Genomic DNA, 214,172 nt, shown 5'->3' on the forward strand with positions numbered 1-214,172 from the left:
TGGGGTGGCGCCTGGGTGGCTCAGTCAGTTAAGCAGCCCACTTTGGCTCAGGTCATGATCTCACAGCTCGTGGGTTAGAGCCCGGCGTCGGGCTCTGTGCTGACACCTCAGAGCCTGGAGCCTGCTTCGGATGCTGTGTCTCCCTCTCTCTCTGCCCCTCTTCCCCTCATGCTCTGTCTCTGTCTCTGTCTCTCTCTCAAAAATAAAAATAAGTAAACATTAAATGGACCAAAAAGGGAGTGCAAACTGGTGCAAACTTTTTTGGAAAAAGACTTAGACATAACTTGCCTACATGTAAAATGCTCATGGGGTGCCTGGGTGGCTCAGTCAGTTAAGCGTCTGACTTCAACTCGGGTCATGATCTTGTGGTTTGTGAGTTTGAGCCCCATATTGGGCTCTCTGTCCTTAGCACACAGCCTGCTTCAGATCTTCTGTCTCCCTCTCTCTCTGCCCCTACCCCACTGGTTCTCTCTCTCTCTCTCTCTCTCTCTCAAAAATAAATAAACTTTAAAAAAATAATAATAATTGGGGTGATTGGGTGGCTCAGTCAGTTGAGCGTCCAACTTCGGTTCAGGTCATGATCTCACAGCTCGTGAGTTCAAGCCCCGCGTCGGGCTCTGTGCTGACAGCTTGAAGCCTGGAGCCCGCTTCGGATGCTGTGTCTCCCTCTCTCTGTGTGTCCTTTCCCTGCTTGCACTCTGTCTCTCTCTCTCAAAAATAGATAAACATTAAAAAAAACTTTAAAAAAATAAAGTAAAATAAAATAAGTAGTAAAAAATAAAATGCTGGTGTCCACCAACCCTGCCCTTGTGCTTTCAGGAATTTATCCTATAGAAAATATGTTGTATTTAGATTTATTTGTTTGGTACTCAGGAAAAAAGTACAGTACCTTGTTTGAATGAGGGAGAAAAAGCAAGCCAGAAAACATTGAGCATTTTTAGAACCAACCACCAGGAGGCACCTCTGGGTCAGGGGCTCAGTCAGGTTAGCCCACAGCGTCTGGATTTAAATGACAAAAACAAATGACAAGGGGTGCCAGGGTGGCTCAGTTGGTTAAGCATCAGACTTCTGCTCAGGTTATGGTCCCACGGTTTGTGAGTTCAAGCCCCATGTCAGACTCCCTGCTGGAGCCTGCTTCAGATCCTGTCCCCCCCACCCTCCACCTCTGTCTCTACCCCCCTCCTTCTCTCTCTCTCGAAAATAAATAAACATATATATATATATATATATATATATATATATATATATATATATTATTTAAAAACAACAAATGACAATACCCAGACCTTCTTCAAAAACAGGCCAGTCTTTTTGCTTCATCTCGCCCAAGAAGCTTTAGTTGTTGACAATATCTACATGTTTGGCTTCCTTTCTGTCCTTCCTCACAAACAGTGCCCCTTAACCAAAAACAAACACACAGAAAACAATTCTAACTCTTCTATCCTCACATTGTTCTGCTGGGATTATTTCTGTCCAGTTCTCCATCTCTCAAAACTCCACAGTCAGGGGATGCCTGGCTGGCTTAGCTCGTAGAGCACGCGACTCTCGATCTCAGGGTTGTGAGCTCAAGCCCCATGTTGGGTATGCAGCCTACTCAAACAAAACAAAACAAAAAGCCAGTTTCCCACAGGATACTCCTTCTGGGTTTCTAGGTACCCCTGGGTTTTCCTCCCACCCTCTCCTTCTCCCCCCGCTGCTTCTCCCCCCCCACTGCTCCTCCCCTTCCAGTCTGGGCCAGACACTGTGACAGGAGGACATTCACTACATTCACTTTGCCAGCACTCTGGGCATCAAGCACTGCCCTCAAGGGCACTGGGACACTTGGGCTCTGGGAGTGCCTCTCTTTGGGCCCCAGACTCCAGTCTTGAGGACCCCATGCCCTTCTTAGCTCAGGCATGCCATACTCTTGCCTACCCCTGTACAGCAGCTTTTCATTATGCTAATCTTTTAAGGAGGAAAAAAGAAATACAAAGAATTTTTCTTGCTCCTGACCTCTAGGTTATTTATAATGACAGTTCATGAGGAGCTGGGCTTCGAGCTGAAAACACTCCATTTTGGAAGGGGTGAGGCCTGGAAGGGAGGCAGAGAGGAAAGCAATGGTGACAGCCTCTATTCTGGTCTCTTGCCTCCCTCTTCTCCCACCCCTCCTGGGAGAGTGACAGGAAGGCCTTTTGACAAAAACAAAACAAAACAAAACAAAACAAAACACCTTCCAGTCTTTCTACTCTCCAGGAGCAGTACTGGTGTGGTGAGCAAGGCCCCACAGGGTCTGGCAAACCTGCTCATTCGTTCATTCGTTCGTTCGTTCGTTCATTCATTCGTTCATTCACTCACTCATTTGTTCATTCACTCACTCATCAAATATGTATTCAGCACCAAGCCCTGGGCTGGGAGAGAGAGTAAAAGGTGCAACATAAACATATTGTCGCACCTGATGTCAAGTGTCACAAAGAGCCATAGGAGGGGCGCCTGGGTGGCCAGTCGGTTAAGCGTCCGACTTCGGCTCAGGTCATGATCTCACGGTCCGTGAGTTCGAGCCCCGTGTCGGGCTCTGGGCTGACAGCTCAGAGCCTGGAGCCTGTTTCAGATTCCGTGTCTCCCTCTCTCTGACCCTCCCCTGTTCATGCTCTTTCTCTGTCTCAAAAATAAATAAACATTAAAAAAATTAAAAAAACAAAACAAAGAGCCATAGGGAATGCCGAGGTGTGCAGGCCTCCTGGGGGAGATGACACTGAGCTGAGACCTGCCTAACGAGGAGGGGTTAGCATGGGAGGCCACAGGACACCAGAGCAGCAGAGAGGGTGACAGAGAGGCAGGGGCTGGACCACGCAGGACTGCCTGACAGGTGGGGGAGCCAAGGCACAGCGCCAGGTGACTTACACATGGACCCGAAGCTTGTTAGGCACCCCTTCCTGACTGCCCCCACCCAAGGCACCCAACCCTTTGTCCAAATGGTTCTGAATCACCTGCCGTGGGTCACGTGTCCACCCTGGGGCTTCCAGGACAGAGGGTGCATCACATCCATCTTGGAGGCCCAGTGGTGTGTAGGAGGTGCTCAATAAGCATTTATTGAATTGGCTCTTGGTGTCTCCAGGATGCTCCGAGAGCACGTGGGCTGAGCCGACACTGCCCTCGGTGTCACTCAACAGGCAGAGACGATGGGGTGGCAGCCGCACGGCGCTCCCACTGCTTCCTGGCCTCCTTGCTACCTGCTGATTAGCGCCATCACAGAAGTGTGGGGTCTTGGTGGTGCTAGGGCATCAGGGGCCCCTAGAGAGCCTGAGCCCAGCTCCTCACATTGGTTTCACTTCCAGTTTGTAGCCCTCTCAGTCCAGTACGAGCTCAAGCCTCAGTGGTAGAAGTTGCAGAGCTGGTTTCAGGGTGTCTTTGGCAATTTCAAGGATATTACTTACATGCTCTCCTATCTACCTTGACAGTAGTACGTGCTTTGGGAAGAAAGCCCCGCCCATAAACATGTATCCAGCAAACACATATCAAGCACCTCCTCGGTTTGGGGCCTTCTAGGATGCTGGGGGTGGTACGATGGGCAGTGGCTGTGGGCACCCCCACGGGCCCGTTTATCAGCTCTCGCAGAGGGACAGAACCACCAGTTCAGGATGTGGCAGGTGCGAATGGAAGAGGAAGTGCATGATCTGCAGCCTGGCTCCTTCTCAAGGCAGTCTGGGCAATCGTCTGCTTCTCCCGGTGCCAGGGGTTCTGCAGGGAACACATCAGCCCCACGCTCCCAGCAGGAACTCGGCAAAGTAAGGGGGGGGGGGGCGCGGGAAGCACACAGTAGTACCCTGAGGCTCAGAAGCAGGAAGGGCCCTGCCTCCCCTCCTCTCCCTGCGAAGACTGTTAAAGCATCCATCCAACAATAATGGGTGTCGGCTGTAGGGCGCACAGCCCTAGAATCACAGGAGCTCACCATCTAGCTGGGAGACAGATGGGTAAAGAAGCAAGTACAGTGCAGGTGCTCAGATGGAAGTCCCATCACAGTGCTGTCGGGGGGCAAAGGAGACGGCTGCTTCCATCCGGGGACAGTGTCCAGCATAATGCAAGGGGGTGGGCTGTGTGAGGTGTTATGCCAACAGTAACAGCCACCCTCAGCAGCGATGGCTGTCACGGACTGACTCACCCTGGATGCCAAGAATACACACTTGGCTTCATGTACTCCAGCAGCCCCAGAGTAGGAATTGCTTCCATTTTATTTATCTTTTTCATTTTATTTTTTTAAAGTAAGCTCTCCGCCCAGTGTAGGGCTCGAACTCAGACCCTGCCTGAGTTCAAGAGTCTCATTCGGGGCGCCTGGGTGGCTCAGTCGGTTAAGCATCCGATTCTTGATCTCCACTTAGGTCGTGATCTCAGAGTTTGTGAGATCGAGCCCCGCGTCGTGCTCTGCGCTGCCCCTGTGGAGCCTGCTTGGGCTTCTGTGTCTCTCCCTCCCTCTCTGCCCCACCCCTGTTCACATTCTCTCTCGCGCGCACTCTCTCTGTGTCTCAAAATAAATAAAGTTTAAAAAAAAAAAAAAAGGCTCATGCTCTACTGACTGAGCCAGCTAGGTGCACAGGAATTGCTCCCATTTTAGAGATGGCAAAATTGAGGCACGCAGAGGGGAGCAACTTGCTCACGGGCCCCCAGGCAGTAAGTGTAGGTCTGGAAGGAGGAAGCTGGCATGCCGGTTTCCAGAGACGTTCCCCCAAGGGAGCACTGACAGGGGCTTCCAGGAACCTGATATGTTTAAACTTGCCAACTTGTTCCGTCTTGTTTCCAGCATCACTAACCAGCCTTGCTACTTCTAGCCCCTCTCAGCTAGCAGGGTGGGGCCTTGGTCCTCGGCTGTGCCACAAAGACAAGGATGAGGGGGCAGGCCTGACTCAGCCTGCAGATAAGTCTGGGAGGAGAAGACCTTGACCCAGATGCTCCTCAGCAACTAGATTTAACAGGCCCTCCAGAGGCTGCCCCCTCCCCTCCGCCCCCACCGCCTGCAGCCGGCTGCAAATTGCTTCCAAATGTTGATAATTACAGCAGACCCAATCTAATCAACACCTGAGAGGGAATAGGGGGCTCCTCCTTCCAGAGTGTCCCAGAGCACTTGGCATCCTCATCTCCCTTGAGCCTCTAGTATGGAGGCAGGATGTGGGTCATGGACCCCATTCTCTGAGGGCTGGGCTCAGTGACTTGCCCAAGGTCACGCAGACCTTTCAGGCAAAGAGGAGTCAGAGCTCAGCTTCCACTTACCAGCAGTGACTTTCCTTCCCAGAACTGAACCAGCTTTGAAGGAAGAGTGGAAGATCCCCAGGAAGGGGCTCTGGTAGCCACAGCCAGGCAGGACTCTCAGCCAAGTCAGTCAGCGTCCAGCCCCCCTGCAAAGCTCTGGGCCTTGGCGGGTGATTTCAGAAGGAAAACCTTGGCACGGGCAGGGATCTCAATAGCATCTAGTTTAAACCCTTTCTGGTACAGATGGAGTAATGGAGGAGCAGAAAGAGGGCGCAGTTTGCCCAACATCACACAGCAAGTTTGATTCTAATCCCTGACTCCCCCATCTCGTCCTTCTCTATGGCACACACTAAGAGGGACTCTTCCTCCAAATTCATCTTCTTCACAGGGTTTCCCTCCCAGAGGAAGGGGATGAAGTGTAAGGAATGGCTTTAGGGCTAGGCAGACTGGTTGGAAGCCTCACTCCCCGCAACTTAACTGCTGTGTGTCTTTGGGCAACTGGATTCCCCTCTCTGAGCCTGTTTCTTCATATTTAAAATGGGGAAAATAATAACTGCTTCTTAATGTTGTAGTAAGCAGTTGATGACATAAGGTGTCTACAAGATGGAATGTTCCACCTGGGCCCCCGGCGGTCCTTCCTGGTGCCTAGTAGGCGGTCAGACATTCCACAGATTCCCTTCCCCCTCTCCCTCACTTTCCCAAGCTCAGAGACACACATCTGTCCAGGCTCTTGGACGGGCTTGAAAATCCTCCCACGCTGGCCACAAGCACAGGGCTTCTTTCTGGAATGGTTTCTCTGACCCTGGGGAGATGACAGAGTGAGTCAGGGAATTCTCTGGGGGAGAGCTCCCAAGGGCTGGTGCACGGATGGAGGAGGCAGAACTGTCCTCACCAGTCTCCCTGGCTTCCTGAGAGCTCAGCCCCCTCCCTCCAGTCCCGCCCAGAACCTGCTGGCTGTAGAGGCCCGCTGGGCAGAGGGGCTCTTAGGGAGCAGCCTTCCTCTCCCCCCAACAACCCCCCCCCCATACACACACACACACACACACACACACACACACACACGCTGCCCACAGACACGAGGCTGCTGAGAGCTGCACGGGAGTGAGGCGGGCACTGGAGCTGAAAGCTGCTGACGGCAGGCCTCTGAGGAGGAGCACGGTGGGGAGGAGCGGGGGAAGGAAAAGAAAGGAGGAGGAGGAGAGAGGCCTGGTGGGTCCTGCTGGACAAGCTAAGAAAAGCTCTGGGGTAGAAAAACCGCCAGAGATGCACAGTTGCCCTCCCCTCCAAGCGGGCGGGAGGCCCTTCCTTCCCCGGGGCCAGCTGCCCCAGGCAGATTAGTACGAGGCTCCGGAAAAGCAGGCCCCACACACCCGCCTGCGGGAGGCTGCCAGCTGAGTCAGCCTCTCTACCTGTCAGGAAATCATTCATAAAAAATGACACCTTCCCAGCGCCCGGCTCCTGGCCTCACCCCAACCACTGTCCCCGAGCCAGCTACACAACACAAGGACATTACCTCCAGCCTCCTCCCTCCCGCCTCTCCCCCGCCCACTTTACACTCTCCTCCTGGGATAAAGACCAATGTGAAATCAGGCCAGCTCAGCCTTGGTAAATCGCATCTACTGGTTTTTTGCCCTGGGGACAATGTCAGCGGTGGACACTTCTTTATCTTCAGTGTATGTACGGGTAGCTAGAGGCTCCCAGGACACCTCAATAGACATAGATCACTGGGCCAGTCCTCCCACAAAGGGAAACTGAGGTCCACAGTGGTGAAGTGACTCGCCCCAGGTCACACACGTCCTCAGACTTGAAGCCCATGTCCCCTCAAATGGAGATGTCGTAATTTGTCCTTCTCACTTCCCATCATTCAAACCCCGATGTACTCCTACCTGGGAGATAAAATGCAAGTTGCTCTCCTGAAGAACTCAATTCCTTAGCACAGCCCTGTGTGCCTGGGCCCTGCTAACCTCTGTCCTCATTACACTCCCCCTTGCTGTCCTTCTCCAGCCACCCTGGCGTCCTTGTTTCTCAAACCCACCAAGCATGCCGCAGGGCATTTGTACATACCACGCCTTCTGTCTACCATACATTAGTCGCCAGGCTCCTTATCATTCTCCAGGACTAGGTTTCTTGTCACCTCCTCAGAGAGACCTTCCCCGACCACCACAAGAAGCCTCCCCCCACCACACATTATCCCCATCCTTGCATTAAAATAGTTCCCAACCCAGGGGCGCCTGGGTGGCGCAGTCGGTTGAGCGTCCGACTTCAGCCAGGTCACGATCTCGCGGTCCGTGAGTTCGAGCCCCGCGTCAGGCTCTGGGCTGATGGCTCAGAGCCTGGAGCCTGTTTCCGATTCTGTGTCTCCCTCTCTCTCTGCCCCTCCCCCGTTCATGCTCTGTCTCTCTCTGTCCCAAAAATAAATAAACGTTGAAAAAAAAAATTAAAAAAATAAAAAAATAAAATAAAATAGTTCCCAACCCATATTACAATTATGTACTTCTTCACCTATCTATTGTCTGCGCCCATGTGTAGAGTAAGCCTGTAAGGTTGGTTTTGCTTACAATGGTGTCTCCGTGCCTGATGCAAAGCAGACCTTCGGCAAATATTTATTATATAAGTAACTGAAGGACTTATCGTATATGATCAGAACCCCTCAGGCTGGCACTCAAGTCCCTCTGTCCTCTGACTATATCACCAAGTCGACCAGTCAAATGATCAGAACATGTCCATTCTTTTCACTGTTCTTACTTTTTTTTTACCTCGATTTTTTTAAGTTTATTTATTTAAGTCAACTCTATACCCAACACGGGGCTCGAACTCACAACCCCGAGATCAAGAGTCCGTGCACTGTCAACCAAGCCGGCCAGGTGCCCCTCATTGTTCTTATTTGACATTCATGAGAGAGGGGTCAGAAGGACACTGGAGGGGGGGGTGGAGCCAAGAGTCTGGAGCCCAGGCACAGGGCTCCACCCACTCAGGTGAGCCCCCCACCCTGTGGATGATGATGTGAGACAGCATTCTGTAGGACACTCCACAAACTGCCGTCGTCCCGTTCTCTGTGGCCCCAAGCATGGCAGAGTCATCAAACACCCATGGCTTCATGACAGGTGTTTCGAGCCTGTCTGGGTCCCCCTCTGATCAATCTCTAATCAGCATTTACGAGCACCCACTAGGACCCAGACCTATGTCAGAAGGCAAAGCAAATACAGTAAAAACCTTGGATTGTGAAGAACTTGGTTCTGCGAGTGTTCCACAAGACGAGCCAACATTTCTAATAAATTTTAACTTGATGAACGAGCGATGTCTTGCAATATGAGTACGACGTGGCACCAGATGTCACATGATGACGACTGAGCCAATGGTTCTCTCTCTCTCTCTGCAGGTTTGTGGGTAATGCTCCCCTGCTCGGACTGTGAGTGACGTCTCCCATGCTCGGATGCTCAGTCTCAGGCCGTGGTGTTTGGTGGAAATCAGTGATGTTTCAGAACATTGGTGCCCACAGGTGCCCACAACTGGCACTGGCATATTTTTTGTCACTTTGAAGCACCTGCGGACAGTCCTTTGCTTTTCCAAACAAGAGTAAACTTAGGGATGTTTTGATTCATTCTAGGTCAAGCTGCCTGCAGATATAGACCCCTTCCTCTGCTGCCTTATTGCCAGTTATGTTAATTACAATATATGACAGAGTTTATTAATACTGTACTGTAGTCAATATCCATTAGTGATAGTGAAAGTGGTCCTACAAAACAACCCTCCTCTCTCTTGTCTCTCTCACACCAGCCACGAAGGTTTTCAAAGGTCAGTGCAAGTTAATTTATTTACTTTTCTTTTCTTTTTTTTTAAATGTTTTAATTTATTTTTGAACGAGAGAGAGACAGAGCATGAGCCGGGGAGGAGCAGAGAGAGAGGGACACATAGAATCCGAAGCAGGCTCCGGGCTCTGAGCTGTCAGCACAGAGCCCGACACGGGGCTCGAACTCACGAGCCGTGAGATCATGACCTGAGCCGAAGTCGGACACTCAACCGACCGAGCCACCCAAGCGCCCCTATTTACTTTTCTTTATATTTTGTATTTTCTTTGTTATTTTGCATTATATTACATTATTGTAATCATTTTTATATGAATATTTTGGGGCTGTGGAACGAATCCTCTGAGTTTCCATTATTTCCTATGGGGAAATTCACTTCGACATACAAGTGTTTTGGATTAGAAGCATGTTTCCAGAATGAATTATGTTTGCAAACCAAGGTTCTACTGTACATCCAAATGATAGGATCAAGTGTTCTGAACATTGTGTATACATGAGAATCACCCAGGGAGCCTATTAAAAATGCAGATGCCCCAACCGTGCCCCCATCCCATGCTAATCTCACAAGTCTGGAATGGGGCGAAGCAAAGGCCCTGGTGGATTCTGATGCACACCAAGGGACCTGAGGAGCTTCTGAAAACATTGATGCCAGGCCCCTCTGCTGCCAGAGATCCTGACTCAAGGGCCAGGGACCTGACATTGGTGTTTTCAAACATTCTTCAGGTGATTCTGTGGTGCAGCCAGAGTTAAGAACCACTGCCTAGATCCTCGTTTTCTTTTCTTTTTTTTTTTCTTTTTTTTTTATAATTTTTTTTTTCAACGTTTATTTATTTTTGGGACAGAGAGAGACAGAGTATGAATGGGGGAGGGGCAGAGAGAGAGGGAGACACAGAATCGGAAACAGGCTCCAGGCTCTGAGCCATCAGCCCAGAGCCCGACGCGGGGCTCGAACTCACGGACCGCGAGATCGTGACCTGGCTGAAGTCGGACGCTTAACCGACTGCGCCACCCAGGCACCCCTAGATCCTCGTTTTCTAGATTACTCCAGCTGACCCAAGTCAGAGGACCTGGATCATCTTGTGGGAAGTGGATGTTCAGGGTCAAGGCCACCCAACTTCTGTCACCAGCACTCTTGGCAACACTGAACACTTACTATGGGCTGTGCTGGACACGTCCCCTGCCCTTGAGTCCTTCACTCCCACTCGGGCTGGGAGACAGCTAGGAGGAGGGCCAGACCAGAAGGCAGGACACGATGCTCCTGTCACTCTTTTGAGTAACACCTGGCTGTGACTCCGTTCAGGACCAAGTCCTAAGGCTGGCCTGCTAGGATCTGGTCCTTTACTATCTTATGTTAACCCTGGGTCTCCGTCACATCTGTCACCTCCCTGCAAAGGCAACACCGTTCCCTCAGCAGTACCATCACCCCACCTTTCCTGCTTGCCCAGATCCTGCTGGTACCTCTCCCCAGTCTGAGTCAGACATGCCCCTCTGGGGCTCCTGGGTATGCCCTGCACTCTTCCTCCAGTGGGCATCTGTGACGCTGCCCTGGAGGCACTGTCCCTAAGAACAAAGCTGGGCATCCCAAGTATTGAGCCCAGGCAGGTAGTGGTCTGGGGGAGCAGAGGGTAAGCAGGGACCAGATGTAGTTTCAGGTTACTGTGGCCAGGTTCAAAAGACTCCCAAAAGGACACAGAGCCTCAGGCAGGGCAGAGAGGAGACTATTCTGTACCAACTCAAGGACTAGAAGATTGCCACAAGAATGGAAATCTATAAATTGACAGTCTAGGAATTACCGTTTACTTTATCACTTGGTTAAACTCCAGACTCTACCATATACCAGCTGTGGGTCTTTGGGCAAGCTATTTAATCTCTCTGAACCTCAGTTTCCTCATCTGTGCAATAGAGATCATTATAGTTCTAAGTCAGGGTTACTCAAAAGCAGTGGAACAAGCCAATGTATATAAAGCACTTTAGGTAGTGCCTGGCATAAAGAATCATTCAGTAAATGTTGGCAATTATTATTGTTATTATTACTCATGGAACACTCATACTGAAAAGGCCTTTAGAGATCATCTAAATTAACTCCTGCATTTTATAGCTGGAACTGAGGCAGGAAAGAGGAAGGTCTCACTGGCGCTCTGTCCAGCCCTCATAAACCCAGTCGACAGGGTCCCCTTCTAGGCCACTGGGGAGAGCAGGTGAGGGGCTGCTGGGAATCAGCTGATGTGCTGGCAGGATCCCAGCCTGGAGTTCCCAGTGACTTAGAGCCTGACAGAGTCCCAACATCTTGGCTCTGTTTCCGGCAAAATCGTTCAGCATATTTTAGGATCAGCAAAAACCCACAATGCCTTTGGCTGAGCACTTTTCCTCTTCTTGTTGAAGCCCAGGGGTATTTTCTAGGAAATTGAGTCCATCTGTTTCTGATTCATTTGTACTTAACTCATCACCAAGCTGTTTTGTAAGAGCCCTTTGATGTGAAAGCCGCCTTATTCTATAAGCCTCTGTAAGCCTTTATTTAGTCAACAGTAGGTAAATGGTCTCTCGAAGAGGCCAGAGGCAGCTTCTTGATCTTCCTCAACACACTGGGCCATGAGAAGGGAACGTGTGGCCCTGGCACTCCCCCTCTTTCAGCCTGTCAGGGCAAAGCGACAGCTCCTGACTCTGGACCAGCCTGCAGTGAGGCCTCCACAACCACTCACCCCCTCTCCTCCCCGGCCGGTGCTCCTCCTTGTCCACCGTGCACAGCCTGTCCAGACAGATTTACCATTTCCGGTGTGTTGCCTGAGTTTCTTGAACTTGATTTCAAGTTCCTTGATGATGAGAAGCTAGATATCCTAATTCACTCTGCGCCCCCCCCCCCCAACACCCCCTGCCACGCCAGCACCATGCCTCGTACAGTTACAGGGACTATTACTTCCAAACCAAAAACCTATGGAAAAGATCTCACAAGCTTAAGGGTTCCCAAAGGGAAAAGGGGGCAGAATTTTGAAACTGGGGCTGCCATATACCCAGCAAACAGCTCAAAAAACCATTGATTGAAGGGAACATATAAGAGTATAACAGGGGGTGCCTGGGTGGCTCAGTCAGTTAAGCATCTGACTTTGGCTCAGGTCATGATCTCATGGTTTGTGGGTTCAGGCCCCACGTCGGGCACTGTGCTTACAGAGGCTGCTTCAGACTCTGGGTCTCCCTCTCTCTCCCTGCCCGTCCCCTGTGTGTATGCCCTCTCGCTCTCTCTCTCTCAAAAACAAATAAACTTAAAAAAAAAAAAAAAAAAGTATAACAGGAAGAATCTGTCTTCCCTTCTCTCTGATATCCAGACAAAGCACTCCACAAGTCTCAAACCTGCCCTGTTTCGTACAGCAGGATGAAAAAAAAAAAAAAAATTGAAGAACAACCTAATCCACTAGATGAAACTCTTTACTAAATTCAAGGGTGAGTTCATCATGAAGTGCTCCTGGGGGAAGCCAACGCGTTTTAAGGGACGTCTCTAAATTTCAAGGCTCCTCAACCCATGCTTCAGAGGCATCTCGGTCAGAGGTAGAATCTTAGCAGGGTCCCCCTTGGCCTGGTCATATTCTGTGTTTATTAAAGACGTGTTCAGGGGTCTCTCAAAGGCAGGGGATGGTGTATGTAATATAGGGGTTCTCAGATTGGAGCGTATACCACAATCACCCTCAGAAGCTTGGTTAAAACACAGATGACTGGGTCCCACCCCAGAGTTCCTGACTCAGTAGGTCTAGAGCGGGGGCAGAAGAATTTGTATTTCTAGCAAGTTTCCAGGAAATGCTGATGCTATTGGTCTAGGGACCACACTTTGAAAACCACAGGTCTAACCATTCCTTCAGTCCTGGGGTGAAACTTTTAGGGAAGGGGTGCAGTTACCCAGTACCAATGATTTTATTTCCCTTTTTCTCTTTACCAACAACCCAAAGATGGGTGACAGCAGTGACAATGCACCAACCCCTCTGCAGCAGGCCCTGGGCTTTGCACCGGGCAGTGGCCACCTCAGTCGGTCCTTACAACCACACTGTATATAAGGCAGCCACTCAATTCTACAGATGAACCCAAAGGTGCACAGCGGTGAGGCGAACCTCTTCAAAGTCACATGCAGCTTAGCATCTGAGCTGGTGCACATCAAGTGGCCAACGTATTCTCATGGAACAAGCGTATCCAGGAACACAGCTGGTAAGAGGCAAATTTGAACCCAAGTCTCATTCCAAAGCTCAAACTCATTCTACCACATCAGCGGGAAGCATTAAAAGTCATGCAAGTTCTGGGAGGCGAGGACTAAGGACTAAAGCTTCTTTGTTGGTTTTTTTTGTTTGTTTGTTTGTTTGTTTACTTATTTATTTTGAGACTGTGTGTGCATGCGCGCATGGGCTCAAGGGAGGAGCAGAGACAGAGAGAGAGAGGGAGAGAGAGAGAATCCCAAGGAGGTCTACAAGAAACCTGACTTGGGGCTTGAGCCCATGAACCTCGAGATCATGACCGGAGCCGAAATCAAGTCAGAGGCTTAATGGACTGAGCCACCCAGGCGCCCCTCTCTTCCTCTACTCCTTTTTCTCTTTTTCTCTTTCCCTCCCTTCCTTCTTTCCTTCTTGATTTTATAAGAGTAGAGATACCTGAAAGTTTTTCTGAATTAAATATACCGTCAAGATGCTCAGGGCTGGATCTAGGGGCACAAGAATGAAAAGACACAGTACAGAGCTGGCTCCAGAGGGGCTGTGGGAGAGAAGTGGGGCCACCAGCTAGAAGAATGGACTCCCAGGTTATGGGCCCACATCAGCCACATCATGGCCTTTTTAGGGACAGGGCAGAAATGTTAGGGACAGAAATAATTCAGGTCGTTGGTGTGGAGGAAGTTCAACTGTTTTGGTTGAAAAAGTTTTTACAAAAATAATAGCTGTTCTTAGCAATCTGAGGGGCAGGGAAGGAGGTTGTTTTCACTTTTCATCATTTTCAGTTCTGTTTGAACTTTTGATTGTGCACCTTTCATGTATTATCTCTACAAATGAATCATATGCTTATATTGAAAAATTTAGAAACTACAGATAAGCAAAAGAAAAAATTAAAATTAATTAAAATTATTTTTAAATTAAAAATTACATTTCTATGTAAACATTTTTTACAAGAGTGGGTTCGCTTTGACCTGTTTTGATAACCTGATTTTTTTTTTTTTTTTTTTTTTTTTTTTGCCTATACACCATGACCATGATCCCTTTCACACACTGTCTTCTTCAGTATCAGCTTCAGTGGCTGCATGCTATCCCATTCTATACCTATATGTAATGTATACAACAAATCTCCGATTACCTAATACTAGATTGCTCTCAATTAGTTGCTATTACAAATGTTTATTTTTAGACTACTACCTTTAAGTCATCATTGGATCACTCATGATTCAAAAAGAGCCCAATATGGATCAAAAAATGGTTTAGGGTGCCTGGGGTAGCTCAGTCAGTTGAATGTCCAACTCTTGATTTTGGCTCGGGTCATGATCTCAGGGTCTTGGGATCAAGTCCTGTGTCTGGGCTCCACGCTGAATGTGGACCTGCTTGAGATTCTCTCTCTCTCTCTCTCTCTCTCTCTCTCTCTCTGCCCGTCTCCCCTGCTTGCACACTCTCTCTCGAATTTTTTTTTTTTAAATGATGTTTTAAGACTCTTCCTGTCTTAGCACAGAATAAGAAATAAAATATTCTTGGAGATGTTTCAGTGGGGATTAGATTGTATAATACTTCCTAGTTTATGTAATTCTGTTAATACCTTTCCAATTTTATAGAATTTTATGGAATGTGGATTATCTCTCAATAAAAAACAAACAAAAACCCTTTCTATTTGGGAGTTGGATGACCAAGGCCCCAAATATTGCCCAGTGACCCCATGTAAGCATAACCCTTGGTGTGTCCTTTTTCTCCGACCTGATGTAACAACTCCCAACTCTGGGGGTGTCCTGGGCTTCAGAAGATGAGGGATGTGAAAGAATGAATGCTGAAAAAACTATATTACTGTTCTTTATTCATAATCACCAATGCAGGGAACAACCCATTCCATTGGTTAGCAGTAAATAGATAAAAACCAAACAAAACACCTGAGGTGTATCCATACCATGGAATGTAAGCCAGGCATAAAAAGGAATAAACTACTGATGTGTCAATAACATAGATGAATCTGAAAAACATGCTAAGTGGAAGAAACTGGGCACAAAAGGGTGCATATTGAATGACTGACTTACATTCTGGAAAAGGTGAAACTATAGGGACAGCAATCAGGTCAGTGGTTGCCAGAACTGGGGGTAAGAGGAGAGGATTGCCTATAAAGAATAGGAGGGAACTTTCTGGGGTGATGGAAATATTCTGTATCTTGATTGTGGTAATAGTTACATGACTACATACACCTACTCATTGAGCTGGGTGCACCTCAGTGGCTCAGCCAGTTGAGCATCCTACTTCGGCTCAGGTCATGATCTCATGGTTTGTGAGTTCGAGTCCCACATCAGGTTCACTGTTGTCAGTGTAGAGCCTGCTTCAAATCATCTGTCCTCTTCTCTCTCTGCCCCTCCCTTGCTTGTGCTCTCTCTCTCAAAAGTAAATTTAAAAAACATGAAAAAAAAACTCATTAAGCTGTATACTTAAAAAAAGTGAATTGTATTGCACATGAGTTATGCCTTAACAATTCTGACTTCCCTCAAAAAAACCAAAAAACTATAGTGCCATCCAAATACAAGGTATCATCCATCAGACATTATCTGTAATGCTTTTCACAGTTCTGAAATATCTTTGTGAAATATAACAAATGTAAAAAAATACAATCCAGAAAAGACCAAATATGTTTCAGGAAGATATGTGTTGTTCGGCTATCTGCCTTTTCGAAAGGTCATTTTGACACCCCAGCAAATGCTCGTGTGTGAGGCAGCTGGTCCCACAGTGGAGCAGCTGACCACTTGAACTGTTTGGGGATTTTCCTTGTCATCACGTTTTGGGTTTTTTTGTTTGTTTGGTTTTTTTTTTTCTTTTTTCTTCTTTAAATCACCAGAGTAAAATTAATTCTGTGTCAGAACTGAACAGTGAACGTCTCCTCCACCCCAACCAGGGCAGTCCTTTTTCCTCCAGGGAAAGAAGGCAGGTATTGCTGATTGATCTTTTGGCCTGACTATTGCCATCTTAAGAAACGCTATGCTCCAAAAGTAAATAAGATATAAAATAAGAAGAATCTGTAGCCAAAGACTAGGTGAACAGACAGTAGATTTTTAAGCAGAATAGGAACAAGAGTGAATCAATGCAAAGGTGAAGTGCTAACAGTAAGAAAGACCCTGCTCAGAGGCCCCAGCACTGCAGCAGAATCTCTACCTAACAGTCTATAGGCCCTCTGTCTGATCAATGCCCCTGATTCGATAGATGATATTTGGAATGAAATTCCAATCGATAAAGTGACTGGAGGAGTTCCTGGGGTTCATAATGAAATCTGCACTAGAACAATTGGAAGTGAGGATATAATCTCCTCTTGCATAGAACTAGAGGCACTGAAAAGACAAACGGCCAGTTACCGGCGTAGACAGCTTATTGTCCACAGGGACCAGGAGAGCCCTGGCCCACAGGAGGCGCTCCAAGAACGTTGGTGGGATCATGTAGCAAGGTGTTCAACAGCTCCTGGAAGAAGGCCCTTGGAAGAGGGGCACCCAGCCTGGCAGGCTGCCTTGTACTAAGACTTATCTATGATCTATGTTAAAACTAACCAATGATAAGCCAGGCCTGTTCAACAGTCCTGCCACAGAGGATCTGCACACAGCCTCATTTCATTTTGACTGACAACAGGACCTGTGACCAGGTGGGGGTTGGGATGCCAAGTGTTAGGGTTCCTGAGCCGAAAAACAAGTCTTATCAAGGAGCTCACAGACTAGTGGGGAAGAGAATCCTGGAAACAAATAATTACAATAAGTTGATAATGAAGAGCTCACCGTTAGTTGAGCAGGCATTATGAGCCACCCGATAACCCTGTGAGGCGAGAACTATACCTGTTTCACAAATGTGGAAACTAAAGTTCTGAGAGGTTAGGAGCTGGCCTGAGGGAGACACAGAATCTGAAACAGGCTCCAGGCTCTGAGCTGTCAGCACAGAGCCTGACGCGGGGCTCGAACTCACGGACTACGAGATCATGACCCGAGCCGAAGTCGGACGCCCAACCAACTGAGCAACCCAGGCACCCCGGGGAAATATTTTTTTAATGTTAACTTATTTATGGGGGTGGGGGGTTACAGAGAGAGGGAGAGAGAGAATCGCAGAGCCCAAGCTGAAATCAAGAGCCAGATGCCCAACCGAGCCACCCAGGTGCCCCCTGTAGTGGAAGTGTTGGCGGAGACCAGAGTTCTCCTTATTATGGCCCGGAGACGTCAGAGGAGGTCCTCTGAAGTGCCCTGGATGCTACATCTCGAAGCATTGGCAAGCACTGTGGGCCCAAGGGGAAAAGAGGCAGATGGCTTCATGGCTTGTCAGCTGTCAGTAGGCTGGTAGACCGGACACTCCTATACGGGACACATGCCAGGAGGCAAGGGGGATGGAGGGGTGGAAGATATAGGCAGGACCAGACTGTGGGGGGTTGGTGTGCTAAGGAGTTTGGACTTTCCCCTGGATACCATGCAGAGTCACAAGCATTTGGATCTGTCTACTGACATGAGACTTGCCCACAAGAATGCTCACACAGGAAACAGGCCAGATAGCAGAAGCTGTGAGGTTGAAGCCTGGGGTGGGGCCATCAGGAAGCCACTGTTGCGATCCAGGTGGGGCCGGAAGGCTTGAATTGGGCAGGGCCAAGGAGTTCCTTGGTCAGAATCTGTCCAGTGGCCAGCTGGGTGCAACCGTTACGGAGTATCCTGACTGAGACCAGCACTTGCCAGGCTGAATCCCCTTCACGTCTCTCAGGATTGCATTTCTGAACCAAGCAGGACACCCATGGCTCACAGGGCTCACCTTTAGCCAGTGACCAGTTTCAGTCTCTAGGACTCCACTTCCCCATTTGTAAATATGAGTGGATTTAACTAGATTGTATGTACATTTAGGGTGTCTTCCTGTTCTGACATTCTGTGAATTCTTTTTACGTTAGATTTTCATGGTTTCAGGCATATGAGGCCCCCAGAAATCTCACAGACACATTTGGACATTGTCCAAAGGCACCAATTTGCCCTTCTTTGGTATTTGTAAGATTAATTTGGTAATCTTGCATACATTGGAACAATCTCTATATGTCAGTTTGGCACCGTAATGGTTAATTTTATGTATTAACTTGGCTGGCCTGCTAGGGCCAAATATTTGGTCAAATATTATTCTGAATGTTTCTGTGAAACTTTTTTTTTTTTTAATGAGATTAACATTTAAAGTGGTGGACTTTTATATGAGAGTAAAGCAGATTCTCCTCCATAGTGTGGATGGGCCTCATCCAATCAGTTGAAGGCCTTAATAGAACAAAGACTGATTCCCCAGGGGTGCCTGGGTTGCTCAGTAGGTACAGCGTGACTTTGGGTCAGGTCATGATCTTGTGGTTTGTGGGTTTGAGCCCTGCATCGGGCTCTGTGCTTACAGCTCAGAGCCTGGACCCTGCTTCAAATTCTGTCTCCCTCTCTCTCTGCCCCTCCTCTGCTCATGCTCTCTCTCAAAAATAAATAAACATTAAAAAAAGAAAAAAAAAAAAGACGGATATCCCTACCTCCCCCAGCAAGAAGAAATTCTTCCAGCCTATCCCGCAGATTTTATTTTTTACTTTATATATTTTTAAAGTTTATTTATTTTTCTAGTAATCTCTACACCTAATGTGGGGCTCGAACTCACGACCCCAAGGTCAAGGGTCTCGTGCTCTTCCAACTGAGCCACCCAGATACCCCTATCCTGCAGACTTTACCAAATCTCCACAATCATGTGAGCCAATCCTTGAAAGTCAATCAATCTGTCTGTCTACGGTTCTGTGAATATGCTACAGCCACAGGAAAGAATGCACTTTATATACTGACATGGAAAGTTCTCCAAGATATGTTAAGGATAGTACATATAGTGTATAATCATCTGTATATAAAACAAAAAGAGCAAACATTTAAATTCTCATTGGTTATATGTTGGGGAAAAACCCTCTGGAAGGATACTTAAGAAACTAACAGCATGGGGCGCCCGGGTGGCTCAGCTGGTTAAGTTGATGTCCGACATCGGCTTAGGTCACCATCTCACGGCTCTGCGCTGACAGCTCAGAGCCTGCTTCAGATTCTGTGTCTCCCTCTCTCTCTGCCCCTCCCCAACTCGTTTGTGTTCTCTCTATCTTTCTCTCTCAAAAATAAAGTAAAACATAAAAAAAATTAAAAACAAAAAAGAAACTAACAGCAGGGATTATCTGTTGGAGGAGAGTAGTAGGGAAACTGAGTAAATGGGATAAGGCAGAAGAACTTTTTGTTTTATTTCTTTTCATACTCTTTGATAAATGCACATATTCTTTGACCCAGCAATTCCACACCCATTTGTTTACCTTATAAATACACTTCCACACATGCAAAATGACATACCTACAAAAATATTCAGATGCAGCATCATTAATAGGAGAAAAAGAATGGAACCAACCTAAACACCTACCAGCAGGAAACCGGTTAAATAAATCATCCATGTGAAGAAACATGGTGCATTTGTTACAGAGGACTGCTCTCTCTGTTCTGATGTGGAACGATTTCCAGGGTAAGTAGAAAACAAAGCAAGACGCAGGATGCCGTGTGTACTTCCCACTTGTGTGGGAAGAAAATCAGACCCTATGCCTGTGTATTTGCAAACGCAAGAAAAGAGTCCAGAAGGGCACAGAATAAACTGTAACAGTGGTTACCTCTGGGGAAAGGCACCAGGGAACTAGGGAATGGGCGTGAGGCACAAATTACTTCACAATGTACCTTCTGAACTACGGGCACGTATTATCTACTCACAACGCAGAGGACTAACCACTACACGATCACGGCCATGTATCATCTATGCTCAATTTAAAAAATTCCCGAGGAGGAGGGATGAGGCAGGAGGGGAGAAATCACATACGAGGTGGGGGCCCAGAGTCAGGGGAACACAAAGCATTCGTACGCTACGATCTTTGTAATGTTTTTAACCTGAATCTCCCCTGAACTGCTCTTACAGATTCCAACTTTGGACGACAGTTTCACAGAAGACGCAGGGCCTTCCCCAAAACCGGGAAAATAAGCGTTGCAGATTAGAGCAACAGTGTTCTGCGAGGCAGATGACTCTTTCATCCATGCACAGAGACAACTGGATTCACACCTTTTCTTCAGAACCTTTTTTATTCAACATCTAACCAACAGAGAAGGTCAGCCTGAACCAAAACAAGCTAAAATAGCCTCAGTACAACACAATAGGGCACAACCCGAAACGAGGACAGAGGTTGGCCTCGGTTCTTTTCTGAGCAGACGAAGCAAGTATTTATACACAGGTGCCCCGTTCAAAACTGATTAGCCATGCACCACCACCACCGCCACCACCACCGAGGCAGGGCGCGCACAGATTGCTGGGGCTCCCCACGTGTGTCAGCCATCGAGTCTGCCTCTTCCTCAGCCATAAATAAGCCCTTGCTTTTTGGAGGGGAGGGTGATCAGCGGGCATCTTGAGTGATGGCACCATCTGTTTACTCTGAAACTTTGATGGGGAAGTGACAACTTATTTCCTCCCCTGAATCTGAGAAGCAATAGCCTGTCTGAATACCTAAAAAGTGTCCTGGGAGATATAGGTGCTGGAGGTTCCCTTCACAAAGGATTCACAGAGTAATCGTGTAGGGCTCTTTAAGTACTTAATCCTGTTGTTTTCCAGAAACCTTTGCACCTGGGCTCCCGAGAAGCAAGCAGGGCTGTTATCAGCACCCCACAGGCCTGTGGGTGAGGCGCCTCTCAGAGCAGCCACCCATGGAAGGGGAGGGGGCAGGGAAGGGGGCCAGACATCAGCTGAAACACTCCATGCTGGCTCTGACCCGCTCCATCTCGTGCAGGAAGCTGTAGAACTGGGGCAAGGTTAATTCTGGGGAGAGAAAATTCAGCTTCAGGTACATGTTTCCAACTCCACAGAATCATCCGAGAAAACGAATTTCCACCGAAAGAGTTTTTTCTGTTTCTTTTTTGACTTAGTACATCTAAGCAGCTCTTGATGGGTAATTGACCGTAATAAAGAACTGAGAGCCTTGAGCAGAGAAGGGTTCTCTGGGCTCCATACAGAATTTAAAAGCGGCCTAACTCCACAGCACAAAGAGATGAAAGGACATTAGTCAGGACGCTCAACGCGACTTCTGCAGCAAGGGCTGCTTGCTCTTCAGTCTTGCCGTCCCTTCTCCCTGCGCTTTCCCTTTTTCAAAGAGGCCCTTCAACTGTGGGGTCTCCAACCTGCCGACGGCTTATTATTTACGAGAGGAGAGGCAGCGGAATGGCTCCTCCACAGCTCGGTTATGACTTTGTGCTAGAAGAAATGATTTGTGGTGCTTCACGAGCCCACAGACTGAGGAGAACGCGGGAAGAGTGAAAAGGCTCAAATGGGAATTCGGACTCACCTATGTACAAGTTTTCAGTTTGATTTCCTTTCTTAACCACCAACTTTAACTGATTAAAAAAAGAAGAAATAAAAAGCTGAAATTAAAATGATGACAACTAGGCAAAGAAATTCTTGAAATCCTTCCACTTAAATATCAAAGCATCCAGCTTCGGACTTGAGAGTAGGACGGGAGCGGTCTGGGCGTCTATCACTGAAACTTCTAACAATTTGCATGATTACAGAACAATCGAGCTTTTAAGAACAATGTCAGGATCCTATTAATCCGAGAGTAGGCGTGTCAGTGGCCACATTTTTGGCTGACAATACTGCTCGGAGATACACAGGACCTCCACATCCAAACTGGGTATTAAAAAAAATCCAATGTCGATTTTATAATTATTAACCAAGTCAAAAATCTACCCATTTTCACAGATCAGGAAACTTACTTGTAAAAAAATACTTCCCACTTTTTCCAGTTCACTGCTCCCGGATGTCACTGTGACACAAAAGAGAAAAGTAATAAGTGATGGGTTGACAACGGACTCTGAACACCCCAATCTTGCAGGCCGTCCAGCAGAAGCCGTGTGGGGACGAGTATGAGGACAGCAAAATGTGCTCTTCAGGAAGTCAACTTACTGAGAGCCATGGATAGAAACAGATGCCCAGTGGCAACACAGAGCAGCCGCTGCTGGCCCCAATCGTCTTTGAGGACTGAGGACCTGTCCTCCCCCTGGAAGCTATCTGAAAGCCTCTGCACCCCCGCCCTACATCCCCCAAATGACCCAGGACTGGCTCTAACTAGTTACCTCCAAATTTCCACTCCATATCTATAAGCTGGTTAATCATCAGAGTCTGTCCTATGGCCCATCGAGCAAGGGTGGGGGCATTCTGCTTCCACTGAAACAAAAGCAAAAAGCCAAAGTCATAACAATGGGGAAAATCCCCCTTCTTCATTCTGGCCCCAACACGGCAATGTATTTATTTATACAGACAAGGCGAAGAATGCAGAACTAAGGGCCTGGCCTATAGGCACAGATCTGGGGGATGTGGGAAGCAAAGAGGGGCAGAAGACGATATAAATGTTTTTCTTCTTTTAATGTTTTATTTACTTTTGAGAGGCAGAGGGGGACAGAGGATCCAAAGCAGGCTCCATGCTGACAGGAGAGAGCCGACACAGGGCTCGAACTCACCAACCACGAGATCATGACCTGAGCTGAAGTCGGAAACTCAACCAACTGAGCCACCCAGGTGCCCCTAAATGTTTTCTTTCATTCCAAGATTTGTTCCAAATTGGAACAAAAACTGTATGACAATTAAAGTCAGACAAATCAGAGGCAAAAAATTAGAGATGCACCAAATAGTGCCGTTTAAATGCTGTATGTATGTTATTTGCATGAAATCAAATGAAAACCAGTAAGCTGGGGAAATAACACATAATGATGAGTGGTTTCTCCTTAGTCGGCATTTCTCATTTGTTTCTATTCATGAAATAAAAGCAAACAATCTTAATTAACCTTGATTAAGAGGAATTATGATACCTTTTCAGAAAAGTAAGTGGCTTTCTCCTCACTAAGACCTATAAGAGAAGAGAAGGAGATTTTAACATCATAAAGAGCCACTGGGCCTGTCACCCTGAGCAACCTCCCTCGGTGATGACCTACCCAGAGTTATGAAATCAGCCCGGACCTGATCAGCTGTGAGACTCTTCTTCAAGGCACCTGGGAAACAGGGGAGAAAGCAGTTAAAAAGGACAAATCAGTAATCAATTGGCAGTAGGCATCAACGGGCAAAAGGGATACACAAAGATGTGGCGGGTTCCAGGAAGATCTCAACCCAGCTGCAGAAGATGCAGAAAGGAAATGACTGGAGAACGTGACAGCAGGTTCTATTTATTGTACAACACGGGTGTTCACCCCTCCAGAAAGTACGAAGGAAGCTAGAGACAACAGAAAGGACTTTATGGACTTGGGGCTGGGGGGTCCCTGATCAGAGGCAAGAATAAGGCCTCATATTCCTGGGGCAACATTGGGGAGCTCGACGTCAGGCTGGGCGTAAGGGCAACAGCCTAGAACTGTGCTGAGCAATACGTAACCATAAAGATGTGTGGCTATTTAAAGTTTCTTTCTTTCTTTCTCCCAGCACTCTCTTAGGTTTTAATTAATTAAAACTAAACAAAATTTAAAATTCTGTTCCTCAGTTGCACTAGCTGTTCTGAGTCCTTGACAGCCACGTGGGTTCAGTGGCCATGGTACTGGACAGCACAGATCAGAGACCATCTCCATCTACCTAGATAGTTGCACTGGCCAGTGCTGCCATAGAGAACCTGCTTTCAGGACGTAAACCAAGATGGACTAAACAGTTGGGCCTCTATGATTCACAAGTTACTTCCAGAGGGGCTGGGCAAAGCTCCTCACAAGCCCTGCGATCACTCCCCTGTGGGGGCTGCTTTGTTCTGCTTGCGAGCTCCAATTCCTGAAAACAAAGTGTCGCCAGCAACCTGGGCTTCTCAGTGTTTAACCTCAGACTACAGCCTAGAGTCACAATTTGGAAACCACTTTAAAATTTTCCACTTCTTAGTCTTCCAGAAGATGACTAATTAAAGAATAAGAAGATATCCACCACCATCCAGGGAGGGCCCTGAAGTAATACCCTAAACCCAACTCCCCACCCCCATCTCACTCCAGAAAAACAATCCTAAAGCCTGTCCGCTGCAAAATAAACCATGTAAACAAAGGGAGGAAATCTTTTATCGTCAAAATCAGACTGAGCAAGGAAGCCATAGGGAAATAAAAAAGGCAAGACACCAGGAAACCCTGGCCATAAAGGCCCTAGAAAAAGGCCACTTCCTAGCCAATTCAATTAATTCATAACTACCACATGTACAGCCCCTTAGTGTATACCTAGCTCAAATCCAATATTTTGCTTGATGATCCCAAGGTAGTCTGAAGTGGGGGATTGCTATCGAAGCCTTTAATTTACCAGGAAAACTAAAGATCAGAAAGATTAAGCTTTGGGGGAGAAAATCTGGCAAAGGCACATAGTCAACAACTGCACTGCCAAGAAGTCACCCAACAGATACACTCCCGAAAGTGCACTGAAATACACGTGTGGCAGCGGCCGGCCACCTCTAGAACCCCTAAGCTCTTCTCTCCCTTGCTCACTCAGCTTTTTCTACAACATGCCAGGCAGGTTCCTACCTCCTGGCATTTGCCTTTGGAGTTCCCTCTGCTGGGGACACTCCTCCTCAAATCTGCACACAGTCATTCCAGCCTCTCCCTGAACATCCCCCCTCCATTTCAGGCGGAGCCGCTCTTCACTGGCACCCTCCTACTGCTACGCTTTTCTGCATTGCATTTATAACCACCCAGTTTCATGTTACATATTTATTGTCAATTTTTCCACTAGAATGTCTGTTTGATGAGACTAAAGACTTGGTCCGTTGTGCCCACTGTTGTGGCCCACGTCATACTTTAAAAATATATTTGCAGGGCACCTGGGTGGCTGCTCAGTGGGTTAAGCATCTGACTCATGGTTTCCGCTCGGGTCATGATTTTCCAGTTCATGAGATGGGGCCCCGCATCAGGCTCTGCGCTGACAGCTCAGAGCCTGCTTGGGATTCTCTCCCTCTCTTTCTGCTCCTTCCCTGCATGTACTCTCTCTCTCTCTCTCTCTCTCTCTACTCTCTCTCTCTCTCTCTCAAAATAAACATTCAAAAAAATTTAAATAAAAAATCTTAAAAAATATATACATGTGTGCGTACACACACACACACACACACACACACACACACACACACACACCTATATATATTTGCATCATGCTAGGCCTCAAGCCCTTAATGAATCTTCCTTTCTTTTTATTAAGATATAATTGACCTATAACGTTGTGTAAGTTAAAGGTGTACAATCTGTTGATTTTGATACATTCATATATGGCAATATGACTGTCACTGTAGCATTAACTAATACCTCTATCACATCACATAATTATCATTTCCCTTCTGTGGTTAGAAACTCTAAGATCTAGCCTCTGAGCAATTTTGAAGTTTATAATACAGAATTGTTGACTATAGCTCTTAACTTCTTTTTCAGCTTTCTCCTTTGGTGATACCTTTGTCCTAAGCACAAGACAGGCCTGAAGCCTTGACTCTATGTCAGACAGAAAGAAAACTGTAAATCCAGAGCTGGAGTCCCCAGAACATGCCACTTGGGGAAATCTGAGAATGTCCATCTTTAAACACATCTAACCAGGGGCGCCTGGGTGGCTCAGTCGGTTAAGCGTCCGACTTCGCCTCAAGGTCATGATCTCACAGTTCATGAGTTCAAGCCCCACGTCGGGCTCTGTGTCCAGAGCTTGGAGGCTGCTTCGGATTCTGTGTCTCCCTCTCTCTCTTCCCTCCCCCCATTCACACTCTTTCTCGCTTTCAAAAATAAACATTAAAAAAACCACACATATAACCATCTGAGATGGTTTATAAAATCCTTGAGCACCAATTGTCACTGGAACAGTTGCCTTGGTAAACCCTTATTGCCATCAAACAGTATGGGGGACAACACAGAAGTGTATGTCCAGGGGGACAGTTTCAGTTTTGCCAGGAAACAGTTGGGAAATTAGTGAATTGTTCTACTAGCCAAAAATCTACATAGGCTTATTCTGTGTAATAAAGGAAACTCAAGGAAAAGAACTAAGCCTTGGTTAAAACTCCAGGAGAAGGAAGCAGATGGGAGATGATGGTAAGCCACATTTAGTGAGCCATCACTGACCCTGGAGGCTGACCAGCTGAATCCACTTCCCTGAAGTTCACGGAAGGACAGAAGTCATAGTCACTGTGCATGCATTTACTGAGCACCTACTAGTGCCAGCACGATGCTAGATGCTGGCAAACATCAATGTCTGCGGTTGTGAGGCTTACAGTCTATCAGGAAGAGAAAGACCACAACAATAATGTAACAAGTAAGAAAGCCATATAGAATATGACTAAAACGTGCCATAGAAAGAAGTAATAGAGGGAAGTGAGGTTGGGAGTCCTGGGGAACTTAGTTCTACAGCTGTTTAATACCATTTGTGACTATTGTTCATTGTTGATTACTCTATTTTTGCCCAGCCAGAAAGAACTCCTTTGGGAGAAATGAAGGGGAGTTATCAACTTTTCCTAAAAAAAAAAAACAGTTACTGAGTGTCCACAAGGGCCACATATCTTGCTACGTATTAAAATAAAACCAGGCTTTGGGGTGCCTGGGTGGCCCAGTCAGTTGCGCATCTGACTTTGGCTCAGGTCACCATCTCACAGTTCGTGAGTTCGAGCCCTGCATTGGGCTCTGTGCTGACAGCTCAGAGCCTGGAGGCTGCTTCAGATTCTGTATCTCCCTCTCTCTCTGTCCCTCCCCCATTCACACTTTGTGTCTCTCTCAAAAATTAGTAAACATTAAAAATTTTTTTCTTTTTTTTTTTAATTTTTTTTTCAACGTTTATTTATTTTTGGGACAGAGAGAGACAGAGCATGAACGGGGGAGGGGCAGAGAGAGAGGGAGACACAGAATCGGAAGCAGGCTCCAGGCTCTGAGCCATCAGCCCAGAGCCTGACACGGGGCTCGAACTCCCGGACCGCGAGATCGTGACCTGGCTGAAGTCGGACGCTTAACCGACTGCGCCACCCAGGCGCCCCAAAATTTTTTTCTTAATAGGGGCACTTGGGTGGCTCAGTCGGTTAAATGTCTGACTTCAGCCCAGGTCATGATCTCGTGGTCTATGAGTTCGAGCCCCGCATCAGGCTCTGTGTGGACAGCTCAGAGCCTGGAGCCTGCTTCAAGTTCTGTGTCTCCCTCTCTCTCTGCTCCTTCCCCATTCATGCTCTGTCTCTCTCTGTCTCTCAAAAATTTTAAAATAAAAGTAAAAAACAAAAAAAGTAAAAAAAAAATTTTTTTTTTAATAAAAAAATAAAACCAGACTTCAGTAGTAGCCCTACAGCCAAGTAATCTGTAATCTGGGAGCTCCCTGTGTCTGGGAGACAACTCGTAATGATAACAACAATCATAATATTAGCAACAGTGCGGCCACTGCTTATTGAAGGATTTTACAGTTATTATCTTTATTCATATAATGATATATGAGCTACTATTAGGAGCTCTGTTTTCTGAAGAAAACAGATTTTCAGAGAGGTTCAGTAACTCGGCTCAAGATCTCAAAGCTGTTAAGTAGCTGTGGTGACAAGTAAGCATACGAGGGGACATCCAGCAACCAAATGCAATGCGGGCCTTCCCTGGATCCTGATGGAAGCAACCAACTATAGACAAATAAAATGTGAGACAATGGGGACACTAGAACACTGACTGCATATTTTAATTTTAGATAATGGCACTGTGGTTTGATAAGGGGGAAAAATTTATTTTTTAGAGATGGTAATCAGGTATTCAGAAATGAAATGATATGACCTGAGACTTGCTTTAAAATAATCCAGTTTGGAGAGCAGTGAGAAGTGGACGGGTTGTACATGAAACAGTCTGGCTATGGGCTGATAACTATTGAAGTCAGGTGTTTTTTTAAAAATTTTTTTAATGTTCAGTTATTTTTGAGAGAGAGAGAGACAGAGCGTGAGCGGGCAAGGGGCAGAGAGAGGGAGACACAGAATCCAAAGCAGGCTCCAGGCTCTGAGCTGTCAGCATGGAGCCCGACGCTCCATGAGCTCCAACTCACAAACTGCAAAGTCATGACCTGCGCTGAAGTCAGACACCTAACCGAATGAGCCACCCAGGTGTCCCTGAAGTCAGGTGTTTTTTTAAGAAATACACACTAGTTAGTAAAAGAAAAACATTAAAACACACACACACACAAACCACTGGGCTTTACACCAACCAAGGGAGGTAGTAGCCCCAGCTTTTCTACTGTAAGATCCTAAGCAAGTCACTGTCTTCTCTCTAGGGCTCTGTCTCTATCTACAAGACAAAGATTAGACCAGATCAGCCTTTACAAAAAGGTTTTACTTGACCCTCCCCCTACAAGGAGGAGGAGGAGGAGGAGGAGGAGGAGGAGAAGGAAAAGGAGGGTTTCATGGTTAACTGTTTCTCAGATACCGGATAAGCAGGTTTCTTTATTGCAGGACTTTTCAGAGCCCAAGATATGTTAATGTGTGTGTCTCTTCAAGGTTCCAAGGCTGGGGGAGCAGGAGGGGACAGTATTTCCTGCTTCTAGCTGACCACATAAGCCTTTTCTGGATGAAAACACCAAGTTGGAGACAACTGATCTGGAGGGTTGAGGCTCCTCCAGCTCTAACAAGGAGGTCTTACTGCAAGGCAGGCCTGGGATGAGGAAGGAGGTGAGGACCTCGAGGCCCCTGTATTTCAGATGAGATTGAGAAAGGCCTTGAACGTCACTCTGAGGGCTACAGATGTCATCATGTGAAGCAAATAGTTCAGAGGTGCAGCGTGACCCCCGCTGTGCTGCAGACCGTACTCCAGGCCAGGCTGGAACCTGGGACGGAAGAGCCCCGTTGGAGACGCCACTGCCGCAAGAAGGCACGAAGGACTAAGGACTTATTCCGGGCTGAGGAAAAGGACAAGTGTCTTATAAGTTACACTCTCAGCTGCTCAGTCCTCATAGTCTGAGGAGTCATAGGACTGAAATCAACTACAATACATAAAGCGAAGCTTAGCAAGCACCGAATTAAGTGCTTTGCATATATTAACTCATTCGTTCCTAATGCCACCACCATAAACTGCTCTTATCGCTCCATTTTTCAGATGTGAAACTGAGGCTGATTTGCCCAAGGCTGAATAGCTACATAGGTGATGTGATCGACCCTCAAATCCACGTGAGACTGCAAAGTCCATCTCTTGATTGGTATGCTGAGTTCCTTGGGGTTCTCTGCACCTATAGAAAATGATCTGCTGTAAACAATGACAACCAATCTTGCCTGAAAAACGTACGCCCGACATCCCCTGGGAGGCGACAGGATCCCCCAAGTTCAGTTCAACTCGCGCAGCATATACTGAGCATCGCTTCGTGTCATCACTTTACTTGTAACCTTGGCTCAGGAAAGAAGTACGAGATCTTCCTCTGACTTCAAAGAACAAGCTCTCTGTCGAAGCCACAAAACAGACACATGTAAAACAGCATGAACAATAGAAAACTGTAAGTGACTGTGGCCCAAAATGGTAACTGTAGATAAACACCATCTCTCGGGAGCTGAGAGGAAGGGAGGTCACTGCAGACTGAAGTGGTTTAGGAAGGCTTTCTGGTGGGAGTTCCCGGGCTGGGGAGGGGTGAAGGCAGTCTGACAGGGCTGAGGGGCATGGGGAGCAGAGCTAAGGAAGACAGCAAAGGAGGGAGGCAGGGACGCCAGAAGACAGAGGTCTCCTGAAAAATCAGTGTCCACAACAGCTGTTGGGTGGACAGGTCCCCACCTGCAGACAAACCCACTCCCACAGATGTAGGCTAGAGAATGAGAAAGAAGATCTGCATGCTGGGCAGCTATCCTAACGCTCACACTCGGGAGGGCACAATGTCCTGAGGATGTTCACCACGGCACTGTTTCTAAGAGTGAAGGGCTAGAACTAAAATGTCCGGCCACAGGAGACAGATGGTTAAAAGATACATCCAGTCCATGGCACATACAGCCCTGAGAAGAATGAGGTTCACATGGACAGGTCCCCATGACGTAACAGGTATGACAAAATACAAGCTGCACGAGCACTTTTATGGTTTACCACCATTTACGGCAAACAGAACATGAATGCACACGCGTGTGAAAATATAAAAGGATACACAGCAAAATTAAATTGTGATGGTGTCTGCAGACAAGAGCAGCATGAGGGTCAAAGGGGATCTTTCCCTTCTGACTCTCCAACAGCTCCGCACTGTTGTAGGTGTGCAATGAAAAACGTATGCCCGCGTTACAAAAGACTGCACATTCTCCTACAGCCTTTGGTTCACGTGCCTTTAACCCGCCACGAGAGCAAAAAATGCGAGAATCACACACACAGAGGATGAGAAAATGTTACAGTTGGAAACATTGGGAGGTTCTGATTCGAGCCCCCAGAACATCAGGAACCTATGACAGGCAAAGGAAAGGACCTGCACAGAGACATGGGAGGGCGCCCAACTTTCAGCGCAGCAGCACCGGGCTGAGAGCCTGGGGAACATCAGCCCATTACCAATTTGTAAAACGTGCAAACCGGGGATGCTGTTTCACCCACTTTCAGCCGGGTCAGCATCGACTCATTCTTTGAGACTGGGCTCAAATGTCGCCCCTCTCTTTACATAAAATTAACTTTTAATTAAGTTGCCAAATTCTAGCAACTTTTTAGGCAAAACATAGCCAACAATAAACAAGACAACCTGCTGACCCTCCACCCAGATAATATAGTCACAGTTAACATTCTTTTTTGTTTTTGTTACAAAAGTAGGACTGTGGTAGTTTTATAAGCTATTATTTTTATTAAACAGTTTTATAAACTGTTATTTTTATTAAACTATTATACTGCGAAAGATTTTCCATATCATTACATTTCCTTGATAGCGTCTTTTTAAATTATTACAGAATTTCAAAAATTAGAGCAACCTTTTACTGAGGTACCATGTTAAGCATATGTTTTATATTATCTCAGTCTTCAAAACAAGCCCCCTCCACACACCAAGAAAAAGCTCAGACTGGGGGGAAAACGTGAGAGAGGGGCTGCTGCTTGGGGTTGGGAGACAGAGGGTACTTGGACAAAGTCACACTGCTCATTGAGTGACAGACCCACGTCTACCTAACTCAGAACATGAATTTTTGACCCCCATGATGTTCCCCTGTAGAAACAGCACATTATACTAATCTCCAACTATTGGGCTATTGGTTTCTAATTGTTCTAGACCATTAAAACAGTGCTGTAATGGATATCTCTACAGCTAAACCTTTGTGATCGCCTCCCTCCTGGCTAGAAACTTTTCCTGATTGCTCTAGGCAAACTCTACCTCTGAAACCATCTGTCATGGAAGACCTTTTCTATTTTGAATCCACTGTGGACTAATATTTTTGAAAAAAAAAACAAAACAAAAAAACAATGGAAATTAATTTCCAGAAATCTGAAATGAAAAACCACATACAAAATATAAGCCCCGGGGCGCCTGGGTGGCTCAGTCAGTTAAGCGTCCGACTTCAGCTCAGGTCATGATCTCGCGGTCCGCGGGTTCGAGCCCCACGTCAGGCTCTGGGCTGATGGCTCGGAGCCTAGAGCCTGCTTCTGATTCTGTGTCTCCCTCTCTCTCTGCCCCTCCCCCGTTCATGCTGTGTCTCTGTCTCAAAAATAAATAAACGTTAAAAAAAAAATTAAAAACAAAATATAAGCCCCAAATGGTTAAAATGGTAAATTTTACGTTATGCATATTTTACCACATTAAAAAAAAAAATACAAGCCCATGGGGTGCCTGCCTGACTGGCTCAATCAGTAGAACATGTGACTTTTGATCTCCGGGTTGTGAGTTCAAGTCCCACGTTGGATGTTTAATGTTTATTTATTTTTGAGAGAGAGAGAGAGAGAGAGAGAGAGAAAGAGACAGAGCATGAGCGGGGAAGGGAGAGAGTGAGGAAGACACAGAATCGGAAGCAGGCTCCAGGCTCTAGCTGTCAGCACAGAGCCCGACATGGGACTTGAACTCACAAACCCTGAGATCATGACCTGAGCTTAAGTTGGACACTTAACCAACTGAGCCACCCAGGCACCCCCCCAAAAATAAAATCTTTAAAAATATATATAGATAAGCTCCATTTTAAAAATCAGTAAATTCAAAATATTTTGCCAGATTGCTCTAATTTCACAAAAGGAAGCTAACTGCCTACTCTCGATTTCTATACACTGTGCAGGGGACCAGACAGCAGTTTGGGGATGGAAGCTGGGATACAGACTGCACTTTTAGCTGTACCTCTAGTTCACTCTACTGCGGTGATCTGTGTACCTGGCTTCCCTCCTAGACCGAGTCCCGCCCACGTCTGATTCTCCATTGAATGCACTGGCTCAGCGCCCAAAGCACGCTTGCCAACTCCGTGGTCTGAAACACTGTTCAAAGAACGTCTCTGGCCTCAGCTGCTAAGAGAGGCTACTCACCATTTGGAACCAGAAGGAGGCTTTTCACAATGCTTCTGAGAGGGCCAAGGCTGATCTGATTGGTGGTGGCAAACTCAGAGAGCTGAGCCAGAAACCTTTCCACCTGCAGAGAGGGAACAAGCCAGGCCTTCACTTTCTAAGCATCCCAGGGCTGTAGACCCACACTCAGCACTCTCCTTATCACAAGGTACTTTACCTCTTTTGGCTCAGTTAGGAAGTGGAAAAGCACTTCTGTCAAGGCTGAGAACTGCTGTGAAGAGAATAACACAGAACATCAGCAAAATTCTACTCCTGGGTCAGTGTTCCCACATCTCATCCACATATAGACCCTTTGGAGAGAACACACAGGTGCTGACACCTGTCTGATCATCTTATAGTTCAAATATTCACAATACCCACTACCCAGTATCAATATATCAGTATCACCATATTGTCTGAAATACTTGTATATCTTAGTGGAACACCTGGGAGATATGTATTGAGAGACTGTGAGTGTATGCACACACATGCACCTCTCAAGGGTCCAAATACACACACACACACACACACACACACACACACACACAGCCTGGAAGGAAAATCATTGGAAGATTAATAGCAGTTGTTTTGTTTATATTTCCACATACTTATTATTCAAACATAAGCCAATCCAAATATATAATTTCTTATTCTGTCCCACTCAAATGTTAACATACTTCATAAACTTTTTCTCTGTTTTGTTTTTTTTTTTTTTTTTTTTTGAGAGAGAACGCAAGTGGGGGAGAGGCAGAGAGAGGGGGACAGATCTGAAGTGGGCTCTTCATGGACAACAGTGAACCTTACGCGGGGCTTGAACTCACAAACCATGAGATCATGACCTGAGTCGAAGTTGGGTGCTCAACTGACTGAGCCACCCAGGTGTCCCTCTACCTTGTTTTTTAAAGCAGTTATTTCTGTGGAGTGAGATTTTGGGTGATTTTTATTTTCTTCTGTTTTCTCTATCCATATTTTCTGGATTTCTTCCCCCACAATAAATATTATTATGTATATAACAAAATAGTAAAATTTACACTTCCTTATACACTGTCTTAGAACAGACTCTTATTCTTTTTTTTTTTTTTTTTTTTAAGATTTTATTTTAGGGGAGCCTGGATGGCTCAGTTAAGTGACTCTCGACTTTGTCTCAGGCCATGATGTCACTGTTCATGAGTTCAAACCCTGCATTGAGCTCTGTGCTGAGTGTGGACCCTGCTTGGGATTCTCTCTCTCCTCTCTCTCTGCCCCTCTCCCACTTGCACTCCCTCTCTGTCTCTCGAAATAAATAAATAAACTTAAAAAAAAATTAAATAAATACAAATGGGATGTAAGTGAACCCACACACTGCATCTTGCCTTTTTACATTCAATTATATCTTAGAGATTGATCTTATCAGTAGATATAATTCTACCCAGTTTTTCCCCCCAAGAGTTTATTTTTAAGTAATCTCTACACCCAACAGGGGGCTTGAACTCACAACCCAGAGATCAAGAGACACATGCTCCACCGACTGAGCCAGTCAGGTGCCCCTCTACCCAGTTCTTTTAACAAGTGCATGGTATTCAACTGCATAGACAGTATAATTTAGCTCCCTAGGGATGAACATTAGTGTGTGTGTGTGTGTGTGTGTGTGTGTGTGTGTGTGTGTGTATCCATGTGTGTGCACATGTGCTTTGTTGATGTTACTGCAATGCTGCAATGAATATCCTCCCACATATTTTTTTGACATACGTGTCTACAAAATACTTTTTAAAAATTTCTTAGGTCAAATAATATGTGCATTTTAAATTCTGTGTAAAATGGTGCCAAGTTGCCTTGCAAAGAAGTTGCATGGATTTACATTTCCACCAGCCAATGGCACATAAGTATCTACCTTCTCAAAACTTCATAGATATTCCCTGGAAACATTTTAACCAATGCTGACCCAGGGGTTGTCTTTCTGTGGTATTTATGATAATAGCTTTGCCTAACTGCTGATTCTATATAGTAAAAACAAGAAAAGTCAGGGACAAGCTTCAGACAGTGTCCTCAAACTGTGAGTTTTCCTTTATTTAATTTTTTTTTTTTTCAGCTGTGAATCTGTGGACCATCAGATCTTTGGCTGACCCTTTGCCACCCTGAGCCTTTTAAGAAAGAGAGCAGCTGTGAAGCCCTCCAGCAGCTTTTCTATTTCCAGGCCTCAGCCTAGCATTCAGGCTCAACCTCCCTGTGAGGCCTCATTCCCCCATGTCTCCTCTCAAGGGGAGCCTCAACTTAATCTGGTCTGCAGGACATGCTGACCCCCATCCCTATCTCCACTTTTCCAAACCCTCCTTTATCCTTCAATGCTCTGCCAAGACACAATGACCCTCCCAACAAGAAAGTGACCTACCCAGATTCTTAACTTCTAAGGCTCCCTCTTGGAACCTTGCCTGAGGGCACTTAGAATTTTAAATCTTGATAAGAAAAGACTTGTCTTAGCAGAGAAGGTTCCTTGTATACGTTTGTATGGTCACAGAACCTTAGTTAATGAAAGTGCATAGTTAAGTATTTGTTGAATAAATCTCCCTAAACACTTTCCTCATTCTTTGCCTTTTTGTATCTGCATAGCTGTCTCCCTCTGGAATGCTCACCTGCCTATCACCATCCGAGAAATCAAAATCTTAACTGTTCTCACTAGCGAATACATGGAAAGATGCTCCAGATCATTCCAGAGAAATGCAAATAAGCAAAATAAGGAAATGCCACTGCTTTACTTATCAAATCTTCAAAAATAAAGGTATGATGACACCAGTGCTGATGCAAGTAAGTGCCAGGAAACAGATGTGCTCCCACTGCTGATGAGAGGACAAACTGGGGCAACCTTTCCAGACAGCAATTTGATAGTCATATCTAATTTTTATTTTTTAATTTATTTTTAAAAAACATTTATTTTTGAGAGACAGTGCGAGTGGGGAGAAAGGCAGAGAGAGAGGGAGACAGAGGATCTGGAGTGGGCTCCACACTGATGGCAGTGAGCCCCATGTGGGGCTCGAACCATGAGATCATTACCTGAGCTGAAGTGGGACGCTTAAGCAACTGAGCCACCCGGGCGCCCTGATAGTCATATCTAATGTTTAAATGCTCATATCTCTTGACCTAGTAATTGATTGCAGGAAGAACACCCTTCAGATATGTTCCCAAAGGTAAACCCAGCCACATTTACACAAAGCAGTTCCTCGGCAGCACTGTTCAGAAAAACAAAAGACTGAAAGCAACTGAAGTGTCTATTAACAGAGGGCTGGTTAAACAAATTATGGTAGATGCATTTCAAAGAATATCATGCAAAAGAGAAAGAGGCTAGTCTAATCTCTTGTGTAAAAAAGAAAATGTTTTAAAGGCTACCCATATATATACAGGCAGAGGCAGACTTTTTTTTTCTCCAAAGATACACAAGAAACTATTAAAATGTCAATTTCTGCAGAGAAGAGAAACAGGTATTTTAACTTTATACCTTGAATACTGTTTAAATTTTCTAACTGCATGTGTTGTTTTCATTTATAGCTAGATGAGAGGATTACAGACCATTTCTTTTTTTTCTAATGCTCATTTATTTAATTTGAGAGAGTGCACACATGCCCACGTGAGGGGGACAGTGGGGAGGTGGGAGTAGGGGTGATGGGGGAAGGGAGGGAGAGAGAGAATCCCAAGCAGGCTCCCCACGCAAGAGTCCATTTGACACTCCACTTGATCCCAAGACTGCAAGATTAGGACCTGAGCTGATATCAAGAGTCGTACACTCAACCAACTGAGCCACCTAGGCGCCTCATTCTTCTTTATATTTTTCTGATTTTCCTCTCAAATAACCATGCTAAAAATTATTTTTATTTTGTTTTTAAAATATTTTTTAATGTTTATTTTTGAGAGAGAGAGAGAGAGCGCGAGCAGGGGAGGGACAGAGAGAGAGGGAGACACAGAATCCCAAGCAGGTTCCAGGCTCTGAGCTGTCAGCACAGCTTGAGGAGCTCGAACTCAAAGACCATGAGATCATGACCTGAGTGAAAAGTTGGACGCTTCACCGATGGAGCCACCCAGGTGCCCCCAAAATTATGATTTTTAAAATCATATTCTCAAGGCTCCACATTACCTAGGACTGGTCCAAGCCATTACAGGATGTATCTAGGTGAACTCAGCACTGCACTTTGTCTCCACTTTCTGACCTGCCCTAGCAGATCAAAATTTCCCCAGCATAAGAGGCTGTGTCCATCAACCCTTTGCACACCTCACTGTGTTTAGTGGCTATTTGGGTACAGTAGGGCATTCAGATAAATACCCACAGAGTGAGCAACAAATGGTGATGCCCACATTAATACAATGATTCTTTTTCTCCTTGATATCTAGGCCTCAGACTTCAAAATAAATTCGGCTAATAGAGTGGGTACTCGGGGAAATCTGATCACCCAACAAAAGGCAGGGAAAGGACTCTGCTAATTTGCTCATCAGGAAGACGCTTTCTGTGTTAAAAACCAAGGTAAAGGGGCACCTGGCTGGCTCAGCCAGAAGAGCACGCACTTCTTGATCTCTCGGGGTTGTGAGTCTGAGCCCCACACTGGGTGTAGACATTACTAAAATTAATAAATAAACTTAAGAGAAAAGGGTTAAAGGTCCAGAGTATAGTTTAAGGTTAGAATGAGTAAAAAGCAAGCTCTGATTTTAAAGGACGTGGTTTATATTTTTCCATGAATACCAAATTGGAGGAGGTAACCTTAGGCGTCATAGCATCCTGTCGCTTCAAAAAAGTTTTTTAGCAGCAGAATCTTTTTTATTCTCCACATGGAAGTCTTCCAGAAAATCCTGCCGCACATACAAGTAAAAGCTAAGCAACATCTGGAAAGCTCTGTTCTGTATATTTAATCCCCCGGAATCTAAAATCAAGCATCAGGTCCTGAATTCCGGGTTCTACCACCCCCGGTGCCTGACCTTAAACAGGTCAATTTCTGGGGTGTCTGGGCGGCTCAGTCGGTTAAGTGTCAGACTCCAGCTCGGGTCATGATCTCACGTTTCAGGCGTTCAAGCCCTGCGTTGGGTTCTGTGCTGACAGCTTAGAGCCTGGAGCCTGCTTCAGATTCTGTGTCTCCCTTTCTCTATCCCTCCCCTGCTTCTCTCTCAAAAGTAAATAAATAAACATTAAAAAAAAAAAACAGGTCAATTTCTTTCCCTGAACCATTTTTCTTATCTGTAAAATGGGAATTATAACAGCACCTACCTTTTATTTTTTTTAAAGCTTTTTTTAACGTTTATTTATTTTTGAGACAGAGAGAGACAGAGCATGAACAGGGGAGGAGCAAAGAGAGAGGGAGACACAGAATCTGAAACAGGCTCCAGGCTCTGAGCTGTCAGCACAGAGCCCGACGCGGGGCTCGAACTCACGGACCGTGAGATCATGACCTGAGCTGAAGTCGGACGCCCAACCGACCAAGCCACCCAGGCGCCCCAGCACCTACCTTTTAGAGTTGCTACACATAAAGCACTGAAAACAGTGCCTGCCACATGGTACATGCTCCATAAATGACAGCTATTTTTGTTCAACTACTCTGTGATCTAGTTTCCTTAATCTGTAAAATGGGGATGATAATAAAACCTACTGCCTAGGGTGTCTGTAAAGACTCAGTGACTTAATATACATAAAAGCACTTAGAAGTGCTGTATGATAAGCAGTGGCCACTAGCCACATGTAGCTATTAAACACCTGAAAAAGGCTAGTCTAGGGACATCTGGGTGGCTCAGTTGGTTGAGCATCTTAATTTCAGCTCAGGTCATGATCCCAGGGTGGCAGGATTCAGTCTTTTGTTGGGCTCATGCTGAGCATGGAGCCTGCTTGAGATTCATTCTTTCTCTCTCTCCCCCTCTCCCCAGCTTGGGCTCTCTCTCTAAAATAAAGAAAAAAAAAACTCAAAACCCTATTAAAAAGAAAAAGGCTAGTCTAATTTGAGATATGCTGTAAATGTGAAACGCACACCAGAATCAGAAAAATTAGTACTAAAAAGTAAAATATTCCCCATTGATATTTTTTATGTGGATTAGATGTTGAAATGATAGTATTTTAATATACTGGATTAAAGAAAACATTAAATTAGCTTTCTGTTTATTTATTTCTTTACTTATTTATTAAAGATTTTATTGTCAAGTAATCTCTACTCCCAATGTGGGACTTGAACACACAATCCTGAGATCAAGAGTCACAGCCAGGCACCTTCTTTTTAATTTTTACATGTGACTGCTAGAAAATGTAAAATTAGACATGTGGCTCGCAATTTATTTCTGTTGGACAAAGGGGCTTCAGAATATGTCTGGCATTGCAATTACTTTAGGAGAAAACAGTAGGTTGTAGGGGATGCTGAGATGAAGGACAGGAAACCCCATCTCCTGGGAAGTTAAGACTTGGTGGGGGAAAACAGATGCACCTTTACAATGGTGGTGAGAAGTGTCATTTTAACCTATTTATTTTCGCTGCCTTGGTGCTTTGAAAAGGGCATCCCGACCAGCACAAGGACAGGAAGTCGGCTGGCTGGCATTTGCTGCCCCAACAGGCAAAAATCAGCCTCCCCACTTCCACTATCAAGGTGGGGGGCGGGGGAGGGGTCCTCCACTGTGTAGACTATATGGCTTCTTTCTTTAAGGACTGCCAGGTATTCCTCTTAATTGGGAGGTAGGACAGTCCCACCCTGGCCTGGCCATTACCCAAACTCACATGCGACCCCGGATTACCTGCCCCTACTCCAGGCTCCCCCACCCCCACCCCCGGGCTCCCAGAGGATGCAAAGACCCTCAGTCTCCCCAGTTGGCCTCCCTACTGAACGTCTCAAATTCCACGACTCCCCAAACTCCCTAGGCCTCCCGACACCCCAGTCTGTTCCCTCGGTTCCCCACAATGCTTTCAGCCTCATCGAGGCTCTCCTCAATTCCTCTTCCGAGATCCCTCCCCGTTCTCACGCCTCCCGGAAGTCCCACGTCTGAGTCCCCACGCCCCCGGGACCCCTCAGCTGGCCCTAAGGCCTCCTTAGAGCCCTCGGCCCCCCTAACTGTCCTCAGACCCCAACTTCCCTCTTAGCCCGCCCCTGAATGTCCCTAAGGCCACACCGCGCCCCGGACTCTCCCCGCCCCCCGGGCGGCCCTCGGCCCACACCCCTCCCCTCCCTCGGCCCTCGGGACCGTCGCGGGCCCGCGCCCCGGCCGCCCGGCCCACCTGCGCGCCCAGCTGGTTCAGCTGCTGCATGTCGCCGCCCACGGCCTCGGGCACCGGGTCCTGCGTGCAGTGCAGGCGGCCCATGGCGTCGGCCCGGCCTCGCAGCGCCCGCCGCCTCCCAGCTTCCTCCCTCGCCGCCGTCCGCCTCGCCGAGCTTCCGCAGCCGCACTTTCGCCACGGGCCCTCCGGCCGCCGCCGCGCTCCTCCCCCGGCCGGCCTCGGGGCGGGGCACTAGCGGAGCCGCGGACACGCGCGGGCCCCGGGGCGGGGCAGGACGCCCTGGCTGGGCAGCAGGAGCGTGCGGCCGCTGCGACCCCTGGAGAGCCCGGAGGAGCCCAGCCGCGAAACGGGGGATTCCATGCCGGATCTCCCGCTAGGTGACCCCAGAACACCTCAATACCCTTGGCCTCCCTGAGCCTCAGTTTCCCTATCTGTAACGTGATCCCAGCGACGGCTGCTTAACTGAGCTAATCCTCCTAAAACGTTCAGAACATAGCCTGGCACAAAGGAGGCCCTCAATCAATGGTTAGTGGCTATCATTATGATAGTTATTATGCATTCAGCAGATATTAATTGCACGCTGACCATGCCAGGCCCCGCGGATAGAGAAGTGAACAGTGCAGGCCCAGTGTCCCCAGGAGAGCTTACATCAGAGCAGAGCAGTAAAGTCTCAAAGTTGGGCTTGCATCAGCATCTTCTGGAGGTCTTGTTGTAAAGCAGATTGCTGGGCCCCACCCCCAAAGCATCTCATCTGGAAGGGTCTAGTGTGGAGCCTGAGAACTTGGATTTCCAGCAAGTACTTAGGGACCACGCTTTGAGAACCTCTGGAGTGGAGGACACTGCCCCAAAGAAGTACTAATACTGTGATAATACCAGGAAGGGTGGTGGTGGTCAGGTCCATGAAGTGAGATTATGACAGTGGTAATCACTGCAGCCCCTGAAACACTTTAACCCCCAGTCTGTCTCTTCCCAAGGACCTCCCACAGCCCCACCTAACTTTTACCCTGATCTCCATTGGACAGAGAAGAAAACTGAGAGATGCTCCCTGGAACCTAGGACAGGACTCCCAAGTCCAAGAGCCTCTTCACCTATCCCTGCACTAAACTTTGAGGGTAGGGAGGTGGTACCTAGAAACGTGGAATGGGAGACCGTGGAAAGGATTGGCTGGCTTTCCCTACCAGGCTTTCTTCTCTACTTTGTACTAAATACCCTCTGGAAGGGTATGAACAAAATGCCTTCTACCTAGAGGCCAAGCACCTCCCCTTTAGTCATTATTTCACTCATGTACTCATTCATTAGATAATATCCGGTGTCCACTGTGGAGTAGATGCCGTGACAGGTGCTGGGATACCACACTGCAACCAGATGCGGTGCCTGACTTGGGACAAGTCAGAGTTTACTCAGGATAGCAGACACACACATGGGAAACTCACATGTGCCTGAAATTGTTGACTTATGCCAAGAAGCACAAAGTGCTTTGAAAATATATGCAGAGCACTTGTCCAACTCCAAGTTACCTGGAAGAGAGTAAACCTTCAAGTTACGGACAGATAGGAACTGAACTCAAGCCCCCTGACTCACCCTCCAGGAATTTTTATATTAAAATATTTTTTTTAATTTTTTTTAACGTTTATTTATTTTTGAGACAGAGAGAGACACAGCATGAACGGGGGAGGGGCAGAGAGAGAGGGAGACACAGAATCGGAAACAGGCCCCAGGCTCCGAGCCATCACCCCAGAGCCCGATGCGGGGCTCAAACTCGCGGACCGTGAGATCGTGACCTGAGCTGAAGTCCAGCGCTTAACCGACTGAGCCACCCAGGCGCCCCTATATTAAAATATTTTTAACCTTTTAAGAAATATCCCTGAGTAAATATAATGCCCTAGCATTATTCGTATGCCCCAGATATTTATTCATATCTTTAAGTGTTAAATCAACTTTGTTGAGGTATAATTTACATACAATGAAATGTGCTTTTAAGTATGTTTCTTTAAATTATTTATTTAAAAAAAGTTTAATGTTTATTTTTTAAAAATTAATGTTTTTATTTATTTTTGAGACAGAGACAGAGCATGAGCTGGGGAGGGGCAGAGAGGGAGACACAGAATCTGAAGCAGGCTCCAGGCTCTGAACTGTCAGCACAGAGCCTGATGTGGGGCTCAAACCCACAAACCATGAGATCATGACCTGAGCTGAAGTCGGACGCTTAACCGACTGAGCCACCCAGGCACCCCTAATGTTTATTTATATTTCAGAGAGAGAGAGACAGTGCATGAGTGGGGTAGGGGCAGAGAGAGAGGGAGACACAGAATCCGAAGCAGGCTCCAGGCTCTGAGCTGTCAGCATGGAGCCCGACTCACAAACCGTGGTATCATGACCTGGGCCAAAGTCAGATGCTTAACTGACTGAGCCAGCCACCCAGGCACCCCTAAATTATTTTTAACTTAAAAAAATTCTTAAGGAAACCATTGGATTTCTTTCATTTCTGCTCCCACAGTGACTGGTGCTGAAGCACTCAATAAATATTTATGGAATTGAATTAACCCATGTGACCGAAAATAGACAAAAGGGGGGGACACCTGAGTGGCTCCATCAGTTAAGCATCCAACTCGTGATTTCAGCTTACCTCATGATCTCACAGTGTCTGGGTTTAAGCCCTGCCTCGGGCTCTGAGCTGACAGTGCGGAGTCTGCTTGGGACTCTCTCTCTCTCCTTGTCTCTCTACCCCTTTCACATGCGTGCTCTCTCTCTCCCTCAAAAGAAAGAAAGAAAGAAAAGAAAAGAAAATAGAGGGAAAGAAATCCACTCAAAGCTGCTGTCCAACACTGTAGTAACACAATGACTGTCTTACTTTCCAGTTTTCTCCCACATCACAGGTCCTTGGGGTTTCTGTGATTTGTTTTGTTTTTAAATATTCAGCGCTTCCCACTTCCCCAACCTATTTACTCTCTGATAGTCAAAGTGTGATCCTTGAATGACATGGACACCATCTGGGAATTTGTTAGAAATGCAGACTCTTAGCACCCGTCCCCCACCCCCAGACCTGCTGCAGATTCAGGATCTGCATTTTAACAAGATCTGCAGGTGATTCCTGGGCACATTCAAGTTTGGAGTATAAATAATAACAGCCATTTTTAGATGCTTACCATGTGCTAGGCTTTACCTGAAACACCCGAGTGGACAACACGTAACATCGTCTACGTATAGTCGCTCATATTGTTTCTATTTTAAAGTTTATCACGTTGCATTATTGCTGTCATTTGCACATCTGTCTCCCTCACTTACTAATAATGTTGTCTTGGGCAAAATACTAAGCTTTTTGTGCCTCCATGTCTTTTTTCATTTGTAAGAATGGAGACAAAAATAGAACCTACTTGAAAGAATGAAATGAGACAAAGTTCATGAAACAGCACAGCAACTGGCCCATGGTAGGTGCTCAACAAATGCTTGTTATTATTATTCCAATTTTTTAATCTTACAGAAATATGGCAATAAGCATTTTCCCCCACCTCTGATGATTTATTTATGAGAAATTCCTATGAGGGTCAAGGAATGTTATGTTCAGACTTTCTGGGTTCTAAACAGCAAGAAAATGGCCAAATTTTCTAGGTAGGGAGAGACCAGGACTGATCTCAGAAATTAGCATTTCACCCTAAACAGTGATCCGGGGGTAGTTTCCCTGATGATGCTCTTAAGAGCATCTCGCTCTTCTTCCAACCCAGCTTCCCTCAGCCTTGAGGAAAATTCCAAATCCTCTAAAAAAAAAACCTCAAGATCTCAGACAATGCCATTCTTGGCTTCAACTATAAACGCTATTAGATGCTGCCTACTATTCTTCTGAGCGAGAATATAATGCTCATAACTAATCCCCAAGGATGCCTATTTAGGGCTTTACAATTTTTCAATTTTATTAAGTACTTGGCAGTTAATGAAAATAATAGGTAAAATGGTCTTTCCAGTGTTACCCTTCACAGTCCATTCTTGGTTGCAGGAGTGGTGATTATCGTTAATGCCATAACTTTGTCGCAGGAAATGCAGACCTGGGGCCAGGCCTCCTTTCCAGAAAACCCCCGCCCCCAGCAGCTCCCATTTCAGCCTTAATGAGAGACCTTGCTCCCTTCATTCACTTTAAAATGTCCCTGTGGAGGGCAAAGGAGGCGCCCTCCCCCCACCCCTGCAAGTGAAAGGAGCTCATTAAGAAGTCCTTTCTCAGGCACGAGGATTCCCGCTGGGAATTCCACCACAGGGCCAGGTTCTTCCTGGGAGAAGGGTTGACCCTTCCTGCTCTGAAATGCCAAAAAGCATTTTTAAAAAATTAAATTTTTAATTCTGTGACAATTGTAGATTTATGTACAGTTGTAAGAAACAATAGATCCATTATACCTTCACCCAGCTTCCCTCCACGTACAGATCCTATCTTCTAAAGCAAAATACTAACACTGGTAGGAGATGCAGAACATTTCCATCACCATTAGGATCTGGCATGTCACCCAAGGGCCTTATAACAGAAGGGGTAGACTCCAGGTCCTCCTCCTACCAAAAACTGGGGAAGAAAAATACTATGGACATTTTCATGTTTCCGTTTATTATTATACTCATCAGACCTCCAATACTAGCTCCTTTATTATAAAAGCACATAACGGAATGCAAAATTATAGTTGGCCTAGACTCTTCAAAACACCTATGTCATGAAAGTCATCAAAAAAGGAATACTGGGGAATTGTTCCAGATTAAAAGAAAAAAAAAAAAAAAAGACAAGACAACTAAATCCAATGTGTGGTCTTGGATGGAGGTAAGCAATTGCCATAAAATATGTTATTGGCACAACAACGTGAATATACTTAACATTACTGAACTGTATGCTTAGAAATGGTTAAGATGGCAAATTTTATGTTATGCAGGTTTTATTTTTTTTTTAACCACAAATTTAAAAAAGGACATTATGGGGACAATTGATGAAATTTGAAGATGATTTTAAAGTAGATAATCCTATCGTATCAATGTTCAACTTCCTTTGTACTTTGGTTATGTAGGAGAATGTTTTTGTCCTTCAGAATTACATGCTGAAAGTAAGGTACAGAGGGATGAAATGGTTCAAGAAAAAAACCCGGAGAGGCGGTTAAAAGCACAAATATGGCAAAGATGAACAGTTGTTGACTCTGGGTAGGGTGTATGGGTAGTCTTTGTATTCTTGAAACTCTTTCATCAATTTGAACTTATTTACAGAATACATTTTTAAAGGAGTGAAAAGAAGTTAAATGATCTTTGTTCCCATCCTGTCACAAGGGAAATAAATTTCTACTTGAACTAATATATCTGAGTACTCACTCCGGGAGAGGTGTTGGGCGTTTACCTGCATTTTCTTCCTTAATCCTCTCAGTAACCCCACCAGGAGGTCTTAACTCTTATCCTTGTTTTTTGGGGGCAGGGGGTTGGGGCCTAGGGAGGAAAGGTGCTATCCAAGGTCCCACGCTGGTTAGGGGCAGGACTGAGATCTGAACTTCCCCAAAGTGCTTTAGGATCATTCTAGAATGGCTGAGACTTCTTTCTCTGAGTTATTATTTTTGGTTCGCACCATGGACTCCTGCATACACTACTACACTCTTCAGCATCTTGCCTTTTCATATACAGAGGTATCCATGCAAACAGATATCTTATGAATGGCATTCCTGGGTCTTACAATGGAATTGCTGGGTTGGCCCCTTTCATTCGGGTAGGAGTTGCAAAATTGCCCAAGATTTGAAGTCAACCCTGTGGATATATTTGTCCATTCATGCAACATGTCTTTACTGAGAATCATGCTGGGTGCTGGGACAGAGCAGTGAACCAGACAAAACTCCCCTGTTGGGAGGCTGTTACTGGCTGAAGAAATGAGCCACTTCAAGTAGGAGGGTTAAAAAAAACAACAACCCCAAAACCAAAAAAAAAAAAAAAAAAAAACACACATAAATCAGGACCAGGTAGGGTGCAAACTCACCAACATGTGGAGCAGTAGAGAGATTATTGATTGACTAGGCTTCAAATTGGCTCTGAGCTTGCTGAAAGCTGTGGGGAGAGGGGTCATTTCCTTTTTAGCTTTCTATCCTTACACTTGCACATTAATGTAAACATTCCTCTATTGTTGGACTTCTAGGACAGTTCCAATTCTGATTTTTGAATAGGATGTAGAGAAGACGTTGCTCACCTGTTCGAAAACCTCCCTGAATCTCAAGATTTTTCTTTGACGTAAATTTTAGAAGTGGAGCTCCTAGGATAAAGGTGAAGCCCTTTTAAGACCCTTGGCCTAAGCTCCAATGGACTTTTAAACGGTCCCTTCTAGAAATGTGCTTTTCATTTATTTTATATATATATGTGTGTGTGTGTACATATATATATATACATATATATGTGTGTGTATTTTTTTTTCTTTTTCTTTTTAGAAATTTGCTTTTTAAAGGCCCCTTGGGAAGTTCCTAGTTTTGAGGGTGGGGGTGATAATGCCTCCACCTTAGGAGAATCTCACCCCTTATTTCAAATTCATGGTTGGAATCTCTTTGCCTGAGAAAATGAGGCCTCGGATCTCTATTGTCTGTTTTGTTTTTCTCCTCAGGACAATTATAAAATGAATGCCTGGCCTCGCCTGAGGTAGGACTGCAATGCAAATGGCCGCAGGGTGCCGAGAACACTGCCTGGGTGTAACCTTGGAGGAGTTACCAGGGGAACTTTCGCTTCTAGACCATCTTTCTCATCTGAAAGATGGAAATGTCCACTCAGTCATTCTGGCAGCAGGTATTTACGGAATACTTTCTGTGTCCCAGGCCCTGTGCTAGGTGCTGGGGACACAGTGGTGACCAAGACAGATTACTGCCCCGCCCCCCCTTCCCCCTTCCCCCCAGCAGCTCACAATCTGATAGGAGAGACCCACTGCATTTAGAAAGTCGCTCAAAGACATTGCAAAGCGGTAAATTCTAGGAAGGAGGGGAGGTTGTGAGCAGGTTCAATGGGGGTGAAGCGTCCGTGGGGGTAAGCCATCTGTGGGTAGACCTGAAAGACGAATGGAGGTTAAGGCGACTAAGTCCTCCACCTCTGACTGGCCGTGGGCATAAACATAACAACCAAGGGGGAAACCCTAGGGTTTGGGGCTTGCCACCCTGCCTTCTCCCACTCCTCCCCAGGTCAGCATGACTCAGTAAGCACTTTCCAAAGCCCAGCCTGCAGGCAGGGTTATCTGTAGTCTGTGTATATGGACTTCCTGAAGCTTGGAGGGAGAGGGCCTGCCCAGAGGAGATAAGGACGGGTCTGGACAGGTCTGTTTATCCCAAAACAAAAGAGGAGGCAGAGTCCAGATCCAGAGCAAATCCCGGGAACTAGAATCCTTCTTTTCCAGTCCCTCAACAAGGACGGTTGTTATTATTACTATATCAGACACTGTGTTAAGCACTTTCCTCATGGCTTCTTGTATAACCCTCAGGAAACTTCTGAAGCAAGTACTAGAAGGGCCAGGGAACCTGAGTGACCTGGTGTTGGAAGCCAGTGCCCTAAGTCATAAGGTCTCTTCACTCTTAATTAGGCAGCACTCTATAACATGGAAACACATGGTATATTTCACAACAACACAACGAGGAAAACATTGAGAGCCTTTTTAAAGGGAAGAATCCAAGCCTTAGAAAAGATCATTGCTAGAGGTAAGTCCCAAACCCATGTTCCCTGACTCCCCCACATATTTACTGAGCACCTACTATGAACTAGGCCCTCTTCTAGGTGCACAGTGAACAAAATATAGCAGTGGTCAAAACAGATAAATAAGCTGTCCCGCATGGAGCTTACATTCGAGTCAGGTAGACAGGCAGTAATAAGTAAGTAAATACATATCACATTGGACGATGGTAAGTGGAGATGGGGAGTGCTGGAGGAGGAAGGTGAAGGCTTGCTCTTTAATAGGCAGGTGAGTGAAGGCATCTTTAATAAAGTGTCATTTGAGCAAAGACCTGAAGGTAGTGAAGAAATGAGCCATGCAAGTATCTGGGGGGAAGAATTCCAGGTAGAGGGAAAAGTAAATGCAAAGGCCCTGAGGTCAGAGTATGCTTGGCATGCTCAAGGAAAAGCAGAGGTCAGTGTGGTGAGAACTGAAGATGGTAGGAGGTGGGATTGGGTCAAGGTCATGGGGGCCCTTGGAAAGACTTTGGGTTTTGCTCCCAGTGGGATAGGGAGTCACAGGAGGGCTTTGGACAAAGACCGGCCTGGCTGCTCTGGAAGAGCAGACAGGAATGGGCAAGGGTGGAAGCTAGGGGCTCAGTGAGTAGGCTGGGTGCAGGATTCTGGTGGAGTGAGGACCGTAGCTTGTACCACGGTGCTGGCACTGGAAGAGTGGTGAGGGTCAGATTTGGTATCAGAGCTGAAGGAAAAACTGTCAGATATGCCGGTAGATCCTGTGTGGAAACATGAGAGAATGGTGTGAAGAATGACACTAAGGTTTTTGGCCCCATTCCACACCGTCCCATCTTCCTTGTTTGACAGTGTGGGAAGCCAGTGCCCAGACTGGGGAAAACATTTGCACAGGGTCACTCAGTGGGTTGATGGAAGAATGAGACCAGGCTGCTGACCTTCTTCCCTTTACCATCCTACCCTCCTCAGGAGTCCAACCTGAGCTTCCAGAAATAAAGGAAAACCCACAGGTACTTTATGGTGTGTCTGAAAGTAAGAGAAAAATAAGTTAGGGTTTCAAGGGAAGAAACATTTATTGAGCACCTGTTGTCGGGTAACTGTGGTCCCTACACTAGGGTAGCTCAGAGCCTAAATACATGTGTCCCAGGGAATGAGAAGTTAATTGCTTATTGGAACTCAAAGAAGGAATAGAACTTACCTGACCAGGAAGAAATTCCTTTAGGCGTTGGAGAGGAGGTGAGATACTTTTTTTCTCCCATTAAAATAAAAGGAAGAAAAAATTGTAGGTAGGGAGTGTTCCTCCCCCCCTCCCCCATCCTCACACTCATTAAAAAAACATAAAGACCTAGAACAGGCAATCAGTGGTGGAAAAAATTAGAACACCAATGGTCTCTGCAAGAGTTGGGGCAGAGATTGCCTGGAAAGGACAAAAGAACTTTCCAAGGTGATGATGATGTTCTGTATCTTCATAGGGGTTTGGGTTACACAAGCACACACCTGTGTATATGTGCATATAAGTGTTCAGGGAATGTGCACTTGAGATGTGTTCCTGTCTTTTATGCAAATCTTACCTTGAAGACAAAAAAGTGTAAACAAATGTTAAACTCTAGTTAATGAAATGCATTTTGAAATGTTTAGAAGGAAGTGTACTGATGTCTGCAACTTACTTTGAAATGCTTCAAAAAGTAAGATGGATGGCTGGATGGATAAAATGTTAACAGCAAAATCTGGGTGGAGGTATAAGAGTGTTCCCCATAAATACTTTCAACTTTGCTGAATGTTAGAATATTTTCCATAATAAAATGTTGGAAAATTATAAAATTAACTAATATATTGTTCCATAGTCATCTTGGACAATTGAACAGTAACTATAAAACTAGAAGTGTATATACATATGAAGAGGAAATATAGAAGAATGTTCTTGGTAACCAGGATTGTAATGGGAAAAACTTGTAAACAGATGAATTGTCCATGAGCAGGATCCGTTGTGAAATAAACTGCAGTTCATTCATCCTGTGGGATTCTGGGAAGCAGTTACAAAGAATGACAGTCATATGTGTTGACATGGACATTTTGTCCATATGGATTGGCCGAGGAAAGGACAAGATGTTACACACATAAACATTACGTGGCCTCAATCCTACCTCCAGGACTTTGGGTTTTGCATCAAGAGTGACCTGTGTCAGGGTTTTAAGCAGAAGCTTGAGGGCACTGGAGTAGGGGTGATGAAAAAGACCTTATAATGTAAGATCCTTTAGGCATCCACCTGGGTGTAACAGACAAGAACTTCAGGTGGAACCCTGAAACCTGGAAGGTGGACTGAGGTCTCTCGGAGGCCCTGAGAACAGAAACAGAACTGGGGTGGGCCTGGGGCCTAAAACTTGTAAAGGTAAACATGGCCTGGTCACTGGGCACCTGTATTTCCCTGTCACCATCTCTACCACCAGCCCAGCTGATGTGTCTTCAGGAAAATCTCCAGGCTCAAGTCTGTGCCAATGTGCACGAGGACAGACATGAGGGCATGCGTCATTCCTTTCAACACTCACCATACCACACGTTACAGATGGAGACGGTAAAGCTCAGCCAGGCGAGGTGGCTCTGCTGGGTAACAAGTGGCAGAAGCAAGACTTACTCAAAGAACTTCCAAAAGTCAGAAACCGATCAAGTATGGGTGAATACCTTATTTCATGATCGTCACAAAAAATGGAGGGACGTTCTCTCAAAAGTAAGGCATGCTATCTGTTTTAAGGCTCAGGATGGGGAAAGCAGTAAGTGGTTCACACCTGGGACCCAGGTCAAAAGCCAAAAACGGATCATGGACTATTTTGCAGTGGGGCCTCTTCTTAAAAGGGCCATTCTGAGGAGTGTGTTTCAGGGCAGTGGTGGGCAATAGTGTTGTGTTTTCTTTCCTTTTCTTTTTTTTCAAGTTTGTGTATGAATGTACATCCATGGGTACGTATGTAGCCTCTACAGCCAGTATGGGGCTGCAACTCACAATTCCGCGATCAAGGGTCACTTGCTCTCCTGACTAAGCCAGCCAGGTGCCCCAGGGCTGTGTTCTCCTAACTGTGTCTCATACCTTTTAAAAAATCATCTCCTAAAAAAAAAAAATAAATAAATAAAAATAAAAAATCATCTCCTTAGGCAATTCAGGGGAAGCAAATTAGGAGTAATATTGTTACCACTATGAATAATAATGATGATAAATAACTTGAGCATTCATTCATTTGATGTCTGGAGAAATTGGGATAAAATATTACCTACAGGTACAGAAACTTGCAGAATGGAGGGCTTTTTTGCTTTCTATTAGCTACCATTGTGCCAGACACGATGCAAAATGCTCTATTTACATCTGATCACATTACTAATCTGTCTGCTGAAAACCCTCCAATGATTTCATTGCTTAAGGTCTCGTGATCTGGCCCTGCCCTCTTCACCGGATTCTTTCTCTCCAGTTGCTTGCTCGAGCCACATACGGCCTCCTCTCAGTTCTCTGTGTTCCAGGATCTTAGCAAGTGCTACTCCCAGTGCCCAGAACACACACACATTTCCCTCCACCTTGTAGCCTGCATCCCCTCAGAGCGCTGTTGGACCATCACTTTCTCAGGGAAGATTTCTCAGGCCCTAAAACCGAAAACGTTTCCTCTTATTCACCGTGTCTTTGTCTTCTTAGCATTTAACACAGCTGTAACCTCCTAATTGTTTATGAGATAAATTGAATTAGTGTCTGTTTCCCTACTTGGTTGTAAGCTCCAGGAGGGCAGAACCAGGACTGAGTCCATTTTTGTTGTGTGCTTTGCCCCCAGCCCTTCCCACCCATTCCATAGATATCTACACCCTCCTCCACCAAGGCATCCTCCTCAGTGACAGCAGCGAGGAGAGAACTGCTTCTGTAGGGAATGGAGAGAGGAAGAGTGGCCTACTTCCTATCCTAACTTCCATGCCCACCCCAGGGCATTTCTCTGTTTTGAAGGAGGGAAAGGAGGAGGAGAAGGAAGATGCCAGGAGCAGAGCCTCAGGACAGAGTTTCCCCGGCTGAGAAGGCACGGGCGGACTCACTTCCCCGGGCAAAGGAAAGTCAATGGGGCTGTGCAGGGAGCGAGGGGCTCTTCGGGAGATGCAGGGTCCCTTCACCTGCTCACCAGTGCCACCTCATAGGCATCATGCTAAAACTTTTACAGGGTAGCAAAGTGGTTAAGACCACGGCTTAGAATTTAATCTCGGCTCTCGGCACACTTCCTGGCAGTACGACCTGGAATAATTATTCTGCCTCTGTGGCCCTCAGTTTCCCCGTGTGTCACATGGAGATAACACCGCTTTCTACTTCGTAAAGGGGACGCAAGCATCAGTGTGTAATAATATGTGTAAAACACTCAGCCCAGTGCCTGGCACAGGGTTATTCCCTTGATGGCTGTGACTAGCATGCTTAGTTAATAATAACTAATGAATAATACCTGGCCAGACTCTGTGTACCTGTCTAGGCAGGTATATTTAAAGCAGATATTTCAATGGCCCATTTTTAGGTTTGAAAGGCATAAAAGAATTCCTTCTGTGGGTCGACTGGGGCAGAGAGAAATCTGGGTGTTCCAGCAGAAAATGAAAGGTGAGGAACCCACTTTGCAAATGAAGGTGGCCTTTAATGACACTACAATTGAGACTGAGTAGTTTACAATAGAGTTCTTTCACATACCTGGGCTCAGAGAATGCCGGCAGTCACTCCAGGAAGCAGTCATTACTATTATTATTATTCCAATCAGACTGGGAGTTGACTGAGGCTCAAACTCCTTAGCATAGCACACAAGGTGGGGGGGGGGGCGGCGCACAGGGTGGGGGTTGAGCTGGGAGTCTAGTTCCAGCTCTGCCACCGGCCAGTTATGGCTTTCAGGCAAACCTCCTTACCTTGCACAGCCTCAGTTTCCTCAACTATTATATGGGGCTCATCATACTAGCCACTGCTTGTGGATCCAGCGGTGAACTGGGTTTGCCTTGGCAGCCTGGAACCCAAGGGACAGGGCTATGTGATGCTGGGGAGGCAGCGAGAGCTTTTTTCTCTGCACCTGCCAAGAGCTGGGACAGCAGGGGATAGGAGCAGCATGAATTCATGTATTTTTGGGAGCCGCCTGGGTGGCTCAGTTGGTTAAGCGTGATTTCGGCTCAGGTCGTGATCCCATGGGTTCGTGGGTTTGAGCCCCGCATCAGGTTCTCTGCTGTCAGCGTGGAGCCGGCTTGAGATCCTCTGTCTCCCTCTCTCTCTGTCCCTCCCCCGCCTCTCAAAAATAAAAATAAACATGAAAAAAATAACAATGTATTTTTTAAATTTACTAAGCATGTTTATGGTTGTTATGGTTCAAAATGCCCTCTGTATATCAACTTACACGATTCTCACGACAATCCTATGAAGTGCTCTTATTACCTCCATTTTATAGATGATGAAATCGAGGCATAGAGAGATGAAGTCACTTGCTCATAAAAATACCTACCACATGTGAAAAACCTATTATGCAACAACCACAGTGCTTAGCACTTTGTATGTTATTAAAAACCTGTAGCTGCTTTGAGAGTTGAGAAAACAGTGGTAGAATTCAACACAAGTACCATATTTAACCACAACTTAAGTGTAAATCCATCAATGTGTTGATTAGCATGATATTTACGTGTGCTTTAAAAATTTTTTTTTCATTGTTTAGTTATTTTGAGAGACAGAGAGAGAGAGAGAGAGAGAGAGAGAGAGAGAGACAGAGCATGAGTGGGGTAGGGACAGAGAGAGGGAGACACAGAATCCGAAACGGGCTCCAGGCTCCGAGCTGTCAGCACAGAGCCTGACGCAGAACTCGAACCCACAAACACAGAGATCATGACCTGAGCCGAAGTCAGATGCTCATCCGACTTAGCCACCTAGGGGCCCCTTTGTGTGTGCTTTGTAAAAAAATTTATTTAAGTAATCTCTACACCCAGTGTGGGGCTTGACCTCAAGGCCCCTAGATCTAGAGTCACATGCTCTACCCACTGAGCCAGCCAGGTGCCCCTGTGTGGTTTCTTTTTATATTTTAGTTTTTAATTTAATTTAAATTAATTTTTGAGAGACAGAGAGCATGAGTGAGTGAGGGGCAGAGAGAGAGGAAGAGAGAGAGAATCCCATAAGGGGTGGAGAGAGAGAGAGAATCCCAAGCAGGCTCTGCACAGTAAGGAGCCCAAAACTGGGACTGGAGCTCACCCAGTGCGGGGCTTGACCTCACCTGGGCTGCAGTTAGATCCGTAACCAACTGAGCCACCCAGGCACCCCTGGTTCACTTTTTTAACGTTAATTTTTGGGGGGCATCTTTTTATTTGCATAAGCTCTAGTTTACAGAAGAGTTGTAAGACTAGTACAAGGAACTCATGAATGAATGCCTTAGCTAGATTTTCCATTTGTTTACATTTTGCTCCATTTGCTTTATGCGTATATATACGCATATTATTGTTTCTGAACCATCTAAGAGCAAATTGGTGATATTGTGCCCCTTTACCTCTAAATACTTTAGTGTTTATTTCCTAAGAGCAAGGACATTCCCTTATCTATGTGTTTTTTCAGATGACGAAACAAATGACCTTTAATCACAGAATTTTTGTTGTTTCCTTATAAACATTGATTACCATCGTGAGTATAATTGTGATCTGCTTAGATAAATTTTTATTTTTGCTTACTATTTATTTTTAAAGATTTTATTTTTATTCTTATTACTATTTTTAAAGATTAAAATTTTTTTTTTAATGTTTATTTATTTTTGAGACAGAGAGAGACAGAGTGCGAGTGGGGGAAGGGCAGGGAGAGAGGGAGACACAAAATCTGAAACAGGCTCCAGGCTCTGAGCTGTCAGCACAGAGCCTGTCCCGGGGCTCGAACCCACGAACCATGAGATCATGACCTGAGCTGAAGTCAGACTCTTAACCGACTGACCCACCCAGGCGCCCCTATTTTTAAAGATTTTTTTTTTAAGTTTATGTATTTATTTTGAGACAGAGAGAGAGCAAGTGAGCAGGGGAGGGGCAGAGAGAGGGAGGGAGAGAGAGAATCCAAAGCAGGCTCTGTGCTGATCCTGTCAGCGTGGCAGCCCATCATAAGGCTCAAACCGTGAGATCATGACCTGAGCCGAAATCAAGAGTCTGTTGCTTAACCAACTGAGCCACCCAGGAGCCCATTAGAGATTTTATTCTTAAGTAATCTCTATACCCAATGTGGGGCTCGAACCCACAACCAGAGATTAAGATTCAAATGCTCCAGCGACTGAGCCAGCCAGGCACCCTAGCTACATGGTTTTTTAAACATCAAAAAGCAAAATCTTGGGGAGTCTGGGGGAAGAAAGAAAAATCTTTCATAAAAATATTTCTTTGGGGCCTGGAGCCTTGTCTGCCCAACTGGGTAATCCAGCATCAATGTTTTCATTTAAGGTCATTTAATGCTCCCTGTGCCAATGAAGTATTTTCTCTCTCTGGCTGGGGAAACCGAGGCTCAGAGAGACCAGGTGATTTATCAGATTCAGGCAACTTTGGAGGTGGGATTCCAACCACAGTGTGTGATGAAAAATCCCTTTCTAGGACACGTGGGTCCATCCTTCCGAGAATGGGTCCACCACCCTGGAGGAGGGGTGTGGTGTGGGAGATGTAGATGGCATGCCCTACCACTCAGACAGTGAGAGGAGCACTGGACACAGTCAGGGGACCTGGGTAGCAGCCCAGACCACAGTGTGACTCCACATTCATGCAGCCAAGGCCAAGGCAGACTTGCTGAGCTCCCTTTCAAATCCGCATTACGTAAACCTTCCTCCTTTAGGTAAATGCGCCACCCTTCACCCAGGTGCTCAGGCTGAAATTCTAGGGGCCATCCGTGGTGCCATCCTTTCCTCTACCCCCTGGAGCCATCAGCACTACTTGCCCCAATCCCCACAGCCTATCCCAAATTCAGTCCCTTCTCTCCACCTCCTCTGCTCCCACCGTGGTCCAGGCTACCATCCTCAGTTTTCCAGACCAGGTCCCTTCCCTGTCCATCTCCCCACCTGGATGTGTTTTAAACATCTGAGTCAGATCGTGGCTCAAATGGTGACATCCAAATCCCCTGCCATGGCTTACTAGGTCCCACAAGACCTGGCCCCCTATTATTTCTCCCCTCCTCACTCCCTCAGTCCTGGCCACACTGGTGTCCTGCTTGTCCCTACCACATGCTGTCCACAAGCTGGATCCTGACCTAGGTCTTCCCCTGGCTACATCAGTCTTGTCTCCATTTTATCTTCTTCCCAGATTGATCTTATTCTCTTATTTCCTTATATGTGTTCATTTTCTGATGCTCTCCACCCAGCAGGTAAGCTATGGGCTTTCTTGTCTCAATTTCTAGCCAGCCACCTGCCACATAGCAGGTGCTCAGTCAAGGTCAGGCTGCCTGGCTGACCCACTTTGCACAAGTCCATCTCTTCTCTGGGCCTCAGACCCCTCATCTGGAATGGGGTGCCTGATTCTCCTTGCCCTGACTCCTCATGGAGTGGCTGTGAAGTTCAAATGAGGTGGTGACCATGACCAATGAACTTTGCAAATTATAAAGTGCTGTGCCCTAGGGAGACGTCATGCCATTTTTCCTTCACCCATTCTGGCATTCCTTCCTTTCCAGATGATAGGACTCAACACTTGCTCGTTCGGATCCTCTACTTTTTTTCTGAAGTTAGGTGGTCTGCTTTTGCCAGAGATGTCTGCATGTTCCGGAAAACCACCCCTTTGGCACCTAACCTAGGCCTCCCAGGCACTCCTGGTGGTACAGACATCTTTTTCCATGTGGCAGATCTTGGTTTATGGATCAGAAAATGGGCCCACCAGCCCTCCCCAAAGGCCCACCAGCTTATATATTTCTTTCCACTAACGGCATACCTCAGATGGGGGCCAAGCCCCAGGTCCTTTGAGAGATCCCATTCTTCCTACACCAACTGACTGGAAGCCAATTTTGGATGTTTGGGCCAGAGGCCAAGAAGATCTCGCTGCTCCTTCACGGGAGGCTCTCCCATTTCACTTTCATATTTCCTCAACCTCCATCCAGGTTCCTAGGTAGAACAAGATCCAATAGGTTTAGAAATGTTTGTAGCTTCTACAGAGTTTGCCATGTAGTAATTTGCAAAGGCCTGGTAAGAGATGAAGGGAGAAAGCTGTGGTTTTACTCAGAGATCTGGAGCCCTGGAGGCTGGAAACCTGTGTTCATTCATTCATTCAACAAACTTGCACTGGATGCCTCCTGTGGGCACTAGACATCCAGCTTGGAGCAAGATAGATGTGGTTTCTGCCCTCACGGAGGATAGTTTATGGTACCTGTGTCACAAGAAAAAAACAAGAAAAAGAAAGATGTAAACAAGGAAGTTGGCAAAACAATGTGAGAGAGCTCAGAGTGCTATCTAGGGAATGAAATAGGAGGGATGGAGAGGGGAGACTGTTATGTGGGGTGATCGGCGGCAGAGTGGGAAGGCCTCTCTAGAAGATGACCTTTTGGCAGAGAACAGAAGGGTGAAAGACTGGCCATGTAGAGATCTCTGGACAAGGAACGTCCAGGAACATGCTCTATGCGTTTCAGAGCAGAGTGGTGAGAAGGCTGCCTAAAGGGGGGGGTGGGGGTGGGTGAGGAGGATAGGAGATGCAGAGAAAGGCAGGCAGGAGCCAGCTCCTATAGGGCCTTGCAGGCCATCATGTTATCACCCGTTTGTTCTTTCACTCATTCATTCAATACATATTTATTAAGCACCTACTGTGTGCTAAGATACCCGGAGATCCATCCTGCCCTCACAGTCTAAAGTGTGGAGAGACACGCACGATAAGAAGACAAATAAATATATGAATATAAATACCAGGGTGCGATAAATGTTAGTAAGAGAGCTGTTTTCCAAAAGTTCAACGCCCTTTAAGGGCAGAGGCAGTGGAAAAACCTAACAGAGTGGGGCTTCTCCTTCTGCTGGTGAGGCCTGCGGGACCAGAGAACCCAGGCAGCCAAGGACCTGACTGCCTTCCCTGTCTGCTCTCCTCTCCCCTCCCCTCCCCTCAAGATGGCTGACAAAGGCCCAGCAGGGTGGGAGGAAGGAAGGAAGGACTGGTCCGAGGGTCCAGAGGGGGTGACTGACCGGCGGGGGCAAGGCAGCGCCCTGGTAGCATTGGGGCTGAGGTTGGGGTAGAGGGAAGACTCAACTGCTGTGTGACTCCAGTGGGGGCGCTTCCCTCTCTGGGCCCTGCATCCAGACCGGCGCGTGCCAGCTTGGGGTGGGGGGGGGGTGGGGGCGGGGAAGCAGGGTCACCGGTGGAGTCCCGGAGTTGGGGGGATGCCTGCGAGCTCCCCATCAGGGCCGGTTCGAGGGGTGGGTAATTTAACAGGCCAGGGGTAAGGTGGGGGGGGAACAGGAGGCGGTGCCTGTGGAGGAGGGGCGGAGGGGAGGCTCCGGAGTGATTTCAAATTTCCCTCGTCCCCACCCCCGGCTCCCCCCGCTCGCGCCCGGGGCCCGCTCTGAGTGGCTGCGGCGGGGGCGCCCCTTGGCGGGGGCGGGGCGAGCGCCGGGCCAGGGTTACAAGGGGCCTCGGCACCGCCCCCTCCCCACCCACTCCAGCTGCCTGGTCCGGCCTGCGCTGCCTCCGCGCCGCAGCCGCCCCCCAGCCCCGCGGACCCGGCCCGCGTGGACGCCCCTAGCGCCCCCCGACGGACGCCACCGGCCCACTGGCAGGCCGGCGAGCGGGCGGCCGCCGCGCCCGGCCGGCAGCGCGGGGGTTAAGTGGCCCAAGTAAACGTAGCTCGGTGATCGGCGCCGGAGATTCGCGAGCCGAGCGCCCTGCGCGGCCGCCCGCCGGCCTCCCGCCAGCCTGTCCCGACCCGCGGTTCGACCGCGGAGCGGCGCCCGAGCCAGGCTCTCGGCAGGTGAGCGCCCCGTGGTCCGGGGGAGGCTCGCCCGTCCGGGGGCTCCGGGGGCTGGGGTGGGGGGAGGGAAGAGACAACAGAGGGGTCCCGGGACTGGCAGGAGGGACCCGCTCTCCGGGACGTCCGGGGGAGCGGCTCCCATCCGTCTAGAGACCCGGCTTGGTAGGGGAGGAGAGGACCGCTGGACCACCTGGAACAAGAAGGAAAAATAGGGCGGGGGGTGCTGTGTCTTGCAGGGATAATCTTGCTGTAGTCCCAAGACCCCGGGGAGAGAGGTTTGTCTTCAGGGAGGGAAGATGGGGTGGCCTTCCTGGGGTCTAGACTGGAAGGGAGGACGTGTTCCTCCGGAGAAAAATGGAGCAAGAAGGGGTCTTGGTCATCAGGAGGGGGAGTCCTTACCTGGCCTCGGCTTCAGAGGGAGCCTCATTAGGGGCGGGGGAAAGAGGAGAGAGTTCAGCCAGGAAGGTGGGCGTCCGTCCCTTAAGACTTGGACTAGAGGGTTTCGGGCGAAACCCGTTTAACCCCCTCGCAGGGATGGGAGAAAAGTAATGGGTGTGGGTGCGGGCGAGCAGGTGGGCCAGGGTGTGCACCAGGGGGGTGGCCTCCCGAGGTCCTCTCTAGATGAGCCACCGGGGCGAGGCACAGCGGGACTGCCGGGACGTCCTCGGGAGGGGCTGCCCTCTCCCCTTTGCACACCTGGCCGGGGAGGAGCCCGGCTGGGGCGGCGCCACCCTGCCCCGGCCACGCTGCCTGCCCTGGGGGCTCACTTTCCATTTTTCCCCTCTTCCGGGATGAAGCCGGTCCCACTTCCCAAACTCCGCAAACCGAGGTCTCAAAACCTTTAGCACCTCCCCGATACCGGCTTCCCTGTTAGTGTGATGGTTCGACGAGGGAGAGTAGGTGTTGAGTCCCACTTCGTAGGAGAGAAAGTGGAAACCAGGAAAGACTGCGGGGTGGACTTAGCAAGTTAGCAGCAGGGAGCCGCTCTTGGGCTCGGGCTTTCCTGCTGGATTTACTCACCTGTGGCAAAGAAGGGCAGCCTTTCTGGGCCCAGCCCCAGGCCTGTGCCTCCAGTCTGCCCTTTCCCCTTATCCTCTGGCCTGAGAGACTGGGCTCCTGTGTTTCCCCATCTCCCCACTTCCCTCGCGCCCGCCCCCCCCCCTCCAACGCTCCCCCCCCCACGTCCTACCCCGCCCCCAGCTGAGAGAGTGCATGCATTAATGAGAATTACGGACAGTGAATTTGGACCGCTTCCTGATTTCTGGATGCTGTGGGTTTAGACTGACGGAAATTTTCCCGAGGAGGGGTAACCTTTCTGCCGCTCTCAGGTGGAGGGCTCAGGACACCGACCTACCCCTGCCCTCCTCCCCAACACCTGCTCTGGCCTCTTGTGCCCCCACCATGGATTCCAAGACTGCCTCTATTTTTCCAGGGTTGAACTGATGATACCTATTTTATAGGGCTGGTATACAGTAATTACTCAATAAAAGTCTGCTACTGTTGGCATCCTTAGCTAGCACGTGGGGTAAGCTGGCTGCCCTCTTTAGCGGCACACAAGTCTTTGGCATGCATTTAAATCTGTCCCAGCAACTTCATTTCCCTCTGTGCCTTAGTTATTACATCTGTGAAATAGGAACAGTGTTACTAATAACCCTAGGTTGTGTAAGAATGAAACCAGTTTTATGCACGATTTAACATTTAACCCTCTATGTTCCTTAGATGTCTGATGGGTGTCAATAGCTCCTTCCACACTGGGCTTGGGGAAAGGGCTCGATGGGATAGTGCTTGGCATAGCAGGTGATGAATGTTAACATCTGAAATAGTTAACCAATAGCCCCTCTTTTTAGGGCAGCCACTAATGAGAAAGGGGGATGAAGGGAGGGACCTCTGCTGGCCCTACCTATCCTGTATTCCACCAAGGTACCCTATTCCTTTCAGTTAGGAAAGCTTTTCCAAATCCTTCCAAAGCTTTTCCAACTCCTGTTGGGAGTTGGCAGGAAGGAACGCCTTTGTTACTTTTTGAAAGGAGCCAGGGTTTTTGACGGGTTGGGGCCGCTTTTACCATCCGTCCCCCAAAAGTTTGAGGCCTACCTTGGAGGCATAATTGCAGAGCTAAGTGAGATCCTTTACCTTTCCTCCTTGGGGTAAAGAGGGCCAAGACAAAGGGGTTGGGCCTGGCTGCATCATGCGCCTAAAGCATAGGCATTACCTGCCCCTCCTTCAGACCCTAGGAGGGGAGGAGAGTATCTGGGAGCTGCAGGGGGTGAAAGGGAGGAGCAAGGGAGGTAGGGTTGGGGGAAGTACCTTGCCTTCCTTTCCTTCCTTCAGCCACGTGGGGCCTGCGACCCAACGGTGCCTGTCACCCCTCATTGCAGCCCCAGGGACCCGTTTCCGATTTGGGAAAGTTTTTCCAGGAAAACTTACCTTGTGATTCCTTTGTCTCAGACCAGCTCTCATGCAAGCCATCTTGCTCAGACACCTTTTCCAATTTCATCTGAGGTGGTGCATTTTATTATTTTATTTTATTTTATTTTATTTTATTTTATTTTATTTTATTTTATTTTTATGGTTTTAATTTTATTTTTGAGAGAAAGTGAGAGCTGGGGAGGGGCAGAAAGAGGGAGACAGAGGATCCAAAGCAGGCTCTGCACTGTTAATGTAGAACCCAATGCAGGGCCTCGAACCCATCAACTTTGAGATCATGACCTGAGCCCAAGTGGGACGCTTGCTTAACTGACTGAGCCACCCTGGGCTAGTCCATTTTAAATCTCTAACTCCTCCTGGGTCCTATATCATGACAAATGCCCCCACCTTCCTCCAGCACTTGATAGGTATAGGGCCTCAGCTCTGGCCCGTTCTTGTGAGTTATTTTTTAATTGTGAATTCAGGTTGCTGGATCAGAGAAGTGCAGAATTCCTCATTTCATTTTCAGACCATTCTTATCTTTGCAAAGTGAGGGGCTGATTTGTCTAACTTTTTGTGGGGGCTGATCTCATCAGATCCCTTTTGTAGCTGATGGGACCAGGGGTTATGGGCACTGACCCCTCTGCCTCCATGCACTGGAAAATCCATGTATAACTTAACTCCTCCAAAATTTAATGGCCTACTGTTGATGGGAAACCTTACTGAGAACATAAACAGTCTATTAACACATACTTTGTATGTTACATGTATTGTATAATTTAGTCTTCCAATAATACCTAACTTAAGTTTTTTCGGGGCACCTAGGTGGCTCAGTTGCTTAAGTGTTAGACTTCGGCTCAGGTCACCATCTACTGTGGCACAGAGCCTGCTCTGGATCCTCTGTCCCCCCCTCTGCCCCTCCCCCACTGTCCTTTCTGTCTCTTAATGAATAAATGTAAAAAATTTAATTTTTTCCCTAGTATTGCTAGCTTATGCAGTTAAATCTTTTTTTTTTCAAATTGTTGTACATTTCCAAACTTTTTTTCAATATATTTCTTGAAAAAAATCAGCATATATGACACCTTTAGTTCAAGCCCACATTTTTCAGGGTCAACTGTATTGTAAAAAAGCCTGGTATCCATTGGGTCATATTATTAGTCTGAGGCAATAAAGGGGCCTGGGCATTAGAATCAAGTCTGGATTTATATACCTGTTCACTCCATTTATAAGTCACTGGCTTGAGCCTCAATTTCTCCATCTGTAAAATAGTCCAAGAATGGTTGGCTAATTGCAGGGGATGTTTAAGTCTGTTGAGTTGCTATAGCTTAAAAAATTGAGTAAATGTTGCATGTTACGGGGGCCCCTGGATGGCTCAGTTGGAAGAACATGCGGCTCTTAATCTCGGTTTGTGAGTTTAAGGCCCATGTTGGGTGTAGACACTACTTAAAAAATAAACTTGAAAAAATGCATGTTATGTAGTAAACACTCAAATATTGGCAAGTGGTTATTCTTTACTCCAGAAGGGAAACACAGTCCCAGTTTGCACAGTCTCCTCAGTTTTCTTCCAGGGAATAAGCAAAGATTTAGGAGGACCTGTTTTGTGTAGGGAATGGAAGTACTTCAAAAAATGCTTCATACAAGTGAAAATCAAATTTACCGTCTTCAGATGCCAAGAAGAAACTAGTCATCACCTGTACTTTCACAATGCCAAGGTAATCAACGTTTTGCTTTTATTTGGGGGCCTCCATTTCTATGTAGATAGGACCAGGAGGCCTTTCTAAGGGACCTGGATCCAAGGAGTACAGACTGGCAAGGAAAGACGGCTCAATTGGTGAAGGCCTTAGAGGGCACTGTGGTCACCATTGGGGCTGGCCTTTGCAAGCAGATGGAGAATAGTTTTGGGGATCAGGGGGAACAGAGTCTCGAATCTGCCACCATTGGCTTCTGTTTGTTTTTTTTTTTTTTTAAATTTTGTTTTTATTATTAGCTTGCCTGGTCAAAGTTGCCTGTGACTCACCCACAGAGATTTCATTCATTAAAACTGTGGTCTGTGGGCTCTGCCCTAGCTCAAACCCCTGTGTGCCCTCTACCTTCTCTCTGTCTGCTTTAGTTCTGTGACTCAGGGATCAAACTCAACTTTTGCAGAAAATTGTCTTTTTATAGCCTTTGAAATGTGTGAAGAGCGGTAGCCATAGAAAGACTACAGGAGATTTAGAAATGCGCTTTCAAAAATGTCCGAGAATTGATGGGTGGGAGAGTAAACAGTTGTCAGTGGATAAAGGTTCTTAACCAATACATTTCCTTTTGGGGGCAGGTGGATACTGAGCAGGTGTGGGATGGGAAGAGGCCCAAGGTGGCTGGGGGCTCCTAAGGTTGAGGGAATACATTTCTTGGATCATCACCTCCCTAGTTTTTTTTCTCCTCTCATTCTATAACTCTTAAGTCTCCTGGCCTGGTGGAATTTTCTTGGACCATTTGTTCTTATGTTCTGCTTTTTGGGAGATGGTCCTCAGCTTCCAAGCCCTAATATTTTAATTTTTGTCTTTTGTTTTGAAGTGTTCTTGTCCCAGAAATTCCATGTGTAATGGAGTCCTCATCCATCTTTTATCTCCCTGAGAGTATTGTTCTCTGTTTAGTGCTCATTCCAATATTTATTTCTGAGGGTTTTTTTTCTGTTTACTTTTTCTTTTCTTTTTTTTTAAAGGCTTTTTTTTAATGTTTATTATTTTTGAGTGAGAGGCAGAGACAGAGCAAGCAGGGGAGGGACAGAGAGAGGGAGACACAGAATCCAAAGTAGGCTCTAAGATCTGAGCTGTCAGCACAGAGCCCGACCCGGGACTCCAACTCACTACAAGATCATGACCTGAGCAGAAGTTGGACACTTAACCCACTGAGCCACCCAGGCACCCCTTTTCTCTTCTCTTCTCCCCTCTCCTCTTTTCTCCTTTGTGAGAGTGCAGGCGGGGAAGAGGCCGAGAGAGAGAGGGAGACAGAGGATCTGAAGCGGACTCTGCTGACAGCAGCGAGCCCAGTGTGGGGCTTGAACTCCAGAAACGCAAGATCATGACCTGAGCAGAAGCCAGGTGCTCAACCGACTGAGCCACCCAGGTGCCCCTACAGTTTTCATTTTTAATATTTAAGTTTTGAGCTTGATCTTCATGATTGAGAAGGACGAAAGTCATCTGAGACTTGAACCGGAGCATTTATTTCTCTGGGACAATGACTTGCACATCCCTATGGGTCTCCCCAAATAGAAACGATGTTCTCTGCCCTTGGGTCTGTCACCAGAGGAGAGGGATCTCCTAGTGTCCTGCCTGAGAGGCACAGGCCTGGCTGCAGAGAATGTGGCTCTCAGTCTCAGGGATCCTGTGTAAGCCTCTGGCTGGAGGAGGAGCATGGCCTACAGAACAGGCTGACCCAGGGGGATACCAAAATATTTCTTTACCATCCACCCTACAGTCCCATCTTCTGAGGCTAATTGGGTCTATTCCTAAGCAGCATTTGTTTGCTGTTGGAAGTGGACACACTTGGGCCACAGCTGGGGCTGGAACCCAGGCTTCCAGCTCTAGGAGAAGGGACGATGCTTTCTCGGGCAGTTGGTGTTCCCAGCAGCCAGCACAGTGCTGGGCCCCTGGCTCCATGAATGTGCGCTGTTCGGCTTGACTGAAGCATTGCTCTGCCTGAGTTTTGTGGCTGCAGCACTAGAATCTAGAGGAGAGAGGAGCAGAAAGAAGCAGAAGGAAGCTGGCTCACCCGGGATGTGGTGAGAAACGGAGTATTAACTAGGCTAGAAGCCTGAACAGGCAGGTGCTGTGACAAAGATCTTCTGGGTCATTCCGGGTTATGCAAGAGGCAGTGTGCGACACTGGGTGGAAGGATTTGGAAAACTCTGAGCAAATCTGTATAGAGGTGTGGGCAAAACCTGTCCTGTTGTGCTCTTGAAAAAGGGTCTTAATTATATTGGGAGAGCAGTGTAGAGTTTGGGGTGAACCAGCCTTGTTATTGTCTCCTCCACCACCTGGCTTTGTCCTACCACCCTCTCCTGAACCAGCTGTGGGCTCCGTGAGGATGGGCTGTTGGCCGTTGTCTGTCTGCCTGTGCTTCTCAGTGCCGAGCATGGCTCCTGAAGCCCGGGGGGAGCTCCTGTCTGATGCTTGTAGGAGAGTGGCCTTTGCCAGCATGCTGATCTGTCTTGGGAAGTTCTGTGTAAGCGCCGGACAGAGTGATTGCTCAATATTAAGCTTGATTGTCACCATTACCTAAGGCCACACAGCTAGCAGGGAGTAGAATGTGGATGGCAATGCTGTTGCATTTCTTTGAGACCTTTGTCCCCACCTGGCTTGGACTCACAGAACTGGCAGGATGCACAGATGTGTCGGGTTAAGATACTCAGGAGTGCCCGCTACAGCCCGCTCTTTGCCTGCAGGCCTGCTTCACCACTGTTGAGACTGGCAGACCCTTGCCCATACCAGGTAATTGTAGCTAGTTTTTGAGAAAAGTGGTTTATGTGGGACATAGGCTTTTTTTTTTTTTAATGTTTATTTTTGTCAGAGAGCAAGCAGTGCCTGCACAGGAGGGGCAGAGAGGGAGACAGAGGATCCAAAGCTAGCTCTGAGCTGAGAGCAGAGAGCTGGACACGGGGCTTGAGCTCATGAACCCTGAGATGATAACTTGAGCTGAGGTCAGTTGCTCAACTGACTGAGCCACCCAGGCACCCCTAAAATTTCTTTTAATGTTTATTTTTGAGAGAGAGAGAGGCAGAGTGGGAGTGGGGAAGGGGCCGAGAGCGAGGGAGACACAGAATCTGAAGCAGGCTCCAGGCTCCAAGTATCAGCGCAGAGGCCTATGGGGGCTTGAACTAGTGAACCACGAGATCATGACCCGAGCTGAAGTGGGAGGCTTAACTGACTGAGCCACCCAGGCGCCCCTATACTTTTTTTCTTGTGCAGAGAACTTTTAAGGTTTGCTGTCTTAGCAACTTTCAAACATACAATATAATATTTTAGTTGCCGTGCTGTATATTACTTCCCAGGGATTTATTTGTACCTTTTGACCATCTTTAAGTCATCTCTACACCAAACATGGGGCTCAAATTCACAACCCTGAAATCAGGAGGCACATACTCTTCTGACTGAGCCAGCCAGGTGCTCCCAAAATTTTGTCTTACAAAATATACTAAAAGAATACATACATACATACATACATACATACATACAACACACACACACATAAATATTATGACTTTCTGATTATGGTAGCAGTAATCTGTAAGTCCTCCCATGTTGAATCAACTAGAAATGCTGTGTAAATTTATTTGTGTGCAGAGCTAAGCTCCCTAGAAAAATCCCCTGGGGACTAACTAGAAGAGGGAACCAGAAATAAGAAAATGTAAACTAAGGGATGTGCAAGACCTTTAGGGAGAAAACTGGCAAAAATTTTCGGTAAGGTTGGCAGGCTTGCCCTAGCATAGGAGCGCTTATTAGTAAAGCTACGATGATTAAAAGGGGTGGCAAGGGATAAATGCCAAAGGGAAAAGTCAGTCCAGAAACATCCTACATACATGGGGGGACCTTTATAAAAGAAGAGGAGTTGGGACATGCTTGTCATTACGTGTGTTTGGCTTTCCTTATAGGGAAAAATGAGATCCCTACCTCATACCATACACAAGTAAATTTAGATTGTTTAAACTTGAATGGCCATTTTCGTTAGAGTTTTTTTGTTTTTTTTTGAGAGAGAGAGCACAACAAGGGAGAGGAGTAGTGGTTCAGTGGTGGAATGGGGGGAGAGAGAGAGAGAGAGAGAGAGAGAGAGAGAGAGAGAGAATATATCCCAAGCTGGCTCTTTGCCCAGTGTGGAGCCCGATACTGGGCTTGATCCTATGACCCCAGGATCATGACCTGGCTGAAATAGCCAGAAGCTTAACTTAGTGAGCCACCCAGGCGCCCCTTGTATGGCCATTTTCTTTTCTTTTTTTTAATGTTTATTTTTGAGAGACAGAGACAGAGACAGTGCGAGCAGGGAAGGGGCAGAGAGAGAGAGAGAGAGAGAGAGAGAGAGAGAGAGAGAGAGAGAACCAGAAGCAGGCTCCAGGCTGTGAGCTGTCAGCACAGAGCCTGACTTGGTGCTTGAACTCATGAACTGCAAGATGATGACCTGAGCTGAAGTCAGACATGTAACAAACTCAGCCATCCAGACGCCCCTTGAGTGGCCATGTTCAAAGAAAGAAACGTTTCTTGGACAGTATCTGACTGTAAAAGTAACATGAGCATATGGTAGTTCACTCACAAACTACCCTCCCAGGAGACCTGACTTTTTACAGTTAGAGAACAAAATGCTGGAGGAACATGGCTTAATGCATATGCTAGCGTATTAACTGAGACTGTGTTGCACAGACTGTCATTTGACAAAGCTTCATCTTCTCTTCATTCCCTCATTCGTTGCCTCTCACTACCATCCCCCACTATGGCTGCATGGGATTTAGGCAGTCATTTGTTTGGAGCTTTTGCTATGATAAACGGGACAGCAGTGACCATGCTTGCACTCAGGTCTTGGTAAGAGCTTTGGGCTGTGTTGATTTGTAGCAGAAGAGTCCTGTGTAACAGGATATGGAACATTTGGCATTTTTAGGTATTGTCAGTTTGCCATCTCAAAGGCTCACTGTATCCCCATTGCCTCTAAGAGGACAGTTGAGATTTAAGGCATTGGCTGTGTGGCAGCAGGAGCAGACTACTGTGAGGGGCAGACCCAAGGTGGTGGCTTTATAGAAATTTGGTCTTCACTTACGCCTTAGGGGAGAGGGCAGTGGGCTCTTCCACTCTGGCTTTACTAAGGGACACATGACTATAGGAGCGAGCACTGCAGCTCCCAGAATCCTTTGCTCCTTTGCTTCCCACCCATCATTGTCAGAGTTAACCATTGGTTTCCGCTCCACATTTGCACACCCTTCCATGGGTTTCCCAAATAATTGTAGGGGAAGGGGGCTGCGTTTGTTTATAGGGTAAAAAGCTTGACTCGAAACTCCGCTTTAAGTTGCCTTTTCTTTGCAGATCTTTCTGTATATTCCTTGTGTTTTCTCTCTTTAGTTTAATATTTTATTTTTAAGGAATTTCTACACCCAAAGTGGGGCTCAAACTCACAACCCTGCGTTGAAAAGTCACACACTCCACGGACTGAGCCAGCCAGGTGCCCCAGTTTTTTCTTTTTCTGTGAATTATCTATAAGGGTAATGGTATATAATTTAATTCCCATCCACTGAAGAACATCTAGATGTTTGTGAATATTTTGCTAATATGAGCAGTACTGCAAGGAACATGTTCCTATAGCCATTTTTTTTTTTGCATTTGTCTAATTTGACCCCTGCTGGGATCAATTATTTTAATAATTCTGATCAATATACCAAAGTTCAGTTTTTACTGTACGATGAAAGTGGCGCTTGCAGCCATGGCCTAGAGGCATGGAGCAGTTGTCCACATTCCTTCTGAATGCCCCAGGATGAAGGGATGCTTTTGTGAGGCAGAGCTGGAAAGTCTGGCAGGATGGCACACGGAAATGTGTAAGCCCCGGGTTCTTCTCAAGGTTTCATCCTCTACGTTGGGGGTCCCTAGCACCAACCACCCAGGGATTTAGGGGAGGTCATCTCATTTCACAAATGATAAAACTGGGGTTTGAGAAAGCCATTGAGGGCTTTTTCATTCCAGCTTTCCATGGATCTGGTAATTTCTGGAATTTAGCAAAGATTTCCTAAAAGTCAGGTAAAGACCTTGAACTCTGTGACCTCATACTCTGCCACCAGCCAGGTGGGCAGCCTGTTTCCAGCCTCTTAGACTGTTGTACTTATTGTTCCCACTTCCCTCCTTCTCTCTGCTCACCTGGGTGAGGTGTCCCTACCCAGGTTTCACTTTTGTAACTATACTTAGCATATTGGTTTTAAAATGTCTTTGAGATCTGGCTCCTGAGTGAAGTCTAAATCTCTATCACTTAGCTGCTGTGCAAGCCTGGGCAAGGAATCTGCCCATCTGTTACCTCTGAGCTTCAGTTTACTCATCTGCAAAATGGGGCATCATAAGAGTAAGCTCTCTCTTTTTTCGGTGAGATACATAGTAATTACTCCATCTCAACTATTTTGTTATCTCCGACAAGGGAAGCAGCTAAGAAAGACTTGGGCGGCTGAGGGGGAGGATACAGGAGTCTAGATTTCCCTCCCAGGGGCTGTGGAGAAGACAAAATTTCTTTAAAAGGTGAATGGGAATATCTTTCAACCTCCCTTTTACTTCGCGTGATCTCTAACCCCTGGGGGGACTCATGTGGGGCAGGGATGCCCAAGTGGCCCCGCCTTCTACCTACTTCTCCATCATGTCCACCATCCTCCCCCCTTCCTGTATTGTGCATTTAATTAATGCAATTAACATTTACAAGATGCTGTGAAATGACTGCTGCTGGTGCCAGCCTGGAGGAAGTGAATGACATCACTCCTCAGCCTTATAGCTGGGTCGGGTGGGGGGACGAGTCCCTGAGCCTCCTCCCTGAGTCTAATTGGGGGTGCCACCCACCCTTCTGTCTGCCACATTGCATTTGGACACGTCTGACCTGGTTCAGTTGGGACACAGGCACCCTGCACTAATGAGGCAGAGCCTTGCAGGGAGAACCTTGCGGGTGAGCCCACCCTGTGCTGCTGCCCGCCCCCAAATCATGTGCTGGACCCCAGCTTCTGGGAAAGGGTCAGGGTTCACCACGCATCACGGTGGGTCCTGTCCCTCAGCCCTAAAGTTCCTCACAGTCTCTGGGATGGGTGAGGCAGTGTCCCTAACTAGAATTCTTGGCCGCCGTGTCTTGGCACGGCAGTTACAGGCACGTGCCCTGGACTGCCTAGGCATGAGTCTTGGCATTGCCACCTTGATGGGTGACTTAATTAATTCATCTGAGCCTGTCCAAAGCAGGTTGATAACAGGACCTGCCTCGGGATCTGGTGGGGGCTGAGAGAGCGGTTTGTACCACCTTTAGCTTTTACGGTCAGGACCTGGGCCCTGTTACAACACTGGGGTAGCAAGGCACGGTTGTTCGGTTAGCACAGCAAGTACTCTGGAAAAATCCCTCCGGAAGGTGCCATCTCGTTCAGGGTGGTAACCCAGCCAGGCTATTCTCCAGCGCTAGAAAGATCACACTAGGTAAAGCACTCGGCTTGTCTTGGGGGCCACATTATCCAAGAGGTGGTGGGAAGAGATGACGGTGATTTGTCTCTACCATTCGTTACACGCCGGTCTCTGGTACTAATTTCTTCCTGTTCTCAAGAGCATGTGGTTAAGTTTATGTGTTCTTCTCTAACTTTAACTGGACTTGAGCACGTTAACAAGTCACGCTGGTCACGTGTGTATTATGTTGCTTAACAAGTGTGTGTTTTGTTGCTTAATCTGTGCCTCAGTTTGTCCATCTGTAAAATAGGGATACTGTGAACCACATTGAAGGATTAAATGAGTTGATGCAGCTAGAGCACCGAAGAGGGTGTTGCATATAGGGTAGTAAACGCTGAAAGAAAATTACTGTATCTTTAGGTGAGAGGATTTGTGTGCGGAGGGCCAGGTTATTACTTTTTGGAGCAGGAGTATTGGGAGAAGCCTTCCCGACTGTCACGATGTGGTTTTGGAGTCTGAACAACAGGGAGGTATGTGGTAGAGAGAGATGGGGAGGGCTTCCAGGCTGAGGAGGCAGCCGTAGCACATGCCTGGAGGCGCGCTTCATTCATCCTGTGTGTAGAATTGGTCAGGGAGAGGCACTGAGCTGGGCACCTTTCAGCCTGCGCAGGTTCTGGATGCCGGTGTGTGTTGTGACAGTAAGACAGCAAGGGAAGCTCATGTCAATGCACATCCGGGGTGATGCAACTCACATAATCGAATTATACGTTGGGAGAGGGGGAGTATTTTTAAATTTTTTTTTTTTCAACGTTTTATTTATTTTTGGGACAGAGAGAGACAGAGCATGAACGGGTGAGGGGCAGAGAGAGAGGGAGACACAGAATCGGAAACAGGCTCCAGGCTCTGAGCCATCAGCCCAGAGCCCGACGCGGGGCTCGAACTCACGGAACGCGAGATCGTGACCTGGCTGAAGTCGGACGCTTAACCGACTGCGCCACCCAGGCGCCCCGAGAGGGGGAGTATTTTAAAACAGCTTCCCCGCTGGGGTGCCTGGGTGGCTCAGTCAGTTAAGCCTCTGACTTCAGCTCAGGTCATGAACTCACGGTTCGTGAGTTCGAGTCCCGCGTCCCGGCTCTGTGCTGACAGCTCAGAGCCTGGCGCCCGGTTCCGATTCTGTGCCTCCCTCTCGCTTTGCCCCTCTCCTGCTCACGCTGTGTCTCTTTCTCTCAAAAATAAACTTAAAACAGCTTTCCCGGGCTAGCCCAGGTAGCTGAGGACACTTAGAGCTGGTTGGTGTCCTTCCCTGAACCTTCCTCCAGTCCTCATGTGCCTAGTTTATAGGGGCAGGAGATTTTTCCTGAATGTTGGCATGCGGCTTTGGGAAGGGTGCTCTGCTCACATGTCTGCTTGGTAGACTGGGGGACAGGTTGGCGCTGCTGAGGCCCTGGGGGAAGGCCCGAGGTAGTTAATCATTGTCTGCTCCTGGCTGCAGGCTCCACCTGGGCCTGTCTAGGAGGGAGCCTCCTGACTGACACAGTAAAGGGCTGTCTGAGGGAATCTTGGGCCCTGGATGAGAGGGAAGTAATGGCCCTCAATTTCAGCCTCTGACCTGCTTGTTACCAGCTTCTGACTGGAAGGCCTCACTGCCCTCCCCCCCTCCCCAAGCTTCTGTGTACCCTTTAGTGTCTTACACCCCATGACGCAGACGCCCTCCTGGTGTCAGGCTACCTAGGTTATTTAGTTCACTGGCTTGGCCAAGGGTAAGACGCTGGGAATTAATTATTACTTGGAACCACACTCCAGCAGTTTTCCTCGGATTTTGGCAGCTTGGCCTCACAGGAACTGGCCGTAGGTCAGCCAACCTGTTCTTCCGGGTCAGGGCTTGGCAGTGAATGGGGGTGAGGAGCAGCTGATCAGACCAGGTCAGGCATTCCTCTGTTTCCGTGGGGCTGGTGAGGTTCCTTAACATGTATCAAGAGAAAGCAGACCAAGAAGTGTGGCCCTGTACACCCTGGACCACGTGGGGTAGGTAGATGCCACCATGTGCTATGGATCAGTGTACATTTAGAACCAGAACAATGCTTCTCTAACTTGCACATAATCACCCAGGGGTCTTTCGAACATGTTGGTCTTGACTTAGGAGGTCTAGGGCCAGTGCCTGAGATTTTGCAGCTCTGACCAGCTCCCAGGTGATTTCCAGAGGTGCTGCTCCCTGAGCCTTATGGGAAATACAGCAGGGGTCTAGTTGCCCCATGCCCTGGCCTGGGGGACGGACAGGTGCAGAGGATGGCTTCGGGACCCCAGGGCACACCGCCCATCCACCTGGGGGCGCTGCAGGCCAATTCAGACCGCTCCCCACATCGCCCCCTGGTGGATGTGGTGCCACATCACTATTGCAGTCCACCGCCCTGTAGCCTAGAGGATGTTTCTAGAAGGTACCCTGGGAGGCTAGTGTGCGTCATCTGGTACGGTGCGGTGAGTCCCCAAGATGGGGCCCAGGGGTTGGGAGTGCTCAGTGCTGATGAGCAGCCTTTTGTTCAGGAAGCTTTTCCCAAGAGCTCAGGAAGCTTTTTCAGTCCAGAGCAATAGGGTGTGGTGGCAAATACCTCTGGAGTAGTTTGGGGGAAAGTATGGAATGGGTGTCTGGGGGCCTCATCTACTACCTAGGTTCTAGTTTTGCCTTGGTGCCCTACCTCTTAGATGTGATTTTTGGCCTTGGAGACTAATCCTGTCTGTCAGTTTTCCTTTTCTATAAAATGGGCCCACAATCACATTAATAGGCGTAAATGAAAGGTGCACGCTCTTGCAGCCAACATCTGTTGAAGACCAGGATGAAGGTCGCACAGCCCTTCAAACCTTCAGCGAGGACCTGGCCTGAGCTGGTCTGAGCTAAATAGCCTGGTGATGATGCAGTTACCAGGACAGGCAGCAGTGGGGAGACAAAGGCCCAGAGGTGGGGTGAGGCTGGAGCAGATGGGGAGCATGCCCCTTGTTAACTGCCCCAGTCCTTTGCCTGTGCTCCTCCATCCTTTCCCTTCTTGGGAACTTGGGACTCTGAGCCCCAGCTGGTGAGGGAGGAGGGGAGTGAGCGACAGGCCAGCAGACCAATGGGCCCCTGAGGTTGGGGTGGGGCGGGGCTTGTGCTGCCATGGAGAGGAGAGAAGCTGTTCTGTGGGGGAGGAGGGGGCGGGTGGGAAGAGGACCTGGAGATTGAGGGGAAGGGAGAGAGCAAACAAAGGGGTCAGGAGGGAAAATAATGCACTGGCTTCCTGAGGCCCTGCGGAGGCTGGGCAGGGAGAGGGGGCCAGGGGCAGAGGGGACCAAGGCTGGCTGCAGGCAGACCCGGGCAGGCGGGTCCTAAATGGCATTGTTTGAAGTGGCCGGCTAATTGCACAGAACAGCCTAAGCCTCAGACCACAGCCCAGCCCCCTCCTCTGTCCTGGGTGCTGGTGTCTGAGCCTTCGGGCCGCCTGGCCACATGGAACCAAGTCCTGAGCCTCCGAGTTTGGTGAGGGGGGCAGGCTATGGGGTGGGGGGGGGCAGCCTGGGTGGGGTCCTTGGGTAGGAGTATCACCCGGAGAATATGTCAAGGGGCCTCCCTTGGCCTGAGGACGTAGAGCCATTGGTGGGAGGTTTGGGGTGTGCTGCCCCCTTGTGCCCTTGTTTCCCTGCTACCCTACCTATTCTGGCCCTCCTGCAGGAAACAATGAAGGGAGACACCAGACAACTCAACAGAGAGGAGGACGCCAGCGGGAGGGAAGACTCCATCATCACTAACGGGGGCTGCAGCGACCAGTCTTCTGACTCCAAGGATGCGCCCTCACCCCCCATCCTGGAGGCTATCAGCACCCCGGAGATCAGAGGTGGCCGGGCTAGCGGGGAGGAGGGGTGGGACAGGCCCTGCAGCTGGGACATGAGCCTCCGAGCAGGCTCGAGGCAGGTTGTGGGGAGAGGCTCTGGTCTCTGACAAGCCCCGCCACATCTCCCAGGAAAGAGAAATGGATGGAGGCAGAGCCCAGCCCGTTTCTCATCCCTGCCCACAGCCCTTGCCCCCCCTTCTCCTCTCCCCTCAGCTGGGACTCTGAGGAGGTAACCCCGGGGTGATGACCCCTGTCCTTTTCCAGTCATGATGGGGTTGCAGCATAGCCTGGGGTCTTTGGCTCTTCTGCAGAGGGACCCCTCTCCCCTTGCAGGTGATTATGTGGCGAGAAGACACTTGCCACATATGTGGGGGAGGATCTGAGGCTTGCTTCCTTTGCCATCCTGCCCTCCCTGCCCCTCCCCTCCACAGTTCTGGGTCACATCACCTGGGATCCACCCCACTGAGATTTCCTGACCCAGATGGTTTGGAAACGCCTGTATTGTCCCATCCTGTTGTTGAAATCCTCTAGAGCTGTGCTGTCCAACAGAACACTCTGCGAGGGTGAAGTGTTCTGTTTCGGCGTGGTGTGCTAGAATAGCCACTAGCCACATGCGAGCACTTGAAATGTGGCCGATATGGCAGGCACTGGACTGTTCATTACTTGCAGTTGGTGGCCATAATTCTGGAAGGAAATTGATGCCTTTCCTGCTGAGTACCTTCAGTCATTGTTTTGGGTCCTATTATGTGCCTGGCCCTGTGCCCTGTTGCCTTATGAATACATTGAAGGGAAATCAGATCCTGAGGGGCTCAGTTAACCCTCTGAGGATGCCAGTGGGTCTAGAGAGATCTCTGCCCCCAACCCAGAGAGGAGACTACAGGGGACAGCAGGTCAGCGAGGGAAGACCCGGCTGCCCCCTGGCCCGGAGGCTGGCCCTTCCACAAAAGACAAGACCGGTTCTTTTCTCCAGGCCGAAGATCAAGCTCACGACTGTCCAAGAGGGAGGTCTCCAGTCTGCTAAGTTATACTCAGGTATGTGTCCTCATGTCCCTCGTGCAGGATTCGGGAATTCCCTTGAGTGGCATCCAGTAAATACTTGTTGAGTGATGGATTTGAAAACTGCTAAGCACACAGAGGGCTTTGAACAACCTCATGCATGAAGGCATTTTCTGCTACGTGCCAAGTCTTTTTTTTTTTTAAAATCATAAACATTAATTTTACTCCATTTTAAAGTTTTTTACTAAATGCTTCCCAGCATATTTCTGAAATTCTCATTTTCCCAGTTCGGAGGATCCAATTACATTGATAAAGTTTTAATGTAGTAAAATCGCTCCTTTTATTCCTGGAATGAGCCCAACTTGTTTGTGGTGTGTTTTCAATCTGATTTCCTTTCACATCTATTGATGAATAAAGTGGATGTGTGATTTTTTTTTTTTTTAATTTCTTGGAATATATTTGTGTCTGGTTTTGATCTCAGGGTTATGTGGCCTCAAGGATTTTTTTCCCCTCACGTTGGAAAGAACTTGCCTTAGGGGACTTCTAACAATCATTGCAATGTCTTTTAACGGCTGCTGCAAAGTCAAGGTTTCTACTTGATCAATTTTTTTTCCACCTTAGTCTTCCCATAATTTTTTTTTATTCCCGACATTTATGCTTTTCTTGTTCTTATTAGTCATAGTAGAGTTGGGTTTTTTTTTTTCCCCAATTTGGTTACTTTTTTGAAAGAGCTGGTGTCCAGCGTTGGGGACAAAGTTACAGACAAGTGTAAATTCACATTCGCACGGCTTCTGTTCTGCTGGAGGGCAACCAGTGGACGCCCAGAGGATGAGCATAAGAACTGTGTGAATATTTGGGACTGGGTGCTCAGGACACCTGTTTTAGCTCTGGTGGACCATCAGCAGGAGTGGCAATGGAACCTCCGGCCTGAGCATTTCCCCTGAGTCTGGCCTTGAGTGAGGCCTGCGTTGCTTGATTCTCTCTTTTTTTTTTTTCAACGTTTTTTATTTATTTTTGAGACAGAGAGAGACAGAGCATGAACGGGGGAGGGTCAGAGAGAGGGAGACACAGAATCTGAAACAGGCTCCAGGCTCTGAGCTGTCAGCACAGAGCCCGATGCAGGGCTCGAACTCATGGACCACGAGATCATGACCTGAGCCGAAGTCGGCCACTTAACCGACTGAGCCACCCAGGCACCCCAGTACTGTTACAGTTTTAAAGAGTGAAATGGACTCACTCAAGGCCTCAAAATTGGCAAGTGAAGTGAAAAAATCAAGTTCTTACTATTACATCCAAAACTCAGGCTGCTTACCAGTGCACAAGTTTTTGGGTTTTGCTGTGCAGCATGGGACATGTTCATTGGTGCCATTTCTTCCTGGTCCTTGTATCAAGAAGCATCTCCTTTGAGCCTTTGATTTCTCCCACTTAATTGTGCAAATTGACCAGCTCTCCCTGTTAGTCCTAGCCAAATCAGTCTCCCCAAGGTGCAGATCCAGATTGCATTCATACTGTGTCTTAGATTTTCTAATTCCACTGTTTTGTGTGTGTGTGTGTGTGTTTTTTTAGTGTGTATTTATTTTTGAGAAGAGGGGGGAGGGGCAGAGAGAGAGGGAGATGGAGAATCTGAAGCAGGCTCCAAGCTCTGAGCTGTCAGCACAGAGCCCGACGTGGGGCTTGAACTCATGGACCGTGAGATCATGACCTGAGCTGAAGTCAGACACTCAACCGACCGAGCCACCCAGGCGCCCCAGGGGTTTTCTTTTTTGATCATGTCTTGAATTTGTGATCCCCAGGGTAAGCCACTGTAATGTCTTATTGGAACAAAATATTTTGAAAATATTTCCAGGTAACTTGGGCCAGTATTGTTTTCAGTATGATTGACTTTTCATTCTTAAACCGTTTGGGGTTATGTCACCTTTTGATAACATTTAAAGTTCATAATGCTTTCATTCATAAAGGATCTGACAGGTGATGGAGATGGCGAAGGGGAAGACGGGGATGGCTCTGACACCCCAGTGATGCCAAAACTCTTCCGTGAAACCAGGACTCGGTCTGAAAGCCCAGCTGTAAGTCCCCCACTTCCGAGCCCAGGCACTTCCAACCAGACATAGGCCTGCATAAACACACACACACACACACACACACACACACACACACACACACACACACAAAACCAAAAAGTGGTCTTGCATCCTCCAGAGAGAACTTTGGAGAGAGAGGTGAATACATGTTTTGAAAGTGGAGAATGACAGACAGCAGGGCTCACGGATAGTCAGTGAAGGTCTTCTCTCCCGTGGTAGTGTTTCAGGTGTTTCAGCTCTTTTCGGACACTCCTGGCTGCAAGTGCCCGAGACTGCTAGTTTGTAGGTGAATGGCTCAAATGCCTATTCCCTCTGGGACTCATTTCCGTAAGTGGAGTCTGTGACTTAGTGTGTGGTGTGGAAATGGGTAGGCGATCGTTGCTAGTGGCCTCCCACCCCATTAGAGAACAGGCTGACGCTTGAGGACCGTGGCGGGTCTAGTTTACAATCTCCCCCAGAGTATGATGGAGGTCATCCCCATTACAGAGGACAGAAGGATCTGGTAACTAACCCAAGGTTAAACATTGATTCTTGCGTGCAGGATTCGAATACAGGAATTGTGCACCACCCAAGTTCATGCCACTTTGAGAAAGGAGCCTAAGGGCTTCTCATCCAGCTGCTTGATCCACTACCTTCCAGAAGAAGACACAGTCACTCTAATGCTTTGGGGGGACAAAATGTTTGGTTTGGGGTAAACTGGATGTTATTTTCCATTCAATCTGCAGGTGCCAGTTGCCTCTGACGGGCAGTGCGGGATCTGCTGTGGACCATCGGCAGCCCTGCTGGCACCCTACCCCTTCCCCCAGTAACAGGGGAGTTTCTGGGGGAGATCCTTTCAGCCCAGAGTCCTTCCCTGCTTACCCACCTCTTCACTTCTGGGGACCTCAGGCGACCCCTCAAGTCCGAAACTCCATGCCTGTAGTCACCAAAGGCCTCCTGCTTATCCTCTCTTGCTTCCAGGTCCGAACCCGAAATAACAACAATGCCTCCAGCCGTGAGAGGCACAGGCCCTCCCCACGCTCCACCCGAGGCCGGCAGGGCCGCAGTCACGTGGATGAGTCCCCCGTGGAGTTCTCAGCTACCAGGGTTGGTTCCCCGGACACCCCCAGTCTCTTAAGTGGAAGATCCGCCTCTGTCACTGTGCCACTGAAAGCAGCCGGCGTTTAACCTATATCTATTCCTCACACTCAGCACCTTTTCAGGGTCTTGCCTTTCCTTTGGCTCCCGGGTGCTGGGTAAGCTTCTCTCCTGGCCTGATCCTGGATGGAACCCTGGTGGAATGTGAGAATTCCCTGTTGACTGGGTTCTTGCTCCTCCTTGGGAATGAGCTCAACTCCACTGACTCCAGAACTGTTTTGTCTCGCTATTTCTTCACTGACTGTCTTGAGGCAACCCCAGTGGTCACAACAATTCTCCACTCCTGTTGCAAGGCTGGGCACACAATAAGCATTTAAGGAAACCAGTGGCCCTCTCTGAGCTTGGCTCTGGAGTCTCTAGACATCACTCATGCTTACTCTGCCTTTGTCCTATCTGTCATGATTCTGTCCCTGTTCTGATGGAGGTTGCTTTTTCCCACCACTCAAGGGGTGCTCACTCGTTCCTGGAAAACCATCCTTGGTGGTGTCTGTTCTCAACTTACACCTTCACGCTTCAGGCTTGCCCGGGATCCAACTGGGGGGACCACCGGTCTCCGGTCACCTGCCTGGTTTGCTGTGGCCCAAGATCTGTGTCCTTCTGTCCACAGTCCCTGAGGCGGCGGACAGTATCCTTGGCAGGCACACCGTGGCCGTCCCCCGCCAGCCCCTACCTCACCATTGACCTCACAGATGATGATGTGATGCCCCAGAGCAGCAGTACCCCCTACGCCCGCCTGGCCCAGGACAGCCAGCAGGAGAGCTCGGAGTCCCCGCAGGTGGACGCGGAGGGGACAGATGCCGACAACACCGAGTATCAGGTACCACTGGGAAGGCCCTACGTAGTAGGGAAGGGCAGCCACTCACCCAGAGGAGCCTACTCCCACGTCTTTTTTTGGTCACATCTATTCTAATACTTGAATTTCTTTTCCATATGCACCAGTCCTTCCTTCACCCTACTTATCTGCCAGATATAATTCAAACACCTAATTGATTTCCCGAACATCACATTTGTACCCCCAAATAAGTGTACCCTGTTTGTACATGCTTCTGTTCGTCCTGTTTTACGTACAATTGGAGACCAGCCATTTTCACTTGTTAGGAACTGGAGTTGTCTCACTTTCTTGTCTATAACCCATCTAGTGTAGAGTTCGTAATTAACCAGTTGGGCTCATTTATTTCACTCCAGCATTGCTGCATATATACATACGTGTCTGCATATATCATGTAGATAACCTTTTTTTCTTATGTATATCAGACTATAGGTATATTTTCATAACTTGTTTTCATGGGCATCTCACATTTTATGGTAAGCTTTTTATGTGCAAACGTCCATATATATTTTTTTTTTTTGCATTTCATTGCCTTTGTGATAACCTGTGTAATGGCCTGTGGTGGGAATACCCAGTGATTGTCATTATTTACTCTAATGTTATGTTCTGTGAGTTTTCAGTCGGCAACTTTCATTCCTAGATACTAGGTTAAATGTATTTGTGAAATGTTGTAAATCTAATATAATCCCATGTTCCTATCAAATAACCAAACTGGTCCCTTATTTTCAAGGGGTTCAAACTCATAGTTTTAATTTTTTTAAAGTAATCCTTGCACCCAGTGTGGGGTTCAAACTCACAGCCTCAAGATCAAGCGCCTCTCAGCTGGGCACTTGTTTTTTAATATTTATTTTTGAGAGAGACCCCATAAAAGCATGGGGGAAGAGGCAGGGAGAGGGGGACAGAGGATCTAAAGTGGGCTCCACGCTGACAGCAGAGAGCCTGCGGGGCTCCAAATCACCAGGAGATGGAGATCATGACCTGAGCCGAGGTTGTACCTAGGCTCCCAGGGGCCCCCATGCTGGGCACTTTGGAGGGAGCCCCAAGTTGGTCCCTCAGGCAGTGGCCATTGGGGTCAGTGGGGTGGGCAGGACTTTTCCTTGGCCCAGGCAATCTGTCTCATTGGGATTCTTTTTTGTGGTTCTTCCTTCTAGGATGGGAAGGAGTTTGGAATAGGGGACCTTGTGTGGGGAAAGATCAAGGGCTTCTCCTGGTGGCCTGCTATGGTGGTGTCATGGAAGGCCACCTCTAAGCGACAGGCCATGTCCGGCATGCGGTGGGTCCAGTGGTTTGGTGACGGCAAATTCTCCGAGGTGAGTCCAGTGCAAGGCAGGCTCCCGGGCCACAAACCTGCAGCGTTTTCCTCCCTTCCTTGTACACTTGATGTTTTACGATACAAGGCCCGTGATTGCTTTCTCCAGATGGATGAGGCTATTTGACTCAGTATGTCTAGGAAGGATAAAAATTTCTTGTTAAATAGCATAAACACATATTTAGGGTCTCATGGGGCTTAGAGCTCTGTGTGCTCTTCTAGGAGACAAAAAGCTGGAACGTTCTCTGAATCCACTTGTGGCCACTTGTGCTCTCTTTTTTACTTTTTATGGATTCCTGTGGAATTGGGAATGGCCACTTGGGTAAGCACCCTCAAAGATCTTTGGAAAAGCTTAGAAGAGACAGGAAGGGTGGTCTCTGCCTCTGAGCATCATTTAGCCCTGGAGGCATGTGGGGAGGAGCATGTCTGGCTGGGCCTAGGGTCACCTGGTGACAGTTCTGAAAAAGTTCAACTCAGAGTACCGACTTCAGAGTTTGTTGATTATGTTCTTTTTGTTGCTGATGATATATATATCCTCTAATGTTTTATATATATAGATTATATATATCTATCTAATTTTGATATGATTAACATGATTATGTTCTTTTTGTTGCTGATATATATATCTAATGTTTATTTTATTTTTGAGAGATAGATAGAGTGGGAACAGGGGAGGGGCAGAGAGAGAGGGAGACGCAGATTCTGAAGCAGGCTCCAGGTTCTGAGCTGTCAGCACAGAACTTGACACGGGCTCGAACCCACGAACCGCGAGATCACGACCTGAGTGGAACTCGGATGCTTAACCAACAGAGCCACACAGACGCCTCTGTTGTTGCTGACATTAACCACTTTATGTTCTTTCTTGATGAGAGTCTGTGGGACAATAGCTGTGTTGGGCATGAATCAGGCACTTTTGATTTCTTACCTGTCCAAAGCACACTATGAGATCTCAGGTTTTGATGAGAATAGTGTAGGCAATACTTTGCCTGGGATGGTCTCTTTTCAAAATGTTAGTCCAACCTTCAGCACGTCCAGAGGTTAGATGAGGAACAACAACAAGCTGGGCTGGGATGGAGGCAGATGTGGTAATGGAGGGCCATTCAGTACATCTGTGTGATTCAGCATCAAGTTGAGGTTCTGTTTTTTCCCACGATTTGGGCTTCCTCGGGATCATTTGCCATAAACACGTTGAAATTCCCAATAGGCAGGACGAGGAGGATTTGGAGTCCCCCTCGTAGGCAGAATACACGTAGGTACTCTGTTTGACCAGCAGAGGGAGCAGGTCAACAAATGTCCCGGGCTTGTGCTCTCCCTGAAGCCTCTAACTGAAGGATGTGGGCTATGAGTTCTGTGAAATGAAGCAGCAAGGATTGTTTGTAACTGCTTTGGCCCAGTGAGACACAAATTGAGCTCTGCAAGGCTGGTCTGATGTTAGTAAGATTATGTGGGGGGGCTACTAGCATTATAGGATAGGGTTGCAGTGCACGTCTTGGTGTTTGGGGTACGCATTGCATGCAATAGAGCAGTTCAGGACTGGGAACAGCACTGGTGTTTTCAATGTACAATCACACCGACCCCTAGTTTCTTTTAAATGCTTTTTTTTGAAAGCTTATTTTGAGACAGAGAGAGAACTCAAGTGGGGAGGGGCAGAAAGAGAGTTGGCGAGAGAATCATAAGCAGGTTCTGCAGTGTAAGCACAGAGCCTGACGCGGAACTCAACTCAAAAACTGACATCGTGACCTGAGCCCAAATCAAGAATAGGACGCTTAGGCGACTGATCCACTCAGCAGCCTCGTCCCCGCCCCCCGGCCAGTTTTTTATACGTGGTGGCAATTCCCTGTCATGGAAGGTCAGGATTAGAGGTATAAGCGCAAAACGGAAGTTGGCACGACAGAGAGCATGAGCTGTGGGGAACCAGACATCACCTGTCTTTCAGTGCTAATCAGCATCCCGGGACAGGAGTTTCATCCCCTCCCTTTGGCGGCCTCATTAGTTCATGCAGGCCCTGGAGACTTGGGGAATATATGGGTATTTAGCCCCAATGGAAGGCACATATCAACAAATCAACATAACTAGAAAGTGCTTACTTTTGCCACACTATTCTCTAAACATGTACATTAAATTCCCTTAATAAAAGGCTAAATAGTTAATCTCAGCTGTCATTTGTCATGCTCACGAAGGAGGGAAGGACATGTACAAAAGCACCAATATTGGAACGTCCACTGTGCGTGTCAACACTGAGATGGGGCCCACACCAGGGACCTGTGGGTCATTTGGTCTCAGCACATAACACAAATACAGGGTGCACCCTCCATTTGGAGAATCCTACTTTCTCCCATTTGGAGTGTCATGTTCACTGTGCTTCTGGCTATAGGGTGTGTCAGAGGCTGTGTACCAGTTCTGTTTTCTACTTTCTCTAACCTCCTTTTCAGTCTGTGAACATGATCCCCAGGAATAAGCCTGGGAGAGATACAGGCTGCAGACGGGTGTTGATGATGGCTTTCTCTTTCAGGTGTCTGCAGATAAGCTAGTGGCCCTGGGGCTGTTCAGCCAGCACTTTAACCTGGCGACCTTCAATAAGCTGGTGTCTTACAGGAAGGCCATGTACCATGCTCTGGAGGTAACATGGTAGTGGGTGGTGGGGGTCTGGACCCAAGAGCAGAGTTAAAGCAAGTGACGTACAGAAAGCCAGCTCAGGCCACAGCATAGCCAGTGCTAGCATGGAGGGGAGACATGAAGTGCGTGCAAATATGACAGTAGCCTGATGATTGAGAAGAAAAGGAAGGGATTTGAGACTTCCATGCCTTCCCGGCTCTATGCCCCCTTCTCCGTGTACTGCTAGAGGGGGGAAGAGCACTGGGAGGTGGGAGACCATATTCCTATCTGTCGAGCTTTTCCAGAGCCTCAAAAGCTGCTGGAGAGCAGCTGAGGCCTCTTCCCCTTGTCTGTGGGGGATCCATCAGGCTGTCATTCCCTTTACCTTGACGTGGAAAGAAAATGGCCAGTGGCCTCAGTCCAGCATTTGTGAGCCAGGCTTTGTGCTTATATGACCTGTAAAACATCATAGTGCTTCTGTAATAGGACTTAACACTTGATGTCTCCCCAGCTTCATTGGGGAAAAAAAACACAAGAAATCTGGAGCTTTCTTAGAGGCAATGAGACTGTGCTGTGGCTGATGCCTCTCCTATATCTAAAAGTGACAGAGCTAATTCTGATCCTCTGGCCTCTGAGAGGGAGCTGACCACTCAAAGCCCAATGGGGAAGAGATGCTCTTTGGTGCCTGCATGGAGAGACTTCATTCTCTGCATGGCCTCCTGCCTGTCTCCGTACACAGGCACCCACCCCCCCCAACCCCAGTCACATACCATAGCCCAGGACAGCTGCTAGGCTATGAAAGGGGCCAGTGTGAAGAGGAATGCAGGCCCCTGCTGGGTGAATCCCTGGGTGTGGCCTGGCAAGCATCCACCCCTCCTGTTCATCCCGCCTCTTTATCTCCACAGAAAGCCAGGGTGCGGGCTGGCAAAACCTTCCCCAGCAATCCTGGTGACTCCTTGGAGGACCAGCTGAAGCCCATGTTGGAGTGGGCCCACGGGGGTTTTAAGCCCACCGGGATCGAGGGCCTCAAACCCAACAACAAGCAACCAGGTGGGATTGGGTCCCTGGGCAGCACCCACCATCAGCTGCTGGTGGGGACAGTCTTGGGAAATGCAGTCACCCCTTGCTGCCACCTACCCTACCCCGGCTTCCCAGCAAGCTGGCAGCCCTGGAGCGCTTTCACCCTGTGAACCAACCGCCAGGGAAGCTGGAAAAGTGAATAGGCCAGCCTTTTCCAGCTTCCCTGGTTACCCTTCTTGCTAAAGGTCAAGTATGCGTAATTGGGATTGAGTCTGTTGCAGAAACTTGGGTAAATAGAAGGCCAAGACGGAATTGTCACTGATGCCCTTTTATAAATTTCTCTTACAAGTTTTTGCATATTTATTTTGAGACAGAGAGAGCACACTTGCGAGAGTGAGAGGGGCAGAGAGAGAGGGAGAGAGAATCCCGAGCAGGCTCTGCTCTGTCGGCAGCACAGAGCCCCATTTGGGGCTTCATGTCACAAACTGAGATCATGACCTGAGCTGATACCAAAATGGGTGTTTAACTATTTGAGCCACCTAGCTGCCCCATTAGTGCCCTTTTGTTTAAAAAGGAAAACAATAATTAAGCTATGCTTACTGGAGAAAACTTGGGAAGACTTAACCCTTCCCCAAACCCCACAGGCCACCTCCATTCAGAAAGCAGCATCATCCATGCTAAAGGTTTGACCGGCACCGTATTTCCTCTCTAGGTGTGGTTTCACATTGTCACTCCCAGGAATCCCAGATGTCTGAAATCCAGGATTTTATTTGTCTTAACAATCCATACGTTTAACATAGTATTTTCTGTTTTGTTTTGTTTCCCTCTCCCCACAAATAAGTGGTTAATAAGTCGAAGGTGCGTCGTGCAGGCAGTGGGAAGTTAGAATCGAGGAAACACGGTACTCCCTTCCCGTATTTTGACTATGCACTGTTTTCTCTGCACTTTCTTTCAATTTCTTGCATATACAGTGGTCACTGGGAACAAATCCAATCTGTTAAAAAGTCAACCTGAGCTCACACCTACCCCTTCACTCCTATCCCTCACAACTGCCCTCCAGGTTAACGTTGTTGGGTGTGCACACCCTCCCAGACTTTTCTATACACTAGTTGGATTCCTGCTTTCCCTTAATTTCTCAACTCTAATGGTATGTGCACCGTCAAATGTAATTTTGTCACTAAAGGGTTCTTAACGATTTCTGATGACTATAATTTTCCTTTACCATGCTCCTTATAGATATTTACAGGTTGAATAAAAATATAAAAGGAATGTATAGAAACAGAAACAATGGCCATAGAATATAATTTAAATTTGTTCTGGTAGCAACGTTGGAGAGAATACAAGAAACAGGTGAAATTAATATAAATCATGTACTTAATCTAATATTTCCAACATTTTGGCATTTCTAAGTCAATATAAAATATGAGTTTGGACTTTTCTAAATCTGTATTTTTACATGTCTTATGATATTTCAATTTGTGTGCTGAATTTTTCATTAGAAATAAGTGATATATTTTTTAGAGATGTCCGAGTTCCAAATGAGCTGTTTGGTTGGCTTAATTGGGCAGGTTTTTTTTTTTTTTTAAGTTACTTATGTAAGTATCCTCACCCCGTGTGGGACTTGATTCCATGACCCTGAGATCAAGAATGCCCTTCCTACTGAGCCAGCCAGGCTCCTTCAATGGGCAGTTGTTAAATTTACATCAAAATTAAGTGTAACATGCATCTGCTGAGTCAGCACAAGTCACATCTCAAGTGCTCAGTCACTACCTGTGGCTGTTAGCCAGCGTGCTGCACATCAGAGGCCAGGCTTTGTCTGATGTTCCCGGTGCTGGGTCTATGGGGATGTATTCTCTTATACTCCTGGCTGTTTAAACCCCTGTAAATAAATACAGAGTGAGGGATTTTGAATTCCTCTGACTTGTCCATAGAGGGGCGGTCAGCACGCAGTGTGGACCCATGTCACGGCCCAGGTGCGGCTGGCACCCAGGCATGGTCCTGTCCTGGGGTCATGGTTTCCCCGCACCCCCCTTCGCCCCCACACCCCAGCCACGGCTGCCATCTCCTCACCTTTCCCAGAGAACAAGACCCGAAGACGCACAGCCGATGACTCGGCCACCTCGGACTACTGCCCCCCACCCAAGCGCCTCAAGACAAACTGCTATAACAATGGAAAAGACCGAGGAGAGGAGGACCAGAGTCGAGGTGACTGTGGGGCAGTGAGGAGGCCGGCGGCCTGAGCTCACCCACTGTGGGGGGCTTGGGGGGGTGGGGACAGTACGGAGGGCCGTTCAGCAAGCGAGTGTGGCTTAGCTGATGAGTAACAGGCTACCTGACGCCATGTCCCATCTGCTCTTTTCTCAACAGAACAAATGGCTTTGGATGTTAGCAACAACAAGGGTAGCCTGGAAGGTAATGTACTCTCCTTTGTAGTGGTCTTCCTTCTTGCCCTGAGTAGTGCTAGGATGTACCCTGGCCTGTTTATCTGCCCTGTGGGAGTTTAACCCAGTGCTCTGTGCCTTGACCTTGGGCTGGGGTGCGGACATCTTAGTTGCTACATTTAATGCAGTGAATTGTCTGACTTTCACAGAGACTGATCCTACCCCCTTGAGTATGTAGGAAGGGGAGGGTTGGCAGTTTGTCCTCAGGGAACTCCAAACGAAACCGTGACCTATGACATCTTTAGTCTTTCTCAGCGAAGAGCCAGAATGGGATTTGAGGTAAAAGGCAGACAGACTTCACCACCATCACTCTCTCAGGCTAACTCTGGTCCATTTATCCTGGCTGGGAACGAGCCCCTGGAATTGCCCAGAATGTATCTGAAGGAATTCAGAATGTGTGAGGATGGATGGACTCTCTCTTGCTTCCTCAGCCTGATGTCCGTTAGTCAGCAAATAACTTTTTGAGTGGTTCCCTCAGTGCTGGGTAGTAAAACAACCGCTCCTGACCCACAGCGCTCTGGGGGGAGCTCAGGTTTGGAGCAGTCCCTGACAGTCCCGGAAACCTTGACCCGTCATCCTCCTATCCCCCAACACTCTGTCACCCATCTGTGCTTCCTGGCTGGGGATGGTTGGTCTCAGGCACTTTAATGACCGTGCCCACATGGTCAGCGATGTGGGCCATTCCTGACCTGCTGAAAGGAGGGGAAGGCAGAATATCCTAATGGGAAGGGACCAATGTCCTGAAATCATGACCAGATGACAAGCGATGGGCATTTTTTTTTTAAAGATTATTCATTTTGAGAGAGAGAGAGAGAGAGAGAGAGAGGGCAGAGAGAGCGTGCACAACTGGGAGAGGGGATCAGAGGGGAGAGGGAGAATCCCAAGCAGACTCCATGCTGTCAGTGCCCAGCCTGACCCCAACGCAGGGTCGATCTCACAAACCATGAGATCATGACCTAAGCCCAAATCAAAAGATGCTTAACCGATTGAGCCACCCAAGAGCCCCTCACGTTCCTCTTTAAAGAGTCTCGGGAGTTTTCAGGCCAGGCCCTCCCAAGAACATCCCACTGCTAGAGTGGCCCCTGCTCGGTGTCCTGCCTCAGGTCTTCCATTTGGGCCTTGCCTCTGCCCGCCTCATGGGACTTCCTGCCTGGGGCTATGGTTCTGGCCTCTCCCCATCTCTGGAATGGGGACTGTGGGCGCTGTGACTTTGAAGTGTTGCCGAAAGGAACAAAGCGTGAGGAGTTACTTAGCTAACATGGAGTACGTAACAAGAGCGGTTAGACTCCAGGCTTCCACTGTGCTGTTGTGACCCTACTTGCCAAAAGCTGCATCCCTGTCTTTCTTACAGATAGCTGTCTGTCCTGCGGTAGGAAAAACCCTGTGTCCTTTCACCCTCTCTTTGAGGGTGGGCTCTGCCAGACATGCCGGGTAAGTCCTAACCTGGGGCTTTCCTGCCCCTTCCCCACTGCACTTCCCTGTACTGGCCCAGAGGAAAGCACCCACGTGTTGGCAATAGAGAAGCCTCTGGTGCAACCCCTGCTCTGAGCGTTAGGTGCTGCAGAGGGAGGCCATCCTGCAGCGGCACGCAGACCCCTGCTGGGGTCCCTGGACAGGACACCAAGCCACCCGTCATCTGTTCTGTGGCTGCGTCCTAGGGCCTCAGCCAGGGAGCCAGCGGGACCTGGTGGTCCCTGATCTCTGAATTCATGGGCGTTTCTCTCTGGCCGCCAGGACCGGTTCCTCGAGCTGTTCTACATGTACGACGATGATGGCTATCAGTCCTACTGTACTGTGTGCTGTGAGGGCCGAGAGCTGCTTCTGTGCAGCAACACGAGCTGCTGCCGGTGAGCATGGGCCATGGGCCATGGGCTGCGGGGCCTGGTCTGTGGCCCTGAGGGATCCGAGGCCATGGTGCTGGGCCCAAGCCGGTATCCCACAGGGCCATGGTCATCGTGTCCTGGAAGTAGAACTGGGGTGTAGGGATGGGCTTTAGAAACAGATCTGTGAGGGGGCGCCTGGGTGGCTCAGTCAGTTGGGCGTCTATCTTTGGGTCAGGTCATGATCCCACAGCTCGCGAGTTCAAGCCCTGTGTAGTCAGCCTGCTTTGGATTCTGGGTCTCCCTCTCTCTGCCCCTCCCCCACCCCCACTCATGTGCTGTCTCTTCCTCAAATATAAATAAACCTTAAAAAGAAAAGAAACATAGGTCTGTGAGGGTGGGCGTGGCCCCCTGGAGATGGGCCATTTCTGGTGGGGAGATTTTCTGTGCAAAGAACCTGTGGGCTTAGGTTGCGTGGGCATCCAAGGAAGAGGTTAGCGCAGCCCAGATCATGACCCCGTGCCTTCTAACCCTTGGGGAGGCACAACTGGGGCCCCAGGAAGGTTTCAGGCAGTCCATTGCCCTCTAGGGAAGGTGGGGGTATGTAGGAGGGCTGCCCGGTGGCTAAGGCGGCCCCCCCTTGGCTACCTGGCACAGGTGCTTCTGTGTGGAGTGCCTGGAGGTGCTGGTGGGCACAGGCACGGCAGCAGATGCGAAGCTGCAGGAGCCCTGGAGCTGCTACATGTGCCTCCCACAGCGCTGTCACGGCGTCCTGCGGCGCCGGAAGGACTGGAACATGCGCCTGCAGGCCTTCTTCACCAGCGACACGGGGCTCGAATACGTAAGCCACAGGCTTCTTCCCCCAGCACCAACCCACCCCAAGCGCGCTCTGGAAGTCTGTCGGCAAGAGTTAATGGAAAAGATGCGTTGTCCGGACGAGCGTTTGAGAGCCTCAGACCACATCCTCTGCACAGTTCTCGAGCTTCTCTAGGGCTCTCTCTCCCCTCCTCCGTGGCCTCTCATTGATTGAAGGAATGGTTATAGAACTAACCAAGCCTTAGCCTTAGTGGAACTGAAGAGGGAAGGGAAGCCTGTGACTTACTCTTAAGTCTTAGTGGAACTGGGCTCCTTTCTGCAGTCCATGGAGGGAGGCTCCAGGTCATTCCTGGATAGGGTAACGTGTCTCTGTGTGTGTGTGTATCTGTACCAAAGTCGCATCTGTGTTCATGTCTAAGGGTAGAGTGGCCATTCTGTGCCAGAGCTCCCGAGGGGATCCCAGCTAAGAAGCTGCAGACAGAGCACAGGGCTTGTGACTCTCAGAGGAAGGTCAGCCCTCCCCTCCACCAGAGGTTGAGTCTTCCCCCTGCACCTTGACCTCCATGACCTCCTTCTTTAACCTGGCAGGAAGCCCCCAAGTTATACCCTGCGATTCCCGCAGCCCGAAGGCGGCCCATTCGAGTCTTATCCCTGTTTGATGGAATTGCAACAGGTGAGTTTGGAGTTCACCTAGGGATGCTCACCTGCTCCAGGTGTCCCGTCATCAATGCTAAGAAAACCCCCTAGGATGACCTGTTGGTCACTTGTTCTCAGAAAGCCACTGACTCTTTGTTTCTCTCCTCAAACCTCTCCCACCATTTCACCTACCTGGCCCTCCTTTGGGCCTTTCAAAGACAAGTATATCTTAGCTGTGTTGTATTTTTGTATTATGCACAAGTATCTTGGACAGTGGTTTTCCATTCCATAAGCATAGATCTGTTGGAGGTGAATTAGGCAGTTCTGAGTATCTGTAGTCTTGGTTCCCTTCCACATCCCCAGGTTGCCCAAGTATAGAATGAGCACAAGCCAACGTGCGTGTTGGTCCTGGAAAGTTGGCCCAATTTAACTTATTTAATCCTCAAAGCCACCCTGTGATGCATTGTTAGGAACATCTCCATATTACCAGAGCAGGAAGAAGTAGAAATGAGCTGCTGTGCAGTTCGCATCATTTGTACTTCATGTGTGTACATTGGTGTCCAGATTCCCAACTCAGCGACAGCTTTTAATGACTGGGTCCGGTCATTACTGGTAGCTTTTCTCCACTCTGTTGGGCCTTATAAAGACTTGTTTGTGTCGGCACAGATAACCCATAGTAGGACTAAGCCTTGGCCATGCCACCAGACCTTAAGAGTTTTCTGAACATGGTTTTGGTGAGGATTCCTGTCCGTGTGTCTGTGTTTGACTGTGCTGGGTGGTAGGTGCTGGAGTCTTGGCTAGATCCTGCCGGTGGGCTACGCCAGTTATCCATACATTTTCTTCATGAAACTCCACAAACCAGAGAGCCTGGTGTGGCCAGTGTGTGGTTTCTGTGCCATCCGCCCGAGTTCTCGAGGACAGCCATGTCCTTGCTGGGTCTGGTCTGAGCTCTAGAGATGGCTTAGAATCAACTGCAGGGAGGGCCCCATGGAGGACAAGCCTAATGCAGTTTCTGTCCCTGACGCCCTGTAGGGTACTTGGTCCTGAAAGAATTGGGCATCAAAGTGGAGAAGTACGTCGCCTCCGAAGTGTGTGAAGAATCCATCGCTGTTGGAACTGTCAAGCATGAGGGCAACATCAAATATGTGAATGACGTCAGGAACATCACAAAGAGAAACGTGAGGGCTGCCTGCACCCCTGCTGGGCTCTGCCCCACCCCCTCTTCCTCCTTCAGCACTGAGCCCCACAAGTCCTTATGGCTATGTGGTCCCCTTCTCCATGCCCAGGGCTATGGTAGAAGAGAGAACGTGGGTTTATGTCAAGCTCTAGTACTAAGATCCACAGGTTGGAAATTATTCATAAAGATTTAGATCTTAGCGTGTCTGGAGCATTAGGTCTTCCTGGGTCATTAATGGAGTTGGGGGAAATAAATGACCAAACAAGATTCTACTAGTGGGTTTGTTCTTTCGTTCTTTCTTTCTTTCCTTTCTTCCTTCTCTCCCTCCCTCCTTCCTTCCTTCCTTCCTTCCTTCCTTCCTTCCTTCCTTCCTTCCTTCCTTCCTTTCTTCCTTTCTTTCTTTCTTCCTTTCTTTCTTTCTTTCTTTCTTTCTTTCTTTCTTTCTTTCTTTCTTTCTTTCTTTCTTTCTTTCTTTCTTTCTTTCTTTCTTTCTTTCTTTCTTTCTTTCTTTCGGGCTCCACACCCTTTGTGGGGCTTGAACCCACAGGCCTGAGATCAAGAATCACATACTCCACTGATTGAACCAGCCTGGTGCCCCTAGAAGTGGGTTTTCTCAGGGCACCTGGGTGATGCTGTCAGTTAAGCATCTGACTCTTGATCGTGGCTCACATCATGATCTCATGGTTTATGAGTTCGAGTCCCAAATCAGGTCTGTGCTGACAGCAGGGAATCTGCTTAGAATTAGGGTCTTTATTTCTTTCTCTCTGCCCTTTCCTGTCTTTCTCAAAATAAATAAACTAAAAAAAAAAATGGGTTTTCTTGATAGTTGCTTGGAACCTAGGCTGCATCCTTCCATCATCACCTCCATCCCTCCCCTAAGAGTGTTTTTCTTTCACAGATTGAAGAATGGGGCCCCTTTGACTTGGTGATTGGTGGAAGCCCATGCAATGATCTCTCAAATGTGAACCCAGCCAGGAAAGGCCTGTACGGTGAGTATCCCAGCTGACCCTATGTCACCTGAGTGCTGGTCCAGGAGGAGTGGTCTAAGAAAGAACTATTTGTTTCTGGCCAACCTTACCTCTTGGCTCTTTCCTTGTCCATAGTAAATCCTGTCCCACAGAGATACCAGTAAATACTGCACTGCTGATGCCCATGTCCTTAGTCATTCCAAAAGACTGCAGGTAGGAAGACTGTAGGGTATCAGCTGTAGTCAGGTGATCCCTGGGGAACCCACTGGTCTCACTATGGAGGGGTGGGCTGAAGGATTTGAACCTGGCTCTGCTATCTTGTTTTGTGGGCTCAGAGGGCACCGGCCGGCTCTTCTTTGAGTTCTACCACCTGCTGAATTACACACGCCCCAAGGAGGGTGACGACCGGCCCTTCTTCTGGATGTTTGAGAACGTGGTAGCCATGAAGGTCGGTGACAAGAGGGATATCTCTCGTTTCCTAGAGGTAAGGGACCTGGGGTCCTGAGTATCCAGAGTGCATGGGTGGGTGAGTCCTGCTGGCATTGGGGGTGGTTGGGTGTTTCCGCTTTGGGGAATGACTTTGGGTTCTAGATGGAGGACATGGCTAAACCCAAAAATCTAAAACTAATGGAGTCAGGTGGGTTGATTCTTTTTAGTACATGGAAGACAATTTGATCTCGACCTCACCCTGAATCCCCCTGAAGTCTGATGATGAAATCCTCATCTCCCTACTTTTGGAGGCCTCAGGGGATTTGACTAAACTTTTGTTTTTCACTCTGGGGTCATTTTTCTCCTCCCTGTTCTGAGAACTGCTGTTTTAAGGGGCTGCCAGCAGTTCATTGACACAATATCATCAAGAATTATAGTAAATGCTTTTTATGCATTTAATTCCTTTCCTCCAAAACTTTATAGCTTGTAGTCAGCTAGAGAGGTTATTGAACTGGCTCCTTAGTTCCCTCATGGTGTGTGAACCTGGCAGAGGGCCGACGGAAGCCATATTTTGCCAACTATATTCCTGCACCCACCTTCCAACTTGACAGATTTCAATTTTGAGCTACTTTTACTCCCTGTACATATAGCACATTCTGTAATTATCTGGCTTGTCCGAGGGTATATCCTCTCTTAGAACCTGCAGGTCCGGTCGGGTGTCTCTTGCCACCATTAATATCTGGGCACTTCTGTCTTCCAGCCAGATTCTTACCATTTTTTTAAAGTTTATTTATCTTGAGAGAGAGAGAGCACGAGCAGGGGAGGGACGGAGAGGGGGAGAGAAGGAATCCCAAGCAGACTCCATGCTATCAGCATGGAGCCTGATGCGGGGCTCGATCCCACAACTGTGAGATCAAGACCTGAGCTGAAATCAAGAGTCAGACTTTTAATAGACTGAACCACCCAGGTGCACCCAGCTAGATTCTTGATGGGAATTAGTCTTTCCTCTTGCTGAGGGGAACCATGCCTCTTCTGTAGCAGAGGCTGCCCTGTCACCTGCCCCGGTCAAGCCCCACCCTGGCTTACACCTGAATACTGACATGAGCTCCCAGCTGCTGCCCTTCTCTCTGCAGTGTAACCCAGTGATGATCGATGCCATCAAAGTGTCTGCTGCTCACAGGGCCCGCTACTTCTGGGGCAACCTGCCTGGAATGAACAGGTAACAAGGGGCTCATGCTGGGTCAGGTAACGGCCGAGTTAATTGTAACTAATGGTGTGAGCCCTAACTGTGAAGTCTTGTGACCCAGAGAATCATTCAAACCTTCTAGAAAGCACTAAATCTGCTGAGAAATGGCCCCAGCTGGGATTCAGACTGGTGTTGTGGTTGATGCCTGTTGGGAAGTACAGCAACTACATGGAAATCGGAGGCCAGGATTCCTTAGTCTTCTCTGACTTGTTACCACTCTGCCTATGGGGCAGGTTCTTAAAAGTGCCTGGAGCTGGGATAGAGCAGAGTGCTAATGCCCCACCTGTTCTCCAGTTGGTATCCAATTGAGAAATAAAAGTAAATTGTTAGATGAAGTGATCCCTGGATGAGGCCTGTGGTGACCAGCCAGGTGGCAGAACTGTGCTAACCTGTCTCCCTTGGATTTTCTTAATCAAGAGTTTTCACAACTTTTTATCAATCTTTTCATGTTCAAAGCCACAAAGTAAACGGCATTGCTGAGGATTCGTTATCTCCTATATGTGGTTTCCAGGAGAACAACCTGCTGATTAAGATACACGATGTGATGTTTAATGTGACATCCCAGACTTGCAAATGAGTTGAGCTTAAAGAAATTTCTCCTTTAGAAAGAAGGACTGAAAGCATAATAACTTTCAGGCATTTAGCAAAGTGTGAACAGAGGGGAGAAGGTGCTGGAATAGCTTGTAGGATTTCTGTTGGGTAGGCTGTGTTTTTATTTGGCTGATCAGCCAGTGAAATGGAAAATGTCCATGTCTGGATGAAGTGGGCTTTTTCTTTCTTTTTTTTTTTTTAACGTTTATTTATTTTTGAGACAGAGACAGAGCATGAACGGGGGAGGGTCAGAGAGAGAGAGGGAGACACAGAATCTGAAATAGGCTCCAGGTTCCGAGCTGGAGCACAGAGCACGGAGCTCCGAGCTGGAGCACAGAGCCCGACGCGGGGCTTGAACTCACGAACCGCGAGATCATGACCTGAGCCGAAGTCGGACACTTAACCGAAACCGACTGAGCCACCCAGGCACCCCTGAAGTGGGCTCTTTCACTCAACACTTGAGCCCTCTGTGCCAGCCACTGCTGTATGTGCTGCCAGCTTAGTGGTATGCACATTAGATGTCAGTCGCAGCTCTTATGGAGTTGACATGCTCATGGCAGATGGGTAGAGAAGACAGTAAATAATTTTGCAGTCATGGCTGGAGGTGGGGGCATCGTAGGAACCAGTGGGGACGCTTCTCCTTCCGGCAGGGCGTTAAATGAAAGAATAGAGCCACGCGGCTATTAGAGGGAAAGACAAACATTCCGGGAAGAAGGAATAGGGGAAGGGGCGATGTTGAAGAATGCATTGGAAGACCGGCTCAAGAACTGTTCCAGGGGCCAGAGTGGCTGGGGCAGTAAGGCAAAGGACTCAGAAGTATGGGCCAAGTTATGTGGCCCTTCTGGGTCATCGCATAGAAATTCGTGAACCGTTTTAAGCAGGTGAGAGTTGGATCTCATGTTCATGGTACTTGCTCATAGAAGGATAGACAATAGCAGGATGAGGGCAGCAATGGGGAGACCAGTGAGGGTGGGTGTTCAGAGGAGGGCCCCAGGAGGCACCACCCATACATAATCAACACAATGCGAGTATGGCTCTGGGTGGGGGGTGGTGGTGGAGTCCTGTGGAATTCGGCAGGACAGATGGATCAGATTGTGGGTAATGTGAGGGTAGGACTAAGAGAATTTGCCGACCCATTGGGCGTAGGGTATCGGATGAAAGGAGTCTGCAGTCTCCACAGCTTTCTGCCCAATTGTGAGAACTGAATGGCTACAGCTGTGCTGTGCAGGGCTGTAGGAGGGGTGACCCAGCCGTCACCTGGTGATCACAGACCCAAACCCAGCCATTAGTCTACACACCTTGGTTGTGTAGAGTCCAAGCTGCCTTCACTCCCTTGGGTTCATGGAAGACTCAAGATTCGGGTAGGCAGGCATTTTGAAGCTTGGAAGGTGAGGTCAAGGGAATCTCTGACAGAATCTAGGGGAATGTTTTGTGTGATTCAGAGGCCCCTCCTATGGGCACCATATTCATTCTTACATCTGATTGCCTTTTGGCCTTGAAGTTCCTAACACAGGGGTTGCTGTGGTGTTCGTGAACTCTGTGCATTCAGACCTTCTGCTGGTTTTCTGCTCTGGAACTGCTGAACCCCTTGGTTCCTCAATTCCTCAATTTCTAGCCCTTCCCCTTCTCAGACATCTGTCTGCCTTTCTCCATTTGCAGGTTTCAATGGTAAAAGTTAAAAGAGTGATTGGTAGTATTGTGAACCCACCTCCTGTCTCTCTTACTTGTACTTCCTTTTAGCCATGAAAGCTTCTGGAGGCCCCATCCACCCCCTAGTGTAAGCCACCAAATCATGGGTTTGATGTGCTAGTTGTAACGAGTAGACCCACAAAGACCTAACCCAAGTTCCTGATGAAGCCCAGAGAGGGGGCCTAACTTGCTCAAGGTCACTCAGCCAGTGAACAGTTGGGGCTGGACTGGAAGGGTTTCCTGACCTTTTCCAGTGTGCTTTCCCTCATCCTGCTCTCAGGGGAGAGCTCTGCCTAATATTAAAATTTGGAAACGGGGAGCATTTGCTCTGGGACATTGGGCTGCCTCTTCAAGGGGCTAGTCTGTCCATAGCTTTGTTGCAGAGTCATGTGCTCTTGCGAGGCTCATTTTTTTTATCAGGAATTTGTAGCAAGTTCACTGCCAGAGCTCATTTTGCAGTCTTTGGCCCTCACTCCCACCTTGGGGAGCGCCTAGCCGAGGCCCCTTTGTAGTTGGTAGAAAGTAATGGGTTTTGGATGTTCCCAGGCCCGTGATAGCATCAAAGAATGATAAACTCGAGCTGCAGGACTGCTTGGAGTTCAATAGGACAGCAAAGGTAAGACGTTCTAACAAATGGTCTCTGGAAACACACTTGGTGACCTCCAAGCGAGGACTTGACCGTGGTGTCCAGTTTGTTCCTGCCACCCCTCCCCTCCCGCCCCCCACATGACTCCCTGGTGCTGGGCCTCTTTCACCATGTCATTGCTCTCTCCCGTCTTTAAGCACAACGGTAGGAGAGGTTCTTGATAAACAAATAATCACCATGAGAAAAGGCAACTAGACTTTCCAATTGTGAATAGAGACACAGATTATTTCACCTCATCCTCCTGGTAACAAACAAGTAATTCTACCTTTGCCAAAAAAAAAAAAAAAAAAAATGTCTGCTGTTAAGTCATAGTTAATTACAAGACCTCCATAAATGTAATGTTTATATCAAGCTAAGTTTCATTCCTTCAAAACCCAGTGGGCCATTCTCTACAATCTGGGTGGGTTTTTTTACTTTTGCTTAATCCTGCTTGGTCAATAACTCTGGTGTTTTCATGGCCCCCATGTGATCTCATTCATGGTCACTGTTTTGTTTATCTGCTGTTCTCTGTGAGGCTGGTCCTTCATGTTCATTAACTTCTTGGTGTTTGTGGGAAACACAAAATGTTCTTGCCCTTCCAGCTCTCCTTTTCTCATTCCCTCTGTGAGCCCATCCCTGCCCCCCTCTCTCCCACACCTGCCTTCCCTCCTGCATCTTCCCTAGGTGCTTTTGAGCCTTGACTTGACTCCAATCCTTCATTCTGTGCTCACTCCATGATGTCGTTTTGTTCTCCAGTTAAAGAAAGTACAGACAATAACCACCAAGTCGAACTCGATCAGACAGGGGAAAAACCAACTTTTCCCTGTTGTCATGAATGGCAAAGAAGATGTTTTGTGGTGCACTGAGCTAGAAAGGTGAGCAGGGCTGCACGTGAAGAGGGAAATCCCACAGGCAGAGAGAAAGGGGAAGAACACGTGGTTAAGGATGGCAGGACAAATGGCCAGGTGCTTGCCTTAATTCTGCACGGTCTCCCTGACCTATGTTCCTGGGGCTGGGAATAATACCTTTTCAGAGTTAGTGCTGATTTTCCTGGTAGAAATGACAGAAGGGTGGTGGTGGTGAGGAATCTGAACATGAGGTCATTAGATGGCACCATCTCTCTGTGTTCTGGCTGTGCTGCCCTGGCATTTACCTCCCCCAACATGTTGGGGTTCCAGAATGTATGAGGAACCAGCTAAAGAAAACCCCATTGACTTGCCATTGGTCTTTCTGAGAAGATCCCTTCGGCCAAGTTGTTGGTTCTAAAGCTGATTCCTACTTAGCCACAGTCTGTCATCTTCTTCCATTTACTTGGCTAAGTTGGTAGTTAAACTATTTTGATTCAAAAAACTAGCTCTTGGATTTCAATTCTCCTATTCTGGTTTCAATTTTTTTTTCTTTTGTTTTCCCTTATTGTTCAAAATGTAGGAAGGACTATGAATATTCCTTTTTACATTTTTGGCTGTGTCTCAGGATTTGATAAGAATACTTTTATTCCAGTTAGTTCGGTCCTACAGCTGGTTTTATTTCTAATTTGATTTAACAATAGTTTTCTTAGTTTTAAAGTTAAGTTCTGATTTGTAGAAAGAAACTGGTGGGTATTCTTGCCATTCATCTCGTGGGTTATTCTGTATTTTGAGACCTAAACCTAACATGCTGGGCTGGCTCTGTGATATGGGGGCTGGTGCAGATGGCTGTCGTTTATAGGCTAAACAAGACAGAAGCCTAAGGTGTTACATCTCTGACAGGTTTCTTCAAACCCATTCAGCCATTGGCCCATTGGTGTGCACACTAAAGGGGTTAGTTTGTAAAGCCAGGAAAGACTGAGGTCCAGTGTATCTGTAGCCTCTCACCAGGCCTGGTAGAATCCCATAGAGGAAGCTCTTGGTATATTTGGTTGCCACCTGCGTTACGTCCAGCTTGGACCCTGATCTAACAACTGGCTTTGAAGAGAGAAAGAAAATGCAGGATAAGTCAATGTAGTCACGGTTAATTATTTGAGCACATGCTGATCCATTTCTGGAAGTGTCCTTATTTCTTATTAGGGAGATTGCCTAACTTTTCTCATCTTGTGGTTTGAAGGCAGATACATGTCTCTTTGCTTGCTGTCTGGCTTTCTTGGCATGCATTCACTCATCCATCCATTCATTTTATTCACTCATTCTTATGGGAAAGGTCCACTGAGCACCAGCTGTGCGCCAGGAGCACAGTGCTAAGGCTTGGGTATGCACAAAACAGACATCCTCATAGAGGAACCCTGCCCTCATGTGCTGAAGAACCGGTGGGCCTGACCTCTGGGGGTCAAGAGAGGGCTCGTGTGCAGGCCTGGTTGGCCTGATGGGATAAAGGGCAGAAAGAACAGTGCCATACTGTTCACGTTTAAGATCTTCCAGAGGTGCTAAGCGTGGTGGAGGGGGGCGCTTCTGACTCCCTGTCTTTGTACTCTGGTGCCTCCCGCCAGGATCTTCGGCTTTCCTGTACACTACACGGATGTGTCCAACATGGGCCGTGGTGCCCGCCAGAAGCTGCTTGGGAGGTCCTGGAGTGTGCCTGTCATCCGACACCTCTTCGCCCCCCTGAAGGACTACTTTGCCTGTGAATAGCCCCCAGGCACCCTGAGCCCAGGAGCACTGGGGCATGTGGGGCAGAGCCAGGACCCAGGAGGTACAGCCTCAGCTCTGCCCTTCCTCCGCTCCGCGTTGTGGGGTTGCGCCACCTATCCTTGGCAGGAGCAGAGCCGTGCGACCCCCTCCTGGCAGGGAAAGCCTGAGGTGCTGCCTCCTTGTGCACAATTCAGACCTGGCTGCTAGGAGTGGCCAAACACGGTGCTCGTTTTGTCTTCTAAAATTTTTAAAACTTGAAGTAGGTAGTAAGATGGGTTTTTTTTTTTCCCCTCCTGGGTTTACCGCTCAGAGAAACAATGGCTAAGATACCAAAACCACAGTGCCAACAGCCCTCCAATACTCAGGTTAATGCTGAAAAATCACCCAAGACAGTTATCCCAAGACTATGATTTTTAAAAAACATCTGCGGCTCCTTGTTTCCCAGGACTGCAGTGGTAGACATGTAGCTAAGGGACATTTTAAGGGCCCTGGGTGTTTTTCTTCCTAGGGCTAGCAGAAGAGGAGATGATGTCTATGTCGTTCTTGAATTTTCCCTAGCACATTCCCCTGGCCTCAGTATAAAGGGCTGGGACCCGCTGTCAGGGCCCGTGTAGAGTATTTTCTGTAATGATGATGATTTCAGCAGGGATGACCTCATCATCACATTCAGGGCTATTTTCCCCCCAACAGACCCACAGGGAGGACCACCCTTAGCGATATCCCTCCCAGTGACTGCAATAGAACCCTCCGGGGAGCTCAGGAAGGGGTGGGCTGGGTATAAATTGCCATATGTTATGCGGACAGGTATGGCTTCTCGCTATCTCCCTCTTCCCCACTAGAAGGGAACAAAGGAGTAGGCTTAGGTAAGACGTCCCTGCCCACCCCCAAAATGCACCCTTCCAGACTACTCTGCAGGCACAGGTCTCCACATTAGAAGTAGGATACCCCAATTCCTCAGCCTTTTTCTAAACTGAGAAGCAATGACAGCCGGGGCACAAGCACATTCCCTGCACTCTCCCCTCATCTAAGAGATTGCAGGGGGAAACTGCAATAAAAGCTCGACCCTCCTTCCAGAGATTTTAAAGTCCTTTTGTATTCCATGAGAAGTTGTTTTTAAGGGGAATGGGAGGTCGGGAAAGCTGCATTTCAGAAATGCTGTCGTAATGGTTTTTAACACCTTTTACTCTTCTTACTGGTGCTATTTTGTAGAATAAGGAACAACGTTGACAGGTTTTGTGGGAATTTTTTTATACACTTTTTTTTTTAAATCACAGACTTCTATTTTTATGTTTTAACATTTTCATAAAAAGTTTTTTTTTTGTAACTGGAGCCACGTAACAAGTATGGGGGAAAATTGTGCCTTGTTTCAACAGTCTTGCTAATTTTTAGGCTGAAAAATGACAGATGCCTAGAGTTTACCTTATGTTGAATTAAAATCAGTATTTCTCTAACAGTCTGGTGTCCCTTCTTTTGCAGGTCAGATGGGTGGGACGCGGGAGGGCCTGATTCCAGTGGAATAGGTGGGAGTCGAAGTAGGCCTTTGGTTCACGCAGCAAGCACGGTGTAGAAGTGAGAGTGAATGCAAGCCGGGGAGAGTGGGAGAGAGGATCCTAAGCAGGCTCCACACTCAAGCCTGTTGCTGATGCCGGGCCCAGTCCCAGTACTCTGGGATCATGACCCGAGCCAAAGTCAACAGTCACACTCAATGGACTGAGCCACCAGAGCACCCCTCCGGGCTGTTTCTTATAGCTCTTGGGTAGCTGATCAAGATGATTAAGGGCTCCAGAATCCCAAGGCTGCTTCCCCCAGTTCCACACCTTGGTTGGAATCCCTTGCACCCGGACGCACTACTCCCAAGTTGTCCTGTCCCTGTTCAGTCACAGGACTCACGGTAATGGCCCTAGGAATCTAACCTGTGGCCGCACCTCTTTGGGTAGAGTATCCCCGTTGCTCTGCAGGACTTTCCCAGCGGGCCAGCCAGGTGTCCCAATACCCCAGCCCATCATGCCACAGTCCTATCACTAGATCTACTAGATCTAGCCTTTGGTCAGGGACTAGGAGCCAGTGAAAAGTTTCAGTGCCTCTCCCAAGGTTCATCTCGGTCAGCTGATGCCTGCCGAGGGAAAAAGGTTTGTAAACGGCTGCACGTGCAACGAGTCAATTGAACACCAGCTGCACGTGGCAACTATATGTCTCTTCCTGTAAAAAGTGTTCTAGTCCTGGCCACCTCCATGACTGTAGTTGTGGGCCTTATTAAGGCCACTGTTGGAATGGGGGATGAGAAACGTTTTGCAAGACACCATGGTGAGACGGTTGGCAATTAGCAAGCGAGCTGGCACTCCTGAGGTGTTGAGGTCCCAGGGGCCTCGGCTGCCCTATTAAGCCAGGTTGGTGTGCAGTGCTGCACCGAATACCTGGGCAGAATGAAACGAAATAAACAGCCCCGGCCTCGAATCCCCAAGAGAGGAGGTGGACTAGCCCTCCAGGTGAGGGGCTCTTGGGTGGCCTGGTCCATTTGTGGGGCAGGTTGGGGGTTGGCTTTGGAGGGGCTGTCAGAGCTGTTCTTTAAACGAGATGGGGGGCTAGGTTGGTGTCTCCATGATCCCTGGCCTGACGGCAAGGGGGAAAATGCGACAAACATTCTGATCCGGGGGAAGGGGTTGGACCTCGTGTTACCTGTAGGCCTTTTCTGGAACAGTCTTCCAGTTGTCTGGAGCTCTATCCAGGAAGATAACATCTTTAGCAGGTAAGGAGCATAAATCCTGCCCACTTCCTAGGGCTGCTGTGAGTGTTCAAGGGCATGATCTGGGTAAAGAGCTTTGTCTGGTGCCTGGCATGTAGTAAGCCCTCGTGCGTACGGGATGGCTTTGTGATAACAAAAGCCACTAGTCAACGCAGTGTTAATGCCTGGGTGCTGGTAGTGATGGTGACATCCGATATTTATTCATGTATTAAAGTCTTAAGGAAGAGCAGGGCAATAATCCCCCGGGTGCTGGGCTGATGATGCAACAACCTCTTGTGTTCAAGTTGTGTTCATCACCACCCCCACCCCCCCACCCCTCGATCATGTTAGGGTCCCCTTGCTCCTTGTTAGGGAGAATTGACGGGGGTGGCCTTGGGATCTGGCACCCCAGAGTCCCGTGGAAGGGATCTTGCAGAAATATATTTTCTGATCCAGTATCCATTCTAGAACCACGCATTGCCCTTGGTTATTTATTTTTGAAACTTGTGAAATATACAGAGCCATGCATAAATCCCAGTGTTTCAGGCCTTATAACCTAGTGTCCTCTCTGAGCCTTGGTTCATCCTGAGGTCTCAGCATCGCAGAAGGGAAACAGGTGGGCATTACTGGAGTTGGTGATATTTACTCTGAGTCTTTGCACATGCTGTCCGGAACAGCCTGCTTGCCAAACTAGTCCTCCAGTTCTTACTCTCCCAGGAAGCCTTCTTTGCCCCGATTCAAGGCAGGATTAGAAGCCCTTTCCTGATCTGAGTCCTCCTTCCCTGTGGATAGATAGGAGAATTTATCTTAGCACAAAGCACACTGTATTATAACTTAGTTTTGTAGTCTTCTCTCCCTTGAGCTTGTGAAGTGCCTAAAGCAGCCAAGACCTCCCAACACCAGTTTTTAGCTCAGGAAACTTGTCATACGTTTGGAAAGCTTAGGCCTTGAAGTCATACTTTTTGTTTTGTTTTTGGAGAGGGGACTCACATATTCTACCTGCAATAAAGAGATCACTCCCATGTTAAAATAATTGCTTAAAAACCCATGTTGAAGTCTTCAAAGCTATTTTTCCTGCTGGAGAGAAACTTGTTTTTCACTATTCTCTGCCCTTTTGCAGTCAAGGCTTAATCTGACCCAGATAATCTTGGCTAGCACCCTCCTGAGTAACATTCAGACTGGAAACTTTTAAAAGCTCAGAGGCTAGGGGCACTTGGGTGCCTCAGTCAGTTAAACATTCTACTCTTGTTTTCAGCTCATGATCTCACAGTTCGTGAGTTCGAGCCCCACATCAGGCTCTGCACTGACAGTGTAGAGCCTGCTTAGAATTTCTCTCTCTCTCTGCCCCTCCCTGGCTTGTTCTCTCTCTCAAAATAAACATTAAAAAAAATTAAAACAACAAAAAAACTCAGAGGCTAGGGGCGTCTGGCTGGCTCAGTTGGTAGAGCCTGGGACTTTTTAACTTGGGTCAAGAGTTTGAGCCCCTCTTTGGGCCTAGAGCTTACATACCTCAATTTATATATATATATATATGTATATATATATATATATATATATATATATATATATATATATATACATATATATATTTATATATATTTATCTTAGAGAGAAAGACAGCACAATCAGGGGGAGGGGCACAGAGAGGGGGAGACACAGAATCCCAAGCAGGCCCCACGCTCCGAACAAAGAGCGCCAGGCTGCGCTGGAACTTAACAACGTGAGATCACGACCTGAGCCGAAGTCTGAAGCTTAACCGACTGAGCCACCCAGCCGCCCCCATAGAGCTTACTTTAAAAAAAAAAAAAAAAAAAAAGTCACAACTAAAAGCTCAGAGGCTATGTCTGGTTTTTGCTTACTATGAAATACCTAGGGCCTGATTGGTCAGAAAAAATAAATATTTGTGGGACGCATGAATAAATGATACCTAGACAAAACCCAGCTCAAAACCCAGGTCAGCTTCTGTGATGCTGGGCAAGTCAATCTCTGAGCCTCAGCTTCCTCTTCTTTAAAGTGGGTGTCACTCATTCTTTCAGCAAAGTCAGGCAGTGGGACACAGACTGAGAAGATCCTTGCTTTTGTGGAACTTAAGGAAAGGCAGACAAAGGCATAAACGAATAAACACGAGGACTTCATAGGCACTGAGAGGAAAATAAACGGATGATGAGATCACAGGGTCATAACAGTGTTCACAGGATGTGTCTCTGAGGTGACTTTCAAGTCTTTCCTCAAAGCTCTTACCAAGTGTCTTTATTATCCAATAGCCCATTTTTGTAGAAATTCATTGTAATACCGTTTTTTTTTTTTGTTTTTTTTTTTTTTTTTGGCTCCTGGGGTGGGGAATTTGTAACTGGATTCTTCCCACTAGGCAGGCAAACCCGGACTGGGGCGGGATCTCATTGGCTTCGGCAGACCACGTGGCTGATTGCCATGGCAGCCGGCGTCCCGCCCCCGGGGCGCCCGGGCAGTCTATCACTGGCCGGGCCCCGCCCCTGGCGCGCGGCTCAATCCCTCTCTATAAAAGGAGCCGGCGGGGACTGACGAGCCTGTACGTCTGCGCGTAACGGGGCGGGGGGTGCGTGTGAGGTCATCGCGCGGGCGGGCGGGCGGGGTCGGGCGGTTTGAACGAGACGAAGACGGAACCGAAGCCGGGCACAGGCAGTGGACGCGGTCCCGCCGAGAGCCGGTGAGTCGGCTAGCGGGCACGGGGCGGCGGCCAGGGGGTGGCCGGGTGGGCTTCGGGCCGGGCAGGCACCGGCGGGCCTTGCGGGCAATGACTGGGCCGCTCCTCGAGGCCGTGCAGATCGGGTCGGGTGGGGGAAGGGCGGGGCCGTGACCCGGCGCGCGCGGACTGGGCTGGGGGCGCGCGCCGAGTTCTGCCATGGGCGGGGCCTCGGGCCGGAAGTGGGGGCTGCCCCTCGGTAGCGTGGGGGCTTCTGGGCCGCGGCCTAGGTGTGGGACCCGGACCGCGGTAGCGGGCGGTTCCGGGTTGGCCAGTCCGGGTAAGGGGGTGTGTGTGGTTGAAGTGAATCCTGCTAGGAGCTCTGGGGACCCCCACTGTAGGAAGCTGTCGCCTGGTGGTCAAGCGTTCGGTTTTGAATTCAGACCTGGGTTTCATTCCTTGCGGTGCGACCTTGGGCAGGTGCTGGAACCTCACGGCCTTAGTTTCCTCATCTGTAAAACGGGGACAATGATAAGACTACAGAAAGCTTTTATCACATTATGGGGCAAGAAGTAGGCCAGCTCAATGGACTCCTTCCTTTCGTCATGCGGTATTTGTTGAGCGCCTACTAAGTACTAGGTGTTGTGCTGAGCGTTGGCTATAACCCGGGAGCAGGAGGCAAAGGCGTCTGCCTTGTGGTGGGGAGACAGATAGGAAATAAGAAAATGAATATATGGACAAGATAATTTCGGGATAATTTCATATAATTACTATGAAGACAGTATAACAGGGTGATAGGAACAGTGCTTTTCCAGTCCCTGCTTCACAGCTGCCCTGAGGTGCTTCAGGTCAGAGTTCACCCTCTGCCCCATTTTGAAGATGAAGATCCTGAGGCCCATTGAAGGGAAGGTACACTAAACCTGGCATTCACTTCCTGTTGGGGTGCTGTAAGAATTGTGATAATAATACACTTGATCTTAGCCAAAAGGCCAAGAAGCGATAGAATTTGATAATAATAGCTATTTGCTAGTTGGGCATTTGCTATGTGCCAGGTATTGTGTTAAGTGCTTGCTGTGGCATTGTATCATTTAATATCACACTATCTCTAAGAGATCCTATGTTCATTTTTTAAAATCTTTTAATGTTTATTTTTGAGAGAGAGCGAGAGAGACAGTTTGAGTGGGAGGGAGACAGAGAGAGGCAGAGAGAGAGGGAGACAAAGAATCCCAAGCAGGCACCAGGCTCTGAGCTGTCAGCAGAGCCCGATGTGGGGCTCAGACTCACAAACTGTGAGATCATCACCTGAGCCGAAGTCAGAGCTTAACCAACTGAACTACCCAGGCCCCCCTGTTCATTTTTTTTTTTTTAAGTTTATTTATTTTGAGAGAGAGAGAGAGCACGAGCACATGTGCGCACGGGGAAGGGGCAGAGAGAGGGGGAGAGAGCATCCTGAGCAGGTTCTTCACTGTCAGCACGGAGCCCTGACCCGGGGCTGGAACTCATGAACCGTGAGATCATGACCTGAGCTGAAACCACGAGTTGGGTGCTGAACCGACTGAGCCACCCAGGCTCCCCAATCCCGTGTTCCTTTCTACAAATAAGGGACTGAGACTCTGAGAGGTCAAGTGATTTGCTTTATACTGTCCAGCAATTGACTGAAGCCACATCTGTGATGCAAGAGTCGAGGCTCTCAACACCTGTATTATGCTACCTCCCTGAGAGCTAGTGTGTTTCATAGCAATGTGCCCCTTGTGGTGGTGTGTCAAAGTGCCTGGCACAGTTTCTGGCACACAGAGAAGCTCAAGACATGATGTGCTTTTCACTGAAGTGTTTTCACTTAGATCTCATGTAATCCTCACCACCACCTTGTGCAGAATGTATTCTTCACTGTTCACAGGTGAGCCATTTGTGATCCAGAAAGGGTCACATGGCTTTTGTCTGGTGGCACCTTCCCTCCCCCTTTCCATAGGGCTCACTATGGTGCCTTGGAAGTAATAGGGTGCTCCTCAGCCAGCATCCAATCAGAATGGGTTTCAGAACCTGCAAGGAGAACTGTGAAGGAGGACAGATACCTGGGGAGGTTAAAGAGCTTTTTCAAGGCAGTTGAAACCTGGATCATGGAGCCTTCTAAAGGTGAGGCTTGCATGATGGTCATGGGGTGTGCCATTGAAGCCAAGCAATGGAATTCTTACGGGGGAAGCTGTAGGTAGCTGTAGCTCTGAGAACTAGGCTCTGTTTTGACTGCCTGGAAGAGCCAATTAATTGGTTGAGTCAGTGGATGTTTATTGCATGTCCACAGGGTGCCTGACCCCATGTCTTTAGTGGCTGCAGAGTTTGCGGAGCACATGGGACCAGGTATTAATGTACTGCTAATGAAAGAGTTTTAAATTATATGATGATGAAAGGCCATTAACGTTTTCTGAGCTGGGGTGTGGTCAGGAGACACACGTGTCCTAACCAGCTGCTTACATTTTATGGTAGCATGACACATACAATACCCGCAGTGTGTACGAATGTGGCCAAAATAGATTACAAGTGCTTAGCCTGTGACCGTGCTTTTTGTTTGGATGTATCTCTCCTTGGTCCTCGGTAATAGTGTTTTGCACACAATATGCGTTACATGTATTCATTCAGGGATTTTAAACGGGGGAGACACTTGATCGGATTTATGATTCAGAAAATTCTTTGTGGCTGCTGTGTAAGGACAGATTGAAGCAGTGAGACTAATTTGAAGGCTGCTGCAGTGGATGGGGATAAGAGATAGTGGGGCAGGTCTTGGGCACTGTTTTTGGCACTGCAGGTAGGAGGATGAGTGAGACAAGGCCCCTCCCTGCCTGGATCTTGTTTGTTTAATACCTGGTATGTGTCAGATACCACGCCGAGTATTTTATGTACCTTACCTCATTTAAACCTCACATCGTAATTTTCAGATAGGTGGCATTCCCTCGTAAGATAACTGAGGTGTACTGAAGTTAAGTACCTTGCCCTGGGTCATACAGGGAAAGAGCGACAGCCTCACACTCAAACCCGGGTCTTCTTAGCTGGAAATCCTCAGCTCTTTTCATAGAGCATATTGCCTCCTGGCCCAAATCTGAAATGATTCAGAAATGAAGAGATAATGACAATCCAATGTAATAATACCTATCATAGAGATTTGAATGAAGTACTGTGGGATCAGGAATTAATTTCCCAGTGGAGTCAGGAATTAAATTGTGTTGGCTTCCTGTATAAAATGGTTTTATCGTCTGAATTTAAAAGCTCAAGAGCGTTGATGGTTTGCTTTCTGAAAAAAGTGTACATGGATACAGTTTTCTGCCTTTGACACTGTCCTGCCCACCTGAAAACAAATAGCATTTATTGCGTGCCCGCTGTGTGCAAGGCACTGTGCCAAGTGCTGTGGGGGATAGGTGAATATGGGATGTGAGAGCACAGACCTGATGAGTTATTTATCCTGCCAACCCTTAGTCACCCCTGCTCATAAAGAGGGGATTGGTTGGGTAGATCACTGTCTCTTCTAGCCCTCTCATTCGGTAGCTCTATGAGTCATGAGGCTTGCAGGAAACCGGTGTGGGAAAACCAGCTCATGTAGTAGGCACGAGGTGGATGGAAGGAAGTGCCACGAGAGAGCATGAGGTCTCATGATGGCTCCAAATTTGCTTTGAGTTTTTGTTTCCCCAGTTGGTAATATTGATGTCTCAGGAAATGAGAGAAATTCTAAGTGTCAGGGTCACTATGAAATCCAGTCCTTTATAGTTCGTTGTGTGTCCTCCTGGTAATTGCCCGGAGATTTCACTCGGTCTGGATTAACCTGACCTTAACTCACATTGCTTGAGTTTTCCTTTCCCACAGTCCTCTACCAGCAGTTAAGTCATTTGGTCTTTTTCACATGTCGGGGAATGAGAATTCTTGTCCCCTTCAAGATTCTTCTAGCTGGACCAAGAATCAAATTGACATGAGACAGATTAACAGGAGAAAATCAAATTTAGTAGGTGTATGTATGGAGAATTTGCATGGTCACGGGAATTCCAAAGACAGGCAAAATGAGGTCTATATGTTCCTCTAAGGAGGGGTCTGGGATTTCAGAGGAAAGGAATGCACTTCACAGGGCGATAAGAGCAGGTAATTAGATGTTTGCCCTACCATACAGATGGGTCACTCATAACATTTATCTCTGCTAATAACCCTTTTTCCTGGGAAAGACCCCCAGTTTAGATTCTTCTGTGTGGTTAAGGAAGGGACAAAAGTTTTTTGTGCACACGGGGTCTTGAGTGCCTTCAGCTCAAAATAATCCACATGCTAAAGTGGCACGTTCTGGGGGCATGGGGTGGGGGGCTGCCCTGAACCCCTTCACAGACTTAAATGAGAGTGTGATTCTACCCTGTTTAAATCCCCACAATGGATTCTTTAACAATTACAGAATAAAATCGAAACTCCTTACCTTGGCCTGCGGAGTCCTGACGTGATCTGGCGTCTTAATTTCTTTTTCCTCTTCTGTTCCCGCTCTCCTTCTTGCTTGCTGGGCCACAGCCACCTTTCACATCTCAGTGTGGCTGTGTCCTTCTGAATCTTAAGCTCAAACATCAAGTCAGAGAGGCTTTCCCTGACTACATTCCCCACCACCCTTACTTCCTAAATGGTTGATAGGAAATGACATTTGTTTGTGGGTTTGGTCTGTGTCAGACTTCCACCGCTAGAGCGGGAACTACCGGTGGGCAGACAACTTGTTTCTCTTGCTTTTCCATTTCTTTGGCCCTTGAACAGTGCTTGGTGTACATTTGTTGACTGAATGAGGATGATGATGGCATCCACATTTAATAGCATTTGAAGTTACTGTGTTTCTGTGTGTTTGTTGTTTTGCACCCGAAAGCCTAGCAGAAGGTTGAGGGGCAGCATTTTCTAGTGGCTGGGAGAGAATGTGGATGGTGGGGCTGGACAGGTTTGGCTGCCATTCCCAGGGTTTCTATGTTGAGCCTCTCTCCTCATCTGTAAAATGAGGAGAACGAGGGGAACCTTACAGAGAGTTGTCGGGGTAAATGACAGGTGTCTGTGAAGCTCCTTAGATGTCTTCCTGTCCCCAGGTGGTTTAGCAGAGAATAGCAGCAAGGTCTCTTCACTGTAAGGTTATTTCCCAACATGTTTGTAGTACTTAGGGTTTTGAAAAGTTTTATTTACTGTTTGATTAGAAAAGTGGATATAGTCTTTAAAGAAAATATGGAGAATAGTGAAAACCAAAAAGAGGAATTAATAAAAGCCCACCATCTGGGGGTGCCTGGGTGGCTCAGTCAGTTAAGCGTCTGACTATGAGTCATGATCTCATAGTTCATGGGATCCAGCCCCACATTGGGCTCTGTGCTTACAGCTCAGAGCCTGTTTGGGATTCTCTCTCTCCCTCTCTTTCTCTCTCTGCCCCTCCTCTGCTCAAGCATGTGCTTTCCCCTCTCTCTCTCTCTCTCTCTCTCAAAATAAATAAATAAACATTAAAAGAGAAAAGCCCACTCTGAAGGAAACTTCTGTGAACATTTTGATATGGTAATGGGTAAGTTTGGACTGACATTTTCCCTTTCTTTCTTTCTTTCTTTCTTTCTTTCTTTCTTTCTTTCTTTCTTTCTTTCTTATTTCGGGATAGAGAGTGAGAGCGAGTGAACGAGGGAGCATGCAAGCAGGGGGAGGGGCAGAGAGAGAGTGGGAGACAGAATCCCAAGCAGGTTTTGCACTGTCAGCACAGAGCCCGATGCGGGGCTCAAACCCATGAATTGTGAGACCATGACTCAAGCCGAAATTAATAGTCGGATGCTTAACCGACTGAGCCACCCAGGATCCCCTGGACTGACATTTTCTGAACAGAGAACATTCTTGTTCATGCATTAGCCTTCCTTCATAAAGCATTTAATCATCTCTTTATATAGTGTCTTTGTTATCTTCAAATTTTATACAAATCACATTAGAATGGGGCCTAACTTTTAGGCTGGTGGGTGTTGGGCAATTCATCCAGGGTCATGCTTATGTGTGGCACTCCAAGCTGGTGGGTGGAATCGTAGTGTTTGATTTGGCCTCTTGGGGAAGAATGCGAAGCTTAAAAATTGTGTGCTACGGGTTTGGGTGACTCTCCAGGAAATGGCTTGCTCTCCCTTGCATGCCTAATAATGTGAGCCCATCTCTTTTCCTCACCTGCTTCCTCACTTGTAGAAGATGGCAGTGAACGTATACTCAACGTCCGTCACCAGTGATAACCTAAGTCGACATGACATGCTGGCCTGGATCAATGAGTCTCTGCAGCTGAATCTGACAAAGATCGAACAGTTGTGTTCAGGTAAGAGAAATCCACTACGCCATTTTTCCAGGAAAGCCTGCAGGTCCTTTAGGAATGCACAGGCCTGTATCTGACTGCAGAGGCCACTGGTTCAGGTTCTGTGTCAACCCTGCCCTAGTTCCACTTCTAGAAGGAACTGTGCTGGGAGGGTGCTTCTGGCCCGCGTGCCACCATCTCTACACCCTGCCGCCTGCTGCCTAGCCCGGCTTTTCCATCTGCACGCTTGTGCATCCAGATTTGAAATATTTTATTTGAAGATGGAAATTCTAATTGTTCTAGTTTTATATTTTATCAGTGGCATTTCTTATTCCCAAGTAGCACAAGACCAAAGACCTGCAAATGCCATCTCAACCACAGTTTTATTGAACTGTTGTTTAACAAGGATTTCGCAGAGAGGTAATGATTTAAAACAAGAACAAAAACGTGTTTTGTTTTTGTGTATACTAATTGACATTTAGAAAACTGAAAAGAAGAAAATAAAAAATGCCCATAGTTTCAGTATTCAGAGAAAACTGCCCTTGGGGTTTGCTTTCACTTTTCTGTGCACATATATATATTTGTATATGTCCCAGCTTTTTTCAGTTAACTATGTTGTGAATGTTCTCTGGTGTCATTCACTGTCATAAAAATGACTTTGTTGTTTAAAGTTTATTTATTTATTTTGAGAAAGAGAGAAAACATGCATACACACATGAGTATGGGAAGGGCAGAGAGAGAATCCCAAGCAGGCTCTGCACTGTCAGCACGGAGCCCGACCCAGGGCTTGAACTCACAAACCGTGAGAGCATGACCTGAGCCCAAACCAAGAGCCATCTGCTTAACCAGCTAAGCCAGGTACCCCAAGAGATGACTTATTTTTTTTTTTTTTAAACGTTTATTTTTGAGAGAAAATGAGGACAAGTGGGGGAGGGACAGAGAGAGGGGGACAGAGGATCCGAAGCAGGCTCTGTGCTGACAGCACAGAGCCTGATGTGGGGCTTGAACTCACGAATCATGAGATCATGACCAGAGCTGAAGTCTGATGCTTATCCAGTTGAGCGCCCCCAGGTGCTCTGAAAAATGACTTATTTTTAATGGCTACGTATGGGGCGCCTGGGTGGCTCAGTCGGTTGAGCGTCTGACTTCGGCTCAGGTCATGATCTCGTGGTCTGTGAGTTGGAGCCCCACATGGGGCTCTGTGCTGACAGCTCAGAGCCTGGAGCCTGCTTCGGATTCTGTGTCTCCCTCTCTGTCCTTACCCCGCTCATGCTCTGTCTCTCTCTCTCTCTGTCAAAAATAAATAAACATTAAAAAAAAAATTTAATGGCTATGTACTATTTCTTTGGATGTGCTGGAGTTGTTTAACATCTTCCTGACTGGGGACATTTAGGTGGTTTCTAATTTTTCCATAGTGATTTCTAGAAATGGAATTATTAGATTAAAGGGTATGAACTTCAGGCTCTTGGTAATTATTTTTCATGAAGGTGTTATTGGTTTCTATGTCCCCTGAACACTTTCTGTCTCACCTTTTGAGGGTTGTGCTACCTGCTCCTGACTGTCCTGACATGATAAGGATTGTGTTGGGGTTACCAGAATTGGATCTACTACAGATAGGAGGTGGGGTCAAAAATATGCCAGAAGGATGAGATGTGTATTCTGCTGCTCCTTCAGTTGTTAATCTTGTTTGTGGGGTAGAGAATTAGAACCCTCAGCTTCTCATGGTAGTAACAGTAGCGGTCCTTTAATTGAACGCTTACGTGGCAGGGCCACGTAAATGTTTTTCCAGTATCTCTTCGTGTAACTCTCACTATACTTTCATGAGGTAGAGATGTTTATTAACCTCAGTTTACAGATGAGGAAATGGGCTTAGAGAAATTGAGTAACAAGTCCCCAGTTATACAACCAAGAACAGAATTGAGACTTGAACCTTTGTTTAAATCAAGAGCCGATGTTCTTCAGCTCCTATGCCCTACTTGCTCTCCAGACTTTTCCTTTACTGGTTCCATTTGTATTGATTTAAACTGACTGGTTTCAGGAGCACCTGGGTGTTCAGTTGGTTAAGCGTCTGACTTTAGATCAGGTCATGATCTCTCGGTCCATGAGTTCGAGCCTTGTGTCCTGCTCTGTGTGGACAGCTCAGAGCCTGGAGCCTTCTTCGGATTCTGTGTCCCCTCTCTCTCTGCCCCTCCCCCGCTCACACTCTGTCTCTCTGTCTCTCTGTCTCTGCCTCTCAAAAATAAACATTAAAAATAAAATGACTGCTTTCATTTATGTGTTTTTTTTTTTTTTTTTTTAAATGAATTCAGCGTCTGTACTTCCTTATTTTATAGCTAGGTTCTAGTCTTGCTCTTAGTTTCACTTGCTTGGCTTGTTATATCCCCTGGGATGTTTAATCTGGGTTTTACAGGTGGTCAGAGGAAGGCTTCATGTAAAGTTCTGTAGTGAAATGGTGCCTATGAGTCATGCTTGTTTCTCAGTCGTAGTGGGCACAGGTTGGGTGCGGGCACAGGTTGTCAGCCTTAGATCTGCGCTGCCTTTCCCCTGGTTTCCGTTCACTTCCTCAGTCCCATCACCGCATCCCCATTTGTTTGAGGCTCTTAAAGCACTTGTTTGCCCCGTGATTTGTGACTAATGTGGGGATGAGGTCATCCTAATTTTCATTGGGGCCAGCTTTTTCACCAGCAATTTCTCCCTAAAATTTATCTCTTTCCATGTATATACTCTGAGGTATATTTCACTTACTCAATTGGAAAATGAGAACTCTTTTCATGTGTAGATAAGTGGTACATATATGACCTGGCTCCAGATTTAGCTCATTCAGACAGGGAGCTGCTGTGGATAGTCAGGACTGGGCATGAAGAGGCTTCAGTCTGCTCTGAGCCATGTGATTTTGGACGTGTCCCTCCACGTTCTAGTTCCTCATCTGTAAACTAGGGAAGTAGGACCAGGCCCACCTATTGGGCTGTTCTGAGGCTCGTCTGTAAAAATAGCTCTCAGATACTGATTCTTGCCAGACTCTGGAGGTGAGTGTAGATCTCTCTGGGGAGGGTGCATGCTTATCTTAGAGAGGAGACTGCCCGTGGGACACAGCTTATGCATTACAGAGCCTGGTTTTGAACCCACATCTTTCTGACCACAGAGCCTACACTCTGCTGCATACGTGATAATTTTTTTAAAAAGAAGCATTTGGAAGAGAGTTAAACAAATGTGAATTACATATCATTAATTATAGTGATACTATCTCATTAAAAACCCCTGTGAAGAATTTCCACTTTGTAAGCTGCCTGCCGTTTTTCTTACCCTAGATAAAGTGTTTTTCCCTAGCAGAAAGTGCTAAGTGTAGGACACTTAACCACGACTTGTAAACAAACTTTTATTCTTTCCTCTGGAGAGTTTTCCTCTGGAGAGCCGTTTAGGAGTTCTTTCCAAGTATGCAGATGTTTGCATTGTGTTTCACCCTGATGCTTAGAAAACCCGGTCTCGGCTTTCAGTATGAGACCAAACAGGATGAGCTGCAGAAACTGTGTCCCTGGAGAAGGCCTGCTGCCAGGGGATTGGAGTCATAGAGAAAGTGAGCTTCCTCAGACTCTTGAATTTCCCAAGGCCTAAGCAGCCTCCCAGTAGCCTTTAACCAAAGCTGGTCCCTCCTGGTCTCACCTCTGATAAGCATAGCATCAAGCTGACTAGAATTTTCTTCCAAATACAAGCCTAGAAGGGTAGGGATAGGTTTTTCTCTGGAGAGGGCAAAGCTCTGAGTTCCTACACAACTAATGTGCCGGTTGCCTGTGAAATGGCCAAGTTTTGTCAGCATTGTGAACCCCCCACCCTCCTCCCCGTCCCAACAGTGAAGCAAGCCTTGCTTGGCTCTTGTGAGGTAAGGCGAGGATAACTTTCAGAGACAGAGTTGTCAGGTTGTTTCAAGATGTATTTCCATTTCATAGTCTCCCTGTTTTTGAGAGCTAGTCATCAAGTATTTTGGAAGAACAGCCATCAAGGAAAAACCCCTAATCGCAGAGAATAATTTGGATGAGGGATTGCTTGTGTCAGAGAGGGGATGCTGGTTGCTTTTTGTCAACCAGTCCTCTGTTCCATATTCAGGCCCCTCTGCATGTTTCCAAGGGTCCAGCGTGGTGCTTTGAACCTGTAGAGTGGCCCTCACTGAATGTTCTCGTCTCCGCTTTCTCTAATTGTCTTCTGTTCTCTAGCCTGGCCTCCTCCATGGTTCCTGTGCTGCACAGAATAGGAAAGGTGTGAGGTGTGCAGGCAGTCCCTGGCAAATGCTAGATTTTAGATTTCCTTTTTCCTCAGCTGGTTGCAGGAGCCCTCGAGTTTCTCTAAACAGCCTGTCAAGCTTGCTCATGCTGCTCCGAGCGTGACCACGCCCCTAGCCAGGCCTCCTCCACTTTTTCTCCTCAGGTTTTCCAGACACTCATTTGGAGCCACGATTCCACTGTTCTTCTAGTGTTTCAGGCCTCAAAAGAGGCTAATTCACCAAGTGCAGTATGTCTTCTGAGGGATGCTTTGGATCCCGCCCCTTTTCAGTTTGCTTAGTGCTGCCACAGTGGCCTAACTAGGCACACGTTCCCCTCGGGTTCCCCTGCCCCCACTCTCTCATACTACAGTGGTCTACAGCCTTTCTCAGAGACCCCAGCCCCCCCTTCTTCTTTTTTAAGAGAGAGAGTGTACCTGAGTGGGGGCTAGGGGCAGAGGGAGAGGGAGAGAGAGAATCTTAAGCAGCCTCCATGCTCGGTGCAGAGCCCAACCCTGGAATCATGACCTGAGCTGAAGTCAAGAGTTGGTTGTTTAACTGACTGAGCCACCCAGGTGCCCTGAGACCATGTTTATTGAGTCACAACTCTGTTCAAGAAAGTATCTCTTCCAGTTTTTTGCCTGACTCTTCAAGCACCTCCTTGATTTTTCTTTGCTGTAATTAAAACAAAAAAGATAAAGTTTTTTCTTTTTTTTAAAATGTTTATTTTTGAGAGGGGGGAGTGTGCGTGTGTGTGCACACGCACGTGCACGGGGGAGAGGCAGAGAGAGAGGGAGACAGGATCTGAAGCGGGCCCCGAGCTGACAGCACAGAACCCAGTGCCGGGTTTGAACTCATGAACTGTGAGATCGTGACCTGAGCCCAAGTTGGGCGTTCAGCTGACTGAGCCACCCAGATGCCTCAAGAAATTTTTTTCTAATATAAGTAATTTAGGTCTTCCTTATGGAACATTAAGAAAACCATAATTTGCTGTAATGTCACAATTAGTGATAGTCATTGTTATCTTTTAGATGTATTTTCCCCCTTAATTATGGCTTTATTTATTGAGCACTTATCATAGGCCAGATACTTTCCAGAGTGCTTTACATATATAACCTGGGAGATGAGGACTGTCATCGCCATTTTATATGTGGAGAAACTGAGGCGTAGTTAAGCAACTTGCCCAAAGTCATTCATTTTAGCTGTACTTTCAGTACTTTCCTATAAGCGTTAAACATAATCGACATACACTGTATATATAGTTTTTATTTTTTGAATAACTGAAGGTTTCAAAGTGGTTTAAAATTCAAAAGGAACAAAAAGATAAACAAAGATTAAAAAAAGATAAATTGAAAAGTTTCCTTCTAACTCTGTCAACTAGTCACTCCCATTTTTGCTCCAGAGAGAGGGTATATGTACAGGCAGAAACATCCATCCATATTTTATGAGTGTGTGTTCTCTTTTCCTCCTTTTTACACAGATGGTAGCATGTGTAATCACATTATATATTCCAAAGTGTTTCATCTCCATATAGCTGATGCCACTTTGCTTTCTTTTTTGTCTGTGTAAGACCTGGTTTCCTCAGAGCAGTCCCCTGTCAGTGGACATTTGGTTTCTTTCCAGTCTCTTGTTCTTACAGACCCTTAAATTAAATAACAAGTACAAGCGCATGTATGTGTTGGACAGTTTTGTTTCCTGCTTTTAAAATTAAAATAGGATTATTTTTCCCATGTTAAAATAACTTGAGCCTGATTTTTTTTTTTTAATTTTTAAATTTTTTTTTGTTTTTAGAGAGAGTGCATGTGAGTGGGGTAGAGGGGCAGAGAGAAAGTTTTTTTTTTTTTAATGTTCATTTTTGAGGGGGGGGGAGGGAGGGGGGAGGGAGAGAGAATGAGACTGTCTTAAGCAGGGTCCGTGCTCAGCGCAGAGCCCGACATGAAGCTGAGATCATGACCTGAGTCAAAATCAAGAGTCAAATGTTCAACCAACTGAGCCACCCAGGGGCCCCTTGAGGCTGATTTTTTTTTTTTTTAAGTTTATTTATTTTGAGAGAGAGGGGGAGGGAGTGGGAGAAAGAGGGAGACAGAAGGGGGCAGAGTGAGGAAGGGAATCCCAAGCAGGCTCTGCACCATCTGCACAGAACCTCACATGGGGCTTGAACCCATAATGACCTGAGCAGAAATCAAGAGTTGGACAGTTAACCATCTGGGCCACCCAGGCGCCCAAGGCTGTTTTTAATGTCTGCATTAATGGCTCCTCATAGCCCTCTTTTTCCCAATTTTATTCCTCCTTTAAGATGACTGACGCCTCACCTATTCTCTAAAGTCTGAACATGCTTACATTTAGTAGTTAGTGTGTTTTCCGTGTGATGTGTTAGAACCTTGGGAGCTCTTCATCTGGAGTCTTCTGGTAGACAAGCATCTCTCGCATGGAATGTTGGCTACAGCTTTCGTCTCATGCTTCAGGGCTCTTCGCACCCGAAAGGATTGAGAACCAGTGCACTTGAGATCTCGCAGGCTTTTGGAGTAGGGGTTGCACTGTTTCGTGTTCTCTGCTTGCAGCACAGATCTTGGTAGGGGGGTGCCGTAGCAGTTGGTGAGACTCAGCAACATACAGCTGGTTCTGCCCTAAGTCCGTCTACATCTTCAGGCCACAGATTATGTGGGCCTGTTCTCCTGCCACAGATCGCTGGGTCAGCAGCCATCTGAGAGGGGCCCTGCTTGTGTTGCCAGCCTTTGTTCTTAAAGCAGACTGGACTGCAGGCTCCTTTTAACCTGTTCTGTATCCAGTTGAGACATTTCTAGGCCAGGAGTTTTCAGCCCTTTTGTGAAAGGCAGCTGATAAATTTTTTTCTTTTAAACATTTGCCTTCTTTTTTTGTGTGTTCTTTTTTTTTTTTTTAATTTTTTTTTTAATGTTTTATTTATTTTTGAGACAGAGAGAGAGAGAGAGAGAGAGACAGAACATGAACGGGGGAGGGGCAGAAAGAGAGGGAGACACAGAATCGGAAGCAGGCTCCAGGCTCTGAGCCATCAGCCCAGAGCCCCACGCGGGGCTCAAACTCACGGACCGCGAGATCGTGACCTGAGCTGAAGTCGGACGCCTAACTGACTGAGCCACCCAGGCACCCCTTTTTTTGTGTGTTCTAATTATAGAAGTAATATTTACTGGGGCTCCTGGCCAGCTCAGTCAGTGGAGGGTGTGACTCTTGATCTCAGGGTTGTGAGTTCAAGCCCCACGTTGGGTGTAGAGTTTACTTAAAAACAAAAAAATTTTTTAAAGTAATATTACCATAGTACATAATTGAATATTTAAAAGATAGAATGCATCCAGTACCATCCCCCAGAGATGGCCACTATTTAGTCATTTTTGATCTAAAAAACAGTAATTTTGTATGGTTTAACCGGATAGGTTGTATTTTCTTGTAGTTATTTTTCTATACATATATATTAAATGACTATTTATATGTATGAAGATATTTTGTAGATAAGTTTTTTATATCTTGCTCTTTCTTTTAATATTAAATCTTGAGTTCCCCCCCAAAATAAAAAAATGGATTTAAAAAAAATTTTTTTATAGTTTATTTATGTTTTGAGAGAGAGAGAGAGAGTGTGAGCAGGGGAAGAGCAGAGAGAGAGGGAGACACAGACTCCAAAGCAGGCTCCAGCTTCAAGTTGTCAGCACAGAGCCAGACGCGGGGCTCAAACCCACCAACCACGAGATCATGACCCGAGCCGAAGTCAGACACCCAACCTACTGAGCCACCCAGGCACCCCCCCAAAAAATGTATTTTGGATACTTGCATAATTTCTCAGGAAGATGGTGTGCTAATTGATTGCTCTTACTGTTGGACATAAAGGTTGCTTCCATTTTTTTTTTTTTAACACCCGTGAATAAAGTTAGCATAGTTTTGTAAGTGAATCTTTGCCCTATTTTTTTTTTTTTTTAATTAACTGTCTTCGACTGGATCCCCGGATGTGTTTATATTTCTTTTGTGAATTGTCCAATTACCTTGTCCATTTTTATGAGGTGTTAATTAATGTTTTTCTTTATGTATCATTTTTCTGCTTCAGCCAGCTACAGTGTAGCAGCATGGTATATCTTTTCTCCCCATCTAGGAAATGCTTCTTTATTCAACTGTAAGTTGTTCTAAGAGGATGTAAGATGATGGTACTATGCAAAAGAACGGTGGGCGGGGAGTTCAGGATACCTGGGGTCTGGTTCTAAGCTTGCTCTCTGGCCTCTGTGGTCTTGGGCCACAGTTTTTCGTCCTCAGTTTTTAAATTTATGATGGCTCTAAGGATTCTTCTGGCTCTAAAATAAGGAACTGTGATAGTTCATCAAACAGGTTTTTTTCTGAGAAGCATATGACTACTGCTTTTAAGTGGTTTTGGTTGACTTTAGCCAGAAGTTCATGGATGGCTTGAGAATAGTGTGCATTTAGTAAATGCACATTATTTTGCTGTTTCAGAAAATTTCCTTTCATGTGTAGAGCAGTGCTGTGGGTATAGATGCTTAATAGATTATTTTCTGTGTGTGTGTATGGGTTTATGTGCATGTGTTTTTTAAGCTGATTTTTATGCATCACATTTACATTACAATTAGTAAATTGTAACTCTTTTTATTTTTTTTTTAATTTTTCTTTTAATGTTTATTTTTGAGAGAGACAGAGACAGAATGTGAGTGGGTTAGGAGCAGAGAGAGAGGGAGACACAGAAGCAGAAGCAGGCTCCAGGCTCTTGAGCTGTCAGCACAGAGCCTGACGCGGGACTCGAACCCACGAGCCGTGAGATCATGACCTGAGCCAAAGTCGGACGCTCAACCGACTGAGCCACCCAGGCGCCCCAAATTGTGACTCTTTTTAAATGTAACAGATTACCCTTCTTTATGCTCTCAGTTTGTTAAAGAAACTTGGTCATTGTCCTCTAGAATGTAGGAAGCTCTTGGTGTCCCTATTTTAAAAATATAAATACTGCTAATTGAGTCCCTGGACCTAGAATTCCTTCAGTATATTTTTGTTGGACAAGAAAGTAAATCTGGCACCTCGAAAACCAGGCTTTCACTTTCTGATGCTTCTTTCTACTCAGACTGTCACTGTGGTCACTGAAGTGCTTCTGCCCTTTGCATCTTCTTTCCAAAAATGATGATAATGGCACTGTTATGCTAGAACTGGCCGGGAGCCAGATTGGCCTGATTTAAAGTAAGTTGACAGTGCGTATTACAGCAGTCTCGCTCTGCAGAATGCCCCTTGGTTCGTCCCTCGGTTTCTTGTCCCTACCCCTGGTTGGCTCCTTTGGCCCCTTTAACCTTTAGCCCTGCAGGGACAGTTCAGTGCACTGGGAACCCTTCCCTGTCTGAGGAGAGTGTGGTCTGGTAGGCATTAGAGGAGTTACATTCATGGACATTTTAAGCACCAAGGAAATATTTTTGGGGGTGGTGATGGGAAAAAATGGGAAAGTGGGGGGAAGGAATGAAATTGGAAAGCAAATGGGATGAAATCTATGTAATGATTGTCTGTAGTTACTTTAAAAAAATTAAATGGGAGAACACAAAAATGTCTTCTATTTAACTTTGTTTATAAACTGTTGGGTTAAGTTTATGTAGAGATGTAAAACCTCAGGGAGACAGTCCTCTTAGAAAAACATTTATTTAACCTGGGTCAGAGGATGGATCTTTAAAGTACTTGGGAAATCCCTACTCTTGCTTGTGGAAAGGAGGGTATGTCCTTGCAAAAAACCAGAGTCACCTCTCTTTCTGTTTTTGCTCTTCTAGGCATTCGTTTTCTTTTTCTTTTCTTTTTTTTTTTTTAAGTTGTTTTTAGAGAGAGCACACGTGATTGGGGGAGGGGCAGAGAGAGACAGAGACAGAATCCCAAACAGGCTCCACAGGGTCAGTGCAGAGCCCGATGTGGGGCTTGAACTCACACCCTGAGATCATGACCTGAGCTGAAATTGGACTTAACCAGCTGAGCCACCTATGTGCCACTCGTGTTAATTTTTCTTTATAGTGGTCATTTTATTGTCATGCTGGTTTGTTACAAAGAATAGTTTTAAAATTTCATAGAAACATTTCTTTTCTCCTCATCACAGGCTTCTGCATTGCAAGTGTGTTAGAACTTAGGTGAAACCAGTCTTGTTACTGATTTTGATTAAAATTTTTTTTTTTTCAACGTTTATTTATTTTTGGGACAGAGTGAGACAGAGCATGAACGGGGGAGGGGCAGAGAGAGAGGGAGACACAGAATCAGAAACAGGCTCCAGGCTCCGAGCCATCAGCCCAGAGCCTGACGCGGGGCTCGAACTCACGGACCGCCAGATCGTGACCTGGCTGAAGTCGGACGCTTAACCGACTGCGCCACCCAGGCGCCCCTCTTGTTACTGATTTTGAGAAATTGACTGAAGTCATGTGGTAATGAAGCTTTTGGGTTTTATAGATCTACCTTGTTTTTTTTTAATTAATTAATTGTTTTGAAGTAAACTCTACCCCCAATGTGGGGCTCAAACTCACGACACCAAGATCAAGAGTTGCATGCTCTGTCAATGGAGCCAGCCAGGCACCCCAGTAGGGTCCGATTTACCATTTTTTGAATTGTACGTGGGTTAAATAGGTCTGAGTAAAAGTTCATCCTGCTTTTTTAATCATAGCATTTAATGACCTAAGTGTGTATTTTATTCTCTTGTTGTTCATTCAGGGGCTGCCTATTGTCAGTTTATGGACATGCTGTTCCCTGGCTCCATTGCCCTGAAAAAAGTGAAATTCCAGGCTAAGCTAGAACACGAATACATCCAGAACTTCAAAATACTACAAGCAGGTTTTAAGAGAATGGGTGTTGACAAAGTAAGTAAATTTTATTCTTTCATTTAGATTTTTCTTTTTAGGTTGTTTCTTAACTAGTAATTGTTACTAGTGGACATTTGCTCCCCTTCCCCCCTCCCCCCCCCAGCCCAATTCATATAGTTATCTTTTCTCCAGTTAACATAGAATTTACTGGGAGCAAAGTTTCCCTCTACCCTCCTATCCTTGGTTCTCCTGTTTTTCTCCTTTATTTTGAAGTTACTAGTGTTTGGAGGAATCAACCTGTAAATCTGTACTCATGATTTTTTTTTTTTAAAATAATACTGTTTAATCTTTATTAGTCTGAGATCTAATCCTTTTTATCCCTGGATTTACATCTGTAAAGCATAGCATATGGTAGAATAAGTAGTTCTAATAGAGAAGATTTTAGAGATACTTGCTTTTTATAGCAGGGTAGAGGGAAGATCCCTTGTGGGTGCTGGCAAGTTCCCTTTTGCCCCCAATGATATTTGAAGGTACCAGAAACACAGTCCACCAGACTTCATTAAGGACAAATGTTATCTCTTTTTTTTTTTTTTTTTTTTTCCAACGTTTATTTATTTTTGGGACAGAGAGAGACAGAGCATGAACGGGGGAGGGGCAGAGAGAGAGGGAGACACAGAATCGGAAACAGGCTCCAGGCTCTGAGCCATCAGCCCAGAGCCTGACGCGGGGCTCGAACTCACGGACCGTGAGATCGTGACCTGGCTGAAGTCGGACGCTTAACCGACTGCGCCACCCAGGCGCCCCTATCTCTGTTTTAATAGATAATGTATTACTGCAAAATTAATGTTTCTCCCCTCCCCGCTCATTAGAATGGTTCTTTTATTTTTTTAAATTTTTTATTAAAGTTTTTTAAATATTTAGTTTTGAGAGAGAGAGAGATAGACTGAGTGGGGGAAGGGCAGAGAGAGAGAGGGAGACACAGAATCTGAAGCGGGCTCCAGGCTCTGAGCTGTCAGCACAGAGCCTGTTGCAGGGCTTGAACCCACGGACCATGAGATCATGACCTGAGCCAGAGTCAGACACTCAACCAACTGAGCTACCCAGGATCCCCTAGAATGGTTTATTCTTTTAAGTCATTTTTGGGGAAAAACATTTTTTTAGTAAAGTTTGTAATCACTCATTATCTTGCTGGTGTCGCTGGTCTGTATTTGCTGTGAAATCAGTCTTATTTTTATTTTAGTTTTGTCTCTATAGAATACATAGAACATACATTTGTATTGAATGAAAATCATTTTGTTACCAGGCATAGTTTAAACTAGGTGTAGCTTATTATATGCAGTAATTTTTCTTTTCATAGAATTCTATTTTATTCTATTTATTAAATTTTTTTTAATGTTTATTTTATTTTTTGAGAGAGAGACAGAGCGTGAGTAGGGGAGGGGCAGAGAGAGAGGGAGACACAGAATCTGAAGCAGCTCCAGGCTGTGAGCTGTCCATATAGCCCGATGCGGGGCTTAAACCCATGAACTGCGAGATCATGGCCTGAGCCAAAGTCGGACACTTAACCGACTGAGCCACCCATACATCCCTATGCTTTATTTTTTTCAACAAGGAAAATTTCTAAAGCATACAGAAGTAGAGCGACTAGTACGATGATCCCTCATGAACTTCAGCAATTATCAAATCATGGCCAGTTTGTTTCAGATATACCTTTACCCCACCTGCTGTAGTCAGGGAGTATTGAGAAGTGAGTTCCACATGTAACATTTTGTTTGTAAATGCTTCAGTATCATACAAAGTAATTTCTTAAAATTGTATTTATTTGCTTAGAGGGGTAAATATGGTTCAGATTATTACATACATTCTTCTTTATAAAAATACAATTGCCACTGGAATCCTTGAAGAGTTAAAAGATAATTACACTCTGGCCAACGGTCCAACAATTTGAGGTCATAACTGATAACATGATCCTTGTACAATAAAAAAGTTTACAGGGTCCTTAAAGTATATTTTAATAGGATTGGAATTACTTGAAAAACATAACCGTTTTGTAGAAATCTGTTCTGGGACTGATTATGTACCTTGAGCGGTTTTTAAGACAGAATTTTTTTCCCCCTTTCTTTTTTTTCTGGATGAATATATTTTTTTTTTTCCAGTTTTACTGAGATGTGGTTGACATGACAGAATTTTCTTTAACAGTTCATTGTAGGTACCGGTGGTTGGTTTGTGCTCTAGGTTTCAAACTTTGTGATAGGCACTGTGGCCGTGCAGGTTGCATAGGAGATTTACTCTTTACAGTGCAGTGACATGTCTTCAGATGCCTTTGGATATGTGTATGTGACTTCTATATGATACAAATGATGCTTATTCTTTTGCCTTTCTAATTCCTTTTGATGGACTGGGAGGGTGGTTGCCAGGTCTAAGTACTTTGTGGAAGGCAAACTGAATTAAACTCGCTCTATAAACTTTCAGGGGCTTACTTAGCACTAAGTTCTTGCCTCTAAAAATTTTTTTTTCTCCTTTTGGCAGAGCTTTATACTGATTTGATGCATGGACATGTTTGATGCTTGCCAAAAGCCTCTTGCTTTGGGCTAAATAGTCTTGATATTTCTCTGCAGATAATTCCTGTGGACAAATTAGTAAAAGGAAAGTTTCAGGACAATTTTGAATTTGTTCAGTGGTTCAAGAAGTTTTTTGATGCAAACTATGATGGAAAAGACTATGACCCCGTAGCTGCCAGACAAGGTCAAGAAACTGCAGTGGCTCCCTCCCTTGTTGCTCCAGCTCTGAACAAACCGAAGAAACCTCTCAGCTCTAGCAGTGCAGGTAAAACAACAAAACAAAAACACCATTTCCAAATAATAGTATTCCAAGTATTCATTCATTCAGCCTTCAGTCAGAATCTCTTGAGCAGCTGTTGGCTTTGGGAGATTAAGCAGCTCACTCCCAGCCATGTGGTATGAGCATGGGTTGTGGCACAAGGCAGACCTGTGTTTGTTCTTGGGTCACTGTCGCCCTGTTTAAGCCATTTCATCTCTGCCCCACAGTTTATTTCTGTATAAAGTGGGAATTTCAGTACTTGTCCCAGAGGGTTATTCTTGAGGCCTGAATGAATTCAATGAATTTAATTTTGTCAACACTGTTTACTTGTGTGGGGTAGAAATTCTTCAGGTCAGCTCACATAGAAGAGAGCTTTAGTTTGAACATGAGGACATTTCACAGGACCCTAGGATGGGAAGTTACAGCCAGATGTGAATACCTAGGAACTGAAGGAGTTTCCTAGGTCTCTTAGGGACTGTGCTTGGCTCTCTGCATCATCGTTCTGTCTGCAGACCAGCTTCCTGTGCTTACTTCAGGCTTCCCTGTCCTCCCTAAAATTTGAGCTGCTGAGTGGCTTTGGCTTGCTGTGATGCCAGCAGAATCTGGGAGGCAGTTTTTAGAGACCTTCTCTAGAAGGTTTTGGCCTGGTAGGTTTCCCAAAACCTGTAGTGTATTCATGAAACACACATACGCTTTGGGACAGGGCAGGTGTTCTACAAATGCTAACTCCTCCTTTTCCAGAAGGTAGCAAGAATATTAGTTAAGATCCCATAGTACCTTGAGAGAGAGGCTGATCCATCTGGTAGATAGAGAGGGACATTGAGTACTCTTAATTTTCATAGCTTTATGGATATACAGCTTTATTAAGATGTGATTCATTTGCCGTACAATTCATCCATTTAAAATAGACAATTGAGTTCTTTTTAGTATATCTACAGGTATGTTCAACTATCACCACATCCAATTTTAGAATATTTTTATTACTCCCAAAAAGAAACCTCGTGTATGCCCTGTCGCAGTCACTTCCCATTTTCCCCTAGCTCTTCCCTTCCCCTGATTGCCAGGCAACCACTGATCTGCTTTGTCTGTGGATTTACCCATTCTGGACATTTCACATAAAGAGGATCATAGAGTATGTGGTCTTTGTGTCTGGCTTCTTTCACTTAGCATAATGTTTCCCAGATTCATCCACGTTGTAGCACGTGGCAGTACTTGGTGGTTTTTAATGGCTAAGTTATACTGCATTGTATGGCCGTACCACGTACCATGTATCTGTTTACCACTTGATGATCATTTGGGTTGCTTCCACTCTTGAGCTGTTATCAGTAGTGCTGCTTTGAACACTCCTATATAGGTTTCTGCGTGGGCCTATTTTTTCATTTCTCTTGGCATATATCCAAAGGTATATACTTGTGGAACACAATTCTTGGGTCATGTGGTTACTCTGTTTGACCTTTTGCAGAACCATCTATTTTCCAAGTGGCTGCAGCGTTTTACATTCCCATCAGCAGAGTGTATGAAGGTTCTGATTTCTCCAAATACTGGGTGTTAGCTTCTTAGAGTGGGGATCTGTGTAGGTAACCCTGTGCATTTCGTATTTCAGGTGCTGGTAACAGGCAAGTGGAGACTTGTAGTAAGCATTCAATCTTGGGGATGAACGCAGACTAGAAATCACCCAGAGGAATGCCTGTACTTGTGGGTGAAAGGCCTTATGGTTACTGAATAGTTTGGGGTATCAGGAAGATCAGATATTTTTAAGCCTGGCATAATGTGCAGCTTTACAAAATAGTTGCTGAATACATGATTAAAATCATGGGTGATAAATTTACCTCAAGGTAGCCCATCCTTGATTGTTTTAACTTGACTGCTCTTTCCATGTTTTAACTTCACTACCTTTTTTGGCTCTACTTACAGAGAAGTCTGTAAATCCTAGTCAGGGTGCTGCTTTTCTCTCATAACCCTCCTAAACACCTTCTAAAAGTGAACAAGGTGCAGGTTTTGAGGTAATTAGCGGTAACAGCAGTCTCTACCACCCTCCCCTTCCCAAGCCAAGAAGCTTGAGGTTCTAAGGTAGAGGGCATCTGACTTCCCAGATGGGGAACCTTGGGCACCTGACAGCAGCTGGGGCTGTGAGCTCACTCCTGGCATGAAGTTTGCCTTTGCTCCATGGAGTTGTCCCTGTTAGTGGATTTGGTTGGAGCTAGGTTAAGGTGGACCGTCTGTATGCGCCAGAATGACTGTGTCTCTTTCAGGTGATAGTCCTCTTAACCCCAGTGGAAGAAAGACCTCACAGAGGGACTCATTCCCAGCACCAAAGATGGTGGCTAAAGTCGGTACTTGACTCTGCTGCCAGGATAAAAACCACCTTGGGCAAACGTGGGAGTGCTGTCTTGCATGCTGGGCTCTCTACGTTGGGCCCCTTCACTACACAGCTGTGGAGGGCAGTTGTTCACAGCCTCTTCTTGCCCCGTCCGTTCTTTTGGTCTTGAAATTTCTCCTCTTAAAAAAAGCTCTGCTCCTCTCTCAGCTCCACAGAGGCCCATTGCGACCCACAGAACTACTGCAACCCCTAAGGCTGGCCCAGGTGTGGTGCGAAAGAATCCTGGTGTGGGCAACGGGGATGACGAAGCAGCTGAATTGATGCAGCAGGTAGGCACCTCCTCTGTCCAAGACGGGAGTCGCTTCGGGGGACGGACACTTGGCAGCACTGACCACGGGAGGGCTGTCGGTGCTCTTGCAGAAAGACCTGCCGCGCCCCCCTGCTGAAGCAGTTCTCGTGGCATGTGAGCGCTTTGGGTGCTGTGTGGGGACCGAGAGGGTGCAGGAGGAGGTGGAAGAGAGGGGTCAGGCGTTTCTAAGATCTGTTAGTGTGATGGAGACCGATGTCTTTGGAAACCCACCCCTACGCTAGAACCCTGTCGAAGGTTTCTGGAACCGTTAGGGTTCTGTGGGATTCAGAGAGTGTCTCTTGAATTTTGGCTCTGACAAAAGATGAAGGAGAGTTCCTTTCTAAATAGTAATTAAAAGAAGACTGCACGGGCTCTCTGCTGAAATCCTGGGTCACTAGAGATCCAGGTTACAGTGGAACTGGTATGGAAAGCCCGCTGTTGCTCTTTTGTTCTTAATCAGTTCAGTGATTTGAAATGCATACTTCAGGATTAGATGTTCTCAAGGTACTTGTCAGAGGTCTCTGTGGATCTGAACAGAGTTTAGACTTTTACGTGTTTTCTCACCAGTCCGTAGAGTTTTGTTTGTTGGATTGCTTTTGGATGATTCTATTGATTAATTCCAGTTTTAAAGTCAGGGATGCTCTGTGATTCCTGTGAGTTTGAGATCGAATCCTTTCACTTTCCTAAAAGTCAAGTCTTAAAACCTAGAGGCAGTGACCTCACTTTGACCTGGAACCTCTCGTGACCCCAACCCTGCTCCTTGGAGTTCAGGACGTAAGAACCTGCCAAGAGATCACAGTTTTTTGTTTCGTTTCATTTCGTTTTGTTTTGTTTCATTTTGTTTTGTTTTGCTTCGTTTCAGTCTTCCATTTCTGCATGCCCTGTGCTCCTAGGTGCCATGGGAATGTCAAGGTGACTGGGTCACCGTCCCCATTAGTGTGGCTGCCTCGAGTGCCCCCTGGGCGTGGTCACTGTGAAGTACAGAAGTCCTGGAGAAAAAGACTTCCCCGAAACTGTTGGTTTTCAGGCAAGGATGTACACAGGAAGCAATCTCATAGAAAAGCAGTGTTGCTGAGGCCAAAGCTGGGTGGCCAGCACAGGGTTGATCTTGTACTCTGTAGGAGAAGACACGGCAGCTTCTGTGAGACTGCTGCTCTTGGCTCACTCAGCTTGTGTCCTATGTGATGGGGCACAGGCTTTGGGTTCTATACATTTGGGGATTTTCCTGACTCTGCCATTTAACTTCTTGGGGTCAGTTAACCTCTCTGAACTGACTGTGTGTTGTGTGAGGTGGGGCTGATATTTTGCTCATGGTAGTTGAGCGGGCCACATGAGCTGATGTGCTGTCAGGTTCTTCGGGTGGGGTTTGGGATAAATGGGGAAAATGGCAGTGGATAAGAGACCATTGTAATTATTATGGCTGTTGTCTGTGGTCTTGATAGAGTGAAATAGATTCTGAATTGTCTTTCTTAAAAGTTCACGGGAGCCCGATTGTCTCGGTGAAATATACAGATGTTAATGATAAAAACAAAAATAGCTGACGTTTTGAGAGCGGTTTGCCATTGCTCTCCCAAGTGCTTCAGTTTCACTTTTGCACTTTTGTGTTAGTCCTGTGAGGCCTCGCAGACCAGGACAGTGTGCCTGGGGAGGTCACGGGACCTGCGCTGGGGTTTGAGCCAGCTGCCTCACGCCTGCCTCAGAAGTACTTTGGCTTGCATGGGGTTTCCATTTTAATTTTTTTTTAATGTGAAGGATTTTTTAGATTTTCTCCAGGTTGCCAGAGTCCTTACCTGTGATACTCTGTCACTGATCCCTTGGCTCATTGACGTGATCTGTCTGGCCCTTGGAAGTATTTGAATTTGTGCCCCTTGATAAAGGTGTAGAGGTCTGGGGAACGTGACTGATGTGGGAAATAGAGCAAGATGCGCTTCTTACGATAAGAGGACAACAGTGTATTCTTCACAGATTTCCTCGTGGTGTTCATTTCCTTAGGAGAGCTGCAGTGATTGCACCTTCTTAAGGCATCCTGGAGAAATTTACTTTTGGTTGAGTCCAAAGCAGCAGTGTTCGAAAGAAGGAGAATGCAAACCAGACATGTGAGGCGTATCTATAATTTAAAATATTCTAGTAGCTACATTTAAAAAAGTGAAAAGAAACACATGAAATTTCTTCTCATGACCCATTACCGAATCTATCCAAAGTGTTATCATTTTAACATGTAATCATTACAAATAATTATCAATGAGATATTTTATGTTTGAAGACTGTACTAGGTCTTTGAAATCCAGTGTGTATTTAATATTTACAGCCGGTCTCAATTGCATTGGCCACATTTCAAGTGCCCAAATAACTACTTGTGGCCCCCAGCTACCATAGTGGCCAGTGTAGGTCCAAAGCATTCTCCTTGGGTTTCCTAGATTATGGCTATTACTTTACTACAAGAGAAAGTTTAAGAGTGGCATTGATGACTAGCCACAGGGTTTTAATAACCTCATTAGTAAGCATTTAGAGGAGTGGGGAGTGAAAGCCAGTGACTTGTTAGTGTATACTGAGTATTTCGTGTGTGTTTCTTGTGGATACATAGTTACTGAGTGATATCCTGGAGGAATGCTGCGTTGGCCCCACAGGTGGGGCCCAGAAGGCTGGGTTCTGGTGCCCTTGATGATTTGTAGGCCTGAGGAGGTTTGAGTGGGTTTGTGGGTGAGGCACTAGTGAATCATGAGTGGTAGACTCCAAAGGATAGCATACCTTTTGAAGCCATTTTGACTTCCTTTTCATCCTCTGTCACTGATATGATTAGAAGGCCTCTTCCCTGGCTCTTGGATCTTGGAACTGAGGATTTAAGGCAGCTTCCTACTGGTGGGGTTGGTCAGTTCTTGCCCTTCTATCCCCTAGCATGTTCTGCTTTGGGGCTGATAGTTTAAAGAAAGCAACAAGCAGCAGTAAAGTGATTTCTGTGGTTGATAAAGGATGAGTGAAAGACTGTTTAGAACCTTGATTCGGGTTGGTCTGTTCAGGTCTTTGATGATGAACATTGAAATTAAGTAATTGACAGAATGGTCCTGGTGGTTCTTGTCACCCGCTCCTCATCTCCGGAGGCTTCGTGATGGCAGCTTCTGAAGGGGGAGTTTTCTTCCACCCTGGGACAGGACTTGATCCCTTTGACTGTAGCTGGCTGCTTTGTGAGGTCATGGGGAAGCTAAAGAAGTGGTTTGCTTCAGATTCCAGCCAGTTCAGAAGGTTGGACTAGATTTCTGCAGTGCCTTTCTGGCTCTCAGAATTCCTTGCTACCCAATTGTTCTCCGCAGCTGCACCTTTGATTTCCTGGCTTGGCCTTCTCTGTGGCCCCGGCCTGTGTGTCCTGTGAGGATTTTGTGCTGCGTGGTATGCCTTTTAATTTTCATGTCGTGAGAGTTAAATCAAATTCACATGTCATAGATTTGAATACACTGGAATGAAGATATGTGTCGTGCTTCAAATGTGCAAAGGGCCCTGAGAGTTGTTATGACTTTTATTGCTCTTGGTTGGATAGACCTGGCCTAAGCACTGAAATTTATTTCTTCATGGGCCTTTTGGGGGGAATGAGAGCCCCTCAGCAGGGCGCCTGGAGGATTCTGCAGCACGCATGGTGAGCCGATGGGATGCTCAGTGGAGCTAGCTGTGGAACATGGTGGGTCTGCCCCTTGCTTCCGTGTCCTGTCTCCCTTTTTTTTTTTTTTTTTAAATTTTTTTTTTTTTTTTTTTTTTACGTTTATTTATTTTTTGAGACAGAGACAGAGCATGAACGGGGGAGGGTCAGAGAGAGAGGGAGACACAGAATCGGAAACAGGCTCCAGGCTCTGAGGGGTCAGCACAGAGCCCGACGAGGGGCTCGAACTCACGGAGTGTGAGATCGTGACCTGAGCCGAAGTCGGCCGCTTAACCGACTGAGCCACCCAGGCGCCCCTCCTGTCTCCCTTTTGAAACTCTCTTGGGAGAGAGACAGGTGCCAGGATCCTCTCCTCTTCTTTTGAGTCATGGATCGCTTCCCCCGTCCCCAACATACGGCAGCCCGGTAAGAACCATTGAGTTTTCCATGCCCAGGCCTCTGTCACTTGTAGCTGTGTTTGACTAGCAGTAGTCATCTTTAGTCTTCCCCTCCTGGCTCACCATTTCTATCCTGATTCTCTGGACCAGACTGTCTCTTTCCATTGACCTTCACATGCAGAAAGACTTGGATTTGACTGACCAGTGCCCTGATAAGCACACAGTTTATGATTGTTGGCCACCTTGCTTTGCTGGGTTGTGGACTCTGCTTCTGTATTTGTCTCTGGATCCCATCGTTTTTTTCTCCTTGATCTTTTCTCAGTCCCTGAGAAGTTCCCTCATGTTTCATGGTGTGGCCTGCCTTTTCCTTGGGGTTGTTAGAGTCAAGATGGCCATGAACAGGCCCACATTATTTCTTTGGAGATGAAGAAAACCGATATTAAACTAAAGTGGGTGTTTGTCCCTGTTAAGAGTTTGATGGAAGGCCACCTCTTCTTCTGGGTTAGCAGGTGGTGTGATATGTTATTGGTATATAAATGCCAAGTATCTCACCCTTTTCAATGTCTTATGCAGGTCAACGTATTGAAACTTACTGTTGAAGACTTGGAGAAAGAGAGAGATTTCTACTTTGGAAAGCTAAGGAACATTGAATTGATTTGCCAGGAGAACGAGGGGGAAAACAACCCTGTATTGCAGAGGATCGTGGACATTCTCTACGCCACAGACGTACGTGTTGACATGAGGATGTTTTCTTGCCATTTGCCACCAGAGAAAATAAATTTTATCTGGTTGGTGTCAGCCGACTCAGTGCTGATGCTTGTATGTTCCAGCGTAGCAATTATCAAAAGACTTGGACTTTGACCCCTCAGAGTCAGCTAGAGAACACCTCTGCTCAACCTCCGCCTCTGCCTTGAGGTCTGTGAGCCTTTGAGTCAGGAAAAGGACATGGAGGTGGCTGGCTTGCCCTGCTTCTGTAGTTCATGGCCCCTGATAGGCGATGAGTGCTACAAAATGCTCATAACGCCACCATCCCCACTCCACCCCCTACGGCTTGGACCCCTCAGCCTGAGGTGCTAGCTCCATTTTATCATGACCTGGGAACCAGGTACTGGCCCCTTTTCGATGTTCCCTGCCCACATCTGTCAGATTGTATCTTTGTGCTTGGTTCCCATTTCCTCCCAGTAGTTTATGGGCCAGTTTCTTGGGATCCATGTGTATTAGTACACAACCGAAGCTGCTGATATTAATCATGACACATTAGTTGATCATGGAAGACTGATTTTCCCTAGATTTAGGATTTGCTATCTTGCTATGTTCACTGTTGACTGGCTTTACTTTTGTGTAAATCTGCCATACCTAGCAAGGTCTGTAGGATCAAGCTGCAGTGTATATCTGAGTGTTTTATGGTATAGCAGTATACGAACATAAGGTAATATTAGTATTGTCATTAACGCTGTTCTCTAAACATATCGAGTGAATTTGGGGGGGATCGAGACATGATGAAAAAAATACTTTGTTCAATAAATCCTTATTCTGGGCTTGCTCTGGGCAGCTAATGAAAACAGAGGTGACGAAGATATAGGGGTCCTTGGGCTAGTCTGAGTATTATTTTAGTGGTGTCATATCTTAGGTAAATTCAGCTGTAGAGATTTAGTTTAAAAAAAAAAAAAGATGGTAGTTGAAGGGGAAGTCGGATTTTTGTGGTGGTGTAGCCATTGTCACATGCCAGAATGCCCGGAGCCGGTGTGAGGCAGGAGCCGTGAATCTGCTGTTTTCCCATGCCACTGAGGTGGAGTCAGTCTTACCGCTCTTGTGGGTATTGTGAGTGTCTTGGGTGAACCCACAGCACCTGCAATTGCATGAGTGGTTCCTAAGTGTGATCAAAAGAATGCGGAAAGGAAAAGCAGGCTGTGGGACAGCTTATTGACGGGAGATGGCGTTACATTGAATTCCGTCATGACTTCAGGGATTTTTGAGGGTAAATTTTCTTTTTTTTAAAACAACCTTATTGAGGTATAATTGACATAACGAACCATACACATTTAAGTACAACTTGATGTGTGAAATCATTGCCAAAATCAAGAAATCAACTTTTGAGAGTAAATTTGTGCTCAGTTCTTTTGCCTTTTGTGAGATTGTTTCTACTGTCTAAGAAAAGTAGCGGTCACTGGCCTTGTGCTATTAAATGTCAAGTGTGTGGTAGAGACAGGAAGAGCCGTAGACTTTGAGAGGCTTTCAGTATGAGGAAAGTGACCCCACAGTAGAAACTGATGGTTCACTTGGTGCTGAGTAATAGCTTTCCCCTCTCATTTCCCCATTTTAGGAAGGCTTTGTGATCCCTGATGAAGGGGGCCCACAGGAGGAGCAAGAAGAGTATTGACAGCCTGGACCAGCAGAGCAACATCCGAATTCTTCACTCCAAATCATGTGCTTAACTGTAAAATATTCCCTTTTATTATTCTTAGAGGACTCACTGGTTTCTTTTCATGAGCAAAAAGTACCTCTTCTTAAAGTGCACTTTGCAGAAGTTTCACTCTTTTTCCAATGAGTTTGAGTTAGGAGCTTTCACCTTGTAGCGGAGCAGTATTAACACCTAGCTGGCTCACCTAGGGAGCAGAGAGGCCGACCATGGGGCTCCCCGTGTGGACGCTGGTAACACTGATTGCTGGAGAAGGTGTTTTTATGTAATGCACTGAGGTGGAGACCTCAGTAGAGAAATGTAAAGACTGATTTGAATTTTAAGCTAATGTGAAATCTTGGCAGAGAACGTTTTAATAAATAAATGCCTTAAGAGTATTTAAAATATGCTTCCATATTTCAAAATATAAAATGGAACGTGACAGATTTACGTGTTTGACATTGTGTCTGGGAAGGAAGGGCCAGACCTCTGGACCTTTGGTATCTGCTGTTCACAGGCCTTGCAGGGCTGTTTGAATCTGCAAAGGCCTACACCTTGGCCCAGAAGGAAAGTTTAAAAAGTTGCTCTGTAAAGCCATTTGGTGTCCTTGACCAGTTGTATCCTTGCCCTGAGAAGCAAGAGGCATTGTTGCCTGGACGAACAGAGGGTGTGTTTCAGCCCTGACATGTTTGAGTTGTAGAGCTTCAATTTCAGTGAACATTTCTCTGACGATTTTTCCAGTTATCCCTGAAATTTCTATGTATTATGTTTTTTGGGAAATGAGGTGTGTCCAGTTTTTAAATCTAACAACTACTTTTGGGGACTTGCCCACATCTCTGGGATTTGAATGGGGGTCGTGTCCCATTTTACTGTCTTTTAAGTTTACATTGAACATGTTTCTCTTCTCTGCTCCCCTTGCCCACTGGGGACTCCTCTTTGGCTCCTTAAAGTTTGCTGCTTAGAGTGTAAGTTCAGCAGGCAGGTGGTCACGCTGCAAGTTCTTTCTGGACCTCTGGCAAAGGGAGTGACCAGTGAAGGCCGTCACTACCTTGGGCTCTGCAAGGCTGGGTGTTCTTGGTACCTGCTGTCCACAGCCCTCCACTGTTATCGGAATACTTTGCCAGTGCACTAATCTCTTTGGAGATAAAATTCGTTAGCGTGTTACTAAATGTTAATTTTCTTTTGCAGAAAATACAGTACCGTGTCTGAATTAATTATTAATATTTAAAATATTTCATTCCTTAACTCTTCCTCATTTGCTTTACCCCTAGCCTATTCAGTTCCTTTGTTTGGCAGAATTCTGCAAAATGTGTGTCACCCACTACTGAGATTGTTCAGCCCCTGATGTATTTGTATTGATTTGTTTCTGGTGGTAGCTTGTCCTAAAATGTGTGTAGAAAGCAGATATTTTATGATAAAATTGTTGTGTAGTGCATGCTCTGTGTGGGATTCAGAGGAAAACCCAGATTCAGTGATTAACAATGCCAAAAAATGCAAGTAACTAGCCATTGTTCAAATAACAGTGGTGCTATTTCTCTTTTGTGGCCTTTTAGACTTTTGTTGCCCTAAAATTCCATTTTATTGGGAACCCATTTTCCACCTGGTCTTTCTTGACAGGGTTTTTTTCTACTTTAAACAGTTTCTAAATAAAATTCTGTATTTCAAGAGTGTCATGTCTTCTGAAGTTTGTCTTGCCCTGGGTATATTCTTTTAGGTTCAAATGGTAAGGGGCCAATTCTTCTTTCTTAAATTTGGACTGATCTTTTCAAATCTTTCACTGTTTTTTTTCAAATGTGCTTATTTCTAAGCCTGTTCCTTTTTTCTCTGTTCTTGACATTACATTTCTCGGCTTCCTGCTGTTAGACATTCTCATGTTACTGTGAGAGGTTTTTTGAGAAGTCCAAGGCTTGGCCCATCTGCCTTGAAGTCTTTTCAGGCGGATTCCACCTGAGAAACGTACTGCTGGATAGTGCTTGCTGGATACCATGGGGACATAACTTTTTTCCCCCCTGAAAGTATGTTTCAAAGGCAGTGGACACAGTCTGAATCTATGAAATAACCTGAAATTGTCATCATTTTTCCCTCCTTTTTAAAAATTCTGTGCCAGAAGAAGTGAGTTCAGAAGGAGACTTGCTGCCATTTTCAGTATGAAATAAATGGGTAGGAGGTAATTTTCTGTGTGGTCTTTAGGGTGCCTGCCACAATCACGGATGCTCTGTAAACCCAACTTGATGATTTTGCGTAGGGTTAAATCCATGTTACTTCCTCTAGAAGTTAAGAGTATGCGCCTTCAGAAGGAATTTGATACCCCATGTGTTGGTAATCTACAAGAAGATGCCTCCAGGCATGCTTAGAGTTTGTGAAGATACTGTTGGGTAAGGTGCACTGAGAAGTTACCCTGGAAGGAGTGAAGCTGCTACTGCCTGCACCTCTGACCTAAGTCTTTTGACCTCGTTCTTTCGGCTGAGGCCTATGAAGTCCTTTGATCTGACTGGTTCAGCTTAGGTCACTGGTGCAGTTAACTTGAATAAGCTGCTTGGTTTGCTTGGCAAGTTCTGTGTTGTTTGAGGATAGGTAAACAGACGGGTCCTCTGGCTGGATTTGGATTTAGGATTCACTCAGGCTGGTGGTCCTCAAACGGATGGGCTTCAGAATCATCTGAGAAACTTGGCTGACATAACGTGTTTCTAAAGTCCATCTCCAGAAATTCTGAGTTGGAAGATTGAAAATCTTACTGTGTACCTCAGGTGACCCGGGTTTGATGCAGCCCTCAGACTTGCACTTTGGCCTTACGTATGTGCCTGCAAGTTCAAGTCTAATTCTGACAGGGGGGAACATCAGGTTTGAGTCCTTGCAGGCCCCTCTTAGCTTTGTGACTTCTGAGTTAATGGATCTCTCTTGTTCTGACCTGCACAATGGGGATGATGAGGTTGGCCGAAATGCCTCCCTCACCGGCCTCTTGTTGGGATCAGAATGAGCGGACAGAAAAAGCAGCCCCAACCTAAGAAAGCCCTACATAGGTTCTTCAGCTCCAGCTCACATTCTCTAGAATTTTTAGATGAGAAAAGCTTGGAGAGGGTTTTTGTATCCTGAAAATCCAGGAGGGCATTGCTTAAGATAGGCTTGGAATACTTTGTAAAATAAGTAACAAGTTCTTTTACTGTTTCTTGTTCAGCTTGGTGGTGGTATTGAGGAGTCAGCTCCTTTAGGTTTTCAGACAGTGATTTTGATCCTGTTTTCCCCAAGTGACAGTGAAGTCTAAACACACATTTCACTATTTTCTTTTAAATAAACATTCGGTGATTCAATCATTCAGATTCATGGATTTAAAAAACTTGTATTTTCTTCAAGGTGTACTCTCTAGAATGTAATGTGGTTTGGGAAAGGAAGCAGTTCTCTTTTGCTATAATCAGAGTGACTCTAGAGAAGTTTTTCTGTAAGGATTTTATAAGGTTTGGTATGAGGAGCTCCTTTTGTGATGTTGACCCCAGTTCACCACAGTCCACAAACAAAACCTAGGCTTTAAGCCTGATGAACCTAATCAGATTAGCTTGCTAGGTAGCGTGTGGGTGACCCAAATCTGACCAGTGTCAGCAGAGAGAGTGGAAGTTGAACCACACTGAACCCAAGCCTGTGGTCAGTGTTGACTTAGAATTAGGACTGTGTCATACTTTCGAATTCACACATTGCAGTTATAAAATTTTAAGATCAGATGAGTTCATATTTAGTTCTGATACTTGATTTTTTCTTACTGTTTTAACATTTGAGGATATAACCGAGTACAGGGTCTTTTGTCTGAAAGAAAGTCCATGGAGGGATTCTGTGCTTAACACATGCAGCTTGTCTGTGGTTAGAACCATTAACCCAGATGACTTCAGCCGGATTGTTACGCAGTTACAACTGTTGTAGGTCTGTTTCCCTTTTGGCCAAATCTGAATTGGAAAGAAATGTTATCTTAGTCCTTGGAACACAGAGGCGCTCAGTTGAGGTGGTTAGGGTAGTGTCGTTAAACTGGTTATGTAGATAAGCAGGTCTACCCTTAGAGTTGGCTTTTTTAGGCCCCTTAATCCAAGACCTTTAAGTCAGGACCATAAAAATGAAAATCTAAATAACCTGTATTTATACTGGAGGCTTTGAGGTTCTGAAATGTAAAATGAAAATAGCCTGCACAGACCAGTTTCTGCAGGTAGGGAGAGGCAAATCTTTGTCCTGTGACTGTTTGTAAGCAAACCAGGTTAGCTGCCAAAGCTTAGAACTTTGTAGATGGTATCGAGAGAGATTAAGTGATGTCACTGGTTTGCAGTTCTGTCTGATGTCTGTCTTTAAAAATTAAAAAAAAAAAAAATCCTCCTTTTTCCTGGTTTATTTTGAATGTTTTTCCCAGTCTGCAGGAATTGTTGGTGGGGATAGGCTGGATGCAGGTATGAGGAACGAGGAGGAAGAAGAATTTATTACATTTACTGATGTCTTTAACTTTCAGTTCTGGTTGTAGAATGAGATTCGGGAAGTTGGTAGGTGTGATTCAGCCCATCTGCGTTAAGTTCTAACAGAGCTGGATGGTTCTTACTAGTTTCCAGTGGGGGCAGAGGTGAGTTTCTAAGATTCAGCCTTAATGGATGATTCACAAATTGCAGGGTAGACTATTAAAGTTAAGTCCAAGATCAAGCATACAAGTGGGTAGACTGAATATGTAAAGGGAGTGTGTGGCTAGAGTCCTTCTCTGACCTTTACCGAAATGAATGAGGGAGTCAGTGCTTTGGCCAGGAGGCCAGGGACCAGGAGCTGAGAGACCACAGCCCTTCTCCAGGGCCCTGCGTCCTGGGTCTGCAGAGCAGAGCTTTCCCCTGGCTCAGTGAGGAGTGGAGCAAGGATGGTTTCCCCAAGATCTCTTCTGGGCCAGGAGAGAGTTAACTTAGGTCTGTAAAAAGCTGATAGGGTACTGGAGCAGAAAAGAATGGAAGAATGCCTAAGTTCCGGCAGATATTGCCCCTGGAGTCCAGTTTTCATCAGGAGAAGGATAGGATTTGTTCAGAGAAAAGCACAATGTTTCTCAGCATCAGCTGCCTACATTTTGCATGTGAAATTATTTTTTTTAAATATGAAATTTATTGTCAAATTGGTTTCCATACAACACCCAGTGCTCATCCCAACAGGTGCCCTCCTCAATACCCATCACCCACCCACCCCTCCCTCCCACCCCCCATCAACCCTCAGATTGTTCTCAGTTTTCAAGAGTCTCTTATGGTTTGGCTCCCTCCCTCCCTTTCTCTTTTTTTTTTTTCCTTCTCCTTCCCCATGGCCTTCTGTTAAGTTTCTCAGGATCCACATAAGAATGAAAACATATGGTATCTGTCTTTCTCTGTATGACTTATTTCACTTAGCATAATACTTTCCAGTTCCATTCACGTTGCTACAAAAGGCCATATTTCATTCTTTCTCATTGCCACATAGTATTCCATTGTGTATATAAACCACAATTGCTTTATCCATTCATCAGTTGATGGACATTTAGGCTCTTCCCATAATTTGGCTATCGTTGAGAGTGCTGCTATAAACATTGGGGTACAAGTGCCCCTATGCATCAGCACTCCTGTATCCCTTGGGTAAATTCCTAGCAGTGCTATTGCTGGGTCATAGGGTAGATCTATTTTTAATGTTTTGAGGAACCTCCACACTGTTTTCCAGAGTGGCTGCACCAGTTTGCATTCCCACCAACAGTGCAAGAGGGTTCCCGTTTCTCTACATCCTCTCCAGCATCTGTAGTCTCCTGATTCGCTCATTTTGGCCACTCTGACTGGTGTGAGGTGGTATCTGAGTGTGGTTTTGATTTGTATTTCCCTGATGAGGAGCGACGTTGAGCATCTTTTCATGTGCCTGTTGACCATCTGGATGTCTTCAGCATGTGAAATCTTGAAAAAAATCTCACTGACAATGAAATTCTAAAGTGTACAACTTCTGTGTTTTAATGCAAGTTTTGACTCTAAAAGAAGAAGCTTTGACAGAAGTAATAAGTGGTTCAACAACACGTGTTTGACTGCAAGCTGCAGGAAGAGCTTTGCCAGTAATACAGCAGGTCCCTCCTTGTCCTCAGAGGATGCATTTCCAAGACCCCAGGGGCTGCCTGAAACCATGGCTAGTACTGATCCCCATGTATACTATGTTTTTTTCCTGTACAGGTATACTTATGATGGAATAATTTACAAACTAGGCACAGTAAGAGATTAGCAACAACTGGTAATAGAACAGTTGGAAAAGTATGCTGTAATAAAAGTTAAAGGTATGTGGTCTCAGAGTGTCTTTGTGTACCGTACTTACCCTTCTGGTGACGATGTGAGATGATGAACTGCCCACGTGGTGAAATGAAGTCAGGGGGACGACGCAGAGGCTGTGACGTAGCATTGGGCTACTGTTGACCTTCTGGGGGTATGTCAGGAGGAGGGCGCAGTTGACTGTGGGTGGCGGGGGCTGCAGAGAGGGAACCGTGGATGAAGGGGGACTGCTGTGTGCCTGTCCCTGAATCGCCCTGTGTAGTACAAGAATCTAAACAGCCCACACCCAGGACCTGCCATGGCTCATCCTAGTCGGGCATGAGTTGCCTTCGGGTTCCTTTCCTCTGTCGCTGTCTTGGCAGTTGTTTTATCGTGTTCATATTTGCATTTCTTGCATTGGGGCCGTTGATAGATTTTGAAGTAGTTCTAGTGGTTTTAAGGTCTGTCACACCTCACGGTCGTTTGGATTTTAGCATTCTAAAGGTTTCTAACCCAATATCCGCCTTTTTTTTTTTTTTTTGTATTTTATGTGTTTCTACAAAATGATGTGAGAGTTAAAAAGTATGATTATATATGAGTGCTGTTTTTAGTTTGAAATTTAAATCCTGCATGGTCGAATGGAATAAACTGTGTTTTTTACAGGTAACTCTAGGCTATCCCAGCTTGCTTCTGTGTGCACCTCCCTCCCTATTAATTTTAAAGGCTGAGAGAAGAAATAATGTCGAATGAAATAAAAATAATTAAAACAATTTTCCTAAGAATTTCTAATTCTGTGACTTAATATTCTCTCCACCCCCCCCCCCCCCCCCGTCTTTAAGGAGTGTTTTTCTTTTTTGGGGGAGGAGGGTAAGTAGTTACTGAACCACATTGAGAATCTGCCTTTTTTCTTGCATCATGGTACTTTGAAGTCTCTGGCATTTGAACCTGAGTTTGGCACTGGTGTGGAGAGGAAGAGCATGGTTTTAAATGTCATGCGAGTGGGTAGAGTTGTTGACCTCAATTAAGGTGTGATCTTGAACTTGATACTAATCTTCAGGGTCCCCTCCAGTTCCAGCAGTCACTGACTTCCCTCTCGTTTATTCACGTTCGAAAAGGAAAAGCCTCTCTCCTTGGATATCAGGTTGTATCTGAAAATTGTTGACAAATTATATAAAGCAGAAAAGAAAACAAGTTTTTGTTTGTTTTAAAGTCTGTCGAGGAATAATTGACACACATAATTAGGACACAGGTTTTGATGTCTTGAAGCTCTACAGTGGTAGAGCTGGAAGGACGGTGTTGACACCGCTACTCAGTGGAGCAGAGGTACCACCCCTGCAGCGGGTTCTTGCGTCCGTCACCGCAGCCCTGGTGGCCCGGGAGTTGCTCCTTCCGGCAGCACCCTGGCATCTCTGCCGTAGGGAACCACCGTCTCCTTCGGATTGGCGGGGGATGCCCGAGCTAGTCTCAGGTAGCTTTTTCCAGAATTCGTTTTTGTGCAGAGATTGATCTAGAAGATTTTACTTCTAAACATCTTCCTTCCCATTTCTGTTTTTGGTTTTTTGGGTTTTGCTTTGTTTTGTGTGGTCTTTTGTTTTGTTTAACCTGAGTTACTGATGATCATATTTTTACTCTTTTTAGGTAGAAGTTTTCTGAACTTTCTTTACCTAAAAAGAGAAATTCATCTTAATATTTCTCCATTTTTCTCCTGTTTCTTCCCACGGAAGGAGAAATATATTTATTATGACAAAATTTAGCATATTTTAGTCCCATATGGAAACATTGGTAAGTGCAGGAGCTACTGTGAGTAGAAATGGGACATTGGACTGGAAAATGAAAATTCCCCCCAAAATGAGTGGGAAGCAGTTAAATGTGGGGGCATTAGCCATGTTTTCTTTTTTTTTCTTCAATAAATCCTTTTAGTTTATTAATATCTAATTCAATAAAACTCTGATTTTAAAGACCTCGTGCACCTTTTATGACCTTTCATTGAACCACTTTACTTTTGATGTTCTCCGTTGTGACAAAATTGTGTTTCCATTATTGATGAAATGGGAGCAGACTTTTTGTCTGTTGGTGTTATCTTTGTGGTGTAGGTCTCGGGAGAAGATCTTGTTTGGTGGTAAAGTAACATTTTGGTAACATCTCGGTAATGAAATGCGATTTAGCTGGGTATCTTTAAACCTGGCATCCATGTCCCTGGGTGGAATCTTCCCACGAGATCTACCTTTGGCCGAGTCACCCTGCTGTGTTGTGCCCTGGACCAAGATTGAACACTGCTGCATCTAGTCCAGGCCTCTCTCAGGCTGACTGAAGGACCCCCATCCACAATGCCCTTGTGGCCTTCCTCTTTCCAAAGCACTGGAGCTCATGCAGAGGACAGCGTAGAGAGCTGCTGTGCCTTCCAGTGTCCCAACTGTGGGGGTCAGTTGGCCTTTTGGTTTTGGTGAATCCTGCTTGATCATCAGGCTCCCTGGCGTTTTCCACAGTTTCTGTGACAGGTGGGCACTGTCCTGTGTGTATGTCCTATGGGTCATTTTGTACTCACGCTCGTCCTGGCTGTGTGTGCTGTAGCTTCTGTCATTGCTGTAAGTTCAACTTTATCAATAAAAAGAATGTCTCACATTGGATGACAGATGGCTGTGTGGTATGGTTTGTGGGATGGAGTCTGATGTTCCATTTCGTGTTCTGTACATGGAATGGTCTCCTCTTCCTGGTTCTTTCTAAACGTGGCCAGCTGACTCTGGTGGAGTCAGGTGGAAGCCCTCGGAGTTCCATGATGACTTCATAGAGGAGGTACTTTGGACTCGGGGACAGCTGCCAAGATGTCTCAGTTGAAATGGAAGTCGAAAACCAATATACCTCTGTCAAAAATAGCCAGCAAGGTTACCTGGGGAGAACAAATTGGGTCAGGGTGAGTGAGGGTTTGGGACTGAAGTTGTCTCCCAAAGATTGGACACCTGGGCCCTAAGATGCGTTTGCCAGCAACTGAAAGCTGAACAAGAGGGCATCTCCTAGCTGTTTCCAGGGCAGCTGTAACTGCTTTTGGCCTTAAGTCATCTGCCCCTATGATTTTTTTTTTTTTTTTTTTTTTAGAGCACGAGCAGGGGAAAGGGACAGAGGGAGAGAGAGAGAATCCCAAACAGGCTCCATGCTCGATGTGGAGCCCGATGCAGGGCTTGATCCCACAACCCTGGGATCATGACCTAAGCAGAAATTAAGAGTCAGACACTCAACCCAACTGGCTGAGCTGCCCAGGTGCCTCTGCCCCTATGAATTAAAAACGAATTCAGCAAACCAATGTTTCTCTTCCCTTCCCTCCCCTAGTGGCTACTCCATCCTCTCTTCATTTCCAGGCGTGTGCCGTGCCCCACCCCGCCACTTGCCCTAGAACAGGTAACTGTGAGGGCGTAGTTGTGGGGATAGCTTTTCCTGATCATAGCTGTTCTCTAATTCCAAATAGAAAATTCTCCATCTCGATTTTTCTTCCTCCAGTATTAGAGGACTAGTACTTCTCTCTGCTTCTTAGTCTTACCCTTGACCTTTTCTCTTCGAGGTCTCTTGCCTTCAACCAGTGTTTTTCCCTTGTTTCCGTCCACAGACATAAACAGAACAGTGTGTTTTGGTCAGACACATACTTTTCTCTTAATGAAACTTTTAGTAATTTGAAATAATTAAAAATATTTAAATAGTTAGAAGAATGGTATCAAGAACTCCCCCTTTGTCCAGACTGTGAACATTTTGCTTTATCATTGTATATGTTTGTTGAACATTTGAGAATAAATTACACTGTGCCCCTTATACTATACTCAAATGTGTAGTTCCTAAGAACAAGGACATTCTCTTTTATAACCACAGTACAGTAGTCAAAAGCAGGAAACAACATTAACTTGGTCATTATCTAAGAATATAGATAGTGTTCAGATTTCAAATGTTCACATTTTACCAGTGGACCTATTCATGGCCCTTAGAGCCCCCCCAGCCCCCTAGCTCTAAATACTGGAATTCTCTGCCCAAAGTGCTTTGAATCTGATTCTTTGTGGGCCTGTTCCCCAGTGCATCACTTTTGAAGGCAGCCCCCTAGGTTTAAGGTAACTGTGGAGCAGTAGTGGTGAGGTGTGGCCTGCATGTGGGCTGAGGTGTCCGTCCCACATGCCACCATGCAGAAGCCCCTTGTCAGGATGGGTTGGGCATGGCAGGTGCACAGAGGTCTTGGAGGCTGACTGTCTCCACATGGCCAAATTCTGGCACTTAGCTGAGGAGTTAAAGAATTCTAATTTTTTTTTTTTTAATTTAAATTTTAGTTAACATACAGTGCAATTTTGGTTTCAGGAGTAGAATTCAGTGATTCATCACTTACATACAACACCCCATGCTCATCATCACAACAAATGCTCTCCTTAATGCCCGTCATCCATCTAGCCCATCTCCCACCCACCTCCCTCTCAACCCATAGTTTGTTCTCTATCATTAAGAGTCTCTTGTGGTTTGTTTCCCTCTCTTCTCTCCCCCTTCCCATATGTTGGTCTGTCTTGTTTCTTTAATTCCAGATATGAATGTTACCATATGGTATTTGTCTTTCTCTGATTGACTTATTTTACTTAGCATGATACATTCTAGCTCCATCCATGTCATTGCAAATGGTAAGATTTCATTCTTTTTGATAGCTGAGTAATATTCTGTTGTATGTATGTATGTATATCTATAAATATATATATACACACACACACATCTTTATTCATCAGTGAATGGACATTTGGGCTCTCTCCATAGTTTGGTTATTGTTGATAATGCTGCTATAAACATTAGGGTGCATGTATCTCTTTGAATCTATATTTTTGTATCCTTTGGGTAAACACCTAATAGTACACTTGCTGGGTTGTAGGGTAGTTCTATTTTTAGTTTCTTGAGGAAGAATTATAATTTGAACCAGGTTTGCCAGGTTGTTATGAAGGTAGTACAGTAACTTGATTTATAAGCACTTAAAAAGACTTGCTATGTGGACCTATATTTGTTCTTTTGCCCTCGGTCCCATAACTGTTAAGGGTAGTTGTTTACAAATGTGTGTATATACATCAACACGTGTTCTTGTATGTGTAAATACATACCTATTTGTCATTCTTTTATAAAAAGTGGCATTGTGTGTTCTGTTTTTTGCATCTTACTTATTAGTACCTCATGGAAATCCCTGCTGGTTGTCTGCTGAAGGCCAGATTCATCCTTGTGAGTACGTTGGGGATGTTCTGAGCGCAGGTGTATGGATTTACTCAGCCATGCCTCTTCCATAGCCATTCACCTTATTTTTTTGTCACTATCAAAAATGCTGCAGCAACCACTCCTACTCCACTCCAGTGGTCTTTCACAGATGAGTCACGTAAATCACTATCCACCACTTGACCCACTCCACTGCAATAAATCCTAAAGATTGCTGTGAAATTTTTTGAATTAAAAATAGAGAAATGCATGATTTAGACTACAGAAATCGTCCATAACCCACCTGCCAGAGATGACCACCATTAAATTTGGAGTATATTTTTCCAGGCTCTCTTTCTGTGCATGTGCCAACATATACATACCTAATATTCTTGACAGAAGTGGACTTCTAAATACACTTCTGCAGCTTTTTTCCTTGGTGACCTTTAAATGGCCCTGTTCAGTGGCCTTGTCTTTTTCTTACCATCTTGGTCCCGTCTGTGGCATCCCTTCCTCCTGTCTTTTGTGTGTTTCCCCTCCTCTTTCTATCCCTTAAGTGTAGCCGATTCTCAGTTTCAGGCCTCATATCTCCAGGTATTTGTTTTTCATTTCTAATTGGACAGCCCAACGTCATTGGCATGAAGCCACTTTCCCTACTTGCTTCCTTTCCTGGAAATGTTCCTGGCATTTCCCTCAGTTACCCTGGTTCTTGGCTTCCACATCTCCTTTCCTTTGGCTGTTATCTCTCCTTTGGTTTTTAAATCTGAGTTGTCGCCAACACAGTTTAGGTTGGGACTCTGTTGGCCAGTCTTCAATCTTCCCTCCACGTACGCTGATGAATTTCCACAATTGCCCCTCATCCCGCTCAGACTCCCTGGTGAAATACTGCAGGTTCTGCATTCTGCTTCCATTTTTCTTTTCTCTCTTCCCTCCCACTATGCCTTCCTTCCCCTCAGCCCCCAGAGCCCTTTGTCAAGCCAGGCTGGCTCTTGAGCTGTGTTCCCTGAGCATGTCTGCGGCTGGACTCTTTCCTGGCCGTTCATTCCCCTGCCATCCTAAAGTGCTCTTCGAGTCTAGCTGGCAAGGCAGACTGACACTCTAATAATCCTAGCAAAGTGCTCTCTCCCATCATACGTGGAGGAGCCACTGACCCTGTGGAAATATGCCCTTCATATTTTCGGAGCAGAACTCTGGACTGGACTGCACCCACACGCTCGTGTGAGCCCATGTTGCAGTGAGGAGAGTTCTGTCCATTCTCCCAAAGAAGTCCTGTCTCCAGGCATACTGGAGGGCAGATGGGGGATGGGGGGTACATGCAGTGGCAAGCGGGGCCATCCTAATCCCTCCCTACCTCCAGAGCATGTTCGACCCTTTGGACAGATGCCCATCCCTGGAGCTTATCTTCCTGACATGTGAATTGTAGTTAGTCTACATGGTCTAACTGCAGGCCTCCCAAGCCCCTTCTCCCTCTGGAAAGTGTGGCCTGCTTTAGAAACCCTCTGGCACTCACTTGGGAAACCGTAGAGCTTCAATAAGATGACTCATTCCCATCAGGGGAAAGAAAGCTTGCAGGCATAAGCTTGGGAACAGCTTCCTGCCGGAGAAGCTCCCGTGGGGAAAGGGATGCTCACCAAATGTGTGCTGGGGGTGTCTATGGGTACAGGGCAGCACCTTCCACCCTGGCCCTGACTCCTTTTCCACCCTCTTGTGACCTGGCTAGGTCAGCCCCCCACATAGTCTTACAAAGTTAAAGTGACCATGATTCCTTATTCTAGGTCAAAGCCAGTGTCTTCTGAGGACTTAAGAGAGAAGTCTCAGTCTCAAAAGGTAAGAAGACCATCAGAGGTTGATAAAGGGGAGGGGTGTTCCAGAACCGCCCAGACATTGCTCATCAGCACAGAGGTCTACCAGTTACCCATCTCGGCACCAGGGTAGCAAACTCCGATATTCACAAGGCCATGTAGGTAACTTACCTGGCCACTGCTGCAGGCTTGTTTTCCCTTTTAAAAGGGTTGTATTGGCCAAATGCAACAGATCTGAGGCTACCAATTCAGGCTCTATATGGACTATCCTTCCTTTTGTCCAGCCAAGTTGTGGCAACGGTGGAATAGGCCGTACAAATTACTATCAAGCCAGATAAGTATTTAGCATCTATTGTATGCTTGGGGCTGGGGAATAGGGAGATAATTAGTACGAATTAAGATTAAATTAAGATAAATTAAATAGGCCCTTGCCTTCAAAGAGCTCACTGTGAGACAGGAGTAATAATAGGAGCTGTCATTTCTTGTGTAACTACAGTTTGCTGAGCCTTCCAAGATGTTTGGGGGCCGTTTAGATCTCACCACAGCCCTGCACGTTGGGCACTGCAGATCCGTTTTGCTGATGAGAGGTGTGTGGCTCAGAGAAGTGATGTGATCTGCCTGAGATAAATTAGCTGGGAAGTGGAGAGTCAGGCAGAATTTGAACCCAGAGCTCTGGGACGCTACAGCCGTGTGTTTCCCATCACACCTTGCTGTCTGCATGGTCAGACAGACATGCAAAGCATCATGCATGCATGGCAGAGAGGAACAGTTTGGGAGCGTGGAGGTGGCAGTGATGAATGTCACCTGAAAGCTGTGGAAAAACTCCTTGGAAGAGGTGTCATTTGAGCCAGGCTTTGAACAATGAGTAGGAGTTCATATCCAGGGGAGATGGTCTGCGTTGCATAGAGGGAACATGTGAGTAAAAGTAGATTGTTTGTTGTCTGGGGATGGTGGGGAGCAGTTGGTGTGCCTGGACCATGGTGTGTGCATCGAAACTAGAAAGACCGGTCAGGGCTACAATGCAAAGGGCTTTGAATGGCACACTCAGCAGAGGGTGGTGGTGGTGGTTGCCTGGAAAGTGTCAGAGCCAGGAGTAAAGTCATAATCAGCTCTGCCTTCCAGAAAGACGACTGATGCCAGTGTTGGCAGGTGGATTGGAAAGGAAGGCCAAACTCTTGTCCCAGTTAGGGGACATCATTGTACTTGTCCCAGCACAAGGCCAGTGTCTGGGATAAGCCAGGGATGTGGGGGAGGAGGACTTAGGTGTAGGAGAAGAATCACAGTAAGAACGGGGGACAGTACGAACGTATAGGAGAAGGGACAAGCCAAAGATAGTGCTGAGATATCTAATACAGGGCCTGTGTGGCTGTAGGAGTATTAACGAGCTCATTGGTTGGGCTCCACGAAAACAGGTCTTTTACTCTGTTCGCTCGTGTATCCAGGTGCCTGGCACTCAACAAATGTGTGTAGACCATGAGGGAATGAATGGAATTACACAGGAGGATGAGCACGTTTGCTCGTTTGGTAGGGTTGGTGTAGGGAGAATGAGCCATCTAATTTACACCTTGTCTTTTGGCTTTTTGAACCAAACCAGGCTTCTTGAAAGCCCAAGACCCAAAACAGTGCATTTCAGTGAACAACACACACTCAGCGGTTAATTGTCCACTCTTGGAGTCTTTTGGGGGAAACGGCCTTTGATGACCTAAGCCTTTTGTGACCTGAAGCATTGTGCTAGCTTGTCAAAATGAGTCCTGCAGAGAAGAGGCATTCATTGTTGAGGACTGAAGGGGTGGGATCAGCTATGTGGGGACTTGGGGAAGCAAGTGGGAGGAGGAAGCTGAAGGCCCCCCATCAGGGGTGTCTGCTAGAGCCCTGGTGTGCGTGCAGACGATCTGATCTGACCCTGACCCAGGCAGGTGTCTGGGATGCTCAGGACCAAATCAAATTGGCTGGGGCAGATGCAGCTGGATTCCTCGAGGTCTTGAATTCTGAGCACTGAAGATTGAAACAATATAGTCACTGAACAGAAGCGTTACAAATTGGAGTCCTGGTATGAGTGAAGTGAGAGACCTGGCTCTGTCCACTAACCCCGCCGAGCCTCAGTCATGGCATCTGCAAAACGGAAACAGTAGTGAACTCCCCAAAGTCAGGAGAGGCAATCTAGATCTTTCTTGGTCTTCTTAGGTCTAAAGTGGTTAGGATTTATTTGACGGCCTCACTATAACCCTTCATACCCTGTCCTTCCCCAGAGTCTCTCTTTCAATATGATGTGCTTAGAAATGTTCAGCTCAGGAGATCAACCTTCTCAGTCCCTGGTTCTTGTAGTCATGTTTGTTCCAGGCACCCACCCCAGGTGGATTCCAGAAGAGCGAGGAGGTTCTTAGCTCCCCAGCGTCATCCATCACTCTTAGCCAACGTGAGTCTCAACTGTTTACCCAGCTACCCATGGCCAAGATGGAGAAGGTGTTTGAGGAGGATGTTGACTCAACCGGAGGTAAAGCCACCTTGTGGACTCAGTCTCTGGTTTTTGCACAGGGTGGGACCCATACCTGGGTGTGTGGAGGGTTCAGATTTGACAAGCAGTTTTTGCATTCAGTGACTCCTTTAAAACCTTGTCATTATGTAAGTATTATAAGCACATTGGAGGCTATTTCGTATCTAGAAAAAAAAAAAATACCCCCAATCCAAGCACCCAAATGTAACCAACTGTCAGCATTTTGGTGTATTTTCTTCCAAACAGTTTCACATGTATGGTTTATTTTTTATTGCTGTGTAACAGTATTCCCACAAACTGAGAGGTGTAAACCACGCGTTTATTGTCTCACAGTTTCGGTGGGTCAGGAGTCTGGGCATGGCTTTGCTGGCTCCTCTGCTCACTAGCCTGGGGCTGTGGTATCATCTGGGGCTTGACGGGGAAAGGATCCGCTTCCCAGTTCACTCAGGTTGTTGGCAGGATTCAGTTCTTTGCAGCTGCAGAACCGAGGGCTTCTGTTTCTTCCTGGCTATTGGCCGGCAACTGCTTTCAGCTCCTACAGCTGCCCTCTATTCCTGGCCGTGTGGGACTCACCGACACGGCAGATTTCAAGGCTCAGGGTAGCCAGGGAGCTCACAACTCCAGCAAGATGCGTGCTACGGTCTTGTCAGTGTGCAGTCGTGTACACATAGCCCCATACATCTGTCACCTCTGCCATATTCTGTTGGTTGGCAGTGAGTCACGGGTTCTGTCTTACTCGAGAGGATCACGGGAGGGCATGAACACTGGGAGGTGGGCATCCTGGGGTCACCTTAAGTATCTCTGCCACAGATGGCTACGTGTGCTTTCACGTGTCTGTAATTATACCACTATGTAACTTCAGACCCCTCTTTTTCTCTTAGTGTGTAACACCTTAAGGGCTTTTCCATACTGCTGTGTCGTCTTCCAAACCATCATTACTAATGAATACACACGTTCTACTGGGGACTAAGCCATTCCCCTGTAGTTGGACATTTAGGTTTCATTGAATTTACATAACATTGTTAAGAACATCCTTTGTGCATCAAACTTTTTCTCTCTTTGGAGCTTCATTTTTCTCCTTGGGATGATACGCATCAAGGTCAATAATAGGAATACTTAAGGGCATCTTTGTTCATATCCACTAGACTCTGAGTACCAACTCTGGGGGCATAGCTCCTTGCCCCGTCAACTTGAGTTTTACAGCCATACCGCGATGTGGGCGGGAAAGGGTAACAAACGCCCAGTGTACAAATGAACAAAAAGTGAGGGGCAGGGCGGGATGGTGAGTGTCTGCCCTGAAGATGACGTGGTTCCTCATTGGAGCTCTTTGGTGTCCGTGTTTGGCAGCTGGGAGTTGCCACCACTGTGCCTGGAAGACCCCGAGGGTGCCAACTTTGGTCACGATTTTATTGTGTTTGTGTTTGTCTTGAGCAGGCAATATATCCATGCAGTTCACAGGTCAAAAGGTGCTTTTCCCATGATACCCTGGGCCCGGCCCTCAGCTGCCCAGTTCTGTTCCCTCAGTTGGTTACTGCTCTCGGTTTCCTGTGACCGGTGGAGGCCCAGAAGTTCAGGTAGTCACTCCCCCGCTGTTTTATGCAGTGGCAGCCTATTGTCCATGCTGTTCTACGCCTTGCTTTTTTAAATTTCAGCTTTATTGAGCTATAGTTGACATAAATTTAATATATTTGAAGTGCACACCATGCTGATTCGATATCTGTATGTATTGAGAAAGGATCTCCCCAATTGTCTAATCCTGCCTTTTTTAATTTTTTTTTTCAACGTTTTTATTTATTTTTGGGACAGAGAGAGACAGAGCATGAACGGGGGAGGGGCAGAGAGAGAGGGAGACACAGAATCAGAAACAGGCTCCAGGCTCTGAGCCATCAGCCCAGAGCCTGACGCGGGGCTCGAACTCACGGACCGCGAGATCGTGACCTGGCTGAAGTCGGACGCTTAACCGACTGCGCCACCCAGGCGCCCCTACTCCTGCTTTTTTTAAAAAAATAACTTTTATAAAGTTCCCCCTATTGCTTTTTACCTAATGTGTCTTGAAATCTTTTCATATCAGTGTAAAAAGAACTTCTGCATAAAAAAAACAAAACAAAACAAAAATGGCCACGTTTTAAATGGAGGAAAGGAAATTCACCTTTTGTTGATATAGGGTAAAAGAAAATAAGATCATTTTTCTCTTTCAAAAGTCTTTTAAAAAGGTGGATTATAAACAAGGGCTCCAAAGCCTTTCTTAGGAACCCTAACCATAAGTGACTGTGTCAGAGGGAAAAGGGGAGATACTGAGGTTCTGGTCTCTGTTCTGCAGGTTCCCTTTCGGGGCCTTAGTTTTTTTATTATTTGTTGATTGGAGGTCTTTGAGAAGGGTTGGTGGTTCTTTTATTTATGTATTTATTTTTAAGATTTTGTTTTTAAGTAATCCGCATACCCAATGTGGGGCTTGAATTCACAACCGTGAGACCAAGAGTTGCACACTCCATGGCTGAGCCAGCCAGGCGCCCTGAAGGTCCGTGGTTCTTAAGGGGGAGTCCCATGCATCTCCCAGGAGGTCTTCAGAGTGTCCATGTGCCCTTGACCCTTACCTCTGGGGCCTGCCTGGGGGAGCCTGCGGGCTGCTGGGGGTGGGGACCGAGGGAGAGCCATTGAGCTGGCGGTCCTGCAGCCCCGAGCCTGTGAGCCGGTGTGGCACTGACCTTGCATACAGGTGCTCCTGGGGGGACATGGGTGGCACACAAGCTGAGTGTGCCTCCACTTTCGCCAACAGACATTTCATCAAGCGCTGCCAGGCACGGTAAGAATTGGTGTTGAGGGGTCCTGGCTGGCTCAGTCAGTAGAGGGTGCAACTCTTGATCTTGGGTTGTGAGTTCAAGTCCCATGTTGGGTGTAGAGATTACTTTAAAAAATAAATTTTAAAAATGTGTGTGTTTTTTTTTTTTAAAGTTTATTTTAGAGAGAACACATGTGGGTACACACGAGTGGGGGAGGGGCAGAGAGAGAGAGAGAGAGAGAGAGAGAGAGAGGGAGACAGAGGAACCAACGTGGGCTCTGCACTGACAGCAGTGAGCCGAACACGAGGCTCAAACTCGTGAACTGTGAGATCATGAGCTGAGCCGAAGCCAGACGTTTAACTGGCTGAGCCACCCAGGCGCCCCTAAAAGAATACTTTAAAAAAAAGAATTAGTGTTGGTACAGAGCTACCTGGGTTACCAGGCCACCTGTCAGATTTGATTCAGTTGTCACGAAACCCTGTGACTTTCCTTATGACTTTACACAGGAGGGGCCAGACACTGATGACAGGCCCAAATGCAGTGGCCTGGGTGCCCTGACATGGAAACTGCTCCCGTGGGCACCCCACACTGAGTGTAGCACTTCAGATACCAAAGTAAGTGAAGGAAGTCCCTTTCCCAGGAGAGCCAGGGGGTATGACTGTGCAGTGCTCGTGCTTGGTGACTGTGTTCCAGGAATGCAAGCACTGTGGGACACATACGTACTCCCCCCCTGCACAGCAGAGGGGAGGCTAGAAGACATTTTCTTAAATATTTTAAATACAGCATTTATTTTTAAAAATGCTTACGAATATATAAAAAAAATAGAGGTAAACAGTTCATAATCCTGCCTCTTGGCATTATAAAAAAAGAAAGAGAAAGGTCAAGTGGGAGTTTCCCAGGAGATGGGGGGGAGGGCAGTTCTCAGCAGGGAACGGTGGAGGAGAGGTGTAGGGGTGTTGCTGTGCTGGGGGGCAGTGAGGGGTGTCCTGGGGGCAAGGCTGGGAGGGAGGCGGCCACAGAGGACGTGGGTGCACTCAGGTCAGGAGGGGCCCTGAGCCCCAGCAGCGATCTGACGGGGAGGTGACACATCTGGAGCTGCTGGAGAAGGACAAGAGTCTCTGCCAGCGACTCGGAGGGACGTGGGAGGCAGGGGATTGGCTCCTCCCATGACCACCCTACAGAAGGTAGTGGACATTACGATGGAGGTGAGGGAAGGCTTTTGGTTTCACATCCTCCCAGCGCCATTATGTGTTCTTGAGTAAACCCAGAATGTCTCTGTGCCTCTGTGTCCTCACCTGCAAGATGGGGAGAATGTCAGTAGCTACCCGCTAGGACCATGGGATTCTTGTGAGGATTCAGGAGGGAGGGCGCTGCGTGCCCCTCTCGAGTCTCCATCCCGGGTAACTAGCCGGAGGTGATGTCATTAGCAAAGATGGCAAACATAGGAAAGGCGAGAGTGTGTTGGGATAATGATAATAAACTGGATTTTTTATTATTTTATTTATTAAAATTCTTTTTTTAACATTTATTTTTGAGAGACAGAGATAGAGCACGAGTGGGGAGGGGCAGAGAGAGAGGGAGACACAGAATCCGAAGCAGGCTTCAGGCTCTGAGTTGTCCTCACAGAGCCTGAACTCATGAACCATGAGATCATGACCTGAGCTGAAGTTGGATGCTTAACTGACTGAGCCACCCAGGCGCCCCTAAACTGCATTTTAAACATGCTGAGTTGAACGGGTCAGGGGGACACTTGGGAAGAGAGTCAGAGACATGGGAGAGACATTCTCTCCTGAGATGCAGAGATGGGTGAATAGGTGAGGTCACTGGAGAGTGTCAGAAAAGCAAGGGGACAGTGATGAGAAGAGCAGAGGCAGATGCCAAATGACAGGGCAGGGCAGACAGTGGAGCCTGGAGGAGATGAGAGTGACCAGTGGGGTCGCTGCTTGAAGGCAGGAGGCCCCTAAGGCAAGGAAGGGCCCCATCAGGTGTGCTCCAAGGTCACTGGTGGCTCAGGATAGTGAGTGGGTACAAGTCAGAAAGTGGTGGATAGAGGGGGTGTCCAGTGCTGGGCGCTGGAGAGAACGTGCCAGTGGGGCACAGGTGTAAGTTGGGAGGGTGGGAGCGAGGGTGGACCCTCCCCGAGGAAAGGTCCCAGGACCACCCAGGTTGGGGAGAGTTGGCTGTCATAACACCCCCTCGTCTTCTGAGCTGGAAGGGGTGGCAAGGGGGAAGAGCTGGCTAAGGTTGGAGGCGCAGGGAAGGGCGGTGAGAGAGTTCACAGAGTGCAGTTCAGAAGTGAAATACATGCATCTTTACACTGAGGTGTAGTTTACTTGCCACAGAATGCACGGGTCTTAGGGTCCATCCAGCTCAAGGAGTCCTTCATGTGCATACATTCACGTAACTACCACCCAGATCAAGCTATGGAACATTTTCTGCCCCCCACAAAGTGTCCTGCCTGATTTCTAGTGGTGACCCTCCTCCCCAGGGAAATGGTATTTTCACATGCAAGTTTTGACCGATTAATTAACCATGCGGCTTGAGGTGGGTGAGAGCTGTTTTTTAGAGGGGAAAGGGGGCCCTGCCTGGACCCCACAGTGTACGTTTCCTTTCCAGAGTATCTTTGCGTCTATTGTTATTCTCAAAAAACTGTCTGGTAAACTGTTTATAAGAAGTGTATTAAAATAACTTGGTGTTGGGGGGGGGGGTGCGCCTGGGTGGCTCAGTCGGTTAAGTGTCAGACTTCAGCTCAGGTCATGATCTCATGGCTTATGAGTTCAAGCCTCGCATCGGGCTCTGTGCTGACAGCCCAGAGCCTGGAGCCTGCTTCTGATTCTGTCTCCCTCTGTCTCTGCTCCTCCCCTGTTCACTCTCTCTCTCTCTCAAAAATAAATAAACATTAAAGAAAAAATAAAAATAAAAAATAAAATAAAATAACTTGGTGGGGACCAATATATACGGCTTCTTAGACACCTGAGAGAGGGGCTGGCCCCTGTGGTGCTCTCAAGGGGCATTTGTTCACTCAACACTGCACAAAGGCTCTCTGGTCCCTGGCTCCCTCCCATGTGGAAGGCTCTGTGTTACGGACTGCCCTCTGACGGATGCCCAATCTGCACACAGAAGGACCAGATTGCCGGGGCCAGCCTTGGGCACCACCCCGTGACCTTGGGCACATGAGCTCACCACTGCGTGCCACAGTTTCCTCACGAGCCCCTCTCATTAAATGGTCAGTGTGAATAAACACAGAGAAGCACCCAGTATCATCGAGTGCACATCCCAGGGTCAACAGCAACACCTGGGGAACAAGCATCTGCTGTTGGCCAAGCAGTCACAGAGGGCACAGGTTCCCCCTGCCCTCACAGAGCCCATGGCCTAGGGTGGTAACAAAGAAGGTCATGGTGGGGGAGGGACAGTGAAGCCGGGTGATGGGGGTGGGGGCCTCCCTAGATAGTACCCAGGAAGGCTTCCCTGTGGAGGGGACCAGATGGTATAAAGGCCTTGAGGTGGGAGTACACTAGGTGGTGTGAGAAATGGCCTGGGGACATTATGGTTGGAGTCGAGAATGAAGGAGACAGCAGTGGGAGGTGAGGTCTGAGAGGAGCCAGAAAATGCACAGCCTTCATGCTCTGGCGAGGATTCCAGATACTTGTTGGGGACTTTAGAAGCACTTTTTATAGACTGTGACTATAAAAAAAAAAAAAAAAAAAAAAAAAGAAAGAAAATCTAGGCAGTGATATTGGCCCATAGGCAGCCAGATTCCCTTATAGTCACAAAATCCAGCAGGGGGAGAACATTTTATCCCTCCCGTCTGCTCCCCTCCTCTCCCCATCTTGCCCTCCAGCCAAAGTTTGCGTTTTATCTGCCTTTAAAAGACTTCACCTCTCCCTCTGTGTATTTGAATTAACTTATGTTTCTTTGTTGCCATTATGAGTTATTTTCTTTTCTTTCTTTCTTTTTTTTTTTTTTTTTTTTTTTTTTGAGTTTTCATCTGTTTCCTTTGTCTCAGTGCCTGGCCCGTCTTACTTGTTCAGAACTGGGATCTGATCTTTTCTCACCGAGTGGTGCTGTGGGGCCATCACAGTGCTCTGGCGTGGAAGGTATGTGGCCACTGTCTGTGGGCTGGCTGAATGCTGAACACGTGGGATGCAGAAGACAAGCCCGCAAACAGGATTCTCCGTGTGCCCCTCCCTCAGCACCCAGACACCCAGGACACCGCCGCGGCTGCTGACAGGGCCAGTGACTAGCTGTGCAGTGGATGATGTTCTTTCTTCTCTTTTGAAGCCCTGGGCGTGAAGGCTTTCATTAAGGCCACGAAGAAGATTCTGAGCAGTGTGTCGGATGAGATGCTGGAGGCGCTGTTTTTGAAGGTGGACACAGACTGTAATGGCTCCATCACCTGGGTGAGGAAGGGGCCCCTGCTTCAGGAGTCGTGGCTTAACTGCTCTGTCATCCCTCCCCCTTGGCTTATGTGTACATTCTGGTTGGTTTTTGATCAAAATTTTTGATTTTTGTGTTGGTGTTTTCATTTCTCTTAATATCCTACAATAAATGTGTTTCCAGAATTCTCTGCTATCTACACCATTATCTTTCTTAATAACTCCCTCTTTCTTGTATAGTGTATGGTGTATGGTGGCCTACTTTGGCCTTCATGAGGCTGGTTAATAGATTCTAGAATTGCCCTAGTGACCTGGCTTTGGGGTCTTCCGTTGCTGTTAACTTCTTATATGAGCTGAGACAATTCATCTCTACTGTTAGGAGCCTCAGTCTCATTATCCATAAAGTGGGGATGAATAAAGAGATTCAAACAGGATGCTGAACATGGGGGTGATGCGGAGATACATTTAGCATTACAGGACCTCATTAAGGAGGGAGGTGCTGCTATGTACCTACTAATAGGCCCTTCACACGTCCCAGATTCCAGAACAGCTCAGTTGGCTTGGCTACTCTCCTTGGCCACCCTCGGGAAGCATCAACCAGAGCCCCTTGGAAGGGGCTGGTAAAGATGGGGGAGGAACCGGAAGCCGGGTGTGGGTTCCCGAAGCCCAGTATGCCGAGCGTTTGGCCAGCGCTGTCCTGCCTTCGTTTCTTCCCGAGGCAGCAGAAGTACGTGGATTACATGATGCGTGAGTTCCAGAGAAAGGAGATGATGAGGACAAGCCAGTACCGCCTGCGCTTCCACCTCCCCATGAGGATCATCCCCCTGTAAGGAGTCTCTCCCCTGACCGAAGGGGTGTGTGTGAACGGGGTGGGGGCTGGCCCTGCTGTGAGCGCCCCTCCCTAGATCCCTGAGCCACTCTCTGTGGGGCCACCAAGGGTCTGGCACTAGGCTCATTTCAGCCCCTCAACCCTGCAGGCGAGCCTGAGCGTGAAGGTAAGTGATGTGTCCCCACTTTACAGACAAAGTAACAAAGGTTCAGAGAGGTCGAAGGACGGTGATGGGGTTGCTGTGTTCGGCCTTCCCTGTCCCTGCAGCATCCGCTACTCCTCCTGCTTCCCCCCACCCTGCAGCCCAGTGGGTCAGGGCACAGATGGCTCACAGGGCAGGGAGTAAAAGCCATCATAGGAGACTGCTCCTGGAGGCCACACCAGGCCTCCAGAACGGGCCATTGGTCACTCCTGGAGCAGTGGCTCTGTCCATGCCTTGACTTCCTCGACCCTGCCTGCTTGCTCCTCCTTCTGGCTCCTGTACACTGTGCCCTCTGGACCTTCACCTCATCTTTCTGTGCCATGGCCCTGTCTGCCCCCTCCCCTCTGAACTCCCCAAGAACGAGGAACCCTCCAGTGGCTCTGGCCAATGGCCCAGGCCTCTTCCCGTAACCCACCTTGGGTTTGCACACCTCCTGCCTCGTGTCGGTGGCCAGGGCCAGGGATCTGGGTCCTGTGGTCCAACGCTTGGTGATGTGCATTTGTGGCCTGCTTAGGAGGGGCTGTGGTCCTCAGGGGACTGCCCCCGGAGCAGGCTGTGGGGAAGACCATGAACCAGAGGCAGTCTCTGCCCTGGAGCACCTGGAGATTCAGAAGGATGGTAATGAAAACCACGAACGGGCAACTAAAAAAATTTTGGTCAAAATTTAATTGAGGAATAGTCAGCAAATATGAATAATGAAGGATTTTATAACCATGTGTTTTGACCTAAAACTTTGCTAGAGACAGCCAAACCTTCACGGATCTTTGTTTCCTCGGGGCATTTAGATTCCCAAGGTGCTTAAAGGGCCAGAACCAAAAACGTCAAGAAGCCTGTCCCTATTTTCCCCTATTTATTTGTTCCCAGAGAGTATTTCCAGCTTGACAGAGAAAATAGCCAAATCCTATTTAGTTATTTTCATGAAAAAGTCACCTAAAAGTTGGCTCCCCTCTCCTCAGCCTGGACCAAGCTCACCAAACGCTCGTCTCCTGGGTGCTGGCCTCGTGGGATAACGCCTCCCGAGGGCTCCCCTCCCTTCTCATGGCTCTCACCTGTTGCATCTACCCCTCAGAGTCTCGTGGGCCTGATGCCAGAGGTGGCACTGGGAGTGATGGAGGGCAGACTGGGCAGAGCTGGGGGCTGCGGGTGGGAGAGAAAAGAGCCATATCCAGACACACCATTGCTCTCTCTTCTGCTGAGAATGTTTTGAGGTAGAATTTCAGTGTGGGTTCGCCTTCAGCCACAGGTCACACGGTGTCCACAGCAACCTTTGGAAAGGGCTCTGGCCGGAGTAGGGATCGAGGTGCCTACGTTCTAGTTGAAGCTCCGCCCATAGCCAGGACATAACTCCAGGAAAATGCTTATCCCTGGGTCCCTGTGAGGTGAGGTGACATTTCCTGCCCTGCTGGGGCCTGGAGGCATGGGAGCACCAGGATCGTGTGCTGAGCCGTGTCCAGAAGTCAAGATGGCGGTGCCCTTTAGTAGCCAGACAGCCAGCTTAGCCAACTTGGGGCAGGACAGAAGGCACTGGAAGGCATGACTGTAGCTTGCTGGGAAGGCTTCACGGTGGCTTCCTGTGAGTCCCGGCCTGCCGCAGGAGCTGTTTGCTGTGCTCAGCACATGGCCTTGGAGATGAGGAGTTGGGTATGTGGGGCTCTATTGGATACGTTGTCCCCTCATCCACTTCTATCTCATGCTTGGCTTATATTCCCTTCTCTACCCTGAGATGCCGAAAACTGTTATTTTGAAGGTTTCAGTCACAATCCCCCCTCCACTCGCCACCCGTAGACTCTTTTTCTTATAAAGGAAGGTTTGCAAAAGACCTCTGTTCTCTGCCTTCTCTGACCCCATCCCATCACGAGGAAGCCAGCTGGTTGTTTGAAAGGAGAGCTCACTGCCTGTGGAGCCCTATCTCATACCAGCGGCCTACTCGGGTCATTTTCTTTCGGCCATGGCTGATAATGGTAGAAGCCCGCCCAGCAGAGCCCCACCTCTGGAGGAGCCAGCTTGAGTTTCTTGGTGGTGGTGGTGGTGGTGGTGGTGGTGGTGGTGGTGGTGTGTGTGTGTGTGTGTCTGTGTCTTGCTTTGCCCTTCCCCCTCTGTGCTTTTCATTCTGTTTTTGTTTGGGTCCTTCTCTGTCCTGTCACCTTCCACAGGAGCCATGGATGTGAGATTGTGAAGGTGCAGATTTTAATCCAGCAGTTCAAGAAGATTGGGCATCTCCTGACTGTCACCAAGGACGGGATCTTGCAGATCTGGTCTGAGACCTTCTCGCTGATTAACTCCTTTAGGGTGAGGGGGACCCACACGTGGAGCACACACAGGGTGGTCGGAGAGCCTTTGCCTTTGTACCCCAATAATGAAGGTGACCTGGGCCCCGAGTGGGCTCATTTGGGGGTTCACAGTCTAAGCAGCCTGCACGTGGAGTCACTGCTCCTGGGGCCAGGCTCTGCTTCACGTGGGACTGCGACCCTCGCATTTCACTTCTGTAAGCAGGACTGCATCTGGACGTCCATTCGACTTGGATGTCCAACAGACAGACACCTCACACCCAGTCTGTCCAAATAGAATGTCACTGTAGCTCTCCCTGGCCACCAGGCTTACTTCTCCTGTGCCTCATCTCAGTGAATGGTGTTGCTATCTACCAAGGTTTCCGTGTTAGCAGTCTGCTACCTTTCCTTTCCCTGTCATGTCCCCTCTGTCACGCAAATCCTTTACCTGGACCAGGCAGGAAATCGCAGTGGTTGTGTGGGCTCTGGAGTCCAACTTAGAACCTGACTGTACCACCTTCCAGCTCTGTGACCGTGGACACTTCGTAGATAGCTCCCTGTGCCTCAGTTTCCTCATCTGTCAAGTGGGGTCACAGTTACCCCCTCAGGCTGCTGGGAGGATTTAATGACTTAATACGCATACGGTCCTCAGAGTAGGGCAAGGCACACAGCAAGTGCCGACAAATACAAGATGACCTCATCATTGTCTCTGTGCTGTCAGCTCCTGGTTGAGTGCAGCGAGTGAGAAAACACTCAGGAAAGCTGGCTGTGTACGTAGTGTTGCCAGGCCAGTCCAGAATCCTCCAGCAAATGAGGAAGGCACAGCTCTCCAGAGAAGAAAGGCTTACTGAGAACGTTGCCGGCAGCATGAAGGCTTTCCTAAGCCCGTGAAAGAGCAGAGTGTTTCACAGTTGCCTCAGGGGTCATCCCTTGGGGCTGGAGGGTTCTGGAGGCAGCTGAGGTCTGTGGAGGTCAAGTGACTCTTGAGTACTTGGTAGCTCAGGACCAGGGGTGACTCATACCCGAGTTCCTGAGGCTGGGATTTCTGGCACCTTCCATCCTTTTTCTCTGTGTGTTTATTTTGTTGTGTGTGAGAGGGCACATTATAGCCTGAGCTCCTGGTTGTGGCTGCTACTCGGTCACCTCAGCATCCTTCAGAGGCCAAGTCTGGGAGGGATGAGGAGGGCAGAGGGAGGCTCCCCGGAAGGCCCAGCATTCCTCTTTGAGGGGCTGCTCGGGAAAGTAGATGTTGGCAAGAGTGATCCACTAAGCACCATCCGTGAAACCCACTGCATGCCATCCATGGTCATGCAGATGGAAAGCCCTGGAGTTTGGGGTGGGAGGGGGGCTGGGCTTTACTTCCCAGCTGTTCGACCTTGGGCAAGTCACTGGAACTCCCTAGGGCTCGGGGTTTCTCCAAGGCACGTGGAGGTGATGGGCGTACCATCTGTTGTGTGTGGGTTAGAGGCCCCAGGGGGCCTGGCCCCCTGTCCTCACTGCCCAGCCGCCAGCAGGGACCTCTCTGTTCTTGGTGTCTCTGAGTTGTGATGGGACAGTCCACTTCTTGCCCCTGCCTTTGCCATCCCTTCTGCACAGCCACCTAGAGGAGCTGCCTTAATCCTCCGCCCTCCCTTCTGTTTCAGTCTGTACTGCTGTCTGCTTTCTCCAGTCCAGAGTTTGTGGCCTTCTTACAGGGAGTAAACTACAAATGCCTTAGCTGACCACCCCTAACTCATCTCTCATCCTCCCTGACCCTGAGCCTGTCAGGCCGGCCTCCTCTTTTCTCTGGACACCAAAGCCCCTTTCTGCGGACATGACTTTGTGTGTGGTGTCCCGTACCTCGAGGGCCCGCTCGAATTCCGTCTGCATGAGTGTTACGTGAGGCTGGCACCTCACAGCCCGGCTGGGTGATTTCTTGTCAATAAGCCACTTGAGCGGGAGGACATCTGCAGATGGTAAACAAAGTGCAGACAGAACAAACAAGCAACAACTAATACCATGTCACATGTTCGTTATATCTCAATAAAACTGGTGTGGGATGGGGCGCCTGGGTGGCTCAGTCGGTTAAGCGTCCGACTTCGGCTCAGGTCATGATCTCACAGTCTGTGGGTTCGAGCCCCACATCAGGCTCTGTGCTGACAGCTCAGAGCCTGGAGCCTGCTTCTGATTCTGTGTCTCCCTCTCTCTCTGCCCCTCCCCTGCTCATGCTCTCTCTCTGTCGCAAAAATAAAAACATTAAAAAAAAATTTTTTTTAATAAAAAAAACTGGGGTGGGGGACAGAGCCAGACCTGCAGAGGGGCAGTCAGTGGAAAGTCATTCTCCCTCTCCCACACCCGAATTCTCTCCTGGAGGCAACCGCTGTGACCAGTTTTGGGGCACTCTTCACGGTTAGCCTGTACACGCACCCTCCGCACCCCTTTTTAAATATACGCATGGTAACACATGATAGTGCTGCTTTCCACCTTGCCTTTTCATTTGATAATGGATCCTGGACACTCTTCTGTATGGCGTGTGCACAGTCCCCTTCTTTGTAATGTCTGGGTGGTGTCCTGTGGTGTGGATTTGTATCTGCTCTCCTTTCCAAGTGGTCTGTGGCCTGTTGCTATCACAGCGGTGTGGCGGGGCCTGCCCTCACACACACTTCTCTGTGAGTACATGTGAACACATCTGCAGATGTGTCCTGGAAATAGATCCCGGGATCACGAGTCATGCACAGTTAAAACTCTGAGGAAGCTTGTCAAGTGGCTCTAGAAAGGGGTTGTGAGGATGGGTGTTCTTTAAGCCCATTTCGCAGATGTGGAAACTGAGGCTCGGGCTAGGGAACTTGTCCAAAGCCCTATCAGCAGCTGGTAGGAGTGCTGGGCTCCAAACCAGCTCTGCTGCCCCCTCCAGGGCCTCGGGTGGTGGGAGAGGGTTCACGGGACCCTGCGCCTTGGTGCGCTCTGCCAGGCAAGCCTCCCCAGCTCGGTCGCTTCTGCTCTTCCCCTGGCCAGCTTAACCAGATCCAGCAGCCCCACCACCAGCAGATGTGGGTCATCGACATGGTCTGTCTCCACAACATGAACCTGATAGCGATTGCATCTACCGACCAGAAGATTGGTGAGTCCCTGACGGCGCCCCAGGCCTACCGTCAGCCGTTGGAAGGCATGCGTCTGCGCTTGGGGATCCGTCACCGGGCCAACTGTGGGCGTGGGTTAGAGCCCTCTGGGGGTGCTGTGGCTGGTAAGCAGAGGCTGCGTGTTGTCCCCAGAGGCCCCCGAGGCCTGGGATGTGGGCCTGGGCTCCATGCATGCCCTCCCCCTCCGTCTCTCCCCCAGAGTTCTTTGATATCAGCAACCACAACTGTGCCCGGGCCTTCACCTTCACTGATCTGGACAGTTGTGTCCTGACCATAGACTACTGGTGAGTCTCGGGGGGAGACAGGTGCAGTCTTGGCAGGAGCCGCATCACTCGGTGCGGTTGGGACTCCCAGAAAGCCTCTCTGGAAACAGCCCCGGAATGATTCCCACCCTATGTGCCTGTGTCCTCCTCGCCAAGCTGCCCTGCCTTGGGGGTTACTCAGTCGTCTGCCCCTCTTCCTCCCACTGCCCGACCAAGTCAGCCATCGAAACCCGGCAGGGGCTTGTCCCGCCGTGACTGAGGGCTCTGGGAATGCCGTGGTCCATCCGCAGGAGGGTGAGCTGGTAACAAGCAGCTGGAGGACCAGGAATTTGTTTGTTTTAGCGTTCAAAAAAATTACTGATTTCTTTTGGCCCCAGTTCACCGGTGATCTGGGTCTGGGCGGCTGGGCCCATGTTTGTCAGCCATTGAGGGCAAAGCTGGCAAGTCGTGTGGGAACTGCCCCTCGCTCCCAGGTGCAGGGAGGCTGATGGGGGCCGGGAAGGTGGAGGCTTGCAGCCCTGCGCCCAGCCCCGCCTCTTCTGTCTCCACCTTCCTCAGGTCTGACTGTCACAGAGGTGTGTTCTGCTATGGGGACACCAAAGGCAATGTCATCGTCTTCACCTCCAGCAATGTGACCCACGGGCTGTTCAACCCCCGAATCCTCCCCAGGACCTCCAAATGGGGTAGCTAAGATGCTAGGGAATGTGCGGGTGGGGAGATGACCCTTCCTCCCAGCTCAGGAGCCTCGGGCTACTTCAGCTCAGCTGAGGAGTACACCCGTAGGCTCAGCTCCGAGTGGCCCGTGGGACGTGGGGTGAGGAGGTGACCACAACAGCCAGAGGGGGCTGAGAAGCGGGGCAATCTCTCTGAAGGTGGGAGGTTGCACAGGTGAAGGTGGAGGGGAGAGGCTTCCGGACCCCCCTCATCCCAGCAAGGACCAACCTGTGCCAGCTGTGTGACCCTGTGGAAGTCACTCACCCCTTCCGGGTCTTGGGATGCCAGCAGTAACCTTCTCCAAGGTCGTGAGGAGGGTTCTGCTCTCAGCTGGGAGCCGCTTTTGGTGGGGGGGTGGGGGTGGGGCAGGAGGGCTGCCCTGGGGGTGGGCTCAGTGGGGCCTGGGGGAAAGCCTGGCTCAGCATGGCCATGAACCTGAATAAGCACAGTGACACTTACTGTGCATTTGCGTGCCGAGTGGCTTGGGCACGTCGCCTCCTACGGCCCTCCCCCTGCCCATGGCCAGCAGGGAGCTGCTGCTGTTACAGCCCATGAAGAGAGGAGGAATGGAGGTTCAGGGGGTGAAGCACTTGTGTAGGCCCCACAGGGTAAGTGTCCCGAAGCAGGCAGTCTGCCCGAGTCTGCACCTTAACCCCTTGCTGGGCTATACCCTAAACTCACTAAACACTGAAGGACGCTGTTCAGGGCTGTTCTTCCAGGGGCACTAGGGCCCAAGGCTCTGGGGCCTGGGACTATCAGGGACGCGCCTGAACTGGACCCTGTCCAGGATCGAGCCCTTGGAGTGTGGTGTCAGGCCTCCAGGCTGCTTCATACCCATCTAGAGGAGGCCCTGGGCCACCAGGGGCCCCAGCCCATGGGGACACTGACTCCCATCCAGGACACCAGAGCAGTCCCTAGGGCTTCCAGTCAGAGTTTCTGAGCCGGACACCCTGCAAGGGCTCCCCGGCCTTGGTGACCCATTCCCCCCCACTGGCCGGATGGAAGATAGATCCCACCCTGGATACAGCAGTGGGCTGGCACCCTCCTATATCCTTGCCTCATCAGCCTCTACTCCTGGTGCCTGCCCTGCCCGGCCGCGGTCACGCTGTGGCACCCTGGGAAATGGCATGGGAAGTTGTGGTAGTCGTTGAGCTGTGCTAGATGGGAGATCGGAGCGGGTACGGATGAAGCCGGAGTGTAGGATAGGAGTCCTTCCATGCCACACGCTGCCTGAAGGCTGGGGAGGAACATGAAGGTGGGCTCACCCGTGTGTTGACTTGGGAGGAGTTGGACAGACCAGCTCTGTGTGAGCTGGAACCAGTTGCTTGACCTCTCTGTACCTCAGTTCCCTTTAAAACAGGGATGAGCATACTCAATTCATGGCTTTCCTATAAGGTGGGAGGAGGGCATATGGGGTGAGGTGCACGGTAAGGACAGGGGGACTCCCTCTCCTGACCTCCCGGGGCTCTCCCAGCCTCGTGGTCGAGGCAGACACGAGAAGTGAGGCCCCTGGCTAAGCTTCCGCCTTCCCGTGCCTGCCCCACTTCTGCAACACTCCACCCCTTGGGACTTCCTTTTCAAGCTTCCTCCTGCCCTTGCAAGATGGGGCTGGTGACTTTGCAGCATAAAATGCTTGGCATAAGCCGCCAGGTCCCCTTCTCTTTTCCGCCTTTTACCTGGGAGTTTCTCTCAGACTTGAGCCCAGATTGTCCCAGTCTTTGGGACCCACCTCCTTAAAGCCTGCTCTACAGGGAGACCCGTGCTTGTCCCATCACTGCTAGCCCCATCTGCCTGCACCCGGGGCCTTTCCTTGGAGGCTCCCAGGCCGCCGGCTGGATGTGGGAGGTTGCGGGGGCCAGGAGACCCTGAACGCCGCCATGAGGGCCAGGCTGTGCTCAGTGTGATTGCTCCAGGCACACTTGCTGGGTGCCCCCCTTGGAACTTGTGTTTGCAAGACAAGGCGGGGCATGTAGTTCGAAGCATGATGGTAGACTTCCAAATGATCCTTTTCAGAATGAATAGAGCCTAGGGTCTCAATTTGTTCTCCACTCCAGCAGACTTGGAGCTCCCTAAATGAGAATCACCTTGGGGGCCGCCTGCTGCGGCTCAGTCGGTCGAACATCCGACTCTTGATTTCGGCTCAGGTCATGATCTCACAGTTCAGTTCATGAGATTGGGCCCTCATCAGGCTCCATGCTGATAGCATGGAGCCTGCTTGGGATTCTCCCCTTCCGTCTCTCTCTGCCCCTCCCTCACTTGCGCATTCTCTCTCTCTCTCAAAATAAACTTTAAAACATAAATGAATATATAAAAACTAAAAAAAAAAAAAAAAAAGAGAGAGAGAGAATCACCTCATTTAGATTGCAGCATGTGGGGAGAGGGAGAAGGCCCGAGATGTGGGGCCAGCTCTGTGAGCCCTGGCATAGGGCTCTGGGCAACAGTGTTACCTGCCTGTGTCTGTGTTCTGTGTCAAGTTCATCCCACTGAACTCACCAGGACACAGTAAGGCTGGAATGAGCATTTGGATGGAAAAGTTTTGAGACATACAGGAGTGGCAAACCAACTCGAGGTGTCCACTGGGGTTTTTGCTGGTCTGGCGAGGTGGGGAGCTGGTGATGTGGACCTCGGTTTTCTCTCCTACCAGATCACTGGACCAACGTTTCCGCACGGAAGCTCCTAAATGAAAAGTCCCCTTTGTATAGAAGTTACTGGCTGAAAGTAAGTCATCGCTTTTCTTGGCCCGTTACCATGGTGATTATCTGTACCCACGAGCCACTCAAAAGTGGATTCGCCCGCTGGGTTCAGTCTTAAGCCTTGAGGCTTGATCACTGGGAGGATGAAGGCAGCTGTCGGGTCCTGCAGCTCTCTGATCAGAGAACGTAGATATCCCGGGGGTGGCTCGTCTCTCTCACCACCTCCAGTGCTCAAGCCTGGTCCCGGCGGATACCGCCTCTCTCCTGGATGGCTGCAGTGGCTTCTAGCTGTTTCCACCTTCCTTTCTCCATGCAGTGCTTTACTCCATTCAGCAGCCAGAGGAATTATGAGCTAGAACCAGCCATGTCACTCCTTTGCTCAAAATCCCCCAGTAGGCGCCTAGGTTAAGCGTCCGACTTCGGCTCAGGTCACGATCTCGCGGTATGTGAGTTCGAGCCCTGCGTCAGGCTCTGTGCTGACCGCTCAGAGCCTGGAGCCTGCTTCAGATTCTGTGTCTCCCTCTCTCTCTCTGCCCCCTCCCCTGCTTGCGCTCTGTCCCTTTCTCTCTCTCTCTCAAAAATAAATAAGAAAACATTTAAAAAGTTTAAAAAAAAACATTAAAAAAATAATCCCCCATCGCTTCTCATCACGTTCAAACAGAATCTCAAGTGCTTACCATGACCATCAGGACACAAGGTGACCTGGCCCCTGCCTGCCCCCCATCTCGCTTTCTACCTTTCTTTTTCCCATTTACTCAGCCGCAGAGACACAGGCAATCCTGCTGTTCTCTGAACACGCCAAGCCTTTTCCCGCCTCAGGGCCTTGCCACGCTCTAGCCCTCAGGCTGCTGGGTTCTCCCTTCGGTCCCTGTTTGCTCCTTTCTCTTCTCCCTCCAGGGCCCTAACCGGCCAGCCCGGAACAGCCCTGCTGCCTGCCTCTGCCCTTGGCCCTTCCCGCTGCAGCATTGATACGATTCTGACACCAACTGCAATGTGTTTTTCCCAAACCACCATGCAATTCTCAGACCTCAGCTGGGTGGCCTACAGTTCTCTACCTGGAGATAGCGTCAGACCCTACAGGTTAAGGGTCAGTCCCACGAGACCGCCCTCCACTTCAGAGGCCACTTACAAGCTCAGGTTGTCACCTGTGTTTCTGACCCGCTGGTTATAAATCAGAGCTTCCCTTCACTCTCTGGGTTTGATTAAATGGCTAGAGTGGCTCACGGGACTTGGAGAGACATTTTACTTACTACAGCACCGCTTTATTAGAAAAGGATACAACTTAGGAATAGCGAGATTGAAGAGATGCGGAGGGCAAGGTGTGGGGAACGGGGGCCTGGGGCTTCTCTGCCATCTCTGGGCACAAACCTCACCCCACACCTCCACATGTTCACCAGCCCAGAAGCTCTCTGAGCCCTGTCCTTTTGGGGTTTTTTTGGAGTTTAATCACATAGGTATGATTGATCACATCATTGCCACTGACGACCAATTCATCCTCCAGCTCTTCTCCTCTCCCCAGGGGCCAGGGGGGTGGGGCTGAAAGTTCCAACCCTCCCGGCTCCTGCTTGGTTTCCCTGGCAACCAGTCCCCATCCCCAAGGGCTTTCCAAAAGTCATCTCATTAATGTAAACTCAAGTGTGGTTGACACGGGTTTGTTATGAGTAGGAACACTTTCTTACCACTTAGGAAGTTCTGAGGGATTTAGGAGTTCTGTGCCAGAAATGGGCATGAAGACCAAATATATGCTTCTTTTTTTTAAAAATTTAGGGGCACCTGGGTGGCTCAGTCAGTTGAGCGGCCGACTTCAGCTCAGGTCATGATCTCGCGGCCTGTGAGTTCGAGCCCCGCGTCGGGCTCTGTGCTGACAGCTCAGAGCCTGGAGCCTGTTTCAGATTCTGTGTCTCCCTCTCTCTGACCCTCCCCCGTTCATGCTCTGTCTCTCTCTGTCTCAAAAATAAATAAACGTTAAAAAAAAATTTTTTTTTAATTTATTTATTTTTGAGAGAGAGCGTGCAATTGAGGGGCAGAGAGAGGGAGAAAGAATCCCATGAGGTGCAGAGGGAGAGGGAGAGAGAGTGTGGAGCCGGAGCAGGGCTTGAGCTCACCCAATGCGGGGCTCAAACTCACGAACAGTGAGATCATGACTGTAGTCGGATGCTTAACCGACTGAGCCACCCAGATGCCCCCAAATACATATTTATTACAAATCACGGTATCACAGCTTACCACCTTCCAACTTTGTATTGTCCACCCATTCGTTTCTCATCCTGTTACCCTCTCGGGATTGACAGCTCCTAAGGACAGGCACTTAGCCTGTTGTCCTGTCTCCAGTGCCTAAAAGGGCTGGGCCTTAGTGGGCTCCCAGTACATTTGTTGAACAGATAAACAAACGAATGAATGAATGAATCTGACACTAGGGGCAGACTGAGTTGTGTGGTCCCAGGCTCCTAAATGCTTCTTTTCTGGCAGGTTGGATCCCTCAGGCCCTGGGACCCTATCAGGGAGAGTCACCCACAAATACTGTCTTTTCTGTCTTCTGTGGGAATCTCATCTTGGGCTTGGTTTTCTGTCCCTGTTGCTGAGTGTCCCACATTCTGTCTGGTGCCCTGGATTTGGCACCTTCGCCATGATAGATGCTCAGTGAGGCAGCATATGCAAAACCTAGCCCAGTCCCCGCAGCCCCCTCCATGTTGTCCTGAAGAGGGAGGTCCCCAATGCGGAGGCCAAGCACAGGGCTGACCCGCAGAGCCAAAGCTAGAGAATTCTGAGCCTGTGCCATCAAGGCTGCCCCTTGGATTGTGGGTCTCAGCCTTTCGTTGCCTAACTTGCACCAGATAACATTCCCATGGGGAAGCATCCAAGGCTCCCTGTGGATAAGAGGGACTGAGGGCTTGGCTGACTCCAATCCGTTCTCTCTCCTGCGTGGGATGCGGTGACAGTGATGTCACATGGGCCTGACCTTGCCTGTCCTCTAACTTACAAATTTGGGTGCTTTTCACCTGTCTCACTGACCAAGTGATGCCACAGGACTAGGCTGGGATCCTGGGGCCATGTTGCTGTGTCAGAGCTGTGATCACTAGAGGGTATTAGACATGGTGACTTCCTGGCCCTTCCAGCCCCTACCACTGCCACTCTCTTTCTAGGCTCTTCATCCCAACTGGTGCCAGCAGGTCAAGTTCATCCCCCAGCTGAACATGGTGGCCTCCTGCTCAGCCATTGAGAAGTCCTCTCTGGTGCTGACCTTATTGCCGTCCAAAGGTCTAGAGAGCCCCAAGTAAGGAGCATCTCTCTCCAGGCTGGGGTGGTGGGGCTGGGAGGGGGTGGTGTGATGGTGCCTCGAGGGTCTAGCTTCGCCTCAGCCACATGTGGCCATCCCTGCTGAGAGTGGGCCCGCCCCCAGGATGGTGGCATCCCGCGGATCTTGCTGGGTCTGAGGAAGCAGCGCGTGTCCTGTGGGCCAACAGTGGGGTATGGCTGTTAGCAGTTGGGCTCTACCGTGTATTATTTTTTAAATTAAGATGTAACTGACATATGATATTATGTTAGTTTCGGGTGTACCACAGAATGATTTGGTATTTGTATATATCGGGAAATGATCACCACAATTAGTGCACAGTTACAATTGTTTTTCCCGCTACAAGAACTTTTATGGAGTCTGGTTTCACTGTCAGCAGCAAAAACGTAATAGGTTTCTTTTATCCACCAGTTTATACACAACACTCAGCGCAGAAGCCGGCACATAGTGTGAGCAGGTGGCAGGAAAATATTTTCTCAATGAAGGAGTGACTGTGAGTTGCTTTACCTCGTGCTCCTCACTCGGTGCCCCCGTCTGTAGAAGGCGGTGATGGCCCCACTCCTTTCCCTTAGTCTTAGTCTAAGTCTCGAGGCTTAGTGGAATGACTGCTGTTGGTGATATATGGTCATTGATTGGCAGCACTTACCCTTTGGAGATGGTTCTAATCTAGTTCCTTTGTTCTAAGTTCCTCTACCCCAGAGTCAATTCTTTTCTTTGCTTTTTTTTTCTTTCTTTTCTTTTTTTTTCCTTTTCCTTTTCCTTTCCTCTGTCCCTCCCTTCCTTCCTTTTCGCTTCTCCCTCCCTCCCTCTATTCCTTCCCTCCTCTATTCCCTCCCTTTTCTTTCTTTCTTTCTTTCTTTCTTTCTTTCTTTCTTTCTTTCTTTTCTTTCTTTCTTTCTTTCTTTCTTTCTTTCTTTCTTTCTTTTCTTTCTTTCTTTCTTTCTTTCTTTCTTTCTTTCTCTTTCCTTCCTTCCTTCCTTCCTTCCTTCCTTCCTTCCTTCCTTCCTTCCTTCCTTTTCTCTTCTCCCTCCCTCCCTCTATTCCTTCCCTCCTCTATTCCCTCCCTTCCTTTTCTTTCTTTCTTTCTTTCTTTCTTTCTTTCTTTCTTTCTTTCTTTCTTTCCTTCCTTCCTTCCTTCCTTCCTTCCTTCCTTCCTTCCTTCCTTCCTTCACAATACTGATTAGTCACACAAGTCTATGTACCTACGTGTCCCTGTAAAAAAGTAAAAACATTATAAATAAAGCTGCAATCCTATCCTTGCTCAGTCCTCACTGTCTCACTCTGCTTTCAAATGTCTCACCTCTATCATTTTCGTGTGTACCTCTCACTGTGCATTTCACAGTAGATTTTTTTTTCCCCCTGAGGGTTTTTTTCCCCCTCTTGCCTCTGCTGTTTTCTTCCTGCTGCACGTCTCTACTCCTTGGACCCTTCAGGTCTGTGACATTTTGCTCCTGGGCAGGTGGAACCATGAGGGGCAGCCCCGTCTCCCTGGGGGGAGTAGCAGGAGATTCAAGGCCTGTGTTGGGGGGAGCAGCTGGGTGAGGCACAGCAGGAAGATGGAGGGCCATTTAGGCCCCATCTCTGTCCCTTCCTGTCCTGGTTGTTTGCCAGAGGGAAATTCAATCCTGGGATGGTAGGGCTAATTTAATCTGAACTCCTCATTCTATAGATTGGAAACTTGAGACTCAGGGGGAGGAAGTGATTTGTCTTGGAGCAGACGTCTGAGCGGGGGACGTGTTCCAGGCCTCACTGTGTGTCCAGTGTCCTGTTAACCAGAGTACTCTGTGCACATCCCCACCCGAGCCCTGGAGCTAACGGCTGCTTGGGGGAGGGGGCCTCGGAGAAGGCTGATGTGGTGGGGAAGTTTCGGTCTTGGCTTCCGTGCTTGGAGTGGGGCAGTGTGGTGGGGTTCCACTTGGAGCTGTTTTCCAGCAGAGGCTCATCTTTGCTTTGATGGAAGTATTACCTCATGTCTGTGATATGTGTTTCATTCAGCTTCTTATTTTATTGGGTCTACATGGCAGGTGGATATCACAGGATTACCTCATCCTGGCCATGAAGGCATCGTGGTCTGTCCCTGCTGCCTCCCTAATCTCACCCCTTCTACCTTCCCACTCCAGCTACAAGGGGAACCCTTGTGGGGGCGCCTGGGTGGCGCAGTCGGTTAAGCGTCCGACTTCAGCCAGGTCACAATCTCGCGGTCCCTGAGTTCGAGCCCCGCGTCAGGCTCTGGGCTGATGGCTCGGAGCCTGGAGCCTGTTTCCGATTCTGTGTCTCCCTCTCTCTCTGCCCCTCCCCCGTTCATGCTCTGTCTCTCTCTGTCCCAAAAATAAATAAACGTTGAAAAAAAAAATTAAAAAAAAAAAAAAGGGGGAACCCTTGTGGTTCAGCCGTTCCCTGCCCCTGGTGCCTTTGAATTGCTTCTCTCTGCCTGGTATACCCTTGTGTTGTTGTTGTTGTTGTTGTTTTTAAGTTTATTTATTTTTGAGAGAGAGAGTGAATGGGGGAGGGGCAGAAAGAGAGGGAGAGAGAGAATCTCAAGCAGGCTCCACACTGTCAGCACGGAGCCCGATGTGGGGCTGGAACTCACCAACTGTGAGATCATGACCTGAACGGAAACCAAGAGTCAGACACTTAACTGACTGAGCCACCCAGGCGCCCCGCCCTTGTTTTTTGTTGTGTGTTGTTTTTGTTTTTTTAAACATTTCATTGCTAAAAATTCCAAACACACACCAAAGTAGAGAAAAATATTAAAGTAATGCTTTAATATCACTGGTACCTAGTCCAAGTTAATCTTCCCCCATTTGTCTCAAACGTGTCTTTTTACAATTATTTGGAAAGAGATATAAACAAGTTCCTAGGTCTTGAGCACAGGAACGGTGAGGTCTGATGCATACCGGCATCCTTTGGGCCGCTCTGTTGCAAGTGAAGTGATCAGGCGTGGAGATGGGCACTCCAGTGGTGACGCCATTGTAATAATTCAGCCTCATGGTGATGGCCTGGAATCGGGCGATGGAGAGGAGACAGAGAGATCTGAGATGTATTTTGGGCGCAGGTTGGAGAATGTGTTTATACACAAACCTGCCCCTGTGCTTCTGGTTGTCTGCATGCAGTACACATGTCAGCCAGCAGGTGGCACCATTGGCTGCTTGCTGGTCTTGAGTTCCAGGCAAGGACCTCTTGGGGCGTGGCCTCCGCAGGTGGGGTCTGGCACTGTCACCCCAAACTCTGCCTCTAAGTCAATATTGCCCAAAGCAATCTACACATTCAATGCAATCCCAATCAAAATTGCACCAGCTTTCTTCTCGAAGCTAGAACAAGCAATCCTAAAATTTGTATGGAACCACAAAAGACCCCAAATAGCCAAAGTAATATTGAAGAAGACCAAAGCGGGAGGCATCACAATCCCAGACTTTAGCCTCTACTACAAATCTGTAATCATCAAGACAGCATGGTACTGGCACAAAAACAGACACACAGACCAATGGAATAGAATAGAGACTCCAGAATTGGACCCACAAATATATGACCAACTAATCTTTGACAAAGCAGGAAAGAATGTCCAATGGAAAAAAACCAGTCTCTTTAACAAATGGTGCTGGGAGAACTGGACAGCAACATGCAGAAGAATGAAACTAGACCACTTTCTTATACCATTCACAAAAATAAACTCAAAATGGATAAAGGACCTGAATGTGAGACAGGAAACCATCAAAACCCTAGAGGAGAAAGCAGGCAAAAATCTCTCTGACCTCAGCTGCAGCAATTTCTTACTTGACGCATCCCCAAAGGCAAGGAAATTAAAAGCAAAAATGAACTATTGGGACCTCATGGAGATAAAAAGCTTCTGCACAGCAAAGGAAACAATCAACAAAACTAAAAGGCAACCGATGGACTGGGAAAAGATATTTGCAAATGACATATCAGACAAAGGGCTAGTATCCAAAATCTATAAAGAAGTCACCAAACTCCACACCCAAAAAACAAATAATCCAGTGAAGAAATGGGCAGAAGACATGAATAGATACTTCTCTAAAGAAGACATCCAGATGGCCAACAGGCACATGAAAAGATGCTCAACGTTGCTCCTCATCAGAGAAATACAAATCAAAACCACACTCAGATATCACCTCACACCAGTCAGCGTGGCCAAAATGAACAAATCAGGAGACTATAGATGCTGGAAAGGATGTGGAGAAACGGGAACCCTCTTGCACTGTTGGTGAGAATGCAAACTGGTGCAGCTGCTCTGGAAAACAGTGTGGAGGTTCCTCAAAACATTAAAAATAGATCTACCCTATGACCCAGCAATAGCACTGCTAGGAATTTACCCAAGGGATACAGGAGTGCTGATGCATAGGGGCACTTGTACGCCAATGTTTATAGCAGCACTCTCAACGATAGCCAAATTATGGGAAGAGCCTAAATGTCCATCAACTGATGAATGGATAAAGCAATTGTGGTTTATATACACAATGGAATACTACGTGGCAATGAGAAAGAATGAAATATGGCCTTTTGTAGCAACATGGATGGAACTGGAGAGGGTTATGCTAAGTGAAATAAGTCACACAGAGAAAGACAGGTACCATATATTTTCACTCTTATGTGGATCCTGAGAAACTTAACAGAAGGCCATGGGGGAGGGGAAGAAAAAAAAAGAGAGGGAGGGAGGCAAACCATAAGAGACTCTTAAAAACTGAGGGTTGATGGGGGGGTGGGAGGGTGGGGAGGGTGGGGGGTGGGCATTGAGGAGGGCACCTGTTGGGATGAGCACTGGGTGTTGTATGGAAACCAATTTGACAGTAAATTTCATATTTAAAAAAAATTAACTGTTTTCTAATTCGAAAAAAACAGAAAAAGCCTCAGCTTCCGAGGCAGTGTGGGCCTGAGAGGTTGGCTCCCTGGCAGCCAGCCTGAGCTGAGTTCTTGAGGTGCTTGCAGCCAGCAGTGAATCTGAGTGGAAGAGCCCTGGTGGAGCCCGAGGGAGCAGGTAGCCGAGCGTGTAGACCGGCCCACAGCGTCTCCCCTGCTTCCCCTCCTTCTTCTCTCACTTCTGCACCGCCACCTAATTAAAGCCACCTGAGCTGCTTGCCATGGCCTTCTTCCCTGCATCCCCTCTGAGCTTCCAGTCCCTTCTCTGCCCAGCAGCCATCTGCAGACTGGTCTCCTTCGGCTCACCTATCAAAGCCACCTGTTTATTTCCCTGCAGGACTTACCATGATTTGTGAATGTCCATCTCCCTGTCTCTGTTCATTTATTTGCTCCTGCTGTTTCTCTCTGGAAGGAAAGCTCCACGAAGGCAGGGGCATCACATCTATGTCCACAATAATCCTGGAAGGGCACAGGAGCCAGCAAATCTTTGTTGCACCAGTGAGTGAGTCAGCCTGAAATAATTTCTAGTGACCGTTCTTCCAGAAGGTTTCTCTGTGTGTATATGCACACAGGGAGATATATCTGGTTTGACAACAAATGAAATATGTTTATTTGTTATGTTCCTCTTGAAGTTTCAATTTTTTGAGGAATCCTTCTGGCAGTAGAAAGGAGAGCAGGTTTGGAGGGGGAGCAGGACTAGAGGTCAAGAGACGCACTGGGAGGCTGCACAGAAATGAAGGAGGCCTGAACTAAGCAAAGGCCGGGGCGATGGTGGGATGTGGGCCATGAGGGTTTAGGGCCCAGCTGGATGATGGGAATGCTGGAGAGGGAGGCTGCAGGATGACCCCCAGGCAACCAGGTTAGAGCCCTGGGGAGTGGCAAAGGAACCAGTTGAGGGGCAGGTTCAAGGAGGGCGAGCTGTGCTACAGGGCTGGTGTACCGTTCGATGGGGGCCTCTGAGTTGAGTTCATTAGAAGGGAGAGTTTGAGTAGAAGGAGCTGGCAGAGTGGGATGGATGGGTAAGAGGGAATAGCAGATGCAAAGTACTCTGGGGCCTGGTCTTCCTGAAACTCTTGCCTGCCTCACCCTGGCCCTCCTGAGCCCCATCCAGCCCTGCTGCCCTCTTCCTTTCCTGCCACACTCACCCTGGGTCTGAATCCTGATGCCCCCACCTTGCCAGCCTTGTGGCCTTAGGCAAACTCCTTACTTTCTGCTTTCTGTGTCCGCATGACATGGTACAGGGCTGACAACGCTTTCTAGGATTATGTGAGGGGTGCAGGTGATACACGAAACAGGAATCAGCACAGAGCAGGAAGGGGCACAGCTCTCGGTAGCTTTTGTCCCTTCCCTCGGCCCTTGGAATATCCTCCTCCTCCTCCTTCTTTTTCTTTTCTTTTCTTTTCTTTTCTTTTCTTTTCTTTTCTTTTCTTTTCTTTTCTTTTCTTTATTCATTTATTTATTTATTTTTAGTGTTTATTTATTTTTGAGAGAGAGAGAGAGACTATGGGTGGGTGAGGGGCAGAGAGAGAATGAGACACAGAATCCGAAGCAGGCTTCCGGCTCCACACTGTCAGCACAGAGCCTGACGCGGGGCTCGAACTCGTGAACCGTGAGATCACGACCTGAGCCGAAATCAAGAGTCGGATGCTTAACCAACTGAGACCTCCCCAGGTGCCCCATGGAATCGCCTTCTTTTTAAAAATTTTTATCACGGGTTGGGGGAACACCCGTCTCAGTACGGTTGGAGCGAGGATCACGTTAGGTTTGCCCTTGGACCGAGGTAGATGTGTCCCAGCACTGAGTTGTTGCTCGTGGCCTGGGGTTGCTTCCCCTACAGGTGAGGGGTGGGCGCCTCCTCCACGAGACCTGCAGCAGTCGCTCTGGCTACAGTGCTCAGTCCTGACTTGGCTGCAGGGTGAGCCCTGGACAGGGTCTCTGAGGCTGCTCCTGCCCTTCATGGGAGAGGTGATGACTTCTCCCTGGCCTCCCTGCGGCCCTGCCTCCAGCTCCTCTCCACCCCAGCCTCAGAGACTCCCCAGGGCCCTGGCTCCCAGCCTGCAGCCTTCCCCCTTTGCTGTTGTAGGTTTTCAGTGCTGAACTTAAGAAAAGGGATTCTTTGCTTTGATTACTGCCCAGACAAGAACTTGGTGGGTAAGTAATCTTCACGGCGCACGAAGCCGCTGGCCTGGTGGAACTGGAGTGAGGCTGCTGGGGGCGTGGGGACTATCAGAGCTGAGGAGGAGGGCTTGCAGGGCCCGGTTCCTCTCCTGCTGCTCTGGTCCCCACCTGTGGGCACCTGGGGTGGGGTGGTGACTCAGTCTCTGCTTAGCACGATAGGGCAGCAGGGGGGTGGACTGTCACGACCACCCCCTCCCCCCCCCCATCTGCTGCACCTGCCTGGGGTCCAAGGCATGGTCCCAGGAGAAGTTCTCAGCATAGGACCCCAGTGGTTAACACCCATTTTTTGACCCCAGTGACTGGCGGCTACGACCCCCTCATCCGCCTGTGGAACCCCTTCTTCTCAAAAAGGCCCATGTGGCTGATGAAGGGGCATCAGACCTCCGTGACGCACATCCTCATGAACAGCAAGAACAGCAGCATCCTCTTCAGCATCTCCAAGGACAAGGTGCTGCCCTCATGGAGCATGGCTCTTACACCCGCTGGTCCCTGTTCCCTGGCAAGGACGCTGGCCCAGGGATGCTGATCTAGCTCGGTCAGCTGGGGCCCAGGGGAATGGTGTGACCTCCCTGCCTGTGGCTGCACACCTAGGCTAGGGCGTAGAGGGAGAGGCCCCAGGTGGAATCACCAAGAAGGGGCCATGGGTCTCGAGAGCCCTGGCCAGAGGCCTGCGCCCGCTCTGAGCGGTCCGCCAGAGCTGGGTTCCCGTGTGGCCCAGCCTGGCTTCTTACTCTGCGGTCCTGGGCCAGGCCCTTCCCTTTCCTGAGCCTCTGTCCCCTCATCCACAGGATGGGTTGTTGGGAGTTAGAGGAGAAGAGCTGGTGGTAAAGCCGCGGTGTCATGTCTGGCGCATAGTAGGTGTGTGATACGTGGGAGCCATTCCCTCGCCTTCCCTCTGCCCCCGGACCCAGACTCACACCTCAGCTCTCCTAGTGACCCCTTCTCGGCTGCCCTGGCTCTCAGGGCCTGACTGGAACTTCTCCAGTGCCTGGGGCTCCCTCGCTCAGGGCCTGTCCCTTTGCTGCCCCGCATCGATTGGTTCAGAGTACCCCCCATCTGCTGGGCTGCCGGCTGTTCTGGTCAGTGTGGGAATGAAGGCCAACGGCTCCAGGTGCCCTCCATCCGGGCACAAGTTTGTGTCTTCTGGGACTCAGGAGACTGAGAATTGGCTGGACCCTTGGGTTAGCCAGGCCACCCTCCCTAACACGGCCCACACTGGCTGTTGTCTGGCATCTTCCCGGCAGCCCCCAGAACCGGGCATCATGGCCTATGCTGAAGGATCTGAGGCTGGAGGGGCAGGCGGCAGGGGCGGGCGGGCCCCGTCCTCACAGTAGTGATGGGCAGAGCCAGGATATGGACTGGAGTCCGGTCGGTCCCAGTCCCTGCCCTTCCCTACTTACTGCTGGTGTCTCCAAGCAACGTGTGTCCCGGAGGGACTTCGTGGGGCCTCTCTAGGGACGGCTCCTCCACTTGCGATGAACTCGATGGGCTGCCCTGGAGACAGGTGGGCTTTTTCAGCAACTACGTTGGTAGCCACTGTGTGTCCTGCCTGGCGTTAGCTGAGGTCGGCTGGAGTGGAGCCTGTGAGGGTCTGCAGGGGCGCGTGCCGTCTCGCTTGGTCTTCATCCTCAGCCGTTGAGGGGAGGCCATGGGGGGAAGAAGCCTCGGGGCAGGGGGGGGGGCGTTGCCCCAACTTTCTCATCTGAGCGTAAGAATGGCAACTCTGTTACGCGGTCGGGATCTGTGCAGCGGGCGCGTAAGGAAAGTGCTTACACTGCGCGCGGCTGGCCCTGCTCACATCCCAGGCCTCAGGGGCCGGCCGTGTCCCCCAGGGCCCACTCTCGGCCTCTGCCTGCTTCCCACCCCCCAGAATATCCGCGTGTGGGACATGCAAGACTACATATGCCTTCAGTCCTTTTGTGGGAAGCTCTTTGCCCTGGGCAACTGCCCCATCACCAGCGCCTACTTCCACGAGAACGAAGACAGCCTCGTCTGCACGACCTACTCAGTGAGTGCTGCGCGGGGAGGGAGGCCAGGGGCAGAGACTACGTTAATCAGACGCCGCCCATCCCTCAAGGAACGTAGGCCGTAGAAGAGCAGAGAATGTCCGCAGAAAATGCTCCACGTGGTGATGGAGATTTATGCCCGGTGCTTCTTGGAGCATAGAGAAAGGGTCCTTAGCCTAGCCTGAGGTAGGGCATAGTCAGGGAAGGCTCCCCGGAGGAGGAGACACCAGATTGACGCTTTTTGCTTCCTAGAAGTTATGAGGGACGTTGGGACTCCCACAGAGTAGGGGTGAGAGGTATCGGCAGGCATGCTGAGGAACCAGGAGGCCTTGCTGGGCTCGGGCCTGCGCACAGTCAGGATGTCTTAATGTTGCAATTTATTGGAAGTGTTCCCCTGGGGCCAGTCACTGAGGGCAGAACCCAGTGCCCAGTTGCCTGCCCCTCTCCTCACCTGCAGATTGGGATCCTAAAAGGCTACTTGGAGACCAAGGGGCCTGGGAAAGCAGGGGAGAAGACCTCGACTTACAGCACACCCCTGTGCGCCATCCTCTACAGTAAGATTTTTAAGCAGGTGAGCGGGCTGGGGCCAGCCGTCTCTCGGGCTGGCAGGAGTGCCGGGTGACGCAGGGCAGGACCCAGACCTCCTGTCGTGCCCGGAGAGCAGTCAGCACAGTGGTGGGGTGGGGTGGAATTCATAGCATTGATGGTGGTGTGGGACAGCTGCTTAGGGGTGAGAAGCAACCCCGAAGAGGGGTTGGCAGCCTGAGGGGGGCAGGGGCTCTACCACTTGGTCAGTGGATCACCTCATTCCCCCCCAGCCTGCGAGCCCCTGGCCACTGCTGCAGGTCAGCTCTGGACGCGCCGCCTCTGTACGCGGAGTATGAGGTGGAACACTAGGTGTGGACCGCTCTGCGAGGTTCCCCAGGGGGGTGCTGTTCCTGGGTGTCATTATCCAAGAAAGCCCAGTCCAGGGAAGGGAAGTCCAGGGAAGTCTAGCACCCTCATCCCGAGTAGAGATCTCTGGGTGGAGCAGAACAACTGGGCATATGGTTTTTGAGGGGTGGGGACAGAAAGGGCTCCCAGGCCCTCTTCCCACTTCCACTGGGACCCCTTTTCTGGCCTGGGCTCTGAGCAGGACAGGCTGTATCTGCTGCAGAGATAGCCTTTGGCTGCACGAGGCCATTGTTCACCTCTCTGCACTTCTCTCTCAGGCTGGTTCCCGGCACCACCATCCCGCACACCTTAGGGCCCTTCGATGCCTTCAAACAGTTAAAAAAAAAAAAAATCCCCAGTTTTTCTAGATTGTTCTCAGCAGGAGGGTTGGTCTGAAACAGGCTCACCTGCTACTGTTGCATTGAAGTGGAGTGACTATCCTTTGTTCTCAGCATTTCCTTTCTTAGGGGGCAGTTAGTGTATTTCCTGTTGTTTTCTTCCCCCTCCATTAATGATGCTTCAGTAAACATCTTTTCTGATTTAGAGATTATTTTCTCTGGATAGATTCTGAGTTAAAGGGGATTTCACCAATGTGGTTCCTTCTAAAAGAGTTGTGCCAGTTTGCACTGGCCTGTGCTCCAGAGCAGAGGAAGGCCTGTTTTCAAGAGGGGCTTATCCAGCAGCAGGAACGCCTTGAATGCCTGTCTTCTCAGTGCATAGCGGGGAAGTGGGGGGCTGGGCTGGCCCCAGCCATGACAGGGGGAGGCCACCCTTGAGAGTGGGGACACTCTGTTCTCCAGGAGCCCCAGCCGTGTGCTCCCCCACAGGTAGTGAGCGGCTGCCTGAGCAGCTTGGTGACAGTGTGGGAGATCACGACGGGCAGGAGGATGATGGAGTTCTGTGTGACGGGGGACCAGCACGTGGAGCTGACCACCATGTGCCTGGATGAATCAGAGCGGCGCCTGCTTACGGGTTTGTGCGACGGCACCATAAAGATGTGGAACTATGCCGTTGGCGAATGCCTGCTGACCTTCCCCAACCCGGACCAGCTGGAGGTCGGTCTGGTGTGTCAGTGGTGCCCGGGGGGTGCCTTGTGAGAAGCAAAGCGTACCTCTCATGACCCTGGGGGCGCACTATCTTTTTATGCCTCTTTTTAAGGCTGTGCCTATAGACTGCCTGGCTTCTTGCCTTCCTGAGCCTTTGTGTTCTTGCCTGTAAGGTGAAGGTAGGGAACAGTGCCTGTCCTTAATAAGGATTCTACGAGGGCTGGCTACCCTTGTTCTTTTAATTTGTTGGCACTCCTAGCCCCAGGTATGAGAGCTTTGGATGGCATTTCCAACAGTGGGGCCCGGTGAGCCCCATGCTCACTCCTGTCTGGGAAATGCCGGGTCAAAGGGACGGGGTTATAAAGACAGTCTGTGGGTGTGGCATGGAGCAAAGCCAGCAGTCTCACTTTGGGACTTGAGCCCACTACTAACTCTTACGAAAGTCCTTGAACCAACTCAGAAGGAGCATTTGGCCAAGTAGCCAGGGATCTGAGTACTGGTGCAGATCCTATCAGCTATTTGACCTTCCCCGTTATCCCCCTGTTGAATGGCCATGGATCCCTACCCTGTCTACCTCCTCCGAGTCTATCAAGTGAAATCATGTGATGTGAGAGCGCTCTGAAAAACGTATGGTGGTATCACTAGAGAACTCTTATCATCGTGGAGAGGGTTGACTTCTTGCTCGGTATGATTAAGAAGACATTTGGGGCCCAGGGCCATTTTCTCTGAGGCACCTTAAGGCTCTGTTTTCTTTTATCGTCAACAGGTTAGTGGGATTGTCCACATGAACAAGGTGTTCTACGTGACAGGATGGAGTAAGAGAATCACTTGTTTCACGTGAGTGGCAAGGGTGTGTGTGGGGAGCTAAGGGCGGCTGACGGTTCTCTCTGCTTCGGGTGGGTTCCCCTATTCCTAGCTTCACTCGCTTTGGAAGTCAAGCAAGAAATTCATGGTGGGTAATGTCCCTTGCTTCATTTGCTCATCCATCCGTTTGTCCACCGTTCCTTGAGTATAACATGTCCTAGGCTTTGTGCTACATGCTGGGGGTGGGTATAAGCAAGAATGTGTCCCCATCTTCCTAGAGGGAGGCAGATGCTAACCAAATAACTTCATTTATAATGGTAAAGTCTGTTGAGTGCTGTGGGCAGGAAGAAGTACCGGTTTGGTTTTTTTTAATATTTATTTTTGAGAGAGAGAAAGGCAGAGTGAGTAGGGGAGGGGCAGAGAGAGGGGAACAGAGGTTCTGAAGCGGGCTCCTTGCTGACAGCACAGATCCTGATGTGGGGCTTGAACTCACAAACCACGAGATCGTGAGCTGAGCCGAAGTCGGACGCTTAACCAACTGAGCCACCCAGGCACCCCAAAAGTATAGGTTTCTATGGGAAGGGAAGGGAAATCGGATTTAGTCTCAGGGGCAGTCAGGAAACGCTCATCTGAAGCTGTTGTGGGTGGAGTGGGATCTTCTCAATGAAGCAGCAAGGGACTTGGGGTGGGAGGAACATTCCAGGCAGAGGGAACAGAATGTGCAAGTCCTCTTCCTCTTCAGGGGGCCTTTCCAGGGCCATGGCTTCCCTGCTTTAATCCTTACTCAGCTGTCTGAATGGGATGAATCTGTAAGATTGGTTGATGTCAAGCCCCTAGGACAGGGCCTTTGTAGTAGACACATGGTAGCTGCTTAGTGAATGAGGTCAGCGGGGCAGAGCTTCCACCTGAGTGTCCTCTTCTGAGTCGCCTCCCGGAATCTAAAGGCCTCGGTGATCCCCCGACCTGGTGTGGCACTAAGGCCAAGCGCTCTGCCCTCCCGCCTCTGGCCCTGTGTGCAGGCTCCACGAGACCAAGCCGATGCTTCGGTGCCACCACTGGCAGAACTTCCACAAGGAAGATGTCCTGAGCATGGCCAAGTACCAGAACCAGTTCCTCGGGACCTCCTCCTACAACGGGGACGTCCTCCTCTGGAACGCCAACCTGTTCAAGCCCATCCTCAATTTCAACGCCTCTAAGAGCCCCTTGCCTTTGCTGCCCAAGAAGGTATGGTCAACAGGGGGCACCCCCCACTCTTTCTCAGCGGTGGGCCAGAGTCAGATGTAGGGCCCGGGGGGGGGGGGTAGGAAGGACCCCCAGGAAGGAGAAGGGATGGGATGACTTCTTTTGGAGGAGGTTGGGAGCTGGGTAAGTGGGTGCTAGTTTCTATAATTATCCTCATTTGACAGACAAGGAAAGTGAGGCACAGAGAGGTTAAGCATCTTGGCTGAGGTTGCACAGCCAAGAAGGGATAGGTCTGGACCCAGGTAGTCTGACTGCAGAGCCTGTGGACTGCTGGTCCTGTTCTGTCTAGTAGATGACTCTCTTCTTGAAGGCGGCTCACATCTTACCCATCACTATTATGCATTACCACTCTGGGCTCACCGGGCCCATGGTAGGGACTTAGGAAACCCACACCATCTCAGAATTACCTTATCTTTGCAGATCAAAGCTACAAGGGGACTTTGGGGTCACCTCGTCCAAGAATTTTCCAAACATGCCATGGAGAAATTCTCTGAGGCTACTGCAGTGGCTCCTAAAGCAGTTCAGCTTTTTATCTATTTTACACTTTGGAGCTTCCCTTAAGATTAAAAAAACCCTCCAAAATATTTGGAATCCACTGTCCATTTTACAGATGGGGAGACTGAGTCCCTCACGGGAGCAGTCTCCTGCCTGTGGGTACTCAGGGCGTTCGCGGTTGGCCCAGGGACAGGGTTATAAGCTCTGGTTTGATGCCCCTAAGGGTACTCGGTTTCTAGGGAGCAAGCCCTGGGTGCCTGGAGGGCCCTGCGATGTTAGCATTAGGCCCAGGAAGCCCTGCATTTCCCTCTGGGACACTGCAGCACTCCGAGGGCGGTTGTCTCCCTGGCACAGATCCAAGAAGTGAACGACTCCCCGGCAGAGGGTTTCAGGTCCAGCAGGACCTATGCGGAGCCCAAGAAGTGGGCACACAAAGCCCCCACACAGCCCCCGGACCCCAGGGCCAAGACTGCGGCCAACGCCCACCTACAGCGGAATGTGATGTCAGCTCCCCCAGTGATGAAACGCCCCAGAGACAGGGAGCCAGAGAGGCCCGTGCCTCCGCAGGTAGGAGCGGGAGCCGAACCAGGTGGCTTCGCTGTGTGTGTGTGTTTTCTTACATGGAGGCACTTTTTCCAGAGCCCCTTTAGGTAACCTCGGCTCCTTCTGAGCACTGCAGCCAGGCGGGCCACCTCCCTGGTTAGGTTCACTTCATCCATCGCCCTCTGCTGCCTCCAGCCTGGGCACGGTCCCTTCCCAGAGCATGGCCAATACCGGACCCCAGCGTCTACAAGCTTGGGGGCAGGACCTGGAGGCAAGACAATCCAGGGAACCTAGAGTCACAGGCTCGATCCTGGGCTACTTTCTCGGTCCTCCAGCGTGTGTGTCCTGCAGAGATGAGCCACTGGGGCCCACCAGCCTCCCCACCCAAGCCTCATCTCCCTGGAGACCAAGCTCCAGAGGCCTGAGGCCTCAGCAGAGGCAGACTCAGCAGAGGCAGAGGAGACTGAGCCCTCCTCTCTGCTCCAGGATTCACCCTCCCAGGCTTGACTGATGCTCTCATTTTGGGGGAGTAAGGAGATGGAGCAGGGTGGTTTGGCCTCCGACTCTCAGCGGTGGATACGGTATCTCTCGTGTGGGTCTGGGGTCAGAATACTTCAGCGATTGAAGTCTGATTCCTGTTCCTGGGAACTGAGGCTTGAGAGAGAAGCTCCACCTTAGAGACAGGCTCCACGCGATGCCTGTCCGGCGTAAGCAGTGCAGACCTAGATCCCACGTGGCCCGCTCTGCTGTAACGACACACGCACTGTGCGTTCCTACAGGGACGCTCGGACCACCTCTGGAGTGTCAGGGTTGTGCCACCGCACGCACACTTTCCAGAACCATGAGTATGCGCTCCCCAGTCCTCCCCTTTGGCCAGGGTATCTCTTCCAGGACAAGGAGAGGGTTTCCCCAAGGGCAGACTGAAGTCTCTGCCCCAACAGAGGAAGCTCCTGGTTACTCAAAATGGAGACTCCCCAGCACGGGCGTGTCTTTATTGCAGGATCCATTAGACACCTGGCTGTCCCTTTCACAGGTCGGTGTGTTTACTGACGGGGGGCTGGGGTGCTCGTTCTTTCAGCATCTGCCTCTGGTCTCCCCCCGCCGCCCCCGCCGCCCCTATGATGACCTGGGAGGCCCATTTTGCTTTCCAGAAACCTCTCAGTGCTGAAAGCCCTAAGCCGTTTAGAATACCCTATGGCAGACAGTCAGTTCTCAGAGATGCTCAAAGGAGAGGAGGGGAGTTCCAGAAGAAGGTTCTGCTGCAATCCAATGCATCGGTGGAGAAGGTGGGCCACGCTCAGGCAGGGTCTGGGGTATGAGCTGGGGTTGGGGGGTGGGTGGGTCTGGGATCAATCAGGATGGGTTGGAAGGGGAGGGCCTATGAGCCTAAGGGGCCAACCTGGTTCTCCCCGGGACCTGGAGAGGCATGGTGGAGGTGAAGGTACCACTCAGGACTCTGGCTTCAGGGCCACTGTGTCTGGGGGAGGCTCCTTGAGTATATGCGTGGAGGAGGGTGCAGGGTCCCCCCCCGCGCCCGGTTGGTGGGATGGCCTGGGATGTAGGAGAAGCAGCATTGCCAGAAGCCACTGTTAAAATGTCCTCCCGTGCTCTGGGAGGGTGTTTCGTACAATATGTGAGTGGGGCTTGGGTCATCTTTGTTCTTCTTCCTTCCTCCTGCACCTTTCCCCCTTCTGACCCTGGATGCCCCTCACTGTGCCGTCACCACTAGATGAAGTGACCACTCAGGCCCCTTCTAGCTTTGATGTGCAAACATAAGGTAATTTGGAGGCTCTCCGGGTTTCCTAAGACCCTACCAGGGGCCCAGTGAAAACCCAAATCATAGTTGTGTTAAGGTGTGGCAGCACCGTCCCCTTCCCCAGCTCCAGGGCGCCAGGGACTTGGGAATAGGGGGGCAGTGCCAGCAGGGCTGGGTCCTGCGGTGGCGGAGTGGAGAGCTGCAAGCAGCTGGACAGTCTCTCCTCCACGTTGCAAATGTGCTTTCCCCTCTTTTAAAAAAGTGCCTTAGGGGCGCCTGCCTGGCTTAGAGCATGCGACTCGTGATCTTGGGGTTGTGAGTTCGAGCCCCACGTCGGGTGTAGAGATTACTTTTCAAAAACCTTTTTTTAAAAAACCTTTTAAAAGTAGCGATTCTAGTTGGTTAAAAAAAAAAAAAAAAAAGCAGCAGCTGCACAGTACCCAATAGTAGCAGCCCTAGTCACCGCTCGAATTGGTAGATTGGTTTAGCCTTCCTCTTTTTTTTTCCTTCTTCTTCAGTGTTAAATTTGTCTACATGCTCACATCCTTTTTATTTTTAGACCAGTGATGTAAAATTATAGCTATGTCCTGCCATTTGCTTTTTAAAAATTTAACTACATGCCATGGATATGTTTCTGTATCAGTAATTTAGATCCAGCTTATTCTTTTGTTAACTTATCTTTTTTTTTTTTTTTTTTTGGTAACAGTTGCATAGTGCCCCATAATTTGCATGTATCACAGACTCTTAAGCCAGCCTTCTCTTGATAGACATGTAGGTTGGTTCCAGTTTTTAACTTTGAGCAGCTCTGCACGGAAAATCCTTGTGCAGATGCCCCTATGCGCTTGTGCGAGTACATTGAAAGGGTGGATTCCTGGAACCAGGGTTGCTCAAAAGATCCCATCCCTTTCAGCCTCTGAGTCTGACCGAAGTAGATGACTCAAAGCCCAACCTTTGACTGTGACCTGGTCCCATCAGGGCCCAGACGGTTATTCATTGAGTGTTTTCCACGTGCCAGGCCTGGGCAGGCAGCAGTGAATAACAACAGAAACAAAAACCTGTGCCCTCATGGAACTGACATTGTAGTGGGGTGAGACAGACGATTAACTAGCTAGTAAAATAAATGGTAGGTCACAGGGTGAGCAAGTGCAGCAGAGAACCCAGAAAACCAAGGCGACGGTAGGGGGTGGCATGGGAGGTAGAGAGGGCATAGCTATTTACATAGGGGGATCAGGGAAGGCTTCACAGAGGAGGGGACATTTTCACAGAGCTTGAAGCCTGCTGTCATTTGGAAGGATGGTGACCCTGGCAGAGGGAGCAGCAGGCACAAAGGCCCTCACAGAAGAGCTTATTTGGAATGTTCAAGAAAGAGCGCTTCTCTCTCTCTAATTAGGAAGTGGTACATGTCCTTCATTTAAAATGAAAAATTCAAGGGGCGCCTGGGTGGCGCAGTCGGTTGGGTGTCCGACTTCAGCCAGGTCACGATCTCGTGGTCCGTGAGTTCGAGCCCCGCGTCGGGCTCTGGGCTGACGGCTCAGAGCCTGGAGCCTGTTTCCGATTCTGTGTCTCCCTCTCTCTCTGCCCCTCGCCCGTTCATGCTCTGTCTCTCTCTGTCCCAAAAATAAATAAACGTTGAAAAAAAAAAATGAAAAATTCAAGGGGCGCCTGGGTGGCTCAGTCAGTTAAGCGTCCGACTTCGGCTCAGGTCATGATCTCGTGGTTCGTGAGTTCAAGCCCCGCGTCAGGCTCTGTGCTGATGGCTCAGAGCCTGGAGCCTGTTTCAGATTCTGTGTCTCCCTCTCTCTCTGACCCTCCCCCGTTCATGCTCTGTCTCTCTCTGTCTCAAAAATAAATAAACGTTAAAAAAAAATTTTTTTTTTAATGAAAAATTCAAGCCTTATAGGGGTGTCTAAAGTAGAAGAATGACTTACCTTCTTCCTCCATCTCCAGGGGTAACTAGTGTTAAGGTGTGTTGTAGCCTTGTGGACATTTTTCTGTGCATACGCAAGTATATACATGTACGAATGTGTATATGTACCTCTAAATATTTTTTCACCAAATAGCATCAGATTATACATACACTACTCTGCCATTTGCTCTTTTTCACCCAACACCTCATGGCATCTCTCCCTGCCAGTGGTTGGGAGGCCACGGCCCCTCTCTTCGCAGCCGCGTGGTATTTTGGTGTAGGTGGTACCTATCCAGCCGGCCTGCTCTCACTGGTAGAAGGTTAGATTGCTAGGTTTTGCCTTTATAGCTCACGTTGCCATGGACATCTTTGTACACGAATTTGTTAGCTCTCTTGTCTATTTCCCAGGATTAGAAATGCACTCTTAGGAAGCTTTTGATACATTGTGTTATACTGCAGCCTATTAATAATATCAGAGTAGTTAATACTTATTGAGCTCTTAGTATCTGCTAGATGTGAGCTTCAACATTTACATGAATTATTTTTCTCTCTCTCAAACAGCCCTGGTGGGTATGTACTATTATTATTTCCATTTTGTGGATAAAGAGACTGGGGCTCAATGAGGTGAAGTGACCTGCCCAAGATTCTCCTGTCAGAAAACGGCTGAGCCAAGGCCTGATTCCAGATCTATTTGTTTGCAAAGTCTGCATCCTTGACTATTTGTGCTGTTACTGTTGGCAATTCCTTGGCTTTTTGTAATCTGGCCTGGTGATCTGAGTGTAATAGGATTTGTATCATGAATCTTGACAGGATCTTTGGAGATTATATGCAAAGGACTGAATGTCTATTGGTGAAATTCCAGGTACTATGGCTGGTGTGTGTGTGGGGGGGGGGGGCTGGCAGTCATGTCTAAGGCTGGCCTGCTTCTTCTTTTTTTAATATAATTTATTGTAAAATTGGCTAATGTACAGAGTGTAAAGTGTGCTCTTGGTTTTTGGGGTAGATTCCCATGGTTTATCACTTACATACAACACCCGGTACTCATCCAACAAGTGCCCTTCTCCTCAATACCCATCGCCCATTTTCCCCTCTCCCCTAACCCCCTTCAGCCCTCAGTTTGTTCTCTGTATTTAAGAGGCTCTTATGGTTTGCCTCCCTCCCTCTCTGTCTGTAACTATTTTTTCCCCTTCCCTTCCCCCATGGTCTTCTGTTAAGTTTCTCAAGATCCACATATGAGTGAAAACATATGATATCTGTCTTTCTCTGACTGACTTACTTCATTTAGCATAATACCTTCCAGTTGCATCCATGTTGCTGCAAATGGCAGGATTTCATTCTTTCTCATTGTCAAGTAGTGTTCCATTGTACATATAAACCACATCTTCTTTATCCATTCGTCAGTTGATGGACATTTAGGCTCTTTCCATAATTTGGCTATGGTTGAAAGTACTGCTATAAACATTGGGGTACACGTGTCCTTGTGCATCAGCACTCCTGTATCCCTTGGGTAAATTCCTAGTAGTGCTATTCCTGTGTCGTAGGGTAGTTCTATTTTTAAGTTTTTGAGGAATCTCCACACTGTTTCCCAGAGCGGCTGCACCAGTTTGCATTCTCAGCAACAGTGCAAGAGGCTTCCCATTTCTCCACGTCCTCGCCAGCATCTATTGTTTCCTGATGCTGACTCTCCTTCCTGGCTTCCAAATACTCTGTCTTCCACCCCCATTGTTTCCTAAGCAGCAAAGTCCTTTCCCTCTGGGTTACTGGGTGGTAGACCGTGGAACTTCTCAGGATGCTGTCCTGGAGAGGGTCCGGAGCTCCTAGGTCACCCTCAGTCCCAGCCTTTCCTTAGTGGATGAGAGAGAGGGTGGACTGGGGCAAGGACTCCTGGGGGAGTCTTACCTGTCAGGTCTCCTTTGCCACTGTTTCTGTCTGGCCATGTCCGAAGACTGCGGGGTATGGCAGATAAGGGCACATGGAAGGAGACAGGAAATAGATCCAGGCACAGCCGTGTCTCTTACCATCTGTGGATGAACCCAAGTCCTTGGCCCTTTCCTTAGTGGTAAAGGACCAGATAGGTGGGGAGTGGCAAATCCCTCTGAAAGACATGGGTAGCTTCAGCTTCTTCTGAAGGGGTCTCCGGGCAGACCTTTAGTACCCCTGCACTTGAGAGCTCTCTGAGACCACTGGGTGGAGTGAGACTGGAATGTCTAACCTCAGTCCGGAAGCTCTTTCCAAAGGGGGCAGGAGACTATCTTTGAGGCTTCAGGGGCCAGGTGCAGAGTGCAAAAGGCATAGTGTTGGTTACCTGCCTTCCAACCACACGGATCCCGCTCCTTCCTGTCCAGGGTGGGGTATCCTACTGTGCCCCTCTTCACTGTGCCCACTCCTTATCACTGGCCACACAGCCCCGACTGTGTGCTCTCACAGGCCCACGGCCCTCTCTGAGCCTGCAGAGGTTCCTCCCCATCATGCGCCTTCAGCCTGCCCATTCAAGCTGTCCCAGGGCTGGTGCAGAAAGGATTGGGAAGGAAGCTTCAGTTTTCCCCAGTTCAGAAATGGGAGATCTTTGTGGCACATCATTTTGGTGAATCCTGTGTAGCTATGAGGAGTCACATTTTAAGAGAATACTTGATCTAGAGTATGACAAAATTTACTTTAACAGTGATAATGACAATGATAAAAAAATTAAGTGTGCATCTTTGAGATTTTTAAAAAATGTTTGTTTATTTATTTATTGTATTTATTTATTTAGAGAGAGTGTGCACAAGCAGGGAAGGGGCAGAGAGAGAGGGAAACACAGAATCTGAAATAGGCCCCAGGCTCTGAGCTGTCAGAAGCTGTCAGCAGAGAGCCTGACACAGAGCTCAAACAAACTGTGAGATTGTGACCTGAGCCGAAGTCGGACACTTAACTGAGCCACCCAAGCACTCCAAGATTTATTTTTATATGCCTATATCTCGATCTATTGATAGATCTATCCTGCTATAGATACACACACACACACACACACACACACACACACACACACACAGAGGTATAGTGCAAGCGGGGGATGGGCAGAGAAAGGGGGAAACATAATCCCAAGCAGACTCCACATTGTCAGCGTAGAGCCCGATCTGGGGCTCGAACACACGAACCGCGAGATCATGACCTGAGCTGAAATCAAGAGTTGAACGCTTAACCGACTGAGCCAAACAGCGCCCCCTGGTTTTGTTTTTCTTAAACAAGACTGGGAGCATTTGAGACTGTAGTTCAGCTGTTGGATTTTTTTTTTTTTTTTAATCTAACAATGTACAGAGGACAACCTTTGCTGTCAATACATATAAATCCATCTACTTCATTCTTGTTAATGGCTTCATAGAGAAGGCCAATCTATGCTTTTTTGAGCCTAAAACTTACACAATTTGGTTCGCACATTTATGGAAAATAACACAAAATTATGAATAAAAAATGAGATACAAAAGGGAAAATTTACTTAAAATGAGAAAAGAAATGACAAATTTTCTTTTTTTGAGAGGCTACACTTTGAATACTTTTTATTTCCTTCTTTACCCTATGTCCTCCCTCCTCCAGTCTGGAAATACAGCAGCAGGGAGCTGTGATAAGATTTTTAAAATTTACTCTCAAGTTCATGAAACTCTGAAATATTTACATCATTTAGTCATTTATAGATTTGTGTATGTAAAGTATTTCAGAGGAGATACTTTTTTTTTTTTTTAATTTTTTTTTCAACATTTATTTATTTTTGGGACAGAGAGAGACAGAGCATGAACGGGGGAGGGGCAGAGAGAGAGGGAGACACAGAATCGGAAACAGGCTCCAGGCTCCGAGCCATCAGCCCAGAGCCTGACGCGGGGCTCGAACTCACGGACCGCGAGATCGTGACCTGGCTGAAGTCAGACGCTTAACCGACTGCGCCACCCAGGCGCCCCATCAGAGGAGATACTTTTTAAAAAATTATTCCTAGAACTATTGTTGTTGTTGTTGTTGTTATTATTATTATTATTATTATTATTATTATTATTATTTCTTGATATAGAGATCAATATGGTTACATTTTATTTAGAAATTTTTCTTTCTTTCTTTCTTTGAATCTAAGTTAACATATATTATAATAATGATTTCAAGAATAGAATTTAGCAATTCATGGGGCACCTGGGTTGCTCAGTTGATTAAGAGTTCAGCTTCAGCTCAGGTCATGATCTCACGGCTTGTGAGTTCGAGGCGCACATGGGGCTCTGTGCTGACAGCTCAGAGCCTGGAGCCTGCTTTAGATTCTGTGTCTCCCTCTGTTTCTGCCCCTCCCCCACTCGTGCTCTGTTTCTCTCTCTCTCAAAAATAAACATTAACAAAAAAACAAATACCTTAAAAAAATTTAGTGATTCGTCAACACCTGTTGTTGCCCGAGTTGTTAATGTTAGCCATTCTGACAGGTGTGAGGTGGTATCTCACTGGTTTTGATTTGTATTTCCCTGATGATGAGTGATGTGGAACATTTTTTTCATGTGTCTGTTAGCCATCTGATGAGAAAGGACAATAAATTTTAAAACTTACAGCTGACAATTGTAAGTCTCCACAAGTTGCTAATTCTTCCCAGGACCTTGGAAGGGCCTTGAACTTGACCTTGAACTTTGCCTTAAGCTTTATGAACTTCACTGGTAAATCTGCCCCTGGCTGCGGTATATTTCTTTGGATTCACTATAATTTAATGAATGCCCAGTTGATTAGACATTTAAGTTGTTCCTAGTTTTTTGCTATTATAAACAAAGGTGTGATTGAAATCCTTATAGATTTATCTGTGCAGTTATGCTATATTTTCCATAAGTATGATTGATGGCTCACCAAGTGAGCACAGTTTACATTTCAATGGACGAAGCCATTTTGCTCTCCAAGAAGACTTCCCTCCAACAGTGTGAGTCTGCCTTTGTTCTTACACTAAGCCAGGAATGGATATTAGCCTTTTCTTAATTCCTGCCAGTCTGGCGGGTGGAAATTAAAAAAAAAAAAGTTCTTTTGATTATTCGTAATATTGAGCTTTCTATATGTTTGCTAGACATTTGTATTTCTTCCATGAATTAAACATCCACTTATATCCCTTGTCTATTCTTTTTTGCATTAATTTATTAGAGCTCCTTAGATGTGCTTTGGAAAGTGAATCCTTTGCTGTTGTGTATTGCAGATATTTTCACCTCATCTGTCTTTGTGATATCACACTGAGGTTTTAGTCTTTATCTAGCCATCTTTGTTATTTTCCTTTGTGACAAGAGAGAAAGGCATTGTTTATCCCAAGATCACAGAAAAATTTGTTATATTTTCTTCTAGACATTTATAATTATATATTTATTTAGTCATCTTCTTGTCCCATCTAAGTAGTTTTGTGTATGGTGTGATATATGAATCTAAAATTGTTTTTCTAAATTGATAGCCAGTTGTTCAAATGCCATTTATTGCGTAGTTTATCTTTTCTCCACTGGCTTGAAATTCTATCATTCTTATATAATATTAGAGTCTTCTATAGTCTATTTCTGGGATCTCTCTTCTTCCATTGGTATTTTCGTCTATTCTTGCATGTATATTTAATAATTAAAAAATATAATGAAAGTCTTTACAGACGATGCATTAGGGGCGCCTGGGTGGCTCAGTCAGTGAAGGGTCCAACTTAGGCTCAGGTCATGATCGCACCGTCCGTGAGTTCAAGCCCCACGTCAGGCTCTGTGCTGACAGCTCAGAGGCTGGAGCCTGCTTCGGATTCTGTGTTTCCCTCTCTCTCTGCCTCTTCCCCACTCATGCTCTCTCTCTCTCAAAAAAATCAAATAAAAACATTAAAAAAAGAGACATTGCATTAAAATCTTCATGGTGATTATTTCTGGATATTGGCATTTTGTGAGTGATTTAAGTTTCTTCTCATTTGTGCCGTCCACATTTTGTACTGCGTGCAAGTACACTGGCATAAAATGGGGGAAATGCTTGTCCTTTGTCTTTGGTTTAGGGACTCCTGGTTCTGTGACCCTGGCATTTGGGCCAACAGGAAGTAGGTTAAGCATTTTGTTTTGGACATGTGTGACAATCAGGATATTTCAGAATTTTTGCTGTCGGTGACATGTTTTGGGGACACATAAGCCACCACACTGTAATTTCTGATATAGCAGGAATTCTGATATAGCCTCCAATTTCCCCCGTCTGGTCTGATTCACTCTACTGCCTGTGCTCTCTGCCTCATGTAGGATGGGGGCCAGGAGAGCAGCTCTCTTCTCATGCCAGCCATGCATGATAGCTGTCCGCCCCCATCACCCCTGCCTGGGCCACAGAGTGACATGTAAGGTGAAAGTGAGCAGAGGGGGGAATTAACAAAAGGCATGATCACCACAAGACTTGAGTGAGAATTTGGTTAAGATGCTTTCTTGGCAGTTGGCTGGAAAATCTGGCATCTTACCATAGACGTATACGAAGGAGAACGAGTGTGTTCTTCAAATCGCTTTGAGTGGAGTTACAGGTCTTAGAAACTCTTCTTTGAGTCTTGGGGTGCATCAGATTTGTATGTCTTTATTCAACAAATCTTCATTGACCATGTAGCATGTGTCAGACATGACTGTAGTTGCTAAAGATAAAAGAGTGAACAAAAAAGACACCAATTCCTCCCCTCAAGGAGCTCATAGTGCAGCCAATATTCGTTACCAGCTACGTAGGAAGAGTGGTGGATCATCACCATCCTCACTGGGCATCTAGGAAATTGGGGGAAGAGGGGCGGGGTGACTTGCCTGAGCCCCTCAGCACCGTGTAACAGTGGCCAGGGTGAGTCCCGGCTCACAGCACTGCTGAGCTGGCCCACCTCTCTCGCACAGATCATCTTCCTGCAGACCAGGCCTCGCCTGCCACACATAGCCACCCTGCTGAGCAGCTGCGTGGATGGCCACATCTATGCCTGGTCCATCCATGGAGGCGGAGGTCTGCTCGGGAAGTTCCCTGTGGACTTCGAAGACAAGGGGGATGTGGTTGTGGGCGCCATGGCCACTGATGAAAAAGACTTGATCCTCGTCACAGGGGATTGTAAAGGATACATCAAGGTGAGGAGGAACTGGCTTGAGATTAAGGGGGCGGCGTCAGCCAAGCTCCGGCCACCTCTTTGCTAAATGTGGCGCTAGCCTAGTCTCTTCTCCCTCTGGGTACTGGTTTCATTTGTAAAACAGTGGGCAGTAAAAGTCCTCTTCTGCTCTGGTGTGCCCAGGAAATGAGTGAGGACGTGGTTCCAAAAGGCCCTCCAAGAAGCCTCTCCCGGTGGGTCCCCTATTCCATCGTTCTCTTCCTACAACTCCCTCACCCCCCAGCTATGCATCTCTCTATGAACAGGGGTCTCAGCAGCCAACTTCATAATTTATGGTGAGCCATGGGGCAAGAATGTCTTGTCCTTGGGCCAGTCACACCCTCTCTGCCTGCCGGCTAATAGGTCTGGCTTACAAGTTCCCTTGGCCCCCTTCTGACCCGAGTGTCTGGGTATCTCAGAGGTGTGAGTGAGAACTGCCCCACTCACACCTCAGAGTGAAGACAAGTAGTTTGGGAGGGGCCCACAGTGTGAGCTGGTGTTGGTGTCAAGGGATGCTGGGCCACTAACCCACATTTTGTGCCTAGATCTGGGACATCAAAGATTATTGCACATTCAGTGACAAGTGTCCACTTAAACCCAATGGAACAAGCAAGTTCCAGTTCTTAATTCCTGAACGGGTCCAGATCAACCTTCCACACTACATCCCCTTGAAGGAGAAGGAGGTAGGAAGACTCTGGGGGAATCTGAACCCCACTAATGATCTGGGGCCATGGCTCTCTTCCTGAGATTCTGAGTCTTTCGTGTTTCTTGTTCAATGTTGTCTGGTTGATGTGGAGACATTTTTGTTAGCCAGAAGTCACCATTAACCAGTCAAACACAAGTATACACACCTGCATACACATGCACATGTACACACACACACACACACACACACACACACACACACCATTTCTACGGGCTTTAATCTTTGCGATGAAGGCCCTGGACTCATGAATTCGTTTTAAGATAATGAAAATGTTTATGTATTTTCTTGAGTAGGTAATATATTTACATAGTCAAAAATCACTTGATATTTCCCTAATGACTAATGAAGCTGAGAACCTTTTCCTTAGTTATCAAGAAAATGCAAATTAAAACCACAGTGTGATACCACGACATACCTACCAGGATGACTAAAACTAAAAAGACAGGCAATACCAAATGTTGGCAAGGATGTAGATCAACTGGAATTTCCATTGCTGGCAGGAATGTAGATTGGTGTAATCACTTTGGGGAACTGTTTGGTAGTTTCCACTAGAACTGAATATGTGTCTACACTATGATCCAGCAATTCCACTGCTAGGTTTATATCCAAGAGAAGCCTGTGCTCTAAAAGATAATGAATAAGAACATTGATATAATTACCATTTGCAATAACTCCGCATTTGAAACAACCCAAATGCCCATCAGTGTAGACTGAAATATAAATTGTGCTATACACACCATATAGAATAATACCCAGCATTAGAAATGGATGGTTTGCAACTATTCATTACAAAATGGGTAATTATTTGAACAAAGTAGGTTAAAGAAGTCATACATGAAAGAGTATATATTGTAAGTTTTATAGTTCGATCTATATAAAGTACAAAAACAGACAAAACAAACACCCTATTAGAAGTGATTATCTTTGTGCGGGCATGGATTGGTCAGAAGGAGCCATGAGGGGGACTTCTGGTGGATGGACAATGTTCTGTTTCATAATCTGGGTCTGGTCATACAGCTGTGTTCAGTTTGTGAAAGTTTATTCGTTACATTTATGATATGTACACTTTTCTATATGTATGTTATACACTAGCGAAGATTTTAAAAACTCAGGGTGGCAAAAGGCCTGTAGTAAGGACTTTTAGTCCTACACCTATTCCCCACTGCCCAAAAACTGCCAAGAAAAACTTCTTGTTCCACTTCTGCTGATTTTTGGTTATTCTTCCAGTGTTTATTTATGCAAACAGAAATGTGTAAAGTTCTCTCCTTGTTTTTACATGAAGGTAGCATGTCATACACACTGGTGCTCACCTTGTTTTTCTTATTCCATAATATATCTTGGAGATCTTTGCATATGAGTACATTATTCTTTATAGCTGTGTAGTAAACCATAGGACATGTTATTGATATAATTCCCTTTGAAGGGAAATTGAGGTTGTTTTCAATCTTTTGCTCTTAACAAAAGTGAAGAGTGAATGTTGTTTCATATGTGTGAAAAATATGCCTGAAGGATAAATTCCTGGAAGTGGGATTTCTAGATTAAAGGGTTGTATGCATTTGCAGTTCTGATAGCCATCTTGCAGTCTTAGGTGCTTTTTGAATCTCTGCACAAAGATATTATGTCTAGTCTGGTTTTAGTAAGAAGAAAATGTCACTGCATTCAAATCTGTTGGGAGTAAGTCACCCATGGGTTCACTATATGAGGAATCTGTAATGTTAATATAATCGTTATATTAACAACAACGCGTGTCATTTATTTACTGCTTAATGTGTTTCAAGAATTGTGATAAGTGCTTTTATGTGTTCTCTCACTGATTCTCCGTAATTGCTCTGGGAGAGAGATGTTACTTTTCAGATGAGAAAGATAAAACTGTAGAGCTGGAGGGACCTAAGTTCACACAACTGCCAGTGTTGGACCTGGGCGTAAACTCAAGTCTGACTCCAGACTCTGTGCTCCCGACCATCTGCACTTAGTGTTATAATGATATAGTTTAAACAAATTGGGATTATACTGTATGTAACTAGAATTTTCTATATTATCAAACATTCTTGAAAACCAGACTTTCTAATGAAGAAGTAATATTTCACTGTATAGAGGTACAATCATTTATTTAACTTATTGTCAGACATTAGAACAGTTTTTAATTTTTCATTATCAAAAAATGATAGAAAATGGATAAATTCTTAGATATGAACTACCAGAATGGGCTCAAAATGAAATAGAAAATTTAAAGAAATAGAAAACTTGAATATCACAAGAGATCGAACTAGTAATAAAACTTCCCACAAAGAAAAGCCCAGGTACAGATGACTTTACTGGTGAACTCTACCAAATAATTAAAGAAGAATTAATGTCAATTCTTCAAGAATTCTTGCCAAAGAGTTTTCTGTGAGGCCCCTGTTACCTTGATAACCTAACCAGACAAGGACATCACAAGAAAATAAAACTATAGGCCAATATCTCTTATGAATACAGATGCAAATGCCACCAATAAAACACTAGCAAATTGAATCCAGCAACATATGAAAAGGATTACACATCATGACCAAGTGAGGCTTATCCCAGGAATGCAAGGTTGGTTTAATATCCAAAATCAATTAATGTAATACACCATATTAAGTGAATAAAGAACAAAAGACACATAATCATCTCAATAAATACAGAAACAGCATTTGACAAAATCCAACACCCTTTCCTGATAAAAGCGCTCAATTAACAAAGAGTAGAAGGGAACTTCCTCAACTACTAATGTTTTACTGGAAGGGCAAGTAGGCAAGAAAATGAAATAAAAGGCATCCAGCTTATAATAGCATCAAAAAGAATAAAATATTTAGGAATGAATTTACAAAAGTAGTACAAAACTTGTACTATTAAAACTACAAAACACTGTTGAAAGAAATCGAAGACAACCTAAATAAATGGAAAGATATCCCATGTTCATGGATTGGAAGATTTAATCTTGTTAATATAACAATATTTTCCAAATTAATTCAGTGTAATCTATCAATCCCCACTCCTTATTTTGCAGAAATTGACAAGCTGATCCTAAAATTCATACAGAAATGCAAATGTCCTAGAATAGTCCAAAAATCTTGAAAAAAGCCAGAGTTGGAAAACTCACATTTCCCAATTTCAAAACTTACTGCAAAGCTACAGTGAAAATAGTGTGGTGCTAGCATTAGCATAGACATATAGGTCAATAAAATAGAATTAAGAGTGGAAAAATAAACTGTCAAATTTCTGATCAATTTATTTTTGACAGAGGTACCAAAACAATCAAATGGAGGAAAGAATAATTGTTTAAATGTTTTTAAATCTATTTTTGAGAGAGAGAGAGAGAGAGAGAGAGAGAGAGAGAGAGAGAGAGAAAGCAGGGGAGGAGCAAAGAGAGAGGGAGACAGGAGACAAAATCACAGACAGGCTCCATGCTGTCAGTGCAGGGCCTGATGTGGGGCTCAAATTCACGAACAGTGAGATCATGACCTGAGCTACAATCAAGAGTTGGATGCTTAACCGACTGAGCCACCCAGGGGCCCCAGAAAGAATAATCTTTTTAAACAAATGGTGCTGGGAAAACCGGATATCCACAGCAAAGAATGAACACACAACATAAAGGAAAACATATTTTACTTCATAAATTAACTTTCAGTGGTCATGGACCTAAATGGAAGAGTTAAAATTAAAAGACTCTTAGAAGAAAGCATAGGGAGATATCTGCATGACTTTGGGTTAGGCAATATATTTTTTAATTTTTTTAATGTTTATTTGAGAGAGAGAGGGAGAGAGAGAGAGCAGAGGAGAAGCAGAGAGAGAAGGAGACACAGAATTCGAAGTGGGCTGCAGCTTCTGAGCTGTCAGCACAGAGCCCAATGTGGGGCTGGGAGAGCCATGAGATCATGACCTGAGGCTAAGTCAGAGGCTTAACTGACTGAGCCACCCAGGCGCAAGGGTTAGGCAATATTTCTTTTTTTTTTAATTTTTTTTAACTTTTATTTTATTTTTGAGACAGAGAGAGACAGCATGAACGGGGGAGGGCCAGAGAGAGAGGGAGACACAGAATCTGAAATAGGCTCCAGTCTCTGAGCTGTCAGCACAGAGCCTGACGCAGGGCTCAAACTCACGGACCGCGAGATCATGACCTGAGCCGAAGTCGGACGCTTAACCGACTGAGCCACCCAGGTGCCCCAATATTTCTTAAATATGACATCAAAAACACAAACAACAAAATAAACAAATAAATTGAATTTTGTCAAATTTAAAAACTTTTGGCCTACAAAAGACACCATATAAGAAAGTGAAAAGATGACATATAGAATGGGAGAAAATATTTGCAAATAATGTACATGATAAGAGACTAGTATCCAGAATATTCAAAGAAATCTTACACATCAACAATAAAAAGACAAATTACCCAGTTAAAAATGGGCAAAGAGTCTAAATAGACATTTCTTCAAGAAGATTCACAAATCACCAATAAGTATATGAAAAGATGCCAAACATCATTAGCCATTAGGGGAATGTATATCAAAACCATAATGAGATCCCCGTTCACACTCATTAGGATAGCTGTAGATAATAAATGTTGGCTAAGTTGTGGGCAAATTGAAACTCTCATACATTGCTGGTAAGAACGTAAGGTGGTACAGCCACTTTGGAAAACGATTTAAGTTTCTCAGAAAGTTCAACATAGGGTTACCATATGACCCAAGAATTCCACCTCTAAATATACACCCAAGGGAAATGAAGAGGTGTCCACACAGAACCTTATATACGAGTGTTTATTTTATTTTATTTAAATTTTTTTCAACGTTTATTTATTTTTGGGACAGAGAGAGACAGAGCATGAACGGGGGAGGGGCAGAGAGAGAGGGAGACACAGAATTGGAAACAGGCTCCAGGCTCTGAGCCATCAGCCCAGAGCCTGACACGGGGCTTGAACTCACGGACCGCGAGATCGTGACCTGGCTGAAGTCGGACGCTTAACCGACTGCGCCACCCAGGCGCCCCTATACGAGTGTTTATAGCAACATTATTTACAATAGCCTAGAAGTGAAAACAACCCAAATGTCCACAACTGTTGAACAGATACATAAAGGAATGATGTGCTGATCCACGCTACAACATGATGTATCTTGAAAACATTATGCTAAGTGAAAGGAGCCAGTCATAAAAGACCACATATTGCATGATTCCATTTATACCAACTGTGGAGTGATGGAATGGTCTAAAATTGAACGTGATGGTGGTTGCAAACTCTGTGAATATACTAAAAATGACTGAAGCGAGCACTTCAAATGGGTGAATTGTGAATTATATCTCAATAAAACTGTGTTTAAAAGGTAGAAAAATGGTAGAACAATTTTTCCTTTTCACAAATCTTTTTTTGTTTATTTGTAGTTGTTCGTGCATCTGGTAATTTATCTCCTGGAAATAATATGGGGAGAAAGCATAAATCTTTCCAAGGCTTTTAATGTGTACCGCCAAACTACACTCCAGAAAGTTTATAGAGTTTTGCACATTATTAGCCTATTCTGCTTTATCCTTGCCAACATAAAGTATTTATTATTAGCGGTATTCATCCGAGTGAGCGTTCCCTGGGTCTATCAGAGTGCCTCGCTTAGAGAAGGCATTCAATAAATAAATGTTCGAAGTGAAACAAACCTTTGGCTGATTTTTAGATACAAATGGTTTCCTTTGATTTTAATGAAGCTATCTTTGCTTATTAGTGATGTTGACATCTTTCGTTATTTTATTGGCCATGTATAGTTTTGGGAATTGTCTGTTCACATCCTTTGTCCGTTTTTCTTGTCCTAGCCTCACCACTATGTGGCTCTGGGTTCAGTTCTCTCCTCTACGAAATGGTGAGACTCATACACATCCTGTAAGGTTGTTATGACATTCAAATGGAATAATCTGTATAGACACATCTGGTAAACAATATAGCAATATGCGAATGCTTTTTTATGATTTTACCAAAGGGACCAGTGAGGGCCAGAGAACTACCAGGATTTACCTGAAGTCACCAGAAAGCTAATGTGGGAACATGTCTAGAACTAGGACCCTGGGATGTGGGCCATGGGACCGTGTCCCAGGATCCTTCCAGAGGGCTCTGCTGCCTCCAGTGTCATGTGCCCTCTGGTGAACCTGTGTCTTGGGATAAGTAGTTCTCCTGTGTTGTCCCCTGTAGGTTGTGGCTGGCCAGACCATTTCCTTGGTTCCTCCCAAGCTTCTGAATACCTGGAAGGACCATTTGGACAGTGTGGCAGACATCCTATATGTAGATACCTTCCAGCTGGTTATCAGTGCTGGCCAGGACTGTAATGTCAAGGCTCGGAAACTCTCCGGTGACACCGTTGGTATGGGTCCTACTGAAGTTCAGCCGTGCCACATGGCCCATTGTGGTTCTGTCCCTGTTAGAGCATAAACTGGCATAAACCTTATATCCTATGGGGTGGAGTTTCAAGCCATAGCAGCTGCCTTTGCTCAAATAGTATCACAGGATATGTGCCTTTCCAATTGTCCGTTCAGCAGTGTGTCCATTCATCCATCAGCTGTCCATCTAACCCCCCACCCATCCACCCAACATTATTTGCCTGTGTATATTTTTGCAAATCACGTATCTGAGAAGGCACATTCCTTTCTCTTTTTAAAAATAAACTTGGGGTGCCTGGGTGGCTTAGTTGGTTAAGTGTCTGGCTCTTGATTTTGGCTCAGGTCCTGATCTCACACTTTGTGAGTTCGAGCCCATGTCAGGCTCTGTGCTGACAGCAGAGTCTGCTTGAGATTCTCTCTCTCTACCTCTCCTGCACACTCATGTGCACTCTCTCCCTCTCTCTCAAATAATAGAAAAATAAACTTAATTGTTGAGTTATAACCTATATAAGGTAAAGCACACAAACCAAAAGGGTTCAGCTTGATGAATTTTCAGAAAGTATACATATATCCTTATAGCCATCACAGAAAAAGCACCGTATGCTTTCTTACACTTGATACTTGCACGGTCTATGTCTCAGCTCTTCTGCCCTGCCCCCAGCCTTCACTGGACTGCCACTATATACCCTGTGAAGACCTGAGGGAAAGAGTTGGTGGGTAGCTACAGACTTGCCCTGTGGCTTGAACATCCTGGATTATAGTATGTCATGCCATGTGAGGCTGTTCAAAGTTCACTAAGCACTCATCTGGGCTTATCCTCCTCTCATTACTCTGTCAGGGCTGAAAGCAGCCTTGGTCTCTTGTCTCTTATCAAAGGTTTATTCCTTTCCTCGCATTTTTAGCTCTTATATGGGTAAAAAACTCTTTGATTATTTTTATTTTATTCCTGTCCTTGGATGGAATTCCTCATTTTATAGTTTACATCCTTGAACATATTGCCAATGCTATTTTAAAGTCTTTGATAACTCTAATATCTGGTTCACTTCTGGGTCTGTTTCTATTGCCTATCGTTTCTGTTGGCTCCAGACATGATAGACTAACAAGGACTGGATTTACATTCTCGCTTTAAGCAACTAAAAACATGAACAAAATGTATGTGACAGTTTCCAGACATTAGACAGCAGGCAGCAAAGAATAGTAAGCCCTGAGGTATTATAATTTATACATAATATACTAGTATGTATTGTATATATTTGTAATATTATAAATTACATCTGTATTATATGAAATATAGATATAATATTATAATATATAATATAAGTAAATCTATAATATTATGAATATACTTCATGTGTTACAAAAGGTAGAAGAAAACATCAAAATGTTAAGGAGAGAACTCGAATATATATATATATATATATATATATATATATATATATATATATATATATATATATATATATACATAAAGACCCAAATTGAAATTAGAAATTAAAAATAACAGTGTCTGAGATAACAATACACTGGATGGGATTAATAGCAAATTAGACACTACAGAAGAAGGGATTAGTGACTATGAAGACATAGTAATAGAAATATAGAAAAAAAAGACTGAGTAAGCTGGTGTTTTATGTGTATAACATGATGATTTGGTATATGCATACACTGTGAAATAATCACCACAATCAGGATAATTAATACATCTATCACCTCACATAGTATTTGTGCAAGGTAAGAATTCTTAATATCTACTCTCTTAGCAAATTTAAAGTATACAATATAGTATTGTTAACTATAGTTGCCATGTTATACATTAGATCCCCAGAATTTATTCATCTGACCACTGGAAGTTCATTACATTTGCCAACATGACTTTTCAACCTATCTCTGTCCTTATATGTGCCTCTTTTAAACAGCATTGTATTTAGTTTTATTTTTTTCATCCTGACAATATTTGCCTTCTAATTGTATATTTAGTCCATTCAAATATTAATGGAATTACTTATATGGTTTCAGTCTATCATCTTGATACTGTTTTTCTATTCTTTGTTCCTTTATTCTTCCTTTTCTTTCTTCTTTTGCATTAATCAAGTATTTAAAAACAATTATCGGGGCACCTGAGTGGCTCAGTCGGTTGAGCATCTGACTTCAGCTCAGGTCATGATCTTGTGGGTCATGAGTTTGAGCCCTGTGTTGGGCTCTGTGCTGACAGCTCAGAGCCTGGAGCCTACTTGGGATTCCATGTGTATCTCTCTCTTTCCCTCCCCTGCTTGTGCTTTCCTCTCTCAAAGATAAATAAATAAGCTTAAAAAATCAATTATCTTGTTTTATTCCTTTATTAACTTTTTAGTTGTATGTTTTTATATTATTCTTCAGTGTTCTTTAGAGATTCTTTAGAGGTTATAATATACACTCTTGACCTGATACCACTTCTTGTGCAAGAATCTTACTTTCTTGGGGCACCTGGGTGGCGCAGTCGGTTAAGCGTCCGACTTCAGCCAGGTCACGATCTCGCGGTCCGGGAGTTCGAGCCCTGCGTCGGGCTCTGGGCTGATGGCTCAGAGCCTGGAGCCTATTTCTGATTCTGTGTCTCCCTCTCTCTCTGCCCCTCCCCCGTTCATGCTCTGTCTCTCTCTGTCCCAAAAATAAATAAACGTTGAAAAAAAAAAAAAGAATCTTACTTTCTTCTCCCCACTGTTTATGCTATCTCTAGCATAGATTTTATTTCAAATATGTTATGTCTTCCCACAAGGCACTGTTATTAATGTTACTTTAAGCAGCCTATTTCTTTTTATATTTACCCATATTTACCATTTCTGATGCTCTTTATTCCTTCTTGAAATACTGGGGTTCTGTCTGCTATCATTTTCCTTAAGTCTGAAGAAGTTCCTTTATTATTTCTTATAGAGTCCATCTGTACTGATCCTTAAGCTTTCTGTATCTGAAAACATATTTATTTTGTCTTAAAATGTTAAGACTCTTTTACTGGGCATAGAAATCTCAGCTGGAAGTTAATTTTCTTTCAATATTGAAAAAGAGACTTTTCTATCATCTTTGGCTTCCATATTTTCTCTCAAAAAGTCAACTGTAGGGGTGCCTGGGTGGCTCAGTTGGTTAAGTGTTCGACTTTGGCTCAGATCATGATCTTGCAGTCCATGGGTTCAAGCCCTGCGCCGGGCTCTGTGCTGAACTCTTGCTCAGAGCTTGGAGCCTGCTTCAAATTCTGTGTCTCCTTCTCTCTCTGCCCCTCCTCCGCATGTGCTCTGTCTCACCCTCTCTCTCAAAAATAAATAAATGTAAAAAAAAATTTTTTTAAGTCAACTATAAGTTACTTTGACAGTAATTTTTCTTTTCTCTCTGACTGCTTTTGGTTTTCAACAGTTTGACTATGATGTTCCTAGTGTGCTTTTATTTGTATTCATCCCACTTGGAGTTCACTGATCTTTTTAAATCTGGGGGTTGGTATTTTTCACCAGTTTTGAAAAGTTGTCAAATATTATCTCTTCAATACTGCTTTTGCCCATTCTCTCTCTCCTCCCATTATGGAGTTCCAATTTATATGTATGTTAGAACATTTGACTCTGTCCCATATGGCTCTTATGCTCTGTTCTGTTCTTTCTGTTTTTTTGTTTGTTTCTTTTTTGTTTTTGTTTGTTTTTTATCTCTGCCTTCTAGTTTGGATATTTTCTGATGACCTGCCTTCCAATTCGTTAGTCCTGTCTCCTTCTGTATGCAACCTGGTATTAAATCCATTCAGTTAATTCTTAATTTCATATTTTTTTTAGTTCTCGAATACCGATTTGGTTCTTTCCTGTAGAATACAATTCATTGTTGAAATTCTCCTTCTTTCCCTTCATTTTGTTCATATTTTCCTTCATTTTATATAACTATTTGCAATAAAGTTTTATCTGCTAACTCCTGTGTCAGAATTATCTGTGGGTCTATTTCTAATGCCTATTTCTTCTCTTTATTATTGGTTATACTTTTCTGTCTTTTTATATGTTAAATGCATAAAAAACCTACCTCTCCAAAACCCCCCAAAATGAAACAACCCCTCCTCAAACCAAAGCCAAGACTTTTCTAGACTTTGTATAAAAGAACCACAGAGACGGAAGTTGATGGATTTTCCTCCAGCACATGTGCTCGTTGCTCTGTACAAGGCTGCTCATCTCATTGCTGTCAGGAACTGAGCTGGATTGGGTCTGGGTTGCAGCTTTAGGAAGACTTGGTTTTCTTCCATCTTCCATTGTGAAATCGTCTCTGTTGTGTTTTCAAAGGTTTTTTTCCTCCAGTGGGACTTTGTCTCCCAACAACCTCATTCTATCTGTCTAACCCAAATTCCAGGTCCTCAGCTCCCCTAGTGCTCAGCAAATGTCCTATGGAAAACACGTCTATGCATTTGAGATTTCACTAGACTTGATCCCATTCTGCCAGCCAGAATGGCTGGCAGAAGCTCTGATGGTTTCTTTTGCTTCCAGGAGCTTCCTTCTGCCTAAGCAGAACCTGATTCTCACTCAGCCTGTGCCCAGACTCCCAGAGAAGGAATCAGATCTCAATTTCAGTTCTTCTTGGAAGGACTCTTCTCTTTCTATAATTTTATTTTTTTATTTCTCATTAAAAATTTTTAAATGTTTATTTATTTTGAGAGAGAGAGAGCAAGCAGGGAAGGGGCAGAGAGAGAGGGGGGACAGAGGATCTGAAGTGGATTCTGTGCTGACATCAGAGAGCCCAATGCAGGGCTTGAACTCATGAAATGTGAGATCATGACCAGAGCTGAAGTCAAACCCTTAACCAACTGAGCCACTCAGGCACCATCCCCCTTTCTGTAATTTTAGCTAATCTATTTTTTTTTTTTTTGAGAGAGAGAGAGAGAGAGAGAGAGAGAGAATGTGCACGAGTGGGGGAGGAGCAGAGGAAGAGGGAGAGATGGGATCCCAAGCAGGCTCTGCACCCAGTGCGGAGCCTGACACGGGGCTCAATCTCAAGACTGTGAGATCATGACCTGAGCTGAAATCAAGGTCGGATGTTCATCTGACTGAGCCACCCTGGCACCCCTAGTTCATCTACTCTTTTTTTGCTTCTACAGCTCCCCAAGAGTTTTTAAAATATGACTTTTTAACTATATTTTTTAATTTTTAGAAATTCTGCAGCAGGACAATGGCCTACTACTCACCACGCCCTGCCCCAAAGCAGGACTCATGTTTCTCTGTTCTTACTACCTGCTTTCTCCTCCAGCCTTTCTCCTCTCTAGTGCCACACCAATCTCAGGTCTGGTGGGTGCCTGATCACTTTATGTCATTGCTACTTTACACGTGAGCTGCTTAAGCCCAACTGAAGATCACTCAGTCATTGCCATAGAGGTCTTTCCATCTCAGCCTACATGTGGGGCAGGATGTTTTGGCCTGAGCTCCAAGTGTATCGTAGGACTAAGGGTAGTTCCTTCAGGTATTTGTTAAGTAGCCGGCATAATGCCTGGCATGTGGTAAGCATCATGAAGTGTGGGCCAAGGGTAAGGGGTTGCTAGCTGAGTCTTGAGGGTGGAGGGGGAGGGGTAGCAGGTTCAGAGAAAGGGAGGTAGGCCACTTCTTGTGACTGAGCTGCTTCTGGTTAAATCACAGGGACGTTCGGCCTGAGTGTCTGGAAAAGGCTGCGGGATATTCAGATGGTTGGTGATCCTGAACTGAGAAGAAACTCAAAGGAGGAGGATGACACTGTAGTTGCTGCCCAGAAGGCCTTCCATTCAGAGCTGCAGTGAGTTATCACAGCCCAGCTGGTATTTGCTGGCCCAAGGAGGGGGAGGCTGGGAGCCTCCCCAGGTCCCAGGCAGCCTCATCTGGGTTGGGTAGCACTGGGCATATTTGGTAAAGGCCAAAGGTTTGGGACTTGCAGGCAACTTGACTCTACAGGTGGCAGCTGTGGCCTAAGAGCCCAGGTCCACTGAAAGTTTGAGTGGTACAAATCAGCAGAAAGTATAGAAAGGCAAGCCGTTAGATGGGCCTCTGCCCCAGAGCCCGGTTCAGATTTGCCAGGGCTGGCTTCCCTGCTGGGGCCATTTCTATGTGGCTAGAGGTCCCTGGTAGGACAGTGCCCAGAGCTCTGGTCCCGAACACACACTTGTGTTATTTCCCTGATCCACAGGAAAGTCAGGCTGCTTGCTGCTTCTTTCCTCTACAGGTTCCTTCTCCACCCATGTTCCACTCTTATTCCTGACCAAGTCTCAGATAATTTGGGGTCATCCCCCAAAAATATTTATCAAGGTCCTGCTGACTCCCAGACTCTGTGCTAGGTTCTAGAGGTCCAGATACAAGTCCTGCCTCAGAGAACTCAGAGTCCACTTGGGGAGATTGGCACGCAAACTCATGGTTGTTGTTTTATCTGATAAGTGGTGAGACTATTAAGAATAGGAATGGCTCAGAGGACAATCACCTCATTGGGTGGATCAAGTAAAAGAGAAGCTTCATAAGAGAAGAGATTCTGGAATTGGGTTTTGATATGTCAGTAGGAGTTTTCCAGGCACCCGTACAGTCCTTGTGGCTCCTAGTCTCTTGTCAAGGCATACCTCTTTACGGTCCTACGTGGGGTTATCAAACAAGGTAGAGGTAGGGTTTCCCTGGAAGGGAGAGGATGTTTAAATATTCCACATTTGGGGGGACCAGGTAAGGTCAAGATGGGGTATTAGACCTCCATGGGAAGAGCTCAGGGTGCTAGGAAAGGTCTCAGGACTTGTTGGGGGTCCGTTTAATCTAGTCTTTGCTGATGTTAATTGGACACCTGTTTAGTGTTGGTCCTGGGCAGTATGACCTCAGGAGAGGGATAAGAAGGTAGAAGAGGATCGGGCCCAGGTGGGAGAAACCCGTTGTGCTCCCCGGGAAGGCTGCTTGTGGTGTGAGGGCGTCTTATGAAGGAAAGCGCCTTCCATCAGGGAGGAGCGGGCTCTGGCCGAGGCCCTGGTGTACCAGCGGCAGGAGGAGGCGGCACTCGTGGCTCTCCTGAATGGGAAGCCAGACACGGAGGCTGAAGCTTGGGCCAACCTGCAGAAGATAACCCAGACGTCCCCGTGGGCTGGAGAGCGCTCCCAGGAAGACGTTGAGAGCAGCTGGTGCAAGTGGGAGTCCAAGGGCAAGCAGGTGAGGCTGGGTGGGGGACACGGGGACACGGGGGCATAGAAGGGCCCTCAGCTGTCAGCCCTGAGGCCTCACTCTTGCCCGTGACTCCTGCAGGAGAGCAAAGTTGTGGGAGCCGCGTACAAGCCTAAGGACCGGTCACGGAGTCCTGGACTCCAGTCCACCAACGTGCAGTATGGCTGGATGAAGTACCAGGTGAGGCAGGGTGGGGCTTGCTCCCTGAGATGCTGGAGGCTGGGGATCCCAGCTCCATTAGCAGCCTCCCTTGAGCCCACAGGGCCCTCTCGTGGGGGCGAGGGAAGCACCAGCCCTTTAACAGAATTCTGGGATGAAGCTGGTTGGGTTGATTTGTTTGCAAAGGCCCTGGCCAACGCCATGGACACAGGTTTTGTCTTTGAGGACACACCTCATCGGGCCTATGGGAGGAGGTTCTCTGTGGACCTGGGACTTTGATAGCCTTCAAAGAATTTCCCAAAGTCTGTGGCTGTGCGTTTGGTTGGTTGTTAGTCTCCGTACTGTGGGCTACTCTAGAGCAGACACGGGGTCTCCCGGTGCCATGTGAGAGACACAGGGAATGGAATGGGGGGGCTCTGCTTGGGGAAAGAAAGAAAGAGCTGGGACTTTGCAAGGCAGCTTTGAGCCCCATCTAAGCAAGCCTCTTGCTTGGGCAGACTCCAGCCTCTTTCAGAGGCATCTGCCATAGGGGCATTTATGAGAATTTCCTCCCTCTGTGATGGGCACCAAGTGAAGTGAGAGAACCCCTCTGTCCCGGGCTGGGAGAGGTCAGTGTGAAGGGAGGCCACATCCCTGCCTTCTGGAGATGGGCCTCAAAGCGCAGCTTGGTGAGTGCTGACAGGAGAGGTGGGAGCTTGTCTGGGGGGCTCCTCCCATCTGAGCCTCAATCAGGCCCAGCTTGAGGCCTCATTCTAAGATGGGGACGGTCCAGTGCTGACCTCAAAGCGTTGTTGCCAACCCCAGGAGAAGGGCTGGCTGCCGGGCCTGGAGCACAGTGGGCTTGCAGTTCCGGAAGGCTGTGGACATCAGTGACAACCACGGTACTCTGGAGACTTGGCCCATCCTCCCCGTGAGCCTGCTCTTGGTCCTGGGTGAACCCCTCAAACTCCCCTGCTCTGTTCCCCACAGATTTCACCTCAGATCTACCAAAGCCTGCACTTCAACAACCTGTCGCCCACCCACATGTCTGACCTCGTGTTGCACAACGTCCTGGGGCAGCAGGGCCAGCGCACCCACCCGGTGACCCACAACCGCCAGAAGGACCCGGATGCTGACAGGGAGACTGTGCCCAACACCACGACCAGCTCGCCCACTGCCTCCCTCTCTCCCAGAGACTCCCTCTCCTGGACAGCCTCAGGCTCCAGGTTCCTGGAGTCCTCCCCCTCGGTCTTGTCCCAGGCATCCAGGTACATCGTGCAGAGGTCGGCCACCCCCATGCCTGTTGCCTCGTCCGTCAAGCAGCTCTCAAGACCCCCGAATACCACCCTTCTGTCCTCCATGAATAGTTCCCGCATCGGGTTCTGAGGTGGCCCCCCGTGTCTCCAGTCATCCAGCACAGTGACCAGGCCCATGGGGGTCCTGTCTGTCCCTGGCTCACCCCTGCCAGGCCCAGAGGATACAGACCTCCTTCTATTGACCTCCTTCTTCACTAGAGTCCTGGAGAAGAAAATAAATATTTGCAGATATCAGAGGCCTCCAGGCCGGGAGGTCAGGCTGTGTGTCCCTTTACCCCCTTAAGCGTCAGGCTGTCTTGGAGATTGGCCGCGTTCCCCTGATGAGGCCCTGGCTGGATGCAGGGAGAATCCCCTCCCCCGAGACACCTGGCCCAGCTGTCCAGCAGGTGAAGCATAGGGACAGGGCCTCAGAGGCTCCCTGGTGTTGTGGTCAGTGGGTCATGCCACTAGGGTGAGCGGTTTGCATCTGAAAGTTGGTTCAGCCTCACGGCTGGAGTGAGGCCCTGCAGCCATCCGGAGGTGGTTTGTCTCCTGCCCTGCCTTGTGCCTGTTCTCCCCCACCACCAGGCACTCCACCCCAGGGAACTCTGTGTTTACAAACTGTCCTGCCCCTCAAGGTTGGTGGAGGGGCATCCTGGCCTGGCTCTGTGACTGTCCCTTTGGACCCAGGTTTTTCTGAACCAAAGCCCCTTGACCCTTCCGCTGTGTGCTGCTCTGGGCGGCGTCTTGGGTGGAGAACTCAGGGCGGTGGTAAAAGCCGTGGCAGGGTCAAGGCCTCTGCCCAGAGGTGGAGGGAAGGACATGGGGGGAGGAGGGTAGTGAGGGGTAAGGATGGGATGTGGCAATTACCAGGCCTCGGGGAATTTTCTTAAAGGCCTGTGCACAGCCCTCACCTGGAGGGAGGTTCTCTCGGACCTCAGATCCTGACTTAGGGGCCATCTGGCTGGACACTAGGGGTCAGGACAGGTCAACCTCAGGGGAAGACTTCCGCGAGACTCTGGGACTCGGTGAATCCTCCTCTCAGTAGGACCCAGCCCCTTACAACAACATTTTACGGCCTTTGCCCACGTGTTTCATTGTAGGCACTTAAGAAAATAAGTCTGAGTCTCCACTCCTGCCCTAGCTGCTGCTGCCCGTGGGGATTTGTCTCTGGCCGTGGGGGCTTGCTGGCCACCCCTCCAACCGGCAGGCACCCACGATACAGAACCCCAGGCCCAGAAGGCATGGCGGGGCTGAGTTCTACCTACGGTGATGTGAGTGATGCTTTGTCTCTCCTGCTGTTCCCACCCTGCCTCTCCTGGCCCAAACCCCAGGTGGGATACGGGACAGATAATTCTAGAGCATCGGGGTCAGATGGAGCTTAGAGCCCAGATGGAGAACTGGAGGCCGGTGTCACACTGGAGTTGGTGAGTGAGTGAAGCTGGGTTGGTGGCCCAGTGTCCTGTCTCCTGGTCATCTGTGCTTCCCTGAGCGCCCCTCTTCACCTCCCTAGGCCCAGGTGTCTACACAGCCACACCAGTCTCCTCTCTGCCTGTTCTCTGCCTTCTGCATCACTGGCCTTAAAAAACTACTTATATTTAGCTCTCCTCTGATTCTAAAAGTAGCAGAGGCTGAGTATAGAAAAATCAAGAAAATACCGAAAAGCATAAGAGCCAATAAAAACCATCTGGATTCTATTTCCCAGAGATCAGTTTGGCGCATTTTCCTCTAGATGTTTTTCTGTCTTTACGCACACGTGTGCCCTCACAGCCTCGATTCCCACTCACTCCCTCCTCATATGCTCACACCCACACGGCCCGTAACCTTGGCATCCCGGCTTTGAATGCAGCCTTTCTCACAGGATGAGCAAATGACATCGCTGTGTTGCTGTAATTCCTCGCGACCCTCGCCAGTGATGGCTGCATTCAGCCCTGCTCTGGGTCGCTTTCTTCAGGATCTAGGGCTACCTCCACACTGCTCTTGAAAGAGGCAGGAAGGCACGTGCCTCCTGTGCGCCCCCTCACGATGTACCGCTAACAGTCCGACAAAGGAACAGACATTTGTCTCCAGTGGAACAGAAACGTTTTCCTGGGCCCGGCTGGCCTGAGGGGTCATGACCTCAATGGCAGACTGAGGGTGGGCGTCCTTCCACCAGCAGATGGGGCACGAGAGAGCACCGAGGGGCTTGGAGACAGCCTTGCCCTCAGAAAAGCCATCCTTGACCTTGTTTTCCGGCATCGCTTCCCTGTTTCACACTTGTTCAACACTTACTGAGCACCTGCGGTGTGCCAGGTACTGCCCTGAACACCGGGGACACCAGAATGAGGAACGCTCAGCCTCGGCCTACTGGGGACACAGACCACGCCTCTGTAGCGTGGATGCATCTTCTCATTAGTGTAGCCAATAGATTCTCTTACTGAGCGCAAGGATTGGGCATCCAGGGGGAGGCAGGCGGAGCTCGTGGGACAGTGTGCAGATGCAGTGGGGACCAGGAGAAGCAATCTGAAGTGGCTTCCTGGGGGAGGGGGCCTTTAGCCCAGAGCCAGCCAGGACCTTTGTGTTTGCTGTCTGCTCTGCCTGAGAAGGGCTTCTGGCCCATCAAATGGCCTCTCCTTTATGCCCTCCTCAAATATCGCTTCAGGGCCTGGTACCCCTGCACTTTTTACCCCCCTCCTCCCGCCCTGCTTTATTCTCACCACAGTACCCCTGCCCCCAGGACAGGGCCATGTCTATCTTGTTCCCACACCTGGCCCAATACTTGGTGCATAGCAGGCCTTGGATAACTGTCTACTATTAGCTCAAAGTCTATCTCAAAGTCTACCTACCAGGAGGTCCCCTGAGATTGCTCTCACCCTGGTTTTCTCTCCTCTGGGCCCGGGTGTCCCCTATTTGCTAGCCCTGGATGGACTGTGGAGCGTCCCTCCCCAGTGACAGACTCTGTCTGTGAGCCCCAAGGGGCTGCTGGGAAGGAGCAGAGGACCGGGGCCTTGAGGTCCTGCCCGGTTCTGGTATCTGGGCTTCTTTCTGGATTCGATGCTGAGTGGATCCTGACTGAGGTCGGGAAGGGGAGGCAGGTCTTGGACCGGCTGGTGGTGGTGCCAGTCAAGGGAAACTGCCGGGGCGAAGGCCTGGGAGTGGGGCAACGAGGAGAGTCTGGGAGCCGGGCTGGGGGTCTCGTTGTTCCGAAGGCCCGACCGAGGCTGGGTGTTCAGGGTGCCAAGTTCACCACGGACATGGCGTCCGCTGTGTCCTGGGCCGGGGAATGAAGTGCAGATGTGGAACGGCGTGTCGCCCACGTCCTGGACACGCACCACATCCATCATGTGTCCAGCACATGAGAGGCAGCCGGGGGCACAGGGAGGGTGCATCCTTGCCCAGGGTCACCAGGCCCTTTCCTGTTGAGCGGTGCCGTCTGGGCTTTGTGACCTGTTTCCAGACCAGTGCCAGTGGGGGCGGTAGAGAGGGGGCCGTCCAGCAGAGAGAACAGCCAGGGAAGAAGCCCCAGGTGGGAACGAATTGGCATTTTTGGAGGCCAGTGTGGCTCAGTGGAGTGAACGGAAGGAGGGAGGGGCTGTGGGGAGAGACCTTAAGGGGCCAGTGACACGGGGCTTTTTTCTCTTGGGAATCCTGAGGGCATTTTAATAAAAGGTGCAACACAGTCTCACTGGTGTTTTGAAAAGCCCCCTCTGGCTGCCTAGTGGTGATGGACTGTGGGGGCAGGAGTGGTTCTGGGAGACCGGGGTGGGGGCAGGCAGGCACCATGGGTGGCCTGGACGAGAGGGTGGCAGACTCTCATGGCCAGGAGCTGACTGTGGGAGCCTCGGAGTTGTGCAGGAGAGGAGCTCTGGGCTGCTCTGGGCTGCTTTTCCTTCAAAACCCTTTTTTCTCCCCTTTCGACTTCAAGAGCTTTTAAAAACTATCGTATTTCCTCAATTCTCAGACATAATTTTAAAATTG

At 47.6% G+C, this 214,172-nt stretch overlaps 4 protein-coding genes across 17 annotated transcripts; 3 read left to right on the forward strand and 1 right to left on the reverse strand.

Annotated features, from left to right (window-relative positions):
- Positions 1 to 20,315: 20,315 nt before the first annotated feature.
- On the reverse strand, positions 20,316 to 40,024 carry COMMD7 (COMM domain containing 7). The gene is made up of 9 exons (XM_086701963.1): positions 39,866 to 40,024; positions 32,843 to 32,896; positions 32,647 to 32,749; positions 23,227 to 23,283; positions 23,104 to 23,141; positions 22,372 to 22,462; positions 22,012 to 22,061; positions 21,585 to 21,633; positions 20,316 to 21,061 (listed from the first exon to the last, which is right to left on the reverse strand). The coding sequence occupies exons 1-9, from the start codon at positions 39,947 to 39,949 to the stop codon at positions 20,985 to 20,987; spliced, it is 603 nt and encodes a 200-aa protein (XP_086558089.1). The 5' UTR covers positions 39,950 to 40,024; the 3' UTR covers positions 20,316 to 20,984.
- An 18,094-nt stretch (positions 40,025 to 58,118) lies between these two features.
- DNMT3B (DNA methyltransferase 3 beta) lies at positions 58,119 to 100,267 on the forward strand. Of its 13 annotated transcripts, none has more exons than XM_086701972.1 (23): positions 61,835 to 62,530; positions 63,779 to 63,926; positions 73,647 to 73,809; positions 74,777 to 74,838; positions 76,761 to 76,868; positions 77,844 to 77,969; positions 78,628 to 78,837; positions 80,001 to 80,159; positions 82,671 to 82,778; positions 83,659 to 83,803; positions 85,853 to 85,978; positions 86,141 to 86,185; positions 87,566 to 87,645; positions 87,949 to 88,061; positions 88,692 to 88,875; positions 89,439 to 89,523; positions 90,519 to 90,664; positions 91,562 to 91,652; positions 91,967 to 92,115; positions 93,194 to 93,279; positions 96,133 to 96,202; positions 96,968 to 97,086; positions 98,673 to 100,267. In XM_086701972.1, the coding sequence occupies exons 3-23, from the start codon at positions 73,653 to 73,655 to the stop codon at positions 98,812 to 98,814; spliced, it is 2,511 nt and encodes an 836-aa protein (XP_086558098.1). In that variant the 5' UTR covers positions 61,835 to 62,530; positions 63,779 to 63,926; positions 73,647 to 73,652; the 3' UTR covers positions 98,815 to 100,267. The 13 variants fall into 13 exon arrangements, with proteins under 13 accessions (XP_086558097.1, XP_086558098.1, XP_086558099.1 ...); XM_086701964.1 differs by lacking the exons at positions 61,835 to 62,530; positions 63,779 to 63,926 and adding exons at positions 63,985 to 65,024; positions 65,171 to 65,290; XM_086701971.1 differs by lacking the exons at positions 61,835 to 62,530; positions 63,779 to 63,926 and adding an exon at positions 58,119 to 58,415.
- A 3,936-nt stretch (positions 100,268 to 104,203) lies between these two features.
- On the forward strand, positions 104,204 to 135,096 carry MAPRE1 (microtubule associated protein RP/EB family member 1). The gene is made up of 7 exons (XM_025932403.2): positions 104,204 to 104,222; positions 110,385 to 110,508; positions 121,427 to 121,572; positions 124,134 to 124,341; positions 126,863 to 126,984; positions 131,604 to 131,756; positions 133,354 to 135,096. Exons 2-7 carry the CDS (start codon positions 110,388 to 110,390, stop codon positions 133,408 to 133,410), a joined length of 807 nt encoding a protein of 268 aa, XP_025788188.1. The 5' UTR covers positions 104,204 to 104,222; positions 110,385 to 110,387; the 3' UTR covers positions 133,411 to 135,096.
- An 8,718-nt stretch (positions 135,097 to 143,814) lies between these two features.
- On the forward strand, positions 143,815 to 210,467 carry EFCAB8 (EF-hand calcium binding domain 8). Of its 2 annotated transcripts, none has more exons than XM_086701979.1 (26): positions 143,815 to 146,693; positions 148,994 to 149,162; positions 156,224 to 156,342; positions 157,041 to 157,144; positions 159,503 to 159,638; positions 162,611 to 162,716; positions 162,935 to 163,019; positions 163,557 to 163,681; positions 166,357 to 166,430; positions 169,549 to 169,679; positions 176,659 to 176,726; positions 177,050 to 177,201; positions 178,624 to 178,761; positions 179,217 to 179,330; positions 180,520 to 180,747; positions 181,505 to 181,575; positions 182,562 to 182,766; positions 183,634 to 183,846; positions 184,974 to 185,108; positions 194,327 to 194,548; positions 195,111 to 195,248; positions 201,459 to 201,627; positions 207,262 to 207,394; positions 208,566 to 208,770; positions 208,864 to 208,962; positions 209,911 to 210,467. In XM_086701979.1, exons 1-26 carry the CDS (start codon positions 146,625 to 146,627, stop codon positions 210,304 to 210,306), a joined length of 3,804 nt encoding a protein of 1,267 aa, XP_086558105.1. In that variant the 5' UTR covers positions 143,815 to 146,624; the 3' UTR covers positions 210,307 to 210,467. The 2 variants fall into 2 exon arrangements, with proteins under 2 accessions (XP_086558105.1, XP_086558106.1); XM_086701980.1 differs by having other exon boundaries at positions 149,009 to 149,162.
- The last annotated feature ends 3,705 nt before the right edge of the window (positions 210,468 to 214,172 follow it).

The sequence above is a fragment of the Puma concolor genome, chromosome A3, assembly GCF_028749965.1.
Source record: "Puma concolor isolate L17-30 chromosome A3, mPumCon1.1.hap2, whole genome shotgun sequence".
Taxonomy (NCBI): Eukaryota; Metazoa; Chordata; class Mammalia; order Carnivora; family Felidae; genus Puma; species Puma concolor.

Excerpts from the sequence above, each read along its gene's own strand:
- DNMT3B (XM_086701964.1), top strand. The coding sequence starts at position 64,887 with ATGGGCTGTTGGCCGTTGTCTGTCTGCCTGTGCTTCTCAGTGCCGAGC. Across the intron at positions 73,810-74,776 it reads CAGCACCCCGGAGATCAGAG|GCCGAAGATCAAGCTCACGA; the intron begins GTGGCCGGGCTA and ends TCTTTTCTCCAG. Across the intron at positions 97,087-98,672 it reads TGGTGCACTGAGCTAGAAAG|GATCTTCGGCTTTCCTGTAC; the intron begins GTGAGCAGGGCT and ends GCCTCCCGCCAG.
- EFCAB8 (XM_086701979.1), top strand. The coding sequence starts at position 146,625 with ATGATTCCTTATTCTAGGTCAAAGCCAGTGTCTTCTGAGGACTTAAGA. Across the intron at positions 183,847-184,973 it reads AGAGGCCCGTGCCTCCGCAG|AAACCTCTCAGTGCTGAAAG; the intron begins GTAGGAGCGGGA and ends TTTGCTTTCCAG. Across the intron at positions 185,109-194,326 it reads CCAATGCATCGGTGGAGAAG|ATCATCTTCCTGCAGACCAG; the intron begins GTGGGCCACGCT and ends TCTCTCGCACAG.
- MAPRE1 (XM_025932403.2), top strand. The coding sequence starts at position 110,388 with ATGGCAGTGAACGTATACTCAACGTCCGTCACCAGTGATAACCTAAGT. Across the intron at positions 124,342-126,862 it reads TCTCAGCTCTAGCAGTGCAG|CTCCACAGAGGCCCATTGCG; the intron begins GTAAAACAACAA and ends CTCCTCTCTCAG. Across the intron at positions 126,985-131,603 it reads CAGCTGAATTGATGCAGCAG|GTCAACGTATTGAAACTTAC; the intron begins GTAGGCACCTCC and ends TGTCTTATGCAG.
- COMMD7 (XM_086701963.1), bottom strand. The coding sequence starts at position 39,949 with ATGGGCCGCCTGCACTGCACGCAGGACCCGGTGCCCGAGGCCGTGGGC. Across the intron at positions 23,284-32,646 it reads CCTCCTTCTGGTTCCAAATG|GTGCCTTGAAGAAGAGTCTC; the intron begins GTGAGTAGCCTC and ends CCTGTTTCCCAG. Across the intron at positions 22,062-22,371 it reads TATGGAGTGGAAATTTGGAG|TGACATCCGGGAGCAGTGAA; the intron begins GTAACTAGTTAG and ends TTTGTGTCACAG.